Here is a 288358-nt window from a genome sequence, read left to right on the forward strand (position 1 = left end):
TGTTAGGGTCCATTAGAGTAGAATAGGGACTTAGGTAAATTTTCTTTCTGAAACATGCTGTAATATTTTCCTTTTTGCTGCTATCACTTATTTTTCATGATATTTCTGTAAAGTGATTTAACCAATTTTTAACTTGAATAAAGATTTAACTCAAACCGCTAAAACTAAAAAGACGAATAACGCTTTTAAAATTAATATAAACTTTCATTATTGTCTGAACATAATAATTAGTGTTGAAATTCAATTTGATTTATGCTCTATTCTAAAATGGTGCCAAAGATCCAGTCAACCTGAAGATCAAGGTGCGGCGCGGAGTTAGAGACTGTTGCAAGTTAAAGGGTTGAACTGTTTTAAATTTCTCACGCGCCTGCTGATCCCCCATAAGATGTTTCAATGGTGCGTTCATTTCTTGGCATGGCCAGCTACTATTCTAGATATGTATGAGACTTTGCCACTTTAAGTGCTTCATTGAGTGAGTTGTCGAAAAGCAATGTTTCATTTAAGTGGTCACATAAATGTGAGAACAGCTTTAAGAAGATCAAACAAGCCATTGAGAATGCTACTGAATGGATTATTTTGATCCAAAACTTTATACAGAGGTTGTTGTTGACGCTAACTCAGTGGGCTTGGTGCTATCCTCGAACAGCACAGAGGACACTCAAATGCTTGAAGGCATTGTGTGGCGTAAGCAACTAGGAGTTTCTCCCACCCAAAATGTGCTAACTCAAAACCTTAAAAAGAAAGTTAAGCAGTGGTATGTGCATGTGAACACTTCCATATATTCTAGCATGGAAAGCCTTCTATGCCGGTAACTAATTATCAAGCTTTATTAACAATGGGCCCAATTCACAGAACTAACTTAAGACAAAATCCTAATTTAGGACAAAATCCTAACTTAAGCCAAAATCCTAATTTAAGACAAAATCCTAATTTAAGACTACTAAATGCCTTCTGTGAACACCAATTTAAATTAGGATTTTGTCTTAAATTAGGATTTCGTCCTAAATTAGGATTTTGTCTTAAGTTAAACTTAAAACAAACTGAAGTTAAATTTAAGTTTAATTTAAGACACAATCCCAATTTAAGAAAAATCCTAATTTAGGACAAAATTCTAGTTTAAGTCAAAATCCTAATTTAAGACAAAATCCTAACTTAGGACAAAATCCGAATTTAGCACAAAATCTAATTTAAGACAAAATCCTAATTTAAAACAAAATCCTAATTTAGGTCAACATCCTAATTTATGACAAAATCCTAACTTACGACTACTAAATGCCTTCTGTGAACACCAAAAGTAGTACGATTAGGATTTTGTCTTAAGTTAGTTCTGTGAATCGGGCCCAATATTTGGCAGTCCAAAGGCCAAGATGCCTCCTGACATTGAACGTTGGGACTATGGCTCCAAGAGTACAATTATAACATTTAGCATCATCCAGGAAAGGATCAGAACCCTTCTGACTGCTTTTCCAGAGGGCCCATTCAAGGTCATGGCACTCCATCCAAATCAACTGAAGCTTTATATCAACTTTATTGTAAAATCAAACAGACAAGCTGCCATTTCATTAGCCCAGATTATCACTGCCATGCATCACAATAACCACACATCAGCCGTAGGAACCCGCACACTCGACCTCTCACCAGTGAGGGTAAATATAAAAAATACAGAAATGGTAAAGATGAACAGTCCATAACTCAAGAGGGAGTTATATTGCCAGGGTCGAGAATCTTGATTCCAGAGAGTCTGTGGCTGAAAATGATTGAAGTTGCCTAAAAGGACATAGGGGCATCATTGCCACAAAAGGAGGTCTCTGAGACCGAGTCTGGTTTCTGTATCTGGAAGAGCAGGTTGAGAAGGATTTAAAGCCTTACATTTATGCAACTGTCTACCTACAAAAGATACTCAACACACCCTAAACATGTCAGAACTCCTGAAGCATGCCTGGGAGAGAATAACAATTGACTTTTTAGTCCACTTGGCAGTGGACAACACCTGATGGTGATTGTGGATGAATACTTCTGATTATCATTAAGACCGAGTTATTGAGAGACTAGATGGCATCTTTGCGACATGGGGTGTGCCAGCCATACTAAAATCTAACAATGGCCCGCCTTTTAATAGTTGGAATTTTGAAGCCTTTTTAGACTACCTGAATAGAAAAGCTCAAAAGAGCACCCCTGTGTGGCAGCAGGCTAACAGATTGGTTGAAAGATTTATGGACACACTAAAGAAATCTGGGCAAAGTGCTACCCTTGAGATGCTCATTTTGCAAACTGTGTTAAACTCTACATTGAGAGCTTACAAAAAATCAAGTGACATTGATGTTCGGGAGAGCAATGAAAACCAAGATACCTCAGTGGACCACTCAGAGAGAAAGGGATGCAAATGCACCTTGTATGAGGGAAACAAAAGATGAAGACATATGTTCAGCAAAGGTGACATGAAAAAGACATCATCTTCCAGAGAGGAGAAGGGTGCTCACACATCAAATGCAGAAAAGCAAATCTGATGCTCCCTTTGATTGTTTCCAAGTGGTGTGGACCAAAGGATACATGGTCACAGCCGAGTACCCTGGTAAGTTTTGTAGCTTAGACCTTTCTCACGTCCGGAGTTTTGTTCATTGTTCATCGGATCTCCGTGATGAAGGAGAGATTGATTCTGAAGCACCAGTGACTGCTGCTGCCTTTGTACCATCCTAGCAGATCTTGGATCATTATGATGGATGGTCTCTACTTCACACAACACATTCATGCTGAACAATTACAGTGCCAAAGCGACTAACTGAGTAGCTTTAAATATATATGTGTGTATATGTTTTATAAAATTGGTAAGTTTTCGTTTAACAGGGGGAGATGTAGTGTCTTATGAAGTAACAATGACGGAACCCTTCTGGCTCCTAATTATCTCAGTAGAGCTATGACGTAATGGATAGAGTGCATTGCAGTAAAAGTCGCTTTAGAATGTTGAGTTCACAGTTACACGCAGACAAATAAAGATGTGTGATACCAAACTCTGTGTGTGGCTGTTGAAAGTACTTCAATCCAAGTTGCAGTTAAAAAGGTTCATTCTGGCAGCACAGTGCGTTTACCTTAATAGAAAGGTCCTCAAGGAAGAACTGGCTTGCATGAAAGACACATTCCATAGAATGCAAACCGAACCATAATACTGTTCGACAATCTAAAGCCAATGCAACAGTAGGGCGGTCATTTATGGGTAATACGGCTGGCAAGACACTACACCATGACTATAATTTATGGGATTTTGGCATTGGGAAGCACAGCAAGGCACCTTCCTGCAATGTGTTTATGCAATATAGTGAATTCCTGTCCTTTCTCACTGCACTGATGCTGGTTTGGCAGCCTAGTGCCAATGTAGACACCCTTGCACCATGGTGCAAGGGTGTCTCAGTTGCATGCAGGATTGTTATTGTGCAGGAAGGGGCACCTTCCAGCACGAAAACAATCCTAAGAGGCAATTTCCTCTTTCTATGTGTGCTGTAGAATTCAACACTCACAGAAAGAGGAAAGAAATGAGAAGATATAAACATATTACTCCTCATTATGCCTCACCTCGGGAGGCGTACTGATTTTGCACTTCCCCAGATTTACAAGATTTTGTAAATCTGGGCAGCATCAAAATCCATGGGTGTTGCATGGGAAAACCCATAGCAACGCCGATGGAACGCCTCCTGGGCACAGAGTAAGACAGAGAGATTTACGCTGCGTTACCTTACTTAAGATTTATGAGGCCACTCAAAGCTACGCATGTACCACTTTCCGTGGTGCAAAAGTGATGCAGGGCTCTCATAAATAAGCCCCATAATGTAAAAATATGACACCGTCTCTTCAAAATTAAAAAAAGTATATTTTTCTAACATGCAGAAGCCTTTCATCTTAGTACATCAAATTATATCACTGTTTAGACAGACATTTATGAAAAGTGATAGTTTTTAAACATAAACTCAGAAACATTAATGGCTTGCCCACAATGACAAAACCATCAGTGTAATAAGAAGAAAGTCAGTATTTATGTAAACCTTAAACGTGGCCTTCTTACTATAGATGGAGCAACATTATAGTCTAATAAATAAGAAACTGAGGTGCTTGCAAAGCGCCCATCCTGAATTCAAGTATTTAAAAGAGCTGCCATATGTGATAATAAAGAAATAGGTGGCTGTATGAAATAAAATGTTTGCCTAGGATAACACAATGTGGACAAGCAGTGAAGCCACACTGATTCAAGAATTTCTTTTTACATATTTTGAAATTCAGCCACCAGATGTTCCCATCCACCGCCTTAGGGAACACACCGTCACCATGGACGTTCCCAATCCATAAAAACCACACGCCCACCTCATTTGGACTTTCATCTTGTCTCAAACATTCTACTCCGAAAGTTTCTTCTAAACCAGAAGAAAATATATGTAATGTTTCCATTATAAATTCAGAATATACATGCCAATGAAAGAAATTATATTGTGCAGAAAGACCCAATGGAAATGATGAAAAGTATGTTCCGGTATATTTGCTACTGATTATTTTCCCATCCTTTGAATGAGAAGCAAAATAGTTCTCAGTGAACAGAAAATGCCTGATATTCTTCTCTGATTTGTACAAACTTTTATGGTTTCCCAGCTTCAACATTTCTTGGAATATCCCCCTCCTTTGTGGCCATGCAGCAATTTAGAAAGAGCACTCTGTCACCGCTGAATGCAACTCAGTCAATTTTACATTCCTTCTTGATTTCTTTGCAGCTGTTTTGTGGAGTAAGAAATTAGCAGTTTTTTTACGTGATGTGATTTTTTTTTGTAAACTACTTCTATTATGCTAAATATAGGGAACGCGTCCCCTCAAGGGTAAACCTCACTCAAAAAAGGACGAGCAACAGGCAAGAGATTTGTTTGAGGAGAAAGTCTCTCATTGAGACATTTTCTACGCACGTAAAATCGTGCAAAATAGTATATCATAGTCATAAGCAGGTGCATCAATGTCTCCCCCATCACTGATCCTTTTTAAGATATTAATTCAGCTCATCTTTCACCTCCCCTTGACTTCAGTTTCCATTCCTTCTATAAAAACCCTAGAATCTACCTAAGGTTTGATGTCTAAGAAAAGCCATTCACAGACACAGTGCACGTACAGCCTGGAAATAATCTAAGAATGCATGTGACACCGTATAATGAAATCAAACAGTAATCTAGCACAGAGATGCTGTTCCCAAGACCCTGCAAGATATAATGGGCTACATCTCACTACACAAAACGTTCTGGACTCTATCCCCTCTTTACTTTAATGTCTTTGTAAGAAATCTAAGAGAAAACGTTGATGCTGTTTAAAGCATGCTTACCAAAATAACTTGGGGGCATATTAGCAAGGAATTGCGATATTTATCGCAAAACGTGCTTAGCGCGTTTATTGTTATTGCTGCCTATCGCTGGATATGTTAGCAGAGAAAACATGCTAGTAGCAACGTTTATCTCCATTGTGCTAATATATCCAGCGATAGCGGCGAAATGCCTGAATATCGCTGGAAATCCAGCGATATTCACCCATTAACTTCAATAGGAACTTAACCTGACAATCCACCTCCCATTGAAGAAACAGGTAAGTCATGTTTTCAGCAGGCATTAGATTCTAGAGATAATCGCACTTAGGGCGACTTTTTTTATTGCTTCGCCTGCCTTGCTAATAGGTGATAGCTGTGTTAAGGACTGCTTTCAGTCGCTAACAGTTTGGGTACGCCCACTTTGCGTGTCATTAGCGATAAATATAGCGGACATGCAAAGCGGACCTCAAACCGGTCGCTATCGCCTGAAAGCTGTCGCTAACTGCTGTCACAGCTTTAGCGGCAAATAGTGCCGCTAAAGCCTCAATATTGCCCTTGCTAATATGGCCCTTGATTCTTATAAATCAACAAGGCAAATCACGCCATTTCTCTGTTCCCTTATTCCCTTCCCACATGTGAGTACCTGGTTCTCCCGTCAACTCCAAACCAGATTACTTCAAAGCCCTGTATACAGTGGTATGTGATTACGAGCTAGCTGTGCTACTAACGTTCAAAATACTTCTGCTCAGTTACCTTCCTATATAAAAAGACGCAGTCACATCCTTGCTGCAGATACTTTAGTTTTCAATGCCTGAGAGACATCCTGAAATAAGAAATAATCTGCCTGATTTACATGTGACTTTCAGGCACTATCTTTCCTTCTCCCTGGCAACAACAAGTATTATATACTTGCATTCACAGAGCTCTTTAAACTGCAGTGTCCCTCTGTCTCTGATCCTCTAACTCCAAATATCTAGGGGGTGAATGTAATGCTTTTTGGAGCAACCCTGCATCAATGCTGGTCTGTCTGTCTGCCCATCTGACTCTTCCCTGGGTGGACGGAGAAGGGACTAGGAGCCACTGGAGGTCAGTTTTTGAAGGTTAATGGACGCCACCCTCTACCACTATCTTCAGCTCATCCAGAGTTTTTGGGAGCCTGAAAAGTGATGGCATAATGAGAGAGTGACAGGGCGAGAGAGAATGAGAGATGAAGAGAATGAGAAAAATTAAAGTTGAAGGAACAGGGGCTGGTTTAACTTTTTTTTACCAGGGCTGTGTTTGGTTCCTAATCTTGCCCTGGCCCGCACTTCTGTAAGAGATTGACAGTACATGTCGGCATACAATTTCTCATCTCCACCAGCTGCGTGAAGAGTGTATTTTCTTTCATCCAAGGATTCATCGGGACATTCTGCCATAATGCTGTGAGCACTCTAGACAATCCTTCAAAGTAACTGAACCAAAGAATCCCACTTGCCTCATATCCAGTAACGTTATCCTCTAAAATGTAGCATACAGCATTGATTTTCTATGCACATCCCTTTTTCTGGTGCTACAGTTACACATACTCAACACTACTAGAATTCTTTAAGCATACATGAGTGATATAAACAACCTAAATCAATTATCTTGAACACCCTCACTAGAAAATCAAAGTAGACCAGTATTGCGCTCTCAAAATGTAAACCTCCTCATCCCAACCATGTTACAACTAGACCTAGGCAGAATTTTAATCAACCCAGAGTAATGGGATACATTTAAGTAATTCTGATTTACTCTTCGATACAGAATTACCGGTAAACATGATTATGCCCATTCACATAATTAAGAGTAATTTGGGGGCATAAAACCCTACCACAAGAGCACATTTAGGTGCTCACACGACTGTTTATGTTCTGCTGCATTTGGTGTCATTTTCTCAGCGTAAAATGCATCCTGACGTCTATTTTGTATGTCTTTTGTACAAAGAAACTAGCCCCAAATGCTGCGAGAAAGTTGTGGGAAATTCTATCCCAAGTGCATATTTAGCAGGTGTGAGCATCTGTTCGCACTCTCTAGTGCGAACAGATGCATTTTCTGTTGCAAGTAGCGCTAGTTCTTAGTGTTTGTATTTTTTATTTTTTACAACTTTGACTTCTACCCCATAGGGTGTACTGGCATTGAGAACGATAGCAGAGCAGTGAGGTAACAGAGAGAGGGACAAATGGCAGATCTAGGCTGAAGTTGAGCAATATTAGGGAGTCCTAAGCAATATTATAGAGCCAACCAATTTTTGAAAAGTCAGGTTTTTAAGAAAGGTGGGTGTAAGCTGTAAGCCCACTTGAAGATTACTCCAAAGCTACAATGTAGTCACTGCAAAAGATTTGCAGGTGATCGAGGGGAGGTTCAGGAATTGGGCCAAAAGGCCTTAAGACAGCCAATGAGGGAAGGCAGCAGTCCGAAGCTCCTGGGACCTATGAGGCAACGCTGCAGGTAAGTGTGCTTTTTTTAAATAAATGTTTGGTGCGTGCATGTATGAATGAAAATTTGGTAATGAGTGTTGTGAATGGATGTGTTTGTGTGTGTGCATGTGTGAATGCATGGCTGTAAGTGTGTATGTGTATGTGAGCATGTGCGTCCCGTTCGCTCGCCTCCTTCCTAAAATTGCCATCCGCCACTGGTTTTAGTCTCTGTCTAAAAGCATGTAGTGGCCTAGAAAAAAAGATTTGGACACTTTGAGTAAGATGCAAAGTGCTGGGGGCTTTTAGGCATGTAGTGGGGTGTTACACTTTGTAGGTAACTTGGATAATCAGTAGGACTTAAGGCCAATGCAAAGTACAATATACGTGTGGCACTAGCAGACAGTGTAGACTTTGTAAGGCTGGCGGTTCAGGCTCAGTGCTGCTGCCTTGTATTGGAGGCTGCATCCTGATAAATAGAACTTAGGGGTTAGAGTGTAAACAATGTTTTAATAGTGTGCTCTTACCATCACCAGGGCTCTTGTTAACTCTAGCCAATGGTGTGGAGTTAACAAGAGCCTTGGAAGAAGGGAGAGCTGCAGGTTGATCCCCTTTACCACTGCAATACATTTAAGATGAACAAGAGTTCTACATCAAAATTGACTTCTAAGTTCCTTATTTTCAATGTAGTGGTTAGTGGTGCACCTAAGCTGGGTGGTCAATTGAGACCCTGAGCCTTAATTTCTTCCCACCCAAAACCAAAAGCTCAGTCTTGCTTCTATTCAAACAGATAAAGCAATGTGGAATCCATGGTCCAGGCACAAAGATATGTTGACCTAGATTGTAAACCTATTTTTCTGCTGGAAATGGACCTGAGTGTCATCTGCTTACATCTTAAGGCTACTCTCCTATTGGTCTAAGTTTTAGGCAAAGAGATGCATATACATGTAGAGTGACAGACAGGAAAGTGATGAACAACGAGGTACTTCGCAGGATGCTGAATGAGGTGATGATACCACTGACACAATTCAAACTTGCTGGCTGAAGTTGGGGTATTTGGCCAAAATTTGAGTTTTTAAAATTGGGGGAAAAATATCGGGAGAAAAATATCATGATACAAAAATATTGTGATGCAGAAATATCTTTAGGTTAATCAAAAAGAGACTAGCTATGGGATGGGGTGGTATGATGTTTACATTGTAAAGATCATGGTGACTCAGGTAAGTTTTGTTGGTCAGGGGTGGCACCCATTGGGTGTCTTAAGAAAGCCCTCACCCACCAACCTAGTTGGTGGCATGCTTCATCATCGGGCCCACCCAGTGACACCTAGCGTGTCCCGGGTGTGCTACGACGCCTGAATACAGCGGAGCAGGTATGTCACTGTGTGTGCGGTGAGGGATGTTAAGAAGGTGAGTTTAAAACGGCTTGGCGGGGGTCCCTGTACCCGGTGGGTAAAAGACTTTATTAATAGGGCCTCCGTCAGCGGTTAAAAATAAGGCTGTGGGACGCAAGAGGCGAGTTACGACCTCTCACGTCCTTTAGAATGTCAACATGTTTCAGCCAGTGCCTTATTGATATGCTGGCTTTCTTCAGGACAATAAAAATGGGTGTGGGTGTGATTAAAACTAGTGGGTGTGTAGTGTGGACTATGTGTCTACACGCCCTAAAGTCAGGAACAGATGCCATTGTTCACCGGTCCCAAGAAGGAGGCACACTAGGTCTGCAGCCGGTATCGACCAGTAATCCTGTGAGTATGCTGCCACTACCACCTCGACCAAGGGTAAGCGCTGCCTTTTCTCTCCCTACAGGTCTCCTAACCACAGTGGTTTACCCTTTATCTCCCCATAGGGTCTAACCTTTGCCACTTCAAAGTACCTTGAAGAGGACACCACTTAAAACTAGCGTAAGATACAGTCCTTACGCCTCATTGTGTTCCATGTGTTCACCTTTTATACCACCATTACAGAAATTTCGTTTTTATTTTCACCCCACTAACGCAGTTCTAGTGCGATATGTCACCATAATGGTACCACCAATACCATTACACTTGAGCCGCTTATAGCCTGCACCCCATCGCTATTAAGCCGGCTGCCATGATATGAAGTTCATACCTCATAGTGACTCTTTTTCCTTGTATGTTTTGTTCATGTCTTTTATGTTACATGTACAGGTGATCTTGAGAAGGGAATCCCCCCTCTCACAGTTAGATACACTTTAGGGCGTGTAGACACATAGTCCACACTACACACCCACTAGTTTTAATCACACCCACACCCATTTTTATTGTCCTGAAGAAAGCCAGCATATCAATAAGGCACTGGCTGAAACATGTTGACATTCTAAAGGACGTGAGAGGTCGTAACTCGCCTCTTGCGTCCCACAGCCTTATTTTTAACCGCTGACGGAGGCCCTATTAATAAAGTCTTTTACCCACCGGGTACAGGGACCCCCGCCAAGCCGTTTTAAACTCACCTTCTTAACATCCCTCACCGCACACACAGTGACATACCTGCTCCGCTGTATTCAGGCGTCGTAGCACACCCGGGACACGCTAGGTGTCACTGGGTGGGCCCGATGATGAAGCATGCCACCAACTAGGTTGGTGGGTGAGGGCTTTCTTAAGACACCCAATGGGTGCCACCCCTGACCAACAAAACTTACCTGAGTCACCATGATCTTTACAATGTAAACATCATACCACCCCATCCCATAGCTAGTCTCTTTTTGATTAACCTACATATAAACCGGGGATCTGGACTAGCTATCTGGTCCTCTCTCTCCCTCTTGATACACGCGCAGAAATATCTTTGTCAAGAATATCGATTTTTCCAGGTAAGTAATATCGTTGTTAAAAATATCGATGTTGTTAATATCCTTTTCTATAATATAGTAAAACATATAGTTTCTTACTTATCTTAATTTGTTTTAGTACATAGATTATTTTATGTGTTATTATTTTTGTATAATTGTTATTAATATTTCTAAATGTAGTTTGTAATTTTAAGTGACTTTTCATTTTTAATTTAATTGCTAATAGTAATTTATAGTGTTGTAGCTGGTTGCTAGGCTTGTAGAGGTGTAGGGTGGGAAGATCATTAAGTAATAATTATTAATTTATTATCTGATTGATTATTAATGATGTAAATTGTGTAATAATTATATTTTTTAGTTATAGTTTATGTGTGGGCTGCTGGGGTTTAGGGGTGTAGGATGGAATGGTAAGTAATAAGGAATTAACAATTCACTATTAATGTATTATTAATTATTTAAATGATTATTAATTATACAAAATGTGTGTAATAACTTTATATATTTGCTATATTTTAGGTGTGGGCTACTGGGTTTGTAGGGGTATAGGGTGGAAAGTTAATTAAGTAAAACATAATTAACAATTATTCCTTAATTCATTATTATTATTTAATTAATTATGAATTATGTAAATTGTTTTATAACTTTATAAATATTTTAGATGTGGTATGTTGGGTTTGTAGGGTTATTCAGTGAGACATTAAGTAATAATGAATTCACAAAAAATTATTAGTTGTCAATTAATTAGTTAATTGATGATCAATCATGTGAATTCTGTTATATTTATTTATTTCAGTTATATATTAAGTGTGGGCTGCTATGTTTGTTGGGGGATAGTGTGGGAAGATAAGTTATTAATAAATAACATTTTGTTTCAAAGTGATAATTATTAAATTGTTTAATAATTATGTAAATTGCTTATTTATATATATATATATATATATATATATATATATATATATATATATATATATATATATATATATCAATTTCAATTTATAATCTTTATTCGGTTCTTAAAAAGACACCATAAAAGCACAAATACAATATATATACACAAGATTAAAAAAACGTCATTAATGATATTCAGTTTAAAAAAGTGTAAATGTTAAGATTTTGTGTACTTGAGGGGAGGGCCAGGGAAGTTTTAAGGAATTTAAGTGTTCAAATATGTTAAGGGCCAATGTCTCTGGTAGTCCTCAGCCTTGTTGCGATCCGAATGAAGTTTATCGTGCAAAATAGGGTATAAGCGTCCTCAGCTTCCTGTAGGAATCTCAGCGCCAGTTTCGCGTGCTTGAATTTTAGCTCTTTCAAGATTCCCACCAGGAACTTGCGTCTTGGTATCGTGTAGAATGGACACAGTAAAACAAAATGAAGGGTATCCTGCGGAGATCTAAGATCGCAGCCGCAGGTACCCTTCTCCTCCACTGTGTGGGTAAACCCAGATGGTACTGCAAGGATGTGGTGTAACATGTTAATTCTAAATCGGGTCATGAGGTAGCGATCCTGCGCATTGTACATGACCCTCAGGTAAGGTTCCATGCCTTGCTTCGGTGTGAGATTGTTGTAAGAAAGATTGGTGGGTTTATGCCTCTCTTTTTCTGCCCTTGTTGACTTCAGCTGTGAGAGGAAAAGTTTTTTGACCAAGGTTTTACACTCCGGGGTTAAAGAGTCGGGGGCTAAGAAGTATTTAGAGCAGCCAATCTCTGTTAACGACTCCTTAACAAATTTCAGCCAGGGGATTGCGTGGCCTTTGTCTCTTTTGAGGCAGTCCTCGATGATTTGTCTGGTTAGGGCTGCCTCGGGGTTGGTCCATACCTTCACCCATGCCAGAAGAGGTTTGGTTTTGATTTTGTCCTCTAAGAAGTGTTCTCCCAGCTCTTCATGTATAATGTGGGCCGAAACACTCTGTGGGACTTTTAATATTCTTCGTAAGAATATTATTTATTTTATTTATTTTACCTATAAGGCGCACAGCTACCCCCAGTGGGTTTCCCGGCGGCAAGGGACAGATTAGGAGAAGGAAAAGAGAGCAACCGTAGATCATTGCCAAAAGAGACATGTCTTGAGTCCTTTGCGGAAGCGGAAAAAGTTGGTTTCAGTTTTCAATGCAGCAGGCAGGGTGTTCCAAAACTTAGGACCTAAGTGGAAAAATGAGTGGCCACCCATTTTCACCAGCCTAAATCTGGGAATTACAAACTCACCTTTGCAAGAAGATCTAAGAGAACAAATAGGGTGGTAAGCTTCAATGAGTTCCTGTAGGTATGCAGGGGCCGTGCCTTGTTTGATCTTGAATATATAGCAGAGAGCCTTGAAATTAATTCTGCTGGCAATCCTAAGCCAGTGAAGGTCATGAAGTGATTGGGAGATAGAGGCTCTCCACGGAACATGGCATAGGAGTCGTGCAGCTGCATTCTGCACAACCTGAAGTTTTCTTAGAGTTGCTTGATCAGCTCCTAAATAAAGAACATTACCGTAGTCCAGGTGGGAAACAACTAAGGCCTGGACCACCGTCCTCTGTGTGGAAACAGGGAGCATCCAAAGAATTTTGTGAAGCCATCTTAAAATAGTAAAGCAGGTGGAAGCCACCTTTACTACTTGCTGCCGCATAGAAAGATTCTCATCAATGAGAAATCCGAGGTTGCGAACCTGGGCAACAGTTTGGGGAATAGAACCCATTTCTTTAGGCCAATGTTGAGGGCCCCATGAGCTCTTCTCTTTGCACAGGATGATAACCTCGGTCTTGTCCTCATTAAGTTTTAAAAAGTTGTTACGCATCCATTCTGAGACCTTAATCCGTCCTTGTTTAAGAACTAAAATGTTGCCATCTTCCACAGTAGGGAGAGAAAAAATGATTTGCGTATCGTCGGCGTACGAAAATAACGTGAGGCCAGCTTTCTCCACAATAGTTGCCAGGGGTCTAACGTAGATATTAAACAATAGAGGACTGAAGATAGACCCCTGGGGTACACCGTACGCTGAAGAGCAAATTTTGGAAGAGGCTTTCGCAGAAAAGACCTGGAAGGTGCGGCCATTTAGGAAGAAAGCCAGCCAAGCCAATGCAAGGCCCTCAACTCCCAGAGACCGAAGAGTTGCGAGAAGGATGGAATGCGACACCGTATCAAAGGCCGCACTCAGATCGAGTAATATGAGTGCAGATGTTTCTCCACGATCAATACAGTGGCGCAATCTCTCGGTAACTCCTAAAAACGTTGTTTCAGTGGAGTAATTGGCCCTAAAGCCAGATTGAGAGGGATTTAAGAAGCCCGAACTTGCCACAAAATGTGTAAGCTGTGTATTAATATGTCTTTCCAGAACCTTAGAGAGAATAGGCAACAGAGAGAAAGGCCTGTAATTTGATAGTTTAGAAGGGTCAGCTCCAGCCTTCTTTAAGTGTGGAATGATCATTGCATGTTTCCACTCAGGTGGAACAAGAGCCTCTCTCAAAGAAGAGTTAAGAAGCTCCTTCAAAACACAAAGGGAGTCCTATATATATATATATATATATATACAAAGCAAAAGGAGCTCCTTCCAGGATACTGGGACCCATAGAAGGTTGGCGCACACGCCGGTGGAGCAAGCCGGTATTTAAATGCCAACAAACCACAATCCAATGTTAGTGCGCTCTCAGGAAGAAAGTAGACAAGTCCATAATCAATAATCCAGGTTTAATCCACACAACGCGTTTGGGCGAGGGCCTTGATAACGTGTAGAAGTGCACATGAGAAACAGACACTGATAAAGTTTTCAATCCAGCAATAGAAATGAAAATAGGACTATCCTAACAGTGAGTCTACAGAAAATTGCAGCCATCATGGAATGGTGTTATACTCTTAGTTTAGACAAGGTGACCACGTGTAAATAAAAATAGTAAAAATTAATAAAACATGTACACACAGATGGAAATACGGGCAATCTGATAGTTGTATTAACAATATTTAGTTGTGCCTATCTGTGTGCGTGAGATGTATACGTTTTGTACGTCATTAAAAGCAAAATTTTAATTTTTTTAGACAAAATTCCAATTTTGTCTAAAAAATATTTTATTTGCTTTTAATGACGCTCTCTTCTGGCAGGTCAATGGTACTGCAATGGGTTTGTGCTTTGCTCCCAGTTTTGCGAATTTATTGAAATTACTGGGAGCAAGATCAATCAATCAATCAATCAAAGCATTTGTAGAGCGCACTACTCACCCGGAGGGTCTCAAGGCGCTAGGGGAGGGGGGGTCCGCTACTGCTCGAACAGCCAGGTCTTGAGCTGCTTCCTGAAGGCGAGGTGGTCCTGGGTCAGGCAAAGGTGGGTCGGGAGGGAGTTCCAGGTCTTGGCGGCGAGGTAGGAGAAGGACCTTCCCCCTGTGGTGGCTCTTCGGATGCGGGGGACGGCGGCGAGGGAGTGGCCGGTCGATCGAAGCTGGCTTTTGGGAGCGTAGAAGTTGAGGTGGCTGTTGAGGTAGCCTGGGCCATGGTTGTGCAGGGCTTTGTGTGCGTGGGTGAGGAGGCGGAAGGTGATTCTCTTGTTGACCTGGAGCCAGTGCAGGTCTCTCAGGTGTCCGGAGATGTGGTTGCGACGGGGGATGTCCAGGATGAGTCGTGCTGAGGCGATCTGGATCCGCTGGAGTCTCTTCTGGAGTTTGGCGGTGGTTCCGGCGTAGAGGGAGTTGCCGTAGTCCAGTCGGCTGGTGATGAAGGCCTGGGTGACCGTCTTTCTGGTGGGGATCCACCGGAAGATCTTGCGTAGCATGCGTAGGATGTTGAAGCACGACGAGGAGACGGCGTTGACTTGTCTGGTCATGGAGAGCGAGGAGTCCAGGATGAAACCCAGGTTGCGTGCGTGGTCTGTAGGTTTGGGTGCGCTGCCTAGGGCGGGGGGTCACCAGGAGTCGTCCCAGGCGGAGGGTGAGGATCCCAGGATGAGGACTTCCGTCTTGTCCGAGTTCAGTTTCAGGTGGCTGTTCTTCATCCATTCGGCTACCTCTTTCATCCATTCGTGTAGGTTGGCTCTGGCGGTGTCGGGGTCGTTGGTGAGGGAGAGGATCAGCTGTGTGTCGTCGGCGTATGAGATGATGTTGAGGTTGTGCTGGCGTGCGATGGCTGCGAGGGGACTCATGTAGACGTTGAAGAGGGTCGGGCTGAGCGAGGAGCCTTGAGGAACGCCGCAGATGACTTCGGTGGCTTCTGATCTGAACGGGGGGAGGCGGACTCTCTGTGTCCTTCCGGCGAGGAAGGAGATGATCCACTCCAGTGCCTTCTCCTGGATTCCGACGTTGCTGAGGCGCTGTACTAGGGTACGGTGGCAGACAGTGTTGAAGGCCGCAGAGAGGTCTAGGAGGATGAGGGCCGCTGTTTCTCCGTTGTCGAGCAGGGCTCGGATGTCATCGGTTGCTGCGATCAAGGCTGTCTCAGTGCTGTGATTGGCCTGGAATCCAGACTGTGAAAGGTCGAGGGATCCGTTCGTCTCGAGGAAGGCGGCCAGCTGCTTGTTGACGGTCTTCTCGATGACTTTTGCGGGAAACGGGAGCAGCGATATGGGTCGGTAGTTCTTGAGGTCGGTGGGGTCGGCTGATGGTTTCTTTAGTAGGGCGCTGAGTTCGGCGTGCTTCCAGCTCTCCGGGAAGGTAGCGGTGTTGAAGGAGGTGTTGATGATGTCCTGCAGGTGGGGTGCGATGACAGCGTCCGCCTTGTTGAAGACATGGTGAGGGCAAGGGTCGGTCGGAGATCCGGAGTGGATGGAGTTCATCGTGCGGATGGTGTCTTCGGTGCTGATCGGGGTCCAGGCGCAGAGGGTGGTGGTGGGGGGCGGTGGTTCGATCGTGGCGTGCGTCGGTTGAGTGCTGAAGCTGTTGTGTATGTCTGCGATCTTGTTGTGAAAGTAGGAGGCGAGAGAGTTGCAGAGGTCTTGCGAAGGGGTGATGTCGTTGTTTCCGGCGTTGGGGTTGGAGAGCTCTTTAACGATGTTGAAGAGTTCCTTGCTGTTGTGTGCGTTGCTGTCTAGTCGTTTCTTGAATGCAGTTTTCTTGGTGGCGCGGATCAGTTTGTGGTGTTTTCGGGTGGCGAGCTTGAGGGCAGTCATGTTGTCCGGTGTTGGATCTCTGCGCCAGGCATTCTCGAGGGCTCTGCAGTTCTTCTTGGAGCTCTTGAGTTCGTCGGTGAACCATGGCGCTTTCTTGCTGCCTGGTCTGCTGGGCGGGGTCTTCAGAGGAGCGAGGTCGTCTGCGCAGTCGCTGATCCACTTCGTGAGGTTTGTGGCCGCTTGGCTGGGGTTCGTTGCGCTGGTGGGTCGGTTCTTGGTCAGGGTAGTCGCGAGCTGGTCAGCTGTGATCTTGTTCCAGCTTCTGCGTGAAACCTGTTGCTGGTGGTGGTGGATCGTGGTCCTTTTGAAGCTGAAGTGGACGCAGCTGTGGTCCGTCCAGTGGAGTCCGGTGGCGTGGCTGAAGGTGATGTCTTTGCTGGATGAGAAGATGGGGTCGAGTGTGTGTCCGGCGTAGTGGGTGGGGGTGGTCACCAGTTGCTTGAGTCCGAGGTTAGCGAGGTTGTCCAGCAGGGTGGTGGTGTTGCGGTCATTGTTGTTCTCCAGGTGGAAGTTGAGGTCCCCGAGGAGGATGTAGTCAACGGAGGTGAGGGCATGCGGGCTGACGAAGTCGGCGATGTCGTCGCTGAATTGTGTGCGTGGTCCCGGGGGTCTGTAGATGAGGGTTCCTCTGAGGGTGGTCTTGGGGTTGGTGTGGATCTGGAAGTGCAGGTGTTCGGTGGGTGCGAGGGTGTTGTCGGTGTTGGTCGTGATGCGGATGGAGTTCCTGTGAATGATGGCAATGCCTCCTCCTGTCTGGTTGACGCGGTCCCTCCGGATGATCTTGTAGCCGTCCGGGACGGCGATGGCGATGTCGGGCGCTGAGGAGGCGTTCATCCAGGTTTCCGTGAGGAAGGCGACGTCTGGGGCTGTGGTGTCGAGCAGGTTCCAGAGCTCGATGGTGTGTCTGTGGACGGAGCGGGTGTTGAGCAGGATGCACTTCAGGTGGCTGCTGCTGTTGCTCGTCGAGGTCTTGGGCACTGCTGGGGTGTTGCCGGTCGGGATGCAGGAGAACTTGCATGAGTTGCAGCAGAAGGGTCCATGGGTGCGTCTCGGGGTGGCACGGTAGCAACCCAGAGATCGGCCGGCGTTGAGAGCGTAGAGTTCGGTGGCGGCGCAGGTCCGGCGGGTGGGTTGGCGTCTGTGAGGGCCAGGGGGTCTGGCGCTGGGCGCGGTCCAGGCGCGGACGAGCGCAGATGGGCTTACCTTTGGCACACCTTCAGCGCTCAGTCGGCGCGCCCGCTGCGCGTGCACGCTGCGCGTTAGCCACTCTGCCATAAATGGAGAGTGGGGGGGGGCAGCTGGGAGGCGGGAGCGGGGCGGCGAATGGGAAGGGCTGCAGAGTGAAGGGGCGGGGCCGCAGAGGGCAGCGGTGGGGAGCGGGGAGCGGGGAGGTGTCGGGAAGCGCGGCAGGGGCGACGAAAACACAGGGGTACAGGAAAACAATACGGGGAAACCGAAAACAGGCAGCAGAAAATACACAGGGGGCGACAATACTATCAGAGTTACAGAGGAACAGAATAAATCAACACGGGGGCATACAATGACAGGGAGCAGAGAACACACCGGGGGAGGGAAAGAAACAATCGGAGTTACAGAGGCACAGAAAGAGTCAACACGAAAGCAAACGGAATCGCTATTCCAGGCGCGGTACAGGCGGGGCAAGAGCAGCAGCAGTGGTGTCAGAGGAACACAGCTGCGAGTGGCGGGAACGGGGGGCAGCTTGGGCACACTTACGAGGAGTGTGCGAGGTGCGTGGGGGTGACCGTCCCAGAGGGACAGAGATCTTTGCAAGCACCACCCTCAAGGAGGACCTCCAGAAAGTCATCATGTGGCTACGCTACATTGATGACTTGTTCATCATCTGGAGGGGTACCAAAGAAGATGCAGAAAGTTTCACTGCCAAATTAAATACCAACAGATACAATATTTTCCTTTCAGGCAGCATTGACGCACAGAGAACAGAGTACCTAGATGTATGTCTGGAGATTAAGGAAGACAAGTTGTGTACCACTCTTTTCAGGAAAGCCACAGCAGGGAACAGTGTCCTACATGCCCTCAGCAGCCACCCAGAAGCACTCAAATGGAGTATTCCTTATTGCGAACTGCTGAGGGTAAAAAGGAACTGTAATAACAGTGAGGGGTAAACAGAAGAAAGTTTGAATATCATCAAAAGGTTCCGCAGTAGAGGGTATCCCAATTGGGTACTCAAAAAGGCCAGAGAATGGGCAGAAAGTGTAGAGAGAATCACAACACTTCAGGAGAATTCAGAAGATACACACAGAGATGGCAATGACATAACACGCATGATCCTCACCTACAACTTAGAGGCACAGAATATTAAACACATACTTACCAAATACTGGGAGATTCTGAAAACTGACAATGTCCTAGGATCAAGCGTAAGTGATAGACCTAACATCATGTACAGGCGCAACAGGAATATCCGCGACATCGTGGTCAGGAATGACATCACTCACTATCCCACCAACACACAACATGGCCTCATTGGGTTTTACCCCTGTGGCCATTGTAAAGCTTGCAGACACAGCAAGTACAGGGGAGATCTTGAATACAAAGGGAGAACCAAAAAGATTACCAAATTCTTGACATGTGGCCCTAGCTTCGTTATCTATGCCATTGAATGCACCTGCAACTTATGGTATATTGGCAGCACTATCTGTACAGTGGGTCCTAGACCATCAAAGGGCTATCACTAACCATGACCCCCAAATACCCTGTTGCTCGCCATTTTGAAGAAAAACATTTTTCTAATGTGTCTGATCTCAGCTACTTGATCCTCGAACATGTTCCTAGACACCCGAGGGGGGGAGATAGGGTACTAACCCTTAGACTGCGCGAGTCTCGCTACATAATAGATTTCCAAACCAAATTCCCCGAAGGATTAAACACCGATGAAGATTTAGCAATCCACTTAAGAGAAGGGTCATAATAATGTTAGCCTGTATGCTGATTTTCATTGCTGTTGTCGCAACTGGAGTGATTCCGAATAATGTTTTCTTCCTTGTCTTTGATATATGATTGACATCGCAATACATGTATGTCCTTAATGGATATACCACCAAAGTAACTGTATGTCACAGATGGTTGTTAACTTTTTCATAATAATGTTTTAAATATTTTTTCTTTATGCAGGATAAAAGGAAGGGGCCCAATCACAAGTATTCACCTGCACGGGCGCACCTACCCTTTTACTCTGAGTTGACCATCACACTTGTCACATATATTCACTAGCAGCTCACTGGTAGGTGCACAATCCAGTTATCTACTTGTGTCTTACATTTTGGATACCCATGTGATAGTTTGATAGTACCTACTCCTTTGATCTTCGAATCTCGTCAGGACTGTAGAGGCATAATGAATATGATAGAAGCCAACAGTCTGATTTGGGCTTGGCACACTATGCACTGTCATTGACAAGATGTCTCCATTATGACTTTGGACGCATGTCCACACCCGCCATACATATTTCATTGTGCACTTAAACAGAATACTTTCCTCACGTAGGCAGTACAAATTTTTAGACACTGCCTGGGCTGACATGCACACTGGTGCTACAGCCGCATACATATGTACAGAATGAACGTTGATTATACCTACAAATACATTCCAGTATTTCACTGTGATTGCACAACGTGGCAACAGTTAATTTACTTTCATACTGTGGTGCATTATTATGTGTTGATATATGAAATATGTACTAATAGCCCAATCGCTAGGCAATTGGGATCAGGTTGGCGTGGTTATGCGCACTCGCGCTAGAACTTTCACTGAGGAGTACAAATATTGTATACATCTCACGCACACAGATAGGCACAACTAAATATTGTTAATACAACTATCAGATTGCCTGTATTTCCATCTGTGTGTACATGTTTTATTACTTTTTATTATTTTTATTTACACGTGGTCACCTTGTCTAAACTAAGAGTATGACACCATTACATGATGGCTGCCATTTTCTGTAGACTCACTGTTAGGTGTAGTCCTATTTTCATTTCTATTGCTGGATTGAAAACTTTATCAGTGTCTGCTTCTCATGTGCACTTCTACACGTGATCAAGGCCCTCGCCAAAACGCGTTGTGTGGTTTAAACCTGGATTATTGATTATGGACTTGTCTACTTTCTTCCTGAGAGCGCACTGACATTGGATTGAGGTTTGTATATATATATATATATATATATATATATATATATATATATATATATATATATATATATATATATATATATATATATATATATGTATATATATATATATATATATATATGTATATATAATTTTTTTTTTTTTTTTTTGCTCCACAGTCAAACTCGTTTGACAAAACCAGCACTCACAGTAGGTAAACCTGATAAGGTTTATTTGCACAAAAAGATTGAAACAAACGCGTTTCAGCACTTGCTTTCGTCAGTGTCGTCAGTGTGTGTATATATATATATATATATATATATGTATATATATATATATATATATATATATATATATATATATATATATATATATATATATATATATCCATCAAAACACTCCATTCTCTTGAACAGACGTCCCCGACACTCAGAAGTTGCTGTGCATGCAATTTTATTCAGCAGGAAAACAACGCGGTTCGCTTTGCAGCTTGATCACGTTTACGAATTGATACCAAACAAATCATTTGAAACCATACCTGAATCCTAATCCCCAGATCACCTTTAGGAAATGCAGATCGCTTAAGGATGATTTGAGCCCCAACACTGTAGTGAGCAAAATCGAACCCAAAGACAACCCAGGTTTTAAATGCTGTGGATCATGCAAGGCCTGTCGCAACAGTGTAAACTGCAAGGAACTCACAGTTCCAACATCTAGGAGGGTGTTTACGATTAAAAAATCACTCTCATGTCACACAATGTACTGCATGTACGTACTCATATGTCCATGTGACAGGTGGTATGTTGGCAGCACAACTTTGAAAGCGAAAGAGAGAGTCCTACAGCATTTGAGGGCTATCAAAAACCACAATTTACAATATCCTGTAGCTCGTCATTTCTTTGATCACCACTATCAAAATGAGAATCTGCTGAAAATGGTGGTCATTGATAAGGTTAATCTGGGAATTAGAGGAGGAAACACGAAACTTGCTTTGCGACAATTGGAGTCGAGATATATCATTGACTTCGAATGCATGACTCCTAATGGATTGAACATTAATGAGGAACTAGCTGTGCATTTAGCATGATGATGAAATTGATATACTGGAAGTATAATTGTATTCTGCAGTCAGAACGTTTAAATAGTTCTATGTATTTTATCTCTCACAGGTACTTGATGAATAGGTGGGACTAGGAATATGAGGTCAACATAAGCCGAATGTGGAAGATCATGCGGTTGCACAAATTTTGACTGGGAATTCAGATCTGTAATAGAACTGTTTCCGAGATTGAGAACTTGCCAACTTGACCACTGGGGCTTGGACGTTTTTTCTTCAGCGAATCAGCATAACCTCTGATAAAAATGGACATCGGCATGTGTTGTATAAATGCCCACTCGGGCGGAATTATTTTGAACCATCATAACTGTGTAACAATTCTTAAGTGAAATAATTCCTGACAGGAATTTGGACAGACACACAGGGTTTGTCCTATTTGCAACATAGCCAGTAATATAGATGTCACAAGAACAGCCCGCTTGGGCAGAGTTGATTTGATTTGTTATGTTATGTTTCGCTGCTGCAAATTTTTTTTTTTTACAAAACCGTATTTATTGAGAGTTCAAGCAAGATTCGGTACAGCCCTCCACAGTCAGGAGGAGACTGTCAATAACATACACATAAAAGGCATGGCAGTGAACCCAGAGTTTTAGAAAAACAGACCCCAATCCCCTCCCATCCCACCCAACCCCAAAAACGCCCTCCACTACCCCCTCCAACTACCCACCCCTTATCCCACCCTAACCCAGTGCACGTGATCACTGTACAGCAACATGAGCTGGAAAGCAAAGGCGGTGTCGGCCAACAGCCTAAGGTACGGGATCCACATCAGGGGGCAGCACATCATCGATATCAGCCGGGGGATCAAGGGCCAGGCCCCTGTAGTCCGCCCACCGTTTCCAGATTTTTTAATGTTTCCGGGGACACCCCCTGGCTTCAAAAACAGGTAGTTCCAGGCCCATGAGAAAGTCCAATCCCGCCTTCCATGTACTAAGCGGGGGGGGCACGTTCACTCTTCCAGGCCTGGGCCAGATCTCGCTTGGCCACCACCAGTCCCAACAGCAGCAAATGTCGTTTGTAGATGTTACCCCCAACGTTTTCCAGGACATGAAGGAGACCCAGCCTAGGGGTACGGGGAAGGTCCCACCCCAACACTTCCGACAGGCAGTCCCAAACCCCCGCCCAGAATCTAGTCAGTCTCCCACAGGACCACACTGTATGGAAAAGCGTCCCCCTTTCAGTACCGCACCTCAGGCACTCCGGAGCGGCTATAAGGCCCGCTCGCCACAGTCGTTCTCTAGTATAATATGCCCTGTGAAGGTATTTGAATTGGATGAATCTAAGACGGACTGCTATAGCAGCTCCACGGGGGGATTCAAGGGCCTTACACCAGTCATCATCATCCAAGGGGCCAATATCATTCTCCCAGGAGGCCTTCAATGTCGAGAGAGAAGGGGAGCAGTGTGTAACCAAGGAACGGTAGATCTGAGAGACCTTGTTGTCGCCCAGGTCGCCCATGAACAGTTTTGCCTCGATGGGACTAAAGTCGGGGAGTTGCTCTAAGCCCACCAGGCTAGGGCCGAGGGCATGGTGGAACTGGAGGTACCGAAAGAATTGGGACTTAAGCATATTAAATTCAGAGCTAAGGTCATGAAAGGACTTAAGCGTAGTTCCAGTGAGAACGTGACCAAGAGACGAAATCCCGATCGCGTCCCAGCAGCCAAATCCGGACAGGGAAGCCAGCGCCGGAAGCAAGCCATTATGCCACAACGGCGTCTCGGCCGTCAGTCTGCCCCACCACCCCACACGGTGCAAAGCCTGCCGCCAGACTGCAAAGACCACCTGAGTGACCTTCGGCAACATCCTCCTCCGTCTGGCCGAGTACAGCAATGTGTGGAGTGTGGCACCACCCATCAACGAACGTTCCAGAGCATAGGCCGGATCACTACGGTCCCCATACCACCACTCGTTGAGCACTAGGAGGTGGGAGGCCTGGTAATAAGACAATAGATCCGCGGACGCCAAGCCGCCACAGTATGTAGAGAGAAAGCATGTGCGGAGCGCCACCCTAGAGGCACCCCCGGCCCACCGAAACCTACCCAGCACCGAGTTGACACTACGGAACCATTGCGGGTCGATTTTATGTGGATGATTCTGCAGTTGGTAGAGGAGCCGAGGCAGGGCTACCATTTTGAAAATGGCCGACCGGCCATAGATATTAAGGGGCATACGCGTCCAGGTCTTGACGTCCATCTGAACCCTGTCCCACACTGGCTGAATGTTCCGATCCCACGCCACCGTGGCCGAGGCCGAGAGGAAAACGCCCAAGTATTTCACGCCATCGACCGCCACCTGAAGGGACGCAGCCCACGGACAGCGCACCGGGTCACCCCCCAACACCCACAGGGTTGACTTGCGTGGATTAAGATAGAGCCCCGACGCCTGACCAAACTCCTGCATTATCTCAAGAATGCGAGGGCCTGTACGATGTAGATCGGTCATAAAGAAAAGCACGTCATCCGCATACAAGGCTATGCGGTCCAAGTGGCCCGTCCCCCACACAAAGCCCCGATAAAGCGCATCCTGGCGCACCCAGGCGGCCATAGGCTCCATAGCCAGCGCAAAGAGGTACGGGGAGAGGGGACACCCCTGACGAGTGCCCCTGGTCACAGGAAACCGCGTGGAGATCGCCCCAGAAACACGCACCGAGGCGGTGACATCCGTATAGAGCAATTTTACATAAGAGACGAAAACCGGACCTAGATTCAGTAGCGGCAGAAGGGCAAAGAGATAGGTCCAACTGACCGAGTCAAAAGCACTATCAATGTCTGCCAGCAATAGTGCCGCCTGATCCCCGGTTGTCCCGATCGCGTCTATCGCGGCCTGTGCCCGCCGAATGTTGTGTCGCGTCGCCCGGTGTGGCATGAAGCCCTCCTGATCCGGGTGGACCAGGGCCGAGATATGCGGAAGCAAGCGGTTCGCGAGCGCTTTGGCCAGGAGCTTGGCTTCAAAATTAATGAGGGATATAGGGCGGTACGACTCATGGCGTTCAGGAGGTCTGCCCGGCTTTTGGAAGACCACAATTTCGGCATGATGCCAGTCCGGGGGGAGGCTGCCACGCTCCCGCGCCAGTTCTAACGCCCGCCTGTAATGTGGCCCGAGCTGCAGGGGAAATTTCCGATAGAATTCGCTGGGGAACCCGCTCGGCCCCGGTGCTTTACCTACATTTAGTTGGCCCAGTGCGTCGCCCAATTCCTCCGCCGTCAGGGGGAGATCCAAAGCGTCACGCACGTCGTCGGAGACTGCATGCGGGTGGATCGCTGCGAGGTATTCCTCGATGCCATCGGAGGAAATACTCTCCCGAGAGGCGTACTGATGCTCATAATAGCGTGCAAAGCTCGCCGCAAGGATCGTGGGGTCCGTAATTGTCACCCCCGCGTCGTCAACAAGCCCTGGCAAAGTGATTGGTTGTAAAGTTTGCTGACAAAGCCTGTGGAGCATGGTGCAAGACTTGTCACCCCACTGGTACACCCTGCTACGCGTAGCCAACCACGCCTGACGAGCCTCATCTAATAAGACCGAGGAGTAAGACTGTTGCGCCTGTAGAAGCAACCGCAGTGTCACATCATCAGCCGCCTCCCTGTGTCGCGCCTCCAGCACCTCCACCTGCACCGCCGCAGTAACAATACTCTCTTGTCGAGTCCGGCGAGCAGAAGCGCACCAGGCTATATCAACACTCCTCAGGGCGGGCTTCATAGCCTCCCATACCGTCACCGCGTCCATCCCCACCGTAAGGTTGTCCTGCCAATAGCGGGCAATCGCACTGCGCAGATGCTGGGAGTAATCCGGTCGCTGCAGGTGCCATGTAGACATCCGCCACCGGAATGGCTGGCGCGCCTTACAGAGATCAATGTGAACCGCCACAGGGGAGTGGTCAGACAGCCCGCGAGGCCGGATCGCCGCCCCCTTTACCCTGTCAAGGAAGGCCCCCGGCACAAACACACAATCTAGGCGCGAGAGAGAGCCATGCACAGCAGAGACATACGTGTATTCCCGCCTCTCCGCATGCAGATGCCTCCAAACATCCACCCATCCAAGACCATCAATCATGGCACTCAGCCGTGTAGGGGAGGCTACAGCCGCGACCCCTCGTCCCCTCTGCCTGTCTAAACTCATGTCCACTACATCATTCCAGTCGCCTCCAATCACTGCCAGGGAACGGGGAAGCTCGGTCCACAAGGCAAACAGTCGCTCTGCAAGGGACCACTGCAGCGGGGGAGGGGCATACACACTACCAAATACTACAGGCTCCACACCAATCTTCCCCTGCACAAACACAAACCGGCCCTGAGGATCGAGCCATTGACGCTCATGAGTATAGGCCAACCGTCTGTGGACAAGAATGGCCACCCGCCTCGAACCCCTAGTGAACCCGGCATGAAACACCTGATGAAAGCCAAACCTCTGCAGACTCAGTGCCTTAGTGCCCAACATGTGTGTTTCCTGGAGAAAGAGCACATCCGCCAAGTCCCTTTTCGCCCAGCGAAGCACAGCCCCCCGTTTGATCTTGTCCAGGAGCCCCCGGACATTCCAGCTCAGTATACGCATGGAGGTGCCAGGAGACACGAGCCGTGGAGCATCAGCCATTGTCACGATGAGTCAGTTCCTGCGACCCCCGGTACCCGACCCAGGCCCCCAACACCCCAGTTGCCAACACCATAAGAAGCACGTGCACCCCACAGAACATAACCCTGAACTCCACTACCCCTTTTAACCCGGCCCCACCCCTATACCTCAATGAACGAAGAAGTAGAACCCCCAACTGCCCACCACCCCCCCCATACCTCAAAGAACACTGAAGTACCTGTGGCGGCATGGGCGACCTCGGGCCCAAAACAGAGTGCCCAAAGCCCACCATGCCAATGGATCCCAAACCCCGCACAAAACCAAAGCTCCCCCCTCCCCCCCTTAAACTCGCCCAACCACTTAGGCGGCAGGAGGCCCCCCCCAAATAGTGCCCCGAACCCCAGCCCCACAATTATCTGGCCACGGAAAGGGCGCAGCCGCTACCCAACAGCCCACTGAGGACCCACAGTTCCATTAAAACGGAAGTTCATACTACACCAGCACATGTCCGCTCCACCACCAAGGTCCGGCCCACCATAGAGTATATCCACAGGCCAAATGCCACCGACAGACGCCAAGGGTATAGAACAATCAGGATTATTTGCCAGAGTGGTCCGTGTCGGCTGTGAATCCCCCAGAAGGGGGTCCCGGGACAGGGACCTCCGTCGTGAGCGGGATTTCCGATGGCGTTTCCCTTTACCGGCGGGGTCGTCTCTCTCCTGGGATGAACTCCATGTGTGTCCAGATCCCAGTCCCGGCTGGGCGTGAGGTCGAATCCGGACCGTCTCATCCGTCCATCTGAAGACGTCCTCCGGGGAGTCGAAGAAGTGGGTCTTGGAATTGAAGATGACCCGGAGGCGAGCCGGATACAGCAGCGAGTATTGAATTTTAAGGCCGCGCAACTTGGCCCTCGCCGCCATGAAGGAGTGACGCTGCTGCTGGACCAGCTTCGTGTAGTCCGGGAAGATCATTATTTCATGATTGTCAAATAGCAGTGTCTCTTTGAGCCGCGCTTCCCGGAGGATGACATCCCTGTCGTGAAAGTTCAGGATTTTGGCAATGATCGGCCGGGGCCGTTCCCCCGCAGGCGGTTTCTGTGTCAGGGCTCTATGCGCGCGCTCCACTACAAAGCAGCGCGACAAGGTATCTGGGGGGAGCCAGCTCTCCAGCCACTGAGCCAGGAATGCGACCACGGGTCCCTTCTCGCAATCCTCCGGAAAGCCAACAAAGCGCAGGTTATTCCGTCGCGCCCGCCCTTCTGCGTCCTCCACACGAAGCGCAAGGCTCTTCTGGGACGTTCCATTTCAGCCACCTTCTTTTTGAGGGTACCGACGTCCCCCTCCACCTCCGTGACCCTGGTCTCGGTCTCCGTGATGCGGGCGACCGCGTTGCAGAGATCCTGGCGGAGCAGCATGACATCGGCACCAACAGCTCCAATCTTCGCATCCAACATGTCCCTGGACTGCGTGATGGCCGCCATTAGAGCTGCGTTGTCCGGTCCGGCGCTCTGGCCACCTCCGGCAGTCCCCGCGTCCCCTCCTGGACCAGTGAACTTATCAATGGGCCCCCGTATGTGGGCGCCCGTGCCCCCCCGGCCTCTGGTCATGGCGCCGGCAGATGTGATGGGTCGGCTCATGGCCGGAAAGGGGCTCCAGCCACCCACCAAGAACAGCCCCTATCCTGAGCTGGACCAAAGTATCAAGTTCCCGCTGGGCACTGCGCCACACCCCAAGTGTCACCTCCACGCCGAGACCCCACCCGCAAGCACACCGGAGTGTTCACCGGGCCCTAATTGCAACAGCGGCGGCCAGCTCAATGCCCCACCGTCCCAGGGCGCCGCTCGTCCACGCCCGCCACGCCTGCTACTCACAGGCCGCCGGGCACCTCGCCGCCACTGATGAGAAGGCACAACGATGTTCTGGGGCCACTGCAGTCAGGCACTGCCGCCCCTCCGGGACGCCGCCGCCAACTACCCCGGGGCCCAGCGTCAGGGGGGCAAGGCGGGCGGCAAGGCGCTGTCGTCCACGTCGCTGGGTCAGCAGGAGTCAAAGGCGCCGCCAAGGCACCCGGCCAGCACACTTTGGGGCCGCACCACCCTCCCAGCAGCTCCACTGGCCTCCGGAGCGTCCAAGGAGTCCGTCGTCTCCCCCCGGCGGTGTAGCTGCCGCCCACAGGATCCACTAGTGGCAAGATCGTCCGGCGCCCAGGACCAGCAGGCGGGCCAGGCAGAAATTGAGGCCCCGGCTCTGGACACGGCAGGCAGGCCCCGTAGTGGCGGAAACAGGGAAGCGCCAGGTGTCTACAGGCTGCACTACTCGCTAGGTGGGAAGACGAGGCGCCCCCAACAGTTGCGTGGATCCGGGCCCCGGGCCGACCACCTCACCGGTCTTCACACAGGGCCCACCGCAGCAGGACGTGACTCCCCCCTGATGATGCGGGGGCACCCGGCCCGCCGCCGCACCGTCCTCGGCTGTGTTGCTGGTTCCGGCCGAACCCGGGGCCCGCAAGGTCTCCAGCAGCGTCCTCCCCGGATGGCCCCCAGCAGTGTAGCAGTGCGGCACCCAGCAGGAGAGTGCGCCGACCGCACCTCGATCCGCTGCAGAGGCGCTCCCCCTGAGCCCCTTGGGTCCGCCGAAGGTCCAGCCTCCCGAGGCCCAGCGCCGGCAGCCGGGGTCACACAGGAATCGAGGCCCCGGCGTCACACGCGGCTGGTAGGCCCGGCGGGCTTCTTTGCAGACCACAGCCCCGGCCGACAATCGGAGGTCCCGGGAACAGCACCGGAGGGTACCTCGTAGCTCCAGCAGCCTCTGCCACCGTGGTAAAGGCAAGTGTGGGTTCGGGAGAGGATAAATGTACAGGATAAGAGATCGGGCCGGCGGGAGCTCTACAGAGCCACGTCCGCCATCGTCGCCCTCCAAGCCACGCCCCCGCTGCTGCAAATTTTGCCCTTATACATAGGCAATGAGATTGAAATGTGCTAGCTGCAATTACCAGTACTTGTGTGGTAATCAAACGGAAGGTCGTGTACACTGCCAGTAATTTCGTATTTGAATTAACTGTCTACATTATACATTGATTTTTTGGGTATGACATAAGCACCAAACGGTATGTGAATGAATTATGACCTGTTTATAGCATTGTTGACCCTTCCAAAATGTCCGCCACACTAAGTACCAATTTGTACACATATGGGTGTTAGTCCGTTTTTTATGTTACTCGAAAGAATAAAAGGACAATTGTTTGGTATCAATTCGTAAACGTGATCAAGCTGCAAAGCGAAACGCGTTGTTTTCCTGCTGAATAAAATTGCGTGCATAAACTTCTGAGTGTCGGAGACGTCTGTTCGAGAGATTGGAGTGTTTTGATGGATATGATGGGTGACCGGGAGCCTCACTCCGACCCACTCGTGAACGTGACTGGTGAATTACCGGAACTTTGGTTTCTCAATATATATATACATACATATATATATTTACTGAAAAAACCATAGGTTTTAGGGGTGTTATACTATAACTTGCACGCCCACAATCCACTGTTGATAATGTCACATATTACATCATTAATGACATGGTCAGTGACATCACTGATGATATCACTGATGACATCTCAAATGACACCACTGATGACATCACTGATGATATCTTCCAGTGAATGTGGTTTGGTTCGATATTTAAATAAGTATTTTATATATAAGAATCTGCATTGAAGAATGAGTGGAAGTATAAGTGCTTGGATGAAGGATTTACTAGTAGTGTGATTGACTGTCTCAATGACTAATTTAAAGTGTCACACTAAATATATGGGATAGTGATTAAACTTTGTGAATATCTGTATCATTCTGTCTCTTGTTGTGTAAACCACTGCATACGTTGGTTACTACCTATGTGAAACTCTATATTAGTTTTGAATTAGTTAAGTGAGTATTTGCATGGGATAGTGAATGTATGTGTGGTTGGGTGGAAGGTGTGTCATTGTCCAAAGATTTGTAAATAGTTGCTTTAGTAGGTATATGAGGTTATGACTGCATGTGGAAACAGTTGTTTGAATGAGTGAATATCTTTATGGGTGAGATGATGAGTAAATGTATTTCTCAATGATAAATGTCCAACAAAGTAGAAATATAAAAGGCAGAGTATGTGACAGTTCTTGTATTTAAATAGGTGTATATAATACGCAGTGATTGTATAAGTGACTGCATAGAAAACTGAATACTTGTAATAGTGATTGTATAACACACTAAGTATGACTTTCTATGTATATGAATAAATAATGTAGTGTTTGTATAAGTGTCTAGGTGAATTAATGTAAGTATGATCAATTGTTTGCATAAGTGAGAAGGATGGCTGCATAAGTGAATAGAATGTGTGCTGCTGTGTAATGTCAATTTAGGTGTATAAGTATATTTAATAGTGTTCTATTAATCTTTGTCAGCATGTATGAGTGAATCTATAGGTAAGTGTTTAGATGTGTGTGTGTGTTTATCTACAAATCAGTGAGTGGGTTTTTATAAAGTTGTATTGGTGTGATTGTTTTAAAGATGGTAATGTATATTTATAGTGAGTGATAAAAGGTTATACTAGTGCATGATGAGGTGTATCAGATTGTCACGTGGATGATGCCATCAGTGATGTCATTTGAGACGTCATCAATGATGTCATCAGTGATATCACTGACCATGTCATGAATGATGTAATATGTGACATCATCAGCAGTGGATTGCAAGCGCACTAGCTATAGTTAGTACAACTAACTATAACGGAGGACTTTCAATGGTTTTGTACGAGTGAAATGTCCAGCTAACTATAACACCCCTAAAACTTATGTTTTTTTCAGTGAATTTTTAAGGTTTTTTAAATGCTAATTCCTAACTATAACATGTCTGAAACCTATGTTTTTTTAAGTGAATTTCAAAGGTTTTTTGAATGACAAATTTTAAATGTATTCATTGTTATATTTCTTTTCTTGATACTGATTTACTACATTTTTTTAAACTATTTACTTTTAGATATTTTTTTTAATTAAATTACATATTTTTAATATAAATTGAAAAAAAATGTATTTTTTAAAAAAAATATAATATCATTTTCTGTATTGTTATTTTTTTGTTTCAAATATTTTTGGGGAGTCGCGTACCCAAAGCGTACCTTTCTCGATCACTGCGTGGAATCGAGCCGCCATTTTTGGATTATTGGGTAGGTGTCAGAACCAGCTTCACTTCTTTTCACTGGCCAGAGACACAGGAGCAGAACGATGCAGGCTCCTGACTCCCCTTCAGGACTCCCCGGCACGCACAATATTAAATGCGTAGCCAGAAGAGCCCCGCCGGGGAAAAGGGAATTGGAAAGAGAAGAGAATGCACACAATGTAGTCTTCTTTCTTATTCTTGAGAGATATTAGCTTCTAGTCTACTGGTCTGGTGTTCTGCTGCAAAACAAATCACATTTATTTACTTATCCTCCTTACTCTATTCCTACTCTCGCTCTCTCTATCTCTCTTTACCTACCCAGTAGCTGTGTGCCTTTGCTTCTCTTCTATTACTGCTGCTCTTCTGTACTCAGTTAGTGTCACTGTAATTAAAGAAAACTATTTAACTTTGCTCTTCCTTCTTAAACTCAAACTCTGCTTTATTTTCCTTTCTTCTAAGTGCTCACCTAAAGTACAAAGACAGCTGCATTGGAATATATTTATTTTCTTCACCTAGCGAACTCTTCAGTGCTTCCAGAAGTTCTACAGTTACTTCACTGCAATTTCTCTTGCACAAATCAGCCACAGTATTACTTCTTATTCTTTCTCTTCTAGTATCATGGAGGGGAAAAACTAACTGCTGGATAAAGAGCTTCTTTTTATTCACTGCACTCTTTCTTCTGTAACTTTCTTGTCAAGGAAATTCGTATCGAACCTTTTATTCTTTTTAAAAATATAAGTCTACGACTTGTGCTGGCTCTGGCTGCTACACAAGCCTTGAATATGTTCTGCGCACTCGTATGAGGAAGCGAAGCTTCTACGAGCATGCGCAGTTCTCTTTATCTCCGTAATACAAACTATTCAAAATTGCGAAGAAAAAACGGAACAGACTTACTTGGAAACTTCTTCTTCCTTTGACTCAAGGATTCCTACTCTCTGGAAACGCGACGCGTAGTTTTCAGTCCCTAACTAACGCGACGCGGCAAACTCCTCTTGCTGCTCTGAGTGCTCCGGTGAAGTGCCTAGTTTGCAGCGCGCCTCACCTGGAACTCTCCGATCTCGTTGATGGACTAGAGTGCTAACTCGACTCCAATTGTGGGATTGACAGCAGCCATGTTGAATTCGGCCTCGCACCCAATGCTGCTTAACTAACCTCGACAATGCCGCCACCATTATTCCAGTCTTTTTGGTTTGTGCCTTTTGCGAGGTGGTTAAGGTTTTTGTTAAGGACCTGACAGTACCCCCTCTCAAAGATCTCTCATTCTTCCGAACCTTCTGTGGGAATCTTCTATGAAACTCAGATATTAATCGTGGAGCATTAATCTCAGTCTCAGGTTCCCAGGACCTTTCCTCTGGCCCATAACCTTTCCAATCTATCAAGTAATATAGCTTTCCTCTCTGTAATTTGGAGTCTAAAATCTGTTGGACTTCAAACTCATCTCCTTTCTCAGTGTGAATGGGTTTTGGTGTCTGCCGCAATCTAACTTCTGGTTCAGCTTTCTTCAGTAAGGAAACATGGAAGACTGGGTGAATACGTAAGGCCTTTGGTAATTTTAATTGATAATTTAATGTGCTTAACCTATTCTCTATTTGATAAGGTCCGATATATCTTGGCTGGAACTTCCTAACTCCTTTTAGCCTAAGATGTTTTGTGTTCAACCAAACTTTGTCTCCTACCACTAACTCTGGTTCTTTTCTTCTCTTTCTGTCTGCATAATGTTTGTAATTTGCTTTAGCTGCTGCTAAATTTTGAGTTGCTCTACTATGAACTTGTGTCAGATGTTCTACTAGATCAGTTACTGCAGGGACATCAATTTCCTGGAAATTCAATGAGTGTTGGGGATGTCTACCTGCATTCAGAAAGAATGGTGTGTAACCTGTAGATGCATTTACAGTGTTGTTATGTGCAAATTCTGCTGCCCATAAATAATCTGGCCAGTCACCCTCCTGCTCCATTAGACACATTCGTAAATACTGTTCTAGTTCCTGATTGGTGCGTTCAGTTTGTCCATCAGACTCTGGGTGAAAACTAGTGGAGTATCTATTGTCTATGTTCAAACGCTTAATGAATGCCTTCCAGAAATGGGACAGAAATTGGGAGCCCCTGTCTGACACTAACACCTTAGGTATGCCATGTGCACAAACTATGTGTTGACTAAAGGCTTCTGCTAAAATCTTAGCTGATGGAATACCTTTTAAAGGCACAAAATGTGCCATCCTGGTGAAGGCGTCCACACAAACCAAGATAGTATCATAACCATGACTAGAAGGCAAGTCAACTACTAGATCTAGGGTTACTGTATGCCATGGAAAAGGAGGGGTGGGTAAAGGCTGTAATAGGCCCTGTGGACATCTCCTGTCTGATTTTCCTTTTGCGCAAATCTCACAAGTGGCTACATATTGATGTATGTCTTTGATCATGCGTGGCCACCAGAATCGTCGGCGCACCAAATCCTTAGTTTTGTTAATATCTTTGTGCCCAGCCAGGATGCTATCATGGCATTCTCTTAAGGCTTTCAACTGCATCTCTGAAGTGGGTAAATATAAGGCTCCATCATGATAGGGAAGACCCCCTCGTATTTCTCTCCGGGAATCTTCTTTTAACCAACACTCAATTTCCTTTTCGCCCAAGGTGTCTGTTTTCTCTTGTTGCTCAGCGGTTTCTTGTAATACTGCACTGATTACCTTTTCCGTTGGGATAATGGCCTGGTCCATAACCTTCTCAGTTACTCCTTCAGTTTCCAACCTTGACAAGGCATCTGCCTTTCCATTCTGGGCTCCGGGTCGATAAGTGATGACAAAATCATATTCTGAAAAGTACAAAGACCAACGTAATTGCCTGGGAGTTAAGGTTCGGGCAGATTTAAAAAAATTTAGATTTCAATGATCTGTATACACAGTCACTACATGCCGTGCTCCCATCAGATAATGCCTCCATTCCTTGAAGGCATCCTTTATGGCGAGAAGTTCCTTTTCTGTGATAGTGTAATTGATTTCGGGGGTGTTAATTTTCGAGAGCGGAATGCCACTGGATGAAGTTGACCTGTAGATTTGTGTCTCTGCGATAGTATTCCTCCTAAGGCCAGATTAGATGCATCAGTTTCTACAAAGAACGGTTCCGCCGGGTCAGGATGCAACAAAATGGGTGCCGTGGTGAAGTCTTTTTTCAACTGTACGAAGGCTGCTTCAGCTTCATCACTCCACTGAAAAGGAACACCTTTCTTCAATAGTTGCGTGATTGGAATTAACTTTTTGGAGAAATCCTGAATAAACCTTCTATAGAAATTGGCAAATCCGATGAAACTTTGGATTTCTTTTACTGAGGTTGGTGACTTCCACTCAATCAGCGCCTTTATTTTATTCTCATCCATAGTAATACCCCCAGGAGCTAGTACAAAGCCTAAAAACTCTACTGAAGTTATGTCAAAGGCATATTTGTCCAATTTTACAAATAATCCATTTTCACGAAGTCTTTGTAGTACCCTTTTGACATGTTCCTCATGACTTTCCACTTTTGTCAAATAAATCAGTATGTCATCAATATAGACGATCGCCATCTGATCTATGCAATCTTTCAAAACATCATTAATAAAATGTTGAAATGCTGCTGGTGCATTGCATAATCCATACGGCATTACCTGGTATTCAAATAGACCTTGCTTGGTCCTAAATGCCGTTTTCCACTCGTCACCCTCTCTGATTCGGACCAGGTGGTAAGCACCTCGCAAGTCAAGTTTTGTGTAGATCTTTGCTTCATTTACTTGGTCAAGAAGTGTGGAAATCAATGGCAAAGGGTAGCGGTTCTTGATTGTTATCTGGTCGATAGCCCTGTAGTCTATGCACGGACGTAATTCTCCACTCTTCTTTGGAATAAAAAATAAAGGGGAAGAAACTGGGGACTGCGAAGGTCGTATGAAACCATTCTCTAAATACTCTGCAAGATAATTTTTTTAATGCTTGTCTTCTTGTTCGGTTAAAGCATAGATTCTGCTGCAGGGTAAATTCGCTCCAGGCTCCAAATCTATTTTGCAGTCATACTCCCTGTGCGGAGGTAACTTCTTCGCTTCAACCTCATTAAAGACATCTTGGAACTCTAGGTATTTTTCTGGTAACGTAACCGTGTCAATCACACAGACAGAATTATCATTTCTGCTTAAATGATAAGCCAACGATTTCTAAGTTCCAATTTGGCATTCTTTGAAACAATTTCCCTTACAATACCTTGAGTTCAGTGTTATCGTTCTTGCTGCCCAATCAATGGTAGGCATTATGAAAATGGGGTAGCCCATAAGGTATGGACCTGGGTGAATATATTTATAAACAAACAGTGGTCCTGAACCTATAAATTACAGTTTTTTGAACAAATCAAGAATGAATCAATATTTGAGTAAGAAAGCAACAATGATCTGTCTGCTAAATGTAAAGACTATATTGTCTTTGAAAGAAACCTTACACCACGGTTAGAAAACATATATTCCTATTTAATTTTTGTATTCATATTTTTGCAATAGTTTTTATATCGATAAAAAACATACAAAGGTTGCCCCAAAACAGGAGCGTGCAAAGGAAAGATGTGATCCAGAAAATGAAAACAAGTGAAAGGGGAGGTAAGTAAAGAAATAGTGATTAAGAAATGGTTTGCATTATTTTACAATCAATACTAAACAAAATTTTCATAGTATTGAACACCTGGCCAACAACATAGTTTTTTACATTCTAATCAAAAACATTGTCGTACATGAGCCTAAATATCATCAATTTTGCACTGTGTACAATGCTAACAGACAATTGGTCCAAGGTATATATATTGGAGATGTCGACGTTTCGACTCGACTTATTCCCAAGCGGCGAGTTGGACCTGGGGATTGCGAGTCTTCATCAGGACTAGATATAAAATGAGGCAACCAGGGAAAATTGATTAACCCTAAAAAAGAGAGGAATAGTGGAAATTACTATCCGTGGTGAAGGTGATAGCCTATCCCACAAGTAGGGTATGGCAATTTCTCTTACCCTTGATAATAGAGCAAGTGATGTGGGGAGATCCGAATTTACCACAACTCAACAGGAACCTGTAGAGACAAATTGAAATCCAGAATGTATCTAGATCAACTAGTATGCAATTCGTCAATGATTACTATGGCCAAGTCATCATATTACCTTGAATTCATATCTTTGTCCATGTCAAAGGGACGTTGCTTCATATATGACATGGTGTAGGGTACCTAAAATTAATTAATTAAATGACATCAGTATACCATGAGCTAGATCACTGATGGGTACCTAGTAATATTATATGCCTGGAGGTGTAAATTACCTTATTTTCAGTAAAATCAATCTAATTCGGCCTCGCACCCAATGCTGCTTAACTAACCTCGACAATGCCGCCACCATTATTCCAGTCTTTTTGGTTTGTGCCTTTTGCGAGGTGGTTAAGGTTTTTGTTAAGGACCTGACAGTAGGATCCGCGTAGGGTGTGTGATGGGTGCGCATTTTTCTGTGTAATCACTATACGACCCATACGTGACTCCAAGCGCATACGCAACATATACGTATTACGTTACGTGACGCTCGTGCGCTTCCGCATGATGTCATATACGTGTTGTGAGTGCGCGACTCCCGCAAAAAAAATGTATGTCTAAAAAGATATATATCTGTGTTTAATATAAATATTAAGGCAAGACATTATCTGAGCTAATCATAAAAATAATATTCTTTTAGTTTTAATAAACTCATATTACTTTTAAATCCAATTTCGCGAAGGCGTGCTGGGTGCATGCTGCCTGTGCGCACCCTACGCGGACCCAATGTGACCAGAAAAAAGAGATTTGATTCGTTCAAAACACTTCCTATTCTAACTATTGAAGGACCCCACCCATTTCAATCATTCTTCTTAGACCTTCTTTGGAGCAACAACTCTACTGAGAAGAACCTGATTTTTTGGTGATTGGAGACCTAATTTTGATTTTGATGAACAAACAATGGCTTCTGCACAGCAAGAATCATCTGTTTCTGAACATTCTAATAATGAAGGATTTCTACCGGAGCCTGCACGCCCTGAAAGGTACACTTCCATCTTCTGGAAATGTTTTACATTTCCTGAAGGACAGAAAAAAGTGACCGCTACCAAGGTCACTTGCAAAATCTCCAAAGCTGCACTCTCACATGGAGATCCAAATAAGAAGTATTCTTGCGGGACCGCAAGTATGCTAAAACACTTAAACCATCTACACCCTGTTAACCTGGCACACAAGGAGTGCAGAAGACTCCGGGAGAACCAGCCACCACCACCGGCAGTACCAAGCACTTCGGGTATATCTCCGTCGAACCAACATAGGCCATTGTGCTTTTTAATACTTAGTTAAACTTACCTTCACAATAATAGACATAAAAAACGCTACATATTTTTTTCAGTTGTTTTTTATAATCTAAAGTTCAGAAAATATATTTTAGAGATCTGTGAAAGAGAAGAAAAATACAGTTATAATATATAATATATATTTTACAACACAGCATAATTTTAATATTTTACAAATTATTGTCTTTGCCTTTTTTGCTGTTCCCAGAATATATTGAATTTCACTAGAAACAGTGATTTCAATAGTACTCATCACATAACAGCGGGCAAAAACAAAAAAATCAATAAGATTGTTTAAAAAAAAAAAAGAAAAACTACATTCTCAATAACATACCATATATTACAAATCACACATTTATAAAACGCTTACTCATAAAAAAATTCTTACTTGAATTTATATACACTGTAAATGTTGTTGTTTAAAAACATACGCTCAGAGAATCTGCATAAAAAAGTCCATAATTCAAAGATACACCTTTCCTTTAGGCCAAATGGTATTACTGCAATCCTTTATATTGAAATTGTCCAATAGTAATCATATTAATACATATTATTAAATTCCTCAGAGGCTGAATTATGTTTCTAAATCTTTGGCTTTAAAAATATTAGATAGGAATTTGGTAATTCGCCAGGCAAACGTTGTTTAAATATTACCCGAGCATCATTACAATATGTCCATCCTCTGTCACATTTTAAATAGGCAGTGTAATGTCCAGATGTTGTGGAAAGACCATCATGGAAAAGTATTGCTACTGCTACAAAAGTCCTTCCTGATTTTTATAGCTGACTTGCTCCAAAATGTTTTATTAAAGTGTCCAATTTTCTTCCATCAGCTCTACAACGTTGCATCATTAAAATCATATATTGTCCCTATCTTTCTATAAATAATGTTAATTACATTTCTTATTTGCATTGGCTACACTCCATGTTTTGATTTGCTGCTTTAACTAGTTTGCTGAAAGACACTGATTTACAGTCTGGTAATGTCAAATGTATCAATCTTTCAGTGTCTATATTAGTGCTACATGTAAACATACAACTTTCACATTGATGTTCCCATTTATAACAAAGGCCAAAAAGATTTTCAATTTCTATGCCTTCATTTTTCAATATGGTAAGCATATACATTAAAAATTCCAGAGCATCTTGTTGGATAGTCTGCGTAAATTGTGTGGAACCAAAACATACATCCAAAAGATTACAAATATCACAAACGCTTTGTATTTTACTTTTATCAATTCTCAATTGTTCATAAATACAATGTAACAAGGAACAAAATCTTTTTTCCTATTTCTCCATAATTTTCTGTTGCAAACGTTCAAGAAAAAAAACAACATTGACCACTACATTAGCATAGCAGTTGACACCTGTACTATTTTCAAACTGATAACCAACAATCTCTTCAACAGTGTCCTTTTTCTTTTTGCTTGCAATCACAACAGTATCTTGTTTTTTCTTCTCTATACCATCACTACAGATATTCTCATACCTTCTTTTTCGACCTACCTCACGCTTTTCAAATACAGAATATTGACCTAGATTGGGAGCATACGCTGTTCTTAACCTATTATACTCTTTTACACAGTTTGCATCTGCAGTAACCTTTGTGTCATCAAAATCAATCAAAAACAAACCAGATAAAGTTCTGACTCAGGACAAATCAAAATATGCCATACCCTCTTTAAACACGGTACTTCCAATGTTCACCAAAGCACTGTCTACACTTAAACTTTGAGATTCATGAATAGTCACTGCATATGCCAGAGAAAGTGGAAACAGTTTTCTACTGACATATAAATCTTTAACAAGCAAAAAACAAACTGAACAACAACCAATTTGTTTTACTTCTTCAATCTGATCAAATTGATTTTTTAAACATTCAATTCCATCCTTATTCTGATAATTAACAAAATCTACAACTTTGCCCATTGCTACATTAACTAAACATTTTTCTACAGCCAAATTCCGCCTTAAAATTACCCGACAGTTTATACATGCATATAGATTCTTTTCTAAACCAGCAGTTTCAGATACTGATTTTTCTAAAGAATCCAATTTTGTTTTCAATTGTTCTGTCAAAATAATAGTGATTCCTTCATGCTGTATTTTATCAATGGCTTCCATTTTTATTATTTCTTCATTTGTCAGCTTCAAAAGTTGTTCCTTGGATATAGAACACTCAGCAGTGTTGGCATTAAGCATATTATAGATTTGTTTTCTGCAATTTTCATATATATTTTTCCAGGAACTATATTTTCATTTGGCAACAAATTGGAAAGTAATCGACTCTGCAAAGCTTAATTGCCATGTTCTGTTAGTACTCCAATTCTTATATCTTGAAGAATAGTTCCATAATCAACATCATTTGCCTGTCGCATATTTGTAATGAGTTCTTTGTATTCAAAATATTACCAAATGTTAACGTTTCCAAAGCAACCCAAAGACTTTCTGGTGTCTTCATGCACAAGTGTTTTAAATACTGGTTGTCTTTTTACGGGAGTAAATTGCAATAGATCTCCAAAAACTATGACATGTTTTCCTCCAAATAAGACATCTTACTCTGTTGTAAGAATTTGCTGCATTCTTAAATGCACAAAAGCAAGCATTAAGTTTGAGACCATGCTTACCTCATCAATAATCAGAAATGAAATTTTCTTTAGCACTCTTGAAACTTCACAACAAGCTTCTCCAGATAGCTTGTGATATTCCAATTTGTTTTCATGCTCGACAGGTAGCATAAGTAAACGATGTAATGTAATTCCTTTAATGTTGTGTAGTGCCAACCCAGTTGGATCAGTTATAACACAAGACAAATGTGACTCAGTTGTTTTCTGTAGATAACTGGTAATTAAGAAACTTAAGAAACTTTTTCCTGTTCCAGCCTGTCCACTCACATACATTCGGATAGGTTGAAATTATTTGCATGTGCATTCGATCTTTTCATGAAGAAATCCATGGTCAATCTGTTGTCTCTGTTCTTCCAAGTTTGCTAAGTCTATTATATCTACTTGAGCTTGATGCATTGCTGTTTCCACCACATTCATGGCGATTGCTGCTTCATTTTCAACAATTGATTGTCCTAGTGGATCTTGACTTAGTGGAGCAGAACTTTGACTGTCTTGAGAACTGTCTCTAGAAATCTCAGCTGCAATAGTAGCTTCTTGATCAATTTCATCATTCAACATTTTCACATAATTTGCAAAAACAGTGCATTCTATGGGATCTTTACACGCATTGAAGGAATCTTCATAGCTCTGAAAATCTCCAAGTAATTCCAATTCTGAACGCCATGGTTTGAACCGTTGCAAAAGGGCTAAATAGTAAAATTCCCTTTTATCAGCAGTGTCGCAACTCAGTTTCCTGTGATTAATCAAATGTCCTTTTGTTTGTTTTACCAAACATCCTTCGGAACTAATCACTTCATATTTTTCATCATTGATGTTTTCTGTAGTATGCCGTCTAAAAGTGTAGTTTTGCAGCACTTCATAGAGACACATGTTCTCAAGATGAGGACTTCTGTTTGGATAATATGTGTCCAACATATTTGTTTTCAAAATATCTGTACTTTACAGATCTTTTTCTGCTAAATATTTGATTTCTTGTACAGATTTAAGTACTCGATTTCGCGTTGCAGCAAGACCTAGACTCACCCAAATGGTTCTTCTAGATTTGGAGTATAGACATGCAGATGATAACCGATCTGAGCATTCATACGCTCCGATTGCTCAATGGGATAACATCTTCAAACTGAAACTGTATAATTTCTTACTTAGACTCTTCTTGTGAGAAATCTTTTCCACATTTCTTTCAATTCCGTCTTTTCTGATTTTGTAATGTAGGATGTTACAGATCGAGCAACAGCAATGTGATTGTCTGCAACGTACTGAATATCCATGTTAGCATGCCACATTGACAGAATAACCGGATTGTAATCATTTATGTATTTTGATTCTTCGCTTCTTCTCAAATTGTAGGTATTTTTGGGTGATTTTCTTCTAATGGTATGCCGCATAGCTGACATAAAACTGTTCACTCTTCCTTTGGATATTACAGGACGTGGAAATGCACAACGACATTTGGTATAGAACTTATTTTTAGACTTGTACGTTTGTCAACAGTATTTTCCACATCAATGGATTTGGAATCGTAAGACTTGTTTAAATTGTTTTCTTCTGTGCTTTTGGGTATAGCGCATGTGGCATATTCTTCAATAAAAGACAAAACAATATCATCCGAATCTGTTCCAAATTTGGGGGCATCCTTGATCCATAATAGCATATGTATATGAGGAGCACCTCTTGCTTGATACTCCTTTCTCCAAAAGAAATCCACAACTTCTCCAAGAGGAGGATTTTTTTTATTACAGATAAAAGACACCATAGCTTCAAATCTATGATTAAAATACCTGCATACATTAACAGGATCCAAAGAGCACAATTCTCCTGTGTCTTGTATTCAATATTTTTTTATATTCGAATTTGCCTCTCGAAGAAATTCAAGTAAATCATCCCAAGCGTATTCAGCACAGCTTAGGGTAAGGCACCATGTAGGAGTTCATAAGTTCCTTGGTATGCATTTAAGTTCTCCATGATGATGGTACCAATACTCATTCGTGCCACGCTGACATGCCATCAGATTAATCAGCTGAGATTGTAAATGATCATCTCTCTGCTGCACTTTATCCATAAATTCCTTTGCAGAAACATTTTGCAGATATACTCCTCTTTTAAATATATGATTGACTGCATATGAAAGTCCAGAGAAGTCACTTTCAAAGAAAAGATGAAATATATATGGGATACATTGTCGAAATCTTGGATCTTCTGCATACAATCTTGTTGTCCGATATTCAGATGCAGGAATCTGCAGAGATCGTTCATCATATCGTCCTCCTTTTCCTGTTGGGAACAGCTGCGGAAAACAACGAGCTTCCAAGCATTCTTCCCATACACTCATGGGACTTCCCTTCGCTTTTTTAATTTGGAATACTTAAATAGTATTGCCCATCACTTTTTTTGAATGAAGTGCACACTGTAATTTTCATAGATTTCTTCTCGTCTGGACATGTCCACTCTTTCAATTTTTCTAATTGGCGTTTCAGTATCTTCTGCTAAAAGTATTTCTTCTTCTCCCATATACACATTTTTATAGTACTCATTGTTTTTTATCAGGTCCAAAGTTGCCTTTTGCACCTTCCTAACATCCGCTAATTCCTGCCAGATTTTCTTACTCTAAGTAGGCACGCCATTAACTAGAATACCTAGTGTTTCACTTTCTACACACTCTACACCAATAGTTTCAAAATTTGTCTTTAAATCTAAAGGTAAATATACAACTCTTCCTTTTAATCCTCTCTGTAAATCTGCAGAAGGCAATTTACCTGTTTTAGGCTCCACACCAACAATAGCCTGAAATGGGTGCACACATTGAATGAGTATAGACTCATAGGTATTTAAATCTATCAGTTCTAGAGGACTAGTTACCAACTCTAGATTATTATGGACAGCTCTAGCGGGATTTTTATTCTCATCTAATTTATTATAACAATATTTACAAATACGCTGATCAGAACCCACATCAAAACAATTCTCTACCAACAAATAAGATACAAATTCCTTCCACTTACAATTATTTTCTCTTTCACTTTTTAAATACAGATCACAGTCCTAGTCTGATTTTTATAGTGAGTTCGCCGACAACAAATATAAAAATAATTTGGCCTTTCACCTGAAATCACCTTAAACTTTGTAATTTGTTCCTCAAATTTTTTTATAGTAGTATGTTGCACATTCTTTTCAACATTTTCTTCTATTAATTTCTCGTTTCTGCACTCTCTTGTTCAGGACCAAAGTAACAAAACTCAATTTCATCACAAACCTTCTTTACATCTGATACTGACCCGCGCAAAAGTGCACTATCCTACTCATTTAATTTTAGTGCTGGACTATTGCATAATACAATCTTTTGACTAACTTCCACATTTGAGAATGATGTACTGCTAACATCCTGAAATGATGAAAATCACTTTAACATACTTTTCTAGAAAGGCAAGCCAGAGAATGACCTTGCAAACTAGTATTTTTTCTCACTCTGCAAGGGTCTAGTCCTTGCAACATCTTAATCTTTTGTCTAACACTTTTTTTACTGTACTCTTGTAAGAAATTGCGTAAAATATCAATAGATTCTTGTCGTACACTACAAATACTACTGCAATCTCAAGTGTACACTGGGGCTTTGGGACGTCTGTCTAGAACTTCATCAGCTAACACTTCTTCTGCATTTCTGGGAACCATTTTCTCTTTCTCAATTGGACAACCATTTCTAACCTCAGTAGCTCGACCACTGGTATCAACTGCATGCAATAAATCATTGGACTGAAAATAACTCTCTTCATTAAAGAAAGGCTCTGAACTTGGACTGTGTTTCCATTCACCCAAAAAAAATCACAAAAATTAGTTCTGTTAATTACTCTTTTTCTCTTACTTTTGGCCTTCATTAAATGGATTGGTTTATCTAGTTATCGAATTCTGTTTTAAACTAAAATGAATAGTTTTCTTTTTACTTCAAAAGCCTTTTGAACAATGGATTCAATATGCTTCTTCTTTTTATAAAATCGTGCTTGTTGTCTATATTTTTTCACCTTTCACCTCTTTCAGCAAGTTAAGTACTACTCTATTATATCTTTTTTTTACGGATTTCTTTATGCTGATTTTGCCTTCTTTTACCATGCATCGAATCTTATGACTGTAAATTAGCATGTTTTTCCTTTCCTGTTAATCATTTTATTTTTTTCTGGTTGAATTATACTCAGTAGTTTGCACATTCTGCACACTGTTTGTAGGCTTTGAAAGTTTTTTAATGAATTCCTTAGTTGTCTTACCGGAAGATTTTTTCTTTTTACCCACATGATGTTGGTCATCCAATACTTGTTGTTGAGTTTTTTTCAAATAACTGTCCTTTAGCTGTCTTTTTCTCTTTCTTGATTTTTCAGGCATGGTAACTTTATTTTAATGATGATGAACAATAAATGCATTTTAATAAATATATAAATTATACTTTTCTATCACTATACAAACACATTCTAAATAAAAATCATTTAAACACTTTATTTTCCCATCACTAATTGAAATTGTAATTCAAGGTGTATGCATAACTGTATAGGAATGCAAGGGAAGTAACAGGATGTTTTCAGTAGGGTTTGGATACTGACTGGGGAATTGTAGGCCTGAAACACAAGTGTGTAGGTGGTTAGATAACTACATGCATAGTGCATAGGAGTTTGAAGCAGGCCATATCCTTAGGCCTGGTTTGCTGCATGAGTACATGGATACTGAGTGAATAATTAGAGTAGTATAAGGAGAGACACTGGGTGAATTTATAATTGGTTCAGTTTTACTTCAGTGAATGAATTAGTACATGGTGCTGAAAGGTTCACTAGAGGAGCGCAAGAGCAGTAACAGGGTGTTTGCAGCAGTGTATGGATACTGACTGGGGAATAGTAGGCCTGAAACACAAGTGTAAAGGTGGTTAGAGCACTACATGCATAGTGTATAGGAGTTTGAAGCAGTCCATGTCCTAAAGCTTGACTCTCTGCATAAGTACATGGATACTGACTGAACGATTAGAGTAGTATAAAGAGAGACACAGTGTGAATGTATAATTGGTTTAGTTTTACTTCTATGAATGGATTCGTACATGGGGCAGATTAGGATTGCAGATTTCCCGCATCCTCCGGGCCGGCGGAATCCACCGCCGGCCCGGAGGATGCGGGAAAACCACTGCGGATGTTGGAAAGACCCACTGCCAAATTAGGATGGCTGGTGGGTCTTTGAATCTGTCCGCCGCTCTTCCGCCGCAGTCGCCTTCGGACCGCGGCGGAAAAGCATTAACATGGCTGGCGGTGTCTATCAGACACCGCCAGCCATATTATGATGGAGTACAAAGTATGCTTTTCCACGGCGGCTTTTCCGCAGTGGAAAAGCATACGGGCCTTCACTTCGGGGGCCCGTTGCGGGCCCCCTGGGTGAAGGGGGGGTGGGGGTGCACATGGGGGGTACCTATGGTACCCCCTGCATTTGCGTGAACAAAGCGGCAGGCACCGCGCGGTGCCTGCCGCTTTGTGCACGCAAATGCCGTGCATGCATTTTTAACATTGCGGCGGGTGCACCCGCCGCATTGTTAAAAATAGAGGATGTGACCGCCACCCTGGCAGTCACATCCTAATCTGCACGGAGGGACCGCCGTTGCCCCTGCGGACGGTCCCTCCTACTCCATGGTGGCGGACGGACTCAGGTCCGTCCGCCATCATAATCGGCCCCATGGTGTTGAAAGGGTCACTATAGAACTGCAAGAGCAGTGACAGGGTGCTTGCTGGAGTGTATGGGTACTGATTAGGGACTTGTAGGCCTGAAACACAACTGTGTAGGTGGTTAGGGCATTACATGCATAGTGCATAGGAGTTTGAAGCAGTCCATGTCCTAAACCCTGACTCGCTACATGATTACATGCATACTGACTGAATGATTGGAGTAGTATAAGGAGAGACACTGGGTGAATTCATAATTGGTTGAGTTTTACTTCAGTAAATAGATTAGTACATAGAGCTGAAAGGGTCACTATAGAACTGCAAGAGTGGTGACAGGATGTTTTCTGGAGTGTACAGATTTTGTAGGCCTGAAACACAAGTGTGTAGGTGGTTAGAAGACTACATGCATGATGCATAAGAGTTTGAAAACGTCCATGTGCTAAGGCCCTGAATCACTGCATGAGTACTTGGATACTGACTGAATTATTAGAGTAGTACAAAGGCACATGACGTTACCAAATGCTTCTCTCACAATGGTTTTCAAATGCACACAGACTCACAGTGTGATTCTAGACGAGCAACACTATTCACTAGTCTTGCAGAGGTAAGTTGACTGCACACATTCTACATATTTTAGTACTGCACTTTAGTGTGGTAGTCTGACTCATTTTGCAGATACATATGCAATGACTAGTTTCTAATTCTCCCAAAACTTGAGAACAGGATAGGTTTTTAAACAGTTATGTGTCTGCAATCACATGAAGCACCCAAATGCTTTATCACAATGGTTCCCAAATGCACACAGACTCACATTGTGATTCTAGACAAGCAACAGTATCCCTTGAACTTTACCAAAAATCATTTACTAGTCTGGAGGAGGGAAGATGAGTGCACACATTCCACATATTTTGGAACTGCAGTTTAGTGTACAAGCTTGACTCATTTTGCAAATACATAAGCAATGACTGATTTCTAAATCTACCAAAACTTGAGAACACCATAGGTTTTTAAGCAGTTATGTATCTGCAATCACATGAAGTACCCAAATGCTTCTATCACAATGGTTCCCAAATGCACACAGACTCACAGTGTGATTCTAGACAAGCAAAACTATTCCTTGGATTTTATCAAAAAACATTTACTAGTCTGGAAGAGGTAAGATGAGTGCACACATTCTACATATTTTAGAACTGCAGTTTAGTGTGCACACCTGACTAATTTTGCAAATACATAAGCAATGACTGATTTCTACTTCTACCAAAACTTGAGAACAGCATAGGTTTTTAAGCAGTTATGTATCTGCAATCACATGGAGTACCCAAACGCTTCTATCACAAGGGTTACCAAATGCACACAGACTCACAGTGTGATTCTAGACAAGCAAAACTATCCCTTGGACTTCATCAAAAAACATTTACTAATCTGAAAGAGGTAAGATGACGGCACACATTCCATATATTTTAGAACTGCACTTTAGTGAGCAAGTCTGACTCATTTTGCAAAGACATAAACAATGACTGGTTTCTAATTCTATTCTCACACACAGAAGGGGAGAGGGTTTACATGTAACTCCACCACCCCGAACCCCCTGAGTCAATATAATGTACACACAGGAGGGATGGAGAAGACAAAAATAACAAACTAATCAAAAGTGTACAAGCAGTGGCACACTTGTGTATGATGAAAAACTGCCCTCACTCACACACACTGTGTGTGACATGCTTCATCATCGGGTCTGCTACGACGCCGGGCGTAGCCACGCTCCGGAGGGAGCATAGGGAGTGGGAACAAAAAGTACAAGAACAAAGTACAACACAGGACTGAAAGTGACAACAATGTTCACAAACAAACTCAACAAATCAAGACTGGATACAGTGATAGAACAAAAAATAGCAGTAGGGGATAGTGGAATTAAAACTGGCTCCTGGATACCAAATATAACTTTATTAGTAGGTTCCAGGGTCAGGATTAAAAATGAATGGATGGTAGTGCTAAGGTGGGGTATTAGGACCCCCTAGCGCCCCTCCTTTACTACTACAGTCAACATGTTTCGACCTCTCTATGCCCTTGAATAATGGATCACCTCAGTCTTCTTCAGGACGTCTTACTGTCCCAGTCTCTTGTGATACCCCCCTTACCTTAATTAGGTGTTCAAAGGGTATTGGTCATTCTTGCCCATCAATGTGAGGCTATGTGGAGGGAGTTCCGCCAAAACTGTGAGATAACTGTAAAGAAATGATAAGCGAATAACATTCATAATTGTGGAGAACAACAAATGTTACCCTCTACTCAAATATAGTCAGGTGACTAAATTCTTTGCCTTGCATCAAGTCCCTCTATGCAATACTGCGATTCTAGCCCTAGTTGGACAGTCAATTGGCCATATTTTGTAGAACCAGTTGTTCTAAATGTTAAAAACAATGAAAGTGACTAATACACAGGGGAGCCTTATTGATACTTTGGGACAGGTGTCTTCACATTCATTGTTCATTGTTTTTAACATTTAGAACAACTGGTTCTACAAAATATGGCCAACTGACTGTCCAAATAGGGCTAGAATCGCTGTATTGCATAGAGGGACTTGATGCATGGCAAAGAATTTAGTCACCTGACTATATTTGAGTAGAGGGAAACATTTGTTGTTGTCCACAATTATGAATGTTATTCGCTTATCATTTCTTTACAGTTATGTCACCGTGTTTGTGGAACTCCCTCCACATAGCCTCACATTGATGGGCAAGAGTGACCAATACCCTTTTAACACCTAATTAAGTCAAGGGGGTATCACATGAGACTGGGACAGTAAGACTTCCTGAAGAAGACCAAGGTGACCCATTAGTCAAGGGCATAAAGAGGTCGAAACATGTTGACTGTAGCAGTAAAGGAGGGGCGCTAAGGTGTACTAATACCCACCTTAGCACTACCATCCATCAATTTTTAATCCTGACCCTGGAACCTACTAATAAAGTTATATTTGGTATCTAGGAGCCAGTTTTAATTCCACTATTCTCTACTGCAATTTTTTGTTCTATCACTGTATCCAGTCTTGATTTGTTGAGTTTGTTTGTGAACATTGTTGTAACTTTCAGTCCTGTGTTGCACTTTGTTCTTGTACTTTTGTTCCCCCTCTCTATGCTCCGCCCGGAGCGTGGATATGCCCGGGCGTCGTAGCAGACCCGATGATGAAGCATGTCACACACAGTGTGTGTGAGTGAGGGTAGTTTTTCATCATACACAAGTGTGCCACTGCTTGTACACTTTTGATTAGTTTGTTATTTCTGGTTTATAATTCTACCAAAACTTGAGAACAGGATAGGGTTTTAAGCAGATATATGTCTTCAAAAACATGAAGTACCCAAATGCTTATGTCACAATTGTTCCCAAATGCACACAGACTCACGGTGTGATTTTAGGCAAGCAACAGTATCCCTTGCACTTTACCAAAAAATATTTACTAGTCTGGAAGAGGTAAGATGACTGCACTCATTCAATATATTTTAGAACTGCACTTTAGTGTGCAAGCCTGACTCTTTTAGCAAACACGTAAGCAATGACTGGTTTCAAATTCTACCAAAACTTGAGAACAGGATAGGTTTTTAAGCAGCTATATGTCTTCAAAAACATGAAGTACCCAAATGCTTCTGTCACGATGGTTCCCAAATGCACACACACTCACAGTGTGATTTTAGACAATCAACAGTATCCCTTGCACTTTACCAACACATATTTACTAGTCTGGAAGAGGTGAGATGACCACACACATTCCACATATTTGAGAACTGCACTTTAGTGTGGAAGCCTGACTCATTTTGCAAATACATAAGCAATGAGTGGTTTATAATTCTACCAAAACTTGAGAACAGGATAGGTTTTTAAGCAGCTATATGTTTTCAAAAACATGAAGTATCCAAATGCTTCTGTCAAAATGGTTCCCAAATGCACACAGACTCACAGTGTGATTCTAGACAACCAACAGTATCCTTTGGACTTTACCAAAAACAATTTACTAATCTGAAAGAGGTAAGATAACTGCACACATTCTATATATTTTAGAACAGCACTTTAGTGTGCAAGCCTGACTCATTTTGCAAACACATAAGCAATGATTAATTTCTAATTCTACCAAAACTTGAGAACAGCATAGGTTTTTAAGCAGTTATATGTCTTCAAAAACATTAAGTATCGAAATGCTTCTGTCACAATAGTTCCCAAATGCACACAGACTCACAGTGTGATTCTAGACAAGCAAGGGTACTCCCTGGACTTTACCAGGAAAAGCACATTAATCTTATTAAAAACAAAGACACCACATACAACCTCTCACAAATTAATGACTCACCTTTCAAATTGATTTATAGATTAGGAAGTATGCCAGTCACACACCAGATTTTCTTATTCGGAATCTCTGTACTGCACTGCTCTTTTCAAAACCAAAAAATGGCAAAGTTTCCCTCTCATTCTGCACACATATACATGAAAATATCAAATCACATTGCTTCCCTCATTAATTCAAAAGCTAACACACATTTCTATTGGTTACACATTTCAACCCTTTCTAATTGACATAAGTTTGAACTCTATCCCAATCTGCTTACTGCCTTTTACCATAGTAACAGTTCATGGAACATTCAACTGAAGACACAGGTCTCAAGTTCAGCACACAATGTTGTTAATCCAAACAGCAAGTGTGCTTGACTTTTCAAAATATCACCGTATCCTATGTAATGTTCCTTTCAAACTGTTTTTGTTAACCAATAAGAAACATGCTTTTAAAAAACAGAAACATACACCCTACTTTTCAGTCTAGAATGTTCTCAAACAGCCAATCATTTATTTTCTTTTTTCAAAATGGCATTTTAACCCACAAATGTAGAAGAATCTTAGTTTTCAAACTGCCATTTCATTTACAGACCATCTGAGTGCATCCAGACCTCCTTTCAAGATGCTTAGAGTGTGGATTGTGGGACACAGCTATATTTTCTGGAGCCAAAGGTATGCAGAAAACAGAGGCATTGACAAAGACCTAGCTTTGCCAAATGTAGAAATTAAATGGATTGGACAGAGAGGATTACAGTGGCACCAATTCATGCCATTGGTTAAAACCTTTTTGCATCCCCAACACCCTGACCTCATAATTGTGCACCGTGGTGGTAAGGACATAGTCACTTTGTCTGGGGTAGGTCTGGAAATGTTTATGAAGGACACCTTTGGAGAATTGATGTCACTTTTCCCCCAAACTGCCTTTGTCTATTCTAACATATGCCAAAGGCAGAAATGGAACTGGTCCAATCAATTTTGTCCACAGATTGAGAAAGCTAGGAAACATGTCAATAAAGCTGTTTCTGCTTTTCTCCGAGAATATAGGATGGAGTCCATTTACCACAACAATCTGCATTTCAATATGGATGGCATCTATAGGAGAGATGATGTACATTTTACAGATGAGGGTAACAGAGTCTTCCTCATGAACTTTAGACTCGGCATAGGTACTTACTTGTAGGTACCAAAATCTCTCAATAAACACAACAGCTCCTTTTAGAGCCACCCAAGATCTAAACACATAAGCTTGATGTATATCTGAAAAAGATTACTTTTTTTTTGCTTGGAGTCGCGCACCCAACGTGTTAGGAGTCGTGCACCCAACGCGAAAGGAATCATGCACCCAACGCTGGAGTTGCACACCCTACACCTTAGGAGTCATGGACCCAACGCATGCACACCAAGGGGCCGCACTGAGCGCCGTGCTGGGTGCGCGACTCCTAATTTTACTGTATAAAAAAATAGCATCCATCACTAATTTCTATTCTCCACGGGGACCCTATCCCCCAGAGGCCCAATGCCCCCACGGTCCCAGCCAGCTCCCTGCGTCCTTTGGGAGCCTGCATTGCTTTTCCACAAAGGGATCTGCTAACATGCAGTTCCCTGTGTGGAAAAGCAATATGGTTTGCATTTTGAAAGAGAGATCAGGTTTCCCTGCTCTCTCTTTCAAAATCCAAACCAAGTTTGCTATGACAGGGTGGGAGCCTCAGGTCTCGGCCTGCCATAGCAAACAGCAGTGTCCTCAGGGTGGGCACCCCGGGACACTGCAGGAGCTGGCCCTGGGGTGTGGTGGTCCCCAGGGCCCTGGACGGCTCCAGGAGGGGGGCCACGTGGCCCCCCTCCCACAACGTACAAAGCCACGGGGTGGTCCCTGGCGCTTGAGGGGGCCTTTGAGCCCCCCCAACCATTTTTTACAAAGCCCCGGTGGGTAGCGATCCCTGAAGCTAGAGGGGCCTTTGAGCCCCCCACCCACGTATTTTTCTGGGGTGTGGCAGTTGAGCCCCCCAACCATTTATTTTCTAGCCCCGAGGTGGCGGGCCCCGGGGATGGAGGGCCCCTCTAGGCCCTCCATAAAATTTAATATTTTTGCCCACACGTTTGACCCCCGGGGCTAAATATTAAAGAAGCGCGGGAGACCGCACTTCGTTTATTTTTTTTTACGGCTGGATCCGAACACCCTGCGCGTATTTTGCTGTTTTAAAAAAATTTTATAATAATTTTTGGGGGGTTCTTGTGGGACCCCTTAAGCAGGTCTAGAGGGTCAGGGTATTTCTACCCTGCCCACTTTATACGCTTTGCACACTTGTTGCACTGATTTCTTCAGCCTCGCTTCTACTGAGGCATAAAATGTCTGCCAACACTTCCTGGTTTTGAGTGTTGACAGACAGTTGAGAGCCAATTAGCATGCAGCTCGTGATCGTAAGGGTGCGCTCAGGGTGTGCGCAGGATGCGCGGATCCACCGCGGCCATAGATATATATGTGATTTCAATTTTGGTTTTCTCAGGAACTACTGAACAAATTTACACCATTTAAGCAAAAGGCACGACTCTGAACCACGGTCTACCTTTCTGCCAAATTTGGTGTAATTCGGTTCAGCAGTTCGGGCTGTAGCTGCGATTAAAGGTCCCTATGGAAAATTGCATGGGGAAAACACATTTTGGGACCCCCTTTTTTCTCGGCCCTCACTTGACGAATCACCCAGAGACTTTCAGGATAGGTGCGGACCAGAGCACCCCACCAGTTTTTAAAATTTTGCAAAGATTCGTCAACCGGTGCTAAAGGTATTCAAAATTGATTGTTGCAGATTTCCTATGTAAAATAGGTCCTAACTATAACTACCTACTGGCGATCACCAGTAGGTAGACAATTCTGCGCTGCACCTACTAATGATATAAAAGTGTACTCACCACTAACGACTACATGTCCCAGCATTCCAGGGCGGCAAAGAAGTACCGCCCATGATTACACTGAGGAGCGTGACGTTGAGTGACCACTCGCTGCTCAATGGCACTTTGTTTTCAACATATTTACACGGCGGCCCCTGCCGTTTAGAGGAGCACCATTTCAGAACTTTGAAAGGCTGTGGCTGAAGAACAAATCTGCTCCGCATTGCACGTCGCTCTTTGCTTCAAATTAACTCGCCTTGCTTTGTCTCCCATCCTACTATAGGTGTCTAAATGAACTATAATTGTGACAATTCTGCGCTGCACCTACTAAGGATATAAAAGTATACTCACCACTAAGACTACATGTCCCAGCAGTCCAGTGCGGCAAAGAAGTACCGCCCATGATGCCGTTAAACAAATTGAAAATCAGTAGTGAGCCTTGCAATGCATACTTGTCAGTCCAAGAAGAAGAGGCGCAAAGACCTCGAAATGCGTCGGCATGGAATATGAAATGGGGGCAGTGAGGTAAGCAGCTGCGAGGTTACATTGAGGAGCATGACGTTGAGTGACCACTCGCTGCTCAAGGGCACTTTGTTTTCAACATAATTACACGGCGGCCCCAGCCGTGGAGAGGAGCACCATTTCAGAACTTTGAAAGGCTGTGTAGAAGAACGAATCTGCTCCGCATTGCACGTCGCTCTTTGCTTCAAATTAACTTGCCTTGCTTCGTCTCCCATCCTACTATAGGAGTCTAAATGAACTATAATTGTGACAATTCAGCGCTGCACCTACTAAGGACATAAAAGTATACTCACCACTAAGGACTACATGTTCCAGCATTCCAGTGCGGCAAAGAAGTACCGCCCATGATGCCAATAAACAAATTGAAAATCAGTAGTGAACCTTGCAGTGCATACTTGTCAGCCCATGAAGAAGAGGCGCAAAGACCTCGAAACGCGTCGGCATGGAATATGATTAATGGGGCCAGTGAGGTGAGCAGCTGCGAGGTTACACTGAGGAGCGCGACGTTGAGTGACCACTAGCTGCTCAAGGGCACTTTGTTTTCAATATATAATGCAGTCTTCCACCATCAAACAGCGTGAGTGTTTCCGGTTGTGATGTGGCGCAGGTGTGGCCAAGACTACTTTAGGGGGATGGGCCGGCCAACACAATGAAAAACTGAACGGACCCCCAGCACCTGAGGCATCTGATGAGGCTAATCACCGAAACGTGTCATGCCAGAAATCGAATTAAATGGTTTTAAAGTCCCGCCGTGTCCCCATATCTCTTTTACGGAAGTGATAACCTTGGGCATTTTAGCGTGCAGCCATTGTCGCGCAATGGGGACCCTTCCTGAAGTGTTCCAAGGACAGCGGCAATGACCTGGACCGCCGTTAATCCCCAAGAAGCAGCGGAATCTGTTGTCAAGATGGCAATCCATCACATATGGATAGACGTGGCCACTAGAACCGACGTCTCCAGACGTGCTGTGGATGAGGACTAAGCGGCTGGAAGAGAGGACTTTAAACACCGCTTATGGTCCACCACAAGTGCAGGGGTTCAACTTGAATCGCATCCCTATCAGCCCCTTACTGGAAGGAATCAAAAAGCAAGCTGACAGAAACACTCACTTGCCGATAAGAACAAACTGCATGCTGGATAATGCAGTCTTCCACCATCAAACAGCGTGAGTGTTTCCGGTTGTGATGCGGCGCAGGTGTGGCCAAGACTACTTTAGGGGGATGGGCCGACCAACACAATGAAAAACTGAACGGACCCCCAGCACCCAAGGCATCTGATGAGGCTAATCGCCGAAACGCATCATGCCAGAAATCGAATGAAATGTTTTTAAAGTCCAGCCGTGTCCCCATATCTCTTTTACGGAAGTGATAACCTTTGGTATATATATATATATATATATATATATATATATATATATATATATATATATATATATATATATATATATTACCTACTGGCGATAGCCAGTAGGTATATATAGTTAGGATTTTTTCTCTATGGAACTTTTGAAAATTCTATGCCTAATAACTTTGGCGTTTGTGGACGGAATCGGCTGAAATTTTCAGGAAAATGGCACATTTTGTTTCTGAGCAGCCCCTGAAAATTTGGTGGGGTTTCGTCAAGGGGGGGCCGAGAAAAAAGGGGGGTCCCAAAACGCGTTTTTCCCATTCATTTTTCCATAGGGCGGTTGGACTCACTTTTAGCTCGAACGGCTGAATGGATTTGCACGAAACTTGGCAAAATTGTAGGGACTGTTAGCCCGATGTGCCTTTGCTAGGTCTCAATATATGTGCTCCAGTAGTTTTTGAGAAATTAACGTTCAAAACAAGATATATATCTGTAACAGCGCTCCGGGCAGCGATCCGGTCCGCTTACTTTTCGCGAAACGGAACTTTGCGCGCAGAAAGCTGATTGGCTCTCCGGTGTCTGTCAACATTCTAAACAGTCCGGAGCGGCCGCCATCTTATCTCTCGGTAGGATCGAGAGAGAAGAAGAGGTGAAAAACAAAGGGGGAATTTATTGAAAGGGGGCAAGGTATACCCCTCTTGACCCCCTAGGAATGTTGTTGGGTTATTAAAGGGTCCCGTGGGGAAAATAAAAAAAAAATGATTTTGCAAGGTAGAAGCGCTTCACGGGCCGCGAACTGGGCCGCAAACTGGTAGCGAAACGGGAATTCGCCATTTTGTGCTTCGTTTTAATTGTTTAGAGACAAAAATTATCGCCGCACATCGGCCACAATGCATGAATATCGCTGAAAAGTCAGCGATATTCAGGCATTATCCAGCAAATGCTCTTAGCCATGTTATCCACCTTCCATTGGATAACAGAAAGCTGATTGGCTCTCCGGTGTCTGTCAACATTCTAAACAGTCCGGAGCGGCCGCCATCTTATCTCTCGGTAGGATCGAGAGAGAAGAAGAGGTGAAAAACGAAGGGGGAATTTATTGAAAGGGGGCAAGGTATACCCCTCTTGACCCCCTAGGATTGTTGTTGGGGTTATTAAAGGGTCCCGTGGGGAAAATTTAAAAAAAATGATTTTTCACGGTAGAAGCGCTTCACGGGCCGCGAACTGGGCCGCAAACTGGTAGCGAAACGGGAATTCGCCATTTTGTGCTTCGTTTTAATTGTTTAGAGACAAAAATTATCGCCGCACATCGGCCACAATGCATGAATATCGCTGAAAAGTCAGCGTTATTCATGCATTATCCAGCAAATGCTCTTAGCCATGTTATCCACCTTCCATTGGATAACATGGCTAAAAACTGCTCTGTGCGTGAGCTTTTTTTTTTTTTTTTTTTGCTGCGTGACGTTTGTTAACGTTCGATTTGATGGAAATCAGGAAGTGTTGACCACCATTTTGTCACTGCGAGTAAATATTTTGTTATAAATGAATCCTTATTGATAAACATTGTCTGCGCCATCTTGCGTTTTTGTCCAATGCCACAATTTTGTCGTGCACGGCAGCCATTTTAGATGCCTTGACCAGGGCCACTCTCTGCACGCCGCCGATCCTCAGCATGGCTCCCCACCCTCGCAAGCATCTCCCCCACGCACTGGTCACCCCCGCTCTTTCTCTCATGCATGGGCCATATACTTCCCCCCATCTGCGCTGCTCTTCTCTGAGAATCACACCCTGTGCCCGCCCGACACCTCCCTTTCACCCTATTCACTACCGCACCCTCTGACACTCCTCTTCCTCTGTGTCCGATTGTCCAGGCCGGACCTAGGCTATCACCTAGCCCTGCGGATGTAGTTTATGGCCCCAGCAGTAGAGTATCCAGACATGCCAACCCTCCCGATTCAGGCGTGAGACTACTGATTTCAGTGCTAGTCTCCCGCCTCCCGATTCCTGCAAGCAAAAACCCGGGGGCATATTACCAACAACTAGCGATAATTTTTGTCTCTAACTTGTTTAGAGACAAAAATTATCGCCGCACAACGGCGAATTTTATCGCACATAAACCTTGCTATTAGCAAGGTTTATCGCAAATGCGATAAAAAACGGCCGCAATGCATGAATATCGTTAAAAAGTCAGCGATATTCATGCATTATCCAGCAAATGCTCTTAGCCATGTTATCCACTTCCCATTGGATAACATGGCTAAAACTGCTTAGGGCAGGTGTTAGGTTTTGGAGATATTCGCGCTTAGCGCGAATATCTCCAAAAGTTGGTAATAGGAGATAGCGATGGTTAGGGACTGTTTCCAGTCGCTAAAATCTTGGCACGCCCACTTTGCATGTCATTAGTGATAAATATCACTGACATGCAAAGCGGGGCCCAAGATGGTCGCTATCTCCTTTTAGCTGTCACTAACTGGTGTTAGCGACAGCTTGGTAATAGGGAGATAATTTTATCTCTTTTTTTTTTGGCTTTTAAAGCCCAAAAATGCGGAAATAAACCCCCTTGATAATATGCCCCATGATTTCTCGGGGGTTTCAGCTGACAGGGCTTGGTATTGTGTTACGTGCTAATTCTTCCAGGAAACGTCAGAGGGTCGATGCAGGGGTTCTAGAAGGGGTGATAAACCATTTAAGCCTCATGAACAAGCGCATGGTCTTTTAAAGATTTGTGAAGTACTCGGGGCGGCGGTGTGTGTGTGCCCTCTTTCAGGAGCGGGCGGGGGGGGCACTGCCAGCAACTTGCCAGGCCAGGCAGTGTTCAACACGTGCATCACCCTTTCTCTGCCTGCTATTGCGCTCCATGCTTCGGAAAGGTAAGAAAAAGAACGTGCATTTGAAATGTCCGATCTTGTTGCAGTACACTTGCAAAGCCCACACATGACAATAACCCGATTCAAGGCCCCATTCACTCGATTTTTTAAACATATATAGCACTCCAACAAAGTTAGATTTTAAAACTTTATTAACATTTAACTATAATGAACGGAACAAAAACTGTAAAAACATTTAAACATTTTTCACCCAAAAAAGCAACAATGGTCAGAAGCTGTCTTTTGTGCGAATAGTCCCAAGGCAGCACAACGTGCAGAGTTCTGGACGGCACCCAGGTGATGTCGCCTGGGTGCCGCACTGGTTTTGGGATCCTACAATGCTGCTCCGAAAATTGGCGTGGGGCTTCCCGGGTGGGGCGGGGGGAGGCCTCGTCAGTAGCGGTCTGTTGTGCGAATAGTCCCAAGGCAGCAGAACGCGCTGAGATGTTGATGGCACCCAGGTGATGTCCAGTAAACTGCCGCACTGGTTTTGGTATCCTACAATGCTGCTCCAAAAATTTGCGTGCGCGGCCCGGGGGGGGGGGGGGGGGGCGTGGGGGAGGCGGCGTGAACGGGCCTCCCCAGGTGGCGGCCATCCAGCTGAGTTGCGCCCACTCTTGCGGCTACAGCGTCTCGCTCACCATGTTGTTGAGTTGCTCCCACTCTTGCAGTGCAGCGATAGGCGCCTGCCACATGACTCTTAAAATGGCGGACGGCTCTTCGGTTTTGGGCCTGGTCCACTGAAATGGCCCTGGGACACCTTGGAACTCGGACGCTTGCCTGCTAGGGCTTGGGCTCCATTCTCGAAAAGCGTCCCCTCAGCCGTGAAGATTCTACAAAAGTCTTGGGGGCCCCCGACTCCCGCAGGCTTCCGGTGGGGAGCGGCTGCCATGATTGCTCGCGGAATGACCACGACGGAGCCACGAGATGGTGGTGCTCTCATGCTGATGCCAGCTTCAGTCTGAATGATCCAGAAACAAGGTGGGGCTTTCATCGTTTGGGAAAAAAAAATGTTCTAAACCAATGAAAAGTGTTATTTTTAGGTCATATGACCAAGCCTTCCATCTTTAGGAAACCAAAAGTAAAATGATCCAATGAAAAGTTTTATAAACAAGTCACATGACCTGTTATGCGGCATAGGGCTACAAAAAGTGTACAAAATCCGTTGGCACGTGAGGCGGCGTCAGTAGCGGACCGATGTGCGAATAGGCCGAAGGCAGCACAACGCGCCGAGATCCGGATGGCACCGAGTTAGTGTCCAGCAAGTTGCTGCACTGGTGTGGCTATCCTACAATGCTGCGCCGAAAGACGGCGTGTCCAGCTGAGTTGCGGTCACTCTTGCGGTACAGTGACTCGAACGCGCCGAGATCCGGATGGCACCGAGGTGGTGTCCAGCAAATTGCCGCACTGGTGTGGCCATCCTACAATGCTGCGCCGAAAGACGGCGTGTCCAGCTGAGTTGCGGTCACTCTTGCGGTACAGTGACTCGAACGCGCCGAGATCCGGATGGCACCGAGGTGGTGTCCAGCAAATTGCCGCACTGGTGTGGCCATCCTACAATGCTGCGAAGAAAGACGGCGTGTCCAGCTGAGTTGCGGTCACTCTTGCGGTACAGTGAGTCGAACGCGCCGAGATCCGGATGGCACCGAGGTTGTGTCCAGCAAGTTGCCGCACTGGTGTGGCCATCCTACAATGCTGCGCCGAAAGTCGGCGTGGGGTGCCCCGTTGGCTTATGAGGTGATGTCAGTAGTGGACCGATGTGTGAATAGGTCGGAACCAGCACAAGGCGCCAAGATCCGAATGGCAAGTCCTGGATGTTGAGTGCCTCAGTTGAGATTTCTGAGCAGTGCTTGTAAGACTGTCTGAAGCTTATTTGCACCTGCTGCAGCTTCACTATTGCCCTGGTGTGGCCAAAGGTCGCACATGACATAGGCGGCCGGCTCCCGAGGTCCGGCGGAACTTTTTTCCTTTTCCTTTCTGCTTCTTTTCATACAATCCGTTTCATCTGAAGACACGACCAGGTCCCTGAATGTGTGCAGGGGGACGCTATTGATTGAATGAAAATGGCGGCTTGACACAAAGCTGACTCAAGCGTTGCTGTTGATGCTATACAGACAAAAATTGGTTTTCAGTTTGTACATTCTTCAAGATTTTTTTTTCTATCCAAGTCTGATTGAGAGTTTGTAGAAAAATGGCTTCAGATTTTCCACATACTACTCTTCAACATTCTTCCTAAATGTAACAATGTGAAACTCACTAGGAGAACGGCTGTTTCTGTTTCCTTCCAGAATGCTGCCAACAATATTTTCTGAATGGAAGACACCATCTTGTAGCATAAAGGGCCGAAAGGGGTTCTGGTCTGGCCGATGGTTGGTGGAGACATTTTGACTATATCTTGGACCTGCCCGGCCTCGCACAAAATGGCGCCGGTATAAATGGGACTCGTAACTCCTTGCCCGCAAATGTATATCTAGAAAATGTTATTGTAAGTGGCCCTGTCGTATTTTAATTACAAAATGTACGTCCACCGATTCCGCAACTGTTAGACACCTTTGTTCTTGCAACCGAATGGCCCGCTCGTTACGTTCCTCTACAGTGTAAATGTCTCCTCATCATATACGATTTCAGTTTGCTCCGTGGCCGGCCCACGTGGTTATAGGCCCGTATTTGTATACTGACATTTTCACAATAAAGGTTTTTAAAACAAAACACGGTAGTAGTATTTACATTGGTAAAGTTTTTACTTTTAGTCACTGTTTTCGAATCAGTAAAAGGCAAGTGAAATAAAGCAGTCCAATTACATGACGGATAAAAGGTATAATATGTAGGAACGCAGTAAAGATAAATGGTCAAGGGCAGTCGTGTTTTTCATTTCTGCAACATAAAGTGATCGATAAGAATCTGATAATCAGGCGTATCGGCGACTAAGACAGCAGGCCGAATCTCTTTTACTCAACGGCTCCGTCATGGAAGGAAGAAACGCCCTTTTTCTCGAAAAAGGAATATATTTTACTTGCAGGACAGTTGTAAATTTTCCGGGAAAGTACATTAGCCTGGAATATTATAACATATATGTTTTAAAAACAATAAAAAGCGTAATTTTTAGGTCATATGACCAAGCTTTTCATCATTAAAATAATAAAACTTTTCATTGGTTCATTTTGCTTTTGTTAACAAGTCACATGACCTGTTATGCTTACGTTACGCGCTGCGCGCCGCGCCTCGGATCACTTCCGGGTGCGCTAACGCGGCGTGTCATATAACGCATTACGCGACAACGTAGGTCAAGAATATAGTCAAAATGTCTCCACCAACCAGCGTTCGGAACACAACCCCTTTCAGCAGTCCAAAAAGTTCTGTTAAATGACAACAGAGGGGACAGGCAACAAGAACCATCAGTCAAAGAGGGGAGGGCAAGTTCTTCTCTTCCGGGTCATGTTGGGGCGCTACCGGAACTGATCGAATTGGTAGTCTACAGTGTTTCTGGATGTTTCAGACTAAAGCTGGCGTCAGCATGAGAGCACTACCATCTCGTAGCTCCGTCGTGGCCATTCCACGAGCAATCATGGCAGCCGCTCCCCACCAGAAGCCTGCGGGAGTCGGAGGCCCCCAAGACTTTTGTAGAATCTTCACGGCTGAGGGGACGCTTTCGAGAATGGGACCCAAGCCCTATCAGGGAAGCGTCCGAGTTCAAAGGTGTCCCAGGGCCATTTTAGTGGACCAGGCCCAAAACCGAAGAGCCGGCCGCCATTTTGAGAGTCCTGTGGCAGCCGCCTATCGCTGCACCGCAAGAGCGGGAGCAACTCAACTACATGATGAGCGAGACGCTGTAGTCGCAAGAGCGGGCGGTAAACAGCTGAATGGCGGAAGAGGCACAGTGTAGCAAAAGCGGGCGGAATGGCAACTGAAACGGTAAAGGGGCGCCCCACTACAGCGTGTCTTCAGGTCAAACGGATTGTGGGACAAGGTCCAGAATTGAAGAGTCATCAAAAGGCAAAAAGTTCCGCCGGACCCCGGGAGCCGGCCGCCTATGTCGGGGGCGATCTCAGGCTACACCAGTGCTATAAGACTTGGGGAGGGTGTCGGAGCCAAGCGTCTTCTCCGAGTCCATGGCCATCACACCGCCCCTCAGGGGCCTCCGTCAAGCTGTTTAGGAAGGTAACATATCACATTGTTTTCTAATGCAGTCAGGTCCACAAACGACACTCACTTACTTTGAGAATAGTGAAGCTGCAGTAGGTGGAAATAAGCTTCAGACAGTGTTACAAGCACTGCTCAGAACTCTTAACTATGGCACCCAACATCCAGAACTTATGCCATTTGAGAATGGCAGTGACATTGAAGCAACTCAGGGACCAAAACCATTAACGTACTTTCACGTATGAAAATCTTACTTGGGGAGGGGGCAGGAGTGAAGCGCCCCCTCCCAGTCCGCGCCACCACACCGTATGTTGAAAATCTGAAGCCATCGTTCTACAAAGTCAACCAACCTTGGATTGAAAAATCTAGAAAAATGTACAAACTGAAAACCAGTTTTGGTCTGCATAGCATCAGTAGCAACGCTTGCTATCAGAGTGCATGAGTTTCATGCTCGATCGATTGAGCTAGCCGGATCGGGCAATAAAAAGTATAAAATAGTTATGTAAATAGTTATTTAATAAAATGTTTTACCCTGTTTCTTTGCTGGTGTGTTGTCTATATTTTTAATATTTGCATAGGGTTTGTCGTTATTTTGGGCGGGGTGGGTGACGGAGTCGAGCTGTCTTGCAGCCCTCATGGTGTGGAGCTCAGTTCATCTCACTATTTTCGTATTTCTCATGAAGGGTTGTTCCTAATATTTCTATTTTAGCGAGGTCAAAAAGAGATCCAATTAGTGGCCTACTGATTTTGCTCGATTACTTTTATTTTTTTACACGATTTTTCACTATCTGCAAAGACTAAACAGAGTATTGCGACTTTGTGCTTGTTTGTAAATAGAGAATGATCCAAAGAGAACCAATTCTAAAACAGTAAATGCTTGGATAACAATCAATCAAATGGAGAGACAAGCAGGCACGACGGATTACAACGGGGGCAAAGGCCTGCGTTAACTACCGTTCACTATCTGCAAAGAGAGAGTACTACTAAGAGAAAAGAGGGGAGGGGGGGGCAGCGTTCAAAGCACATCAGCGTGCATAAATACGAAAATGTTTTTATCTATCACGTACTTGACATTTTAAAGCTTTTCATATTTGCTATTAAAAAACCAATGAAATTCACAGAAAAAACCATAGGTTATAGTGGATATATAGTTAGGAATTTGCATTTACAAAACCTTGAAAATTCAATGAAAAAACCATTGGTTTTAGGCCATATATAGTTAGGGATTTGCATTTACAAAACCTTATTTTACTCGCATAAAACCATTGAAATTCCATATATAGTTATAAGCGCTAACTATATATCGCGCACCCGCAATCCACTGCTGATGATGTCACATATTACATAATTCATGACATGGTTAGTGACATCACTGATGACATCACTGATGACATCTCAAATGACATCACTGAAAACATCTCATTTGACATGACTGATAACATCACTGATGATATCATTCATGTGATAATACCATGAACCTCTTCAGACTCTAATATAACCTTAGATACAATCAGTGTAAACAGACAGTCACAGACTGTCACTCATCCATGGAGTTACTCACACACCTAGTCAGTTATGCCAAAAATCAATCACACCTCCATTTTCTCAACTATACAGTTATACACACCTTACTTATTCAAACATATACTAACACATATTTACTTTACTCTCTTATACAATCTCTGATACATGTTCACAATGATCCATACAGCCACTCACACATTCACTGGCTCTTATGCACAGTTATTTATAGATGTCAACTCTCACATGTACTGTGTTTTACATATGTACTTAATTTGACATGTAGCACTGAGATATCCATTCACTCACTAATACACTCATGCACAGTCAACCGCCCATACAGCTGTTTCCACATACACTTTTGAATCCATACATATAGTGAATCAACTACTCACACATCTATGTACAGAGTCACACACCTCCCAGCCACCCATACACACACACTCAGTTTCCCATACAAATACTTGGACAACCAATGAATAACCCATACAGTTACTCATATAGCTACTGATCAACATATGCAGCAGTTTGTAGAACAACAGATATAATGATGCACAAATTAAAACAGTTTAGTCACTAACCCATGCACTCAGTGAGACACATTTAATCACTCACTCATACAGTCAGTCATGCACCTACTAAATCCTTCATCCAGACACTTATACATCCACTCATTCTTCAATATGTAAGACATATTTTAACTTTACAGAAACATACAGTCACTGGATGTTGTCATCAGTGATGTCATCAGTGATGTCATTTGAGATGTCATCAGTGATGTCATCAGTGATGTCACTAACCATGTCATGAATGATGTAATATGTGACATCATCAGCAGTGGATTGCGGGTGCGCGATATATACTTAGCGCTTATAACTATATATGGAATTTCAATGGTTTTATGCGAGTAAAATAAGGTTTTGTAAATGCAAATCCCTAACTATATATGGCCTAAAACCAATGGTTTTTTCATTGAATATATATATATATATATATATATATATATATGAAATCCAACTCCTTCACACGAAAAGAGCTATATATCCACTAAGCTCCCCGTCCACAAAAGAATACTTCAGCATCTCAGGGCAATAACATCACAGGACAATACCTATCCGGTGGCACGCCACTTTAAATTATGACACCACAGCAATAATAAGGATCTCACATATTACGTGGTGGATGCTGTCCTTGCCAGTAGAAGGGGAGGAAACAGGGAGGCCAAGTTGCTTAAACTTGAAACCAATTACATTCTGAAATTAAATAGCAAGCAGCCAGGGGGCTTGAACCTCACAGAGGATTTATATACGTGTTTACATTAGGATGTACAGGCTCATTAATTGTTACCCGCAGGCACCCGGTGAACAGGAACACATATATGGGTGCAATCCAATGAATTAATTATTTTCTCTTGTATAATAGCATATTTAGAGATTTTAGTATTTATTGTTTTAAATCTGTAATATCAAGTTTACCAACATGCATTTAAGTACGGGTAACTGAAATGAATACCAGTGACTGTAACATCATTTGAATTTCACCTCATAACTGGAGCCATTAATTCTTGGTATAGACTGTGTAATTGGACACCCGTTTGGAATCACTCTGATGTTATGAAGGACAGTAAACCTAAAGTGGTCATTATGCATTAATGTATGATGTGGCACTTAAAAGATGAAATGATATAGAGGGAAATATTGATTTATGTTCGGACTTAAAACCTTCTTCCTCCTTTTATCTTGAAATATGGGTGCCCATAGCTTTCTTGTGGTCCAACAGGGAGCTGTAGGGGCATAGAATGAATACAAGCAGTGGGAGATGTCAGTAGGAGCAGCAACCATTTGGATGATTGAAGAGACTGGGCTCAGTCTTATTCAATTGCAAATATTAACAAGGCAAGTTTTATATTTATTCAATAATACTTTTTGCACTTTTTTGCACATCTGCACAGTATGCTTTAGCTTAGCTGGTCTGGTAAGGGTCATCAGTTTGTATAGTATGAGTTTAATGGGATTTAACCCATCATTTGAACAAGTCTTAGGATAAAAGTTTTTTCTGGATTTATCCTGGTGATCAAGGCTGTTGTAAGACAGCTGAAACGCGTAATGCTGGTGGAGAGGAGAAAATAAACCACTTTATTCATGAACTTTTGTGTCTGAGAGATCTGTACCTGTGGATATCACAGCATCGAGGGCTGAGGTGACAGGATATTGTTTATATATATAACACTTTACCTACTGTTGCACAGACTGGAGTGAGAATAGTAAATCCTACTCCTCCGAAGTCCAATGCTTTCTCTACTATTGCACAGACTGGAGTGGGAATAGTACATTTTACCCCTCGGAAGTCCAAAGCTTTACCTATTGTTGCACAGACTGTGGTGGGAATAGTAAATGTAATCACTTCGAAGTCCAACATTTTCCCTACTATTGCACAGACTGGAGTGAAAATTGTAAATCTTACCCTTCCAAAGTCCAATGCTTTCCCTACTGTTGTACAGACTGGCGTGGGAAATTTAAATTTAACCCCTCTGAAGCCCAACACTTTCCCTACTGTTGATCATACTGAAGTGGAAATAGTAAAACATTCCCATCTAAAGGCCAATGCATTCCCTACTGTTGCACTGACGTAAGTGAGAATAGTCAATTTAATCCCTTTGAAGTCCAACACTTTTACTACTTCTGTACAGACTGGAGTGGGAATATTACATTTAATCTCTGTGAAGTCCAATGCTTTCCCTATTGTTGCACACACTGGAGTGGTAATAGTAAATCGTACCCCTCCGAAGTCCAACGCCTTCCCTACTGTTGCACAGACCGAGGTAGGAAAGTAAATGTAACCTCTCTGAAGTCCCACACTTTCCCTACTGATGCACAGACTTAAGTGAGAATAGAAAAACATACGCCACTTAAGTCCAATGCATTCCCTACTGTTGCACAGACTTGAGTGAGAATACTCAATTTAACCCCTTCGAAGTCCAACGCTTTCACTACTGCTGCACAGACTGGAGTGGGAATAGTATATTTAAACCCTCTGAAGTCCAATTCTTTCCCTATTGTTGCACAAACTGGAGTGGGAATAGTAAATCTTACCCCTCCGAAGTCCAACGCTGTTCCTACTGTTGCACGGACAAGAGGTGGGATAGTAAATCTTACGCCACCGAGTCCAATACGTTCCCTACTGTTGACCTGTTGGAGAGGAAATAGTAAATGTAATTCCTCGGAAAGCCTTTGCTTTCGCTACTGTTGCATAAACTGGAGTGGCAATAGTATATCTATTATTCCCAAACTTCAATACTTTTCATACTATTGTTTTATTACATTTATTATTATGATTTTTTTATCTTTTACATGTTATAATACTTGGCATAAATCTATATATATGTTTTCATTTTCATAATATTTTTAGTTAATTTCTTTGTTGGGATTTTATAGTTTTTTAGATTTTATTACCTTGGTAATTAATTTAATGTTTTGCAGTTGATTTGTTTATGTTTTTTTGTTTTCATTTATATATGTATAAATATCTATATCTATCAAAGAAAATTGTAAATTCAACTGACTAGCACTCTCACTAGAAAGGGATCAGTTGGAGCATTGTACTAAAATGCTTCAATTTAACAACAATTTATATAGGCTTTCTCTCAATACAAATCTATGGTACCTACTCACATGTTAGAAACTTGTAACATTCACCAAAACCTAATGAGCAGGTGGCAGGATTTTCTCCCAGAGGACATGTAAAACATTCTTGAGGAGAATATATCATTGATGAATACAATACTCAGCTCATTATTCTGTCAATATCTTGTTCCAGTTGCCAGAACTGAAAGCGAGGTTATGGTTTGCAAAAATGTCCAACCTCTGAGCCTACTTCAGGGTTGAAATTTACCATGTTGTATTAGAAGCCAAAGGATACCGCAACCCAATAAGGGACAACATCCATATTTGTAAATAAAATATACTGCTGCACTCTCTACCAAATGTATATAAAACAATTACACTGTAATCATTCTTTGTGTTACATAGATCAGGATCATAGATTTGAATACATTTTTAGACAACAGTATGAACATTTTTAGACACCAGTATGAACAAAATCGCCTAGTGGGTCCCAGAGGTATAGATTTTTAGGTACAACGTAAATCTCACCTTTTCTTTCAAAGTGTAAATAAGCACTGGTAACTACCAAAAGTTAGTGGAAGCTTTGCAAACTTTGTAAAAGTTTTATAAAGTTGTGTTTGGGTACTTCAGCCTGCTTTGGGCACCAAACTTTGACTGGGAGCAGTGTAATGGTGCAGAGAGAGAGAGACAGTGGTGCAAAGTTCAGCACTACCGCTGACCACGAGATGCAGCACCCAGGGCAGGAAGTACACGCATGACAAGTGGCAAAAAGGGGTGACCCAAGGGAGGACACAGGGAAGGGGGGTAGAACGAGAGACCAGCAGAGGGTCACACCCACATGTGCTGTCATGCTCTGACCTCATTGAAGAATAAAGAAATGTACACCCTTACTTGGCTGCCATTCGTCCTTTCAGTCCGACAAGCAGGTCAAGGGGGCTAGTAAGGATTTGTAGGACAGCCGTGTCACCAAGGCAGTCTCAAGTCCTGTTCTAGGCTCTGTGGGCTAAGGTATGATTTGCTTTGATTCGGGCCAGTATCTCTTAGCCTATTTCAAACAGCGAAGGCATAAAATAACTGTGTATTGGGCACAATCCTACTTGCTAATTAGCCACATTCCATATATGACACATTAATCCATTCCTGGCTTGTTAGCCAACAATATCTAGCAAACAGCCCCAAATTATACATGCAGTTTACAAAAAAAGCGATGGTCGGGTGCTTACATGAAGTGATACCTGGTATTTCCTATTTGCAGACACATTAAAATGCAGGTGAAATCTTATCTCTCAGCTGCCTTATGTATACTTGGTCAGAAAAATGTATCTACTTGTGATGTGACTATTGTTGTGTTTGTGGGAATAAGGGAGCCGGATAGGGCTTGTGCATTCCAATTTCTGTGCCTATTTGGTCTGTGGTGCTCTTGTTTTCTGCAGTCATCAGTACAAGCACCTACTTACTGTTTCCTGTCATTAGACAACAAAGTGGTAATATGAAATAATGTCAACTCAATTAAACAAATATACATTTTTATCTTGATACATTCAGCACAGCTAGCTGGATAACACTAGGCAAAGCAAAGGAAACTATTTGTGTTGCTGGTAATTTAAAACCCCAGCTACAATTTCAGTGGGTCCATAAATCTTAGCAAGGTTACTAATTTATGGCACCTACTAAGCTGTACAGTGATGTTTGGTTTCTTAATGGAAAGGGAGCATTCCAGCAACAAATCTCTGTTTTGTGTCACGCACCAAAAGTCTTTGCACTCTTCCTGATCAATTACACTGATCTATATATCAATTCTCGCATTAATGCATTGTTTTGATGACACTTGCCCTGCTATGGTTTCTGTAGATGATCCTCATTTCCATACCACTCAAAATGTGCTCCCCCCACACCCCTGAGACTCTAAATTTACTTCTGTCTGTTTGTCATATAGCAGTCTGTAGCTCTCTTTTTCACAGTGAAGTTTTTTCAAATATTGCCAGGTGGGTAAGGCTGTAGAACTGAAGTCTTAGACTGTAGCTGTTTGGTGCAGTGGGGCACGTAAATGTCATAGTTTTCAATCTTTTACCTATAGGATACCCTTTTAATGTAAAATATTATCTAAATGCATATTTAAAGATGCCCAAAATAAAATGTTGTCCTTATCCTATATATATAGCACTTTTTCTATTTTAATAGTGCTTTGTGTATTCATCACTGGTCATAACAATGACTGGAATTGAAAAGGAGCTGCCATAGCCTAAGAACAAATCTGTTTGTCTATTGTAGTAAAACTGTTAGGAGAGCTACATCAGCAGGAAAAATGTGCAGCAAACACATTAGAAAGCAACTTAAAGAGGAGGAAAAACAAAGTATATATTCTTTATATCAAAACCAGATTTGTTTTTATTAGAAACGATGTGTTAGGGGGAGTGGTTACGGCGCCGTATGACATGGCCGCACTGTGAGGGAGCTCCGCCGTGCCGGGACACTGCCGTAAATATTTTGGTGCAGATTTTCGTCCCCAGCGATGTCGGACCACTTTTGTGCACACCGGAATCCCTGAGGAGCCCGATGAACAGTTTTCCATGCTTTCAGTGGCAGTATTGAGGAGCTTTTTTACATCGCGTTTTCTTCCGTGAAGTTTGCCGCCATTTAGCAGAGGTCCCGCGGCTGAATGACGAGCTGCGGACTTCGTGCATCCGTCATGTAAGCTGCCTACCCTCTTCATTTCTTGTGCTTTGGGCCATTATTTTTTCATTTTTTTTCACTTCTCTGCTCCTGAGACTTTCTCGTTTTATTTAAATACACCTGAATCTGCAAGTGTGCTGTTTTCTTCACTCGACGCTGCAGTTCACTCAGCAATAGCCGCCATTTTGTCTCACCACGCTTATAATTACTCAATCAGTGTTGGTGCAACCCTGGAATTGTGTGGTGTTATGTATTTCCCACTATCTTTACTGTTTACCTGGCCTATATCTGCAATGCTTCCCTCACAACCTGCCTCTATTGACAGCAATATTCCTCCTGGTCTTCTCAATATGCCATCATAAGGACTGTTTTGTTCAATGTCGTGTACTATGCTCCTCTCCTTTATGGCGCTTCTTTGATTTACCATATTTTTGCTGCACTTCTTGAATAAACTGCATTTACATGTTTGGTCTTCGCTTCAGGTGCCTTATACATTTCATGCAAAGATTAGGAGCCGTTCTCTAATGCCCACCTCTGCGCCGCTGGACTCTATTTGGAAAACCCTATCTCTTTTCAGCTCAATGTTTACTGTTACCTTACCAATGACTATTTTTTCCTCATTTCAATTTTTTATGGCTTTGATGATGTGACTAGGAGCACACACTATATATATATATTTTCAGGCTCTGAATATGCGCATTAGCTTCAATCAATCCGTGCTTCTGCTTCTGATTTCTATCTTCGTCATTTTACTGAGGCATTCACAGTAGCCTCTTCATATGGGCAGATTGCGCAAACCAAAGTTTGTCTTTGTCTCTTCTAACTCTCCTAACGAATCTTCCATCTCAGCATCCTCCAAAGACCCCACATCAGGAGATCAAATGGCTGGACTGGCTCCACATCGTTCCTCCTCTACACCATCGTCGTCATCAAACAAATCCTCTCCTCCTAATGCTTCTTCCAAACGTTTGAAGCAAGATCCTCCATCACCGGACAAGCCATCCTCTTCAATTTCTATGGAGTTGCTTATAGAGGAGATCCATGCTTTGCGCCCTTTTGTTGAAGATACCAGTAGAGACATGCAACTTTTAAAAGATAAATGGGCATCTATGGATACTAAACTCTTATCTGTAGAACAACAAGTTTCAGAAGTTCAATCCAACTCCCAACGCATTTCTTTATTGGAGAAGTTGGTCCGCGCTCTTCATCAACATACTGAGGATTTGGAAAATCGAAACAGAAGGAATAATCTTCGTGTTTATGGTCTTCCAGAGTCTTTGGAAGGAGATGACCCTGTGACATTTTTCACCTCTTTCATTCTTAAAATGTTGGACATGCCTCCCACCACCTCTCTCAGCATCCAGAGGGCTCATAGGCTTGGTCCTCGCTCATCTGACTCGCCGAAACCAAGAGACGTCATTATCCTTTTTTTGAAGTTTACGGATCTCCTATCAGTTCCTTCTGCAGCCAGGTCTAAACATCAAATCTCCTGGATGGGTCAGAGAGTGTTCCTCCCCCAGGATGTCTCTTATGGCACGGCGTCCAGGAGGAAGAAGTTTCTGAATCTTCGTGCACCTCTACGTTCTCTGGGTGCTAGATATATCCTGTTTCATCCCTGTACTTTTAAGGTCCCTCATCAAAATAAAACTTGGACCTTTCAAGACCCTGGTGAATTAAAGAACTTTATTCATCTCCAATCTGGCGGTGCCATGGATACATCCACCTCTTCGAGTGGCCTATCATCTCATCTTCTCCATTTGTACCTGTTAGGTTTTCTTTTTGTGAAACTTTTTATTATTGTTCTTTGTTTTAGATTCTTAGTAATGCCATGAACATTTCTCATGCTTATTTGACTTTTTCTCATGCGTATATTGTTATCGCACTCTTAGCTGTTCTTTTTGATTAATTAGTGTATTATTCTGAATTCCTTTACCACTGTTATTTCGTATGTTGTTCTAATGTTTGTGTTTTGAATATTTACAATATACGTTCCTGTTGTCATTTATTTTTTCCTTTTTTCTCATCCTTATTTACCATTTTATATCCCTCGTAGATTCGTGCAGTCTTCTCCTTTGTGCCGTGGGACTCCTTTCCTGCACCGTAGCTCCCTGGTGTTCCCTCCTTGAGTCTACATGGGTCGATTTATTATTTGTCTTTTGTCCTGGTACGGTTGCAAGATCTGTCTTGTGGAGTGTCGCCACTTCCCCACTTTTCCGTGTTTAATTTTCTCAGGTACATTGTTTGCAGTCGTTCCTTTGATATGTACTGTCTCTTCTTTTGCTTTCTTCTCTTCCTCCTCTTCTCTTTTCCTTCCCCTCCTCCTTTTCCTTTGGCCTTCTTTTTTCTTCGGTCTTTCTGTATTTTTCTAACTTCTTCTTGTTTTCTTTTTTTGGCTTTATGATGTTCATAAATTGTTTTGCAAGTTTTGATGTTACCACATTTCTCTTATTGCAAAAAATGTTGATGTTTTCACATTTATCTTGTTTGAAAATGTAGAGTTATTTCATGGAATGTAAAAGGTTTTATTAACCCCGTTAAGTGGCAGAGAGTACTTTCACATCTTTCCTCCTATGTTCCCGATATTGTTCTTTTACAGGAGACTCATCTTAATGACCTTGAATTCCTTAAGTTAAAAAGAAACTGGGTGGGTACTGTTTTATTTTCTCCCTCTCCTAATAAAAAAATGGGGTTGCTATTTTAATTCATAAAAAGTTAAAGTTTAAGGTGTTGTTGGAGGAAAAAGATTCAGAAGGAAGGTGGATTTTGGTTAAATTGTTGATCAATTCTATTTCTCTCACTGTTTTCAATATTTATCGTCCTACACAACCTGATTGTTTGTTTTGGCCTTTAATCACACGCAAATGTATACAACACAAAGATGACTTTTTGCTTTTAGGAGGTGATTGTAATCAAATTATTTATCCGTTTCTTGATCGCAAATCCACTGTTCATTTTGTTCCCCACAAACCTCATAAGCAATTTTTGGATACTATATCTCAAACCAACCTTTCAGATTCCTGGAGACTCATGCATCCTGATACCCTAGATTACTCTTTCTTCTCACACCCTCATGCTTCTTCTTCTAGGTTAGATTATATTTTTCTCTCTCAATTTCTCATTCAAAATCTTCTATCTTCCTCTATTGAACCTATTGTTATTTCAGATCAAGCTCCTATCATAACAGATATTGATCTACTTCCTCCTCACTCCAAACCCTCTTGTTGGCGTTTTAACTCTACTCTTCTCATTGACCCTAATTTCTCTTCTTCTTTTCGAACTTTCACTAATGATTTCTTTCTAACTAACTCTACTCCTGATATTCCTCCTCATATTCTTTGGGACTCCATTAAAGCTACTGCACGGAGATTCATTGCTGATTTTGTTTCTAGGAAAAAAATCTATTTCTCCAAAAACGGAAGTCCTCTCTCGCACATATTAACACCTTGGCTGCTAGGTGTTTTCCCCTCCTGTGCTGGAAATTGCTATTTTACTTTTTTTATGACGAGCTCAGCTCGTCATCAGCACAGCTCCACTGTGCATCATGACGAGCTGAGCTCGTCATGAGCATCGAAAGGGTTAAAAAATTGGAACATCAATTTTATACCTCCTCTGATAAATGTATGTCCCCTGAACTTCTGCGTGCGAAGATCTCCTTTAATAAACTTACTACAGATAATGCCTCCTCAATTCTTCTTCGTAGTAGCGCACGTTATTACGGAGGTCGTAATAAATCTGGTAAACTTTTGGCTAACTATCTCAAATCTCACAAGGAACGCACATCCATTGAATCTATTTTTTCCTCTGACAATACTCTTCTTCATACAAATGAACAGATTCTTGAACAATTCCAACTTTTCTATCAACAACTTTACACTCCATAATCCCCTCCTACTTCTTCTTTGCTCCATTTTTATTTTGAAAAGTTACCTAAACCTTCTACCTCTCACCTCAATTTTTCATCCCTTGACCTTGATCTTTCCCTTCATGAACTTTCTAAGGCTCTGTCTTCTCTTACTAAGGGTAAGACCCCTGGTCCTGATGGCTTTCCGCGGAGTTTTATTTACACTTTTCTGACCTTTTATTACCTAAACCTGTATTACTTTTTCAATCTTTTTCTTCTTCTGGCGCAGCTGCAGGTACTTTTCAAAATGCCACCATCTGTCTAATTCCAAAAGACGGTCGTGATCCTAAGCTCTGTAAAAATTATCGCCCCATTTCATTAGTCAATGTTGATTACAAGCTGTTCGCCAAATTTCTTGCTTTACGTCTGTACTCTTTCATGCCACATCTTATCGGTAAGGAACAATGTGGTTTTATTAAAGGGAGACTTACTTCAGATAACTCTCGTCTGTTTCTGAATGTTTTAAATAAAGCCCCTTCTTTATCAATCCCCTTAGCTGCTATTTCTGTCAATGCTGAAAAAGCTTTTGACAGAGTAGATTGGTCCTTTTTATTTGCTTCACTTCAGTTGCATGGCTTTGGCTCCAAATGTATTTCTCTCATTTCTTTATTGTACTCTTCACCCAAAGCCTCTGTTCTTGTGAATGGCCAACTCTCTTCTTCTTTCACTCTTCAAGAGAAGCCCGTCAAGGCTGTCCTCTCTCTCCACTTCTTTTTGTTTTGGCACTTGAACCCCTTTTGTCCTCCATTCGCCAGAATACTTTCATATCCGGTTTTCCCTATGGTGAACATCAATTAAAGTAATAAGTAATAACAAAAGGAGGTTCCCCTGTAGTTTATCGCAGGGAGGGGGAAAGTTGCATCAGAAAAAGGTTTTGGTCCCTGTTTTATAAATAGCAGATTTGACTTGCTAAATTTGTCATTGATAGAAAGGGTCTAGCTTAAGTAGGGTCAAACTTTCTATACCAATGTAAATTAGAGACACACTATAGGCAAAGTGGACAACTAAACCAACTAATAAATTGAAACCTTAAGTAAATATACCAAGCAAACAATTTTTATATAAAAAAGAATCGAAGAATTTATTCATACCTCCCAACCGGGTTACAACTAAATCATAATCAATAACACAAATTAAAAAGGTTTAAAACAATCACCATCAGTGGCAATACAATGGATATCGCAAACAGTCAAAGTTAAAACAGTCGACGCGGCGTTTCGGTGCTTTTTCGTTCTTGACACCTTCTTCAGGACATTAAAACATTTGACTCCGTATCTATAAGTTAAAAAAGTATTTTCAGTGTTTTATGCAATTTTTTCTCAGTTCATCACACTTGCCTCGCTAATACTTTTCATAAATACAATCCTAAATGTGTCGAGCTATGCTACCAACCCTTAATTCCAAACACCTAAAGCTTAGACAGTTTAATAATAAAGAGCTCATTTAGAAACAATACTTGAGGTTTTTTGGAGATTCTTTCAATGACACATTACTACACATGCATTATCTACCTTGTTATCGCCCTTCCAAGTTTAGATGTAGGATAGGACTCGTACCTGTGATTTTCACGGGAATTTTTTGATGCATTTCAAATGATTTTCAATCTGTTACGAATTATTCAGGAATTTCATATTTCCCTTAATCTATATAAACAAACAAGTACAAGAGGGCTCAGTGTCGTAATTTATCTACACTGGAATTTGTCTGAAATAATTATGATTAGTATAAATTTACCTCTAGATGTAGAGCTTAAATCTTCTTATATAAGGTAGATAATGCATGTGTAGTAATGTGTCATTGAAAGAATCTCAAAAAAATCTCAAGTATTGTTTCTAAATGAGCTCTTTATTAGTAAACTGTCTAAGCTTTAGGTGTTTGGAATTAAGGGTTGGTAGCATAGCTCAACACATTTAGGATTGTATTTATGAAAAGTATTAGCGAGGCAAGTGTGATGAACTGAGAAAAAATTGCATAAAACACTGAAAAAACTTTTTAAACTTATAGATACGGAGTCAAATGTTTTAATGTCCTGAAGAAGGTGTCAAGAACGAAAAAGCACCGAAACGCCACGTCGATTGTTTTAACTTTGACTGTTTGCGATATCCATTGTATTGCCACTGATGGTGGTTGTTTTAAACCTTTTTAATTTGTGTTATTGATTATGATTTAGATTGTAACCCGGTTGGGAGGTACGAATAAATTCTTCGATTCTTTTTTATATAAAAATTGTTTGCTTGGTATATTTACATAAGGTTTCAATCTATTAGTTGGTTTAGTTGTCCACTTTGCCTATAGTGTGTCTCTAATTTACATTGGTATAGAAAGTTTGACCCTACTTAAGCTAGACCCTTTCTATCAATGACAAACTTAGCAAGTCAAATCTGCTATTTATAAAACAGGGACAAAAACCTTTTTCTGATGGAACATCAATTAAAGCCTTCTGCGTATGCTGATGATATTCTTTTGTTTATCTCAAATCCGGAATCGTCCATCCCCCCTTTATTATCCGAATTCAAAGCGTTCTCTCTTGTTTCTGGGTATAAGATCAATTCAGATAAAACAGAAATTCTCCCTTTGACTAGGTTTTGTCTTTCTCATTTCTTTTTCCTCTACTGGTTTTGCCTGGAATAGCAGTTGGGTTCTCTAATTCTATTTCCTCCTCTGTTAAACTAAATATGTCTGCTGTCCTCTCCCTAATTGATCAAATATTTTCTTCTTGAAATCCTCTTTTTCTTTCTTGGTGGGGTCAACTAGATTCCATTAAGATGATGATCGCTCCTATACTTATTTATGTGCTTTCCATGTTGCCTGTACATATTCCTGCTCTGTATTTCAAACATCTTGATTCTTCTATCTCTAAGTTTCTCTAGAATATAACAAATCTAGAATCTCTCTTCTACTTCTTCGCAGATCAAAATCAAATGGTGGTGTTAATTTCCCAGACTTTGGTCTCTATCATAAATCCTTTTCTTTCCATCAAGCTTCTCGTTGGCTCTCTTTAGAATCTTCCCCCCTCTCTCCTTTATGGCTCTCTATTGACAGTCTTTTCTCTCACCCTTTTCTTTTGAGGAATTAGTTTGTTTTTCATCTAAATCCCCTTTTGATTCACTTCCCTTGTTTAAATATACTTCTTCTCTTCTTAAACCTTTATTCTCTTTCTCAATCATGTCGTGTGAAGCCTTTCTACAGCTACCCATTTGGTATAACTCACTTATTCTTGTAAACAATAGACCTATATGTTGGACCTCTTGGAGAATGAAGGATATCATATGGATCCATCAACTTTTTGATGGTATAATACCTTGCTCTTTCCCACATTTTCAACTTCAATTTCTCTGTCCTCGTTCCTTAATGCATAAATACACTCTTCTTATGGAAGTCATTCTTGATCGTTATTATTCTTTCCCTTTCTCGACTTCTACTACTACCTCTTCTCATCTTTTAGCTTTACTTTCTACTATTCCTAAAGCATCTCTTATTTATAAATTCTTCTCTTCTTCTAATCCGGACCGTCCCAAATCCAAATTGGAACTTTTCTGGGAATCTGATTTGGGATGCATTTGGTCCATTCCCCTCTGGGACAAGCTCTGGTCCAAATCATTGAAGGTTTCTCGTTCTGCATCTCTCACTCAATCTCTCTTTTTTCTATATCACAGACTTTATCTCACTCCTCTCTCCCTTTCTCACTTCTCATCTTCCTCAGACTCTGCCTGTTGGACTTGCAAGTCACCTAATGCTGACCTTTTATACTTGTTCTTTCACTGTCCTTCGGTTTCTAGTCTCTGGAGACAAGTTTGGTCTTGTATTTCCCATGTCTTCCCACTTTCTGTTCCTTATTCTCTCCCTCTTCTTTTTCTTGGTAGACTCTCAGACACGCTTACTTTACCCCCACACTCTCAGGGTCTCTTTGATCTTATGCTTGCACTTTTTTTCACCATATATCTTCTAATTGGAAATCTCTTAAAAATGTCTCCATGCAACATTGCTGGAATTTTTTATGTCATTTTCATAGATTGGATGTCTCATTTGCCTCTTCTTGTAACCCACCTCGTAATGTTGACCTTTATTGGCTACCTCTTACTACATACTTAGATCAATTGTCTCAAAAGAAGACTCTTCCTGTCACCTCTGAAAATTTTAAACCTACTTGAATTATTTTACTCTCTCCTTCATGTACTCTTCAATACTGGTTTACTGCCTTTACATATTGCAATGTTTACATAGGTTATGTGTTTTTTGAGAATTGCCTGTATGGTTTTTACCCATGCCGTTATTACTTTATTTTCTCCCTCACTTTTCGTCCTCCCTGCTTTTCCTCTTAAAATATTATAAAATGCTTTAGTTCTCTAACATGTCATTAGTAATATTATTATCCTTCTGTGGACTATATATTTTATATTCTCCTTCCTGATGTCATTTGTTCTCCTTATTATTTAAATAAAGCTTTTCAAACATAAAGAAACGATGTGTTGGAAGATAGATTAGAACAGCCAAGTGACAGTTGTAGTACTACACACTACCCCCCATGAAGAGACTTTAGCCCCATGCAACAAAACAGTGGTGTTCAAAATGAGTAGGTCTAGGGATTTTTGAACATGTGAGACAAACCACAAGAAACAGATATCACAATAAAAGTGACAGCTCTAGGATAGTCTAAGAACGCATCAGATGCATTGTGAACTACCCCCACAACTAACTGATGAAGTTGAAACTGAAGACCTCTTGCTTGAAGATTGTGAGCAAGTTCAGCTACTCCAGAATCCTGATATTGCAGCTTCTGCCATTTCTGACCCAAGTGGCAGAAGAGCAGCAGTCGGCAAACATTGCGGTATCCTACAGACCAAAGGCTTTTCATTGAGGTTCATCTTAGCACGGCTATGATAAGAGAATTAATCGAGCTTGGTCCCTGTCACCCAAGATTAAATGTCATATTTATTTCTTCTAAAGACAATTTAGGAAAAAAGGATGTTTTGGCATACATTTCTCTGGAAATGTGCATTTTGTCATCCTTGGTGGTTACTTGCTAAGCACCACGAAAAGGGCTATGAGTCTGCATTTCGGATCCAAAATATAGAGGATTTGGAAAGGAGAAAACCCGATGTCACGGTTCAGAAATCACGAATGCTCTCTGAGCCACAGAGACGCAATGAAGGGGATGGTAAGAACAAAAGCTATCTCAAAAAAGTATTCCACAGGTAACAACGAACAAATAAACTCTTCTACGATGCATGTAGTCACACACCTCTAAGTTCAAACCTGAGGCACGTTGTTCTACATGTTTTTTAATTATTTGAGGCGATAATTGTTCTGCCTTTCTTCTCATATTGTGCCAAGATGGACGGCACCTACCTCCAAATGGTGAGAACTTTCAGGCAGTGCTCTCTTCTCCTTTGGTGTAAAATAGGAAGTTAAGTCGTTTCTGAGTTTAAATGATTTCTTTTCCTATCCACTGTGATACATTTGGTTCTATTAATGCACGCTTAAACTTAGATTACATGCAGGATTTAGTTAATACATTTGTATGTGTTTGAAGAACAACAAATAGTATCCAATTGCAGTGATATATTTTTGCTACAAGTGCAGCATAACAGAGAGGTGTCCATAGACTGCTGGATATAGCATTATTGCTTGCTTAGCAAAATATTCTTTTTCATGGACTTAGTAGAACAGCATATTTTTGCCTTGGGAGTTCTTGTCCACGCCAGAAAGCAAAACATGTTCAATACACTGTTGGAAAACTCATGGAGCTAGCAAAACTGTTCTCAAAGTACGAATCAGTGTTGGCTAGACATCTTTCCAAATGCATCAACGGAATTAGGGTGGAAGGAGATATGAACGCACTCACCTTTACCCCTATTTATAATGTACAGTTACTATAGGGGCTGAACAGGCAGAGGCATAGCTTGGGGGAGGGGGGAGTATTTTGGTTTTACAACCCCCTTATAAAAGTATTCTGTAATAAATAGTTTGGATCATGTTCTTTCGGTCGGGTATTGTGAGGTGTCTCTCGGATTTCACCTAGGATTTTTACATGCAAACACAGACTAAAACACACACCCACACATTCTCAATCTTTCTCTTGAAGTTCTTAAAAAATGTTAGTTATTTTGCAAAATATGTAGTTTTAAGTACTGCTAACAATCCACACTGCTCGCCCTTTTCACTGCTCCTTAAGCCCCCCTCATGTCTGCTTCTCAGATAATGTATGTTAAAAAGATGTGCCAGCATGGTTGTTGGGAAATTTGAAGCTCAAACTCCCCATCCCTCCACAATCTATCTGACCAAGCTACGCCCCTGTCAGGTGGGTAAGCATCCTCTCTCTTGCCTACCAATCCAGTGACAATGTCTACAGTTTACAAAGGTATGCAATCACTGGCTCACTAATTGCCCGATCAGGCACTGCCATGTTCCTGTAGTAATGAATACTTATTTTTATTAATGGCTTCCAATATTCAGATTCCAGCCAGTCAACACTCGCTTCTTTCTGATTGTGACCTCAGTCTATCGTACCGTGACTTCCAGAATGGCTTCATGAGCTCTCCGTCATCAGTTGTTTTGGATACAATAACTGCACAGGTTCATACTGCTAAATCCTATGGCATTATGATGGATTCAGAATAGATATATATCACGGCGGTCAAGTAGCTTTTTGTGTTTGATATGTTAATGACAAAGCCTGTCTTGTCACTGCTGCTTGTTGCCACCAGCCAGCCATCAGTGGGGGAGAGGAGGACCAAGGCTACAGGTCCCAGCCTCGCATGCGGCCCACATCACCTGTTAGCGCCCGGACGCGCTTTAAAGCTGTTTGCGGGCTCCCTCAGCGCCAAGGCCAAGGGCGGACCCAACTGCTTCCGTCCGAGACCAGATGGGGCCGGGCTAGGCCACCCCCTTTAAGGCACCATTGGAAATCGGCGACAATACAGGTGAGTGATCCATTTATCCTGATAAAGTCTGCAATTGCTATCTGGCTGCTACCTCTGAGTAGTCCCTATGGGGAAACATGCTACACTACAACCAACACGTCCAATAACTGCCAGTATTGACAGCATGCTTGAAAGCGCTGTCAGCATTGTTTCAAGCGAAATTGAGCTCACAGAGCAGTGCTTGTCCATGGGCATAAAGGGGCGGACTGACATTACAATCTTTAGAGGCACATTATCAGATCATACCGAAGGCCCGCCCCCACCGCAGCCCAAGGGTACTGGGACTCATCTATCTCCAATTGTAAGTGGGAGTATACGCAGGCAGGATATAACTGATGAAGCTGAGCAGCAATCTGACATCAATACCGCCACATCAGTGGAAATCCCTGCCGCTAAACGGAGAAGGAAGACTGGGTCTGGGAAACCTATTTGTAATTAAAGGAAGCAGCCTACTCACAGTGCCCCCACTCCTACCCAAACACGACTCTCTACCTGGATACAATCATCATCAAATATTGGCACAGTTGAAGCCCTTGATTCTTCTGTGCCCACACAGACTGTGAAATCGAGTTGTTCTATTAGCACACAGACTAAAGGAGTACCTTGTTTTGAGAACCATCGGGACTCTGATGCCAACATTGCTGTTGCGTTGGTGACTACACAAATCATTGAACTTTTTGATCAAAAGTTTGTTTTAGTACAGAGCCACCTAGATAACCTAGATACACTCATAGGGGGTGCTGACCAACTGATGGAAAATTCACAGATGGTAGTTGATGTTGAGGGTGACGAGTGCGGGGCTAGCGAAAGCGAAGGCATTGTAACGAGCATTCCAAACCATGAAATTCAAACGCCAACTGCCAGAGCCATTGCTCCTGTAAGCACCTTGCGCATGACACACAATTAATTCAGGGGTTGCCCTCAATCGCCCCCGAATAGACATGGTACTGTACCCACCTCAAAACCTATAATTGCCCCAAACATCCACCTCACTTAGGATAGCGTTAATGGGTTAAACAGGCCCAGTGGCTTAGATCAGAATAGGTTGCTTAGCACCCAGAGTAGTAATGCCCCAGTCGCTACAAGTACCAACCCCAATGGTAAATCAAGATGTTTTGAGTTTGCCACCTGCTGCTTGCCCCTATGTGTTGGTATTGGCAGGGGTACCAACCTTAATGCGGGATCAGCATGAGTCATGGGACCAGCTATGCAATAAATGTGTGGACTGGCTATCAAGGCACAGAAGGTTTCATGTATTCGAAATGAAGGATATTATTATGGCACATAGGGCTGGGTGGGTTAGTGCATCCACAAAGAATATCGAAGGGGACTGCATCATAATTAATTTTTGCAGACCATTCTTGGTGAGACACCTACTAAGGGGATGCAAACTCACAACATTCAACAGTACTAACATATGCGCACTACCCCTTGGTTACTTCTACAAACCAAGCCATGGCCCCTGCTTTAACAAGACCCCTTTAATTACCATCCCCAGTATGTTCCAGGTCCTGTCTGGATTAGATACCCAATATTGACTATAGACTCTTGGGGAAAATACTGATTCTGTTAATAGATTACTCTACCCCCTGCCTGTAACTAAGTTTATTATTCTACACACTTGAATGACAGACCTCCGCATTTCATGTAGGAATGTTGCAGGGCTGTACTCTAAGCTCCATCAACCTGATTGGTTACAATTTGTTAGAGACCAAGATTTCAGGAAACATGTGCCACCCACGATTTGCATTTTGAGGGGTTTGAATGCCAAAATATTCTAGCAACAACCCCCAAGCACGGCCGACCATTTGGAGGCCTATCAATCTGGGTTAACATTGCTACAGATGGCAGCACAGAAAATGTATGTACAGACGATTACAACTTCCAAGTCAAATTGTTCAATAGGGGAATTTCCTTTTTCCTAATCAATTTTTACAATAATGATTTCTATTCTGTACCAAATATACATTTTATAAATTTGTTTAATTTATTGCATCTATTGAAAAATTCAAAGACCTTTTTAAGTCAATAGGAATCTGCATAGGGGTGATTTTAATGCTAATTTATCTCACATAGCAGCGGACAAATATGTAATAGGGGTAGAGAGTTAATGGACCACCTGAATAACCAAAATTTAACTAATGTTATGGAGATGGCCGCAATTACAAAAGATAATTCCCACTCAGAACCGACATTTAGAGGGAGGGGCTGTTCCTCCACATTCCACTATGTCTTTGTCAAGCCCGTTTTAGAAATTAGCCTGCTGAAAGCCGAAACTATGGCCACAACCTTTGGGGACCACAACCCAATCCAAATAACATTACGATTGTCCCCAGTTCCAACGCCCCAAACAGAATGTGGTGCCAGGATCTATTACCATCTACAGACAACCTTAGACTGGTATGGTGAGGCATTAATAACGCTGACCTATTCAGTACTATGGTCAGGGAAAACATGAATCTTATTATTATCTGTTTGGAGGCCCTGGATCCACACTCCGAGGCAATCTCCGCCTTTATCAAACTTTGTGGAGCTATTCAATCCTTGCTGTCTAAACCTATTGCTACAGCGCAACCTGAACCTAGATGGTTCAATCGGGAGTGCTCAATTGCCAACAGGAAGGCAAAGCCTTATCTCATACCCCAAGGTGTAACCTACTGGTCAAGTCCTTAAGGTCGACATATAATTGGGCCATTGCTAATAGGACGGATCCGTTTTTAAGTGAGCACTGGAATGCTGCTAGCCAAAATAATTGGAATATATTTTGGACTGCCATTAAAGATTTAAGATCAATGGGGCAGATGTTAACTCTCATAAGCTGCAACATAATGAGTGCTACCTGGGAAAGTCACTTTTCCACAATTTACCAAGCGCCTGCTTCTGAACCAGATCCTTTTAATAATAGGGTGCCATCTGGGGTCCCAATGTCAATAACTGAGGTCAAGGAGACCATATGCCAGAGTGTGGGCAATAAAGCCCCAGGCCCAATGGGTTGCCCATTGACCTTATCAAACATAAACAAGATTTTTGGGCACCACTTTTGTAAAATATTTTATTTAACACCCCAATGCCATAGACATGGTCCACTAGCACCATTGCTCCAGTTTTTAATAAAAAGGGCGATCACACACAACCTACCTGTTATAGACCGATCTCCCTAATAGATAACATCCTTAAACTCTTGACAGAGGACAATCACATTGTAGAACAATGCCAACTAGGCTTTAGGAGTGAAGTTGACACAAATGAGCAGTGTTTAAATCTTAATTTGATCTTAGGGAAGTACACCATTGCACAGCCTTGCCAATTTCTTTAGCTTTTTGGACCTGACCTCAGCTTTTGAATTTGTTAACAGGTCCCGCCTATGGTCTATCCTCCTCGATTATGGCCTGGACGAGGCCCTCGTTCATTTTCTGGCCTACCTTCATACAGACCCTAAAGCGCAGGTCAGGATTGGTGGCAGGGGTGAGGTGTCCAATGATATCAGTGTAGGCAGAGGGGTCCGGCAAGGGTGTGTTTTATCATTTACATAAATAATTTACATAAATCACTGATTACATTAACCAATGATGTTCCCAGAATCAAAGGCAAAATTCTTCTGGTGCATTTATATGCAGATGATGTGGTTTTAATAGGTCGCACACCAAATGCACTAGGCACTTTAGTTCGAGTATTTACAGATTTTATGACCGGCCTAGATTAATGCACACATTTTAAGAAATCATTCATAATGTCCTGTGGGTCAAGAAAATATCCTCGGAATTTAATCTCTGTGGGAGACCAAAAATTAACCTGCACTGCTACTTTTTCTTATCTGAGGATGGTCTTCGCTGTGAACAGTACCTGGTGTGAACACATGGCGTATTGTAAAAATACGTTCTCGAGGGCCTTTAATTCAATCCTCATTCTCCCCCATCCTAAAAGATCAGGGATAATTCCAGCCATTTTAAAGATTTTTAAGACCCAATGTGTGTACCAATAGTCACCTATGGGGCAGAGGTATAGGGTATTGCCAAATGTTCTTGCATCCCATTAGAGGAAAACAGATTTTGTAGAAAACTCTTGGGTGCTCCAATCGCCACTCCCCTGTACATATATCACAGTGAACTAAAACTAGGATATATTGAAGATTTCATAAGGGCACACCCGCTCTATTCTTGCTAGCAATAATGAAGAACCCCGAATCATCTCTCACAAGGGACATAATAGATGATTGTATTTGTTGCTAGAAGGGGATGGATATCCCATGACTTGCTGGAAAGTGTCAATTTTGGTACACTGTTTTTTAATCCGAACACAGCTGCAACGGTTGATAAAACAGTTTTAAAGTCAGCACTGTATGCACTTTATAGCAAAGAAAGACTAGAGAGGGAATCTAAGAAACAAACTGTTGCTAAATTTATACCCATCATGCATCCTCAATACTGTCTACCTAGTTACATTGTATTACCAATGTCCTAATGGGAGAGAGGCCTCCTATTCCATCTAGGAGCTGGAAGATATTTGCTTTGCTTTCCCCTTGGGTAAAATGCAAAACTTGACTCCCTGCCATGCCCATGTGATGGTCATAGTGGACAAACACTTTTACACTTTTTATTCTTCTGTAAATAATATATGAAATATGCACAATGGATGTTAATTCCATTTTTTTTAAACTGTCACCTTTTAAATTAACTGATGCTCTCAATTGCATACTCAAGTTGGATAATGATGAACTGATCTTGCACATTGGGACTTTATTGTGAGCAGCTACGGGGGCTCAGAAATCTATGTGCGACCTATTAAGTTACTCGTATTTTGCTATCCACAGTAAGCACTTTACCCATGTTTACTGTATTTTGCCACATTATGAACTTGACACACTATATTTTTCTAATGTGTTTTTACCTTGAATATGTTTTACTTTCATGGATACGTTGTTATCCGAATAAAGCCTTTGGATTTGGATTTGGATTTAGTTAATGCCAAATATAACATTTAAGAGATGTTTATGCCATCAGCTGCTCTTCTTGAAAGACTGCAGACCATGTTTCTTACTTTAAACCTCATATAGGGAGCACACTCTCTCACTCATGATGATGCTGCAAACAAGGCAGGTGCAGTTAAAGGTCTACAAACAAGATTACCAAGTTGAACAGTTTGGCACCAAATGTGTATTGTTGTGCACGCAATCTAAGAGGGATATTTATCAAGGTTTTGTGGCGCCCTTGTGCCATGCAAGAGGGGTGCAAGAATAACACAAAACCTAAATGAGATTAATCAGGCCACATAAGGTCACCTTGCGTGGCTCTGCATGGCTTGATAAATCTAGAGTAACAAAAGGCAGCACAAATTAGTGTCTTGCATTACTCTCCGGCACTCTGATGCATTCCTGGATTTGCCAGCACTCATAGACCTGGTAATGCGTGAGAATTGTCTGCCTTCCCACCAGAGGCGCAACAAGGAGAAATATTTTTCTTTTTCTTTATGTTTCCTCTTTCAGTGTGCCGTATTCTGCATCACACATAGAAAGAGGAAGATGCTGCTAGGGATTTTTTTGGTGCAGGAAAGCACCCCTCCCTGCACAAAATCAATCCTTCCTACAATGCAGGCATCCTTGCAACATGACGTAAGGGGGCCTGCAGTGGCGCTAGGCAGCCAAAAGTGCGCCAGCTCTAGGAAAGGACAGGCATGCACCGTCAAATTATAAATACCTGTTATTGCTGTGTTGCCTGAATTTTTTATAAATATGGGGCTAAATGTTGTACTTGCCAATATGTGCCAGTCATGCACTAAGCCACTGTCTTTTTGGCTACATTGGAAAGCTGTACAGTTTCAAAACAGCCATTAAGCTGTGCTAGGAAATACTGAGAAGGACTCAGGTGGAGCTAAATATACATCAAAAAGACTTCAACGCTTATGTGAAACTAGATGACACTGTAGATACCAGTCTGTCAAAGTGATATAAATGGGATTTATGCTTCAGATGTGGTCAGGAGTTTTTCAAGGGGTGAATATGTTACTTCCAAAGTGAAATGATGGACAATGTTACAGCATCTAACGTGCTGCTTGTGTCTTTGAAGTATTTTGTAAAAACACAGAGCAAATGAGAATTACATACAAGCTGCTGCTTAGTACTGCAAAATAATATGTGTCATTGACTAAAGCTGCAACCTTTTTTGTAACCTGCAAATTAGGTTTGAATCCAAGCTTCAGTGCTTAACATTGTGTGATTTTTTTTAACACAAACTATATTGCATTTTCTTATAACAAATCATCCATAATACAGGATATTAAGTGTCCATTTCATAAGTAAAGGTATTGCAATGTAGTTTGCAACACAACAGTGCCATGTAGTTATGAACTTCTAGTGTGTTCCATGTTACCACATATGCATTGCAGATACATGGAGCATAATCAATGACGTGAAAACTGCATCCCTCTACCTGGTTCCCACACTTTATCAAAACTTCTGTGTGTCACCAAAGATCCATCATCATGACAATAAACAGAGCGGGGGGAGAGAGGGGTGAGTATATGTGCTGGTGAAACACTACTTATTTATTACCTGGGCCAACAAAAACTCTAGACCCCATGTACTAGTATTTTCTGGGGCATTATCTCTTTTATACTGCTGAATACTCGTTTACTGGGACCATGTAGCTTCCCAGAGATCTGGATCGTATTCCTTAAAGCTCTCCAACAGTGCGTCCCATTCTATTGAATTTCGTGTTTTGCGGAGCCCCCTATATTCCTCCCGCCTAAGGGCTATGCTTCAGCAAGGCTCCATTGTTGTAGTTCTTCACACCAGTCCATCAAATTCGACGCACTAGGGGATTTCCAGCACCATGTAAGAAGGCGCTTTGCCAGTAACAGTGCTAAGTTTACAAATCTCATCCCTACTTTAACCATTAGGGTCAACAGGTAACCCCAATATATATCCCTCCATTATAACCCAGCGAGTCTGGGCAGTAACCGCACCAAGTGCTGTGGTCACTACTATCCAGTATTCTGATAACATTGTGTGACTGATTGTAGGAAAAACCCTAAGGGGCCGATTACGACACGGTTTGGAAGGCTCCGACCGTCGGTCACACTGCATCATATTGTGCCTGTCAGATTACTTTTCAACCGCCTCACTTTGATGGAGGCGGTGGGAAAGAAATCCGACTGGTCATTCCTGCTGGCTTCCAACGGGCTCGGAGAGCCCTTCCGCCAGTCAGAATGCGTCAATTAATCTAAAGGGTGGGTCTTTCGACCCTTGAGTTACGATGACGCTGTCTGACATGGTTTACATGCCTGTCTGTCTGACATGGAAACCATGGCAGAAATCGTCTTTGGGGGCCCCCTGCACGACCCCTGGGTGCACGGTCTCCAGTTGGAGGCTGAGGGGGCACCTATAATGATCCCTGCACTTTGTGTCCGGCACTTTGCAGTGCCTTCCACGGGGTACAGAGATGACCTGCACCACCCATTTTACTATGGGGGCATGCAATACAGCCGCTTTACAGCCGGAATGCATGTTTCCATAGTAAAATTTAGAAATGTGACCGAACAGTGTTCAGTCGCATCCTAGTGAGGCGGTCGGTCCCATGCGCCGTCAGGCGGAAGTGATTCCGCCCGACATTGGAATGAGGCTCTTAATGTCTCTGATTTAAAAATTGTGAAATCTAAATATGCGAAATGCAATGTAGTTGTGCAATTTCCTCTTGCTTTGCAAGTCTTGATCGTCTCCAAGCACCCCACATCATGTGTAGTGATCCGTTGTTCGGGAGGTGTGTTAGCAGCCCTATGTTGTTACCGGAGTATTACTCTCTGTAATGTTCGTCGGCAATAACGAATGACATCTGGTAGGTGCTTAACGTTTCTTTATTTACTTAACAAGCTCTATCTCGAGGAGCGCCGGCCGGCGCTGCCGTCTTGTCTTTCGCTCGGCGCGCTAATGGCAAATGCGCGCGCACCGCCGCCAACATGGCCGCCGCACGTCACGTCCTAACGTGACGTGCATCAACTAGAGCGTACTCTACATATCTCCCCCTTTTAATGAACAATAAGCATGCACTTACAACCCATTGTCTAATTCAAAGTCTCTAAATCTGGAGGGTCTCACCACCTGCCTTCCGCTTCTGGTAACCCGGGCAGGGTTCTCCTGAGTCCCAAGATTTTGTATATCAGTTCCTTCCGTTTCTTCACTTGCCGTTCTACCCTCATTCATGCCTCTCTCGGGCCAGTTCCTCTCTACTCCTGGACTCTCGCTCGCTCCTTCCCTTTCTCGCACCGTCTCTGTACTTACTCCATCGCCCTGTTCACTTACGTCTTGTCCTGCTTCAACATTTGGATCTTCCGTCTCTTCCCATGTCCTTCCAGGTTGCTCCCAGCTCAATATCTTGCTGCACCGGGCCATGCGGTCCTGGGACCACACGTTCCCATCACTCAGCAGTGCAGCTCGTTCATACACTTCCTTGACTTGCATGGGTCTGCTATATTTACTGTCTCCTTTCTTCTGCAGGGTGGCAAGTTTTACTCTAACCCACTCTCCCTTCTCCAGACCTGTTTCTTTCACGTTCCTTCTTTTGTTGTAATGGTTGGTGTAGATAGTTTGTGCCCTTTCCAAATTAGCTCGGACCACTGCGGGAGACCATTCACTTGTGATGACCTTTTCCTTCCAGATCCTGTTATCATGCGTAAAGGGTTCTCGTCCTCTCAATATTTGGAAGGGACTGTACCCCGTACTGGTGGGCGTTATTCTGTAGGCCCACATCATGTTCTCTAGAGCTTTCTCCCAGTCTTTGTTGCTGGAGATGGCGGCTTGTGTGGCTCCCATCACTACCCTGTTGAACCGCTCCACTAAGCCGTTCCCAGCGGGATGATAGATCGCGGTGTGTTTGCTGATGATGCCATTCCTTAGCATGAATTGGTTCCATCTCTCCGACGTGAACTGTGGGCCGTTGTCGCTTAAAATAGATTTGGGGATTCCTTCCCTTGTGAAAGTTTCGGACAGGAACTTCAAGATATTTTCAGTGTCCATGGACTCGTCCACTTTCAACTCCGGCCACTTGGAGTATCGATCTATGAGGACGCACACGTACTTCTGCATTCCCTGGTCGTCTAGCACGGGTCCTAAAATGTCTATGGACAGCTCTTCCCACGGATTGGAGGGAGAATCGAACTTTCCAAGAGCTGGACGTAGTGGTTTCAATGTTTTGTCAGCTCCTTGGCATTGTGGACACTCCCTGACGTGCCTCTCCGCTCTTATGTCCATACCTGGCCACCAGTAGTTTTGTTTCGATCTGGCCTTGAGTTTTCCTATGCCTAAATGGCCTTCATGTAGCAAGTCCAATAGCTTGTTGGTGAGGTTCCTTGGGGGGATCACCTTGTCTCCTCTGTAGATGAATATCCCCTTGTCTCCTACTGACAGTTCTTCCCTCACTTCGTAATATGGCCTAAGGCTCATTTTCACATTTCTCTTGTCTGGCCATCCTTGTATGATGTGCGTCTTCACTTCTTTGATGTCAGTGTCCTCCTCATATGCTTCGGTCCACTCTTGTTGGCTGATTAGTTTCTCCTGGTCTTCTATGAGGGCTACCATCTCCCCTTTGTCTGCAGGGTCTTCCTCTCCGGGCTCCATGGCAGCTGCTCTACTCAGGTAGTCCGCTACTCGGTTCCGGTTCCCGGGGATGTACTCCACATCGTACCTGAACTCAAGCAACTTTAAGGACATTTTGGATATCCTGGGTGTGGCGCTGGCGTGTCCGCTCGATGTTAATACTTTTACCAACGGCTTGTGGTCTGTTTTAAGTAGAAATCGGGTACCCCAAAGGAATTGCCGGAACCTCGCCATGGCCCACACCACCGCCAGCTTCTCCTTCTCGATCACGCTGTATTTGCTTTCGGTATCCGTCAATGCCCTGGATGCAAAGCTGATTGTCTCCATGTCCCCTCTTCCTCGGTCTTGCATGAGCACAGCGCCCAGACCTTTGTCGCTGGCGTCGGTCGTGAGCACGGTGGTGCCCTGTGGATCGTAACCTTTGAGCGGTATGGCTCCTGTGACATCCTTTTTGATGGTTTCGAACTCTGCTTGGGCTTCCGGTGTCCACTGGAACGCAGTGCTCTCCCTGGTCAGCAACCTCATGTTGTAGGTCTTTGAGGCAAAGTGTACCACAAATTTACTATAGTACTCCGCCATTCCCAAGAACGACCTGACTTCTTCTTTGTTCTTGGGGGGCGGTGCTTCAGCGATGGCCTTTACGTTCTCCGCCTTTGGTGTGACTCCCTGTTGTCCGATTTCGTGGCCTAGGTACGTCACCGATTGCAGGCCCAACCGGCACTTTGTCCATTCCGCTGTAAGGCCCTTGTTCTCCAGTGTTTGTAGCACTTTTTCTAACTTCCGATCGTGATCCAGCCTGTCACACCCCATCACCAGGATGTCATCCTGGAAGTACTGGACACCCTCGCAGTCTCTGAATAGTTGGTGCATCATTTTCTGAAAGACTGCAGCCGCCGAGGCCAGCCCGAACGGCATGCGACAGAACCGGTAGCACCCAAACGGGGTGATGAAGGATGTGAGGCTTTTGCTGTCCGGATGCAGTGCTATTTGGTGGTAGGCCGAGGTCAAGTCAATAGTGGAGTACCACCTTACTCCTCTGGTCTTGGCCAACATCTCCTCGATTCTGGGAAGAGGAAATTTCTCCACTACGATGTTTTTATTCAGTTCTCTTAGGTCCACACAGAGCCTGACCTTCCCATTGGGTTTCATTACGACCACTAAGGGCGCCAGCCATTCAGCGCAGGTGATTGGTTCTATTATACCCTTCCTCTCCAATTCTTGGAGTTCCATCTGGACTGCTTCTCTCACCGCAATTGGTACATTTCTCACTTTGTGGGCTACTGGGATGGCTCCTTCCTTGAGCACGATCTTGTGTTGGAATTTCTCCATTCTCCCCACTGTGCCTCCGTACACCTTCGGGTAGTTCTCCTTCCATTTGTCATATCCGGCCATTCCTCCTGTTCTGTAAGTAGTATTTGCTCCTTCCCTCCTGGATCTAGTTTTATTCCCAAGTCGCCCTGGTCTAGCCATCCTAGGACGGAGGGTCCTTTCTCCGCGATGTATAGTTTGCACCACGCTGATCGGCCTCTAAACTCGAACAACAGGCGTCGGAATCCCACCATGGGAATGCGGTCGCCATTGTAGGTGACCAGCCGTATGTCTAGTTTCTCCAATTCTGGGGCCAACTTGGGTTGGAACTCTACTTCCCATACTGCCCGTTGTACAATGGTAAATGGAGATCCCGTATCTGCCACCACTGTGATGGTGACCCCGCCCATGGACATGTCTAGGACAGGTTTGGTTGACCTCTTCACATCCACGCTCAGTACCTGGTCGTATATGCATAAGACGGTGACCACCTCTTCTTCTGTGACTTCCTCCAGATCTTCTTCACCTTGGTCGACATATTTCACCGTTCCCTTTTGCTGTTTCTTCCGACACACCTTCTCGTAGTGGCCTATGATGCCACAGTGTAGGCATTTGGCCCGGAACGCCGGACATCTTCTATCATGTGCTTCATGGGACCAACTTCCGCACCTGTAGCACGTTTTCTTGCTCCCATTGCTCGCCTGCTTCCCTTGCCATCTGTTGGTTCCTTTGGTCCCTTGTTGCTTGCTTCTCTGGTCTTTGCTGTGTTCCTCTTCTTGTATTCTGTTCACCATGGTTGGAGTGGCCACTTCCTTCTTGGTTGCGTTTGCGCACCTCCGTGCGAGTTCCGCCCTCTTCACGATGACCAACACATCTTTGAGTGTGGTGTCGCCGCTTGCCCACAGCTTGTCTTGTACATTTGCGCTCGTGGTGTGCATCACGATCTGATCTTTGATGAACTCGTCTTCCCACAGTGCGTATTTACACGTGGCCGCCAGTTTCCTCAGGGCCGCTACATATTCTTCAATAGTTTCTCCAGCCCTTTGTTTCCTTTGCTGGAAATTATATCTGTCCACTGATACACAGATGGTGGGACGATAACGTTCATCTAGGTCTTCCACTGCATGCGCATACACATCGTCGTCGGTGTCTTCTCTCTTTTTGGGCACCAGACATTTGTAGATTCTGAGTCTCTCCAGACCCAGATTCAGCAACAGAATACGTTTCGTTCTTTGGGGGGTGAATTTTTCTTCATTTTCGTCCTCCAGGATCCCTATGAAATTATCTATGTATTCTTTCCAGTCCTCCCACTTCATCAGTGGTTCTCCGGGTTTCGGTAGGAATTGTACAGGTGCTATTGCATACCCCGCCGGTGTGCTCATTTTTACCTCCCTGGCGCCTGGTATGTTGGTGTCCTTGCCGGTGGGGCTGCCTGGGGTGTTGTCCTTGAACCCTGTGCTCTTTCCTCTCTGGGGACTCTTGGTGTTGGTCCCCCCTTCCTCCTCCTTAGTAGCCAGCGCTGTTCCTACCTGGCGTTGTGTAACAGGAACGTCACGCGCTTATTCTGGCTGCTGCGGGGTATCTGTGCCGCCACTCTGACCTCTTCGCCGCCTCCGTGGGTGGCTGTGGCTCTGCCACGCTCCTCGAGTCTGCCGTGCTTTGAGTGTGTCCTGCTGTGTCCCTGTGGGCCGTCGCGTTGGCTGGGTTGTGCAGGGTCGCTGCGCCGTGTCCCAGGTCTGGCTTGGGCCTGTTTGCTGCTTCCCTTGCTGCTGCCCACGTGGGTCCGTTTTTTTTTCTTTCTAATAGTTGTGGACCTGGCTGGTCAGATCCCACCCTCGTCGCCACTGTAATGTTCGTCGGCAATAACGAATGACATCTGGTAGGTGCTTAACGTTTCTTTATTTACTTAACAAGCTCTATCTCGAGGAGCGCCTGGCCGGCGCTGCCGTCTTGTCTTTCGCTCGGCGCGCTAATGGCAAATGCGCGCGCACTGCCGCCAACATGGCCGCCGCACGTCACGTCCTAACGTGACGTGCATCAACTAGAGCGTACTCTACATTCTCCCTTTCATCCTTCTGTAAAGCACTCTGATATCCCTCAGAATCTGTTTCACGCTATATAAAACTTATAAAATAAATAAAAATAAAATAACAGTGTTTGCACTACATAAATATCATTACAGACAAGTGTAAATACCGTTCAAAATCATGAGGCACTGAAGTGCAAGCAAATGTGGGTGAGGAAGCCAGCGTTGAATGTAATTCCAATCCAGAAGCGATTTTCAAAATGAAGGAGTTTATACAATTTATTTTCACATTACAACCATGATGTATGGAATGTGTAAGCGTTTTCATAGCACTGTCCAACTGTTTCGAAGTTTTTTGTCTGTTCATTTACCAGACAACGATAGTTTTAATAAATTGAGTATGGTATATTCAGAGCACCCTAAAAGTGATATGGCACTGTCTGAATATCAGTGCTGTTGAAAAGGCCAAGATCTACCAATGACTATGCACTAACATCAGTAAATAGTACACTTTCTTTTTTCAGTCAAAATGAACTTCATAATGCATACCCAAATGTAAGAATTTTATATCTCATGTTTGGCCCTATGTCTAATTCCACTGCCAAAGTCGGAGGTGCTTTCAACTGTGAAATTTAAATAATTAACTGCGCTCGTTAATGGGTTAAGAGAGTCCTTCGTCAGTGGCAGTTCTTAGGCTAGAGCGTGACATAGCAGACTCAATTGATGTTACAACCATTGTTACCATTTTCAGTAAAAAAAGAGAAAGACGTGTGGCGCTGAGATTTTGCATATACTTCCAAATGATCATACACAGGCTAAGAACACATTAATACGTCAGTTTTTGTTCTAGTTATGCTGTATAAAGTAAATTGTGAGCCAGCATTGGTCCTTTCTGAAAGCGTCTTTGAAATATTACTCCAAGAAACTCTGCTCATGTGAGCTTGTAGTGTGTGTTATTTATTCAAAAAGCGTTATAAAAATGAAGCTGTGTTAAGCATTATTCGGGTAATTACAATTAAAATATATTTTTCCCGCATATCCATTTTATGTTTTGTTTACTAAACAATGACAATTACTTTATTTCTATGCATGCATTTGTTCAAGCTAACTATTCGCGTGAAAGATAAAAATAATTTATTTCAGAGACAGCTACTTCTTTAAAAAGAACAATAACTTTTTATGTAGTTAATCCCATTTGTGGTATATTGTCATACAATGTGGTAAAAAGTATACTTATCCTATTAGCCTAGTGTAAATAGTGTAAACGTACAACCCTCTGTAAAGTAACTTCTATAAACTGCCACGTTCAGATCAGTATTATCAGTATGGATGCAGGTCTGTCGGTGGCAGAGACAGACGCATCCATTTGCGTAAGCTAGCTGCTACTAAAGAGCAATTTTAGTGTGCGCTAACTGCTGCTAACTACTTATGCTGCTATACAGAATCTGTTGGAACTATTTGGATGAATTTTAAATTTAATCGCTTGATTTTTAAAATACCGTTTTATTGGGCTATTTAGTTTATTTAAAAACTGTTGACAATTACTGTGTGAGATTCTCACTGCTTCTTACCTCTGAGGCCCGCCCCGTTCCGCTGCGTCCTTGTGGGCGTTAGCACGCGGAGGGTGAGGCAACCCAACACTTCCAGGCTTGGCAGGAAACAGGTCAGCGCTCTAGTCGCGCTGTCCTGCCACTGTGCCCCTCTCTGCACTATAAAGTTAGGGGATGCAGCGGACGCGCAGCGGGCACGTCGGTGGCGCGCCGAAGGCAAGCCAAAGGCGAGCCCATCTGCGCCCGTCCGCGACCTGACGCGGCCCAGGGCCAGAACCCCTGCAAGGGGCGATCAAAACATCTCAGGTAGAGTTGTGTACTCGAGAGAACAACTTTTGTATTTATGCCCCAAAATCCCTAAATGTTGTGAGCATTTATTACGGGCTGAGATGCTACCTCTTCAATGCCCTGAGTGCTCCTTCAAACCCCGCTCTCTTAACACAACGCGGAAAGAGGTAAGCGTCAAAATGATGTTACTAAACTGCCGCTCGATGAGAAAACGCACAATCAAAATCCACGACTTAATTGTGGACTGTCAGCCCGATGTGTTTTTTCTTACGGAAACGTGGTAAGACAACGCCTCATCCCCGGATACCCTTGATGACACTCCAGAGGGATATTGCCTGCTTAGACTGGATTGAGTAGAACAGAGAGGGGGCGGAATCGCGATCATTCATAGGAAGGAGCTAACATGCACTCTAGAATCTGTTAAAATCATGAATTGTGAAGCCGGTATTTTCACCCTAGTTATCTCCCCGAAACACACCATAAATGGTTACCTGATCTACCGCCCCCCGGGCCCGGCGGCCACCTGTAGTGAAAGCCTGATAGACGTGGTCACCCAACCGGCAGTACGATATAAACATATTCTCCTTTTGGGTGATTTAAACCTACACTTTGAGAATGCGGAATGTACAGAGGCGTAAGCTCTTATGGGTGCATTGAATTCCTTGATGCTGGAACTACAATCTAGAATACCCACACATCATCAGGGTCACCTGCTCGATCCTATATTCGCCAACTGGGAGGCTCTAACAGTGGCCCCCCCATAAGAATCCCATGGTCTGACCATAAACTTATTTTCTTTGAAATAGCTTGCAACCCTAACACAGCGAAAATGACCAAATCCCTCTCCTATAAACGCAGGCCCTGGAAGATATTTTCACAAGAAGCATACAGACTGGCCCTATTGGACAAACCGCCCCTTCAGAGCGATAATCTGATAGAAGACTGGGCTGCTTTTGAGGAGTGGATGGCTAAGGCACTCGATAAGGTGGCACCTTGGACCACTAAAGTTCCAGTGAGACGTATCAAAACAGCTCCCTGGTTTACTGAGGAACTTAAGAAAGCCAAAGCTACTTGTAAAAAGTTGGAGCGCTGCTGGCGTAAAAATTATGACACAAGGAGTAAACAACTCTATAAAGTGAAGCTAAGCAAATATTCTAAAATGATTAGAGTAGCGAAGGGAAAGTTCTTTAGGGACAGAATCGCAAATGCGGAAAATCCAGCGAAAGAATTATTTGCTATTTATAAAGAAATCACTGTCCCGAATAGACTAACTGCCCAAGACACTTTCTCTGAGGAACTGTGTAATTCCATCGCTGACCACTTCGTAAATAAAGTGGAATTAATACACGCCTCATTTACAAAAAAGACAGATGGACCTTTGAGTCAGAATGAGAGAGATAGGAGCCTGGCTACATCTCTTTGCCTGAATTGTTTTAAAATCCCGGATAGGCATTTAATGCTTAGTATTGCTAAAAGTGTTCAGTCAGGTTCTCCTAATGATGCCGCCCCCCCAAAATGCTTTAATGACATTCTTGACGAGGTGATAGATCACATCAGTCACCTGATTACTTTATCTTTCCGAGAATGTCTGGTACCAGAACCATGGAAAAGAGCACAGGTCATCCCCCTGAAAAAGAAACCAAACTTGCATGTGTCTCAACTCCAGAATCTCCGCCCCATTTCTCTGCTGACTTTTTGCATGAAGGTAGCAGAAAAAATTGTTAACCTGCAGCTTATGGACTACCTTGAGCAAGGTCAGTTCCTACACCCGACTCAATCGGGCTTTAGAGCTCAATATTCGACAGAAACGGCTATCCTCTATTCCACTGAACTATTGAGACAAATAGCAGACAAAGGTCAGAAAGCAGCGCTGGTATTGTTAGATCTAAGTGCGGCGTTTGACACCGTGTCGCACTCCATGCTGCTGTCACGGCTATCAGAGATAGGAGTGTGAAAAGTAAAGGTGGAGGCAGGGTTCTTGAGTAGTCGTTTATTTAAGATATAGGCAAGAACAGGTGGTGCCAGGAAGTACAGCTGTACAGCAACGAGTCAGGCTACAACTGACTCTACAGTAAGAATACTTACTATGTCATAACCTTTCTAAAGATGGGCTCGCACCAACACGAGCCTTAAAGGAATACACAAAGTAATAAAGTATAATAAAGTACGACATAACACATCCCCCCCACCCCTCACAAAGGAAGCACAAAAAAAAAACATGGGAAGGGAAGGAAGAAGGCCCGGAGGGAAAGGGGAAACAAACAAGGGAAACAAACAAACCTTAGGGAAACTACCTAACATAATCCTTAAGCCAACTAGGCAAAACTCTAGTCCTCTTAGAACCTTCCACGCTAGACGCACCTGGAACAGAAACTGCATCCGGATCTAAAGCAGGAGAATTCTCAAATCCACCCTTGTACACTACAACATCTTGACCAGGTGAACACATACTACGACCAGGGTCATGCGAAGACCCACTAGCCTGAGAATCAGGAACACCAACCACAACTTCCCCCTCCCTTAACTGAGGAAGAGAACTCTCAGACGCTAACTGAGACTGTAACTCACTGCTATCAAAATAGTCAAAAATAATCTTCAGGTAATCCCATCCTCGTCGCCGCTTGAAAAGTAGAGGTGGAGGCAGGGTTCTTGAGTAGTCGTTTATTTAAGATATAGGCAAGAACAGGTGGTGCCAGGAAGCACAGCTGTACAGCAACGAGTCAGGCTACAACTGACTCTACAGTAAGAATACTTACTATGTCATAACCATTCTAAAGATGGGCTCGCACCAACACGAGCCTTAAAGGAATACACAAAGTAATAAAGTATAATAAAGTACGACATAACAGAGTGGAAGGAGCAGTTTATAAGTGGCTAAAGTCATTTCTGGAGAATAGAAGCTTCCAAATCCACTGTCCACCATTTAAATCATCATCCAGACAGCTGAAGCATGGGGTTCCACAGGGCTCCAGCTTGAGCCCTACCTTATTCAACCTTTATATGGAACCCCTTGCCCATATAGTGGAATCATTCGGTGTTGAAATCATCACTTACGCCGAAGATACGCAACTGATGATCACACTTACCCAGGGACAGAGTGAGACAGCTACCAACTTTTCCACCTGTCTTTCAGCAGTAGCAAGCTGGATGAATAACAACTGTCTGCGTCATAATGGGGACAAGACTGAGGTGTTACTGATTGGAAGAACTCCCTTGGCGTGGTCATCAGCTTGGTGGCCGGTAGAACTAGGTCAGACCCCTGTCCCCACAGAATCAGCTAAAAACTTGGGAATCCTGCTAGATGCAGAACTATCATTTGGAAAGCACATTGCAAAAGTAACCGGCAAATGTTACGCAATTCTTAAAACTCTGCGTAAGGTACTGGACCTTTTACCTATTAGCTCTAGGAAATCCCTTATTCCCGCCTTAGTTACTCCTCACCTGGACTACGGCAATGCTCTTTTCATTGGCCTCAGTCAGAAAGGCCTGAAGCAACTTCAAAGAGTTCAAAGCGCGGCTGCCCGCTTAGTCCTAAATCTTCCTCGGAGAGCATCTGGGAAGCACGTTCTTGCAAAGTTACACTGGCTGCCCATCAAAGAGCGCATTCTTTTCAAAGCTATGTGCTTCACCCATCGAATTGCCCAAGGGAAAGGACCACCCTACCTAAAAAAGCTTCTTGCTATCTATCGCCCCAAACGTAATCTGAGGTCCTTGGGGAGCATGATGTTCTCAGTGCCCCGCATCTTTAAAGCAAGAATGGGAGGACGTTCATTTTGCTATCTGGCGGCCACTCACTGGAACAAACTCCCCTTAGAATTGCGTATGGAACCCTCCGAAAGGAGGTTTTGCCTGAGGCTAAAAACACATCTCTTCCACAGAAGTTAGGAGACGGCGCTTGGCTGTCCAGTTTAATTGTTCTTGTGGTGGGCTTGTTTTTAGAATGGAATGCATCCACAGCGCGGGGACACACTGTCTTGAGTGTAACCATGCGCTCTATAAATGGTATTATTATTATTATTATTATTATTATTATTATTTTTATTATTAAACAATATGTACTAAAAAGATTTGGCTAATGTACAGCGCATACAAAAATGTGGATGGTTACAACTTTTTAACCAACACCTCCATATTTGCCCCACCAGGTCCCAGCCACATAAGTGTCCAAAAGCACCAGGACATTTTATATAATTTGTTCCACCCCTCCCCCCACTGGCAATGCTAGCTACAACCCTGAGCAAGTATGTGAGGGTAGAGGTTTTGGCAATATCCCACTGTATGTTTAATGGAGATAGTTCTACTGACCGAATTCTAGATTGTTGGCTATGGTAATGACAGTATTTATTCAAAGATGGCACCAGATAGTCCTATTTCATTCTCGTACCCAAATATTGTGGTCTACAAAAACGCTTTGTTTCCATGTTAATTTGAATATGAAACTTTAGTCACTGCTACAGCCTGAACTGCTGAACGGAATGAAACCAAATTTTGCAAAAAGGTGGCTCTTGGTACAGAGAGCACTCTTTTTGTTAAATGGTATGAATCTGTTCAGTAATTTTTAAGAAATTTAAAGATTTCTCAGATATACAACTGTGGTCGCCCTGGGGGTCCCCCCAGGGCCAAAGAAAAAGCATTTTGTTTACTTTACGCCCCCGGGTGAGCTAGGTCCCGGGAGAAATAAAAAAAAAAGGGCCTCCACAGCCCCGTGGACTACTACCTCCCCGGGGCTAATTGTTTGAAGTCCGGGAGGCCAAGCAGCCTCCCCATGGCCCCAGGGACCGCCACCTCCCTGGGGCTATATTCCAGTAAGTCCCACACAGAATATTGCTGAAAAGTCGTCAGAGGCCACGCCCCCTTTCTCCACCACTCTGCAAACTCCCGGTGCACTACTAGTGGGGGAAAAAGTCCCCTTGCATCCGAAGGGACCTTGGGGGCCAAGAAGCCCTCCTGGTACCTCCTGTAAGTCCTTTGCAGCGAAATTCCTGGGAGCTGGTCGGAGACTGCCAGTTAAAAAAGCTTAGAAATTCACTAAAAAAACTAATGTTACAGAGATGTTATAGTTAGTAATAAGCATTTAAAAAATCTTTGAAAAGTACTGTCTTTTGTTTTATACGTAAATTAAAATTAAAAAAATTCTTCACCATTAAATCAGGAGGAACCTATGAAAATGAACAAAGTAAGAGACAAGTAGTTAAACCAGCATGTCGGGAGGTTCAATCTTCGGATGCCAAGACCCTCTTAACTATGCACGAGCTAGCAACGTCAGCAGTGTTACAAAGCAATATAGTGGATGAAGAAAGCACCAGTACACAAGATCGGCTGCGTGAAATTCAATTAAAACAACGAGGAGCAGGCGAGAGCCCTTTCAAACCAAAGAGCGTGTTTACTCCCAATATGCCGAAAGACGCGATAGACATTTTCCATGAGTGTATTGTGGAGGATCTGATAAAATTGAATCATGCGGTACAGAAACAAGGAAATCAGAAAAGGAAAGATCATAGAATGACTGAGTATGCAAAATTGATGAAAAAACTTTCAGAAGATCAGGAGGTCATAATGTATAAATCGGACAAAGGTGACAACATTGTCTCGTGGCCAAGACAAGATTACGTGAAAGAAGCCATGAGGCAATTGAATGATGCACATTGTTATTCTAAGTCGAATGGAATGGACTACAAAAAAGCAAAGGAGAAAAAAAAAAGTCGTTGTATGAATACAAAAGAAATGGTTTAATATCTGCAACTGAATTTAATTTTCTTATTGTAGAACACCCAGTGATTTCAATCCTATACCTGATACCTAAGGTGCATAAAATGGTGTCACCAATTCCTTGGAGACCTGTAATATCCGCAATTAACAGCATGGCAGAGCATATTTCCCAATACATTGATTATTTCCCCTAAGATCATGTAAAAAACCTCCCCAGTTATGTAAGGGATACGGGTGATTATCTGAATAAACTCAGCGGCATTAATTGGAACAGTGATCGGTGTCTAATTACATTAGACATCGAGTCGCTATACACGTGCATTGAACATGAGGTAGGCTTGCAAGCAGTTCATTATTTCTTTGGCACAAAAAATTGTGAATATTATGGTCATAATAAGATGTTAGGGGAGTTGATTGCGTGGTGTTTGACCAATCATTTCTTTTTATTTGGAAAGGAAATATGGAAACAAGAAAGAGGAGTTGCCATGGGATCCTGCTGCTCCCCTCAGTTATGCATGCTTGCATGTTGTCTGGTGGGAGAGGCAGGTTCTGGGCAACACTCCTAACAGGCATGAAGTGAAGCATTGGCTACGCTTTATAGATGATGTGTTTGCGATCTGGGAGGGTGACCTAGCCAGCGCACATGAGTTTGTCAACAATTTGAACATCAACCCATGCAATCTCCACTTTACGTCCAATATCAGCTTATCATCAGTGGAATTTCTGGATGTCCAAATCACAGTTGTTGATGATAAATTGGAAACAACCTTATTTCGGGAAAAAAATGCGGGGAATAGCATTTTACATGCTAGTAGTAGTCACCCCCGACATCTCATAGATAGCATTAAGGTGGGAGAACTGCTAAGGTTAAAACGTATTAGCAGCTCCACACAAGAACTTGAAAAATGTGCCAAAGAAATGATGGAAAGATTACATGAAAGAGGTTATACTAGTGCGGTTCTCAATAAAGCGTTGACTAAGACAAATGAAAGAACACGCGAATCACTGTTAGGTCTTAAACCTACAAGTGATTGCTATAACGAGCATAGTCCTAGATTGATAACCACTTTCAGTAGACAAGAAAGTTCTGGGACACCCCCGCGCCGCACGGCCACCAGCTGCTGCGTGCGCCTTCCCGCCCTGTGCCTCGCCTGCCGCGTCTCCGCCGCGAAACTACGCCCCCTGCCACCGAGTGGCGTGGTCCGCACTAGTTTTCCTGACTTGTGTCCCTGTATTTGTTTTTGCCTTGTTTTTTGTCCATTTACATCGTAATTGTACTGCTGTTTGCTGGTCAATTTGTCTATTTTCTCTCCCCCCTTGTTTTCCCTGGTTTGCCTCCTTCTGCCACCCCGTCTCATCCCTCCCCGCTCCCCGCTTCCCGCCACCACCGCTAACCCCGCCCCTTTTCTTTCTGTACCCTCCCCGCTCCCGCCTCCCAGCTGCTCCGCCCCCCCGCGCACTTGGCCATATATGGCGACCGTGCGACGCAGGTGAGTGTGACCCAGTTCTGGGACACCCCCGCGCTAAGCATGGGCGAATTTTGCGGATCTCGCGTTCGCGAATTTTGCGGATTTGCGGATTCGCAATCCGCAAAATCCGCGAATTCCCGCGAATTTGCGGATTTTTTTTTTTTTTTGTGTTCGCCCGTGTTTCTGCCAGTTCGCGAGGGTTTTTACAATTTCGCAATTTGCGAACTTACCTGTCGGGTCGCAAGTTTTGCGAACTTGTTGTTTCTACGTGTCCAGCCTGTTTGGGACACTCTTCTTCATCACTGCCACTCTCTGTCACCACTGCCACTCTCTGACTACTCATGCCACCCTCTGGCCCACCCATGCCACCCTCTGTTTCATCACCACACCCTCTGGTTGTCCAGTGTACATTATTTTCGGCAAAGCAAAGCACACCTTCCCTGCCTCAAGTGACCTGAATTAATTTGGGGCTGATTAATGTGTCACAGAATATTTTTTTAGCTGGCACCTGCTTCCTTAGTGCGCCCTGATTAGTGATCTTTTGCACTTGCTAAGTGCTTTCATTGTTGCAAAATTAGTTACAACACCTGCCCTGCCCCAACTGACAATAATGAATTAGGGGCTAATTAATGTGTCACTGAAAGAATTTAAAGTTCCAGCCTGGCACCTGCTTGTCTGCTCCTTTAGCTGTAAATCAGGACCTTTGTGGCATACAGTTAAGGTCAGAGCAGGGTCACACAATAGTTGCAAGCAGGCAACCGAATTCTGGAGGGCCCCCTCAGGAAGCAATACAAAGAATCGTTACAAATCATGAGGTTGACCTTTTGCACCTGCTCATTGCTTTTGCTTTTGCTGAAATCGTTTTGCGGTTTTTTTCGCGCTATTCGCGGGGCGCGGCGTCGTGCGAAACCGACCGCGGAAGCCGCCAATTCGTGCGAATGAGCATTTTATTTTTTTGCGGCTTGTTGTTTCGCGAGTTTTTTTGCAGTATTCGCGAGCCGCTTGCAGCGCAACACGCGAATTTACCCCAAGGTCGAGTACGGGCGCGGCCATTTTGTTTGCGTGACGTATTTCCGTTTCCGCCCGCTATGTATAATCTCGCGCAGTAAGCGCATTGCGAGTAGAGGTTCGCACGAGATCGCGCGGGAAATCTAGAGGTTCGCACGAGATCGCGAGGAAAATCTCGCGCGAACTGACTTTCGCGCTCGGAAACGGGCGCCGGCCATCTTGTTTTTCATTCATTTCCTGTGTCTGGGCATGGTGTTTAATCCTCTTGATATCTTTCCCATCCTTTGCTTGTTTTCAGTTTTTTTTTTACGATTTTGCTTCTTATCTATCCCTCTCTTTTCCTAGCTGTATATTTTTGTCTTTTCTGCTATTTTTCTTTACTTTTAAACTACTTTTGTAAACTCTTTTCTTTTCTTCTTCCCTATCCTATTCTTTCTTAATTTTCTACTTCTTCCTACCTTACCTGCCCAGACCATGGTCAAGCCAGGCGCCGTGAAGCTGCCCAGGCACTTGAGGGCCGCAGCGGCGGCGGGGAGTAGTGCTGGACCCAGTGGCAGGACAGCAGGCGTGAGATCGAGGGGGGAGCAGGTGACGCGCCGGGAGATATTCAGCCCGGAGGAAGTGGGCGCGCTGGTCTACTTCGTCCAGCGCCGCCTGCCCAGGACCATCGCGGGAGGCGGCAGGATCGCGGCCGGCGGCTATAACATGCGGGAGCGCCGGAAGCGGTGGGAGAAGGTGTGCTGGGCCATATCCCACCTCTACGGGGTCCAGCGCACCTACAGCCAGGTCACCCATCGCTGGACGGACCTCCTGGACCGCGAGCGCGACCTGCTGGACCAGCTCGGCTTGGAGATCCCCGGCCTTGGTGAGTAGTAGTAGCCATTGGCATTTAATCACTCACTACTATGATGTTTTCTCCTGCTCTGTGTTGTTGTATTGCAAATATTTGTTTTTTACATGGAGCAAGCCAATAATGCCGCTGATGACGATTACATTGTAGTTAAATTATATTTCAAAATCTTCTGTGCATTTCAGGTGCACTGCTCTCCTTCTCAGTGGGGTTGCTACTATGCTTATTTGTTTTCTATTTCGTGGTCTCATTGGCCTGAGTAACTATTATGTATGAGTGTACTTAACAGAACTGCGTAATGCTAGACACTAGGGGGCAGATTACATTTACAAGCCCCTTGCGCCACGTTTACGTTGCCTTGCGTGACGCAACAGCGGCGTAAACGTGCCGCATCCCTGCAAGTCATTTACAGCATGACGCATCTAGGGAGATGCGTCACGTTATAAAGCCATGGGCCTGCACCACAATGGGTGCGTTCCTAGTACGCAGGGTGGGCGGTCCAGCGGCTGTGCGCCTCGCAAAATTGCCTGCGTGAAATCTACAAGATTTAACGCAGGCACTTCTGCGACGCTGCTACGTCAATTCAATTCCTTATGTCTGCTCGAAGCAGGCGAAAGGACTGACACAGCATGTAAAGTATTGGGTGGCCCTGAGCATTACTGGAGTTGCATTGCGTTGGCGACGTGACTCCAGCGATGCGCCGCTCTTACGTGACGAGATGCGTCACGCAAGTGCCTACCCTTGCGCCAGGGCGCGCCGCATTGTAAATGAGGCACATCTGCCGTGTCGCAAGGGTAGTTTTGCGTGACGCATTTGATCTGGCGCATCTCTGGAGATGCGCCAGAACGCGTAAGTAAGTATGCCCCTAAGGGGCAGAATTGCAATTACCGTCGCATCCCTGCAAAGTAGCAGGGATGCGCCATTAATTGTGCGGCCCGCTACCACCACCAAACATGGTGCGCCGTATTTGCAATGCGGCGCCCCATGGGCCCAAAACGTCACCGAAGCTTTACTGCTGGAGTTGCGTCGCAACGATGGCGCAGCTCCATCAATGCTCTGGGGTACCCTATCTCCCCAATGCTGGGTCAAGCCGTACGTCTGCTTCAAGCAGGTGCAGGGTTTGTGTGACGCATCATTGTCCTAAAGGTGACTGATTGATATTTTGTAGATTTCCCTCAGCCACTATTAGGATGTGTTCCAGCGCAGGAATGCCCTCCCTTGCGCCGGAACGCCCCCTGATGGCGCAGGGCTTTATAACGGGATGCATCTCCCAAATGCGTCACGTTGTTATAATATTATACGCCGCACCATGGCGCCCTTTTTTGTTTAGCTGCTGCGTCACAAAAGTCACGCAAGAACGGCGCAAAAGAGCCGCAAGGGCTTAAATCTGCCCCTTCCTTTGTAACCCTGACAATAAGAAAAATAGTGGCGGTGGATTGATAGTTTGACTATTTAAATGACTGGTAATGTAGCAGGCAACTGTTAGTGTTGTCACTGATCTGACTGAAATCACAATGGAGTTTGTCTGTCACTTTGCGTCTTGCCTGCGGACTGCTGCCTGCCAGTCCTAGGTGAACGTTTCAGTACTTTGTTTAGTGAGTTACGTGACTTTCGAAGTCACAGGTCCGCATATAAATGAAAAGTAACCATAATCAATATAATTTCGCAGAAATATTTTGTTATTGTTCTTTTGAAATGTTTGATTTGGTTGACATTGACAAGCAACAATCATCCATGTTTTCTGTTCTTTCTTTCATGTTGTACGTCAGCTCCCCCCAGGGGCGAGAGGAGGACACAGGAGCAGCAGGCGGCGGATGCTGTTCATCAACAGGGCCAGGATCGGGCAGGCGAGGGCTCCTCTGCTGGCCCCAGTAAGTTTTCATTTTAGACTAGTACCTATTTTTCCTAGCGTTCCTCATTTGACTTTTTTCAAAATTGTCTTTGCTCTTCTTGTAGACTGTATCTAAATTCTTATCCTGCCTCTACTATGACTCCCTGTGGTATTACTAGATTATTCTTATTAGTCTGTCTGTGTAGCTAACTAAGATTGCACGGTTGGCGAAACTCCCATGATTCTAGTCAGCAATAGCTCTATCAACTTAGTGCAGTCCTCTGGGATTGTCCATAATGTCTTTTGAAGTGTTCTATCTGGACTCATGCTTGCAAAAATTGCAAAACCTTTCGCTCAGTCACTCTAGTCTGGACCAAAAAACACAGATTGTATTTAACTTTAAAAGCTTTATTAAAAGTAAACACATTTATTAAAATGAAGTCATAATAAAACTAAACGTTTAACTGATAATGGAAAAGTGGTTAGTGCTGACGATTAATTGAAGACATTTCTTGTGGTCGAGCCGAGCTCTCACCTGGTTTCAACTTGATCTTGTTGTTAGAAGTCCATCTTCTGTCTGTGTGGAGAAAAATGGTGCGTGTTAAAAAAACAGCCTTCATCAGTTGTGCCAAAAAGTGCAGCAAGACAACCTTCCCTGGAAAAAGGGACATTTTTTTTTAACTTTAACGACAGTCACAAATTACATTGTTTTCACATGTCTTCATTCCTAGACCAAATACTAGTGACTGCTTTATTCTAACATTCTTAAATGTACTTTGTAGGTGGAACATCTGGTGGCGGGGCCAGTGTGGAGGTGGTGGTGCTCGACACCGAGGCGGAGGGCGAATCGGGCGATGCTTCAGGGGAGGAGGCGGCGGCGGCAGCTGTGAGAGTTGAGACGGTGGTGGTGGCGGCCAGAGGTAAGCTCTTATATATTCCTTACTTATTGAGATTGAAGACTAGCTGGGAAGGCAAGAATATGAGATGCATGGCTGGGTGAATGATGAAGCAATGATGGGTGGAAGGACAACAGCCTGGGTGGGTGACACAGAAACTGTATGTGTCCATATACCTGGATCATGCTACTATCTGACTCTTAGATAGCATATGTGTATCTAGAGCAGGGGTACTCCTAGTACGGCCCGCGGGCCGGTGGTGGCCCGGCAAGCCTTCGTTGGCGGTGCGCTGACCTTGCAGACAATCACTGCTCCCCCGGCCCCCACAGAGCAGAGGCTTTTTTGTATTTCACCTGTTAGCGCCCCTGCATCTCCACTCTGACAATCACTGCTCCCCCGGCCCCCACAGAGCAGAGTGGAGATGCAAGGCCACAAAGAGGTGAAATAGAACTAAGCCTCTGCTCTGTGGGGCCGGGCAAGCAGTGATTGTCAGGGTGGAGAAGCAGGGGCGCTAAAACAAACAAAGCCTCAATAATATGTTAATGGTCTTTTAAAGACCTGTTAAGTACTTTGGTGTTGTTGTCTGTGTGTGCGCGTTGAGGAAGCGGTCTCAACCCGGGCTGAAGGCTGACACAGATAGACACACACACAGTGAGATGACAGAGGGAGAGGGAGGGCAGGAGGGAGAGAGAGATGGAGGGAGGGCAGGAGGGACAGCAGGAGGGAGAGAGATGTATGTAAATGCTGGGTCTGGTGGCTCAGTGGATGAGGGCATCTGCTGCAGGGACCTGTGTGCAACCTCATGGTCACAAGTTATCGTTTTGCTTTAGCCCCGCCCCCTCTGACTCCGCCCCCACCAGTGCGGCCCTCGGCCCCAAACTACACTGTAAATGTAGCCCCTGAGAGAAAGTTTGTGGTACCCATGATCTAGAGAGAGTAGACGGTCAGTGGATGAACTAAGTGTAACTTTGAAGAGCATGTAACACTAACACTGCACCCGCACGTCCGTTCCAGTGTAGGAAAGGCAAGGAAAAGAACTTTTAATTTTGTCCAAATACTACCATAAATAGTAGCAGTAGTTTGTATTGCAAGCACTGCATAGATCCGGTTATTATGGTGGCCACTCCCTACCTCTCTTAATAAGTTTAGTAGTACTCAGTCATTCATGTGTGGATGTATCACTGCCTGTCACTCAATAAAAAGCAAAGCACCTAAAGTCATCCCATATATAAGCAAAAACATCCCATGTGAAGTGATAGATAATCAGATTATTTATCTTCTTCAATTTTCCATTTCTAGTACTCATTTCCACTGTAGGGTGAAAGTTAAATTAATTAAGCAGTAGCCCTTGAGTTGTAACAGAGTATTCTCAGTGCCACCCGTAATAGAAAAGTAAGAGATTCACCACCTGCATGTACTGGACGGGTACAGTAACGCAACGGCAACGCAAGTCTAGGTCACTCCTCATGGCGTGCGTCTCTTTTTCTCGGGTGCAAGTTTACCGCGCTGGCATTATGCCGGCTTGCAGAAAATAACGTACCAATTTTCCAAAACAAGAGACAAGAAGAAGAATAAGACTGGTGTACTTTCATAGTCGACTCCAATGGAAGTCCACAGTGCTCATAGAATTTGTTCCTTAAACTCCCACTAATGTTAGAGCAAGGATGAAGAAGTGTGAGGTTAGATAGATACTGGCCTCAATAGTTATGTAATGCGCTTGCAAGTTGCTAGTTGTACTGCAGCACACATTTCTGCTGAATGATTGAGTTAATCTTAAAGAGCATTGGTTACAGACTATGTCTTTCTTTCTTCATATAGGTTCTCCTTCCAAACGAACAAGGAGGAAGGAGCTGGCTAGAGCGGCCCGGCAACGGAGAATCGAGGCCACTGTTGCGGAATATCGGCGGCTGGTGGCCCTGGAGGACGTGGAAAGTGTGCGGTCGACAACAACGACAACGTCGTCCTCCGTGGCCTCACCGGCTGCCACCGTGACCCAGCACAGTGGTCCACCGAGACTGAGCCGGGCTGCCAAAGGCAAACGCCACCGCCGAGCAGCAAGGCCAACAGCTGCTTCTCACAGGCCTTGCACCTGCAAGGCAGTGAAGGCACGCCTGCGCCGCACCACCCTGATGGTGTCCCGCCTTCAGCAGGAGCTCGCCTTGCTCCGCGAGGAGCATGATGCCCTGGCCCAAAAAGTGAACAGCATCCACCCATAGTGTCCCTTGCCCCTTTTTTAGAGACTTTTGGGGGGTGGGAATTGGGAGTTGGGTTTTTGGGGACTTTTGAAGGACAATCGTTGGGGTTAGGGAGGGTCTTGCGGGAGATTATTTTGTTAGGGATATAAATATACTTTTTCAAACTTTATCTGAGCATACCTGTTTTTTACTGCTTGCCTGGTGGGTGGGGGTTTAACGTTGACTGTTTTCCTGAAAGTTTAGTTCCATTTTCTTCCTTTAAGTGTAAATGCCCAAATGTTTTCAACACTAAGTGCCTCTCACAGACTAAGTGAAGTGAATCCAAGAGTCCTAGGACTTTAGTAGTACTACCTTCAGGCTCTCGTCTCTCGTACTAATACTCCATTATACCCCCAAACCACCAAACGCTTATCTTACCTGTAATTTGTGTTTGAAAGTAGGGCTAGGCCCAGGGCTGGCTCCACGGGAAACACCGAATAACGTTGGCAATCTTGGTCGGATAAAATTTCCTCATAGCGGTGGTAGTAGTGGTGTGACACAGTGGCAGTTGCATGCCTATGAAAAAAAAGAAAATGAAATCTGGTTTGTCCTCCTGAGCAATTCAACGGTACAACTGAGAATATAGCAGGTGACAGAAGTACAGTAGAGCAGTGCCACATTGTAGCCTAACAAATGGTAAAGTATAACTACTAATTCGGTTGAAGTTCTTTCACATTAGCAATGGTTCTTTGTCAAGCAGAGTAAGAATATATCATCGACAACTGTGGAAAGAAAGAATGCGACAGTACAGGGCCTGTGTGGAATTATTGATAACTATATTCAACATAAGGTCTCTGTAGCCAGATACCCGAGAGCCTTGCTGGTCACTATAAATCCATTCACAACAACACTCAATGGGGTTGGTCTGGAAGGTGTCACGTTTACTCCCCGTGATCCAGTCGATGCAAATATGGTTCCACCTCCAAATGTCACCAACACCCAGAAGTGTAAACACAGGGTGTTCGAGGCATTAGGCGAGGGAGAAAAATAACAAACTAAAATAAAAAATGTGGGATGGGTAAAGGTAGGGTCAGCAGGGAAAGGATACCTGTAAGAGAAGACAAGACAGGCATCAGTGAAGTGATGTCCTAACATACAAGGGTACTCTCATATAGTCTCACTAAATAGTCTGCAAGTCTCCCGCCTACTCATGGGAAATGTAGTTTCATAGTACGGTAGGCGCTTAGGGGCTGCGTAACCTGACAGAAGGTATAGTAGATAGAAAAGGAGAAATTGCTTTTTTTCTAGGTGTCCCCTCACTCACCAGGGTTGCCCCTTGGTGACATGCTTCATCATTGGGGCCATCCCAGTCCTCTACGGCCTGGGGCGTGCTGCGACTTGCGAATTACGTAGGAGCACTTACAAATGACTATGTGTGGTGCAGATAGTGGAGTGGACTAAGTGATGTGTTAAGGGATCAATGTAGAAGCCGAGAGAGAGCAAAGAAATGCAGTCACAGTCAGAGAAAAAGGCAAGGGATACTGTATCTATGTGGTTGTAGTGGTCCTGTTGGAAGTGGTAAGTAAGTTGCCCGCAGAAAAAAAATCCTCCTATTAGCGGCACTCCTCCATTGCAGCCGACGCTTCGTCCACCGATGTTGGTCACCAGAAGACACCCTGTCCACTGCCTGCCTGATGCTGAATTGTGGCTCGCTACTGTGAAGCCTGACTCCATCCTTTTTTCCCCATTGCAGAGACTGAAACCCGGCCTGTAATTCTGCAACGAAAAACAGGAAGTGATATAATATTACAACACCACTGATAAATAAATATAAGGTATGTAGGCTGTGGAGTGCAAAAAGTCACAATTTGTTTTTCCTAGTAGACAGACAGTACAATGTTTTTGAAAGTGCGTACTCTGAGTCACCTTTTGAAGGATAAATAAGTATGGGCAAATTAATGTAGCGGATCTTGCCCCTCAAGCTAGGTGTACTGTAAACTGTGTTTTAGAACAAAAATAGATCTTCCTAGCAGTGCTCCCACCCAAAAAACGAGGCCTAGCAGAAAACTGGAGACAAAACTTACTTTGAAAGTAAAAGTAGGCCGAAGTACCCTAATTACCCATTACCCCCCGTGGATTGCATTCAAACCACTTGCAAGCAACCAAGCAAAAGTAGCCATAGCCAGCATCGCTCCAAGACTCGAAATCCCCCCCACTCAAACACATGCAATAGAAATACTGCTAACCCTAACGAACCCTAAGTTAAGAATAGTGGCAAAGGCTTTCTTTAACTATGCCAAATCCCCCCTTTCCCACCATGGATTTTCTTCAAATGACTTGCAACCAAAATTACACATTCTCACGAGTGCTCTAAGACCCCAGAACTCAGTTTGAAAAATCTAGAACACCCCGATACACATGCAATCCTGCTGCTAGGGCTAACCCTAACGAACCCTAAGTTACAAAAAGTGCCAAAACTAAAGGCTTTTCCGCGCGGATTTTGTCCCAACCACTTCTACCCGGTATTAGACCTTCCCAGGAATGCCCCAAGACCCGGCAACCCACCCGCCAAGAAGCGTAACACCCCCAAACAGGCCAAAAGCAAAATCTCATACTTGCAATATTTCTGGGCCTTCGGTCCAAACGCGCTGCGTAGCTAGGCCATAAGTCGGGGTTGGCACGACGGATTTCCTGAAAAGCAAATGCAATCAAGATTAGAGTGTCCCAGCAGTGCTCCCAGACCACGAAACTCACCCGCAAACAGACGGAACCCCCCCTAAGAGCACCTCAAAGGCAAGCAAGTCATCAAAAACACAAAAAAAATTCCGCCTGGGATTTGGTCCAAAACACTTTTATCCGGTATTAGAGCTTCCCAGCAATGGCCCCAGAGCCGTCAACCCAGGAGAAAACGAGTAGAAGACCCCCAAACAGCCAAAGAGCAAAAGTACAAAAATGGGGACTTAGTCACTTTTTCACAAATTTCCCAAATCACTCCGCGCGCGCTCTGCAGCTAGGCCCTAAGTCCCCTCAGCCACCATGGATTTGCTTCAAACCTCTTGCAAAGTAAAGTATATATAGCCAGCAGTGCTCCCACACCACGAAACTCACCCGCAAACACCAGGAAGCCCCCCAAACAGGCCCCCGAAAATGCTACATAGAGCAAAATGTCAGAAATAGCCCCAAAAAAAATCGGCCTGGATTTTGTCCCAACCACTTCTACCCGGTATTAGACCTTCCCAGGAATGCCCCAAGACCCGGCAACCCACCCGCCAAGAAGCATAACACCCCCAAACAGGCCAAAAGCAAAATCTCATACTTGCAATATTTCTGGGCCTTCGGTCCAAACGCGCTGCGTAGCTAGGCCATAAGTCGGGGTTGGCACGACGGATTTCCTGAAAAGCAAATGCAATCAAGATTAGAGTGTCCCAGCAGTGCTCCCAGACCACGAAACTCACCCGCAAACACCAGGAAGCCCCCCAAACAGGCCCCCGAAAACGCTACATAGAGCAAAATGTCTGAAATAGCCCAAAAAAAATCGGCCTGGATTTTGTCCCAACCACTTCTACCCGGTATTAGACCTTCCCAGGAATGCCCCAAGACCCGGCAACCCACCCGCCAAGAAGCATAACACCCCCAAACAGGCCAAAAGCAAAATCTCATACTTGCAATATTTCTGGGCCTTCGGTCCAAACGCGCTGCGTAGCTGGGCCATAAGTCGGGGTTGGCACGACGGATTTCCTGAAAAGCAAATGCAATCAAGATTAGAGTGTCCCAGCAGTGCTCCCAGACCACGAAACTCACCCGCAAACACCAGGAAGCCCCCCAAACAGGCCCCCGAAAACGCTACATAGAGCAAAATGTCTGAAATAGCCCAAAAAAAATCGGCCTGGATTTTGTCCCAACCACTTCTACCCGGTATTAGACCTTCCCAGGAATGCCCCAAGACCCGGCAACCCACCCGCCAAGAAGCATAACACCCCCAAACAGGCCAAAAGCAAAATCTCATACTTGCAATATTTCTGGGCCTTCGGTCCAAACGCGCTGCGTAGCTGGGCCATAAGTCGGGGTTGGCACGACGGATTTCCTGAAAAGCAAATGCAATCAAGATTAGAGTGTCCCAGCAGTGCTCCCAGACCACGAAACTCACCCAGAAACACCAGGAAGCCCCCCAAACAGGCCCCCGAAAACGCTACATAGAGCAAAATGTCAGAAATAGCCCAAAAAAAAATCGGCCTGGATTTAGTCCCAACCACTTCTACCCGGTATTAGACCTTCCCAGGAATGCCCCAAGACCCGGCAACCCACCCGCCAAGAAGTATAACACCCCCAAACAGGCCAAAAGCAAACTCTCATACTTGCAATATTTCTGGGCCTTCGGTCCAAACGCGCTGCGTAGCTGGGCCATAAGTCGGGGTTGGCACGACGGATTTCCTGAAAAGCAAATGCAATCAAGATTAGAGTGTCCCAGCAGTGCTCCCAGACCACGAAACTCACCCGCAAACACCAGGAAGCCCCCCAAACAGGCCCCCGAAAACGCTACATAGAGCAAAATGTCAGAAATAGCCCAAAAAAAAATCGGCCTGGATTTAGTCCCAACCACTTCTACCCGGTATTAGACCTTCCCAGGAATGCCCCAAGACCCGGCAACCCACCCGCCAAGAAGTATAACACCCCCAAACAGGCCAAAAGCAAACTCTCATACTTGCAATATTTCTGGGCCTTCGGTCCAAACGCGCTGCGTAGCTGGGCCATAAGTCGGGGTTGGCACGACGGATTTCCTGAAAAGCAAATGCAATCAAGATTAGAGTGTCCCAGCAGTGCTCTCAGACCATGAAACTCACCCACAAACAGACGGAACCCCCCCTAAGAGCACCTCAAAGGCAAGCAAGTCATCAAAAACACAAAAAAATTTCCGCCTCGGATTTGGCACAAACCACTTTTAGTGCTTCCCAGCAATGGCCCCCAGACCCGTCAACTCACCTGCAAAGAGGTAGAACAACACCCCCACAAGTGCTGAGTCTTTCTTCATTGGGCGTAAACCAGCCCTCTGCTTTGATGGAAATAGGAGTCTGGAGGAGGAGGATAGAGGAGCATGTTCTTCTGAACTTGTGAACCTGAGGAATGCAGACTGCGGCACCTTCAAATAAATTAGCAAACAAGTGAAGACAGTTCTGCTGATGGGCTTGTCTTTGTGATTATCTGATTAAAGTTTGAATTATATTAACTGTGCACAACAAAGAAAGACAGACACACAGGAATAAAAGTGAATAAGGATGAAAAAGAAAGTTATTGATTCGTTGTCTCATTTTCAGGGCTCGGAGTCGGAATCACGGTCCAGGAATAAGAATAAGGCTTCGTCATCATACTCTGCGAATTCAGCCCGGGTGAGGTCAGTGCCACCTGACAGAGTAGAAATTCCCTCATCTATGGTGCTGGCCACCTCCTCTTCATCCGGCACGCTCTCTCGTACTCTTATATCTGGTGGTATGAGGTGCTGATTCATCTTGATCATTGTTAACCTCTCCACATTTTTGGGCGAGAGGCGGCTCCGTTTGGGAGTTACAATCCCACCAGCCGCACTGAAAACCCGTTCAGAAGACACACTTGCGAGTGGGCAAGACAAGTAGTTTAAAGCCAGGTTGGTGAGCTGTGGCCACAATTCTTTTTTCCCATGCCAATACGCCAATGGGTCAGAATTAACATAGACCTCTGTGGAGTCATTCAGATAGTCCTTCACCATCGACTCAAGGTCCTCCTCCAAGGTTCCTCCACTTTGCGTAGCTCTTGCTGTGCCTCTGGCCTTTTGAGAACCAAACCCACGCAGAGCTAGCCAATCCTCTTCAGCCTCCAATGTTTCTGCTGCCTTTCGTGCAGATGATGCGGTTGCCGGTGTCTTTAACGGCTGAGAGGTCACTTGTGCCACAGCCACAGGTGCAGAAGTGGATTGTTTTGACTGGGGATGGCCTGCTGATGTACTGCCATTTCCTTCAATTTCCAGCCGTTCTGTTTCAAACTTCTTGGCTGACAAGGCTAGCCAACGTTTGTACTTTGTAACATCTTCATCAGCAAAAGGAAAGAATGCTCTGCCTGCCAGCGCCTTTTTGTAGCGTGGATCCAGAATAGTAGCACAAATGTAATGCTGTTCTGAGTGGATCTTTTGAAGACGTTCATCACCTTGTAGGAGCTCTAATAATGTCTCAGCCAGAAGCAAAGAGTCTTTCTTTTTGTCATCTTTTCGAAACACAGAACACACCTCCTTCAGTTGGTCCTCCAGCATGTACAACAATGGGATAGCTTTTCCCAAATTAGAGTCCTCCTTGCTGACTGCACGTGTGAAGACCTCAAAAGGACGAAGCATGCGTGTTAGGCTTTCAACTATGTTCCATTGCGGCCCACCCATCCTCAGCTCCTCTATACCCTCTTTCAAGAAAAATTGATCGAGTTGCGTATACTGCTCATACAGACGCTCAAGCATGTAGAAGGTTGAGTTCCAACGTGTTACCACCTCCTGGATGAGTGCTTTCACTGGCATTTGACTTTGATATAGCATGCTCCTCAGCTGCTTGCGGGCCTTAAAAGAATGCCTGAAATGCTTGCAAATTTTTCGGCAGTTGTCCAATACACTGTACGCTGCACTGCGTTTATTACCCAAGAATTTTTGGACAACCAGGTTTATACAGTGCGCCAAACACGGCACTCTGAAATAGTAACCGTCCCTCATGGCCTTAACTATATTGGAGCCATTGTCTGTGGAAACATAACCAACCTTGCGTTTTAGTGGGGACAGACAGTTAAGGACCTTTGTGTTAAAGACATCCAAAATGTTTTCTGCTGTGTGACGTTTCTCCAAACCAAACATGGCTAGTGTTGCATGTTTCCGAGCACCTTTAAAAACAATGTTAGTGTCAACACCTGAGTTTAGCTTTGCTTTAGCCCCTGAAAAAGAGACCCAGTGTGCAGTGATGCACATGTAATCAGCGCCTGCGCCACTGGTCCACATGTCTGTTGTCAGATGTATAGTGTGAACAGCACTCTTCTCCAAAGCTGCCCCAATCAACTTCAGAACATCTTCATGTAGTGCTGGAACCGCAACTCGGGCAAAATAGAACCGGCTAGGAACCTTCCATTTAGGGCAGAGCACTGTCACTAATTCTAGAAAACCAACCCCTTCTACAAAAGAAAAAGGGAGAAGGTCCAGAGCTAGCATTTTAGCCAGCTTAGTGTTATACAGACGGGTCATTGGGTGGTTGCGTTCATATTGCGCTTCTGTAAACAACATCTTTTTAATGTTGCCCTGGACCAATGATTTACGGGATGATGATGATCTCTTCGACCCAGTTACGCTCGCTGATGTACTTTTCCGCATTGATGTCTCACTCTCTCCCACACTCTTAGTGTGGCTCCCATGGGGTGTGCTGCTGACATGGGAACTGGGTGTAAGTGAAGTGTTTGAATCGTCTTCTTCTACCTCCTCGTCATCAGCAGATGACAAATCAACGTTTTCATTACGTGCAATTCCGGCTTTCTTGACCGCCTCTAGGTGCGGAAACCATTCGACAGGGTGCCTTCTCTCAAGATGACCTCTCTGGCCTCCGGTACCATAGTTAGAACCAAGCTTACCACGACTATATCGAAGCTTACAAAGGCTACAAATGGCTACGTTTTCCTTTTTTGGGCAAACACTAAAGAAGTCCCAAACTGGAGACTTGAAATGTCTTCGGGGGCCGGAGGAGGCGGCGATACTGGTGGTGGTGGTCCTGCTGCTAATGACAGATGAAGTGGAGGATGTGGATTGCCGAACTTCAGTACGTTTTGCACTTTCACCACCACGAATTGAGGTCGAGGACGAGGTGGGTACCTTCTTGCGAGGAAGAAATATGGAAGCGGTAGGTTTTGGTGTACTACTTAACTCCAAATCTAATGATTCCATTTCCATTGCCTCCTCGCCGACATCATCATCACGCTCAGCAGCTTCTCGGGATAGGGTCAAAATGTCTCTTTGCTGCATGCCCGGTGGGGCTGCAGTGACCTTTGTGATGACTGGCTCGTCGTCATCGTGAGAGGCTTCATCACCAGCAGTATCTGTCACTTCTTGTTGAGCCTCATCACACTCCATAGGTTTGAGTTTTTGGACGACCTTCCTTTTACGCTTAGGTACCGGTGGCAGATCATGGTGTGCCTCTGCCTCACTGTCAGACCGCAGTTGTGGTGGTTCCCAAGACAGATCACTTGCACCAGAACGAGGTGGGCTTGAAGAAGATGTAGACACCCCCCTTGATCTTTTCCTTGCTAGGGATGTGGAAGACAATGAATGATCATCAGGAGGAGTGGCTTCCAATGATACCTCAGCTTCATTGTCGATTTCCAAATGTGCCCCTACTTCGGGAGGAACAACTATTGTGGGCACTTGTGAACGTCCATGCACCTTTGCTTGCGCATCTCCTTTTGCTGCCTCTCCTTCCACATGTACTTGGGCGTGTACTTGCACATGGTGTTGTTGTTGCGGCTGTGGTTGTTCAACACTTGTCAGATGAGTTACAACAACCTGTGTTGATTCAGGGACATTGCTGCTACTTTCTTGCGATGAGCCAACATCACTGGTCGATGGTGATTGGAGAAGTACACTGACTGCCTCTGAAGCACTCAAGGGCTTTGACTTAAGTTGGCGTGGTGGTGGAGGCACTGAACCCAATGGAGCAGGGGTGCTGCTCTCAGGTTGGTCCCCAGCAGATCCTGCTGCTGCAGGCGTACTTTTTTTTTTGCTCCCAAAAAAAGTGGTGGGTGGCACACCAGCCTCCTTGGTAACTTGCTTCTTCTGCTCCTTACTAGCAACTTTCTTGCTAGAGGAGCTACGGAGAAGTTTCTTTGGGGCCATCTTCTTCAGAGCAGGTCAGACAGCAGGCCGCAGTTGCACGAATTGTAGAGTTGTCTGAGGCCAGACGTGACGTCGCGTGACGTTATGCTGCACACACACACCGCTGCAGGACTTCTTCCTGGCACTGGTGGTTCTCTTGAGTCTTGTGCACCTAAAAAAAATGGAAGACAGAGGAACATCAGTTCAGTTATAGAGCACAAAAAAATCGAAAAACACTGCAAAATCAGCACAATCCCAATCCATCCATGCCCTCCATAATGTTTAAATTCAAGACAACCCACAGAAAGACTAGGCCCATGCAAGACTCACTACCCCTGGGCATAAATAAAGGTTGAAAAGTAGGCAAAATGGTTGGAGGCCTAACAACAAAGCCTGCATTCAAAATGGCCACTTGCCTGCCAGCACATGGCCAGTGCCTGTAGCTGCACTCAAAATGGCCACCAGCCACATGGCATGTCCCTCCCCATGAACACCCCCAAAAATCGAAAAACACTGCAAAATCAGCACAATCCCATTCCATCCATGATGTTTAAATTCAAGACAGCCCACAGAAAGACTAGGCCCCATGCACCACTCACTACCCCTGGTCAAGGCCCCAACAACAGGTCAAAAATCGAAAAACACAAAATTTTACAAAAAAAAAAAATTGAAAAACACAGAAAAATCAGCACAATCCCAATTCATCTATGGCCTCCATGATGTTTAAATTCAAGACAACCCACAGAAATACTAGGCCCATGCAAGACTCACTACCCCTGGCATAAATAAAGGTTGAAAAGTAGGGAAAATGGTTGGAGGCCTAACAACAAAGCCTGCATTCAAAATGGCCACTTGCCTGCCAGCACATGGCAAGTGCCTGTAGCTGCACTTAAAATGGCCACCAGCCACATGGCATGTCCCTCCCCATGAACACCCCCAAAAATCGAAAAACACTGCAAAATCAGCACAATCCCATTCCATCCATGATGTTTAAATTCAAGACAGCCCACAGAAAGACTAGGCCCCATGCACCACTCACTACCCCTGGTCAAGGCCCCAACAACAGGTCAAAAATCGAAAAACACAAAATTTTACAAAAAAAAAAATCGAAAAACACAGAAAAATCAGCACAATCCCAATTCATCTATGGCCTCCATGATGTTTAAATTCAAGACAACCCACAGAAATACTAGGCCCATGCAAGACTCACTACCCCTGGCATAAATAAAGGTTGAAAAGTAGGGAAAATGGTTGGAGGCCTAACAACAAAGCCTGCACTCAAAATGGCCACCAGCCACATGGCATGTCCCTCCCCATGAACACCCCCAAAAATCGAAAAACACTGCAAAATCAGCACAATCCCATTCCATCCATGATGTTTAAATTCAAGACAGCCCACAGAAAGACTAGGCCCCATGCACCACTCACTACCCCTGGTCAAGGCCCCAACAACAGGTCAAAAATCGAAAAACACAAAATTTTACAAAAAAAAAAAATCGAAAAACACAGAAAAATCAGCACAATCCCAATTCATCTATGGCCTCCATGATGTTTAAATTCAAGACAACCCACAGAAATACTAGGCCCATGCAAGACTCACTACCCCTGGCATAAATAAAGGTTGAAAAGTAGGGAAAATGGTTGGAGGCCTAACAACAAAGCCTGCATTCAAAATGGCCACTTGCCTGCCAGCACATGGCAAGTGCCTGTAGCTGCACTCAAAATGGCCACCAGCCACATGGCATGTCCCTCCCCATGAACACCCCCAAAAATCGAAAAACACTGCAAAATCAGCACAATCCCATTCCATCCATGATGTTTAAATTCAAGACAGCCCACAGAAAGACTAGGCCCCATGCACCACTCACTACCCCTGGTCAAGGCCCCAACAACAGGTCAAAAATCGAAAAACACAAAATTTTACAAAAAAAAAAAATCGAAAAACACAGAAAAATCAGCACAATCCCAATTCATCTATGGCCTCCATGATGTTTAAATTCAAGACAACCCACAGAAATACTAGGCCCATGCAAGACTCACTACCCCTGGCATAAATAAAGGTTGAAAAGTAGGGAAAATGGTTGGAGGCCTAACAACAAAGCCTGCATTCAAAATGGCCACTTGCCTGCCAGCACATGGCAAGTGCCTGTAGCTGCACTCAAAATGGCCACCAGCCACATGGCATGTCCCTCCCCATGAACACCCCCAAAAATCGAAAAACACTGCAAAATCAGCACAATCCCATTCCATCCATGATGTTTAAATTCAAGACAGCCCACAGAAAGACTAGGCCCCATGCACCACTCACTACCCCTGGTCAAGGCCCCAACAACAGGTCAAAAATCGAAAAACACAAAATTTTACAAAAAAAAAAAATCGAAAAACACAGAAAAATCAGCACAATCCCAATTCATCTATGGCCTCCATGATGTTTAAATTCAAGACAACCCACAGAAATACTAGGCCCATGCAAGACTCACTACCCCTGGCATAAATAAAGGTTGAAAAGTAGGGAAAATGGTTGGAGGCCTAACAACAAAGCCTGCATTCAAAATGGCCACTTGCCTGCCAGCACATGGCAAGTGCCTGTAGCTGCACTCAAAATGGCCACCAGCCACATGGCATGTCCCTCCCCATGAACACCCCCAAAAATCGAAAAACACTGCAAAATCAGCACAATCCCATTCCATCCATGATGTTTAAATTCAAGACAGCCCACAGAAAGACTAGGCCCCATGCACCACTCACTACCCCTGGTCAAGGCCCCAACAACAGGTCAAAAATCGAAAAACACAAAATTTTACAAAAAAAAAAAATCGAAAAACACAGAAAAATCAGCACAATCCCAATTCATCTATGGCCTCCATGATGTTTAAATTCAAGACAACCCACAGAAAGAATCAGTCCACCCACCACTGAGTACCCCTGGGAAAAGGCCCCAAAACAGCCCAAAAATCGAAAATCCCAAAATTTTAGTTGCAGCAACTGTAATGCCCCAAACAAACTTACTTGTAAAATTTCTAATCCAACAGTGATCCAAAGAAAGTCAAAAAGGCCTCAAATCCAAAGATCCAGCAGCATCCACAAAAGGTAATCCTTCCAGGTCCACATCCGAATGAAAAGTGACCAGGAGATGGACAAAGCACTGGGAGGAGCCTGCTGAACAGGAACAGGAAGTTGAAGACTATGGGGCACTTCCTTCCTCCCACCCCCCTGCCCCCCTCCCCAAAATGGACTCCTCGCTAAAAAAGTGCAGGCAAATGTCAAACTAAGGAGTTATTCACATAAAAATCATCATTTCTAGAAGGTTTATGCTGCTTGCTGGTGGATTTCTTGTGCAGAATTGCAAATTTATATTTTCGCGCGCCGCATCTCAAATCTCGCAATTTGCGAAGTACCGCGAGACGTGATCTCGCCGTACTCGCGTTGACAAACTCTCGCTGGCAAGCCGCGATGACGTAATCGCGCTCGCCAATTCCCGCGGGATCACACAGCAAGATCCAAAATGGCGCAGCACTCGCAAACTATCGAAAAAAACAACTCGGCAAACGATGATAAACGCCGCGCGCCGCAAAAATTGTATCACCAACGCCGCGCGCCGCCAAAAAAATCCGCTGCGTGCGAATTTGCGGATTTTGCGGGAAATCCGCAAATCTCGCGGATTGCGGATTTCCCGAAAATCCGCAAAATCCGCGAGCGGAACGGATTTTCCGCCCACGCTTACCCCGCGCCGCACGGCCACCAGCTGCTGCGTGCGCCTTCCCGCCCTGTGCCTCGCCTGCCGCGTCTCCGCCGCGAAACCACGCCCCCTGCCACCGAGTGGCGTGGTCCGCACTCGTTTTCCTGACTTGTGTCCCTGTATTTGTTTTTGCCTTGTTTTTTGTCCATTTACATCGTAATTGTACTGCTGTTTGCTGGTCAATTTGTCTATTTTCTCTCCCCCCTTGTTTTCCCTGGTTTGCCTCCTTCTGCCACCCCCGTCTCATCCCTCCCCGCTCCCCGCTTCCCGCCACCACCGCTAACCCCGCCCCTTTTCTTTCTGTACCCTCCCCGCTCTCGCCTCCCAGCTGCTCCGCCCCCCCTGCGCACTTCGCCATATATGGCGACCGTGCGAACGCGCAGCGGTCACGCGCAGCGGGCGCGCGGATTGTGCGCCGAAGGCGCGCCAAAGGTAAGCCCGTCTACGCCCGTCCGCGCCTGGACCGCGCCCAGTGCCAGGACCCCTGGCCCTCGAGGACCCCGACCGACCCGCCTGACGTACACCGCTGCCACCCTCATCGCACTCAACACCGGCCGAATCCCAGGATGCTACCGAGCCACCCCACGACGCTCCCACGGACCCTTCAGCTGCCACACCTGCAAGTTCTCCTGCATCCGGACCTGCCCGGCACCAGCACCCGCCAAGCCGAACACCAGCAGCAACCACCTCAAGTGCATCCTGCTCAACACCCGCTCCGTCCACAGACACGCCATCGAACTCTGGAACCTCCTAGACGCCACAGCCCCCGACGTTGCCTTCCTCACGGAGACCTGGATGAACGCCTCTTCAGCGCCCGACATCGCCATCGCCATCCCAGAGGGCTACAAGATCACCCGGAGGGACCGCAACGCCAACTAGGTGGGAGGAGGCATCGCCATCATCCACAGGAACACCATCCGTATCACGACCAGCACCGACAACACCCCACCCTCCGCCGAACACCTGCATTTCCAGATCCACACCGACCCGAAGACCACCCTCAGAGGCACCCTGATCTACCGACCTCCGGGACCACGCACTCAATTCAGCAAGGACATCGCCGACTTCGTCAGCCCGCACGCCCTCCCCTCCGCTGACTACATCCTCCTGGGGGACTTCAACTTCCACCTGGAAAACAACAACGACTGCAACACCAGCACCCTGCTCGACAACCTCGCCAACCTTGGACTCAAGCAACTGGTGAGCACCCCCACCCACCTCGCCGGACACACACTCGACGCCATCTTCTCATCCAGCAAAGACATCGCTGTCAGCCACGCCACGGAACTCCACTGGACGGACCACAGATGCGTCCACTTCACCTTCAGAAAAACGACGATCCACCACCACCAGCAACAGGTTGCTCGAAGAAGCTGGAACAAGATCACAGCCGACCAGCTCGCCGCCTCCCTGAGCCAGCACCCTCCCGCCAGCTCAGCGAACGCCAGCCAGGCCGCCGACAACCTCACGAAGTGGATCAGCAACTGCGCGGACGAACTCCCCCCTCCGAGGACCCCGCCCAGCAGACCCGGAAGTAAGAAAGCCCCATGGTTCACCGACGAACTCAAGAGCTCCAAGAAGAACTGCCGAGCCCCCGAGAATGTCTGGAGAAAGGAACCCACACCGGACAACAGGACCACCCTCAAGCTCGCAACCCGGAAACACCACCAACTGATCCGCACCGCCAAGAAAACAGCTTTCAAGAACCGACTGGACAACAACGCACACAACTGCAAGGAACTCTTCAACATTGTGAAAGAGCTCTCCAACCCCAACGCCGGAAACAACGACATCACCCCATCGCAAGACCTCTGCAACTCCCTTGCCTCCTACTTCCACAACAAGATCGCAGACATTCACAACAGCTTCAGCACCCATCCGACCCTCGCCACGTCCACAGCAACGCCGCCCACCACCACCCTCCGAACCGGGACCCCAATCAGCACCGAAGACACCATCGGCATGATGAACTCCGTCCACTCCGGATCTCCGACCGACCCCTGCCCTCACCACGTCTTCGGCAAAGCCGACGCTGCCATCGCACCCCACCTGCGGGACATTATCAACACCTCATTCGACACCGCCACCTTCCCCGAGAGCTGGAAGCACGCCGAACTCAGCGCTCTACTCAAGAAACCTACGGCAGACCCCACCGAACTCAAGAATTACCGCCCCACCTCACTACTCCCGTTTCCAGCCAAAGTCATCGAGAAGACCGTCAACAAACAGCTGGCCGCCTTCCTCGAGACGAACGGATCCCTCGACCCCTCGCAGTCCGGCTTCCGTGCCAACCACAGCACCGAGACCGCCCTCATCGCCGCCACCGACGTCATCCGAGCCCTGATGGACAACGGAGAAACAGCGGCCCTCATCCTCCTAGACCTCTACGCGGCTTTCGACACGGTCTGCCACCGCACCCTAGTGCAGCGCCTCAGCAACGTCGGAATCCAGGAGAAGGCACTAGAATGGATCGTCTCCTTCCTCGACGGAAGAACACAGAGAGTCCGCCTACCACCGTACACGTCAGAGGCCACCAAAGTCATCTGTGGCGTCCCTCTAGGATCCTCGCTGAGCCCTACCCTCTTCAACGTCTACATGAGCCCCCTCGCGGCCATCGCACGCCAACACAACCTCAACATAATCTCCTACGCCGACGACACCCAGCTGATCCTCTCCCTGACCAACGACCCCGCCGCCGCCAGAGCCAACCTGCACGAAGGGATGAAAGAGGTAGCCGAGTGGATGACGACGAGCCGCCTGAAACTGAACTCAGACAAGACAGAGGTCCTCATCCTGGGCTCCTCGCCCTCCGCCTGGGACGACTCCTGGTGGCCCCCCACCCTGGGCACCGCACCCAAACCGACAGACCACGCACGCAACCTGGGCTTCATCCTGGACTCCTCCCTCTCCATGACCAGGCAAGTCAACGCCGTCTCCTCGTCGTGCTTCAACATCCTGCGCATGCTTCGGAAGATCTTCTGGTGGATCCCCACGGAGACCAGGAAGACCGTCACCCAGGCCCTCGTCACCAGCCGACTGGACTACGGCAACGCACTCTACGCCGGAACCACCGCCAAGCTCCAGAAGAGACTCCAGCGGATCCAGAACGCCTCAGCCAGACTCATCCTCGACATCCCATGGAACAGCCACATCTCCGGACACCTGAAAGACCTGCACTGGCTCCCCGTCAACAAAAGAATCACCTTCCGGCTCCTCACCCACGCACACAAAGCCTTACACGATCAAGGCCCGAGCTACCTCAACAACCGAATCAACTTCTACGCTCCCAAACGCCACCTCCGATCGGCCAGCCACGCCCTCGCCGCCGTCCCACGCATCCGTAGAACCACAACAGGAGGAAGGTCCTTCTCCTACCTGGCCGCCAAGACCTGGAACTCCCTCCCGGCCGACCTGCGCCTGACCCAAGACCAGGAAGAAGCTCAAGACCTGGCTGTTCGAGCAGTAACAGCACCCCCCCCCCCCCCCCCCTAAGCGCCTTGAGACCCTACGGGTAGGTAGTGTGCTCTATAAATGCCTTTGATTGATTTATTGAAGAAAGGAAAATTAGATCCATAGTGAAAAAGAATAGGCCCATTATGCTCACTGATGGAGTACTCGGAAACAGATTACCTGAGCTACCCACAATTACCTTCAGTAGAGCAAGATCTATGAGAAGTCAACTGGTAAGGATGAATCCCGAATTAAAAATCGAGGGTTCATGGTTAAAACCAAAAACAGGTTTTTTCAAATGCTCATCTTGTCGAGCATGTAAATTTGTAGTTAATATGACTCATGATACCACCCCCTTTTCTGATAAAAGTGTGGCCATCAAGGGCAGTTATGGGTGTCACACTGAGTATGCTGTATATGTCCTGACGTGCACCTGTGGATTACTCTACGTTGGTAGCACAAAGCTACAGGTGCACGTCAGGATATTGCAGCATCTCAGGCCCATAATAAATAACGACACAGCATATCCTGTCGCCAGGCATTTTAGGGCAACACACAACAATGATTTGAGTTGCCTCACATACTATGTGATAAATGCGGTAGCACCTTTGAGACGGGGTGGTGATAGAGAAAAGCTACTGACAAAACTTGAAACCCGTATGATTGTAGAATTGGACAGTAACACTCCAAATGGATTGAATAATACTGAAGATTTACATAATTACTTATGATGCAATATTCATTAATGTAATATTCTAAGATCTTGTATCAACTCCAGGTTCACAACATCTGTAATGGTTTTTGATAATCACTATAATTTGAATGAAATTGTGATCCTCTTCAATCTCTAAACTTTTTATAATTTTATCATGGTGTGTAATATTGATTATAGGTATTTATATATAGCACTTTTTTGTACGTATTGGCACTTTTTCACATATCACTTTATTGGGAGGTTACCATCAAGCAGGACATTGGCTAATATACCGCATAGGAGTTTTATTGACATTTTTTCATGTAACAATGTGTACTATTGCAGAATTCAGGGGTTGAGATCAGATAACAATTGAAATTCAAGCATTCATGCAGAGATAGAGATCAACCCATCTTATTTTATGACACAGCAATTGATGACAACTATGGTGTGCATGAGGCTTTTACCGATATATGTTTAAGGTCTAGGAAAAGTGATCAGTGACCATTTACAGATACATATTTATACTTAGGAAATGCATATAATAAGTTTTTCCGAGTAGCATGTACTGTATGAGCATTGTTTTCTGTATATGAGTGGTTTTATTGATATTTATTGATATTTTAAGGTATAGTGGATATATATATATTTTCTTATTTAAATATTTATATATATTTATTATTGTATACTTGACACTCAGATATTTATAGCGAAGTTTGCACATTCCGGCATTTATGCAGAGTATAAATAATGCATGTCACACAATGTCCAAATGCAAGTATTGGTACAGCGATGTAGTTCAAGGCAGAATGCTTAGTATGTCTTTTATATCCCGCAAATGGTAAACCATGTGACCTGTGCACTGGGGTTGGACACTATGAACAATTTAAAATGACGGCATTTTTTAAATTCTGTGTGTGAGCAAAGGCACGGCTGTGCTCGAAACGCGTCGCAGCAGAGCGGAAAGACTACAATAAAATACCTTTCTGCTGAAGAACCTGGTGGCTCGTCTCCCTCATTTCGCCGTAGCTGGAGGTGGTGAGGGATTCCTGGGAGGCACAGGCGAGAGGCTGAATGAGGGAAGGTGTCAGCAGTGTGCCTGCAATTGATGAACTTTATTTGCTCACGAAATGCTGCCAGCCCACTTGGGTGTTATTTGTACTTCCAATACCAGGATTCATTGCGTATATACTCACCTGAGTTTGATGGTTGAATAAAGGATATATGTTGGAAAGTCACGTGTTGGCATTTCTGAGCGGCAGCATAAACCTCTGAGGAAGGGCGGAGCCCGAAATATGTCAGGTCGCTGCAGGCATGGGCATGCTTGCGACTTTCCCTGACCCGATGGACGCCGAGTGTGAGTGCACCTAGCTCTTGGGGCAACTTGTGGACTTTTGTATATTACGGCCGGCCCGGCCGGGGGTGCACCGCCGCACAGCAAGCGGCTCTGCAGCTGTTCTTGCGGATAGCACGGCGGAACAAACAGGCTAGAGGCTGAATGAGGGAAGGTGTCAGCAGTGTGCCTGCAATTGATGAACTTTATTTGCTCACGAAATGCTGCCAGCCCACTTGGGTGTTATTTGGACTTCCAATACCAGGATTCATTGCGTATATACTCACCTGAGTTTGATGGTTGAATAAAGGATATATGTTGGAAAGTCACGTGTTGGCATTTCTGAGCGGCAGCATAAACCTCTGAGGAAGGGCGGAGCCCGAAACATGTCAGGTCGCTGCAGGCATGGGCACGCTTGCGACTTTCCCTGACCCGATGGACGCCGAGTGTGAGTGCACCTAGCTCTTGGGGCAACTCGTGGACTTATATATATATATATATATCCAAAACAAAGTGTCCATAAGGAGAAATCGCACATGGGATGGTTACCGCACACGCCCTTCAGCAGCAGCAAACTCAGCACGCACTCGTGACTCCCAATTGCATGTGCCAGACGCGTTTCAAGCAGTAAGCCCTTTCCCAATGGCATGCAAATAACAAGGTGAGGCATCCGAATAGGTTTGGAACGTTTTGATGATAATAGAGTCCCCGCCCATGTGGGCGTGTGCAGTAAGGCATCCTGGTAAATTTAGTTCCTCAGCCCCTGACTCGTGTTCCGTCGATCCCAAGTGGATCGGGAGCCTCACAATGTACATCATTATTATCCCGGTTGGGTGAAAGTCCGCAAACGGGCACTGAGTTGCTCCTAATATAAGTCTGGAGGTCAGGCCCATTCCATTCCACAACGTGCTAGAAATGCTGAGCATCGGGACCCGCTGGGTTTCAGTGGTGGGACTTCTCCGCGGCCGGACCAGCCGCATTCTATCCAAAACAAAGTGTCCATAAGGAGAAATCGCACATGGGATGGTTACCGCACACGGCCTTCAGCACCAGCAACCTCAGCACGCACTCGTGACTCCCCAATTGCATGTGCCAGACGCGTTTCAAGCAGTAAGCCCTTTCTCAATGGCATGCAAATAACAAGGTGAGGCATCCGAATAGGTTTGGAACGTTTTAATGATAATAGAGTCCCCGCCCATGTGGGCGTGTGCAGTAAGGCATCCTGGTAAATGTAGTTCCTCTGCCCCTGACTCGTGTTCCGTCAATCCCAAGTGGATCGGGAGCCTCACAATGTACATCAATATTATCCCGGTTGGGCGAAAGTCCGCAAACGGGCACTGAGTTGCTCCTAATATAAGTCTGAAGGTCAGGCCCATTCCATTCCACAACGTGCTAGAAATGCCGAGCATCGGGACCCGCTGGTTTGCAGCGGTGTGACTTCTCCGCGGCCGGACCAGCCGCATTCTATCCAAAACAAAGTGTCCATAAGGAGAAATCGCACATGGGATGGTTTCCACACACGGCCTTCAGCAGCAGCAAACTCAGCACGCACTCGTGACTCCCCAATTGCATGTGCCAGACGCGTTTCAAGCTGTAAGCCCTTTCTCAATGGCATGCAAATAACAAGGTGAGGCATCCGAATAGGTTTTGAACGTTTTAATGATAATAGAGTCCCCGCCCATGTGGGCGTGTGCAGTAAGGCATCCTGGTAAATGTAGTTCCTCTGCCCCTGACTCGTGTTCCGTCAATCCCAAGTGGATCGGGAGCCTCACAATGTACATCAATATTATCCCGGTTGGGCGAAAGTCCGCAAACGGGCACTGAGTTGCTCCTAATATAAGTCTGAAGGTCAGGCCCATTCCATTCCACAACGTGCTAGAAATTCCGAGCATCGGGACCCGCTGGGTTGCAGGGGTGGGACTTCTCCGCGGCCGGACCAGCCGCATTCTATCCAAAACAAAGTGTCCATAAGGAGAAATCGCACATGGGATGGTTTCCACACACGGCCTTCAGCAGCAGCAAACTCAGCACGCACTCATGACTCCCCAATTGCATGTGCCAGACGCATTTCAAGCAGTAAGCCCTTTCTCAATGGCACTTTAAGGTCAAGGCATCCATTCTATGGACTACTGTATCCAGGAGGCATTGCGCCACATGGAGGGACCTTGTGATTAAATTAAATAAATATCAAGTTCAACTAAAGTCCGTTGTTTTTCCATTCTTGCAGAGCCAGTGATCAAGGAGCATTTCAGCCCCGAAACGCGTTTGGCAAAGAAGCAAACAAAGGAGGAGGCAAGAGGGCATACCGCAATTGCTGCTGCCGGTGGTGTGTGTGCAGCTAACCCCGCCCTGTGCGACATCTCCAGTGGGGCAACCTGTTGTGTTTGATGTATAGTGGCCAGTCCAGCCGCGGAGATGTCCCGCCGCCGAAGTGGCGGATCTACGGTGCCCGGAATCACGAGCGCCGCCTTGGAAGGATGGGGGCCTCGCTATCTGGTTTTCATTGGACAACATTACGGTGTTTCCCTACTTTCTCCTACCCACTGGGGTTGAGACATTTCTTCTAAATTTCCCCATTGAGGCATGTGAATTTTAAATGAAACCAACGGCACCCACTGTGGATTCAATTGGAACTTTAAGGTCAAGGCATCCATTCTATGGACTACTGTATCCAGGAGGCATTGCGCTCACATGGGTGGGATCTTGTGATTAAAGTAAATAAATATCAAGTTCAACTAAAGTCCGTTGTTTTTCCATTCTTGCAGAGCCAGTGATCAAGGAGCATTCCAGCTCCGAAACGGGTTTGGCAAAGAAGCAAACAAAGGAGGAGGCAAGAGGGCATACCGCAATTGCTGCTGCAGGTGGTGTGTGTGCAGCTAACCCTGCCCCGTGCGACATCTCCAGTGGGGCAACCTGTTGTGTTTGATGTATAGCAGCCAGTCCAGCCGCGGAGATGTCCCGCCGCCGAAGTGGCAGATCTACGGTGCCCGGAATCACGAGCGCCGCCTTGGAAGGATGGGGGCCTCGCTATTGGGTTTTCATTGGACAGCATTACGGTGTTTCCCTACTTTCTCCTACCCACTGGGGTTGAGACATTTCTTCTAAATTTCCCCATTGAGGCATGTGAATTTGAAATGAAACCAACTGCACCCACTGTGGATACAATTGGAACTTTAAGGTCAAGGCATCCAATCTATGGACTACTGTATCCAGGAGGCATTGCGCCCACATGGGTGGGACCTTGTGATTAAATTAAATAAATATCAAGTTCAACTAAAGTCCGTTTTTTTTCGATTCTTGCAGAGCCAGTGATCAAGGAGCATTCCAGCTCCGAAACGCGTTTGGCAAAGAAGCATACAAAGGAGGAGGCAAGAGGGCATACCGCAATTGCTGCTGCCGGTGGTGTGTGTGCAGCTGACCCCGCCCTGTGCGACATCTCCAGTGGGGCAACCTGTTGTGTTTGATGTATAGCGGCCAGTCCAGCCGCGGAGATGTCCCGCCGCCGAAGTGGCGGGTCTACGGTGCCCGGAATCACGAGTGCCGCCTTAGAAGGATGGGGGCCTCGATATCGGGTTTTTTATTGGACAGCATTACGGTGTTTCCCTACTTTCTCCTACCCACTGGGGTTGAGACATTTCTTCTAAATTTCCCCATTGAGGCATGTGATTTTTAAATGAAGCCAACAGCAGCCACTGTGGATACAATTGGAACTTTAAGGCCAAGGCATCCATTCTATGGACTACTGTATCCAGGAGGCATTGCGCCCACATGGGCGGGACCTTCTGATTAAATTAAATAAATATCAAGTTCAACTAAAGTCCGTTGTTTTTCCATTCTTTGGCAAAGAAGCAAACAAAGGAGGAGGCAATAGGGCATACCGCAATTGCTGCTGCCGGTGGTGTGTGTGCAGCTAGCCCAACCCTGTGCGACATCTCCAGTGGGGCAACCTGTTGTGTTTGATATATATATATATATATATATCGCTGCACGCTCGCTCGTACTCCAGAAAGCAGACGGCACTCAGAGCTCGATGTTTCTTTTAGTTTATTGACAGACCCCCGTCACCCCAACCAAAAGACAAACGCGTTTCGCCGTGAAACGGCTTCCTCAGTGTCAATTGTGAATGATAAAAAATCGCCATTTAAACTCCAACTCTAACCACAATAGAAAGAGGACTAAGCCCAACATTACTTGAAAAAATAGCGGCAGACATATTGTAAGGTGCAAATGCTTACTGCTTTTCTATGCAACTTGGGAGAAATGGCGATCAATAAAGTGCTCGTGCATTAAAAAAAACAAGAGGGCAAACAGCTTCCCTCGTAATGAATTTAAACATTCTTAGGCTCACAAACAACAAAAAAAATAAATATATATATATATATATATATATATATATATATATATATATATATATATATATATATATATACATATATATATATCAACAGTCACTCCAAAGAACCACCTCCAATCCGACAGGACCGGCGAAGCAGGAGACAGACTACAGCATTCGGGAGAGTATTTTTATTTTCCAGTTTTTTCCGCTACCAACCAAACATGACGCGTTTCGGGCTATGCAGCCCTTGTTCACATGCAAGGCATTAGTGCAATTCACAGTGCTTATAAAGTGCTTAAAGTGCTCCGCCTACCACCCTGTTTCCCAAAGGGTCACGTGACCGCTATCACCATGGAAAACAGACTATCTCATATAAAAAGCATGTCATACTTCCACAATAGACAAAACATTTCTGCATAAATGCATAATTTGTACCAGATCTAGGAACAGTTGTTAATTTCCTATTATCTTGCGTGTACATCAGAAAAATTATATGATTGCATATAGTCCTGAAAAGGAACTCATGACTGGATAAATCAGATAGCACATGTCCATAGCAAAAGTTAAGAGCAGAATAACACATGTTGTATAGAGATAGTAAAAATACATGAGGCAACCAATATAAACATAGGTATTACAAAGGAGTTAGCCTTAGTCCATGAAGTTATTGGCCCGACGGAGCAATGTAAACTAACAACCACAAACAAGCTAGGACAAACCATGCCTAGTGTGCAAAGGAGGCTAAAGATAAGTGCAGACTGCATGTTCGTTAAGACTATAAGTATCAAATTCATGGAATTTCATAGAAAGCACTGAGAAAAAAACATTATTACTACTCGTGATAAAATCAGGGACTGTTTTATGTTTTTTTATAAAATAGCAATTCTAAAACCATAAATTTCATCTAAACATTGTCTAAAAAGAACATAACAGCATATATAATAAACATTAAATAGTGATAAAAGTGTTAAAAGTGAAGGGAAGACATATGAAGCCCCGGTGTAAAAAGGGATTTGGCACAATATAGAAAATTAAATAACACATAGATATGCAAACAATTCATCTTATTATACATATTCAGTGCTATTTGGTCTTGAGTGATACATGAACCGTGATAGATAACAGGGATCCTGAGTATCTATCACAAACAAAAGAATAGGAGAGAGAGTGTTACAGTAAGGATCTGCCCTATGTAGTATATCATGATGAGCAACAGGGAACCTGACTACTCATGACCCAAAGGGCATGTTATCTGACAGAAAACCCCTAACGAAATGCAAAAAGGCAGCTAATAGAGGGAGGAACAGTGAAGTTATCAAAGTCAAAGTAGAGTTCGTGATGTTCTACAGGAAGTTGTAAAAATCCTCAGTATTATTAAGACCGTTGGGCCATTTACTGTCGAACTCTAATATGAAACGTGTTTCGAGTTGTCGCAATAACAACTCTCTGTTACCTCCTCTGCGCAAGGGCAACACTGATCCTATTACAAAGTATCCTAAACAATTGAGATCTTTGTTATGTTTAGCCGCAAAATGGCGTGCTACAGGATACGATGGATCAGGATGCAGTATAGCCCTTAAATGCTGTAAAATTCTGACGTGCACCTGGGCTATAGTGCTACCGATGTAATGTAGTCCACAGGTGCACGTCAGAACATAGACTGCGAATTCCGTTTTGCAGTCATAGCTGCCTTTGATAGGAATGTCACTGTAGCAAAATGGGGTACGGTAGTGTGTTTTATTCTCCCCGAATTTACAAGCTCTACAGTGCGAGCATTTCCGGAATCCAGGTCTGGCCTTTAGCCAGATGTCCTTTTGTTTTAATTCCGGACTAGAGACATCTAAAGAACTACCCATATTCATAGCTCTACGAAAAGTAACCACCGGCCTAACGGGTAAAGTAGGGCTCAGAATATTGTCGGTCAGTATGATAGGCCAGTTTTTCTGGATGATTCTTTTAATGGCCTGCTCATCACTGCTGTAAGTGGTGATAAACCTAGGACATGTATGGGTAGTGATGTCGGAACTTTCAGAAATATCAGCATTGTCAGGATCAGGTGTCAGAAATAGACTCTCTCTACTTCTCAACCTTGCTTTGGCCAAAGCTTGGTTGAAGATGTGATTGGAATAGCCACGTTCCAAAAATCTAATTCTGAGATCGTTTATACATTTGTCAAATTCAGATGTGGAGCTACAGATTCGTTTTACTCTCAGGATTTCGCCTAGAGGGATACTGTGAATAGTGTGCTTCGGGTGGAGGCTAGAAGCATGTAAAAGGGTGTTACCCGATGTAGGTTTCCGGTGTAATGTGGAAATTAGTTTGTTTTGTTCCACATAAACCTTTACATCAAGAAATTCTATCTGGCGGGCACTGATGTGTGAAGTAAAATGGAGGTTTAAGGAGTTGTCATTGATTTCATTTATAAACAACTGAGCTTCCTCTAAACTTCCCTGCCAAAGAATAAAGATATCATCAATATATCTTAGATATTTGATGATCTTCTCTCTCACCCAAGTAGCATGTGTTGTGCCCAGGACCTGTTCCTCCCACCAGCCCACGTGCAAGCACGCGTAGCTGGGGGAGGAACAGGAACCCATGGCAACCCCTCGTAGCTGCCTCCATACATCTTTCCCAAAGGCGAAAAAATTATTATTAAGACACCAGTGCATGAGTTCTAAAATGACTTTGTTGTGTTCATAAAAGTCTGCTGACCGGGTGTCTAAGAAATGTTTAGTAGCCCTTAAACCCTCTAGATGACCAATACTAGTGTAAAGGGATTCCACATCCAAAGTAATGAGCAACATGTCCTCTTGCCATTCCAAGTCTTTGATTTTCATCAAGAAATCGCCAGTGTCCCGCACATAGCTGGGTAATTTCTTAACCAAGTCTTGCAAAAAGTAATCAACATAGCGACTAACATTCTCTCCAGCACTGTTAATCGCCAAAATATTAGGTCTTCCGGGAATGGGCGAGACATTTTTATGTATTTTCGGGATTAGATAAAAAACAGGTAGGACCGGAAATTCTTTGTGCATAAATTTATATTCCTCACCTGAAATCAATCCCTCTCGCCGAAATCTACTGAGCATTTTTTCCAACATAGTCTTGGCATTCAAATATTCTTTCTTGTTGGTTTTGCTGTAACAAGTAGTAGTGCCCAGTTGTCGCAAGGCTTCAGTCACATAGTCACTTTTATCCCAGATTACCAAATTGCCGCCCTTGTCGGCTGTTTTTACAACAATATTCGGGTTACTGGACAATTTCTTCATAAGCGCTATGTACTTTGCTTGTTGTTGATAATACTTACTTTTGTTGCGTTTGCAAGACTTTGTGTATAACAGCTTGATTTCATTGGTGATGCAATCATGGAAAGTATCGATGGCGTCTTTAACCATTAAGGGTACAAATTTGGATTTGTTTTTAAAGGGCGTAATGCCTGCACCCTTTTGGTTAATGTTAATCTTAGCCAATCTGGTTTGGGTGTTGCTCTCAGACTCAGAGGTAAATGGTTGGGAATCAGTGGCTTGGCAAAGGTCATTAAGATTTAAGTATGTAGAGACATCAGCAGCTCTTACCTCCGACACCCCATCCGGGGTGTTAGTATCAGCTGCGACAGGGATATCAGTAGTTGATTTTAAAGTTTGTGTGGCAAAATGTTTGCGTAATTTCATTTTACGTATGAAGCGGTAAACATCAATACGTGTCGCCGCATAGTCAAAAGGCTGGGCCGGACAGTAGTTGAGTCCCAACGATAAGATGATAACTGCGTTATTATTACTCACTTCTTTCGTTGCCATGGCCCCTTGGTTTTCTTTTTTTGTTGTTGTCCTTTTTCTTGCTTGTTTCCTTCTTTCTCGTCTTTTTTGGTTTTTGGTTTTATAACCTGCCCTTGACTGTCCAGGCGAGGACGCAATGTTCTCAGTCTTTCTGCCACTAAAAAATCAAGTTCCTCACCCAAATCCAGAATAGGCGCTGGTTGCTGATCTCTACTTAAATCCTAGCTGGAAACACTCAATGAAAAATTGCTGCCAGTGTCATCATTTAGCAGCACCTCATCACGTTCAAGATCATTTCGTGAAGTAGTAGGAATGGGTTGATGCTTAGTACTTCCACTGTATTGTTGGCGTTTTGCGGCGCTATATTTTCGAGCAAACGTGAAAATTTGCCCATGCGCATAGTCTGCTTGATCACGCGCAAACTTGCTGACCTTTCTAGCTTTGATCTTGTCTTCGTGTTTTTTTAGACGATCGTTCATAGCTGTTTCCAAGTTTTTTAAGACTTCTTCGGACTCTTTGCATTTGCTGATCTCATCATTGATTTTGTCAATGTTCAACAGAATTTGTCTCTGTCGATGGCAGCATATTTTATTAAAATATGTACTAAGTTCATTGAAGCTGCCAGATTACTTTGCCCCCACTCCTTAAGCATCATCGGATTTGGGCGGTCGTAACTTGGGGCCAGCATAATGCGGAGTCCTCTTGGAACTCGGCCTGCGTCCGCATATTTAGTCAGTGAATAGTGTTCCCACCATTTGGTAATTTCCAAACGCTTTTCTTTCTCCAAATTTTTGTAGAGAGTCTTGATGTTTCCTTCGCCAATTTTGTCCGTCCCGGCTGGGACCTTTTTGATGGTTTCACTCGTGGTGGTGATGTTATCAAATAATTGTGCCGCTTCCGCTTCCCTAGCACGGAAAGCCTCCGCAGACATCTTGGTTGGTTTTGCGGAAATGAACGATAACCTGGAAAGCACTGTACACGGCGCTTGAAGAAAATGCTGCAGCTGCGGCCGCCCGTTCAAAAAGTGCTTTTAAATTTTCGAAGCACCTCTTCACCTATCCAATGCCGTGTGGTTAGAGCCAGGCTACGTGCACCAATCCGGAAAGCAGAGTCAGCCGACCCTGCCCAGGACCGTACCGCACTGGAATGCCGACTTCTTTACACCGTTGGCCGCTGATAGGGAGCACCTGCATTTAGTTCCGATCCCGGAAAAACTTGCCACTCGGTTCTGAGAATCAGGTGCCATAAACGAAGAGGGGGTCTGTGAACAGAAGCAAAACCGAACTTCTGTATTGTATAAACAGTCACTCCAAAGAACCACCTCCAATCCGACAGGACCGGCGAAGCAGGAGACAGACCACAGCATTCGGGAGAGTATTTTTATTTTCCAGTTTTTTCCGCTACCAACCAAACATGACGCGTTTCGGGCTATGCAGCCCTTGTTCACATGCAAGGCATTAGTGCAATTCACAGTGCTTATAAAGTGCTTAAAGTGCTCCGCCTACCACCCTGTTTCCCAAAGGGTCACATGACCGCTATCACCATGGAAAACAGACTATCTCATATAAAAAGCATGTCATACTTCCACAATAGACAAAACATTTCTGCATAAATGCATAATTTGTACCAGATCTAGGAACAGTTGTTAATTTCCTATTATCTTGCGTGTACATCAGAAAAATTATATTATTGCATATAGTCCTGAAAAGGAACTCATGACTGGATAAATCCAGATAGCACATGTCCATAGCAAAAGTTAAGAGCAGAATAACACATGTTGTATATAGATAGTAAAAATACATGAGGCAACCAATATAAGCATAGGTATTACAAAGGAGTTAGCCTTAGTCCATGAAGTTATTGGCCCGACGGAGCAATGTAAACTAACAACCACAAACAAGCTAGGACAAACCATGCCTAGTGTGCAAAGGAGGCTAAAGATAAAGTGCAGACTGCATGTTCGTTAAGACTATAAGTATCAAATTCATGGAATTTCATAGAAAGCACTGAGAAAAAAACATTATTACTACTCGTGATAAAATCAGGGACTGTTTTATGTTTTTTTATAAAATAGCAATTCTAAAACCATAAATTTCATCTAAACATTGTCTAAAAAGAACATATCAGCATATATAATAAACATTAAATAGTGATAAAAGTGTTAAAAGTGAAGGGAAGACATATGAACCCCTGGTGTAAAAAGGGATTTGACACAATATAGAAAATTAAATAACACATAGATATGCAAACAATTCATCCTATTATACATATTCAGTGCTATTTGGTCTTGAGTGATACATGAACCGTGATAGATAACAGGGATCCTGACTATCTATCACAAACAAATCTATATATATATATACATATTACCTACTGGCGGTCGCCAGTAGGTATATATAGTTAGGACCTAGTTACCATAGGAAATTCAGAACATTCTATTGTAAATAACTTTGGCGCCGATAGAGGGATCTGCCTGTAATTTTCCTTAAATTTGCCTCGCTGCGCTCCGCTCCTTCCCTGAAAGTTTCGGGGGGATTCGTCAAGCAGGGGCCGAGACAAAAGGGGGTCCCAAAACGTGTTTTCCACATGTTAATTTCCATCGGGACATTCTGACAAGGCTACAGCTCGAACGGCTGAACGGCTGAACGGAATTACACCAGATTTGGCAAAATGGTAGGGACTGGTATGCAGCAGTGCCTTTTGTATGTTTGGTGTAAATCCCTCCAGTAGTTTTTGAAAAAATTTAATGTGAAATGTAGCCCAATGCAATTTTCCATAGGACCTTTAGACACGGCTACAGCCCGAACGGCTGAATGGAATTACACCAAACTTGGCAAAGTGGTAGGGACTGGTATGCAGTAGTGCCTTTTTTATATTTGGTGAAAATCGCTCCAGTAGTTGTTGAGAAAATTGAATTTTACCAAATTATATATCAATGGGTGGGACACCGTGAGTGCACTGTAAGCTTACTGTACTCTGTACCTTCTCGAGTATGAGCTGCATGCTGATTATATATATCTTAACATAAAAATTAAGACTAGATATACCCCCCGGCCCCATTTAGGTGTCAGAACTTAGGAACCGAAATGACTCTCTTTGTTGGTGACCTGCAATCTACTCCTCTGACTTGTCCCAGGCTGTTACACCAGTTAACATGATCACTGTTGAGTTTAGTCAGATTTTCAGTTATCAAGTGAGTAAGAATAAAATGGACATGTTGAATTGAAATATGTAAGATAGATCCTCTAAAGTAGTAAAACTAACACAATACTTAAGCAGCCAGATAACAGGCGTTCTAAACATGCTGGCCTCTGTAGATATGAAGAAAATGACAAGGAAAGAAGTGGTTCTGTTTTAGGGCGGGTCTATGTGCCTCTGTCCTGGCAGTACTGGCAGTACTGTCTTTGCCAGAGTTCGAATCAACATACCTAAATGGCAGACAGTGGCTAGTGGTTGGATCCTGCTTACCCATGCGTCTGCGTCCCTTTTGCTCTCCGCCATTTAAATTGACACTTCCCTGAGGCAGCTAAAACTGGCTACAAAATATGAACAATAAGTTTAAGAGCAACATGGCAACCCTTCTACACACTTGAAACATAGTTTGAAGCTGTTTTCAATTACAATAAGGGCAGGCATGCAGAAGGCAGGTTTGGTTTCAGCTGAGATGGTCTGTAAGGGAAGTGATGTCCTGGTATTTTCCTGTTATTGGGTTCCCCAAAGTTTTCTCTCTTCCTGTACCACCCCATTTTGGGTAATGCAGTCCAAACTGTGGGAAAGCCTCAATCCCTACCCTGCCACACTTTGAGCTACAGTGAACCCTCTAGTCTATATTAAAAGGGAGGAACAGAGCCAGATCTTGTATAGCTGCCACACAAAATCCTTCGAGGGGTTCTAGACAAGGAAGTGCATGAGATGCTTTTGTACGCCAGCCACCATAATTTCATCATCTGAGTTTCCTGACTTTGCCATATTGGGATCTATATAGCATAATAAGTAAAACAAGAGCGCCATGATTTCGGTAGGAACGAAGAGAACCAACGTGAATTAAAGTCTAAGTCCAAGTTTTTTTATGAGTCTTGTATAGTTGTATATTTTCTGCTTTCCAAAAGTCTCTTACTTTTTGTAAAACACCTGGATGTACAATACCCTCATCTAGTCTGATAAATGGATTTGTTCCTGTCCTTTATTTGTAGATGTTTTGCCATGTAGGACCTTGTTGCGTTCATACTGACCTCCCCTCTTCACTTTACTGGATTGTTGTGCCCTACAAGTGCATTTTTTACATCTAGAGTCAGGGGGCGAAGTGGAAGAAGGAACCCCAATATTGACTGGATTTGGACATTTTTAGAGAAAATAAGAAAATGAACTAGCGTGTGAAAGAGTATTTCCCTACCCTACTTCCAGTAAAAACACTTACGGTGCTGTATCACAGGTCATGGTTACCAGAGGCGCAACTAGAGTCGAATTTTGGGCGGGGTTAGAAAAAATTTCGGGGGGTGGGCTGATTCTTCAAGCAAAAGGCAGAGTGGAGTTGCAGGGGCTCTAAGCAGAGGGGGGGGAAACATCAAAGCGTCATTAACAAGCAAAAGGTCTTTAAAAGACATGTGAAGTACTCGGTGCGGCTGTGTGTGTGCCCTGGAAGCTGTCTCATCCTGGGCTGACACACACGACGGGGGAAGAGACTTTCAGTCCAATGGACATTGTGCGCCTGATGGTAACCTATCCCCAGTTCGCTATCAGAATTGCCCTACCCTGTGTGAGTTTTATGCCACATCCCTTTCCTGATCAGCCCTATGCGGTGCTTACCCTAAACGGTGCTATAAGTGTTCTACATATCGTTGTCTCCATCTCATACGAGTGTGATTATCATTTGCTTGTCATAATAATTGTCATTTTCATCAAAGGCAATTATGGGAGAAATGCAATAAAGAATAAATGAGTTAAAGAGAAAGTTCTTCAGTTTGGCTGGAAGAACCGAAAAGGATTCTGTGTCACAGCCAGTCCTTTTACAGGAAGGGACCACTAAACTATTCTGGCAGACAAACAAAGCAAGGCTCGGGGTTGGTGAATCTTTTGAATTCTTTAAAATGATTAAGGGAAGAAGAAAAGACGGAGTGGAATAAAGGCGAAAGATGAAAGAAGTAGCAAAACAAAGTCCTATTATTGGCTCAGAAATAAAAAATGTGCCTCTACTCTAAATCTTGCCCCAAAGACTGTTAATTACTGCAAATTTTTCGGTTAATTTGGTATGCTATTTTTGTTAGAGTACTGATTAATGATTTAATAGTTTCACCAACATTGTAATGAATTGAATATAAATGTGAAAAATATATTAAATTAAATATATTTGCGTGCAAACCCATTTGATGAGCCAACACTAATTGTATTATGCAGCACTCCATTGCTTCCTAGTTAGGTTTGCGCTATATAAATACCAATACATGCACACATACTAGAGAATGGTAGCAGATGCATGGTGTCGAGCACAGAGTATGGAAATAGACACGTTTGTCTACTGGAAACTGTGTAAAGATGCATTGGATGGTAAAGCACTAGCATACTCTCAAGCCCCAAACAGGAGTAGGACTCTAGCTGCTGTATTTGTGGTCCACTGGAGATTGCATGCCAGGTACATAGATATGCAGCAGAACTGTTGAGTCAGTGCTGTGAACTGTAGCATTCTGTGTCAAAAATCAAATAAATGAAGAATTCATTTGATTCCAAGGAAAAAGTCACTCTTTATAGCAGCAACTGGTGCTGTTAGCCACATCTGAAATACTGTGATATCTCCTAGTCTACCTGCTGCTAAAGCCAGCGATGAGCCTCGTCTCGTGCTTGGAAGAAGGTACTGATTGAGTTGCAAGAACTAGAGAGTACACAAAATAAGTGGGTTTGTGTTAGTGGAATGAGTTTTAAGTTCACCCAAGAGTCAAAAACATTTTGTGAAAATGTGTGGCCGCTAAAACCTGATGAAAATGTGCTTATCTTCAGAATGATGGACAGAGCATTTGAGAAAATCAAACCCTCACCCGTAGTCAACTGATCTGGGTTTAATCCATCACCATTCTTTAGCTCACTCAGCCACCCCAGTTCAGACATGGCCATATGCAAATCAGTCTGACCATGTGCCTCATGGGAACAGTCCAGCCCGAACTGCGAAGCCATGTCTTCCCTGGACCGGAAACAAGCATCCTGGGACCGGTTTCTGATTCATAATCCTCATCAGCCAGGCTCTCTTGAATCCAGTGCCCAAGTGAGCAAGGGACTCACGTCTGAGCATTCCCTGCCAACTTAGGGCGAACAAAGCGATACAAAAGGGGTGATGGACGGAGCATTTGAGCAAATCAAACACTCTCCCCCAGTCAACTGATCTGGGTTTAATCCACCACCATTCTTTAGCTCACTCAGCCACCCCAGTTCAGACATGGCCATATGCAAATCAGTCTGAGTGTGAGTGTTTGATTGGTTCAGATGTTCCGTCCATCACCACCCCCTTTTGTACCGCTATCTTCAGAACAGGGCTATAAAATGTATCCATATGATTCAAACGTTGAGGAAACTGGCCAGTATTAAGGATTAGAAAGGATAAGGAGATGAGTGTGACCTAAATTAGTCAAGAACTTGTGTTTCTGCTATTTGAGATCTGTCTATTGAGCAGGGCGTTAAGATTGACAGTAGTCAACGCCGCTGACATGTCAAGAACTAATGCAGTACTTATATGGCCAATATTAGTGCAATTTGGAGATTGTCAAAAAATGAAACAAGCACATACTTTGCTCCCATTTGAGGCATGAACTATGGTTTTTCGTGAATTAAAGGCAATATTGGCTCAACAGATTGTTGTTGCTGGGTGCAGTTATTCTTACCAGTTATAACAATCAGAGAAATGTGTTAAGTGTGCTGTATTTGAAGGATGCAATAATTTATTATTTAACAAGAGAAGACCAATTGCGAACTTAAAGAGGTCTACAAATGTCCCTGGAGAAAGGGATACATTGTGCATGGTTCTTATTTGCTCAGTTCATAGGTACACAATGTACTTAAGATGAAGGACTTGAGTAAGTGGGTAAAATACTGCGCTGTTTTACTTGCGTGCTTCCCTTTTCTAGTGTGCTTCACAGTTAAGTACTCCCACATAGAGTGGCATTTGCCATTGTGTGGTGATTTGCGTGAGATTTAGGCTTCATATCAATCTTCAGCTGCTTTGTATACCATAGGTATAGTTATAGGTTATTGTTGCTTCACAAAGAAGGGGTTAAGGTACACTAATTGACTTGTGGTAGTGTGCTCTTAATATATGAAACCAACATAGCTGTATGCCTATTTGGAAGCAAGTGGATTAAAAACTAAGTCCAAGACTTTTCAAGCGAGGTCTTTAGGTTGCCCAACATTCAAGCATTTTAGAAGAATGAAGGTTAAATCTCTTTAACAAGGTGAGCCTTCTCATAATTTGTCAAGTGCCGTACTTGCCTACATCAGCGGCATAAGCGTGTCTGGGTAATTTTTCATAGCCTTGTTTCATGTTTGAGACTATGAAATCATTCAGTTCCATTTTTGATTTGTAGAACAAGACTTTTAGGGCCAGATGTAGGTAACACATTTTTACTGACTGAAAATTACCGATTTTTACCGAATCCGTATTTTCGAAAAGTGAAACGAGATGTAGGTCAAAATTCGGTAAAATATACCGATTCGGTAAAAATCGGTAACCCCTTTACGGTATTTACCGAATCGGTATATTCCGAAACGGCTAATACCGAATCGGTAACTCGCATGCAATCCTATGGGCCCGGAGGCCCATAGGAATGCATTGGAACTACCGACTCGGTATTTACCGACTCTGTAAATACCGAGTCGGTAAATACCGAGTCGGGGATACAAAATATCAGGCAGTTGAAGATACAACCAATCACGTGTCACCATCCCGCCCCTCAGCCAACCAACAGAGCAATAGACCAATCCTGTGCATGGACCCCACCCCACATCCAGGAAGTGGCCACACCCATGCAGGCGCAGTGTAACTGATCACACAGGAGAGCAGACACACAGAGACAGGCAGTTATGAAGCAGAGCCCTACAGGAGAAAGACATGGAGCCCCAAGACTCTCAAAAAGAAGGTGCAGAGAGGAAGAGGAAGCTGAAGTTCAGCACTGGAGAACTGCAGGTGTTGGTGGAGGAGGTAGTCAAGCACTACACAAAAATATTTGGAAAACAGTCCCTGCATGTACTAGAGGCTGTCAAGAGGAGCACCTGGCTGGGGATCCAGACTAAAATCAATGCCATTGGAGTTACCAACAGGGAAGTGGATGACCTAAAAAAACGATGGTATGATCTAAGGATCACCACTAAGAGGAAACTGGCTGCAAGAAGCAAGGAGTCAAATTTAACAGGTGGAGGGAAGAACAAGGCACCTCCACTCACAGACCTGAAAGAGCTAGTGGAGTCCACACTGGAACCAGACTGTGTCCTGGGGATTGGGGAGGCAGACAGCTCAGCCCGAGCTGCAGCTAAGAAAGGTAAGGGACATGTCCATCATCCCACGCCCCCTGCCTGTGTTCCTCCCCCAATGTGGCTATGTATTTAGGAAATCCAGTTCAGACTTTAGTACTCACCTGCAAAGCATTATGGGAGTGGTAGTCATAAGAATACCCATATGACCAATCAACATGAAAAGTCGTCAGGCATGCCACACAATACAATCAGACACATGGGAGGAGCAGAAAATAGTGATGGCAAAATGTAATTTAATCATGATGTACACGGTGAAAGCACCACTAAGATACTGTCCATGTCAGTCCACAGGAGAGACATCACGCAAGTCCCAGCAGGTGAGGGAGAAGACACATCCCCAAAGGGATAGCAGTGAACAAGAAGGCAGGGATGCTGGGCCCAGCAGTGCAAGACCTACAGACATACCAGAGGCAGATGACACCATGCAACTGGAAGCATCCCCTGTGCTCATAGGCTCACCACTACCTGCGTCAGAAGAAACACACACACCAGCAGACTCTGAGGTGTCCGAAAACCTCAGGCCAGTGAGGCATGAGGGTTCCTCCCATTGGATCCAGCAAACATCCTCGGATGAGGAAGGGGATTGTGAGGAGTCAAGGCAGTCTATGTCAGGGAATGCACCAGCTCACACATCCACTCCTGACAGGCCATCTGAAGGTAGAAGACGTCGTAGGGCCCGGGAGTCAGGCGGCAATGGCCGTGATGAGAGTGTTTTCCAAGGCCTTGAGACCACAATGGTGAAGGTTCAGCGTCTGCAAGCAAAAGGGATCAGTGCAGTACACAGGCAGATGCTAATTCTTAACACCAACTTCACAGACATGAACAAAGGAATAGGATCAATGGCAGACAGCATGAGGGACATGGCAGAGGGAGTCAGGGACATGTCTCAGTCTGTCATGACACTCTGTGAAGAACTTCGGGAGGACCGTGCACAAAGGCGCAGGGAGAGCCATCGTACGCAGCAGCAGACAAGCGGCATACAGCTACTAGCAAATGCAACTTCACTTATGTGTCGCCGGTCAGTTGCAATGCAGGAGGGGCTGGTGCACTGCTGTACTGACCTCACACGGGGGATGGGGAGAGTCACTTCAGCGATGGAAGTGTTGCTGACAAACCAGTCAGCCACCACAGGGGCAGAAGGTGTCGGTGACACAGAGATTACTAGTAGCAGGGCCAGCACCCCTGTCCCTGAAGTGAGGAGGAGTAGCAGATGCCAGAGTGCTGGCGCAGCCACAGCAGACTTTTAACCCAGCCCAGCTCCTGCAGCACGCGGGGCTGTACATGGGCGCAAGCAGTGAGTCCAGCAAGTTCAGTTGGACATGTGAGGGTGAGGTAACCCCTGTACACACAGTAGTGCCAGGCACACTAGTATGTGACATTTTTGGATCATTTATTTTCTACGTAGTGCTAAATAAACTACGTGCATTGAGGTACAACATGTGCTTTGTCTCCATACTTACTCAGAAGTAGTTGTGTGTGATTTCTGTCCGTCTCTGTCTTCCATCTGTGGGAGTTGGTACTCCGACTGTGTTGGCTGCTGGTAGTGCCTGGTCGTCATGGTCTTCATACTCCTCCAATTCCACCTCTGTGCCCCTCTTAGTTGCGAGGTTGTGCAACATTGCACAGGTTGCAATAATCTTACAGCACGTTACAGGTGCGTACTGCCGTGCACCCCCACTTTTGTGGAGGCAGCGGAACCGGCTCTTCAGGAGGCCAAAGGTGCGCTCAATGATGTTCCGGGTGGATTTATGTGCCACATTGTAACGTCTCTGGCCGGGGGTTGTGGGGTTGAGGTAGGGTGTCAGGACAAAGGAACGGAGTGCATATGCACTATCCCCTAAAGTGGAAGACAAAATTATACATTACTCAGATGCACACATTGACATACATCTGCTTCATCTCTCAAGAGAGTGTCACCCATTTCTTTACCTAGAAGGTATCCTTCCCCAAATTCGCCCGCTGTCAGGCGGGTATAGATCCCACTGTTTTGGAAGATATATGAGTTGTGGGTGCTTCCTGGGTATCTGGCCACTATATCGGTGATGATGAACTTGGCATCACAGATTGCTTGTACATTGATTGTGTGTGTTGACTTCCTGTTCCTGTATATGTGCTCTGTGGCAGCTGGGGGGCAAATGGGGATGTGGGTCCCATCAATGCATCCAATCACGTGTGGGAAGTTAGCCATGAGGTAAAAGTCTGTCTTGGTCCTGAGCAAGTCCGCATCTGTGTCTGGGAAGTGGATGTAGTGATCTATTCTTTGTATCATGGCGTCCAGGAACCTTCTGAAAAAACGCGACAGGCAGCTCTGGGACACCCCACCTACCGCTGCCACTATACTCTGGTAGCTCCCAGATGCTAGGAGGTGTATGCTACAGAGCACCTGGACATGGGGTGGGATGGCATGGGCCCTTGGTCTTGGGTGGTCCAGGAGTGGATGCAGGTCCCTGATCAGGTCCATGATGGTTTATGGGTGCAGTCTGTATCTCTGCAGTATCTCTGCCTCTGTCAATTGGAAGAGTGTAATCCTTTGCCTATATACCTGTTCCTCCCTTCTCCATTCCTTCTCACCTGCTGCCTGTAGCCTTAGCCGTCTTGCTATGACGTAAAAAGCAGCCATTCTAGTTCCAGTGTTGCATTTTGGGGCCCTTTTTTATAGGCTGTACCTGATTACCACCTGCTTGCAGTCCATGGTAAATACCGACTTCAAATTACCGAATTTCGGAGAAATTCGGTAATTTAAGGCTCACCTACATCTCGATGGCGTGGTATTTTTCATTTCGTAATTTCCGAATCGGTATTTTTACCGATTCGGAACTTTTTACGACTCGGTATTTGTTCCGAATCGGTAATTTTACTGATTCGAAGATTTCACCGACTCGGTATTTGTTCCGATTCGGTCATTTTACCGATTCGGAAATGTTAACGATTCGGTATCTTTACCGAGCCGGTAATCTACCGATTCGGTATTTTTACCGGTTTTCGGCGACCTACATCTCTTTTTCCTAATACCGGTTGGTAACGGCCGAAAACACCGATTTACGGACATTACCGCCCGGTATTAGGCTACCTACATCTGGCCCTTAAGGAGCTACAGCTCCAGTGTCGTTGGAGGCATTAATAGTTTTGTACTGCCTCACTCAATTGGAGTTTACAGTAGACTGCTTGTAGATGTCCCAATATTAGCGTCATGTTAAGAATAGGAACATCTTGACTATATCTTGAGTACATCATACTTTTCACCATTGAAGAAAAAAGTGTCACTTTTATGTTACAGTTGCTCTTCCATTCTGTTGAGCTGCTTTTCTAATAGATAGAATTGATGGGACACTAGAATTACTTTCAAAGCCACCCAGTGTGCCACTCTGAATTGCATGCAATGTGGCCACCTGGAAATGCTGTATAGTGTTGTACTGACACCACTGACCAGGTAAACTGAAATCATCCCTCCAAACATGTAATAAAACTTGTGAGCCTGTTCACAAAGTTGCACTGTTCCCAAGCGTTCTTGGATATACAAGAAGGAGTTCAAGTGGGTTGGAGAAGGGCATCTGTGTAACATTGTAATCCTGCAGCAAGGGAGACTGGAGATTGAGGATGAAGTAGCAATGTGTAGAATGCAGGCAGCTCTTATGAGCCACAACGTTTCTTGGATAAACTCATATTCAAAGAGCCCTGTGAAACCATGTGATAAAGTACTTAGTGAAGCAGGTGACCTGAACTATTTAGCACATCTCTAAGGCAGCTTTGCCATTAGTTCCATTATTGACTTTAGTGGATTTTCTGCATATGCATGTTGTATATTTGCCTTTTTATGGACCTTGCTTTTCTTGTATTAGTACATTTCTATTCATTGATACAGTGTGTGTTTGATGGCCCTAAAATGGTATTGATAAAATTGGTTTAACCTCATTTGGCCATTTAACTATTGTAATGCCATTAAAGGTTGTACAGACAATGCACCAATAGTATAGGAGTTCAATGTCATTTGTCAGCTGCACTACATACATATATCACAAAATTATAGGCTCCCAGGAGCTCTAAAGTGCTTTGGCTGGGCTGTCGTTGAAAAGCCCAGCAGAAATACATTGCAATAAAAAGTGTCTTTCCCATGTATGAAAACAAATTTGCAAACCCACAAGGCATGGTGCCTAATACATGAAACGTGGAACACTATACATTTCAAAAGGGTTCCCTCACAGTGATTCAAGGCCTAAAAGCTACTTCCAACTATATTTTCTATGGAGACAAACCCTAAGTGTGATTAAAATATTTATCTTATATTTTCACCTGTGAAAATGCTAAATTCAAAGAGTTATTTTCCACTTACATTTCAAAATGAGAACTACTGGTAAAATAAGCTTTTTGATATCTTTAGTGGAAAAGTAACTTGATATAAATGTTCTTAAGGCTGCCCGAGGCAGAACTGGCTTAAAATCATTTCTGCCACTCATAACAACCACATAGCATGAATACACATCTTTGGCTGGAAGTGTTTGCAACCTTTTTGCAGAAGACAGTAGTCTTCCTCTGAGCCTAGGAGGACAGGGCAGTGTTAACTGCTGCTCCAAAGCAGGAATTAGCCATCTGAGAAGGGTGCAAGAAAGCTAGTAGAATAAAGGGCTGCCTTAACAGGGCTTCTTTTTTTCATCTCAGGAACTTCCTAGCAAGCATGGCTCCAGTGTCTGTGGGGCAAGACACATTTGTGACCCTATATGGTGGGATGAGACCTCATCCAAATAGGGGAGTGACTATTAATCTGAAGAGAGGCCTTCCTGGTTGCAGAAGGGTTGGCTATTTTGAAGCAGGTGCTCCTTGGTAATTCAAAGAAGTCAAAGAGGAAGTGTTACAAAATGAAGTGGGCACAGAACAGAAAGTAGCCAGGATTGTGTTAAGAAAATTCTCCATTCACTGGCTAGTGCACAGGATAATTCTTGCTCCTCAATCACCCCCTCCTCCTGGATCCAGGAAGACTCCATCTGAAAATGAAGTCCCCGCTGGAAAAAGAAGACTCAGAAGCACTCAAGGATAATTGACTTCGACTGGCACTCAGTAACAGGAAATGCTCTCCAAGAGTCAGGGGTTGAGCCTCCTGTTTGCAGGTTTCAGAAGCAGAAAAAGCAGAAGGTCTCCTGACTCCAAGTGTACCCTGCTGGCTACATATAACTGTACCCTGCAATAGACCTGACTTTAGAGAGACCTGGGGGCATATTATCAAGGGATTTATCTCCGCTTTTTTGGCTTTAAAAGCCAAGAAAGCGGAGATAAAATTATCTCCCTATAAGCAATAGGGTGCTAACACGCAAATTCGCATGTTAGCACCCTTTTTTTCTATGCTTCCCCTTGCATCTCTAATGAGATGCAAAGGGGGCGTTCCAGAGAAAAATAATAGGAGAAATGTTGTTAAGTGACATTTCTCCTATTATCAAGGATTTCGCTAACCCTGTTAGTGATAAAAAAGCAGCGCTAACCGCGGTTAGCGCTGCTTTTTTTACACCTGGTATTTTATTTCCTGATTTAGCCATGATATCCTATGGAAGGTGGATATCATGGCTAAGTTTGTGAGCCCATATCATCAAGCTAACGCCAAACTTCGAGAGATTATCGTTGGTTTTCCAGCGATAATCTCTCAATTGGCAGTTATCTCGAGGATTTTTATCACTATTGAGATAAACCTTGTTAATAGCAAGTTATCTCTGCGATAATTTCCGGCGATGCTTAGCGTTAAAAAATTTGTTGCTAAGCATCGTTAGCGGTAAATATTGCTAAACGTTGGTAATATGCCCCCTGGTGATTAAACGCCCAGCCTGAGGAGCTATTAACCGAAGGATTGACCATAAGGAACTCTTTCAAGAGCTGTAGAAAAGTGGGACCTAGTTATTTTTTTCCACTTCTTGAGACCCGCAACAAGGTGCTGGGATGGGAAAGAAAAACAGATTTGTTCCCATCAGAGCTTTTCGCCATGCTGAAAACGGGTTGAGCAGAACCTTTAGGTAGGGGTATCCAGGCTATTGGAGCTTGCCCTGCTCCCAACAATCCAAAAATGTTACTGTCAGAACACAAATCCTTGAACTGGGCTGAGGTGGTAAATCTATCCGAGCCATTAAATGTACTCAGCGGTTCAGAATTCCAACTTTGTTCCGCTCAGATTTTTTGGTACCAAAACAAACGACTAGTTTGGCGGATGGGATACTCTGTCAGAAACATGACTGATATCCAGTCCGCCAAATTATCATTCCATTATTTCCTATGGACTTTGTAATTTGGTGGACGGAATATCAGGCATGTTTGTGACGGAGTAATCCCAACCGCCAAACTCGTAATCAGGAAGTAGGTCCAAAGGTAAAATCTTTGACCAGAACTACCTGTATGATGTTCTCTGTGGTCGTCAGCCTGAAATCTTGCATTGGGCCCAATTAATACTGAACTGTTGCTTGTTTTTCAAACTTTACTTTTGGTAGGCACTTTTCCCCTTAAACTTTTTTAAACTTTGTATCTCCTTTTGCACAATTTTAATGATTTATGGCATCATTGCGCTATTTAAATTATTGCTTATGTTTCTAAATAATTTGAGAATTTTTTTGTGCTGTAATCGGTACTTCAAAATTAATGTAATGGGTGTGCTGTGAATATTATGCAAACAAAAAGATGCTCTTCAAATATGTTTTGCATGGGAGCCTTTAACATTTCTAAAAAAAACTATCTCAATACTTTTTTATTGTTAATGGCTGCATTCTAAGTCATAATGCCAGTAGTTAGGTCAAATTCGATAAAAAAATCCGCTGCAAAGTCTGAGAAACAACCAAACATGTTTTATTAGCCCGTACTTTATTGCTACTCAACTTCCAGTCTCCTTTCTTCACTTCTTGTCTTGACACAGACTTCGTAGGCTTTATTATTCAGGCTGAGATGAGCTCCAAAACAGGGTCCGGAGAAGGTGCTGAAACAGTGCCAAGAAACCAAGAAAAAATACTAAACACTATTGTCCTGTTGCCTGAATGTAAGACACGGTTGAGGATGCACATTGCAAAAAAGTGGAAATAGATTACTGTTCTCTTTGTGATTTGAGTCAGAGAGTTATATGCCTTCTGGGGAGCGCTATTTCTGCATTAATTACAGAAACTCACAATGCTGTCCTAAAGGGCATTAGCCCAAAGTTATGTGATTTAGATGACAGGAAAATAAGCAATGATGCAAAAGGTTTGTTGTTTTTTAGAAGAAATTGTGAAACTTGGTGAAAGGTATCGGGAATAGCCTAACAATTTTCTTGGAGACTACCTGCCGCTTTTGCCACAGAAACCAGAGGTTGAACAGAGATTCATTAAGGAATCTATTTTAGTCTTACGCAAATGTGTTTATTAATCTGGTAGGTGTCACCCCCTTTCAACTAATAACACTATTTCTGACATTAACTGCCAGGAAGTCCTCTTTCATAAGACAAGTGACTTACCACTGATCTACTGCCACACGCAGATTCACCCAGAAACCATTTACCATGTTAGCATTCTTAGCAACATTTTTAGAAGAGAAAACTTAATTCTGCAACAGTGACAAGGTGTCGTGTGAATGTTGCTGTTTGTGTCATGTTCTCTGACACATTACAGAAGTTGACCGTGAGAGTAATTCGAGGTACATGCATTCTGCATCACCCTAAAAAAGGCACACCCTTATGGAATAAGGCTCTGGGTGTTCACAAGCATCTCACTTGGATGGCAGACTAGCCCCTTTCACTCATAATTATGTCTACATTCAAGAACTCATGATACTAAAATTGTAGTCACCAGGCACTGTGAGATGGGGCAAAGAAAACAAGGTAAATTTCTTATCATGTGCCACTATAGCAAGTGTTTTGAAGCCATTACACTCTTCATTATATCTAAACAGCAAAGAACCACTCACACTCACATAAGATTCGTTCTAAAAAGCCAAGTCAACATAATTCCCATAGATATATATAAGGGTGAAAGCATCTTACAACACGCATTCAAAACACTTCTAGAACTAGTAGAGCCAGAGCTCAAGTAGTGATGACCATTCAAAGTCTTTTTTTGTAACATCCATCCTAGCTGTAGCTCAGATGGTACAGATTTGTAGGATTTGAGCTAAGGTTTTCACCTTGTGCCTCTCTTTAAATGAGGTGCCATCCCTGCTGATGGTAGAGGACTATATGATCATTAGCATGGAATGTTGGCTATCTCAGTGACAAGAGGAAATTCACAAATAGACTGCGTCCAATTACAAATGCCAACTCTGTTGTATTGCTAGCTGGTTGGCACCGTGTGTGGGAGTCTCAGTGAACACTTCCTTTGCACTGGTATTCTCCTGGATTTCATGCTGCTAGAATACTTCTGCATCTCAATCAACAGCTTAAAAATACATAGACATGAATGCTGTAAACTAATTGTCCTATTTTTTACGTACAATAAGGGCCCGGTTCTCAAAGGTAAGTTTACTGATGTGTATATTAACAACTACACTTAGGTGTAACACGCAACTTTTTTGCTATGCACCATTTCGAAGTTGAGATTTCCACCTAGCTGTACATTTACGTGTCTCCACCCCCTCATATCAGGTGGTGGAGCATCCTGTAAATTGTAACCTATTGCTGGAGATCTCCACTAATGAGTTGGCTATCTCTCTTTGTGGAGTATAGGGAAAATTAGTACATTTTACCATTTTTTAAAAAAGAATAAAAATATTTAAATGTACTAATAAAAGGCTACAGCACATTCACTAATCAAATTAAATGTATATTAAATAATACACAAAATAAATATATTATTATAATAAAAAATAATGTTTTAAACAATACTTATAAATTACCTACACTAGCTATAATTTATATTTAATATTTAGTAAATTGTGTTAAAAGTTATTTGTTAATTTATGTGAATAATGTTTAATTTTTGAAATAAAGTCTAGTTTAATATAAACCTTAGGCTAGAAATATAAGTAATCAATAATTATATATCATTTTCATCATTAGAACATTTATATATGTAATTTGAATGTCAAACTAATTTATTTACCATAATTTTCCATGGAATGTTTTTTATTTCCCTGCCTTCAATATTTTCTGTGGGTGTATGATGCAGTACCAGTACTGGCAGGTTGTTCTTTGGCATTCCCACAGCGGTGCCTGTGAAATAGACACCACAATGGCAACGGCAAAGGCAGTACCTGCCCGGCATGGACTGTTGCAGGCCATGCTGTGCAGGTACTGGTGTGCATGCACACAGGGGGGCACAACATATGCCCCCCTGCATGCATCCCATGGCCCACAGACAACAGGGGACCCTTTATTTCCTCGCCACCATGGTTTTCAGGGTGGAGGAACCGCCATGAAAACCGTGCCAGAGAGGAAACTTGTAATATGCTTGGCAGGACCGTTGTGGTCCCACCAGAAATATTCCAGCCTCAAGACCACCGCGAGGGATCTCTGATCCCTGATGATTGGTGAGGTGCAATGATAGTCCGACCGCACAACTTGTAACCGGGCTGTTGGGCCGCCGGTGCGGCAGAGGCAGTCCAGCCACATTGAGTCATAATCAGGTACTTAATCTGTAATAAACATAAGTGAGGGACCCAAAGTTTTTCTTAGGAGACCTTCACCAATGCTGGTAAAGGCCAGAGTTGCTGACTACTAAAGCAGTCTCGTCTTAATTTTGCCTCATTTCTCCTGCTGCCACCATTCTACATTTCCAGTGTCTTCTCATCCCTGCTTTCTCTCTCGGTCACTATCTAATTATACTTCTCTTCCTTCTTCAGTCTCCTTTTCCTAACTTTATTTCCTTTCTGGGCTTAATATGTGGTCATGAAAAATAAATCCCAGTCTAAGCATTGGCACAAATTAAGCACTGGGAAGAGAACGAGCGGGACACACTGCAATGTGACAGTTTTAGTGCATCCACTGACAGACATTTGGTGAAATGTTCTTGAGTCACACAACCCCTTTTGTCTGCGTGTGCCCGTGTGTCACCCACTTACAGATTTAAGTCAGTATTGTAGGAAGCGAGGAGGTGTCCTGGAGGAAGCCGATCAATGTGGAGGTGGATGAGGATCAAGGCTGAAATCACTGTACTCCAGAGGTGGTGACTTATTCATGCTTCTGACCATCCATGCACCAGTCCTGAATGACAGGTGTAGTCAGTTGTATCTTTTGTCGTGTGATACCTGCCTATGAAAATGTACCCTTACCTTACCTGGGTCTTAGAACAAATAGGCAGAAAAAGGACATCAATTCAAAAGCAGAAGCACTGAGCCTGATTTTCAGAATGCTGAAAGGGAGAAATGTATCTCCCTTTCTAAATCAGGGTCCTATATGGAAACAATTTTCCAATAGATGTTGCTTGGGTGAACCATGTATACAGAGATTCATATCTAAGTGTGGATAAGTATTGGTTTCAGTTGTAAAGTGTGTAATATGACAGCGAGGTTGAAGGGATACATTAAAATGTCATCCTTAATTTTGATCTCTTGTCAAGTTGTCAGGGAATCACGTGCCCAGACTGAAAGGACATAGAACATTGGTTATCTAAGACACCTCAAATGGAATAATTGCTGCCCTTGATGGGCTACTAAGTAAAATAGTGCATTCTTAGTAGACCTCATTATTTAGAACTACGAATAAGCTAACTAGACGTACATATCATGGGCTCAATTTGATACCAATTGCTGAAATGGCAAGTGGCATTTTTCCAGGAAAAAATACTTTTTTTGCAAAGAAGTTAAAAAAGGGCAGTTACAGAAAAAGGTGAACACATAGAATTGACCTAATACATTATCAGAGAAGCCCTAGTATGAGAAATGTCCACATAAGGTGAATCAGAGAGTTAAGCAGCCAGACATAGCACTTTATGTCGTATTGTATTTTTATGTGGAGTTAAGGTCTCCAGAATGCACCTTCACAGCGCTGGAGATTAGTTTTAACATTGATGGCACATGACAGAAGATGTTAAATGTTCATGTTATATGACAATAGTAACAGGTCAGTAATGCACCGAGGTACTTTGTGGAACAGACTATGGTTTTAAAGGGGATATTTGAAGTGAGATTAGAGGGTATAGTAGCTAACAGGGAATGGGGAGCGACAACATTTTGTTTCTTTTTTCTTTTATACATAGGTAGTGTCGTCCTCATCCTGCAAACCCCACAAACATAGTTGTAACTGAAATGTTTGTAGGCAATTGACATCATCTTGCTATTAACTCAATTTTATTGTGTATTATTTAGAACTTCACAATCATGAATTGAGACACTCTTTCAACTTGGTTGCATAATTGAAAAACGCAGGTAAAAACATTGTATGCCTTTACAACGGATTTTTGCACTGCTGCTTTTTAGAACAGATATGCTTTTACCTTGCATGCCATTACCTCACATTATTAGTCCAACTAAGGTATATATATTTGATTTTTAACTTTTTGGGGGAGGCTCACCTAACCCCCATTCTTACCTTGATTGCATGTTAAAGGTATGCGTGGTAAAGGCCTATACGTGGTAAAAACTTATGTGGAAATAACTGAGCAGTGAAGGGATTGCAATGTCAAAATCTGTTGTAAAGACTGTATCCCCTTCAAGTTGTTTTACGGACCAAAGCAGGTAAAAACATTGCAGACCTATACAGTGCATTTTTTACCCCGCATTTGTTTTGCATGCATATGCTTTTACCTTGCATGCCAATACCACGCATTATTAGTCTAACTAAGATAAGTATTAGTAAGATGAGGTTAAATATATGTATTTAATTGCATGGTAATTGCATTTATGTAGAGCTTACTACCCAAGACAATGCGACAAAGCACTTTTTCGCTGAGTAGCTTGCTACTCTGGAACCCATAAAGGATTGGTGATGAATTAGTATAGTGAAATATGAAAGTAATTTGAGTAGTGGTTATGTTAGTCAGCTATGTGGATTGAGAATGATAGTGGAGGGGTAGAAGAGGGAAACATTTTTGCATTTATATAGCACTTGGTACCCCTGATGGGGTGTTAAAGCGCTTTTTCGGCAAGTAGCACGCGTGAACGTAGATCGTCTGGCAACAGGTAGCCAATGCAGGGCTTTCAAGGCAGGGGGGATGTGGTCTTTAATTAATATTTTCATATATATTAATGTTTTCATGTAAATAGCTTGCCAAAGTGACAAGGAAACCTACAAATAGGTTTCCTTGGCACTTTGGCATGCTATTTACATGAAAACATTAATTTAAGACACTTCAGGGTTCTACCAAGAATCCCTGTAGATTATACAAACGTATTGAAATGTCCAAGTGTCACTTTCAGTTCGGACTAAGGACTTTCAGATACTCACTTCCTGTCACATGCAACAGGATGTTTAGCCCCTTCCATTTATTCCTTTAGATGTGGTCTAGCGCACGTTGCACATGGCGCGTTGTACGTCACTTCCGCTTATTTTGGCGGGAGTCGACGTGACTTTAAATAGATGCACAGCACCGGATTACGCTGAGCATAGCAATGTGGATTAGTTGTGGATCATAGATGTAGCCCGACTTTACCACACAGATGTTTTTCAGCTCCGTATTAATTAACCGCACAGTGAGTAACTTTATCATCAGCGCTCTAGCTCCCGCCTCACTTCCCCCATAAAAACAAATGGTCAACAGAGCGCGCAGCAGACACACACTGACAACGGCATTCTGCACTAGCTGCTCCTACTCCTAGGACCTGTTAACTTCAGCTGACTCATGGTGAATACTACTGTGAAAACGACTAAATGCAGACTCTCTGCTTGTTTTAATTGCAGCATTTTTTAAACTTGTGTGTAATTCTTAATAATTGTAAAGACTTAGTATCGCTTAACCGCACTACGCTGCCTCCCCCGAGCCGTTCTCTCCGGTCTACCGCAGGATATCTTGTTTGAGTGGAGGGAGGTACTTCCGGCAGGGAGGAGGTCAGCGCTTTAGCTCCCACCTCACTTTCCCCATAAAAACAGATGGTCACCGGAGCGCGCAGCGGACGCTTGTAGCGGGCATGCCGGCAGTGCACCAAAGGCGTGCCAAAGGCAAGCCCGTCTGCGCCCGTCCACGCCAGACCACCGCCAGCCTCCATGGACCCAGCCCAATTACACCCAGACCATGGTATATACCACAAACTCGTCTACTCCAAGACAGAGCTTCTACTTATTGGAGATAACCATCACTGCTCTCCCTATCATTGCCACAACGATAGTACACAACACATTCAAGACCTAGAAGGGTTCTTCTCATGCCCACACTGCAGGTTTCAGAGCAGAAACTTAGCTCAAGCACAGCCTGTACCATATCCCCTCAATCCCATTTCCAACCCAGACCCAGTAAAGGGGGCGAAACGTGGAGACTCGACCCTGAACCCCAATAACAAGCCCGCACCCCCCCTGGCTAAACCGGAAAGGCTTTCTGGGAAACATGAGATCGCTCCCCAAGCATGCAATTGAGATATGGGACCTACTTGATTCCAACTCGCCTGATGTCGGCTTTATTTCTGAGACTTGTCTGAAGCCAACCAGCACCCCAGCAATCATCATTGCCCTACCAGAAGGGTATAGGATTCTCAGACTAGATGGGCAGTCCAAAGTAGGAGGAGGGATCGCCATCATATATAATGACACAACGTTCCAATGAACAGATCGAAATCATGATATTCAGATTAGATCTCTCACCCCAGTACAACTGGAAAGGGGCACTGGTCTATCACCCCCCAGGACCTCTAGCCAAATTTTCTCTCCAGCTAATGGAGTTGATAGCCCCACACATGATCTCCTCCAGCACATTTTATGCTACTGTGAGATTTTAACATCCACAACGAGAGCCTCGACAAAGCAGAAACCTCGTCCTTCCTAGCAGACCTAGCTACATTGAATCTCAATAAAACTAACAATGGCCCTACTCACATAGCAGGACACACCTTAGATATCATCTTCTCTAATTCTCCCCTCCTCACATGCAAAGCTCCGAAGTCAGTTTACTAGTCTGACCACACAAACGTTGATTTTCAATTACAGGGACCCAGAGAACCACAATGGCCTACCCTGCAAAAACAATTGCTCTATAGACAATGGCATAAGTCAATCCAGTTACTTTCACATCCACCTTCACAACCATTAGAGACTTACCATATAATAACATTGAAGAAAGCCTATCCCATCTCAACAAGTCTACCGTACCTGCCATTGACTTGATCGCCCTGCTAAAAGTGGGTTCTATCAACCCAGATCTACTCATGACAGCCTGGTTTTCCTTAGAACTCCACCAGGAAAAAAACGGGTGCAAAAACTTTCAAAGAAAATGGCGCCACACCCCCCTTATAGCCAATAAAGAAAAGTATAAAGCCGCTCTCACCCTCTATCATAAAAACATTAAGCATACCCATAAAACCCATATTGCCCTACAACTCAGCCAAGCTAAAAACACCCCTAAAGTCATGTTTCAAATTCTGAAAACTTTCACCAACCCCAAAGCATGCAAATCAGAAGAAGGCCTTTCCCAATTGCTTTGTGATAATATAAGTGATTATTTCATACAGAAAATTGATACCATCTATAACAAAATTGCCTCGACTAGATCTCCCTCTTCTGTAGACACTCTCACAGCCCCCCTTAGCCCTACACTAAAAACAAAAATTAAGCTGAATCTCCCCCCTCTAACACAACACAAAACTGAAACAATAATATGCAAAATAAAATCCGGATCTCTGCTTGATGTCCTACCTGCTAGGATCTCTGCATCTCTTGCAAAACTACTATCCGACCCCATCTGCTCCATACTGAACCAATCTCTTGGGGAAGAACACCTACCTCCCTCATGGAAGGCGGCCCAGATCATCCCTATACGGAAAAACACCAAAATGCCCACGGAGAATCTCTTGAACCTCCGCCCCGTCTCCCTCCTACCTTATTTGAGCAAAGTTCTGGAAAAACATGTCAACAAACACCTATCCGACTATATCGAAGCGGCTGACTACTTGGACCCGGCTCAATTGGGTTTCTGACCCAAATATAGCACACAATCGGCCCTGGTGACCGTTACAGATAACATCAGGCTTGCCCTAGATCAGAGCCAACACACCCTTCTTGTGCTGTTAGACCTCTCGCTGCTTTCGATATGGTCGACCACCAGACTTTGCTCATGAGAATGAGGGAGGCAGGGATCAGGGAGTGGTCCTGAAATGGATGATCAGCTTCATCTCTAACCACTCCCAGACCATTAACCTTGGCCCATTCCGGTACAAATCACTAGAGCTAACCAAGGGGGTACCGCAGGGATCATGCTTAAGCCCAGCTACGTTCAACATCTACATAGCCCCCTTGGAAGCTCTATTATGGGACTATGGGTTTGTCCCAATATCTTACGTGGACAACACCCAACTCACCTTCTCCTTTAACAAAGCCTCCCAGACAGCTCAATCCACCTTCTCCTCCGGCATGCTGGCAATATCACAATGGATGGAAAACAACTTCCTCCAGCTGAATCCCGGGAAAACAGAAGTCTTGCTCTTCGGAGATGTCCCACCTCTGTGGACACCTCATTGGTGGCCTCCGGAATTGGGAAACGCCCCAACTCCTGCTACCACAGCTAAGAACCTGGGAGTGTACCTCGAACAGACCCTCACCATGAGAAAGTATGTAACACATACTGTAGGCTCATGCTTTCACGTATTGGGCCTACTGAGAAGAGTTTTCCCCTATCTTTCCGACTCCATGAGAAAGACCCTGACTCAGACCCTAGTACTGAGTAAGCTAGACTATTGTAACGCCCTATTGATCGCAGCCAACGAGTTCTCATTAAACAGCAAGAGACCACAAATAAAAAAGTGCTTTGCTTGTTTAATTCAGTTAATTCGTCCTGCTAGAGATTTTCTTTTTTGTTATATGTATAAGACCATAGGCATCCATTTATTCAGGAGGCCTTTGACAGAGTGGTGTGCTGTACCTCTCTGTATTGTGAGAGTATCCTTCACTTCATGCTTCTGTTTTGCACTCTATTGTAGCGCATTGGGAGGACTTACAGGATTGAGTGTACACGACTCAGGACCCTCACTGCATGGTCATGGCCAGCTACTGTCAATGTGAGGCTTGGTTCATCTGAATTAAATTTGATTGCAATATTCAGGCCTATCATTTTTCTTTTGTATCAGAATGTAATACCATAAGAGCCTTTAGTTGGTGAATGTCTGTGATCTCGCATGACAACACCAACAACCAATAACTACTAGAGCATATGCAGTTAAACCTTTTAACTGTATGGTACCAGAATATTGTGGTTTAAATGTTGTCTGACAAATATAAAGTGTCCTAAATAACTGTTAACAAAAATATCACATCACTGGAGTTAATAATAGAACATCTACACACACTTTTTTTCATGGGTATGTGATTGATTGATTGAATAAATAAAGCTTTTAAAAAAATAAAATCTACACACAATGAAGTAATATTTTTGTTAAGAATAGAGACATATATCTGATTAATCAAAAAGGGTGAAACTATAATGAAGGGTGGTTCATAATGCACCCAAATGATAAGCTAGACAAATGCATACAGGGCATCAAAAAGGTGCAGTGCAATATACACTTCTTCAGTGATTAGGACAAATCACATTTTTATATTTTGCGACTGCCTGATTTTCTTCATGAATATAAGTGCACCAATGCATTCAAGTTCATTAGTACTTTCTTACCTGTCAGCATTCAGTGCCAGAATGTGCATAATGATACTTCAAACAGTGGGCAGCTTACAACTATAGACAGAGGACTTTAGGTTAAATATCTAGCACAGTAGCCTGATGGCAAATGCAGTTTACATCACACAATTAACCAACTATAGGTATCAAAAAAAAGTAATGGCAGCCAAAGTATTACCATCCCTTTCCTATGGACTAGAAATATGGTACGGGAAAGAAATTGACACTTTAAACACCCTCCAGACAAAAATATATAAATCAGTGTTTAACCTTTACAAAGGATCAGCTCCAGCACAAATAAGATTGGAATTTGGCTTGTAAAATCAAATATATCAAAGGAAAGCGGTCCTAGCGAAATGGTGCTAGAAATTGAGATCAGTAGAATTAGGATCATTAAATAACCTATGTTGGCTAGAAATCAAAAAACAATATGATCAACAAGAACCCAATTCTTGGGGTGGCGATTTGCCAACATCCTTAGAAACCCCTCAAAATAGAGGAGATCTGGAACAGTCAACTAGAAGAAGCATCCTTTAAAAAGATTTGCAAACTAAATGCAAAAGCTCTATCACTGATAGAAGACAAAAAGACTCTGGCTAAACGTCGACATGCATGGACTGTTTTAAATTCGTATAAACGATTAAAACCGCAACCTTACCTCGTGGCACACTTCCGGCTATCTTTAAAAATGAAATTCATGTCTTTCAGACTGGGTGACCATTTTTCCAAAGACTTGATTCCGTCATGGAAAGATACACACCAGGGACCAAGATGTAGATTATGTGGGTACCATACGGAAACATTGTGTCATCTTCTGTGTACGTGCGAGTCAACAAAAGACGAGAGAAGAACTTTATTGAAACCAGTCCTAAATATGTTTCAGATCTGCACCTGCAGGCAGGCTGTTATCAGCTGGATGGGAGCTGGTTCGAACATTTTAATATGTCACGGGGTAAAATTTATGAAAATAGTAGAGACTCTGTTTTTAAAAGCTGAAACAACCTAAAAATGGGGTCTGGAAAATAATGTTTTACTTTTAAAGAAATAGAAAAAATATTTTGAGAAAATGAATTTTATCTTTTTGCTAATTAATTGAAATTTGTATATGTATACTTTATGGTTGTGATAAACCAAATAAAGTACATTTTTGACTGACTGTAGGTATCAGGCTACCTTCCATCAGAAATAAAATTAGTTCAATTGTTGCTGATTTTAGTGAATCCTGAAATAGAAATCAAAAGATAAAGTCATGTAATGGTTTGTAGTAAATATTGTAATATCTGAGAACTAATGGGACATTTCAGAAGCATTGTTTTCTAAAATATCTTGGATGAGATTGTTCTACTAACTATTGAAATGAAGAATATCAACATACAAGAATGTCAAGGACAGAATACCAAGAAAAAAAATATCGAAAGGTAAGAGCATATAGATAAGGATAGATTACCTATTCCTATCTCCACGTCTATGTACATTGCAGATATATGTCCCATGTAGGTACATATAAGTGGAATTATGTATAGAAAATTTAGACTAATTTACCTGTTGATATTTCTTTTAGATATTCTGTCCTCGATGTTTAGCACCGTTGATATTGTGACTCTGATATTCAGTATGCACACTCATAGGTGACATAGGCATTTCCCCAATGTCAGTGAATTTTGTATTTTCCATTGTGTTGTTATGCACAAAACGTCCTACATGTGACTTCTGATATCCTATGCCATCTGTACCAGATGTAGGTTGATGTTCAGTGGGACTGCATCGCTTATTACCTAATTCTCATAACATATACGCTACCAGTATTCTCCCTTAGAGTCTGCAGGGAACCATATCTGTGTTCCTCCATTTGACATGTCCTACACTGTGCAATTGAAGGTAATCTAGTGCCTGCTAGAATGTTTTTCTATTGGTTTTTAACTTACAGACAGTGTCAGATGGACAGAACCTTCATATTTATGGTTCTGTATCTACCTTGCTCAGCCATGCCGGCTCCTGCTATGCTTTGGGTTTAGGTCAACACAGATGTGACCAACTGTTTCCATTTGATGGAGTTATTCATTTTCTGTTGTGCTGCGCTGACTACACTTTAGAAATTGTTTTGTGTTGAAACCAACTAATGATTAAGTTTAAAGGTTGCTGTGATGTGTCTCTGCGCACATGTTTTAGCAGATAAGTTATACTCCCTCTCAAGGTAAATGCTCCTCTGTATGCGGGCTTCCTCAGTTTGCCCTTACCACAGACTAATGGTAATCTTTGCTTTTTGATTAGTGAGGGTGGATAGGATTGGTGTAGGGCAAAGGACTTCAAACTGTGGGGTGCTCCCCCCTGGGGGGCCGTGGAAGTGTTCCCAGGGGGGCGCGAATGGGTCTGCAAGTACATGTAAATGAAGACAGCTTGGAAGAACAAAAGGCGCCTTTCTAGGTTGTCTTTATTTACATGCAGAGGTTAAAGGCCATATAAACGGGCCAGGAAAGTAATTCCGCGTGACATGGAGCAGGGTTAGTGAGTGTAAATTAACGGTCCATGACAGGTGCTACACCCTGTTCCCTGACTCCCCCCCTCCCCCCCCCACCTCACATTCTGTGGCCTGGGCTGTCAGGGCTGAGGTAATGGCTTTACCTTCATTTAAATCCAAAGTGTTCCCTACAATGATGGTTTAGATCCCAGACAAGCCACTAGGTGATTTTATTACTTTCAAAAATCGCTGTTGCCTTCCTGGCTCATATTATATACATGAATGTTTCAATGTCATAACATAAAACAATGACCTACCATATTTCCATATTTAATGTGGCTTGGATGGAAATCGGCAGGGGTCAAAAATGCCATTATCACACCCATCAACAAGTAGATAGCAGGAGTATCCAGCAACACTTCCACTACCATATGCGAGATATAATAAATACCCATCACATGGCGGTTAAAAGTCTGTGCTATGCCAATAGAAATGTGCTTTCCACAGAAAAGTACATACATTTAGACCAATGTATTGAATTATAATATCTTTATAGAGTTTCATTTTGTTTCTTGGTGCTGTTAAGCCAGTGATATTGTGCAGCACTATTACAAGTAAAATGCACAAAAGAAAGATTATGTTTTGACATCAAATACAAAAATAAACCTTCCATATATAAGACTGCATACTGCTCAATATATACAGCTGGGTGTATGTAGGTAGGTATATATGCTATTTTTGTGCCATCTACAGATATCTATGAGCAACCTGAAGAGATTTGGATTCTAGCAGGGCTGTCCAACCTTTCACCTTTCACAGGTGATAAAGTGGATATCACTGAGTTAAGGTTAGAACATGTTATTCACAGTGATGCAAATATTGGAGCATGGCTGGTTCCTGTCAGAGATGGGATGACGAACAAAACAATGATGGACTGGAAAGCAGCCTCAAGCTGTTACCAGTGGTAGAGAGTAATTCAAGCTTTTCACCAATTCCTTTTGCGCTTTCTTCAGCACCATGCTGTAAGAGCCGAGACTTGGGTCCTGGGCTCACTCCATCATAGAACTTAATCACCCAACTGACCAGGGCAAATGGGCCAAAACAGGTTTAGGACAGTTTGTGCTCTTGCTCTGAGGGCTCTGGCTCCCAGTCTCAGCAGGACTATTCCTATCGAAGAAGGGCCAAGGCTTATTTGCACATTTCTGTTTGGGGTGATCCTCAGGCATAACTCTGTTCCTCTCCCCAGCCTTCAGACAATTCTGGTATCACCGGGGGCCCTAGGTTCCCTTTTCAGCTGACCATGCATGTACTGTCTTTGAGGTAAGCGCCTATTGCTATAGCCAATGATGTATATGTTTTGTGTGTGAGAAAAACATGCATAAATGGTACTTTTACTCTGGCTGTTTAGTGTGTCGTTTGGAAGGTGCAACGCTGCGACTGCCTTTGAAGTAACATTTCATGTTTGGAAGGTGGAGTGGGGTAATATGCCACATAATATTGTGGCTGTACTACTAACTTTGATTTTAGACCCCACTCTTGGCAGGGAGTATGGTGGCCGTCTGGTAACATGCTTCCACTCAAATTGGCCTGTCCAAAATTCGACCTTTGTGAGACGTCTGTTCTATGCAAATATCACTTGCAGCTCACCTGGGAGAAACCTACTCCTTGGATTTTTTGTCTAAGGCCCACTAAGCGAAAGGGGTGGAGGTTTGAAGGAAAATATGATGATGAGAGCAAAACTATTTTGCAATAGGGAAGTGAGATGGAGAAAAGTAAAAGGGGAGATGAGTACAAAGGACTGTGGTGGAGGAAGGAAAAGTTGCTAAGGATGTTGATAGTCATGGGATGAGATGAGCTGTTCACCCTATGTGGGAAGGGTATGCCCAGACGTGGGTCCCGTGCTCACTAAGCCACTGAAGTCAAGCTATCCTGGCTGAAGACAGCTGATAAAAAGAAACCGGTCCTAGGATGCTTGATTCCGGTCCAGGGAAGACATGGCTTGGCAGTTCCGGCTGGACTGTTCCCATGAGGCACAAGGTCAAGACTGATTTGCATATGGCCATGTCTGAACTGGGGTGGCTTGGTGAGCAAAATAACAATGGATTAAACCCAGATCTGTGACTGGGGGTGAATGATTTGCCATTGTGCAACATTCCGTCCATCATCTTGTGTGTTTTGCTGTTCACCCTATGTGGGAAGGGTATGCCCATACGTGGGTCCCATGCTCACTAAGCCACTGGAGTCAAGCTATCCAGGCTGAAGACGGCTGATAGCCAGAAACCAGTCCTAGGATGCTTGATTCCGGTCCAGGGAAGACATGGCTTGGCAGTTCGGGCTGTACTGTTCCCATGAGGCACAGGGTCAAGACTGATTTGCATATGGCAATGTCTGAACTGGGGTGGCTTGGTGAGCAAAATAACAATGGATTAAACCCAGATCTATGACTGGGGTGCATTATTTGCCATTGTGCAAGATTCCGTCCATCATCTTGTGTGTTTTGCTGTTCACCCTATGTGGGAAGGGTATGCCCAGAAGTGGGTCCCGTGCTCACTAAGCCACTGGAGTCAAGCTATCCTGGCTGAAGACGGCTGATAGCCAGAAACCGGTCCTAGGATGCTTGATTCCGGTCCAGGGAAGACATTGCTTGGCAGTTCGGGCTGGACTGTTCCCATGAGGCACAGGGTCCAGACTGATTTGCATATGGCCATGTCTGAACTGGGGTGGCTTGGTGAGCAAAATAACGATGGATTAAACCCAGATCTGTGACTGGGGGTGAATGATTTGCCATTGTGCAACATTCCGTCCCTCATATTGTCTGTTTTGCTGTTCACCCTATGTGGGAAGGGTATGCCCAGACGTGGGTCGGTGCTCACGAAGCCACTGGAGTCAAGCTATCCTGGCTGAAGACAGCTGATAGCCAGAAACCGGTCCTAGGATGCTTGATTCCGGTCTAGGGAAGACATGGCTTGGCAGTTCCGGCTGGACTGTTCTCATGAGGCACCGGGTCAAGACTGATTTGCACATGGCCATGTCTGATCTGGGGTGGCTTGGTGAGCAAAATAACAATGGATTAAACCCAGATCTGTGACTGGGGGTGAATGATTTGCCATTGTGCAACATTCCGTCCATCATCTTGTGTGTTTTGCTGTTCACCTTATGTGGGAAGGTTATGCCCAGACGTGGGACCCTTGCTCACTAAGCCACTGGAGTTAAGCTATCACGGCTGATAGCCAGAAACCGGTCCTAGGATGCTTGATTCCGGTCCAGGGAAGACATGGCTTTGGCAGTTCGGGCTGGACTGTTCCCATGAGGCACAGGGTCAAGACTGATTTGCACATGGCCATTATTGAACTGGGGTGGCTTGGTGAGCAAAATAACAATGGATTAAGCCCAGATCTGTGACTGGGGGTGATTGATTTGCTATTGTGCAACTTTCCATCCATCATCTTGTGTGTTTTGCTGTTCACCCTATGTTGGAAGGGTATGCCCAGTCGTGGGTCCTGTGCTCACTAAGCCACTGGAGTCAAGCTATCCAGGCTGAAGACGGCTGATCGCCAGAAACCGGTCCTAGGATGCTTCATTCCGGTCCAGGGAAGACATGGCTTGGCAGTTCGGGCTGGACTGTTCCCATGAGGCACAGGGTCAAGACAGATTTACATATAGCCATGTCTGTACTGGGGTGGCTTGGTGAGCAAAATAACGATGGATTAAACCTAGATCTGTGACTGGGGGAGAATGATTTGCCATTGTGCAACATTCTGTCCATCATCTTGTGTGTTTTGCTGTTCACCCTATGTGGGAAGGGTATGCCTAGACGTGGGTCCCATGCTCACTAAGTCACAGGAGTCAAGCTATCCTGGCTGAAGATGGCTGATAGCCAGAAACCGGCCCTAGGATGCTTGATTCCGGTCCAGGGAAGACATAGCTTGGCACTTCGGGCTGGACTGTTCCCATTAGGCACAGGGTCAAGACTGATTCACATATGGCCATGTATGAACTGGGGTGGCTTGGTGAGCAAAATAACGATGGATTAAACCCAGATCTTTGCCATGGTCCAACATTCCGTCCATCATCTTGTGTGTTATGCATTTTTATAAGTCCCACATTAAGGGGCTCATTAGGATGGCGGACGGAAGTGCCTCCGCAGCCCTGGAGTATGCGGAACATGCCTTATCTGCGTCCGCCTGTCGCGGTCACTCCGTCCGCGATATCAGTATAGGAAAGATTGTCCAAATTCCGTCCGCGACGGAAGAGCACGCTCCGCGGGCCATCTACACCCGACCACGCGGCGGACGTAACCAATCCAGAGACTCCGCCGTACGGACTGACGTCTAGGACCGTCCCCCAAATCAAGATGGCGGAAAATACACATAAAAGCACTGCGGAAAAACAACCTGCCTGAACACTGCGGATGCCCCACAGCGAACATACCCACCACGAGCTGCTCGCCGACATGGACCCAGCGCTACACGCTTACCCGATACTCTTCGCAATCCACCACGTCCTAGTCTTGGCCCACTACCGAGGACGACGCAGGTACGCTACAAACCATTCGCTGTCTGGAGGGGAGTACCTGCATGGGTCGTGACGTCGGGAGGGGGAGTGCCAGGTATATGAACCCACTGATTTGAAGCAAATACAAAAACACACCTGTATCACACACGCAGGAATAACTCCGACAAAGCACGACACATGATTGACTTGCTTTATTACACATAATCGGGATATAATCACAGTGTATGCATGAGCATGGGCATGGTGGCCACCACAGCTGGTACAACAGAGGCAGTACATGAGAGGGCAGACTGCAGTATCAGAACACCAACAGGGCATTGTGGACACCAGAGCAGGTCCATCAGAGGCAGCACATGAGAGGGCAGACTGCAGTATCAGAACACCAACAGGGCATTGTGGACACCAGAGCAGGTCCATCAGAGGCAGCACATGAGAGGGCAGACTGCAGTATCAGAACACCAACAGGGCATTGTGGACACCAGAGCAGGTACATCAGAGGCAGTACATGAGAGGGGCTAAGTGCATCAACAGTCCATTGCACTGTACAGGTCCATCAGAGGCAGCACATGAGAGGGGCTAAGTGCATCAACAGTCCATTGCACTGAACAGGTCCATCAGAGGCAGCACATGAGAGGGCAGACTGCAGTATCAGAACACCAACAGGGCATAGTCGACACCAGAGCAGGTACATCAGAGGCAGTACATGAGAGGGGCTAAGTGCATCAACAGTTCATTGCACTGAACAGGTCCATCAGAGGCAGCACATGAGAGGGGCTAAGTGCATCAACAGTCCATTGCACTGAACAAATCCATCAGAGGCAGCACATGAGAGGGCAGACTGCAGTATCAGAACACCAACAGGGCATTGTGGACACCAGAGCAGGTACATCACGGGCAGTACATGAGAGGGCAGACTGCAGTATCAGAACACCAACAGGGCATTGTGGACACCAGAGCAGGTACATCAGAGGCAGTACATGAGGGGGGCTAAGTGCATCAACAGTCCATTGCACTGAACAGGTCCATCAGAGGCAGCACATGAGAGGGCAGACTGCAGTATCAGAACACCAACAGGGCATAGTCGACACCAGAGCAGGTACATCAGAGGCAGTACATGAGAGGGGCTAAGTGCATCAACAGTCCATTGCACTGAACAGGTCCATCAGAGGCAGCACATGAGAGGGGCTAAGTGCATCAACAGTCCATTGCACTGAACAGGTCCATCAGAGGCAGCAAATGAGAGGGCAGACTGCAGTATCAGAACACCAACAGGGCATAGTCGACACCAGAGCAGGTACATCAGAGGCAGAACATGAGAGGGGCTAAGTGCATCAACAGTCCATTGCACTGAACAGGTCCATCAGAGGCAGCACATGAGAGGGCAGACTGCAGTATCAGAACACCAACAGGGCATAGTCGACACCAGAGCAGGTACATCACAGGCAGTACATGAGAGGAGCTAAGTGCATCAACAGTCCATTGCACTGAACAGGTCCATCAGAGGCAGCACAAGTACATATTCCAAGCAACCCGTCCCAAGGACCACAACAGTGGAAGTCTGTACACAATGGACAATGTACACACCATGTGCTATGACATGTGAGTGAAGTGAACAGTGTTTGATCTGGGGGTCTCTAGTTGGCTGAGGTAGGCACCTTAGACCAAATAGGGACCCTTGCATCTAGTCAGGGCAGAGGGACACACACTGTAGATAAACCCTGCTCCCTCTAGGTAGCTTGGCTCGAGCAGTCAGGCTTATCCCCAAGGCAATGTGTAAGTATTTGTTTTCGGTTACAATGACCCCCCAATGTACACCAAAAACTGAGACCACACAGGTGAGTTATACATAAATAACTTTTATCTAGTTTTGGCACTGTAAATAAAATCACATAAGCATTGCACGTATTTCTCTTATCACTCTTCTTCTTGTTTCAGGTAGGCACTTGGTTTAGGAAAGTTTCAAAATAGTCTCTAGTCTCTCAAAAATAGATCGTGATAGAATGACTCAGGTGTAGGAATTCAGCACTAAAAAACGTGCTTCCTAAACTGTACAGGTGCTGAACGCGGCTTCTCCAATCCGGTCGTGGTGTTTGCAGGCTTCTCGCTGGGGTCGAGGAGTTCTCCGGAGTCAGCCACTCACAGCGAGGCTCCAGGGACAGCTTCCGATGACGTGGCGGCACTTCCTCCAATCGATGCGCAGCTCACGAGAACAGCTTACAGCAGCGGCCAATCACAGCGCGTCTTCTCCGACGAGCCTCCAGGCAACAACCAATACGGTCGCGGCCCCTTCGTGCATCAGCCAAGGTGCCGATCAGTTTGCAAGTTGGTTTCGCGGGCCCTAGGCCGCGGCAGTGAAGTCCGATGGCAAGAATTTACGGCTCCCGAGGTCACAGGTCACGCGACTCCGCACGGAGTGCGATTTAACCCCTTGGGAACACCGACAACACTTCTTCAGCCCCACACGTGCCGATGAGCACGTCGAACAGTGGTGCAACTTGTAGGGAATCTTCAGCGCGGCGCTCCTAGACACTCAGAGCAGCCAGCGCGCCTAACACTCGATCTCTTCCGATTCTTCAGATCGAACCCACGCTTCCAGGAACACACAGCAAGGCAAGCAGGAGGGCACAGCAGATCTTAGCGAACACGGCAGTTTCTTCTGGGGCAACCTTTGTAGTCCTGGGTTGCAGACAGGAGGCCAGCTCTTCTCAGGCCCTTGGAGATTCACAGCAAGACACAGCACACAGCAAAAGTCTTTGTAGGTTTCAAGCAGGGTCACAGCACACAGCAAAGTCCCTCTTCTCCTCAGCTCAGTTGGTTAGCAGAACAGGTCAGCCCTTAGAGCACACAGCAAGGCAATCTTCCTTCAGTTCTTCAGTCCTTCTTCCAGCAGAGGTTCCTTCTTGATTGTTGTAGAATCTGATTTTCTGGGGACAGGGGTCCTATACTTATACCCCAAAAGGCTTTGAAGTCCTTTGAAGTCCCTAGAAGTTCTTTGAAGTTCCTTGTGCATTGGACCCTGAATCCTTGTCTGATCCCAGATCTGGGTGGAGTGGAGCACTTCGTTATCTGATCTTCCTGGTTCCTTTCAAGGAGAGGGGCAGGGTCGTCAGCCACCCAGCAGGAGGTTGGAGCCAGTGTTGTGGCAGGCAGGCACATCCCTAGCTATTTCCAGGTGCTACCTCCCCCCTTCACTTCCAGATGCTAATACCAGCACCCCATCAAAGGGCTGACTCATCTAACCCCCTGGGGGCTTCCTGCTCCTGTCACTTCCAAACCAGACAGTCAATCCCCAACCATACCCAGGCACACAGGAGGGTCAGACAGGAGAATAGCGACTTCTCTAAAAGTACTATTCTCCCACTCAGGATTTAAAAACCACCCCTCACAAAAGATGGGTTATTAAATGCTGAGCGCAGGGATATGAAACACTCATGTCTTATCTTGTTCCTATGAGGAGTTAGGCTGACAGCCATTGGCCCCAGCCTCTCCCATGTTATCCTATGGAGCAAGATAACCTTGCAGCAGTGAGCACATAAAATGGCTGTTGTTCACTACCAGGGCATGGTACCTGCACTAGTACATGCCCTACTTTTTACATACACCGCATCCTGCCCAGGGGGTGCCTTGGGCCTTCCATAGGGATGACTGATGTGCACAAAAAGGGAAGGGTTAGGCCCAGTCAGTGTGGACACTGACCAGGGTGACATGGCAGCCCTAGAGACTGCAGGCAGGCCTGCAAAGGCAGGCCTGAGACACCATTTTAAAGCTACACATGTGTGTGGCGCAATCAGTGCTGCAGAACCACTAGTAGCATCTGACATCACCAACCCTGGCACACACAGTGCACATTACTAGGGACTTCCTGGTGATACAGATATGCCAATCAGGTATATCCAATCAAATATGATATTTTACCTTAGGAGCACTTACACTCTGACACTGATTAGCAGTGGCAGAGTGTCCAATACATCTAAACCAGCAAAACGAAATTCAGCATAGCATCACAAATCCAGGTAGCAGAGGCAAACTATAGGGGAAGAACTCACGCCAAAGATGTCAGGTCTAACAAACAGCACCTCACATCACACTATCATGTGGATTGCGTGAAGTACCTGCATCGGACAGACTGCCAGCACCAGAAACTGGAGTGTGAGACACAGCCACAGCTCGAGTGACTGACACATGGGCCACAGACCCAGACACACTGCCAGCACCAGAAACAGGAGTGTGACACACAGCCACAGATGCAGTGAATGACACGTGAGCTACAGACCCAGACACACTGCCAGCACCAGATACAGGAGTGTGAGACACAGCCACAGCTCGAGTGACTGACACATGCGCCACAGACCCAGAAACACTGCCAGCACCTGATACAGGAGTGTGAGACACTGCCACAGCTCGAGTGACTGACACATGCGCCACAGACCCAGACACACTGCCAGCACCTGATACAGGAGTGTGAGACACAGCCACAGCTCGAGTGACTGACACATGCGCCACAGACCCAGACACACTGCCAGCACCTGATACAGGAGTGTGAGACACAGCCACAGCTCGAGTGACTGACACATGCGCCACAGACCCAGACACACTGCCAGCCCAGAAACAGGAGAGGGCACAACTGATACAGTGCTACTACATGATGCATGACAGCAAACAACAGACACAGTGCCACCAACTGACAAATGCGAGTCAACTGCAGCTGCGCCACTGGGACCACTGAAATGATGAGCCACAGGGCTGTATGGGCCAGGAGGCAGGGTGGCTCTGGGAGCTGGTGATTGTTGGACTTGACCGACATCGGGGTGGGCATGTGTCAATGGTGTGTGTCTACGTCTCTTGGGGATATGTGAGTGCACCCTGGACAGGACAGGACTGGCAAGTGGTTCGGACGGAAATGAAATATCACCCACCATGGGTGGTGCTTCTGCTGCCGGGGGTATGCTCTCTGGGGACGTGCTGGAGCATGCTTGTCGTTTGCTGTGTGGCTGCCTTCTCGCCTCTGCAACATGTGTTGTGGGGGATGCTACAACAGGACCCACCTTCCTCTGCTCCTGATGGGCCCTGATGGGAGTGGAGGTAAGGGGTGACTCCACCGCAGAGACATCTGTATTCCGTTCCCTCAACAACATCAGCCTTAGTGCAGCAAGGGGTGATGTATGCCTGTCCTTGATAGCGCCAGTGTACATGGGAGAAGCCTTGTCCCTTGGAAGTTCCTTTTCCGTAGGAGGAAGTTGTCTATGGACTTTCCCTGTTCCCTGGATGGTGCCCTGTTCCTGGCAGCAGACTTGTCGTCTCTGGTGTACCTGTCTCCAGAACACACCTTCTCCCTGTGTGTGTCCATGCCCTTGGGAGTGTCCCTGCTCTTCTTAGGTGCCTTAGTCTTTTGGCTGACCTTGTCCCTGCCCTTGGGAGTGGCCCCTTCCTTACTAGTGTCTCTGTCCTTGGGAGTGACTCCTTCCTTACTACCTTTTACATACACCGCATCCTGCCCAGGGGGGTACCTTGGGCCTTCCATAGGGATGACTGATGTGCACAAAAAGGGAAGGGTTAGGCCCAGTCAGTGTGGACACTGACCAGGGTGACATGGCAGTCCTAGAGACTGCAGGCAGGCCTGCAAAGGCAGGCCTGAGACACCATTTTAAAGCTACACATGTGGGTGGCGCAATCAGCGCTGCAGAACCACTAGTAGCATCTGACATCACCAACCCTGGCACACACAGTGCACATTACTAGGGACTTCCTGGTGATACAGATATACCAATCAGGTATATCCAATCAAATATGATATTTTACCTTAGGAGCACTTACACTCTGACACTGATCAGCAGTGGCAGAGTGTCCAATACATCTAAACCAGCAAAACGAAATTCAGCATAGCATCACAAATCCAGGTAGCAGAGGCAAACTATAGGGGAAGAACTCACGCCAAAGATGTCAGGTCTAACATGTGTCCCCTCCAGCTGAAAGTGGGGCTAACTACCCACCCTCTTGGGAGATCTCATCACTAAGGCGGAAAAACCTGGACAGACCGTCAGCATTGGCGTGTTCTGTACCGGGACGGTGTTCCACCGTGAAATCCATCCCCTGTAGGGAAATGGACCACCTCAACAGTTTTGGATTCTCACCCCTCATCTGCATTGACCATCTGAGGAGCCTGTGGTCGGTCTGAACACGGAAGTGAGTCCCAAACAGATAGGGCCTCAACTTCTTCAGAGCCCAGACCACAGCAAATTCTTCCCTCTCAATGGCACTCCATTTCAGTTCCCTGGTGAGTAATCTCTTGCTAATAAAAGCTACAGGTTGGTCTCCGCCCTCGTCATCCATCTGTGAGAGCACCGCTCCCACACCTTGCTCTGAAGCGTCTGTTTGCACAATGAACTCACTAGAGAAGTCAGGTGCCTTCGGCACTGGTGCTGTGCACATTGCAGTTTTCAGGGCATCAAAAGCAGTTTGACAGGCCTCAGTCCAATTTACTCTCTTAGGCTAGTTTCTAGAAGTTAGTTCTGTCAAGGGGGCGACAATGGTGCCATATCCCTTGATAAACCGTCTGTAATACCCAGTGAGACCTAAAAAGGCTCTCACTTCTGTCTGAGTCTTGGGAGATTCCCAAGCCAGAATGGTATTAATCTTCGCCTGGAGGGGCGCCACCTGGCCGCTCCCTACCTGGTGTCCTAAATACACAACAGATACCTGCCCTATCTGACACTTACTGGCCTTGATAGTGAGGCCTGCCTTCTGCAGAGCCTTCAACACTTCACAGAGGTGTTGCAGGTGTTCCTCCCAAAGGGAACTGAACACAGCAATGTCATCCAGGTAGGCGGCGCTGAATTGCTCCAGCCCGGTCAGTACCTGGTTGACCAATCTCTGGAAGGTGGCAGGGGCATTTTTTAATCCATAGGGCATAACACGAAATTGGAAATGCCCCTCTGGAGTGGAAAATGCTGACCTCTCCTTTGCTCCCTCAGTCAAAGCAACCTGCCAGTACCCCGAAGTCAAATCAAAGGTGCTGAGATACCTGGGAGCTCCCAACCGATCCACAAGCTCATCAGCTCTGGGGATGGGGTGCGCGTCAGTCTTAGTGACCGCATTGAGCCCACGGTAGTCCACGCAAAACCGGAGTTCTGGTGTGCCACCGGGTGTAGCAGATTTCTTAGGAACTAAGACCACTGGGCTAGCCCACGGACTGCTGGAGGGCTCAATTACCCCTAGCGCCAACATCTTGGAAACCTCTTCCTTGATGCTAGCCCTGACCTTGTCAGCCACTCTGTAAAACTTCTGTTTCACAGGTGGGCTGTCCCCAGTGTCCACATCATGGATGCACAAGTTGGTGATACCTGGGCTCAGGGAAAACAGGGAGGCAAACTGTCCCAACACTTGGCGACAGTCTTGCTGTTGTACTGGGGTCAGAGTAGGTGAGAGAATCACGCCATCTACTGACCCATCTTTCTCTTTGCTTGCCAGGAGGTCAGGAAGAGGGTCACTCTCCTCCTCTCCTCCATCATCTGTAGCCATGAGCATAGCTACTTCAGCCCTCTCACAGTGAGGCTTGAGGCGGTTAACATGCAAGACTCTCAGGGGCATCCTAGGAGTCTTCATGTTGATCAGGTAAGTCACCTCACTCTTGCGCTCTACCACCTCATATGGTCCAGTCCACTTGTCACGGAGTGCACAAGGCTCCACTGGCGCCATTACCCACACTTTCTGCCCAGGTTGAAATTCAATCAGAGTGGCATTCTGATCATACCACCTTTTCATTTCTTCCTGGCTGGCTTCTAGGTTCTCTTGAGCGAGCTTCCTGAAGCGCAGGGTCTGATTGCGGATGGCCAGCACATAGCTGAACACATCCTGGGGGGTTTTCCCACAGGATTTCTCCCAACCCTCTTTCACCAGTGCGAGAGGTCCTCTGACAGGGTGGCCATACAGCAGTTCAAAGGGACTGAACCCTAACGACTTCTGAGGCACCTCCCTGTAGGCAAACAACAGGCATGGTAACAAGACGTCCCACTTCCGGCTCATGGGTTCTTCAAGGCCCATAATCATGCCCTTGAGGGTGCGGTTGAACCTTTCAACCAACCCATTTCCTTGAGGGTGGTAAGGAGTGGTAAACTTATAAGTTACTCCGTACTCCTCCCACAGAGACTTCATGTATCTAGAAATGAAGTTAGTCCCTCGGTCTGAGACCACCTCTCTGGGGAATCCCACATGGGAAAAGATCCCCATCAATGCACGACCCACCACGGGGGCTGTGATTGTTCTGAGAGGGACTGCTTCTGGGTATCTAGTGGCATGGTCCACCAAGACCAGGGTAAACCTGTTGCCTAAGGCTGTCTTGGGGTCCAAGGGTCCCACTATATCAATGCCCAGCCGCTCAAAAGGAGTGCTCACCACTGGAAAAGGCTGGAGAGGTGCCACGCACTTCTTCCCGCTTTTACCACTGGCTTGGCAAGTTTGACATGACTTACAAAAGGTACTGACATGCTTCTTCATCTGGGGCCAGTAAAAATGGGTGACAAGCCTGTGATAGGTCTTGTCTTGCCCCAGATGTCCTGCAAGAGGCACGTCATGAGCCAGACCCAGTAGGAAGTTTCTGAAGCGCTCGGGTACTACCAGCACACGGGCTGCACCGGGCGCAGCAAACTTAGGCTCACTATAAAGTAAGTCATCCTCCCAGTAAATCCAGTGCTCTTTGGAGCTAAGGCCTGCTGCCTGGTCTGCAGCCTGCTGCCGCACACCAGCGAGAGAAGGGCACTCCATCTGTGCTTGGCAAAAGTCCTCCCTGGAGGGACCACCCTCTTGCTGCTAATGGGTCAGCTCAGGCAATTCCCCTAGTTCAGCCACCTGTTCCCCTGTAGGTTCCAGGGCATCCCCCTCAGGTTCTGCCTCCTCCTGGACCGTGGGAACAGTGGGGGCCGGTTTCCCACGCCCTCTGCCCTTTCCTCTCTTGACAGGTACCTGGGCCATTATTCCAGGCTCCAGTCCCACTGATTCACCCTGACTAGCTGTCACTGCACGAGTGGTCACACAGATCCAATCCGGCAGTCCTAACATCCCTAAATGAGTTCTGTACTCTACTTCCTTCCATGGAGAATTCTCTAGGTCGTTACCCAACAGACAATCTACAGGTAGGGCATCACTAACACAGACTTCCAAAGAGCCAGAGACTCCTCCCCATTCAAAAGGAACACGCACTATCTTACAAAGGCGCACTGAGCTGTCAGAGGCCATTACAGGACGGAGGAGATTGGGAATTACCTGCTTTTCAGACACCCACTGACACCTAACAGATGTCACACTGGCCCCTGTGTCTCTCAAAGCCTCAATCTCCTTTCCATTGATGATCACCTTCTGCCCGTATTTTTTAGTGTTATCGGGCACAATAGGATCCTGGACCATCTCTTGGTCTCCTAATGAGACTAGGGTCATCATAGCTACACCCACATCCTTACTAGAAATCAAATCCCCTCCCAAAGCTGCACTACTCAACCCTGGGACTGGCGCAACAGCAGGTGCTGCTGGGGGTTTCTTGGGACATTTGGGAGCAATGTGCCCCACCTCCCTACAAGCATAGTAAGTTGGGGGAGGTCTGTTGCCCTTAGGGGGCCCGGCTTCTTAGGCTGAGGGGGTTGGGACTCCTTTTCCTTGGAACTGTCTTGGGGCCCTTTAGTGACCTCCTTACGGTTACCCTTGTCCTCCCCCCCTTTCTGCTGGGGACCCTGTCCACCTTTGGCTGTGGTACTTACCACCCCTTTGTGAACCCTGGTACTAGTCCAACAGTCTGCCTCTTTAGCAAGCTCACTGGGCTCAGTTAACTTGCTGTCTAACAGATGCTGGCGCAGCTCTGGAACACACAAACTACTTAAGTGCTCCCAACCAATCAAGTGACACAACCCCACATAATCAGTTACTTTGCTGCCTTTTATCCAACCCTCCAGTGCACGCGTGTACATACTCACACACTCCACCCATATACTTGAATCAAGCTTCTTAAAGTTTCTAAACTTCTGGCGGTACTGTTCTGGTGTGAGCCCATACCTGAGGCATAAGGCCTCCTTCATAGTGGGGTAGGCTAAGGTTCCTGCTGCTTCTAAGGGTGCTAACACATCCCTCCCAGAGGCCTCAAAATGCTTCCACAAACTTGCCCCCCAACTCTTTTCAGGCACTTCATTCATCTTCAAGGCAAGCTCATAGGATCTAAACCATGCATAGATATCCTCACCCTTCTGATAATTCTGCACCAGATCTTTTGGTATGTATACTTTACCCGCTTGTACTGGTTGTGCGCTGCCACCATTTAAACTGGAATCCACTTGCTTGGCTTTAAGCTCCAATTCCCTCATGCTCAACTCATGGGCCAAATGAAGTTTCTTCTCTTCCAAAGCAAGAGCATTCCTCCTTTCCTCCGCCTTCTTTTCACTGTCAAGGCGTAGTTTCCTTTCTTCTGCTTGAGCTCTGAGTTTAAAAAGTTCAATCTCATGGGCCCTAATCTTCTCATTTTCCTCCAGCTCCTCTGGAGAAAAACCCCTACTAGAATGGACTCTGCCAGCCCTAAAAGCTGGCACTCTCACTGGTAACTCATTGGGTTCAAACCCATGCTCCTGTGCTCCATCTTCTCCAGTAGTATCCTCTGTTACAACATTCTTGGCCTCCCACCAGGCCCTTAGAGCTTTCTGTAGCTCTTCCTTGTTAGCGCTGCCCTTCACTGGGCACTTGAGCTGCTTGCAGAATTGCTTAAGTTGCTCCTTTTTGTAAATGAGTAACTCTTCTACCTCAAACTGCAGCTCCGCTATCTCCTCGCTTCCTTCTATCAGAGACATGATACTTCCTAGGTCCTCCAAAAATAGGTTTCAACAGAAAACGACTTCAAAGAAGAAAAAAACAATTTGTGCAATCTATTGCTGCTACTAGACTAGTGATGTACAAGGAATCACTGTAGGTCAAATGCAAATACTGGCTCTAATCCGCACCGCTGACCAACAATGTTAGATCTGGGGGTCTCTAGTTGGCTGAGGTAGGCACCTTAGACCAAATAGGGACCCTTGCATCTAGTCAGGGCACAGGGACACACACTGTAGATAAACCCTGCTCCCTCTAGGTAGCTTGGCTCGAGCAGTCAGGCTTATCCCCAAGGCAATGTGTAAGTATTTGCATTCGGTTACAATGACCCCCCAATGTACACCACAAACTGAGACCACACAGGTGAGTTATACATAAATAACTTTTATCTAGTTTTGGCACTGTAAAAAAAAATCACATAAGCATTGCACGTATTTCTCTTATCACTCTTCTTCTTGTTTCAGGTAGGCACTTGGTTTAGGAAAGTTTCAAAATAGTCTCTAGTCTCTCAAAAATAGATCGTGATAGAATGACTCAGGTGTAGGAATTCAGCACTCAAAAACGTGCTTCCTAAACTGTACTTGGCCCTAGCAGGAGCACCGCTCCTTCTACTCAGGTTCCCCCCTTCTCAATGGGGAGATCGGGCACTTGTCGTTGGTCCCCGTGTCCCACGCTCAATGCGGGACCTTCAGAGGACGATGCGCACGCCCAAGAATACTTCCGAGGCGAACGTAGTCACTTGCACAGCCCCAGCGCTTCCTCTGCAGCCGGTGTCAATACCGGGTGCTGGGGGCAGGCGATCTCTCTCTCTTTAGGGTTTCAGACTCACCCTCACAGGTACAATCGTTGTTGCAGGCTTCAGGTGCTGAACGCGGCTTCTCCAATCCGGTCGCGGCGTTTGCAGGCTTCTCGCTGACGTCGAGGAGTTCTCCGGAGTCAGCCACTCACAGCGTGGCTCCAGGGACAGCTTCCGATGCCGCGGCAGCACTTCCTCCAATCGATGCACAGCTCACGAGAACAGCTTACAGCAGCGGCCAATCACAGCGCGTCTTCTCCGACGAGCCTCCAGGCAACAACCAATCAGGTCGCGGCCCCTTCGTGCATCAGCCAAGGTGCCGATCAGTTTGCAAGTTGGTTTCGCGGGCCCTAGGCCGCGGCGGTGAAGTCCGATGGCAAGAATTTACGGCTCCCGGCGTCACAGGTCACGCGACTCCGCACGGAGTGCGATTTAACCCCTTGGGAACACCGACAACACTTCTTCAGCCCCACACGTGCCGATGAGCACGTCGAACAGTGGTGCAACTTGTAGGGAATCTTCTGCGCGGTGCTCCTAGACACTCAGAGCAGGCAGCGCGCCCCACACTCGATCTCTTCCGATTCTTCAGATCGAACCCACGCTTCCAGGAACACACAGCAAGGCAAGTAGGAGGGCACAGCAGATCTTAGCGAACACGGCAGTTTCTTCTGGGGCAACCTTTGTAGTCCTGGGTTGCAGACAGGAGGCCAGCTCTTCTCAGGCCCTTGGAGATTCACAGCAAGACATAGCACACAGCAAAAGTCTTTGTAGGTTTCAAGCAGGGTCACAGCACACAGCAAAGTTCCTCTTCTCCTCAGCTCAGTTGGTTAGCAGAACAGGTCAGCCCTTAGAGCACACAGCAAGGCAATCTTCCTTCAGTTCTTCAGTTCTTCAGTCCTTCTTCTAGCAGAGGTTCCTTCTTGATTGTTGTAGAATCTGATTTTCTGGGGACAGGGTTCCTATACTTATACCCCAAAAAGGCATTGAAGTCCTTTGAAGTCCCTAGAAGTTCTTTGAAGTTCCTTGTGCATTGGACCCTGAATCCTTGTCTGATCCCAGATCTGGGTGGAGTGGAGCACTTCGTTATCTGATCTTCCTGGTTCCTTTCAAGGAGAGGGGCAGGGTCGTCAGCCACCCAGCAGGAGGTTGGAGCCAGTGTTGTGGCAGGCAGGCACATCCCTAGCTATTTCCAGGTGCTACCTCCCCCCTTCACTTCCAGATGCTAATACCAGCACCCCATCAAAGGGCTGACTCATCTAACCCCCTGGGGGCTTCCTGCTCCTGTCACTTCCAAACAAGACAGTCAATCCCCAACCATACCCAGGCACACAGGAGGGTCAGACAGGAGAATAGCGACTTCTCTAAAAGTACTATTCTCCCACTCAGGATTTAAAAACCACCCCTCACAAAAGATTGGTTATTAAATGCTGAGCGCAGGGATATGAAACACTCATGTCTTATCTTGTTCCTATGAGGAGTTAGGCTGACAGCCATTGGCCCCAGCCTCTCCCATGTTATCCTATGGAGCAAGATAACCTTGCAACAGTGAGCACATAAAATGGCTGTTGTTCACTACCAGGGCATGGTACCTGCACTAGTACATGCCCTACCTTTTACATACACCGCATCCTGCCCAGGGGGGTACCTTGGGCCTTCCATAGGGATGACTGATGTGCACAAAAAGGGAAGGGTTAGGCCCAGTCAGTGTGGACACTGCCCAGGGTGACATGGCAGTCCTAGAGACTGCAGGCAGGCCTGCAAAGGCAGGCCTGGGACACCATTTTAAAGCTACACATGTGGGTGGCGCAATCAGCGCTGCAGAACCACTAGTAGCATCTGACATCACCAACCATGGCACACACAGTGCACATTACTAGGGACTTCCTGGTGATAAAGATATGCCAATCAGGTATATCCAATCAAATATGATATTTTACCTTAGGAGCACTTACACTCTGACACTGATTAGCAGTGGCAGAGTGTCCAATACATCTAAACCAGCAAAACGAAATTCAGCATAGAATCACAAATCCAGGTAGCAGAGGCAAACTATAGGGGAAGAACTCACGCCAAAGATGTCAGGTCTAACAAACAGCACCTCACATCACACTATCATGTGGATTGCGTGAAGTACCTTTATCGGACAGACTGCCAGCACCAGAAACTGGAGTGTGAGACACAGCCACAGCTCAAGTGACTGACACATGGGCCACAGACCCAGACACACTGCCAGCACCAGAAACAGGAGTGTGACACACAGCCACAGATGCAGTGAATGACACGTGAGCTACAGACCAGACACACTGCCAGCACCAGATAAAGGAGTGTGAGACACAGCCACAGCTCGAGTGACTGACACATGCGCCACAGACCCAGAAACACTGCCAGCACCTGATACAGGAGTGTGAGACACAGCCACAGCTCGAGTGACTGACACATGCACCACAGACCCAGACACACTGCCAGCGGTATTAAGATAGAATATCGACGGGAAAATATCGACTAGCATTAATATCGTGGTAAGAATATCGAATGAAAAAAATATCGTATTAGTAAATATCGTTGTAAAAAATATCGTTTTGTTAGAATGACATAAATATCGTCAAACAAAAATATCGATGAATAGAATATCGTTGACTAAAAAGTCGTTGTATATAATATTGACAAAAAATATAATGTGTTAAAAAAAAAAAAAAATGAGTATTATGTTTTTAAAAAACTTAGAAAAATACTTTTAGTAATAATAAGTAAAAAAAAATGTTTTTTACAAAAGATTTGTTAAAATTTTAGTAGCGGGTTATTGGTATTATAGGGGATAAGGGTGGGTAGTAATTTAAAATTTAATATAAAAAATGAAAAAAAATGAACAAATTAGGAATTTAATCAGAATTCGAAATTTAAAATATCAAAATAGAATTTTTCACGAAATTTTATTTGGAATCATTAATTAATACGTCATATTTAAATTTTAGTAGTGGGTAATTGGTATTTTAGGGGCTAAGGGTGGGTAGTAATTAGAAATTTATTTTTAAAAAAAAGTTAAATAATAAAAAAATCGAACATAAATCAGAAATAGAAATTTAACAATAAAATTAAGAAATTTAAACAAAATTATTTTTTTAATGATAGTGTAAAATTTCATAATAACATTTTAGTAGCGGGTTATTGGTATAATAGGGGATAAGGGTGGGTAGTAAATTAAACATTATGTATTAAAAAAATAGAAAAGTAAGAACAAATTAGAAATTTAATCAGAATTCGAAATTTACAAATCAAATTTTGAAATTGTCACGAAATTTTAATTGTAATATGTATATTGTTTACTATCCAGCACATTCCCTGATATAAGTTTGATTGGAGTTAGAATAGTAATTTTTATAATTTTACTGTCCAGCACATTCCCTGAGTTAAGTTATGTTTGGAGTTAGAATAGTAATTTATTATTGTTTACTATCCTGCACTTTCCCTGACTTATGTTGGATTGGAGTTAGAATAGTAATTTATTATGGTTTACTATCCAGCACTTTCCCTGACTTATGTAGAATTGGAGTTAGAATAGTAAATTATTATGGTTTATTATCCAGCACTTTCCCTGACTTATGTTGGATTGGAGTTAGAATAGTAAATTATTATGGTTTATTATCCAGCACTTTCCCTGACTTATGTTGGATTGGAGTTAGAATAGTAATTTATTATGGTTTACTATCCAGCACTTTCCCTGACTTATGTTGGATTGGAGTTGGAATAGTAAATTATTATGGTTTATTATCCAGCACTTTCCCTGACTTATGTTGGATTGGAGTTAGAATAGTAAATTATTATGGTTTATTATCCAGCACTTTCCCTGACTTATGTTGGATTGGAGTTAGAATAGTAATTTATTATGGTTTACTATCCAGCACTTTCCCTGACTTATGTTGGATTGGAGTTGGAATAGTAAATTATTATGGTTTATTATCCAGCACTTTCCCTGACTTATGTTGGATTGGAGTTAGAATAGTACATTATTATGGTTTATTATCCAGCACTTTCCCTGACTTATGTTGGATTGGAGTTAGAATAGTAATTTATTATGGTTTACTATCCAGCACTTTCCCTGACTTATGTTGGATTGGAGTTGGAATAGTAAATTATTATGGTTTATTATCCAGCACTTTCCCAGACTTATGTTGGATTGGAGTTAGGATAGTAAATTATTATGGTTTATTATCCAGCACTTTCCCTGACTTATGTTGGATTGGAGTTAGAATAGTAATTTATTATGGTTTACTATCCAGCACTTTCCCTGACTTATGTTGGATTGGAGTTAGAATAGTAAATTATTATGGTTTATTATCCAGCACTTTCCCTGACTTATGTTGGATTGGAGTTAGAATAGTAATTTATTATGGTTTACTATCCGGCACATTCCCTGAGTTAAGTTATATTTGGAGTTAGAATAGTAATTTAATATGGTTTACTTTCCAGCTCTTTCCCTGACTTATGTTGGATTGGAGTTAGAATAGTAAATTATTATGGTTTATTATCCAGCACTTTCAATGACTTATGTTGGATTGGAGTTAGAATAGTAATTTATTATGGTTTACTATCCAGCACATTCCCTGAGTTAAGTTATGTTTGGAGTTAGAATAGTAATTTAATATGGTTTACTATCCAGCAATTTTCCTGACTTATGTTGGATTGGAGTTAGAATAGTAATTTATTATGGTTTATTATCCAGGACTTTCCCTGAGTTATGTTGAATTGGAGTTAGAATAGTAATTTATTATGGTTTATTATCCAGGACTTTTCCTGAGTTATGTTGAATTGGAGTTAGAATAGTAATTTATTATGGTTTACTATCCAGCACAATTATTATTATTTTTTATTCAGCAGTATCTATTTATTATTTTTAATAAGAATCATAAATGTTATGTAGTAATATTCATATCATAAATATACATTAAAAACATTATTATAACATTTTTACATTAATATGATAAGTCTAAATTAAGAAACACATTTTTAAAAAACTTTTTTTATTGAGAGTTTAATTTGGTATTGCAAAGATATTACAATTTTTCATAAAACATTTTACATAATTTTTGGTCACAAATTATATAGCATTTTTTTACATTAATACAGTTTGTATTATACATAAATTATTATATTAAATTTTAATAATTATTATTAAAATTTAATATATTACATATTTATTATGGCATTGTTTTTATCAAGATATGTACATAACATAAATTTACATTTTGTAACATCTGAGAAAAATATTTAACAATGAAATACATTTTTTTAATAAAAAACAATTAATACATAACTCTTTTAAACATATTAATGTATCTTTTACAATATTCATATGTTTTTTAACAAGAAAAAAAATTATTAATACATTTTGCATATATTATGCTATTTAATACAATTTTTTTTTTTAAAGGCTATTTTGTCCTATTTTAGTTTTTATTATGCAGCCATTTTGTTTTTGGAACTTCACTTTTTATTCTATCAACATCGTTGTTTGGGTCATTTTAGAAAACGGAAGCTCGCGGTTGGGAGCTGTTTCTTGTTGTTGAAGGTAAGTTTGTTTCACATTACTTTTAAAGATATTTAACTTAAGTTTAGTGATAGTTGTGGTGTGTACGTGTCGATATGTGTAGTACTTTACATATTATGTGCGAATTACGTGTTATTTAGCGTCGTTATGGAGAACGTACTTTGTGAGGTACTTCGAACAAAAGTAACGTTTACTGTTGTATTAATGGATGAATTCAGATTGTTTTTATGTCTTATATGCTATGTGTAGGCTATGCGTATTTCCAATGTTTTGAGGTTGTTTTTTATTTCGATAATTTACAGGTCTTCGTTTTGGTGAGCAGATGGACTGTGACGTTTTTTTTAAGCAGGTACATATTTTTAACAATGTCCTGCATTTTCGGGGTCTCTACTTTTTTTACTCGTGAAGATTTATCACCTTTTTTATGGTTTCTAATTCGAGAGGATTGCAACGGGAGTATTATCAAACAGTTGTATTTTTTGCATTTTGTTGGGATTTTTCGATATTGGATATGGATAGCTTTTGGTATTATTCCTGTGGAAATCATCACCATGGAACATATTCTACAGCAGCAGAACCGTAAGTAAAAGTGATATTTACTTTTGGGTTGCATTGTGGTATAGTGTACTGTTTAGTTAAATGTTATATTATTATGTCTTGTAAAAATATATTATTGATCATTTTACATGACATAATATTACGACATTTAACTACATATTATCTTTAATTATGCTTTGCTCACTTTTTGGGAATTTATATTTAAAGGATTGATTTAGCTATTAGATCTAAGTATGCTAGACCTTCTATACTTGGGTACATTCTACTTTTTTGCTGGAGATATTCGTACATGTTTAATGTTTGTTTACTTAGTTTAGGGCCAATTTTTGAAAGTGATTGCTCTATTCTGAGTTCTTGGTAGCTTTGCTCTTTTTTAATGCTTTGGATCAGTTTGTGAAGTGTTGGTTGACTTCTTCCTAAAGTGGCTTGGAAGGCATTATGCCATCCTTCAACTGCGTTATTTGTTTTAGCTTTCTGGGCTATTGTACTAGCATACACATTCCACCATGGAATTAGAAATTTAGGTTGTCTACGGTGGCCTGAACGATGTAATCTTCCAACCCAGGTATCTTCAAAGTAGTCTAAGAAGGGAGTTAGTTTTTTTTCATTGGTGCGGTAGAAAGGGCTGTCAATTAATAAATTGTAGTAGTTAGCTACTTCTGTTGTTGGTACATATGCTAATGCAATCAACTTTTTTATTTGATAAGCAAAGTTACTGTTTGTACAATATTCAATGCTTAAAGTTGATTTTTGTAAGTGCCTCCATATGCTTTGGTTGTAGTGATAATAACAACCTTGTATGGAGGTATGGGGATATATTTTAAGGATAGCTTGAATCATGGCCATTTCAAAGTCAATTACAATTCTTTGAGGATAGTAATTATCAGTTAATTCTTTGATCGTTGTTAAAATTTCAACGTAGGTAGTATTTGTTTTGTTTGGTAGCAGAGTATAAATTAGAGGGATATTTGTATCTTGGTATTCCCCATGAATGGTGTAAAGTTGATAGAAAGGTTTGGGACAAACTTTAAAAGTCCCGTCCATCATCCATGTTTCACATGATTTAAGCTTTTGCAAATTACTATTAGTAGCAAAAAGTAAAATTATTTTGTCATGACTGTTGTTGTCATACATTAAGAATTTATCTTCATTATGTGTAATGGTATATTCTGGATATATTTTTATATCCTGAAAACTTTCTGGTGTTGGTGGAGTTGGATCAGAAGCACGTTTAGTTTTTGCAATTAATCTCTTTAAGTTGGGAATAGAAGGTAGCTGTCCTGTCACATGTTCAGGCACTTTGCTTAAAACATTTTTCAAAATGCTAGTGCTTGTTTCTTGTGATCCTGTACTAGCATCTTTCAATGTTTCTAGTGCTTCTCTCACTTCCACTTCAGTTACATTTGGTGGGTGGTTATGCTCACGTACATTTACCACATTGTTATCAACAGTTGTTGCTCTACCATAGCATGCATTTGAGTAATATTTACTACATTTCCAATGGGTCTTATTAGCTTTCACTCTTTCTTGGGTGTAGGTGTAACCCATGTAGCTCAGCATTAGTTTTCCTTTTTGCGAAGTAATGAAAGTAGCTCCAGTTGCCATGTCTAAGGTAGATCTGTGGAAATATATATATGTCTTTTTTAGAACATTGAACACCATTTTAGAGGTGTGTATAAGACTAGGCAAAAGTGTGAACATATACTTACTATGTGGCTTCACTGGTAAACCTTTTATTCTTATTTCTTTTTCAGAATTGTCTCCCTTTTAAGTTCTGTAGTAGTGTTAAAGAATAATAGAAAGAAATACTTTAGTGTAATAGGTGTATCATTTTACTTTCTGAATTGTTATACATATAGTGACTATACTTACTTGATGTAGTAGAGGATGTTGGTAGTGTAGTTGTAGATAGGCAAATAATTTTGTAGAGTCTGTGGAAAAAATTATCATTGTGTTACTTGTAGTATTTGGATGATAGTAGTTGGATACATATTATTTACATTGTACATTTACTTAGCAAGTTTAAATAATTTTTATCAGCTATCTAAATAGACATGGATAAGGTAGTTTATAAATGTTTTTACATCTAACTGTATTGTCGTTGTTGATAAGTTCAACATGTTTAGTTTTCACTCTAAAGATCAACAGTTTTAAAAATAGGGACTTTATCTACTTATAGTAACTTCGAAGGAAAAATGGTATTTAACTTACTTGAAGTGTAGTGTGATGTATTGTAGTTGTAGTCGTTCGTTTGTATTCTCTTCTCTCAGCAAGGTAACCGTTTTTCTCCAAGGTTGGGCCAAAAATGGTAAATTACGTTAAGTGTGTCATTGTATTTATATTAGTGAGTTAATTAATGGTACTTTTTGATTGGTTCAATTAGTGAAAATTCAAATTCATTGGTTGAGAACGTTATTTGGAATGGGAAAACCGTTATTTTTGTAAGACTATGTTGTTTCACTATTTGTTTGTAAAAGAATATAGTAAAATGTTTTATAAGTTACATTTTTGTGTAATATTTAAATCGTTTATATTTTGAAAATAAAGAAATGTTTTTCATATTTAGGCCATCGGAGTGTAATATAGTATCAGTAAAAGTAAAAAATGTTTCCCTATATAAATATTTTATGTTACAAATAAGTAATAGGAAAACAAAAAAATAATTTGTGTTAATAGTTTTGTAAATAAAATAGGAAAAAAAGTGAGTAAATTCAAGAATAGTTCATTTCGAGTTGTAAAAAAAAAGACGATATTTTTAGTATTTTTTTAGAGCACATAGGTCGTCGATGTTAGTGTAGTCGATATATATGTCAAAGGTAATGTTATTTAAAATAAAGTCGATAATGTAGTAGTCGATATTTAAGTAGTCGATATTAGTGTGAACGATATTAGGGTTGACGATAAAAAAATATCGATATTTGTGTGAATTCTAGTTTAAGTATAGGATGACGATATTTATGTAAGCGACGTTTTAGTGACGATATTTTTATCAGACGATATTTATGTTAACGATATTTGAACATGGAACCCTGCCAGCACCTAATGCAGAAGTGTGAGACACAGCCACAGCTCGAGTGACTGACACATGCGCCACAGACCCAGACACACTGCCAGCACCTGATACAGGAGTGTGAGACACAGCCACAGCTCGAGTGACTGACACATGCGCCACAGACCCAGACACACTGCCAGCACCAGAAACAGGAGAGGGCACAACTGATACAGTGCTACTACATGATGCATGACAGCAAACAACAGACACAGTGCCATCAACTGACACATGCGAGTCAACTGCAGCTACGCCACTGGGACCACTGAAATGATGAGCCACAGGGCTGTATGGGCCATGAGGCAGGGTGGCTCTGGGAGCTGGTGATAGTTGGACTTGACCGACATCGGGGTGGGCATGTGTCAATGGTGTGTGTCTACGTCTCTTGGGGATATGCACCCTGGACAGGACAGGACTGGCAAGTGGTTCGGACGGAAATGAAATATCACCCACCATGGGTGGTGCTTCTGCTGCCGGGGGTATGCTCTCTGGGGACGTGCTGGAGCATGCTTGTCGTTTGTTGTGTGGCTGCCTTCTGGCCTCTGCAACATGTGTTGTGGGGGATGCTACAACAGGACCCACCTTCCTCTGCTCCTGACGGGCCCTGATGGGAGTGGAGGTAAGGGGTGACTCCACCGCGGAGACATCTGTATTCCGTTCCCTCAACAACATCAGCCTTAGTGCAGCAAGGGGTGATGTATGCCTGTCCTTGATAGCGCCAGTGTCCATGGGAGAAGCCTTGTCCCTTGGATGTTCCTTTTCCATAGGAGGAATGTTGTCTATGGACTTTCCCTGTTCCCTGGATGGTGCCCTGTTCCTGGCAGCAGACTTGTCGTCTCTGGTGTACCTGTCTCCAGAACACACCTTCTCCCTGTGTGTGTCCATGCCCTTGGGAGTTTCCCTGCTCTTCTTAGGTGCCTTAATCTTTTGACTGACCTTGTCCCTGCCCTTGGGAGTGGCCCCTTCCTTACTAATGTCTCTGTCCTTGGGAGTGGCTCCTTCCTTACTAGTGTCCCTGCCCTTGGGAGTGGCTCCCTCCTTACTAGTGTCCCTTTCCTTGGGAGTGTCCCTGCTCTTATGAGGTGCCTTTGTCTTCTGACTGTCCTTGTCCCTGCCCTTGGGAGTGGCCCCTTCCTTTCTAGTGTCCCTGCCCTTGGGAGTGGCTCCCTCCTTACTAGTGTCCCTGTCCTTGGGAGTGTCCCTGCTCTTATGAGGTGCCTTTGTCTTCTGACTGTCCTTGTCCCTGCCCTTGGGAGTGGCCCCTTCCTTACTAGTGTCCCTGCCCTTGGGAGTGGCTCCCTCCTTACTAGTGTCCCTGTCCTTGGGAGTGTCCCTGCTCTTATGAGGTGCCTTTGTCTTCTGACTGTCCTTGTCCCTGCCCTTGGGAGTGGCCCCTTCCTTACTAGTGTCCCTGTCCTTGGGAGTGGCTCCTTCCTTACTAGTGTCCCTGCCCTTGGGAGTGGCTCCCTCCTTACTAGTGTCCCTGTCCTTGGGAGTGTCCCTGCTCTTATGAGGTGCCTTTGTCTTCTGACTGTCCTTGTCCAAGGTAGTGTCCATGGAACTGGGAGTAACCCTTGCCTTGGGAGTACCTTTTGTGTGGGATGCCTGTGTAGCATGTGAAGGCATTTCCCCCATCACCACTTGTGGATACCGTGTGTGTACTCCAGTGTATCTGACGTTGTCTTTGTGAACATATTTTGCTGACCTAGGGGATGGTGTCTGAGCCCTCCGTGCCCTGACGTGCTGGCTGACGCTGCTTCTAGTGCAATAACCTGTATTTGAGTCCTGGTCAAAATATTCACTCCCCCCTGAGACATCCAGTGTGGTAGATGGGGAAACAGAAGTAGCACCCAGTCCATGCGACTGTACAATGGCAGATGGCACACTGCTAGCCAATGACTGAACTGTCCTGTGTAGACCAGCAAGATCGCCATGCATCCCTTCCATGAATGCCACCACCTGCCCCAACTTCCTATCGTGGTCTTGGAATGCATTTATCATACTGGTCTGCCCCACACACAGCTGTCGCAGCAGATCAACAGCCTCTGCACAAAGTGCATTTTGGCTCACCGAGGCTGGTGCAGCGGTGCCGACATCGAACGCCACTCTGCTCCCCCTACTCCTGCGAGCACGAACAGTACATGGTGCAGTTGGCGGCAGTGTGGGCCCTGTGTGCTGTGTCCCGACCGAAGGTGTTGATTGGCCACTCCCAGTCTGTGACAACAGTGCAGACTCGCCAACACTGTCGGAAGATGAGGACGATGTTGTCTCCACATGCGAGTCCTCAGGGACGGTCCTGTCCCCCTCTCCGGCGCTGCCCTCTTCTGTGTCAGTCTGCGTGTGCGCGAAGTCTGATCCGGATGCATTGCCTCCAATCATCTCCGCCGTCTGTGGCTGAGTGGCCTCTTCCAAAGCTGAAAAGTACAGAAAAGAGGTGTAAGTCATGGGCACACTCACGTACAGTAGGACAAGGAATCCCTAATGCCATTGCTGACAAAGTACATCTAGCCCCCAACCTGCACACGGCCCACCCCTACCAGTCATCCTCACATGAAATAAGCGCTGTTGGCCGTGAAACCTGTACAGCATGCGGACAGGGCAGGAGCACGTACATCTGCACACATGTCTTGCCATGGGGCGACGGACCACTACAGCATGTGCATCAACACTCAACTGCTTAGCGAGTGGCGTGTCAACATGCCGGACCTGGAAGTGACATTTGACTCCGCCAATGGCACCCACATGCCATCGCAACGATACATTCGCTACACTGAAGTCACTAATGTGTCTGGCCAACAATACATGCATTGCACTCCCATGCAACATACACAGACAGTATGCTTACCGCTACTTTGCTGTTGATCCACACGCAGCTGGTCGGACAGGTCAGGATGCGTCACAGCAATGATACGGTGCATGAGAGGGGTCATTGAGCGTCGGGCCTGACGTGGCGTTCTTGGAATCATCCCTAGTGTCACTTCCGCTACATTCTTGCCAGCCTGGAAATGTCGTCCCAGCGTTTGTGGCAGTGTGTATGTCGTCTATTGGACACCCCCACTGCCTGTACATCACGTGCAATGCTCCTCCACACGTCCTTGCGAAGGTGCAGCTTCACCTACCATGATGGGAGACAAAAGGGTGCAAGTCAGTGGACAGTTGGCCAGTCACACAGATAGGGGCAACACGTATCTCTCAGCAGCCATGCACATTCCGACAATCGTGTTTGGCCCACATCACACCGCCAAGATTGCAGGGGCCAGGTGTAATTGACCACCTCATGCACACCAACATGCCCCCCACTGCACTTACCACCTGTCCGGGGGTGCCGTACAGCCGTCCGAAGTTGCGGAGCACACCGTCCACGAGGACATCCAGCTCTGCGGCGGTGAAGGGACGAGACCGGATCTCTTTGACTCTCGACATGGCAAGTTCACGGAGTATGGCACTTGAGCAGCAGTTGGTGGTCAGCTCCGCAGCAGCAGGTCGAGGTGATGGTCACAGGCAGCAGTCGGTGGTCAGCTCCGCAGCAGTAGATCAAGGTGATGGTCACAGGCAGCAGTCGGTGGTCAGCTCCGCAGCAGCAGGTCGAGGTGATAGTCACAGGCAGCAGTCGGTGGTCAGCTCCGCAGCAGCAGGTCGAGGTGATGGTCACAGGCAGCAGTCGGTGGTCATCGTTGAATGTGTGCTTTTGCAAATCACACATATATAGGGCCCTGAGGCCATGTCAGTGGCATACGTCGCCAGCCATTGGTCAGCCCTGGATGCGTGTTTGGAAAAGGGCCAATGACTGGCCCTGGTGTTGCAGTGCACAGCATCCGCTACATTCGATTGGGCATACGCGGGCCTTGTTCCCACTTCCCATTGACTGCACGTGCACAGACCGTCATGGTCACACACCGGCACCCGCATGTGGAAGCTTCCGGGACGGATGCTTCTCTTGCTACAATGTTCAATCACTGGCGCCAACATGGCGGGGCACGTATTCGGCAGGGGAGGTGCAGGCCAACACATCCTTTAGCTGATGTAAATGGACATGGCAGGTCACGACCCCCTACCCCACTAACAGTCCCATTGCATCATCCACCGTACACCGGCCGGCCCAGCCCGGCCCAAGACCGGCGTGCCGGCCATGTCAACCACTGCCGTGCCAGGCCCCGTCCACTACCGCCGTGCCAGGCCCCATCCACTACCGCCGTGCCAGGGCCAGCCCAGGACCGGCTTGCAGGCCATGTCAACCACCGCCGTGCCAGGCCCCGTCCACTACCGCCGTGCCAGGGCCGGCCCAGGACCGGCGTGCCGGCCATGTCACCCACCAACGTCGACATGGCCTGCACGGCGGTAGTGGACGGGGCCTGGCACGGCAGTAGTGGACGGGGCCTGGCACGGCGGTAGTGGACGGGGCCTGGCACGGCGGTAGTGGACGGGGCCTGGCACGGCAGTGGTTGACATGGCCAGCACACCGGTCCTGGGCCGGCCCTGGCACGGCGGTAGTAGACGGGGCACACATATCGCTATCATTCCACCACGGGCACGTGAGCAGGTGTATAGGAATCGGAAGCACTTCCATTCCCTCAACGTGCAGGTGGTGTGCCAGGCAGACAACATCATATCCCATGTGTGTGCAAGACTTCCTGGCTCTGCACATGACTCCCACATCATGCGGAGCAGCATTGTCCCCCAACTGATGGCAAATCTGCGACCGGCACAAGCGTGGCTTGTTGGTGAGTATGCTGTGGTGACAGGAGTGATATATGTGTGGCATGGTGTGCCCACCAATTCTGGTAGTGATGTTTCTGTCTCTCTCCTCCCCCAACATAGGCGACTCAGCTTACCCAAACAGGCCTTGCCTGCTGAGTCCCATACGTAATCCGACTACAGTAGGTGAAATGCGATACAATGATGCCCATGGAAGGACGCGTCGAGTGGTTGAACGTACTTTTGGACTGCTGAAGTCTAGGTTTCGGTGCCTGGATAAGACCGGAGGGGCCCTGCCTTACTCACCAGGCAAAGTATGCAGGATCGTGATTGCCTGATGCATGCTCCACAACTTGGCTATGCGCAATGACATTGAACTGCTCTTGGACCCTGATGAACAACAAGTTCCTCGCCCTCCCAACCCACACATGTCGACTGATGAGGATAGTGGTGAGGAGGAAGGTGTGGACCAGAGGCGCCAGCTCATTGATCGCTACTTCCCTTGAATGTGAGTGAGCACCTCTTGTGCTGGTTGTGTATGCCCTGTGTATGTTTGCTGGTGTTGTGTCATTGTGGTGTGCATCATCTGTGTGTTCTGCTATGTGATGTACGCATGTGTGTGTGTTTATTTCTTTGTACATGCAAGTCTCCATGATGTGTGTCCTCTCATCCAATCATTTTGTGATGAGTGTGGTTTGTGGAATGTTGCACTGCAGTGTGTTGTGATGAGTGTTTTTTCTGTTTCCTGACGTGTCTTTGCTGTCTTTGTTTTTCCCTAGGTCACTCCCGCTGCGGCATGATTATGTACGACTTGGATCCCTGACCCTGGTAATGTCTGTTTCTGATACGATCATGTGAATAAACATGGAGGCAACACATCATTGAGTGAGTAAGTGGTATTTATTTACAGATTGTGCATTGGTGCTGGTGCATATTTACAAATAAGTGTGGGGTGGGGGAGTGTGAGTTGAAGGTAATGGCAGATGAAATGTCCGTGCTGACACCACAATGGGTAGTGTCTGCCTAGTCCAGCAGACCTGTGCCAATGATTGGCTAGGTGGGACAGGATAGTTTGCCGGGTGAATGGCTGGCTCTGGCAGTGTCTCAGTCATTGGCGGCCCCTCTTGGTGCGTGTGGAAGGAGCATCCACACTGCTCTCGCCCACTTCCAGCCTCTGACGGCCCCTCCGTCTTGGAGGCTGGACGGAGTCAGCTGGGGGCGCAGGCTGCTCAGGTTCCACATCCGTCGCCAGGGGCGCAGGTGGCGGTGGCGGTGGTGTTGCTGCCCATGGCGTTGGTTGAGGGGGGGTGGGGGTGGGGGTGTTGCGGGCTATCCATCCCCTCCACATGGTTGTGTTCTGGGACATGATGTCAACAATTTGGCCAAGCCGGCTCTCAATGGCCCGCAACATGTTGGTGTTCTCCACTGAGTCCTGGTGGGCACGATCTGCCGGTGCCTGCCCACGCTCGTAGTTTGCCTGGACCCTGGCTAGGGCTTCCAATGACTGTGCCACGGGATTGGGTGGGTGTCCTTCCTCTGCACGTCGTTGCGTAGTACTCCTGCCTGGCTGATGTGGCCTCGGCTCGCTGGTTTGCCGCACACTCTCCCTGCGTGGCTGGGATGGCGCAGGCCCGGCATCGTGCGGTGGGTTAGGCAGGGTGGCAGAGGCAGGAGTGGTGGTACTGGTGGTGGTAGAGGTGGTGGTGGTGGTGGTGGTGGTGGTGGCTGTGCAGGTCACAGTGGCTGGTGTAGCAGGAATTGCACAGGCCGTAGTAGTCGGGGCTGGAATCACCTGGGAGCCAGATGGCCCTGGCAGCCTGCTTGGGCCCGCACCATCCTCCGCACCGGAGCTGGCTGTGGAATCGTCCCCAGAGAGTCCTGAGTGAGGCGAGTCTTGAGGCCGGATGGTGGTTCCACCAGTGAGATTACGATCACCTGGAAAATAAAATTTTGCAGATCAGTACTGTGGACATTATGTGTTATTTTCAAATTGATGACATTTCAGTGTCCAGTCGCACACACCCCACCCACCACCACCGCCATCCCTATGGACATGGGGGCCTGTTGGGAGTTGTAGTGCCATCCTCTCACACACCCCACCCACCACCATGCCATCCCTATGGACATGGAGGCCTGTTGGGAGTTGTACCAGTGAGATCTCACACACCCCACCCACCACCACTGCCATCCCTATGGACATGGATGCCTGTTGGGAGTTGTAGTGCCATCCTCTTACACACCCCACCCACCACCACCGCCATCCCTATGGACATGGAGGCCTGTTGGGAGTTGTAGTGCCATCCTCTTACACACCCCACCCACCACCACCGCCATCCCTATGGACATGGGGGCCTGTTGGGAGTTGTAGTGCCATTCTCTCACACACCCCACCCACCACCACCGCCATCCCTATGGACATGGAGGCCTGTTGGGAGTTGTAGTGCCATCCTCTCACACACCCCACCCACCACCACCGCCATCCCTATGGACATGGAGGCCTGTTGGGAGTTGTACTACTGACCTCTCACACACCCCACCCACCACCACCGCCATCCCTATGGACATGGAGGCCTGTTGGGAGTTGTAGTGCCATCCTCTCACACACCCCACCCACCACCACCACCATCCCTATGGACATGGAGGCCTGTTGGGAGTTGTAGTGCCATCCTCTCACACACCCCACCCACCACCATCGCCATCCCTATGGACATGGAGGCCTGTTGGGAGTTGTACCAGTGAGCTCTCACACACCCCACCCACCACCACCGCCATCCCTATGGACTTGGATGCCTGTTGGTACTTGTACTAGTGACCTCTCACACACCCCACCCACCACCACCGCCATCCCTATGGACATGGGGGTCTGTTGGGAGTTATAGTGCCATCCTCTCACACACCCCACCCACCACCACCGCCATCCCTATGGACATGGAGGCCTGTTGGGAGTTGTAGTGCCATCCTCTCACACACCCCACCAACCACCACCACCATCCCTATGGACATGGAGGCCTGTTGGGAGTTGTAGTGCCATCCTCTCACACACCCCACCCACCACCACCGCCATTCCTATGGACATGGAGGCCTGTTGGGAGTTGTAGTGCCATCCTCTCACACAACCCACCCACCACCATCGCCATCCCTATGGACATGGAGGCCTGTTCGGAGTTGTACCAGTGAGCTCTCACACACCCCACCCACCACCACCGCCATCCCTATGGACATGGATGCCTGTTGGTACTTGTACTAGTGACCTCTCACACACCCCACCCACCACCACCGCCATCCCTATGGACATGGGGGCCTGTTGGGAGTTGTAGTGCCATCCTCTCACACACCCCACCCACCACCACCGCCATCCCTATGGACATGGAGGCCTGTTGGGAGTTGTAGTGCCATCCTCTCACACACCCCACCCACCACCACCGCCATCCCTATGGACATGGAGGCCTGTAGGGAGTTGTAGTGCCATCCTCTCACACACCCCACCCACCACCACCGCCATACCTATGGACATGGGGGCCTGTTGGGAGTTGCAGTGCCATCCTCTCACACACCCCACCCACCACCACCGCCATCCCGATGGACATGGAGGCCTGTTGGGAGTTGTACTACTGACCTCTCACACACCCCACCCACCACCACCGCCATCCCTAAGGACATGGAGGCCTGTTGGGACTTGTACTAGTGACCTCTGACACACCCCACCCACCACCACCGCCATCCGTATGGACATGGAGGCCTGTTGGGAGTTGTACTACTGACCTCTTACACACCCCACCCACCACCACCGCCATCCCTATGGACATGGAGGCCTGTTGGGAGTTGTAGTGCCATCCTCTCACACACCCCACCCACCACCACCGCCATCCCTATGGACATGGAGGCCTATTGGGACTTGGTACTAGTGACCTCTCACACACCCCACCCACCACCACCGCCATCCCTATGGGCATGGAGGCCTGTTGGGAGTTGTAGTGCCATCCTCTCACACACCCCACCCACCACCACCGCCATCCCTATGGACATGGAGGCCTGTTGGGAGTTGTACTAGTGACCTCTCACACACCCCACCCACCACCACCGCCATCCCTGTGGACATGGGGGCCTGTTGGAGTGGTTTAGACGTTGGTGAGTATGTGGACTGCATGCATGGGTTGGGGCCTGGGAGATGTGTCTTGTGAGTTGTGTGAGGCACGCCATGTCGTTGTGCTCGTGGTGCTTGGTTCGTACTTACCAGCCTCTTCTCCTTCCTCAATTCCTTCAAGGGTCTCTGGGTGCAGTATGCTCAGCACCTTGTCCTCCCAGTCGGTGTAGGGTAAGGGCTCCGGGGGGGGGGGGTTCCGCCGCCAGTGTGATGTGCCCGGAGATGGTTTTTGGCACGAATTGCTTTAACACAGGTTTTGAGGTCATGCCACCGCCTCTGAATCTCCTGCTTGGTCCTCGGCACGGTCCCGGACGCATTCACCCTAGTAACTATCCTGTCCCACATGTGATTTTTCCTGGCTACGGTGGTCTGCTGGACTAGGGCCCCGAATAAGTGGGGTTCTACACGGATGATTTCACCCACCATTACCTTTAACTCTGTGTCCGTGAATTTGGGGTTCTTTTTTGGTGCCATGGTGTGTGGTGCTCAGGGTGTGGGTTTGAGTGAGTTGGGAGGTGCAGGTGTGTGGTGTGTAGGAATGGTGTGGTGGGTGTTTGTGTTGTGGGTGTGTTTGGGTGGTGGTTGTGTGTATTATATTGGTGTGTGCTGTAGGTACTCTTGTGTCTCTTGCTAGCAGCTATGCTGTGATGCAGAGGATTTCGGGAGTGGGTGGGAGTTCTTTTATAGTCTGTGTCTTTGTCCTGTCTCAATGGTTATTGGCAGTCAGGTGCTAGGTGGGTGTGTTGACTGGTGTGCATTATGTGGTACTTGGGGGTGGGTCATTGTGTCTTGTGATTGTTTTTGATGTTTTAGGTGGGTGGTAGTTCTGTTTCCTGTGTTTGCTATTTACTTCCGTCGCACTGTTTGTCATTGGTTTGACGGTAGGGATGTTGTTCGTGTTGGCCTTCTGCTGTGATGCACGGTTTCTCGTTGCATTGTTACCGCAGCGGACGTGGATTGCGGTGCCTACCGGGGTACTTGTGGAGTTATCCTAATCGCGGACACGGAGCCTACGCAGGTATAGCGGGAGATGTGGATGTTCACGCGGTCATGTGCGTACGCGGCGGCCGGTGTTTCTTCGGTTCCGTCCGCTTGCGGCGGGCTCAGGTGTACTCTGACCGCTGCGGACGGAGTTTGGTGTGCTCCGTCCGCCGCGATCGGAGTTTCGTTCATATATTATCCTAATCGCTATGGCGGTTTATCCGCGGACCGGTCTGGAGTATCTTGCCACCTTCCTTGGCGGACGGAACACGTTTCCGTCCGCGATCCTAATCGACCCCTTAGTGTGGATTACGAGCTACAGAATAGCAATCCTGAAATGAACACCTGATCCCCGCCCCCTAGGTTCATCCCTCCCCCTCCTTGCCATATAGTTTTGGAGGGGGGCCCAACTTCAAAAAGAGGATAACCACCTCCCACACCACCCTGCTCGCAATGTTTGACCACTACATCATTCATCTTAAGTTATCCGCCTACCTAGCCGCACGATCAGAAAAACCCAACATACCATCAAGACACTGGGGCAAAATATCCAAACAAAACTGGACCAATATCCTGCAGGAACTCCCACTCAGCCACTCCGGGAACTGCAATGCTGGTGCCAAGATCTTCAATAAATGGCTCACCGACTATGCCAACCGCACCACTCCCACCAGAAACAAGACCTACAGAAAATGCACACGACCTAGGTGGTACACAAATGACCTCAGGGAGTCCAAAACGCCACTGCAACCAACTTGAAAGAAAATGGAGACTCACTTAAAATACCACCGCTAGCTCCCCATAAAACGTTGTCCTCAACCGCTACCACTTACACCTACATGACAAATAAAATGGCCTTAACTCTCAGACTCAAAGCCAGCTTCAACAATGGCAAAGAACTCTTACTCTTCACCATCATGAAGGAGCTATCCCATCTCACAGCTGCCGACAACAACATCATCCCATCCCAAGCACTCTGCAACCACATCTCAAACTTCTTCGATTAGAAGATTGCCACGATCTACAACATATTTGACTGACACCCTACCGACACAAGCCTAACCAGCCGAACACCACCTTCATATCCAAACAGAAGGTAAGCAACTGAAACCCTCTCTCAAATGAAAAACACAGCTGCCCTGATGAATAGCATCCACCCAGGAGCCTCCATAGATCCATGCCCTCAATTCATATGAAACATTGGAAAAACAATCATCACTCCTGCGCCCACTGCTTTCACCAACACCTCCATAACCACCACCACCATCCCATCATGCTGGAAAAATGCAGAAATCAATGCCCTATTGAAGAAACTAACAGTGGACCCCAACATCTTCAGCAGGTACAAACCCATCTCGCTCCTGCCTCATCTGTAGAGTCTCTCTAAGATCGTCACTCAGCCCAAAACTCTTCAACGTTTGTATGACTCCCCTCGCAGACATTGTCAGAGCCCACGGCATCAACATAGGGTCCTATGCTGATGACACACAGCTCATCTTCTCACTTACCGACTCAACCAGCACCACCAAAGCAAATTTCACCAACTGCATGAGCAACGTCGCTGCTTGGATGTAAAACAACTGCCTCCAGCTCAACACATACAAAACCAAAGTCCTAATCTTTGGCAACAACCACTTCCCCTGGGACGCCTCTTGGTGGCCTTCCAAATTTGGCCCTCTGCCCATCCCTGTGAACCATTCTGAAGCCCCTAGATTCATCCTGGATACGACCACTCCATGAGCAGACAGATCAACGTTGGTTCCTCATCATGCTTCCTCATCCTGGTAATGCTGCGCAAGATTTTAAGTGGATCCCACTAAACACCAGACGAACATTCGCCCTGCCACTTAACACAAGTAGACTTCGTTATGGAAACGCCCTCTACATTGGAATCCCAGCCCATGTCCTACGCCAACTCCAAACCACCCAAAATGTTGCCACCAGACTCATGAACATCCAACGAAATAAGCACGTCTCTCCACACCTCAACAATTTCCCCTGGCTCCCATTCCAGGAAAGATGTAAGTTCAAGCTACTCACCCACACCCCACTACCCACTACCACTACACTATCCAACACTTACCCTACTATTACACCCCCCTGGAGTTAGAATAGTAATTTTTACCCCTACTCTATCCAACACTTACCCTACTATTACACCCCCCTGGAGTTAGAATAGTAATTTTTACCCCTACACTATCCAACACTTACCCTACTATTACACCCCCCCTGGAGTTAGAATAGTAATTTTAGCCCCTACACTATCCAACACTTACCCTACTATTACACCCCCCTGGAGTTAGAATAGTAATTTTAACCCCTACACTATCCAACACTTACCTTACTATTACACCCCCCTGGAGTTAGAATTGTATATTTGAATATATTTAAAAAAAAATAAAATTTATTCAAATAATTTAATAAACAATTTTTGTAATTTAATTAAAATTAAAAAAAATATTAATAAAAGTAAATACTTACCTATACTTACGTTGTAATGGCATGCGTTGTAATAGCACCTGTGTTGTAATGGCATGCGTTGTAATGGCACCTGCGTTGTAATGGTTGCGTTGTGATGGCATGCGTTGTGAATGTATGCGTTGTAACGTCATACATTCGTTAAATAGATTTAAATGTACTCCAGCCAACCTTTGGTGTCACAGAACACACTGGTTCTGTTGGATTATGTAACAATTTCTACTCTTTCGTTCATTGCCACAAAACAATCCTCGGCACCACAAAACCTTCAAACACCCACAAAAGTCTTGAGGGATGTTTTAAAAGGAGTGTATTTTTTTAACAACATCGCTTCAGAAACAACACATCATTGCAAGGGGGTCAATGTGCGGTGAAAAAACAAGACAATGTGTTGGTGTAATATTTGAAAGCACATGTACAAAGAACAATACTTCACACTTCATTAATATCAATTCGTTTTGCCCTGGCTACAGAATGTCACAATACATTTCACTTGAGAAGGCAGGAATTCTTTCCTACAGAATGGGGTAGTACAGGCTATTTCTGATATTCCGTTGACATTTCAAACCCATAAAATAATGGACAGTATTTATTCAAGGGCAGCTTGCATCATAATAATAAGAATATGTCACCCCATATGTGCGTGCTCTCAGATAATCCCCGATATACATATATATATATATCTCCAATTACCGCTCCGGTGCTTGGTCACCAAAAGAGAAACACGAACGCTGCAATTAATGTTCTCACTGCTGTCCACAGTGACTTTTATTATAACCAGATGCGCAAAATGTCAGGCAGATGACGCGTTTCGGCCAACGCAGTAGCCTTGTTCACATACCTGCACTGCTCAATTCAAATCATTAAATACACAAGTGCCCATTAACCACGTGACTCCACATACCATTGAAAGTGAAAACACACTGCGTTTCAAAATAAAAACTACAAATGAAGAAAGAGGACTTTTGTTTTCTCAACATTGCGGTACAAATACTGAAATTCATATTAAATTTAGTTGCTCTTTCTAAAATGTTTGTTTCATTACATTTTCATACCTAGTCAAGATTTTATAAAGTGTACAAATATACGTACTGGTTGTCGAAGTAATACAAAGTGCAACTATACGGATAAATTGATGGCATAGTCTATATTTTATGATATTGCAAACCAACAACCTATAGTAAGACAAAATGCCTAATTTAATCGGTTGCCTATATCCAAGTTACACAACCCTTTTCGGCCCATAACTTCTTTGGATGAAATATGATTGTTAAAATACTTATAGACTAGTACAATTTGAATAAACCGCAGTATGGAAAATATGAAGTGAAAATGTGAAAATAAGGTAAAAAGGATGTGATAGTTAAAATCGTTGTACTTAACACTGATAATACAGTTTATGTATTACTAAACTTGTGTTTGTATACAGATGGAATGTACAAAGAGAGAAGGAACCCATAGATGCCGTAATTCTGATACATATAGTTATCTGTGTTCCCATCAATTACTGTTCCCCCCAGGACATGATATTTCCTGCTTATATATAGGGAATGATATTATGAAGGGAATATGTATTGTTGTTACATTAATGTATCAGAACAAACCTAAACAAAAACCAAATCATTTTTAGTAAAAGTATGGTAGGAAGGCAAAATAAAGTTCTCGTTAGACAAACTAAATATTTATTTGAATGAATGCCTGATATACTTGATGTACTAATTGGACTAACAGTGAAGGTAAGCTGTATTGCTACATTTCAAATGCTATCTGTTGAAAACAAATCTCTGACTGTTCGACCACTCTAGAGGTAGTGATGAATGTCCTCACACATATTAAGTCCCCCCGGGGTCTTGGTGTCGAGCTTAAGAATGTAGCTGGTTTCCAATTGCCGCAGTTTCTTTTTGCGGTCCCCACCTAGTTTGTTTAAGGGAACACTGTCTATAACGAATTATTTCAGCATGTTGAGGTTGCTTTCATGTTGTTCGTTGATGTGGCGGGCTACAGGGTATGCACTATCTGAGTTTACGGTTGCCCGTAAATGCGGCAACTTCGTGCTACCTACATAGCGCATTCCACAGCCACATTGTAGTACATATACCGCATGGTCAGTGCGGCAAGTATAGTGTCCCTTAAGCTTGCATGGCACCTGAAAGAAACCCGTAGTATAGGACTTGGTATTAATGCCAAATTTAAAGGCACGGCATGTGCTACATTTATAAAAACCCAGACTGGCTGTTAACCAACCTTTGTTCACATCTAGTTCAGCACAAGTTCTTACTAAATCATTCCGCATGGATCGTGCTTTTCTGTATGTGTAGTTGGGTCTGGGAGGAAGTACCTGGGCCATAATCGTATCAGTTAAAACGATTGGCCATTGGGCATTGATGATTTTTTTGATAGCTCCTGCCTGCCTGTTAAATGTGGTTATAAACCTACATGCAACTGTGGTGTCTGCCTGGTTTGTCTGATGACCACTATCTTCGCCTAGTGCCTCAACCTCCACTGCCTCTTTGTTACGGGGCTTGGATAACAATTCGCGTCTATCCCTGGAGTTGGCTTTAGCTAAAGCAGAGTCAAGTAGCTGAGCCTTATAACCACGTTGTAGTAGTCTGCTCCTGGCCGCTTGTTGTGCCTCCGCTGTGGCTATAGGTGTGCTGCATGCTCTACGGAGTCTTAAAAATTCACCGTAGGGTAAACTGGTGATTGTGTGCTGTGGGTGGAAACTCGAAGCATGAAGCAGGGAGTTCCCCGCGGTGAGTTTGCGGAACAGTGATGTTGTGATGACATTGTCCTCAATGGTAACAGTGATGTCCAAAAAATTGACTGTATGTTGATCAATGTGGGCCGTAAACTGCAAATTGTGTTGATTGTCATTAATAGTATTGACAAATGTGTGGGCTTCAGAAAGTGTACCGTTCCAAACAATGAAAATGTCATCTATATACCTCCATATGTGGACCAGATGTTTATCAGTTATGGTCCTAAGTTGCCCCCTCAGTACATGCTCCTCCCACCAGCCAGCATATATATATATATATATATATATATATATATATATATATATATATATAAATCGACCCACTTCCTCCGTTTACACCGGGACCTTAAGAACTGCGGTGCAATCCAGGGGCGGAGGTCGCCCTGTATATATTATTGTCCACCAAGCACAGCAACCGCTGTGCGAATGCACTCCAAGCCAGTTAGTTCAAGGAAACCATGAAAACGTGCGTGTGCTCAAAAGATTTAATTCTCCATTCGCAGTTCCAGCATACAATACACGGCAAGTATGGAACAAAAAACCCAACGCGTTTCGGCGATGACTCTCGCCTTGCTCACGGGTAACTCGTGTATGAAAACAAACAATTAAATAAAGTTTACCCAAAGTGCACATGTGGTCAATGACTCGATCATGAACATAGACGAAGGACATAGTTGATGATCACTGTGGTGGCCATCTTAGCATGGTAAAATAACAGTGTGCCAAAGTAAATAATATCATTATACACAGTTATCAATCACTGTTACTCAAAGAATTATGGCACATTCTAAAGTTCATATGCTGTATGTATACATCCACATATAAGCCCAGTGGCTTAATTACGACGGCCCTACGTAATGTATCAGTGACCTTCAATATAGTAACATTGTCGGCTGCCACTGTAAAGTGGATACATATACTGACATGCTCTGATTGGTTTTGCTGTAATTACATAATAATTGTCCAAGTGGATATTCGTGATATATAAATTGTCAACAATTGATCATCATGGGTTAAGTCACCCTTTCCATAAGCTGTTGTGTTATTCTCCTCTTGATTGTCCAAGTGGACTGAATAAACAAAGGTACATAGATCCTGTCTGGTTAATTATTGATAAAAACCATCAGATAGGGTTAGAAATGCTTGATTCTGTGCCAAGTGGCTAATTTACAAATTGTCCAAATATTCAAAATCAGAATAATCATATAGAAAATATATTTCAGGGTTAGTGGCTCAGAACCTTACTACACTCATCACAGATTTCTCATCCTTTCTTCCCCAGTGGGAATTTCAACCTCTATTCACTTCAGGTGACAAATCTTCTCAGTCCTGTACAACAGCGAAAGAAAACAAAAAATACAGCCAGTCAGCATCATCACATATTAAGTCAACAATGATACTACTCAAGCTATGTTCAGACAAACTTGGTACACAAATTGTGCTCCGGTGATATCAGTGATTAAAAACAGTTAAAATGATGTTATATATGCAGGACATTTGGTACAGACATTGTTAGTCTTCATGGTTGTTTAGTCAAATCAATGCTCAGAGATTTTTTGAGAACCAAGAATAGTCGAGCTCCCCAGAATTATACCATACTGATTAAGATTCCTTCACTCTCCTAGGTGCCAGACCATTTCTTCCTCCGAATTCAGGCCCCCCGGAATCAAACAGTCTAAATCAATAATGTACCTGTTCTCCAGTTGTCTTAATTTTCGAATCTTATCCCCCCCTCTTGTCATTTGTGGTAATTTGTCTATCACAAAGAATTTTAGGAGGTTACGGTTTCCTCCATGTAATTCCTCGAAGTGTCGAGCAACGGGGGAATTCTGTTCTTTATTTTGAATTGCCCTCATGTGTTGCAGGATCCGAGTCTTCGCAGGAAACATGGTGCTACCTACATACTTTTTGTTGCAGGGGCATGTGAGAACGTAAACACAGTATTCTGACAGGCATGTAAGGTGCTTTTCAATGGCTCTTTCTTTTCCCTCTACAGGAAAATATACCTTTTTGACGTTCGAACTATACTTGCATGCTTTGCATTTCATGCAGGTATAGAAACCTTGGATAGAAATATATATATATATATATATATATGTGTGTGTACATATATATGTGTGTATATATATATATATATATATATATATATATATATATATGTGTATATATATATTTATTTATATATATATATATATATGTATATATATATATATATATATATATATATATATAAATATATATATATATATATACTACTTTTACAAAGGAAGAATTTTGAGGCTTTGAGGCGGGTAAACTCGGGAACCACAGCGCCAATCCACACACCCGATACATCTTTGTAATCCTCAAGGTGTGCAGATGGACAGAGGCTATATAAAGTAAAAAAATACGTTATATTTAAAAAAAAATGAATTAAAAAAAAATAGTCCCTGAGAAGTAGCGCCGGCAGCGACCTGCGTGCTCACGTCAGGAGCGCGAGGAGGAGCGGCGGACATGGCGCGGGGGAGGATCGGTGACGAGTGGCCGGTGAGGAGCAGCGGACCAGGGGGACATGGCGCGGGGGAGGAGCAGTGACGAGTGGTCAGTGAGGAGCAGCGGGCCAGCGGGAAGAGAGGTGAGTGGCGGAGCGGTGAACTGAGGAGCGGCGAAGAACAGAGGTGAGCGGCGGAGCGGTGAACTGAGGAGCGGCGGCTGAGGTAAGGCTCCGGGGGACAATGTCAGGGCAGGCGGGGGACTCAGAGCGCCTCAACATGGACAATGTCGGGGCAGGCGGGGGTAGGGGCAGGCGGGGGACGTGGTAGAGGCCTTTGCATAGTGGTAAGTCTGTCACCCAAGCTGGGCTGCGCTGATAGGTTCACCGGATTTCGAAAATCAAACACCGGAACATTGCATAAACAAGGAAGTAAGACAAAAGTGATCAGCATCATAGAAAACAGTAACAGTGAGTCACTAAAAGGAATTAAATGCAACGTTTATGTCGGGGCAGGCGGGGGACTCAGAGCGCCTCAACACGGACAATCTCGGGGCAGGCGGGGGTCGGCAGGCGGGGGACGGAGACTTACGCACATTCTATTGACAGACCGGGGTAGAGGCCTTTGCATAGTGGAAAGTCTGTCACCCAAGCTGGGCTGCGTTGATAGGTTCACCGGATTTCGAAAATCAAACACCGGAACATTGCATAAACAAGGAAGTAAGACTGCAATTTATCATCAATCAGTGGGCACAGAATGACTTAACCAAAAGTAATCAGCATCATAGAAAACACTAACAGTGAGTCACTAAAAGGAATTAAATGCAACGTTTACACACAATGTCCTCTGTTTTATACTGCCATAATTGTGTACTTTTCAGTATTTCACAAGATAAGGCTCCGGGGGACAATGTCGGGGCAGGCAGGGGTCGGGGTAGGTGGGGGACAGGGCGGGCGGGGGCCCAAAATGCTGGACAATGTCGGGCAGGCGGGGGTCGGGGAAGCCTGATTGCTCCCGGACAACGTCAGGACGGGCTGCTAGTATATATATATATATATATATATATATATATATATATATATATATATATATATATATATATATATATATATATATATATATATATGTGTGCGTGTATACTATATATAAATTCACTGAAAAAACTAAGATTAAACAGGCATTATAGATAGGGGAGAATGTCAGTTAAAACATACTGTTTTGAACATATTTATGAATGAAATTCACCCATTATAGTTATCTCAAGTAACTATAACTCGTGCCCCCTCCATGCATAATTAGCAGTGCATGGTGTGAGCGTGAGGTATAGCTACTTTAAGGCACACAGTGCACTGTTTATTAAAAAAATAATTGTCTTTGAAAAATGTGATAAAGTTCGATTAAAAAAAGCATGAACTCATCTTTGAGTTTTTTTTCTAAAATGTTTCAAGTTACAAAACACAGCTATAGATCTCAACCGCAATGTGGCCCTGTGCAGTCGAGCTGAAAAGCATAAAGATTCACCTATGAGTACTTAAAAACAATACAGTAAGTTCTCCTGGGGCCATGCATTTAATGACCCAAGAGACTTACTGCGTTTTTAAATGTTTGCTGGGGGTCTGCTGAACAGCCTTCCACAAGAGTTAAAAAAAAAGTTGTTTGGGGGTGCCCATGCCTCTTCTGGGGGCACCACTACATACATAATATATCATTTAAAAATGTTTTAGGGCATTATGGGACACTCCTTGGTAGAAGCAGTGAATAATAAAGAAGCAGCAATGTTTCCTTCTTTTTTAGTACCCCGGTCCCACTTGGGCACCCATGATTTATTTTTGCTTGAAGAGAATATATCATGTATGTTCCATGATTTACATTGCATTCTATTTTAATTATACTTATATAGTTTTTACTACCCCGACCATTGGCTTTACAGCTTCACAGAGAATTAGTATCCATGCATGGACTTTTGTTTACATACAGGAGCCAAACAAACGGCCTGATTATGATGGAGGTTGGACTTTCGTCAAACCGCGTTCCTATCGGGAATGGGACCGCCAGACTAGCCACCTGTGGTCCCGCTACCGGTATTGCGATGCGACCATCTTCAAGGTGGTAAAATGTGTATATTTTGTATTGCGACATGTGCTGAGGGCTACAGCTCATGCAGCAATACTAAAAAACACATTTTGCAGATCCCTGCACTATGTGGCAGGCACCATCTGGTGCCTGCCACATGGTGCAGGGATATGACAGGGTCCCCCCGGGCTCATCTCGGAGGGCCAGGGGCGAAGGGGGGCCTGCTACAGACCCCATGTCACTTCCCCCTACTATTTCATGGCGGGTTAACCAGCCAGCGGAAAGGGACATTGTAATCCCTACAGCAATGCTGAGCAGGCACTTCCACTGTTGTAGGGATTGCAGTCCCTCCGACAGATCCGTGGCGGTCAGTCTCCCTGCCTGCCTTCCGTCTGCCCACCATCATAATGCGGTGGACTGACAAGCAGGGTCTGATGGTGGTTCCACCGCCATCATAATCAGGTCCTTAAAAAGGTAAACAAGGTCCTGAAAAGCAAATGTGGGTCGGCGGTTTTCAATTGGCATATTTGTTGTAAAGCGACAGTCCTTCCTGTTCAAAGTACTTACATTGAGAAACTTAAGGCAAACTCTTGCACAGTGTATGGCTACGGATGGCATTGATGGTTGGTATAAGAGCAGTTAATTTCACAAATATTTAGCAGTTTAAATATTTCAATGCTAACCTGTAAACGATTGCTGCTGTTTACTCATGAATTGGACACACTGAACGGTCAGTGCTTGTGTCCCTAGCTATAAAAACAGCAAGCACTTTTTCAATTGCGATTTTATATAGCGCGAACATTGTGTCAGAGCGCTTCACAAAAGAACCACTTGCGTTACATAAGGACTTTGGATTACATGAGTTACATAAGAGATACAAATAGAAAAAAATTGCAAATGTACAAGGTGTAAAGTCACTCAAGAAAGAGATAAACACTGGAAAAAACTGCACATGTACAATTTGAAGGTCACTTAAGGAAGAGATACAAACCGATAAAACTCTAAAATCATATAGGAATGGTAGTAAGTACAAAAGTCTACTACATATACTAGTGGTTAGAGTTCTATATATACAAATAGTAAATTCACACAGGATTACATTTTAACAGCAATTAGGCTTGGACATTTATATAATTTACATATACATATATATTTAAGGCCGTGTAGCAAAAAGAGAAATCGATCAAGAGGAGTCGTGAGGGAAGAAGGAAAGGAACAAAGGTCAGAAAAAATGTCGGGTCCGGGTCGTGGGTATAGACGGAGACCATCTAAAAAAAAACGGGAAGCGCAAAAGTCACCAAAGTCACTTATGTAAAGCCCTTGATTATGTACCTAAACACAACGTGTTTGTTAATATTCAGTTATTCCCAGGATTAATACTTCACAATCTGTTATGCACAATTAACAATAATAAATTGTATTGGAGAACTGCGACTGTGACACAGGGTCTTTTTCCGGGGATAGGGAACAGAGGTGCTTAGGAGAGCAGGATATAAAATGGCATGCTACAACCATAGGTACAAGGTCGGGTGCCTTACTGCTGTGGTTAGCGCCAAACAGCCTGTTGGCACAGCAGGAATACATTCTTTTTGTTTGTGTACTCACCACCCTCACTCACGCCTTTCCAGCAGATCACCAATGTCATCTGGTTGCCTCAGGCCAGACACCCAGCTTGCTGACACGGACATGCAGAGCCAATTACCAAGTATGCATATAGCATCTCTTCACATGTCACTAGAGCCCGCACACTAATAGAAGAACCGTGCAGCAGCTACATGCTGCATAATAATACAAATATAAGAATAGACTGTTTCCTGCTATTCGATTGGTTCCGAGCACTTGAGACCCACAGGCCCCGGTCATGCAGGCTGTGTAGATAAAAGTAAAGTTTTGCGTGGCTGCCATGATGAAACATTGCATGATGACGGCCACTGTGCTGATCAAAAGCGCATTGCCACATTAAAAAGCAGGAAAGACCTTTACTCCAGTCAGCTGCTCAAGCCAAGCAAATCATGGGCCTCACAAAAAGGATGCAATGATGAAAGGTGAAGGGCAACAGCTGTGAAGCGGGTGCTGCACTGAGCCAAGGAAACACTTTTCCAATTTAAAAAAAAAGTTCCTCAACCAGGAAAAAGGGGAAACACACAAATCTTGGAGCAATACTTCAGGGAGGGAACACCTTGGAAAAAAGAAGGGAGCAGGAAGTCAAGGTAACCAAAAGCAAGATCGCCAACTATACCAATCCAAAGCGATAGGAGGAGACAAATCCCACAAAGTCCATACAACAGCTATTTTAGTAGGCTCGACCTAAAAAGCATGCTTTTTGGACCAAATTCTAACTTTCTTACAAATAAGGTAAAAAAACGTTCGTCGATTCTTGCAATATCGCTGTTCAATTTCCGTTTCTGGCGGGTGGAAACGGGCCATGTTCCTCCCTCCCCTTTATTTTAAAGTCGGCCCTGGGAGATGGGGTCCTCAAGGCCTCTAAGAGGCTTGGGAGGGGGGCCACCCACCCTCAGCAAATGTTTATTGAGTGCACCCTCAGGCCCTGGCTCACCTGGGGGTATTTTCTTAGTAGCGCAAGAGCCCCACAATGGGTTCTGTGGTATCAGTGTTCAATTTTCCGAAGAAAAAAGAATTGACAAAACATGTTTTGGTAGCCCACTTTTTTCTTTGCCCCCACTTGTTGGATCACCCTGAAACTTTCCAGGGAGGACTTGAGGTGTATGAGACTTTTTGTGGAAAGTTTTGTGAAGGTTTATCAGTTGGATTCAATGTTATCAGGAGAGCAAAAAAAGTTTTCCTGTGGAAATGCAGGCCTAACTCTAACCACTCAGTTATATGTATAACTACCCTGTATATATGAAAATGCTAGTTCTTCTGGAAATAAAGCCTTTTGTTTCAGCTGCTGTGAGTGGCATCCTTTGAAAGCTTTCTGGCATTTGTATAACAAAATAATTGACACAGCTGCCATGCCGTTAAAGGATGCACCGTCTCCAGGATTGTAAGGAGGGGCTGCGTGGTGATGGGAAATGCCACGGTCAGTGCAGCAACTGCAGAAAATATGAACCAGCATGTCACTTTGGGACCTACTAAAGGGAGAAAATATGCTCATCAATATAAACACCACATCAAGCTCACTGTGAGTAACAATGACTCCAACAGGGACTCAATGTCCCAGCATGCAGTACTATACGGACGCAATGGGCCTGACTTACTGGGAGTCATGCATGCAATTAAATACAAGGATTGGAGACGTCTGTGTGGTGTTTGAGCTGCCCATGAGGAAGAGGTTGGTCCTCGAAACACGTTGGCATGAAATGAAGAAGCTGGTTCTTCTGGAAATAAAGTTTTTGGTTTCAGCTGCTGTGAGTGGCGTCCTTTAAAAGCTTTCAGGCATTTGGATAAATATATATATATATATATATATATATATATATATATATATATATCGTGTGGCTATGTGGCTGTCCCTGCACATCACCTTCCCCATCTGATCGGTTTTGACAGTCCGATGGGACCGGAGAAACTCTTTTACAGCAACGGAGCACACCCAGGAAATCCGACCAACCCAACCTGCAGATCAAAATGACATTAGAGCCGGTATTTACTATCCAGAACCGCAACCCCACACCACCGGCCCAGCAGCATGAACATGATGCATGCTGGGAGTTGGAGTCTGCCCTCACTACAGCGGGACTCCGACAGGTGAGCTGAATGAGCTGGGGGAGGAGTCTTTTGTCGCCAGCCTAAATACAGAGCTTGCAGGACTGTGGGTCACATTTTTGCTCAGGAACTCGTGGGGAATGGCGCTGAAGAAGGCTCAAATCGCCGAAATGCATCCGCCTTAACATTTCTGTGTACCTGAGCAATAAAGAGAATCCTTTGGAACCCCCTCTAGCCTCCGCTGCAATTCTTTCGAGAAGAGTGGGTCTTTGGATATATATATATATATATAAATATATATATTACCTACTGGCGATAGCCAGTAGGTATATATAGTTAGGATTTTTTCTCTATGGAACTTTTGAAAATTCTATGCCTAATAACTTTGGCGTTTGTGGACGGAATTGGCTGAAATTTTCAGGAAAATGGCACATTTTGTTTCTGAGCAGCTCCTGGAAATTTGGGGGGGTTCGTCAAGGGGGGGCCGAGAAAAAAGGGGGGTCCCAAAATGCGTTTTTCCCATGTTAATTTCCATAGGGCGGTTGGCCTCACTTTTAGCCCGAACGGCAGAATGGATTTCCACGAAACTTGGCAAAATTGTAGGGACTCTTAGCCCGATGTGCCTTTGCTAGGTCTCAATATATGTGCTTCAGTGGATTTTGAGAAATTAACGTTTAAAACAAGATATATATCTGTAACAGCGCTCCGGGCTGCGCTCCGGTTCGCGTACTTTTCGCGTATCGGAACTTTGCGAAGCGAAGCTGATTGGCTCTCCGGTGTCTGTCAACATTCTAAACAGTCCGGAGCGGCCGCCATCTTGTCTCTTGGTAGGATCGAGAGACAAGAGGAGGCCAAAACAAAGGGGGAAATGAAGGAAAGGGGGCAAGGTAGACCCCTTCTGACCCCCTAGGATTGATGAGGGGGATATTATAGAGCCACGCGGGGCCCCCCCAAAAAAAAAAAAAATTCGATTTTTTCGCCGTAGAGACGCGTCTTGGTACGCGAACCGGGCAGCTAACCGGGAAGCTAACCGGCAGTGTAACGGGAGTCTGAGGAGTAGCTGATAGGCTGTCAACATTGTAAACAGTCCGGAGCGGCCGCCATCTTGTCTCTCGGTAGGATCGAGAGACAAGAGGAGACCAAAAAAAAAAGGGGGAAATGAAGGAAAGAGGGCAAGGTAGACCCCTTCTGACCCCATAGGATTGATGAGGGGGATATTATAAAGCCACGCGGGGCCAAAAACAAAAAAAAGAAAAAAATCCGATTTTTTCGCCGTAGAGACGCGTCTTGGTACGCGAACCGGGCAGCTAACCGGGCAGCTAACCGGGAAGCTAACCGGCAGTGTAACGGGAGTCTGAGGAGTAGCTGATTGGCTGTCAACATTGTAAACAGTCCGGAGCGGCCGCCATCTTGTCTCTCGGTAGGATCGAGAGACAAGAGGAGACCAAAACAAAGGGGGAAATGAAGGAAAGAGGGCAAGGTAGACCCCTTCTGACCCCATAGGATTGATGAGGGGGATATTATAAAGCCACGCGGGGCCAAAAACAAAAAAAAGAAAAAAATCCGATTTTTTCGCCGTAGAGACGCGTCTTGGTACGCGAACCGGGCAGCTAACCGGGCAGCTAACCGGGAAGCTAACCGGCAGTGTAACGGGAGTCTGAGGAGTAGCTGATTGGCTGTCAACATTGTAAACAGTCCGGAGCGGCCGCCATCTTGTCTCTCGGTAGGATCGAGAGACAAGAGGTGGAAAAAAAAAAGGTGTAAATGAATGAAAGGGGTAAGGCAGACCCCTCCTGAACCCCTAGGATTGATGAGGGGGCTATTAAAGTTCCCTGCGGGGCATAAGAAAAAAAAAATTGCGATTTTTCGCGGTAAAGGTGCTTCCTGGCAGCTAACCGGCAGCGTAACGGGAGTCCGACATATTGTGTTTTTTGAACGTTTGTGATATGTGCACGTGTGGATTTTGTCTAATTAAGGTTAAAAAAATATATATATCTTTAAGCGTGTTCTGGCGCGCTTGCGTTTTGGGTTTGGTTTGCGCTGCAGAGACGATACGTCACGGTTATGCGATGCATCATGAGGCGTCTCACGGGCTACGTGATACGTCACTTAATAAAGAATATATTTTACAGCTATAGATATTAGCTTTTAAAAAACCAATGAAATTCACAGAAAAAACCATAGGTTATAGACCATATATAGTTAGGAATTTGCATTTACAAAACCTTGAAAATTCACTGAAAAAACCATAGGTTATAGACCATATATAGTTAGGGATTAGCATTTAAAAAACCTTATTTTATTTGCACAAAACCATTGAAATTCCATATATAGTTAGTTGCACTAACTATATATCGCGGACCCGCAATCCACTGCTAATGATGTCACATATTACATCATTCATGACATGGTCAGTGACATCACTGATGACATCACTGATGACATCTCAAATGACATCACTGATGACATCACTGATGACATTTCAAATGACATCACTGATGACATCACTGACATCTCATTTGACATTACTGATTACATCACTGATGATATCATTTATGTGATAATACATCTTCAGACTCTAATATAACCTTAGATACACTCAGTGTAAACAGGCACTCACAGACTGTCACACATCCATGGAGTTACTCACACACCTAGTCAGTCATGCAAAGAATCAATCACATCTCCATTTCCTCAACTATATAGTTATACACACCTTACTTATTCAAACATATAGTAACACATATTTACTCTCTTATACAATCCTTGATACAAGTTCACAATGATTCATACAGCCACTCACACATTCACTGGCTCTTATGTTCAGTTATTTATATATGTCAACTCTCACATGGAGTGTGTTTTACATATGTACTTACTTTGACATGTAGCACTGAGATATCCATTCACTCGCCAATATACTCATGCACACAGTCAACTGTCCATACAGCTGTTTCTACATGCACTTTTGAACCCATACACCTAGGGAATCAACTGCTCACACATCTATGCACAGAGTTATACACCTCCCAGCCACCCACACACATACTCAGTCTCCCATACAAATACTTGGGCAACCATTCAATAACCCATATAGTTACTGATATAGCTACTGATTTAAACATGCAGCAGTTTACAGAACAACATAAATAATGATTGCCAAATTAAGACACTTTAATCACTAACCCATACACTCAGTGAGACACATTTAATCATTCTCTCATACAGTCAGTCATGCACCTACTAAATCCTTCATCCAGACACTTATACATCCACTCATTCTTCAATATGTAAGACATATTTTAACTTTACAGAAACATACAGTCACTGGGTGTTGTCATCTGTGATGTCATCAGTGATGTCATCAGTGATGTCATTTGAGATGTCATCAGTGATGTCATCAGTGATGTCACTGACCATGTCATGAATGATGTAATATGTGACATCATTAGCAGTGGATTGTGGGTCCGCGATATATAGTTAGTGCAACTAACTATATATGGAATTTCAATGGTTTTGTGCAAATAAAATAAGGTTTTTTAAATGCTAATCCCTAACTATATATGGTCTATAACCTATGGTTTTTTCAGTGAATTTTCAAGGTTTTGTAAATGCAAATTCCTAACTATATATGGTCTATAACCTATGGTTTTTTCTGTGAATATATATATATATATATATATATATATATATATATATATATATATATATATATATATATATATATTCACAGAAAAAACCATAGGTTATAGACCATATATAGTTAGGGATTAGCATTTACAAAACCTTATTTTACTTGCACAAAACCATTGAAATTCGCATATATAGTTAGTTGCACTAACTATATATCGCGCACCCGCAATCCACTGCTGATGATGTCACATATTACATCATTCATGACATGGTCAGTGACATCACTGATGACATCACTGATGACATCTCAAATGACATCACTGATGACATCACTGATGACAACATCCAGTGAGTGTATGTTTCTGTAAAGTTAAAATATGTCTTACATATTGAAGAATGAGTGGATGTATAAGTGTCTGGATGAAGGATTTAGTAGGTGCCTGACTGACTGTATGAGTGAGTGATTAAATGTGTCTCACTGAGTGCATGGGTTAGTGACTAAACTGTCTTAATTTGTGCATCATTATGTCTGTTGTTCTGTAAACTGCTGCATGTGTTGATCAGTAGCTATATGAGTAACTATATGGGTTTTTGATTGATTGCCCAAGTATTTGTATGGGAGACTGAGTGTGTGTGTGGGTGGCTGGGAGGTGTATGACTCTGTGCATAGAGGTGTGGGCCGTTGATTCACTAGATGTATGGGTTCAAAAGTGCATGTGGAAACAGCTGCATGGGCAGTTGACTGTGTGTATGAGTGTATTGGTGAGTGAATTGATATCTCAGTGCTACATGTCAAAGTGAGTACATATGTAAAACACAGTACATGTGAGAGTTGATATATATAAATAACTGTGCATAAGAGCCAGTGAATGTGTGAGTGGCTGTATGGATCATTGTGAACTTGTATCAGGGATTGTATAAGAGAGTAAATATGTGTTAGTATATGTTTGAATAAGTAAGGTGTGTATAACTGTATAGTTGAGGAAATTGAGGTGTGATTGATTCTTTGCATGACTGACTAGGTGTGTGAGTAACTCCATGGATGAGTGACAGTCTGTGAGTGTCTGTTTACACTGAGTGTATCTAAGGTTATATTAGAGTCTGAAGAGGTTCATCGTATTATCACATGAATAATGTCATCAGTGATGTGATCAGTGATGTCATTTGAGTTGTCAACAGTGATGTCATCAGTGATGTCATTTGAGATGTCATCAGTGATGTCATCAGTGATGTCACTGACCATGTCATGAATGATGTAATATGTGACATCATCAGCAGTGGATTGCGGGTGCGCGATATATAGTTAGTGCAACTAACTATATATGCGAATTTCAATGGTTTTGTGCAAGTAAAATAAGGTTTTGTAAATGCTAATCCCTAACTATATATGGTCTATAACCTATGGTTTTTTCAGTGAATTTTCAAGGTTTTGTAAATGCTAATTCCTAACTATATATGGTCTATAACCTATGGTTTTTTCAGTGAATTTCAATGTTTTTTTAATAGCAAATATCAAAAGATGTAAAATGTATTCTTTTTTTTTTCTTCACTAAAGTACGCTCCCCGGTTAGCTTACCGGTGCGCGTACCGAGCGCTCCCCCAGCGAAATTAAAAAAAAAAAAAATCTTAATTTTTGCATGTATCAGCATCCTAATCCTCCCTCCGAAAACCTAGAGGGTCACAAAGTGTCTACCGTGCCCCCTTCTACCCATTCCGTACATTGTTTGTCCTCCATCTTATGTCTTAATTCTACCAATACACAAAATGGAGGACTCCCGTAATGCTGCCGGTTCGCGTACCGGGGAGCGCACCAGTAAGCGCGCGATAAAAAAAGGTGGGAAAGTAATTTACAGAAAAACCACTACAGACACTTTCATCAAATATAGAATAGCCCCTACTACATAGCAGTCCCTACCATTTCCCCAAATGCGATGGAATTTCATTGTGAAAATTATGCTGTAAGCCTGATTAAATATCCTGAGGTAAATTACCTAACCAAAACACTTATGAAGTGTTAGAATTGACAACCAATCAAAATGCTACTTTCAATATCTTCTATTATTTCATGACATTTGATTATGTACCTGAATATATATAAAGAAAGAGAGAGAAACACAGCCATTTTGACTACTACTTCTTGAAATACATATCAAGTACATTTCAACTGATAACTTGAAGTTCTATTTGAAAGGTAAGATGTTATTTTAAAAACTGAAGTATGTTCTGTACTGTAAGCTAATTAGGAAAACATTTTCTGATAGTTAAATACTATCCCTCTGTAATACTTATAGAATAAAATAGACTTCTCTGTTTTAGTTATGGATGGAGTTAGACTTGTCTTATATAATTAAGAATTGACTTAGAGTTTATTTCATACACTTTTTCATATTTCTACTTCCAGTTTGATACCATACACTGCCCAACGAAAAAATCACTGTTTAAAAAACCAAACTACCTGTCTGTACTTAAACCCAACAGTGCCCTATCTGTACTGATATATTTTTTTAAAATTCATTTTACAGCATAGAAATGGAAGGAGAGCAGAAAAATAACGTGGAAATTGCAGAATGCAACCAAGACAAAGAAAATGATTCAGAATTCTTTGATCAATCAATGGACATAGAACTTCTGCAATGTGTTGAAGCTGTGGATTTGTTAATTGAAAATGAGTCAAAATCTGACCAAGAATTATTAGAAGTTCTTTTTAATTTTGAAAATAAATCAGAATAATAAATTTATATATAATAATTCAAAAAATTTTTGAGACATTATTCATTTTTATATGTATTTTTTAAACTAGTAGCAAATTGATTTTAATGTAAAATCAGACTTTAAATATACTGTGCAACTTTAAGTTTGCTCATAGTTACTTCCTTTCTTCCACTATATCATCTCCAATGTGTATTTAACATCTCTTTATCATCTCCTGCCTCCATGGTGTTTCTGCTTTCCTGACAGACTACGCTATGAATTCCATATACCTCAATAACTTCTGAAACAACCTGCAAGATATCTACAAAGGAAACAATGTTTTTTTATTTTTAGACTCTGCATTGGTACCTACATGTTGGTACTTAAATAAAATAAATTTAAAAAAAACAAAAATAACAATCAATAAACATACAATATTTGAACATTCTTTCATCCTATTTTCCCAATATTACGCTTCCTGGACCGCTTCCCGGTGCGCGTACCGAGCGCTCCCCCGCAAAAAAAACGATATAAAAATTATTATTTTTTAACCCCGCGAGGCCCTTTTAAAGCCCCCTCATCAAACCTAGAGGGTCAGGGAGGATGTACTCTGCCCACTTATGCTCATTTCCCACTTTGTTTTGGCCACCTCTTGTGTCTCGATCCTACCAAGACACAAGATGGCAGCCGCTCCGGACTGTTTAGAATGTTTACAGACACCCGAGAGCCAATCAGCTTCGCTTCACGAAGTTCCGTTACGCGTCAGGTACGCGAACCGGAGCGCTAACCGGAGCGCTGTCAGAGATATATCTGTTTTTTAAAACGTTAATTTCTCAAAATCCACTGGAGCACATATATTGAGACATAGCAAAGGCACGTCGGGCAAACCATATCTACAATTTTGCCAAGTTTCGTGTAAATCCATTCAGCCGTTCGAGCTAAAAGTGAGTCCAACCGCCCTATTGAAAACTCAATGTTAAAAACGCGTTTTGGGACTCCCCTTTTTTCTCGGCTCCCCCTTGACGAAACCCCCCCAAATTTTTAGGGGCTGCTCAGAAGCTAAATGTGCCATTCTCCTGAAAATTTCAGCCAATTCCGTCCCCAAACGCCAAAGTTATTTGACATAGAATTATCAAAAATCCCATAGGAAAAAAATATATATATATATATATATATATATATATATATATATATATATATATATATATATATATATATATATATATATATATATATATATATATATATATATATATATATATATATATATATATATATATATATATATATATATATATATATATATATATATTTATATTTATATATATATATATATATATGTAGAAAATGTTCCTGCTCTCGTCAATGGGTGACAGGAACACCAGGTTATATATGTAATATATATATAATATATATCCGTTCTGCAAAACATCAAAGTTATGATGAAAACAGGACACCCAGAGCTGCAGTTTTCACAGGAGTTTATTCAGCAGATGACAAAAGTTCCACGACGCGTTTCGCCACTACGGCTTGGTCACGCTCATCTCGTGGCGTTGGTTGCCATTATTTAAACACAACACCCTAGTGCATAGATTACCATCACGTTAGCATATGGCATCCATCTTATAACATGTTAATATGCTTGCAATCATATATCTAATGGTCCACTAATCCACATTTTGCCTCTAATATTCTTAAATTGGGTCAGAAAACATATGAATATAAAATTCAAATAATTGTCTGCAATAATGTCATAATAAAATTTCATAAGAAAAATATTCTTAATATGCTGCTGAATATCCGACATAGCCGTCTTTACACAGTCTTAGAAATCGCAAAGCTGTTAGAATCATTAAGTTACTAAACAGAGCTAGAATATCGCTAACTCAGCGTTTTACGTAAAGTGACCCGTGATTGGTATCTAGGTTTTGACGTCACTGTTTGTTTACATTAATCATGCAACAACTGTGTTATCGCGGCATAAACAACACTTGTGCAGAATTCATATAATGGTTAGACCCAAAGCACGTTACGTAACAATATTCCACAGAGGCATGATTATGAAAGAGAACATTATTTGATTCAGCATTGCATTCCAGTTCAATAATCGATTGTTGTCATGTTGCTATAGAAACATACCACGTGTAACAACTGCGGTAGTGCCCTGTTCATGGCCATTCTTATATCAATAGTATGAGTCATTTATCTTTAGACAGTAGTGCCCCAGTGGGCAAATGGACTCAGTCTATGCAGATAGTCCATATCCGTAAAGATCAGTATTAAGAGTTTCGCCCCAGTGGGCAATTGAACAAAGAGTCTCAGTTAGTTTGTGAGTCCAGAAAAATTATATCATGTTCAAATGGACTTCTATAGCTCAACCCAGCAGTAAACTCGTATCAAAACAGAGTCTGGATGCAAAGCATTGTATTCAGATTCCATGTTGTGCCGCCACCATATGATGTGTGCAATTCTGAAAATAAAATGGATTACATTAAAATCAAGAAAACCGCGGATATCAGTACATAACTATTTCTAATCATATAAATGGATTGCCAATTCCTCAGTAACATTTAAACCTTTCGGAATCAAACATTCAAAATCCACAATATACTTGGACTCCAGTTTTCTGAGGGACAGTTCTACATTGCCTCCTCTTACTCCAAGATCAACACTGTCTATTACAACCAACTGCACCAATTGATCATTTTGCATATGCATATCTGAAAAATGCCTGGCAACTGGATACTGCTTGTTTTTATTGTGTATGGCCCGTAGGTGTTCTAGTACCCTTTTCTTTGCAGTGTGCTTGGTACTGCCTACATACCATTTGTTGCACGGACAGATTAAAATGTATATGCTGTATGGGGTGTTGCGTGTCAATCGTTTGCGGATTGTGAACACTCTTCTGCTGTTGGGGACAGTCAATGTTTTACAGTCTTTGCTGAACTTACAAGCTTTACATTTCCGACAGCATTTAAAGCCCACGTCATCTCTCTTGTTAAAGTTCATCTTAGAGGTCACATAGTTGTGGCTAAGTTCATCTCTTAGTGATTTGCCTTTCCGGAATGTAATTTGCGGATTGTCATTAAGATACTTCTTTAGATGTGTATCAGCGTGTAGAACATGCCAATGTTTTTTGAAAATCTTCCGGACATCTTGTGCTTGTTCTGAAAAAGTAGTGATAAACCTTACTTTATCAGTTTCTTCCGTCTTACTGCGAGGATTCAGTAATTCCTCTCTGTTTTTTAAGGTTACTCGTTCTTTGGCAGTGTTTATTACTTTCTGGCTATACCCTCTACTGCGGAATCTGTCACACATGGTTCTTTCCTCATCCTGGTAGGCATCCTCATTACTACAATTACGTTTTGCCCGTAGTAATTCTCCGTAAAGGTATACTACCTATCAAATTTCGAGGATGGCAGCTGTTAGCATTTAAGATGCTGTTCCCAGCTGTTTTTTTCCGGAATAGTTTGGTATTGAGTTGGTTGTTCGCAACTTCCACATATACATCCAGAAATTCCACTGTGTTCTTACTGATGTGTCCTGTGAGTTTAAGATTAATTTGATTGAGATTGAGTTTGTCGATGAAAGATTGTATTGATATTTCTTAGACCGTATGTTATGTCTCTCCCTTCGTATATTAAGGATACCACTCATTTCCTTACAGTCATAAGTGGCATCCATTGGGAGGAAGAGTATGTGTTGGGACCGCTCGTGCCAGCATTACTCCTAACCAGCGGTGGTGGGAACAATATATATATATATATATATATATATATATATATATATATATATATATGAAGAAAATGTTCCTGCTCTCGTTAATAGGTGACGGGAACACCAGGTGCAGACCTCTAGACCTCGTACCAGCAGCGAAAAAGTTACAACAGAAGCAGATCCAAAGCCTCAATAGGTGGCAGAGTAGATATTTTATTTGTGTTCAAGGACAAATGCCCATCCGACAACGCGTTTCACTCCTCTAGGGAGCTTGGGCCCGATTCACAGAATGAACTTAAGACTCAATCCTAAACTTACTACTATTTTGGTATTCACAGAATGCACTTACTACTTTTGGCATTCACAGAATGAACTTACTACTTTTGGAATTCACAGAAGTTAGGATTTTGTCTTAAGTTTGTCTTAAGACAGACTTAAGACAGACTTAAGACAAAATCCTAACTTCTGTGAATACCAAAAGTAGTAAGTTCATTCTGTGAATGCCAAAAGTAGTAAGCGCATTCTGTGAATACCAAAATAGTAGTAAGTTTAGGATTGAGTCTTAAGTTCATTCTGTGAATCGGGCCCCTTGATCACATACCACGCTCAGGGAAATGGAACATATATATGGTTCTGGCTGTGCTCTTTCTGTAGCCGATGGACCCTAGGGAAGTGGCATATGTGCCAGCAGAGCGTACCGGCTGTCAAATTCTAAATCCAAAGTTCAAATATACACGCTCTCAGGGTCAAGTACGAAGAATCCCTGTATATATATCATTTACCTCCCATAATCACTTCTACAATCTCCCAAGGGAACAGGCGCAGACACCGATAAGTTTAAATGCTGTTTATTTTAATCATTTAATCCTGCTCGTCTGCCATGATGCGTTTCGGTCACAACCGTCACCTTGTTCACATATCGAGCCACGCTTTGAATGACCTTTAACTGCAGTCACATGGTTTTCCTTAACAGGGAAAAGACTATGGGGCAGATTTATGTTAACTGGCGCATCCCCAGGGATGCGCCAGTTAACATGCGCCACAGTGCGCCACAGCTCTGCCAGCCATGGTGCGCTGCATTTATAATGCGGCGCACTATGGTGCAAAAACGGCACAGATGCGTGACGCATCTGTGCCGGAAATGTGGCGCATTGCTGGAGTTGCGTCGCAAGCGCGACGCAGCTCCAGCAAGGCTCGGGGTGCCCCATTTTAACAATGCTGTGTCAAGACCTACGCCTGCTTCAAGCAGGCGCAGGCTTTTGACGCAGCATTGGCTTAAAAGTGACTGAGTGAAACCTCATAGATTTCGCTCAGCCACTTTTGCGAGGCGCACCTGCCCCGGAACGCCCACCCTGCGCCGGAACGCCCACAAGCAGCGCAGGGCTTTACAACGTGACGCATCTGCCTAGATGCGTCACGTTGTAAATCGTTCGTAGGGATGCGCCACGTTTACGCCGCCTTGCGTGACGCAACAGCGGCGTAAACGTGGCGCAAGGGGCTCATAAATCTGCCCCTATGCATTTTGGGTGCCTCGTCACTGGCAAATTATTTAATTTTTTCCTCTATTTTTCTTGTTTGTTCCTTTTGTGATTCATCATTTCATTTAATCATTTCATGTAAACATTCCTCGCATAGTTAACATTATTGAACATTAATTGTAATGTGCTGCTTAACATTTTTTGAAAATAATGGGTTGTGCTGTGCACACCTTTATTTTGATGAAATAGTTTTTTTTAATTGAAGTTCTCAATATTTATTTGGGCGTGCTGGGCGGGAAGAAGGATGCCACCCTCCAATGTAAGATAAAGACTAATACCTCAAGTGTCAAGGATCACCTGACCCTACCAGCACTGCTAAAGCAAACCTCAGTTTGCAACAATTTATCAATTGATAAATTGTTGCAAACGGAGGATGGCTTTAGCAGTGCGGGCAGGGTCAGGTGATCCTTGACACTTGAGGTATTAGTCTTTAGCTTAACATTTTTTAAGATCTTTAACCATTATCATTTTAAAGCTTTTGTTAGCTTTCACATTGTACATTATTCATATGTTCTTAAGACAATCACACTAATTGGCTATGTTTGAAATTATGTGTATGCACGTTGTATCGAACAATCAATTGGAATAAAACAATAATAGAATGTGGATGTAATTTTTTTTAATTTTTGTAATGAAAGTCAAATACACCCTTCACCCCTTCTACTCTCATTATTCAAGTTCCTGCTTAAATGTAAAATCATTGATGTATCATAAACTTCATTACAGGTTTGACCTTTACGATTTCCTAATGGAAAGGAATGTTCATTGCCATAGTGATCAGAGTTGAATTCATTGAGGATGTGATATATGGAGGCCGCTTCACTTGTGAAGCTTTGGGTTGTTTTGGTGGGATAGACAGAGGGAATGCAAAGTAAAGTAGAGAAACATAAACCCAGAAGCAGTGCCGGGGAAGTGTATATAAATAGAATTTGTTCAGAGAGAACTTGGCACACTAGAAACTGATGTTTGAAAAGTAACGAGACGACTTGTGGTATCTACTTGGTTCTAATCTACCTTTTAAATTGTTCATGGGGCCCCTCGATTCCTAGGATTCCATGTCACAACATCCTGATATAAATACCTTCTTCAACCCTGTTTCTCCAACTTTACATCAGATGTTCTTTCCTGTTCCTATACGTTGTGTTGCATAATTCATTTTCATATGTTCATTCGCCACCTGCAATTTTGTTGTGCACCTTCGAGATTACCCCTACCTTCTGCATTGCCGCTGTCCTAGACTTAGTTTAAGACTTATTTATTTGGGTTGTGTTAATATGTGATCAGGCCTTTTGGTAGGTTGTATCTTGTATTACTTTTATGCAGTCCTATTGAGAATTATTAACTCTTTCTCATTTGAGGTTTGTGCCTAGTATGGAAATTTATAGGGGGAAGCTTATTCCTCTTGTCTCATAAAAATGAATATCGTTCCTCCACCATGTTTAAACCATTTGGGAATTTTGTATTCAAATTGACAATATATTTGTTCTCCAAGTTGTCTGAGTTTTCTTTCTCGATTGCCTCCTGTTATGGAGTTTAGGACTGCATCTATCACATAATAGGATAGGAATTCTGCGTCATTGTCGTTTACATCATGTATATGTCTGGTGCTTGGTAAGACCAATCTTTTTTCACTGCTCGCATATGTTGAAGTATCCTACAATGTACCTGTAGTACTGTGCTCATCACATATGACAGGACATATTGCAGGATAGCACATACACTGCAAATTCAGTTATACAATTATAAACTCCCTTGGTTGCTATAGGTTTTGTGCTGAATGGTGTGGTATATTCTCTGTTTATATATAAAGTCACATTTCTAGATACAGTTGTATACATTGAGAATCCAAAACTAGAAACCAAGGTACACAGAACACCGACAGCAGTTAACTCAGTCTTACATGCCGCGAGTGCACACCCAAAGCATCTCATCCAGAGTATTCCCTATGGGGAGATGATCCGTTTGAAAAGAATTTGTAGCACTGAGACAGAATTACAGGCTGCCCAAGAGATCAGTCGCTCACGATTTCTGGCAAGGGGCTACTCAAAAAAATGCATAGATGCCGCCATACTCAAAAGCCAAAAGATAGACAGAATTACCCTATTAAAATCTGATGAATTGCAATCAAATTTAGATACAAACAAACAGTGTACATCAGGAGAAACATTCAGAATGATAATACGGTATAGCAAACAAAATAAAACCATCACATAAATTATTCAAAGAAACTGGCCAGTCGTACGTAATGACCCTGTGATTGGCCATCTTCTACCACACAAACTGTCTATCACACATAGAAGAGCCCCTAACATGAAAGATCAGTTAGTACAGAACAACCCAACTGATAACCAAAAAGGTAGTTGGTTAAGTCAGAGAAAAGGATTTTACAAATGCAGATCCTGCAAGGCTTGCCACCATGGCATAAACAAGACAATGTACTTGGCGGCATTTAGCAATACAGAGCAAAGGATAACTAAGACCTTAACATGTAGGACAGAATATGTTTTATATGTCCTAGAATGTCGCTGTGAGCTTAGGTACATGAGAAGTACCAAGCTACAGGGACATAAAAAGATATTGCAACATATTAAAGCGATCAAAACCCATGATCCTGTGTACCCAGTGGCTCACCACTTTGAGGAAGTCCACCATGCAGACCCAAAAGATTTAACCACATCGCTGCTGTGGTTATTTTCCCCTGTGCTGGATAGTGGAATTCTCCTATATTCATGACGAGCTCAGCTCGTCATCAGCACAGCTCAACTGTGCCTCATGACGAGCTGAGCTCGTCATGAGCATGGAAGGGGTTAAAGTATTATCTTGTAGACAGTGTGCCAGCAACCAAAGGGGGCGGAGATCGGGAAAAGGTACCCCGAAAACTTGAAACAAGATACATACTAGAACTTGATTGTAAACATCCGGGAGGGTTAAACACCACTGAAGATTTGTATACATGTCTCTGAAAAGATCTAACCTGTAAATAAGAATTACTTGCAAACAAGCCTCTTATATTATTGAAAGAAACGCTGCTAACCAGCCAAATGGATATCTAAGCTAATCGAACAATAATGAATTTAAGAAAATCCTTTTTTTATCACTATTAAGACATATACATTTGGAAATGTATTTGCACTAGCACTTTGGTTTCATGTTGCACTTTATTTAATGTTCTGGTCATATGTTTACATAGGATATAATGGACAATTCGTTTATAATCTGGATAATCACTAGATATGTCCAGGAGATATGAGTACTGTATAACATGCGAGATTTGCACAGGAAAGATGAATGTTTTTATGCAATATCAAGAATGGTTTTAACAATTTTTTAACCTAAAATTCCTTTTGCATAATTTATAGTAGAAATTCTCTCATTTTGAACAAAGGAGTTAGACAATGTGAAGGTTAAAAACAAGGTATTTAAACCTGCACTTAAAAATGATCTATTCAGATCTGATCAACTACTATATCGAGTACTGGAAAAAACGCATATTTTGCACAAATACTGTATTTAAACTATAACAGTATGGCATACACATGAGGACTCAGATGACGAAGGAACATTGAAACAAACAAACAATAAATGCATGTCAATTTGTAATGCTCTACGAGATGTTAAAGCCAAAGATATGACCAACACCATATGTAACTATTTGCACTTGCACTGTCACTTTAACCACTATTAAAAAGAAGAAGGGGAGGGGAAAAATAGTATAAATGAGATCAGCTGACTATGTAGTGCGTCATGTGATCAAGGCTTCACGGAGCCGAAAATCGTAATGGCCGACTTGCTAATGGATTAAATAAAAAAACATTACAATATTATTTAATTACATTATATTATATATATATATACACACACGCACACACCAAAAAAAACGCAGCTTACAAGAAAGTTATAGTTAAGCTGATATTTCACTTGTACAAAACCTGTGAAATTCGGCTGTTGTAGTAGGCTGAACTGAATATAACTCGGCCCCCACTATGCACGGCTGATGACGTCACATATTACATCACTTATGACATGGTCAGTGACATCACTGATGACATCCCAAATTACATCACTGATGACATCATTCAGTGACTGTGAGTGTTTCTAAAAAGTTTAAGAATGTTATATATCTACATATGTATGCCAAGCTATAATAAAGAATGAGTGGGTGTATGAGTGTCTGTATGGATGATTCAGTGGGTGCGTGAGTGATTGTATAAGTGAGTGATTTTATATGTCTCAGTGAATGTATAGGTGAGTGACTAATCTGTGTGAAAGTCTGTTTCAGTCTTTCGGTTGGTGTGTAAGTGGCTGCATGTGTTGGTGAGTAGCTACATGAATATATGTATGGGTTAATGATTGGTTGTCTGTGTACCTGTATGGGTTGGTGGGGGTGTGTGACTCCCTGCATGGATGTGTGAGTGGGTGATTCACTGGGTGTATGGGTTCAAGAGTGCATCTGTGAGGGGCTGTATGGGTGAGTGAATGAGCATATGGCTGTGTTGGTAAGTAAATGGATGTCTCAGTGACATATGTGTGAGTAACTACATATGTCAAAGGCAGTATATGTTAGTGTTGGAGTATATAAGTTACTATATGTGAGAGTGAGGGATTGTGAGAGTGGCTGTATGGATGAGTGTGTGCTTGTGTCAGTGATTGTATAAGAGAGTAAGTATGTGTTAGTATCTGTATGAAAAAGTGAGGTGGTCTGTGTACAACTTTATAATGAGTAAACAGCAGTGTTATTGATTCTTTGGGTGACTGACTAGGTTTGTGAGTAACTCTGTGGGTGAGTGGCATTGTGTGAGTGTCTGTATGGGTATATGGGTGCATACATCAGCGGCTGTATTGATGAGTGACTGCTTGTATTAGTGACTGTATGGGTGAGTAGATGTGTGTGTGTGTAGACCTATAAATCAGTGAGTGGGTATATACTCACTGGTATTAGTGTGTCTTTGGTTTAAAAAATGGTAGACTGTATTTAGAGTGAGTGTATGAAAGGTTATATTAGGGTGTGAGGAGGTGCATCAGATATTAAGTGGATGATGCCATCAGTGATATCATTTGAGATGTCATGAGTGATATCATCAGTGATGTCACTGATCATGTCATGAGTGATGTAATATGTGACGTCATCAGCAGCGCCTGGCTTTTGCGGCGGGCGCAAGGAGTTCTGGCGATGAAACACGACTGGGACGTTGGACGATAAGACTGAGAAACTGTTACTGTAGCTGTTTTCTACACAGCTGACGCGGTCGAGTTAGGAGGGACCAGTTAGGACCCTCGACTACTCGTCCATTGCCTTTCTGAATGTCAGGCTTTGACATTCACTTGACACCTTTATGGACGTTGGCACAGAGGACGAGTTGCTTAAGACTCAAACGGCTGGTTTGCAAGGAGTCTCACCAGCAGGGAATTAATCGCTGCATTATTGTACCTGTCGTGCCCCTTTTACAGGAAGGGGGTGCTACCCGAATAGATTTCCGCTAGCTGCTCAACATTTACACAAGTGAGAACATAAAAGCAGCTGTTACTCCTTCTGGAAGACAGCAAAAATACATGGCTACCTGATGAAGGCTCAGCCAAAACGCGCGTAGATTACATAATATTTAGCCATGAATTTTCATTGTGTTTCAAAAAAATTGTTTATGTCAATTGCCTGTGTGAATTGTTCTTGTGTCCCGTTATAGGATATCCATGTGAGAATCCGAATGTATCAGAGTATAATTGGCTATATATTGACTAAATGAATTGTGATGCCAATGAGAGACGGATGTAGACACATGTTACCATCAGTTGTCTAATGACCATACAGATGTATATATATGGTTTCATTGTTTTATATTTCTGAAAAAAAGTTTTTGCAACAATAAACAAATATTTCTTAAATAAATTATGAATTCCTATTGAATTAATACCCTTGGGATTTGTTCATATTTGTGTAAAGATATTTGGTCTACGTGTAATAAGGTTTCCTAGAGAGTTATTCACACACGTAATATGTGACATCATCAGAAGTGCATTGCGCAGGCGCAAGTTATAGTTAGCTCAGCTAACTATAAGAGCTGAATTTCTCTCATTTTGTTCGAGTGGAATGCCAGCCTACTTATAACGTCCTTGAAACCTGTGTTTTTTTCAGTGAATATCTACGTTTTTGAAATCCTAATTTCTAACTATGCCGACATAGGTAGAACATGTACAGAAAGAGGAACAAATGCACAGAATGAAGCAAGAGAAATGCAGGAAGAGGCAACAGCTGTCCAGAAAGAGGAAGAAAGGTGCATAAATGAGCAAGAGAAGTGTAGAAACAAGCAAGAGAGGTGCAGAAAGAGGCCTACTTTGACTTACCACAGACTCATACAAAGTAGCCTAATCACTAATCCTTCTCCCAAGATGTCTTAAACGTCACTTTTCTCTTGAAGGTTCACTGTTCATCGAATGCTCAGAATATCAGGCCTACGAAATGTAAAATAGCAATACTAACCATATCACTGTTGTAAGTCTGACTAAGTTTGTGAAGGTTTGCATGCATGTGTCTCAGCTTTTAACTAGTGGCATGTTACATAACAATAAACATATAAATACTTGAATATCTGTGTTTCAAACAACATACTCTGTAAATCTGTTACAAAAAAAGTATATGTATTTGTTTATCCTCATAATACAGGGCAAATGGGTATTCAATAGCATATTTGAGGGGCTCTTTAACACCTATATACATAAGAAATGTCTGCCTGTGTAACCAAATGAAAGAGCAGATCTGAGAACATTTAACCACCTATAGGAGAAGCTACCCACTTTTTTAATTAACATCTTCAGATGCATAATACATGTGAAAATACATAGACAAGTAGACATATACCTCAGTCACAAGATCATGCAGAACTTTAAACTTGACAGCTTGCACTTCCCATTTAAGTACAGAAAGAGGTGAGAGAACTACAGAAAGAAGCAAGAGAAGTGCAGAAAAAAACAAGAGAGGTGCAGAAAGTGTAACAAATGTGCAGAAAGAGGCAAGAGAAGTGCAGAATGAAGCAAGAGAGGTGCGGAGAGAAGCAAGAGAAGTGCGGAAAGAAGTAACAGAGGCACAGAAATAGGTAACAGAAGTGCATAAAGAGGCAAGAGCGGTGCAGAAAGAGACAACAGAGGAGCAGAAAGAGGCAAGAGGGGTGCAGAAAGAGACAAGAGAGGAGCAGAAAGAGGCAAGAGGGGTGCAGAAAGAGGCAAGAGGGTTGGAGATAGATACAAGGGTGCAAAAAAAGGAAGAGCGGTGCAGAAAGAAACAAGAGAAGTACAGATGACGCATCAGAGGTACAGAAAGAGACAAGAAGGGTGTAGTAGGAGGACAGAGAAGTACAGAAGAAGCAACATAGGTGCGGAAAGAGGAAAGACAAGTGCAGGCAGAGGCAAGGGAGGTAAAAAAAGAAGCAACAAATGTACAGAAAGAAGCAACAAATGTGTAGAAAAGGGCAAGAGAAGTGCAGAGGCAAGATAGGTGCTAAAAGAGGCACAAGAGGTGCAAAAAGAGGGAAGACAGTGCAGAAAGAAGAGACAGAGGAGCAGAAAGAGGCAAGAGAAGTACAGAAAGAAGCAGGAGAGGTATAGAAAGAGGCAGGAGAGGTACAGAAAGAGGGAAAAGGGGTATAGAAAGCGGCAAGAAGGGTGCAGAAATAAGCAAGAAAGGTGCAGAAAGAATCAAGAGAAGTGCAGAAAGAATCAACAGAGGTGCAGAAAGAGGCAAGAGGAGTGCATAAAGAGGCAAAAGAGCTACAGAAACAGGCAAGAGAGGTGCAGAAAGAGGTATATAGAAAGAGGCAAGAGGGTGCAGAAAGAAGCAAGAGAGGTAGAGAAAGAATCAAGTGAAGTACAGAAAGAATCCACTGAGGTACAGAAAGAGGCAAGAGGGGTAGAGAAAGAGGCAAGAGAAATGCAAAAAGAAGCAACAGGAATGTAGAAAGAGGCTAGAGTAGTCCAGAAAGAAGCAAGTAAAGTCCAGAAAGAAGCAATAGAAGTGCAGAAAGAGGAAAGAGAAGTGCAGAAAGAAGCAAGAGAGGTGAGGAAACAGGCAAGAGAGGTGCAGAAAGAGGTATATAGAAAGAAGCAAGAGGGTGCATAAAGAAGCAAGAGAGGTAGAGAAAGAATCAAGAGAAGTACAGAAAGAATCCACTGAGGTACAGAAAGAGGCAAGAGGGGTAGAGAAAGAGGCAAGAGAAATGCAAAAAGAAGCAACAGGAATGTAGAAAGAGGCTAGAGTAGTCCAAAAAGAAGCAAGTGAAGTCCAGAAAGAAGTAATAGAAGTGTAGAAAGAGGAAAGAGGGGTGCAGAAAGAAGCAAGAGAGGTATAGAAAGAAGTTGGAGAAGTGTAGAAAGAAGCAAAAGAAGTGCAGAAAGAAGCAACAGAAGTGCAGAAAGAAGCAAGAGAACTACAGAAATCGAGAAGAGAGGTGCAGCAACAGACAAGAAAGGTACAGAAAGAGGGAACTGGGGTACAGAAAGAGATAAGAGAGGTGCAGAAAGAAGCAACAGAGGTGCAGAAAGAGGCAAGAGGGGTACAGTGAGAGGCAAGAGAAGTGTAGAAAGAAGCAACAGAGGTGTGGAAAGAAGAAAGCGAAGTGAAGAAAGAGGCAAGAGAGGTACAGAAAGAGATAAAACGGGTACAGAAAGAGCAAAGAGAGGTAAAGAAAGAGTCAACAGAGGTACAGAAAAAGGGAAGACGTGTGCAGAAAGAAGCAAAGGAGGTGCAGAAAGAAGCAAGAGAAGTGCAGAAAGAAGCAACAGAGATAGAGAAAGGGGCAAGAGGGGTGCAGAAAGAGGCAACAAAGGTGCAGAAAGAGGCCAGAGAAGTACAGAAAGAGGCAAGAGGGGTACAGAAAGAGGCAGGGGGTGCAGAAAGAAGGACAGGGGTGCAGAAAGAGGCAAGAGAGGTGCATAAATAGCAAAGATTGGTGCAGAAAGAGGCAAGAAAGAGAGGTACAGAAAGAGGCAAGAGAAGTGCAGAAAAAAGCAACCAAAATGCAGAAAAAGGCGAGAGGCGCAGAAAGAAGCAAGAGTGGATTGGATGTATGATGTTACCACGCGTACTTTTAGCACGCATACCATTACCACGGATTTTTTACAACGCAGGTCATTTTACCACGGATACCATTACAACGCAATACACTACAACGCAGATACTATTACAACGCAGACCATTACAACGTAAGTATAATTATAGGTAAGTATATAATATTAATATATAATGTAAATAATTATTTTTGAATTTAAAATTTAAATTATTTATTATTTAATTAATGAAAAAAAATTAACTCAAATTATTTTTAGTTTTAAATTTGTAAATATATATTAAAAATACCCCTGTACCCCAAAACCCAAACCCAGCCCTTAAACCTAAAAATACCCCTGTACCCAAAAACCCAAACCCAGCCCATAAACCTATAAATACCCCGGTACCCCAAAACCCAAACCCAGCCCTTAAACCTAAAAATACCCCTGTACCCCAAAACCCAAACCCAGCCCTAAAACCTAAAAATACCCCTGTACCCCAAAACCCAAACCCAGCCCTAAAACCTAAAAATACCCCTGTACCCCAAAACCCAAACCCATCCCTAAAACCTAAAAATACCCCTGTACCCCAAAACCCAAACCCAGCCCTAAAACCTAAAAATACCCCTGTACCCCAAAGCCCAAACCCAGCCCTAAAACCTAAAAATACCCCTGTACCCCAAAACCCAAACCCTGCCCTAAAACCTAAAAATACCCCTGTACCCCAAAACCCAACCCCAGCCCTAAAACCTAAAAATACCACTGTACCCCAAAACTCAAACCCAGCCCTTAAACCTAAAAATACCCCTGTACCCCAAACCCCAAACCCAGCCCTAAAACCTAAAAATACCCCTTTACCCCAAAACCCAAACCCAGCCCTAAAACCTAAAAATACCCCTGCACCCCAAAACCCAAACCCAGCCCTAAAACCTAAAAATACCCCTGTACCCCAAAACCCAAACCCAGCCCTAAAACCTAAAAATACCCCTGTACCCCAAAACCCAAACCCAGCCCTAAAACCTAAAAATACCCCTGTACCCCAAAACCCAAACCCAGCCCTAAAACCTAAAAATACCCCTGTACCCTAAAAATACCCCTGTACCCCAAAACCCAAACCCAGCCCTAAAACCTAAAAATACCCCTGTACCCCAAAACCCAAACCCAGCCCTAAAACCTAAAAATACCCCTGTACCCCAAAACCCAAACCCAGCCCTAAAACCTATAAATACCCCTGTACCCCAAAACCCAAACCCAATACCCCTAATAAATGTTATTTAAAAAAGATAATATTAACAATAAACTTACCTAAACTTACGATGTAATGGTATGCGTTGTAATAGTACCTGCGTTGTAGAGTAATGCGTTGTAAAGGTATCCGTGGTAATGGGTTTTGCGTGGTAATAGATCCGTGGTAACAGTACTGCGTGCTAAAAATTGCGTGGTAACAGTTACATACCGAGTGGATTGCACACCATTAGTACCAATTTAACACCCAAATTTAGCAATAAGTAACAGGTGACTATTCTATGTTTGCGAAGGGCCTTCCACCACGCTGTAACAATTGTTGCTGCATTTTTTGGTTGAAATGTTTAAGCTACAAACAAAGTTTTTTGTGTTGAAATCTGCAGATTATGTAGCAGATGATGGATTATGTGGTGAATGCGGAAAATGTATAATTATGCGAAAGTCAGTGCAGCCAAACAGTCGCACCTGTTCCTACCTCTGACTAGGTCCAGAAGTGCTCCTCAGTGGTTCCTTCATTTTTTTTCTCATTGAGTTTATAATTTAGCTTCTTTGGAAACGAGGGAGACTAAACCTGAGGATACCACTCCACAACACATACGACTATACCACATAATTACTCTCCATAACACATAATTCCACTCTACATAATTCCTGTACACTAAATACCCCATACTTTCTATCCACATAATTTCACTACACAACATACCACATAATTCCACTACACACAACATACATCCAATCCACTGCATAAAACATTAGTAAGAAACTTTTACATTTACAACAGCAATAGCTCTAACTCCCGCAAATGCCACACCTATTACATTGCAAATGCTTCTTTAACTAGTGGTCACGTTTGTAGCGTGCTGGAGAAAGGGGGCTGGGCCTCCAACCTGTGCTCAGGAATTCCGCAGCATAGGACATACAGGAGGTAGCAGGAGGGCTTATTGGCCCCAAAGTCCCTCAGGAGTAAAGTGGATTTCGTCCACCAATCCATTGTGTGCCAGGAGGCGCGTTTGCAGAGTGGTGGAGAAAGGGGGCATGGCCTCCGAAGACCTCTTAGTAATCCCACTGTGTGGGATTTACTAGAGGTAACAGGAGTGGTAGTTGGTCCCCAAAGACATCTTTGGGGGCCAACTACCCCTCCTATTACCTCCAGTAAGTCCCACACAGTAGGGTTGCTAAATTCTCATAGCAGGCCATGCCCCCTTTGCCCACCACTCTGCAAACACACTTCCTGGCATACTCGTGGATGGAGATTAAAGTTCCTTTTGCTGCTGGGGGTTCTTTGGGGCCAACTAGCCTACCTGATACCTCCAGTAAGCCCCAGATAGTGTAATTGTCGAGTGGTGGATACATGCCACGCCCCCTCTCACCACCATTTTGCAAGCTTGCCTCCTGGCGCGCTCTTAGTTGAGGGATGAAGTTCCTTTGCCTCCTGAGGGTTCCTGGGGCCCAATTAGCCCTCCAGTCCTCTCTAGTAAGCACCATACAACTAGATTGCTGAGATGGTTAGAGGCCATGCCTTTTTTTTTACACCACTCTGCAGACGCACCTCCTAGCGCACTGCTGCTCGGGGGCTAACAATTATAATAATAATAATAAAGGGGATTTATAAAGCGCACAGCTACATCCGCTAAGGAGTCCCGGCCAGCGCTAGGGTGGAAGCTAACAGAGTGGAGCGAACACAGTGCTAATCCCTATGCTTGAAAAGCCAGGTCTTCAATGCCTTGATGAACTCCAGCTCTGAGTTTAGCATGCGTAGATGGAGAGGCAAGTCATTCCACTGTTTGGTGGTGCCCACCTCAAACGATCTACCCCCTTGCCTCGCTTTGGCAAAGCGAGAGACAATAAGGTAACGTTTTTGGTTGGATCTCAAAGACCTCTCCTGCTGGTAAGGGAGAAGTCTCTTCTAGGGCCCCTGCCTTGGTAGGTCCAGAATGCAAACAAAAGGGCCTTCAATTCAATTCTCTAATTCTCTTGGTGACTGGGAGCCAATGGAGTTGTCTGAGATGAGGTGAGATATGGTGGCTGAGTGGAACCTTACTGACCATCCGCACTGCAGCATTCTGCACTATCTGCAGCCTTCTGATCATACATCTGGGTAGGCCCAGATAAAGGCCGTTGGCATAGTCGAGGTGCGAGGTCACCAAGGCATGCTCAACGGTTCTTCGCCATTCCTCCGGCAGAAAGTCAATACATGTTCTGATAGTGCTCATCTTTCCAAAGCAGGCCGCTGAAACTTGCTGGACATGGGTCAAAAGGGACAGGTCTTAGTACCATCGGACACCACGGTTCTTAATTGAATCCTTAGGCACTGGTGGAGCACTGAGTTCTACCGGCGACCAGAGGATTGTAGGGGTGGGGGGGGAGAAGCTTGCTTTAAAACTTAGAACATCCGTTTTATTGGTGCTGAGCTTTAAAAAGTTACTGTTCATCCAGATGGCAATGTTTTTAAGACAGTCTCTGAAAGAGTCAAAGACTGCAGACAAAACATTCAGCTGGGTGACTTCCGCGTAGGATATCACCTATCACCTTGACCACATTCTTAGCGATGAGATCTGCCAATGGCATCAGATAGATGTTATAGAGTAGTGGGCGTAAAGCTGAGCCCTGAGGCACTCCACATCTCAGTGGTGTTGCTGCGGAGGTGTAGAGGTGGAAAAAGACTTGTTGGTCCCGGACGTGGAGGTAGGAGGCGATCCATTCTAATGCTGTCCTTCGGATGCCTATTTTCTTATGTCTGTCAAGAAGAATAGGGTGAGACACTGTATCAAACACTGCCGTCAGATCGAGGAGTACCAGCATGGCCGCAGAGCCTCCGTCAATCGCCCATTGGATGCAATCTGCAACTTCAATCAGCGCTTGAAGTCTGCTTTAGTCCTAAGTACCTCAGGACAGAAGAGGACGTCATCGACCCACCAGCAGTGCACCAAGAGGCATGATTGCAGAGTGGTGTAAAAAGGGGCATGGCCTCTGACCACCTCTCAGCAATTCCACTGTGTGGGGCTTACTGCAAGTACTTGGTGGGCTATTTGGCCCCTAAGGACCCTTAAGATTCTAGGGGATTTAATTCCCCAACCCAGAACGCACCAGGAGCCACGTTTGCAGAGTGGTGCAGGAAGGCGGTGGATTAAACTCCTTTTAAAGGAGGGGCGCCGCGTGGCCCCCTCCTGATGCCATTATTGCCCCCGGGGACCCCATGGCCCGGGGCATTGCCTCTTTTTAAAAACAAATATATATATATATATATATATATTATTATGGGAGGGGGGTTGCATGGCCCCTCATCCCTGGGTCACCTTTGACCCCAAGAAGCCCATCCCATGTGACCTGGCCTCATGTTGGGGACCGCGGGGATCCCTAATGCCCCGCGATCCCTGACAGCTCCCTGCCTCCTGCGGGAGCCGGCATTGCTTTTGGACAAGGGGAGCTGCAAACAAGCAGTTCCCTTTGCCCAATAGCAATCGGCTTTGCTTCATGAAAGCGAGAGCAGGTTTCTTGCTCACGCTTCCATGAAGTAAAGCAGTGTTTGCTGTGGCAAGGAGGGAGCCGTACTGCAGCCCTGCCAAAGCAAACTCAAATGTCCTGGGTTTGGCAACCCGGGACATTGCTGGAGCCAGCTTTGGGGGGTGGCGGCCCCCAGGGCCAAGCATGGCTCCAGGAGGGGGGCCACGCAGCTCCACTCCCATCATGATTAAAGCCCCCCACGCATTTAATTGAAAAGCCCCAGGGATTTATGGCAGCCCCCAGGGCTGCAGACCCCCGCATATATTTTCCTTATTGCTGCCAGGACCTGGTCCACCCGGGGGCTTATTAAAAAAAGTGTGGGAGCCCATGCTTTGTTTAAAGAAATGTAATTCGGATGGGACCCTATGCGAATCCCGATGATTTAAAAAAGAAAAACGTTTTGGGGCTATTGGGTTCCCTGTGGGACCGCTAGGGGGTCAGGGTGTTTCTACCCTGCCCCCTTTTCTTCTTTTTTCACCTTTGTCCTGTGACTCGGTTCTACTCACACAGGGCGATTCACTAGGAAAGCCCTCCGGATCCGAGTTGTATGGAGTGCTTTCCTAGCGAGATCGGAAATGGGCCCTAAATCTTGTACTTATTTGAGGGAGATCTCCACCTCTGGGGCAGAGATCTTTGCAGAAAAAAAAACAGGAAAGGTGGTGATATCTAGCTGTAGGTTTACGAAGTAGTACTAATGGTGTGCCTATTTATGTTCTCCATAATGCCTTTTGTGAATAGGGCCTTATTGTAAAGTAAGAAGGCTTGACCAACGTAAGTTCTAGGTACCCTTCATTAGCCATCCACTCTCCAAACAGTAAAGAGAATTCTCAACATTCTTAGGTTAACTCTCAAGGGATAGTCCACTGGGTAACCAAGTGCAGGGGAGCAGGGGACGCACCAAAAAAGGAAGATTACAAGACAAACCTCCTCAACATAACATTTGACGATTCTGTCACAACTCCTATATTGTCCATTCTCCAGTAGTACTACATTGTTGTAGGTCTTGGATATACGACAAGGAACGTAATAGCTGCTATTGCTTTGATGGTCTTTGAAACTTCTTTTGACTTGTACCCAATCTCCTACTTCCCATTTGGGATCTTTAACTCCATCGTTGCTATCGTACCACTTCTTGTATTTGCTTTATTGCGACTCTCATTACTTCCTGCTTTCTTAAGATTTGACTCAACTGTTGGACCACCCCTCAACCACGTGAGGTTAACCTTTGTACAGGGTCCCCTCTCACTGAGGGCAACAAATGGCGACACCCCTGTGATGGTGTTGTGTGATGTGTGATAGGCCCATAAGCAATCCTGTAAGGATGACTTAATTTCAGGTCATTGACCACAGCAAGTTGAATGTGTTCTTTGAAATTTCTGTTTGCTCTTTCAAACAGACTGTTTGCCTTGGGGCAGTACAGAGCAGTTCTTTCGTGTTTGATGTTAGGATTTTTCTAGAAAGTCCTTCATAATTTGGGATGTAAACTGTACCCTGTTATCGGTGTCAAGGATAGAAGGATCACCTTCCTTTGAGAAAACGTCCTTGAGGAATTCCAGAACAGTATTCGTGTTGACCCCATAGATGAACTTGTGTGAGACCTAGTGAGATGTGTAGTCAACGAGTACTAACATGAATCTTCTGTTTAACCTTACATTGTGCATATGCCCAATTATGTCCATGGCCTGTTTGATCCATGGTTTGAGAGGTACCTCTACTGGGGACAGTGGGACTTTGTGAGTAGTCTGTGATTTGTCACTTTTAGCACAGCTATGACAGTCTTTTACCAGTTGTTCAACAAGGGACTCCATCTTAGGGAACCAGAAATTGACTCTAACCCTGTTCTTTGTCATGCTCCGCCCCAGCTGTCCTTAGTGGGCCAGTTCCACAATTCTTTTTCTCAACCCTCCAGGAGATACAATGTTTTTTTTATCAAACTTTCCCTCCAATGTTTCTCAATTCAAATCTGACTTCCCAAAAGTCTCTAATTCCCTCATTGACCTCACTACATTTGCTGGGCCCTCCTTCAACCATCATTTCTTTTAATTTACAGTCTTTTATCTTCGTCCATGCTTTTACTCCACTCTTCCTCTGTTAATGCAGGATCAGATAGGGCTAGAATGGGACTGTCTAGCATTTCCTCACACAATTCATTTTGTAATGGGGAACATGACAAGAAGTCTCCTGGAACATACTCCACTCTAAAGCAGAAATTTGCAAGTGCTAAAATCCACTTACAAATGTGGGGCATGCCATGTTCTATACCTTTAACTGCGAACATGAAAGTTAGTGGCTTGTGATCTGTAGGGATAGTGAAAATCACTCCCCACAAGAACTTAAAATGTTTTACAGCCCAGTAACATGCTAGGGCCTCTTTCTCCACTACGGAGTAGTTGCTTTCTGCTTTGGTTGGGAAACGGCAGGCAAAAGCAATGATTTTCTCCCTCATTACCTTCCTTTTAAGGTAGAGTCACCCCCAAATCCTTCTTCGAGGCATCTGTGGTTAGAATGGTTTTTTTTCTTTGGATCAAATGTGCTCAATGCCGGTGAATTGATGATTTCATCTTTCAATGCATCAACTGAACAGTTGTGTTCCTCTTCCCATTCAAACTCCTTGTTTTTCTTAAGTAGATCACGTAAATGTTCACATTTCTCAGAGAAATGTTTAATGTATTTAGCCATTACTCTAAAAGCCCTAAGAGTGATCTATTTTAAATCCTCCTTGCTCTTGGGATATGGGGCTTCTCTCACGGCCTTCAATAACTTGTTTTTTGGTCTGGAACCTTTTTCTGAAATGCAGTGCCCTAGGTACTCCACTGACGCCACTTTGATCTGGCACTTAGATTTCTGTACTGTTAACCCTGCATCCATCAGCCTCTTGAATACATCTTTGATGGTCTAGTCATGAGCCTCGGCGGACTGTCCATAAACAAGAATGTCGTCTTGGAAACTCATGGTGTTGTTTATTCCTCTCATGACTTGTTGCATTATGTTTTGGAAGCCCACTGCAGCCAAAGCCAACCCAAACGGCATTCTTTGGAACATGTACGCTCCTTGTGGGGTGAAAGGCTGTGAGCAGTCTGGAGTCGGCTGAAGATCTACCTGGTGGTAGGCAATGGAAAGGTCAATTACACAAAAGAACTTGGGGGCATATTATCAAGGAAACGCTATAAATATTGCATTTCCCGCTTTCCACAATTCTGTTTAACGCCGCGTATTGCTGGATTTATTCACTGAGATATCGCGCTATCATCAACGCATATCTCCACGGTGATTAAATCCTGCGATAGCGGCGTGAAACAGAATCGCAGAAAGCGGAAAATGCGATATATATCGCATTTCCTTGATGCCTCAGCCGTGCAATCCAACTGCCATAATAAGTATGGCTAAGTCAGTTACAAGGCCGTGATAACCGCGGTTTGTTTTATCGCATCGCGGGTTTGCACGAGGCTTGCTAATATTGCGCTGCTATGTCAGCGCGGATTGCCATGGAGAAATGGAAAGGAACGCCTACTTTGCATTTCATTAGCGATATTTATCGTTGACCTGCAAAGGAGAGTTAAAAGGGCTGCTTACTCAAGGAAACACACGTTAGCGTGTCTTTGATAATTGTGCATTAAAAAATCGCTGCTTTTCAGCCATAAAGGGCCACTAAAGTGGCGGTATTCGGCTTGATATTATGCCCCGTAGCAGGTCCCATGGTGCTGAACATTTCATTTACCTTGGGTAGCGGGTGCTTCTCAACCCAGATGTTTTCATTTAGGCTGCGCAGGTCCACACATAAACGGATCCCCTCCCCACTGGACTTTAAGGCAATCACAATGGGGCCCAACCATTCAGACGTGTCAATGTGTTTGATGACACCCGTTTTGCACAATATGTCCAATTCCTTTTCTAAAGGTTCTTTCATTAGGTGAGGACTGGGCGAAGTTTGTGTACTATTGGCTTAGCATTTTATTTCAATTTAATTTTATGTTGGTAATCATGGAGAAGACCAAGATTTTCAGAAAATAACCTTGGAAACTCCTCACATATGGTCGTTTGAGATTGTGATTCATCCAGGACCAGTACTTGTTTGTGGTTATTGGGATCAAGTATTATGCCCAACTCCTTATGTTGCCATCCTAATAAATTAGATCCAGTTTCAACGAAGAACACCTTGCCTTCCGTATTCCTTCCTTTGAATTCAATCTGCATATTTCTCATACCCATGAGGGGCATGGGTTGTTTGGTATTGTTAGAACTGGCTATTTCTGGTAGGCTAAGGCTGACGCCAAAGCTAGGCAGAAACCACCATTCTAGTCAGGGCAAGGAAGTCACACGCCAAGATAACCCCTGCTCACCCCCTTGGTAGCTTGGCACAAGCAGTAAGGCTAAACTCGGAGGCAATGTGTAAAGCATTTGCATCAGCGCACAACAGCAACAACATACTAGGCACACCGAGCCCGAGCCAATGAAGCATATCTTTAATGGCCACTATAGCCCGCTATGGGGGGCTATAAAGCTATGTTATGTCATTAAAAGGAAAGAAATATACTGACACTGCATGACCCATACCGCAGCATAGGGACTGAAGTGCTATAACATACTTGAGGACATTCTTAAGTAGAGCTACATGTGGTGTTCATGCATTCCTAAAAAAGTTTATTTTCAATAGGCATTGGCAAAGCCAATAGGTCATACCCTTGAGAGCTTTTGGCATTGGTAATAATTTGCAACCATGTTGTAAAGCAGTATGGCTGCTTTGCAGGATGGCTAAAAATATTTCTAAAAAGCACTCTGACACGGCAAGAGCTAATGCACTTTTTTTTAGTAAAACAAAAATGCGTAACTGGGTTGAGGACGAGGCAACACAGATAGAGGATGGTCGAGAATGACATGTTTGTGGGAAGAGAACAGTGAGAGACAACAAGGAGGCACACGAACATCAGAGGGTGGTCGGGAGCAGCTGAGTAGACAAAGGGACAGCACAGGATGCACAGGAAGGAATGGGTAGTAAACTAACAATAAAGGGTGTGGGAAGTGGATGGGGAAGCACATTGACAATCAAAACTAGAAAAGAGTGGCTGTGGAAGCAAGCTGACAGTGGCAGGTAGGGAGGAGGGGATGAGGAAGCAAGCTGTGGGACCAAATGGATGGCAAGAAGAAAGAATGTCAAGGGAAGGTGGGTGGAGAGGAACCAAGAATGGTAAATGAGGGAGGGTGAGACAGAGGAAATCGGATGGTGAAGAGGTACACGAGGAAGAAAGGTTGAAAACATGTGCACTCTCTTAGAGGGCTTAAACAAAAAGGAAAGAGTAGCACCTGAAACATGAGCAGTGGAAGGACGTGAGTAATGCATCTGTGCTATAGGGGAGAGAAACACACAAGAAGAAGGAAAATAAATTGACAAATAAGAAGCAAGCAAACAAGAGTGACCATGAAACCAACCAATGGAAAGCAATGGGCGGGCTGTAAGTCACTGTGATATGTCTTGCAACAGACAGCACCTGCGCTGTCTCAGGCAAGACCCACAAAGCTTAGTTGGCTATAAGGTAAAATAAATATACAGTGTACATATTTACAGTGAATTTTTCCAACACAACAGCTTTGTAAAATTGTGTAGCACTTTCCAGGCACGTCATGAGGTAGGCCACTTTTAGAACTTGAATTATGCCTAACTCTGCCCCCTGCAATTAACTGTAGTCTAGATGATGCAAGCAAAGGAGTGAGACACTGATCACGATAAGGGTCTCGGAAATTAAGCTTCTCCAGTCATACTGCATTTTTTTAAACCATGAAGGTTACAGGACAAAAAAAGTTAAAAACAGGATTTTCTAAAATCTCTGAGCAAGGGGCACAAACGTTGTTTTTTTTCTCTTTTTATTATATTATGTTTCAATGAGCTCGTCTCCAGGGCCAGCATCAGCAACTGCAGTCAGAGAGAGGGGGAGTGAATCGACCAACCATGTCCTCCTGTGCCGAGGCTTGTGGGTTTGGGCCAGGGACAGGAACTCCCTGTGCAGACACTGTGTCTGCGAAGGCAGAGCCTACCCCACAGACGAACACTTCATCCCATGCCACCAAGGAAAACGAACACAACAGACACACAGAGGCATGGAAAAATGAATATTTTTGAAGTGCGTTTTTCCCTTAGAATATACAAGTGGTCTTATTTCCTTCAGGGTGCAGTCAAACGTCATTTGACACTTGGCCAACTGCATCTGAAGTTATCTGGAAACAAGATACTAACGTCAACAGAGTGAGCAGAGACAGACCATTTAACCGAGGTTTAACGTAGCGGAGCATCCCAGTGAGTGATTAGAACCGAAAAAAGGTTCACTGACAGATTGAGGCAGTTTATTTTAGAAATGCTTTCACTTTTGCTGTCATTTCCCATCCATCACTGGATAAAAAAAGTGTAATGTGGTTAGAATGTTCGACTGCTTGCAGGGAGAAGATCAATTTGTTTTTGGCAGATGAATAAAAAGAAATATGCAGCACGGACATGCAGCATTTGCAAGTTGTACGGATTAAAGGTACACGTTCCAGAAAAAGTGTAGGTTGTAAAGCAGAAGGCTTTGGACTAAAATGTCTTAATTCGTCTCAATGCATCAAGCTGCTTTGTTGTGTCATGAAACTCTTTTTCATCTTTGAGGTTGTGTTGATGGGTCACATAGCTGTGACAGCTGATAATCCAAGCGCAAATATGTTAGGTCATACACAACTGCAATTAAGACGAAAACATTAAGAATTTGGTATCCTAAATCCTGCAGAAAAAAATCTATTATTTCTCAGAAATTTCTGTTCGTTTCAACTGCACATATGAAGAAATCGAAAGGCACCTCAAATCTCAGCCAACGTTGAAGTATGGCTTTGACTGGTCTCAAAACCATACTTCAACGTGGCTCCCATCAGTTGTAATTGAGCTTCACACCATGTTTCCAATTCCAACAGTTGCTCTGAAATCTTAAAATGACACTCATGTCAGCTTTTGGAATGCCCGGTCAATCAGACACTTGAGGTCAACCTCCCAACACCACCTTACAATGTTCACAATGACATACATGCAACATATGGGCAGGTGTCTGTGCCTTGACAGTTCCTCTGAAACCTTGAAATGACTCTCATGTCAGCTTTTGGAATGCCCGGCCAACCAGACACCTGAGGTCAACCTCCCAACACCATCTTACAATGTTCACGCTGATACACATGCAATATATGGGGAGGTGTCTGCGCCTTCGAGGCTTCCCTCTGGAACTCTCTTCCATTGCCTTTATCCATAAATATTTAACATCAGTTCAATCTGTAAGCAACTCATGGCTCACGTCTTCCACCAATGGTTTAATATTCCTCATGAATACAACATACTGCTGCCTAAGTGTGGTGGTCACATTCTTGAAGTACAATTATTAATATAGTTAAAATCAAACTAACCAAAGCATAGCAGGGAGGTGCACTGTAGAAGAAACAGAGTAACATTGTTTAATTTAATACAGAGCATAGGAAAATATAAGTGTTATTGGTGAAAAGAAAGGGTATTAAATTAACTCTCTGAAATTCCTTAATTTATGTTCGGTCAGCATGAAGCTTATTTTATGTTTAGGTTAAGGGGGCTCATGTAACTGTTTTGAAGGAAATGTGGGTGTGAAAGGGTTTCGTTCTAATCACTTGCTTCTTGTAGGAGGGAGGATTAGGTATTACGATTTCAAGGGTAAACAAATAGCTGAAAATGAGTTTAACATTGTTTATTGAATGTCAACTTTGTGGGACTAATGCATATTTTTAAGATATTGTAGATACCCCTGAAGAAGGTTGTTTACCGACCGAAATGCATTGGGTGAATTAAAATGTGACGGAGCAATGAAGTTAGTTCTACGTGCCTGTGAATAGGCCCGGATGGGCAATTCTTGAGCAATGCAAGATGCGTGATAAGACGGAAACCTATATTCTTTGGCGTGACGTATAAGGATGAATAACACTGTCAATAAATTGGATGAATTTTGGTAAACATTGAGTACGTGGATAATTGATCTACAAAGGTGCATTCGGCTGTGCAACTCTTCCGTGACACGCAAGGCGCGTGCCACGTTTCTTCGACAAGTTCACAAATCGCACTTGGAATAGAGAGCAAAGAGTGTATGCACTCCACATTGGTAAAACATGATGAACCAATCTCTAGGGACTTTAAATGGGAGTGCTTCAGACCGATTTTCAAATAAACATTACCAGCCATTCCAACTCTGTTAGCACCCCATCCATTATGCAACTGGACTTTGAAGAACAACTGTGTCACGTCAAAGATTCTCCGAAATAACATCTGTGGAAAAATATGGGTTCAGTTACTCTTTTTACGGATGTTTTATGAACAATGCTGTCACTGGTGTGTTTATGTATAAAGTTATGCTGTTTTTTTTATCTCAAAATATTTTTATTGAAAATGAATTTGACATATACAAACAGTTTGTCACAATTCTTGACTGCTTAGACCAAAATATAATGTCTGGCTTGTGGTGGAGCAGGAGAGAGGAAGAAAAGAGAGAGAAATGGGTTGGGGGGGCGGGTGGGGGTTATCGTCCCAGGTGGGCATCCAGGGCCGCCCACATGTCCCCTCTGGCTGTGTGATTCGCCGGGTGGTGGTTGGCGGTAATGTTGTCGGCCCCTCGCAGAAATGTTACCCAGTTGAACCAACGTTTGAACGTGGCTTTACTCGTGTTTTTCCAGTTACCTAGAATTGTTTTGGCGGCTGCGGTTAGCAAGACGTCAACTATTTCGTAGTTCCGTTTGGAGTCGAGCTCTGTGGCCAGGAAGGCCATGGTTATGCCTGGTAGGCCGCGTTGTATCTGGCAGCCTGTAAGCGTGTCTATGAGTTCGTAAACTTTGCGCAAGAAAACCTTGACCTTGGGGCATTCATATAGGACGTGAGCAAGGTCCCCCCTTGCTTTGTGGCAGTTCCAGCAGGTGCCGCGCTGTCTCCTACTGTTTCTAGCTTGGCTGGGGTCCAGTGTAGCTGACGGCCAACAGACACCCAGAAGCAAAGAATGCAATCATCAGGAACACAAAGACGGCACTACTCAGAGTAGACAGAGAACTGGAGGTCAGCATCAAAGGGTCCAAATGGGAATCAATATGGTACAACTCCAAGATGACATACAAAGGGGGGACATTGGAGAACACAGAGTGGTACAGCAGAAGCATCACAACGCCGGCCCAACTAGAGCTAGAAAGTTATGTTGTTTAATTGCCGTTAATACACAACTAGGGAAGTATGGGAAATTGAGTTTCTGTTATGTTGCAAACGAGAAAGGGACGTCATTGCTGCTAAAACGACATAGGGGCGGGGTATGGGAGTTACACATCATTAGCTGAGCACAGGTGAAGAAAGCAGTGCTCAATTTATAAACGGTAATGCAGAGAGACCATGTTTAGAATGGTATTCAAGTTTTGGGGCGAGAAGACTGCTCGTGAAGTTGCAAGTCACTGACAGGTAAAAATTGGGATAGTTTAGCCACAAGGAATTTCAGAGAGTTAATTTATGTTCGGTCACCACGAGGCTTATTTTATGTTTAGGTTAAGGGGGCTCATGTAACTGTTTTGAAGGAAATGTGGTTGTGAAAGGGTTTTGTTCTAATCACTTGCTTGTTGTAGGAGGGAGGATTAGGTATTATGATTTCAAGGGTAAACAAATAACCGAAAATGAGTTTAACATTGTTTATTGAATGTCGACTTTGTGGGACTGATGCATATTTTTAAATTATTGTAGATACCCCTGAAGAAGGTTGTTTACCGACCGAAATGCATTGGGTGAATTAAAAATGTGACGGAGCAATGAAGTTAGTTCTACGTGCCTGTGAATAGGCCCAAGATGCGTGAAAAGACGAAAACTTATATTCTTTGGCATGACGTATAAGGATGAATAACACTGTCAATAAATCGGATTAATTTTGATAAACATTGAATATGTAGATAATTGATCTACAAAGGTGCATTCGGCTGTGCAACTCTTCCGTGACACGCAAGGCGCGTGCCACTTTTGTTTGACAACTTCGTCCTGTGTGCCAGGCTTGGTGATTGAAGCACCGGTCCCTCTTCCAAACAATTTAAGGTGACACTTTTCTAGCTTGCGATGAGGCGAGAGTATCTCAAAGAGGATGTTTATCAATTTATTCTCCGCCTCGTCCTTGAATAAATTGCACATGCCAGCCATCGAAAGGGAGACATGCTTATAGGTTGCGGTGTAGTGAGCATCTGAAGAAGTTTCTGTGTTGGACTTTACTTTGACTCCGCACCTTTAAGCAAACTGAGCTCACAGGTCTTGAATTCTCATTTCCATATGATTGTTCGTACTGTTTGCTGCGGAACAATGAGTTAAAGCTTCCATCTTCAATCTTGTTTTGTAGCCCAGGGAGGTACAAACAGCGTTTATTTTGCAGTCATTAAAGTGTTTCCAATACTTCTTCCATCGAGAGCAGGCACAGGAGGAGCTTCCCTCCCTTTTTACGCCCCCTTTGTCCTCTATTATATCTATACTAAGTCTCAGGGTTCACTGAAGTCTGTTATTAACTTGGCGTACATCTCCAACGTTTAATGATCTGCGTGCCTTTATAGTACTTATACCTGGGTGTGTTCTTCACAAGTGGTGTACGCATTCTAGTGTTTATTTCAGTGCTTTCGTTTTGACATTTCCTCACCTCTTTTGCTCCGTGGACTCAGCCTTTTCCCCTTCTGTTGTCCACTATGATGGCCGCAGCAAGAATGAGCCAGCCACCATTGTTCCTTAATAAGAATGGGGAACATGAAATTCATTGCAAATACTGGATAAAGCAGTTTGAATCTTATCCTATTGCTATTGGAGGCGAACGTTTCTCTCATTTGCATAAACAACACATATTACTACATAATTTAGGGGCTTATGGTTGGAAAATTAATGAAACCTTGCCTGAACCAGAAAGCAATGGAGAAGGGGAAGTGGTAGCAATGGACATTTTTGCGAGCAATATGGCCAAGTTAGAAATTTATTTTGAGGATAAGATAAACGTGGTTTTGGAGAGTCATAGACACAAGGGAAAATGGAATCTGTTTGCAACTACATTGCAGCCTTAAAAGATTTTAGTCAATTATGTGACTTTGGTAACCTAACTGACTCCCTAGGGACCAGCTGGCATGCTGCACCAATAACTTGCACATTCAAGAAAAAAAACTGCCCAAAAATCCCTCACTCAGGGAGGCAGTTACAATTGCCCAATCTGTAGAGCACACAGCAAAATGCATCAAAGAAATAAATTCACCTACAGAGTTGGTTGCCAATATTAAGGAGTATGTGAAAGAAACCGAAGTCTGTAAAGTCAAAGGGAAGGAAAACATATGGAACCAAACACACCTTAATGAGAGGAAACTAAGATGTTATAGGTGTGGAACCAGCAACAATCTAGCTAATAATGTACATTGCCCAGCCAGAAATGTCACATGCAAATACTGCAATCGTAGGGGGCATTTTGCTAGGGTGTATAGAGAAAGTGACCCCAACAAAAAAGGAGGGTGGGGAAAAAGAAGGTATCTCTATAAAAAAGTTAGTTATGTCAGCCCCAGGTAAAGGAAGTTTGTCTTTAAGGTAAAGGACACAGGACACAGTAGGGAGTATAAATCTCAATTATCCTAAATGTGATGTGATGCTTAATAAGAAGGTTGTCACCGTGTACTCTGATTCTTGCTCTCCATTCACTTTGTTGAAGCATACTGATTTTGTAAACATGAATGTTGATGGCGATGTGTTCCTAGATAAGGTTATAGCTGTTGGACCCGGCTCTTTAGGCAGGTTCACCCCTAGACTTTTTGCTTTTTCCTAGCTTGTTTCTGGAACCTGGTGTTGGTGATTTTAGGCCTCTGCGCACTTTTCGCACTGTGGTACAGTGTAAAGTGCTGGAGTTCTCTGTGTATGTATGGTGAGTGACCTGCCCTCCCATAGGAATGAATGGGGAATATGTATGCCCATGGTAGTTCCTGATGTGTGGGGAGTGCAGGGGCGAGTTTGGTATGTATGAACTCGTGAGAATGAATGCGGCATGACTGTGTCTAGTCTAGAAGTACTACTTTTGGAAGTTGACATATTTGTGTAAGTTGGTGCTGGCTTGTGATTGGCTGGTGAGCCTGGCCCAGAGTGCCTGGGCCTGCTTGTGGATTGACTGTCTGGTTTGAGGATGACAGGGGCTGGAGAGCCCAGGAGGTTGTCTGAAGTCAGCCCATGGATGAAAGGCAGCATCTGCTGCCAGGGAAGTGGGAGGAGATGGCACCTGATAGTGAAGGGCTGTGCCTGCCTAACTACCAAGCTGGCTCCACCTCCCGCTGGGCGACTGTCACCTCTGTCCCTGATACTGAAGGGACTTCCCTATAACCAGTTCTAGCTGGTTCTCACACTGCCTGCTTCAAAGGACTTCAAAGGACTTCAAAGGCTTTTCACTGTATAAGAAGGGGCTGTGCCCCCTTCCAAAAGGTTCTTGTTTCTAACTTGAATCTGCCAGGGGCATGCTGCTGCTGGGGCTCAGGGGAATCCCTGGGCCCTGCCCAGCTCCTGTACATTTGATGGACTGCTGGGGGACTCTTCCTGGCTGTCCCCCTGTCTGCTGCATTTCCTAGAGGGCTGATGGATTTTTCCTGCAGGGAGCTTTGTTGCTCCATCTTTATTGTTCCAGGACTGCTGGAGGGCTTGTGGACCAGTGTGGTTGCCTCAGCGCCTGGGAGCGCTGTGTTTTGCTCATAGCGCTAGGAGCGCTTTATTTTTACTTATAGCGCTGAGCGCGCTTTTACTGTTGCCCCTAAGCGCTTAGTAGCGCTGTTATTTAGACTTGGGGGTGCCTAATTCGCCCTGCTGACTCTGGGCGTCGTGAAGTCATCAAGCCGCAGCTCACCGCCGCGACCCGGGGGCCTGAAGCCGACTGAGGGCTTCGGAAAGCTGGTACGAAGAGATCGCTCCCTGATTGGCTGTGGAAGCCGGCTGCTCCGGAAACGCCGCGCTGGGATTGGCCGAGCGCTGTTCCAGCCTCACCGCATCACTGGGGGCTCGCCGAGGGAGCTGCACAGTGATTGGCCGACCGACCCCGGGGACGAGGAAGCGAAGATGGCGGCTGGTGTCGCCGGTACGGGGCTCCCATTGCTGAGGGAGCCCCCGAGGAGCGGAGCAGTAGCGGAGGGGGCGCGAGGCACATTGACGGTGCCTGCCCCCGCCGCAGAGAAAAGAGAGGAGTGAGCCGCCGCCCGGAGGAGCCCCTTGCAAGAGCCCGGTGAGTCGAAGGGCTGGGGGGCTCCGTGTGGGCCACTGTGGGTGCCTGTTGAAGGCACAGTGACGGCGAAGAGCGGCCTCACTTGGCAGCGGGCCGCTCCAGCATTTGGGGGCATGATATTAGGAGCTTGAGAGCTCCGCCACGGCAGAGAAGCAAGGGAGGGGCGCCGGGACACATTGTCGGTGCCCGCCCCCCCCCCGCAGTAGCGCGAGCGCGTGCTCATTGTTGAGAAGCCACGAGGGCTTCAAGGGCGGCCCCGGTTGGCAGTGGGTCGCCCCAACGTAGTCTAGAGCCCAGAGAGGCTCCACCGAAGGACCGCATGTTGTTTAGTGAGCCTGTTGAGGCTCAGAAGGGCGTCTTCTTGACTCGAGTCCCCCGTGAGGGACTCCAACGGCCCTAAGTTGTGGACAGAGCCTGTGTGGCTCAGAGGGGCCATATTTTGTTTAAGAGCCTGTTTGGCTCCAGCATTTGGCCATATTTAGTTAGAGGGGGCGTCGGGGCACATTGCGGGTGCCCGCCCTCTCCTACCTTCGAGGAATGTGCTTTTGGAGCCTGTGTGGCTCCCACAGTGGGTGCAGTTTGCGCCCAAGGGTCAGTGAGGACCCTGTTGCAGTTTCCTGCATGATTCCAGGTGCCCAGCAAGTAGTGGGCACCTGCACCGTTTAGGTTTTGCGCCAGTGGCGCACCCTGACTGACGCTGCATGGCAGCGCGCCCTGACATTGGACACAGGGCATCTGAGCCCCAACAAGGCCAGTTGGCCTAGGGACTGCCACAGGTGGTGGCTTATGTAAGTTATGCGCAATGTGATTCCTATGTTTTTAATAGTAATTGCCTACTGTGTGTTTTTGCGCTATTGACTTATGTTCTGGCACCTCTGAATGTGTAGGTTTATGCATCATGTGTCTTTCTTTCAATGCGCTGCACCTCTGAATGTTTTAGGCATCATGTGTCTACTTGCGCTGCACCCCTGAATGTGTTTTATTGCATCACGTGCTTTATTCTTAACACCTCTGAATGTTTTAGGCATCATATGTTTCTCTTTATTACTCCTCTGAATGTGTTTCATGCATCATGGGTAATGTGTTCTGGTATACCCCTAAATATATTTTATTCTTAGGTGGGTGTTCTTTTTAGTACATGTGGTCCTAGTAAGGTCCTGGTTCCTGTTACCAGTGTATACTGGTTGTGATCTTTTTGATTACCATTTTATGTTTAGTATTTCTTATTCTAAAAGTACTATATCTGATTCTGACAGTGGCCCATGTGTCCCTGTCTTGTAAATAATCCCTTATGAATGTTGCCCGTGCCAGTTGGCACAATGTACATGTGTGATTTTTATCTGATATGTGTTTTGACAATACAAAAGTTATTTTATAAATAACCTTGTGTGGAGTTCCTTTTTGTGGTGTGCCTAGTATGTTGTTGCTGTTGTGCGCTGACGCAAATGCTTTACACATTGCCTCCGAGTTTAGCCTTACTGCTTGTGCCAAGCTACCAAGGGGGTGAGCAGGGGTTATCTTGGCGTGTGATTTCCTTGCCCTGACTAGAATGGTGGTTTCTGCCTGGCTTTGGCGTCAGCCTTAGCCTACCAGAAATAGCCAGTTCTAACATTGTTGGTCAGCGGTGCGGATTTGGACTTGTGTTTGCGCAGTGCCATAGCGACAACTGGCTACATTACAAAACTCAGCAATTTTTTTCAGATAGTCACAAGTTTGGGATTATTGTTTTTGATTTCTTTCCTCAAGAGTGTCATTTTCAAATGTGTTCCTGCGCTTTATGTTTAGTGGCAGATGAGAGAAAGTGACAGGGCGGGACGCCAGTAGAGGGGAAGGTTCCCATAGATTAGGAATCCCTTGCTGGTCCAGTGTCCAATCCCAAATCCTGTCCCTGTGTGGGTAGATGGAAGAGATGGAGTGTGAGGAGAAATGACTAGCTCAGGAGGGTGGTTGTTCCCGAAGTGTAGTGTGTGTGTCTGGATTCCCCAGTGTGGTAGGATCCAGTGGTGGCAGCTTAAATGTGTCCAGTGCGTGTGAAGTCCCATTCCCAGTTCCCAGAGTATGGTGCCTGGTGCCCAGTAAGAGGGTGACAGGTTGTGAGTCAAAGGCAGTAAGGAACTGTCTCACCAGTCTGGAGGGGGAGTGTGTGGATGAGTGGTGTCTTGAACTGAAGTTGTTGTGAGTTTTTTTTAAGGAGCTTGCACGTGAGGTGTACCTCTGGGGGTGTGCAGGATGTCTTGCATAGGCACTGGACAAGAAGGTGGATGTCTGGCGGTGTGCTAGATGTCTTGCAGAGGCATTAGGAGGTGATTCTAAAAGGAGTGGCTTGTGTATCTGATGATCCTGTGAAGGGGAAGAGGTTCATGTGTAACCCAGCTAGGTCCCAGTAGTATGGTAGGGGTGTAGGGGCTCACGCCCTGTCTCAGTGGAGGCGGAGTGAGTGTGGGACGGTGTGTCCCACGTTGGCCTGAAACCCTATCTCAAGGCCTGGAGGGTTCCCTAAGGGAGCGCCAGGTCAGGGGCCTAAGCTGTACATAGGTCATTTGAGGAGGATCTTCCTGTGTCTAGAGGACGGGGAGTGTCTGTAACCAGAACTCCGGCGGTCCTAGTGTTGGGCAGTACCGCTCCTAAGTGGAGGGTACAGAAGTTCTGGCTCCCTGAGCATTTGACCGTCTAGAGTGCTTGACCATTTGTGGGGCCTCTGGAGGTCGTTCCCCGAGGAGGGGGGAAAGCCAGGTTGGGGTTGTGGCCTCACCTGGAAGGAGTACTGAAGGAAAATGTGTCACTGATACGCCGCTGGCGTGTGCTCTGTCTAGCCTGAGACATACTGGGCCTGTAGTCATGGAACTGGAAGGGGGTGCAGAGGGACGGTGTCCTTACTTCTGACCCCGGTGCAACCTGAGGGTTTAGATCTTAGGTTGGGAGATTAGGAAACTTCTAGGTCAAGAGGAATCTCTGCCAAAGTGGATCAGCTGAAGAGACTGAGGGGGCTGCCCTTGCTGTGTGTTCTGGGGCTCACCTGCAATTTGTTGTTTCCACTAAGGTAGAGGAAAGGGGGGCTTTGCTGTGTGCTGTGTCCCCCCACCTGCTTGAAGAAGGACTGTGCTGTGTTCTTTGTACCTCAGAAGTGGAATAGTTTCCAGGTGGTAGACCAGTGATGGAGTGAGGTCCTGATCTGGTAGGAGAATTGTGTTCTGGTGAGTGCTTCTCTGTGAGGGTGTGGAAACCCAGAAGTAGAGGTAGGGTGGGACATTCTTGCCCGTGACCTCTGGTCAGCCTGAGGGTGTGGCCCCTAGGTTGAAGGATCAGTGGTAGTTGTAGCTACACTGAGGAAGAGTGGGGAATGGCTTTTGTGTGCCAGGGGTTACTGCCCCCTGCTCTGTGGATCGGTTAGGACCTGTGATATTTGGATGGCCTATGGCCTGGTCTTGGCTGTGGATGACTAGGGAGTACCAGTATGGTATCCTAGTTGTGTCAGGGAGTTATTGTTTGGAGGTAACCAGGTGGGTTCAGAGTGGCGTAAAACCGGAGGGTGTCCCTGCCGTGCAGGTCCGTGTCCGTGTTTTGTCGCCCAAAGCAAGGAAGCCCATCAGTGGAGTGATTGGTCTACCCTGCGTTTTGGCTGGAAGGGGGTTGTGTTGGACCCGGCCCTTTAGGCAGGTTCACCCCTAGACTTTTTGCTTTTTCCTAGCCTGTTTCTGGAACCTGGTGTTGGTGATTTTAGGCCTCTGCGCACTTTTTCACTGTGGTACAGTGTAAAGTGCTGGAGCTCTCTGTGTATGTATGGTGAGTGACCTGTCCTCCCATAGGAATGAATGGGGAATATGTATGCCCATGGTAGTTCCTGATGTGTGGGGAGTGCAGGGGCGAGTTTGGTATGTATGAACTCGTGAGAATGAATGCTGCAAAATGATATATGCGGCAAGACTGTGTCTAGTCTAGAAGTACTACTTTTGGAAGTTGGCATATTTGTGTAAGTTGGTGCTGGCGTGTGATTGGCTGGTGAGCCTGGCCCAGAGTGCCTGGGCCTGCTTGTGGATTGACTGTCTGGTTTGAGGAAGACAGGGCCTGGAGAGCCCAGGAGGTTGTCTGAAGTCAGCCCATGGATGAAAGGCAGCATCTGCTGCCAGGGAAGTGGGAGGAGATGGCACCTGATAGTGAAGGGCTGTGCCTGCCTAACTACAAAGCTGGCTCCACCTCCCGCTAGTGCTTTATTTTTACTTATAGCGCTGAGCGCGCTTTTACTGTTGCCCCTAAGCGCTTAGTAGCGCTGTTATTTGGACTTGGGGGTGCCTAATTCGCCCTGCTGACCCTGGGCGTCGTGAAGTTATCAAGCCGCAGCTCACCACCGCGACCCGGGGGCCTGAAGCCGACTGAGATCGCTCCCTGATTGGCTGTGGAAGCCGGCTGCTCCGGAAACGCCGCGCTGGGATTGGCCGAGCGCTGTTCCAGCCTCACCGCGTCTCCGGGGGCTCGCCGAGGGAGCTGCACAGTGATTGGCCGACCGACCCCGGGGACGAGGAAGCCAAGATGGCGGCTGGTGTCGCCGGTACGGGGCTCCAATTGCTGAGGGAACCCCAGAGGAGCGGAGCAGTAGCGGAGGGGGCGCGAGGCACATTGCCGGTGCCTGCCCCCGCCGCGGAGAAAAGAGAGGAGTGAGCCGCCGCCCGGAGGAGCCCCTCGCAAGAGCCCGGTGAGTCGAAGGGCTGGGGGGCTCCGTGTGGGCCACTGTGGGTGCCTGTTGAAGGCACAGTGACGGCGAAGAGCGGCCCCACTTGGCAGCGGGCCGCTTCAGCATTTGGGGGCATGATGTTAGGAGCTTGAGAGCTCCGCCACGGCAGAGAAGCAAGGGAGGGGCGCCGGGACACATTGTCGGTGTCCGCCCCCCCCCCCGCAGTAGCGCGAGCGCGTGCTCATTGTGGACAAGCCACCAGGGCTTCAAGGGCGGCCCCGGCTGGCAGTGGGTAGCCCCAACGTAGTCTAGAGCCCAGAGAGGCTCCACCGAAGGCCTACATGTTGTTTAGTGAGCATGTTGAGGCTCAGAAGGGTGTCTTCTTGACTCGAGTCCCCCGTGAGGGACTCCAACGGCCCTAAGTTGTGGACAGAGCCTGTGTGGCTCAGAGGGGCCATATTTTGTTTAAGAGCCTGTTTGGCTCCAGTGTTTGGCCATATTTAGTTAGAGGGGGCGTCGGGGCACATTGCCGGTGCCCGCCCTCTCCTACCTTCGAGGAATGTGCTTTTGGAGCCTGTGTGGCTCCCACAGTGGGTGCAGTTTGCACCCAAGGGTCAGTGAGGACCCTGTTGCAGTTTCCTGCATGATTCCAGGTGCCCAGCAAGTAGTGGGCACCTGCACCATTTAGGTTTTGCGCCAGTGGCGCACCCTGACTGACGCTGCATGGCAGCGCGCCCTGACATTGGACACAGGGCATCTGAGCCCCAACAAGGCCAGTTGGCCTAGGGACTGCCACAGGTGGTGGCTTATGTAAGTTATGCGCAATGTGATTCCTATGTTTTTAATAGTAATTGCCTACTGTGTGTTTTTGCGCTATTGACTTATGTTCTGGCACCTCTGAATGTGTAGGTTTATGCATCATGTGTCTTTCTTTCCATGCGCTGCACCTCTGAATGTTTTAGGCATCATGTGTCTACTTGCGCTGCACCCCTGAATGTGTTTTATTGCATCATGTGCTTTATTCTTAACACCTCTGAATGTTTTAGGCATCATGTGTTTCTCTTTATTACTCCTCTGAATGTGTTTCATGCATCATGGGTAATGTGTTCTGGTATACCCCTAAATATATTTTATTCTTAGGTGGGTGTTCTTTTTAGTAAAGGTGGTCCTAGTAAGGTCCTGGTTCCTGTTACCAGTGGATACTGGTTGTGATCTTTTTGATTACCATTTTATGTTTAGTATTTCTTATTCTAAAAGTACTATATCTGATTCTGACAGTGGCCCATGTGTCCCTGTCTTGTAATTAATCCCTTATGAATGTTGCCCGTGCCAGTTGGCACAATGTACATGTGTGATTTTTATCTGATATGTGTTTTGACAATACAAAAGTTATTTTATAAATAACCTTGTGTGGAGTTCCTTTTTGCTTTAGACAGGGAGTGGGACTTTAATGCTGATATAGCTCAGCTATGGAGGGCTATAAGGCTATTAGAACATTCTGTTTCACAAAATCCGAGGCCCAGGTGGGGTCTCAAGAGGGTAGAGAGGTCCTCCCTGAGGAGGTGGGAAAGAAGCAACATATAAAGGAGGGGGTGTTTTCAATAGAGAAAAACGCCTAAAGAGTCTGTACATCCCTAGTTTAGTGACACCCCTTGACTAAAGGGTGGGAAGTGTGGGAAGGGAGGAAAACCCTTATCTATTAGAACATTCTGTCACTAGAGGGCAGAATGTTCTAACAAATAAAACAAAGGCCTGAGCGAGCCCGAGGGGATTGAAATCCCCTCGGGCTCCCTCAGGCCTTTGTTCACAGCTGTGACAACATTAGGATGTTGGAGCTCCGGGTTTATACCAGCTGTTAGAAGCATGGAGCACTCTATTGTTTTCAATGGAGTTCCCAACATTACAATGTCCTAATTATGTATAACATGCATATACAATCACTCATTCCACATTTTCATGTATAATCTCATATTTAGATGTTGTATTTGTTTAATTTTGTCTTTATTTTGTGTCTGCTATATCATTTTCTTGGATTATAGTTACATATGCTGTATTCAGATAATTATCGACATAGGACTAAACTTGAAATTGAAACTTTACTAACGTGTTAATAAGCCTTAATCATTTGCAAGTTTACTCCTCTCTGTCATTACTGCTTCACTGTCATTGATAGGCCGTTGAACTGATGATTTTAAGTCTCAGTTTGAGATCAAGATCTATCCAAGTATAATCTGTCCCAGATTCATTTACAGCCCTGACGTTTCTTTAGTCCAGTTTCAGGCATTCCTGAGTGGTTAGAGTGTCCTGGGAGTGTGAGTATAGTAGGGTTTTGCATCTTTGTTTGTGTTTTCGAGTATTGTGGTCTTTGTGGGTTTTAATGAGTAGTCTGTTGTGTGGTGTGGTGTCCATTTTGAGTCCAGAAGAGCTTTGATGGCTTTGTGTTGTTGTGAGATTTGTGATGCTGCCTTATATCTATTGCTTGTGAAGAGAAAGGAATTAATTATAAGATCACAGGATAAACATTGACTGTGGCGCGCTATCGCCGCTCTAAAAATTAAGGATTTATTAACTTCTATTGTGGGTTGTATTAATTGAGGTTGGCATTTGGTTAATCCTTTTGTGCAAAGGAGAAGACTTCACCTCAGAGTGATTTTGCAATGGTCAAAATGTCACTTTGTGTGTGTGTGATAGCACGAGGAGGGTGTTATTCCCTGATTCCTTTAGAGTGATTGAGAACTTTGAAATTTCTTATAGTGGAACAGACAACAATTATCAGTTTGCGTAATAATAGTTGAGAGCTGCAGCAGGATGTTGGCAGTTGCTTTTTAAGGTGCTGCCCTGGTATTAATCATTCAGAGCGTGCCATGTTGGATATGGTCATTATATCAGAGGGTGCCACGCTGTGAGTGGCTTATTTTGTTTTGCCGCACTAGGATTGGAAGTTATAGAGTGTATCTGTGTGATTTGTTGAGAACTGCAGGCTATTTCCATTGACACTCATTGAATCTGTACTACGTTACTTGTAGAGAAAAAGTAAATTTATCAAGAAATTAAGGGCTTTACTTAGCTATGAAGTAAGAATCCCTGTCTGTGAAGGTTAGGAGTTCCCTCAACAGGTCACACCTGCTCATTACATGACAACCTGTGTCATTTTACACATGTGAATTTGGCTTAAACAATGATATAAGATCACTGCAAACGAAAGGTCCTAGTAGTTTCCTCTCTATGGTCCTTTCCATTTGAGAGCAATGAAATGAAGCACCCACCTAGTCCAGCCCAATATGAAGCCTTGAATTCATGGGAGCATGCATCACATGCAAGGAAGAAGAAAAATATCAGAAGAAGGCCAACATTACAGTTCGTGGTTGGGTGGAAGCAAAGTGGGATGCAGAACAGCAGGCATGGAGAAAAGATGTGATTGAGGGAGTTAGGATGTATTTTGTTTCTGACAAGTGGAAGAACAGTGCAAAAGAAACCACATGAGGGGTGAGATTGAAGGGAAGAATGATGGAATTAGCATCACTTACTCTAGTGATGGGTTTTTGGATGATTTGCTAGCTTAAGTAGCAGTAGAAGGACCCACACCTATTGTTGATCTGGGTGCAAGTGCAGCATTAGAAAAGGTCCAGCAGCAGGATGGTAGTCCACTGTTAAGACAATGCACATGGCGGCACTAGCCCTACTGATAGTGCCCTCAAGCACTAATGTTGTCACCCTGGTCCCAGTTGTTCTACCAGTTATAACTGTACCTCTTGCCCCAAGCACTAGAGCTACTGTACACCGAATGATAGCCTCTGTTGTGAGAGTGCCTGGTGTTAAGGTTTATGTAAGCTCTGAATCAGACATCAAAGAGGGTGAAGAGGCCCTGGCAAGAGTGTTGGATATTGTGAAAACAAAGATCGAGTTTGAAGAGATCCTAAAGGGAACACTAAAATTTGAATTGTAAATGGGTATAACAGAAAAAAACTCCTTTCGTTTATAGAGAGGCTGCTTGGTGTGCATGTGGGACCCATGAACTTTTAGATGACATAGCAGCAGAATGTAGGGTAGATCTGTCCAATAGTCATATTTTAGCTAAAAATGTAGGATGCTCATGACTGAGGAAACTATTAACAATATGAGAATGATGAGTTTGAAATTACATTTGAGGGCATTAGTTGGGAAAATTCAGAAATGGAGTGATACTCAAAAGATCAAAGAATAGTGAGTAAACAATGGGAGGAAGAAGGACAGTAATGCTGGAGGGCTAGAGGGGAGGAAAGTAAGAGTGACTCAGAAATGAGGGTGTATCAATTAAGGGAAGTACATGTGGGTGCATAAGTGCATGTGTCTTGAAGTCATGGCAATCTATTCACATTTACAAATCGATTTCCCAAAATTGAGAGAAAACCCTGATCTGTGGTGTGCACAAGTTGACAGACTATTGAGAATGTAGGAAATGCTTGGGGAGGATTTGGATGCTTTCTTTGACATTGTTATCCCAATGGATTTGTGGGTCAAGTGTAAATTGTCTGTGCAGTGGTCGAATACAGAACTGCTGAGAGATGCTAAAAAGCATGCTACTTCAACTGTAGTTATGTAAAAGTATAATCAGGCCATTGACTTTCTGAAAATAAAAGTTCCCCTGAAAGAGACTGATTGTCGTAAAATCTAAGGAACGACTCAAGGGTCTAAAGAGTCAGTTCATGCTTATTCTTAAAGATTGATGCAGGTCTTTCATCAGTATATTAGCATTGAAAATCCTGAGCAAGGAAATCTCAGTAATTTTGTGTCACAGTTCATTCTTGGGTTGCGTCTGGAGATTAGTACACATATTCAGAAAAAAAAACTAGAGATGAATTGCTGTGATTCTCAAAGTATTGTAGTGATGATTTGCAAGCCAGGCAAACGAACATCAAGGAGAAATGCATCAGCTCTGACAAAGCTAGCCCAGAAAAAACTTCAGAATGGTTCGTATATGGCAAATACTAACTATGGCTTTAGGGTTGGTATGTAGAGAGTTGGAGATCAAGGTGACAGTCAAATGATGCAGGTGGGAATGGTGTCCTACAAGTAGGGGAGTGCCAGTTGATCTGAATTGGTGAAAATAAATGAAATATGATGGTCAGTTGCCTAATGTGAATGTTATACCAACTCCAAATATGCAAATGCAGAAATAATGTTGCTTTCTCATGTTGTCCTGTGATACAGAATCCAACTTTAATACTGTTTCAGATCCCTTGTAATGCTGAGTGGTTCACAGTAATCGATCTGTGGCAAGCAATTTTTCCCATTCTATTACATTGGGACAGCCAGTTCATGTTTGTGTTCTGGTTACAAAATAGGGTTACAAATAGGGAGGCATACAGGCAAGATACCATATCTCTTTTGAAAAATTTGGCTGAAAATGGACATACGGTGTATCCTACTGAATTGCAGTACTGCTAGAAAGAAGTCCTGTATCTATGAATTCACATTGAGAAATGAGCAAGAAAAGTGTCTCAAGAGAGAATCTCTGTCATCAGTCACATGATCCCTTTCAAAACGCAGTTAGAAGTCAGGACATTCATGGGAATGGTGGGCTACTGCTCTGGAATGAGTGGATTCACAACTTTTCCCTAGTGGCAAAGCCTTTACATAGTCTTACACTTAAGTATGTGTCAGATCCACTAATATGGGACTACAAGTGTTGTTCTTTTGTCTCAGCCCAGCCACACTATAGCACTACATGTTGCTGATGAAAATGATGATGGGGTTGATCACAAATGCCTTGATGTGACAGAATTGTGTAACAAGCTAAGACCTAATATTCAAGATGTCATTCTGGAATAGCCTGCTTATATGTTGTTTGTGTTACAATAAAGGGGTTGACCCAATGGTACTGGGACCTGGGTGTATAGTGTTACATAGATAAGGGTTCTAGACTGTGTATCATTCACAACATACAGAAACCTTTATAAAGTATTGTGTATAAAAAATTACTCGTACCACGACTTTATGAGCGATGTTATTTAATCACATCCTCATTTTGTACATTTTATGCACAAATTCATCATAATTACATGTGCCCGTAAAAGAAAAAGGGAAAGGGGGGGAGCAGGGAAGATGGTTTGTGAGGATCAAGGTAGTGAAAGGATATTTATAATAGTTACAAGTGATCACACACATTAAGATTGGTCGATATCACATGGGCACATAATTTTGTTAACCTCCCCCTCGGCTCAGGATCAGTCCAGGGGCACCGACGGACAGAGCGGGGCCTCCAACCCTGAGCAGTGGCCAGGAAGAGGTGAGGCTTTCTCGTAAGCATTTTTGGGAAAGAATCCAAAATACCTTATGAAACAGACATCCCCGTCTGGAAAATCCAATGTACGGTAGGATGTTTTGTATCATTAATTTGTGTTAATTTTAGCTTTTTTCACTAGCTTAGGTCAAGCTTAATTGCAGTAGTGTTTAAGAGGTCCTGAAGACTTTCCTACAATGGCTGAAACATGTTGACCAAATACCATCCTTAATAGACAGTTATTGTGTCTATCTGTCTCACACTCATTTTAATCTTGACACCATGATTTTCCCTAATAGTTTTCCTTAAATCATGGTAGCCAATTTTACATCTCACTTTTTGATTCTTTTTGCACACTTTTTTCTCACTGCAATTTAACATCCCACACCATTCCAAACTGATTTGACTTTTGGTATGATCCATCACTGGTGGTTCCTTGGGTTTGGAGAAGCACATAATTCCAACAGGTGTGTGGCTCCTTAACCGGACCATCTTTGGTTCTATCCCAGATGATGAAGCTCTGCCATATGGGTGGGCTGATGGGATTCATTTCCTTTTTTGTTGTACACACTTTATAGGTAGACACAGAGTCCGTCACATTTTTCTTTGCCCCCATTAGTTGTAAAGACCATTGACAGTCCTTTTGTATTGGCATTGTGTTTGTGATTATATTAGCTTGTTCACCATGCCAATTAGATGCTTTTACACAGTCCCCTTGACGAACTACTTGGGTTATATCCTTGATTAATTAATCGCTGGAGACAGACTCATTTTGAGTATTTCGATCCGGTTTGCAGTTGTATATTTAACCCTGTGTATGCAATCAATTTGGATGGCCCATCAGCTAGCACTTATGTATATATCTAGGTTTTTAACCCGGCTGGGTACTGTTTAATCCTTAAATAACCACGTTTTTTTTGGATAAACAGAGGTTGAGAATCCCCGGTGTATGAAATTGGGATCTGTCATTGTATAAACTACACCATGTGACCAGAGTTAGAAGGTTTCAATGTACGTTACCTATTGTCTCATGACATAATATAGTGGTAATTTTTGCATTACCACTACCAATTGTTATTTCCTATTTTTAGGCAGTAACCCGCTCTTGCCCTTAGAGGAGCCGGCTGGCCCTTCCTTCCTTCATTATCGCCATCACCCTAGATACCGGGTGTTTTTTAGTAAATATGGATCCATTTGTTTAGGATTTTAAAATAGGTGAATATTACGGTTTTTTAACCGCGAACCCCCTCTTTTTGATTTTAGGTGCCACCCTCACCTCACACCACTTCCTAGTCCTGAAGAAGACCCCACTGTAAGGTGCAACTGAACCTACACCACATAGGGGTCGACACGTCAACTGTCTTTTCAATCAACCTACCCATCTTCGACAATGTATTGATATTGTGACAAACCATATGGGCTAGGACCTTATGTATATCTAGCAATGTTTGTGGCAACAAAATGATGTGCCCATGTGATATCGACCAATCTTAATGTGTGTGATCACATGTACCTATTATAACTATCCTTTCACTACCTTGATCCTCACAAACCATCTTCCCTGCTCCCCCCCTTTTCCTTTTTCTTTTACGGGCACATGTAATTATGATGAATTCGTGCATAAAATGTACAAAATGAGGATGTGATTAAATAACATCGCTCATAAAGTCGTGGTACGAGTAATTTATACACAATACTTTATATGTTGTTTGTGGACAGCTCTTGCTTGAGAAATGAAAGAGGGATTTTGAAAGCAGCTTATGCTGTTTATTACTTAGTAGGTGTATTGGAAGCCTACTATTTGTGTAATGTAACCTTTGCACAGGGGGCTGAACTGATCTCTCCTACCAGAGCCTGTTGCGTCTCTGGCCATTTAAGAGTCGCCATCTTGATTGATAGCCATAGAGGTGTGGTGTGGTCCATGACTTCAGGCAGGTGTGGTCCAAGTCAGGTTTCATGACTTCATCTGACTCCCCAAATCAGAATGGGCATTAAGACATGGGTCTCCATTATGCATTGTAAATGCCTGCTGAAGTAGCTATTGTGAAGAGGCAGCACAGAAGAGTGGAATTTTGTGATGGCTAGCAGGTGCTGAAATATCTACCTTTTGTTTTCTTGAGTCTTGCGCCTTCAAAGGGGATTATTCAAATGAATCTGAGAATGATACTTCTATGAGCATTTTGTTGTCTATTGTTGATACATGGGAAGAGGTTAAGAGGTTCCAGGAAGAGCTACTGAGGTTCTGTAATTTCCAAGTACACTAGATTGCACAACTCCATTTTAAAATATGGGTTCCATTTTGTACTGTGCCACCAAATTGTGTTGCCCTCACGTAGGCTCATGAAGGCAGCCTGACCTGGCCTTCTTGGTTCATGTACACATTAACTAGGTTTCCTTCTAACACTGGAGTGAACTGTAAGAAACTGACCTCTTCACCTGAAACTGACCTCGCAAAGCCAATTTCCCTGATCGATCTTTGTCTGAGATTGCCAATCAATGTTCAGGACATCGTTAACTTTTAGTTTCCTTGCACATGCCTTATCTTGTTCATCATCTGTTACTGTTTCTTTTTATGTTTCTTCATTACATGGGTTATGCTTTCAATTATAGGTTTGTCCGGCTTTTGGAGGTTGAATTTGAGACATTCTTAATGATTGACTTTTGGGTTGGGATACTGTACATGTAATCATGCCATGCCCTGTAGTGCCATCTAAATCAGATTAACCTTTGTGAACTATGCAATTATAATGTTTTGCCCATATCCTGCTAAAAACCCGAAAGACTACTCACCTGCTGACACTCCAGATTTTCCATTTGTTTAGGAATGTAATAAAAAGTTAACTGATACAACTCCCTTACATGCCTGGGGCAGGATAACGAGTATATAATCTGTGAAGTAAGACCATTCTAGCAGACTGCCTCATTCAGTTGCTAAAGCTTCTGTGTGACGTAGTCTCACTCATTTGAGTTTAATAAAAATGTTCTTTTATATTTCCAGCTTCTGTGCCAAATTCTTTATTACTGGTTTGAATGGACTAGGTATCAGTGAGACCCCTGAGAAGTGGATGTTTGTGGATTTCTACACTACCAGATTGTGAGCAGGAGAGTTGGATCAGAACAGGGGGTATCAAGAATGAGGACCAAATTTAGGTTTCTGTTTATGGCTGTCCTGTGTTCCCTGACTCCATGCTGCCTCCTGTGCCACCTGAACCTTGGAACAATGAAGAGCTCAGACTGGCCAAACAATCTTGTAGAAGATTACAGATTAGAGATAAAGTGGAGGCTGAATTACAGTAAAGAGAACAAGGACCCTTATAAAGCAGAACTATTACGCTATAAAAAACATCTGACCAAAGCCAAATCCGATTTTTTAATAAAAAAAAGTTAACTCAGCTTTGAACACTCCTAATGAGTTATTTTCCACAGTGCTCAAGCTAAGCAATCCCCCACCGGCCAGGAATCTTAATGCTGATGCCTCCTTCTGTAACAGACTTGCTACAGTCTTTAAAAATATGGTAGAGGTTATCTTTAATACATTATGTTCTAGCCCTAACCCAGAAGGAACCTGCTCAAACAATGACCCACAGTCAGCTGCTTCCAATGGGCCCAAAGTAGGAAGTGCTATCAGTGAAGCCAACTCTTTGGAAACCGATTTCATAGTGCCCTCTCAATCCAGGAATACCACTCTTAAGCTCCTCAGATCCTTTCTCACTGACAGAACGCAGTTCCTGGAATGAAACAGTCACAGATCTACTTCTTTTACTGTCCCTTGAGTCCCACTATTTTTAATCTATCTGTTACCCCTTTAGCCTCTCTGATCAAAGGCCTTGGGTTCTCAGTTGTATCCTATGCTGACGATGCCCAAATTGTAGTATCAGTCATCTAAAACCTTGACAGCACAGCAGATCGTTTCGACAACTGCATGTCACAGATCAGTGGTTGCCTGTCCAGCATTTGTCTGAAGCTAAATTCAGATAAAACTGAGGTGCTGCTGTTTGCAATCAGCCATCATTTTGATCCCCTAACTGGTGGCCTCAAGAAATGGGTTTGCTCCCAACTCCTGCCCCTAAGGTAAAATATCTTGGAGTCCAATTTGGTGAAAAGCTCTTCTTTGTGGGACATGACAATGCCATAATTTCATCGTGTTTCCTTGTTTTAAAATCACTTAGGAAGATCTTTTCTTTCACCCCTCTGGATCTATGTAAAGCAGTGATCACTGCTCTTGTCTTACCAAAAATAGACTACTGCAATGGGCTTTTTTTGACTGCCCATAAGAAAGGTCTGGACAAGCTCCAAATCATCCAAAATGCAGCAGCCAGATTTCTTCTAGAAATACCGAAACAATAATCGTTCTCCAAGGCTCTCCCCCATGTCTCTGGCTCCCGGTTAGAAAGCGGGTGATGTTCTAATCTTTATGCATAGCCTTTAAGGCCCTTCATCTTGTGAGTCCTGAATCCATCAATCAACTCTTACAACAATACGACCCTTCAAGGACTTTAAGACCCTCCTCCCAGGCTAATTTGGTTGTACCTAAATTCAAAAGAGCTACCTGGGGAGGCAAGAGCTTTGCATTGATCTGACAAGAAAGAACAATTTTCCCTTACCTACCACATAATTGGAAAATGCAACTACTCAGATATAGGTGACAAAGACTGGACCATGACTTGCAATATTACAACAAAATATATATTATTTATTTCATTTTTATAAATATATGCTCCATAAATTTGCTTCAAATAACATTGTTTTATGAATTCATCAAATATAATAAGATTTACAATTTTTATAAAGACAAAATATTTTTATAAATACAGAAAAAGAGAACACAGGAAAATATCATAAAGTGTAAATAAATCAGACATTTATAACAAATCAAATGACTGAAAACTAGTACATATTTGAAACAGCCCCTGGAAAAAAGAAAAAAGGTACCAACATCCAAACACATTCATAACAATCTCCACATTCTCACTCAAACTTCACACATTCTCACAACATATGAAACACGGAAGAAAAATCATGAGTACAGGTCTCCAAGGTCAATGTGAGACCCCGCACTTGGTCGACGCGTTTCGGCGGCTCAAGGCCACCTTCTTCAGGACCACTTCCGATAAAGAAACCCAGATATCCAGGGGGTACAGAGAAGCGAGGGTTGACAATACAGTTGAAGTTCTAATGGTACAATCCAATTATAAAGTTTCAGAAGATCATTTATTATCTATCTTCCAAATAATGATCCCTATATAGGTAGATGTTGGAGTAAATCGGGTATTCCGTGATTACTGCATGCAGTATGATCCTTGACTTTCTATTTATTGAAAAAAAACAATAATTGGTTCCCAGCTCTATTAGGTAACAATTATGTCCACAAGGTTTTATAAATCCATTTTCTATTCAGAACACTGAGGGTATGGCATCCAAACTTTAGAGCATCCTGATCGAAATAGAGCCTTGATTCTAACGTATCCGCATCTCAGTAAACTCCAATACAGGAAAAGCCCTAAGGTAAAATATCTTGGAGTCCAATTTGGTGAAAAGCTCTTCTTTGTGGGACATGACAATGCCATACTTTCATCGTGTTTCCTTGTTTTAAAATCACTTAGGAAGATCTTTTCTTTCACCCCTCTGGATCTATGTAAAGCAGTGATCACTGCTCTGGTCTTACCAAAAATAGACTACTGCAATGGGCTTTTTTTGACTGCCCATAAGAAAGGTCTGGACAAGCTCCAAATCATCCAAAATGCAGCAGCCAGATTTCTTCTAGACATACTGAAACAATAATCGTTCTCCAAGGCTCTCCCCTCATGTCTCTGGCTCCCGGTTAGAAAGCGGGTGATGTTCTAATCTTTATGCATAGCCTTTAAGGCCCTTCATCTTGTGAGTCCTGAATCCATCAATCAACTCTTACAACAAGACGACCCTTCAAGGACTTTAAGACCCTCCTCCCAGGCTAATTTGGTTGTACCTAAATTCAAAAGAGCTACCTGGGGAGGCAAGAGCTTTGCATTGGCCATTGCCAAACTCTAAAATTTGATGCCTCTGATACTAAAAACCACAACAAATCTGCTTACATTTCGCAAGGCTCTTAACCACTTGGATGCTGCAGATATTGCTCTGCTGTGCTGGACAGCAATAAAAACGGGTGTGGTCATGACAAGCTCAGCTCGTCATGAGCACACAGGAGGTGTACCTCATGACGAGCTGAGCTCGTCATGAGCATCGAAGGGGTTAAAACCTGGCTGTTTAACAACTAACTTGGTACTGTTGTCTACTTCTTGTGCCACATACTCTGTTGTCTGGTGTTTTCCTTACCTTGGTCCACCCTCTGTAAGTCAGTGCCTAGTTAGTAGTGCGCTTTAGAAATCCTAATTTCATTTCTTTCTATGGCATGCTATTTCCATGGTGCCAACCACATAAGACGGGATGCAATGGTTTTTCTCTTTAGCACTTACTGGTTTAAAACCAGGTTTCATGTTGTTGCAGCACAATTATGTCCTAGGGGTGCCACATGCCAACAACTAAATGCAGAAACGAGAATGGTACTCTGGGAGTGCCATGACCTCAGTCCTGGTGACTGGATTTTTAGTGAATAAACATGTGAGGCAATTGTGCCTGGATCCCGGATGGCATGACTCCTATCAAGTTATCTTAGTCATAAACACAGCTATTAAGTGTGGAAGCTTTCCAAACCGGATTCATGCTTCACACATCCAGAGAGTGATACAAGCCTTAGATGATGTGGTGACTGCCCCTCCTGGCTTGCCAGAAGAAGAGTGTGCACAAGTGTCTCAGAGTTAACCAAAGACAAGAGCAGGGCCTATGGAGGATGGGTCAAGAGTAGCCACTGAGACCTGAGCTGAAGGAACAGTAAGCACCGACTCTGAGGAAGGTACAAGTAATGTGATCAGAGGGGGTCAAGAGATGAGAAGGGGCCAAGGAGTTGTGAAAGGCTGAAAGTTTCAGTGCCTGAAGAGCCTCTCCCAGACACCAGCAACGAAAATACCGAGATAAGTAAGCAAAGTGATAGCGAACAACCAGTAGTTAGACATTGAAGAAAAACATGGGTACCTAGTCTGAGGTAGTCAGACCCTAAATGGACCTACTTTGCTGATATAGTGTATTTATCTTGAGAACGCGTGGCACTAAGGACCAACAGATTGGTTTTGCAAAACCTCCATAGTTAAAGCTGTCATATTTTGACTTTTGATTACATTTTGTTTTCGACTGATCTGAAGTCAACTGATATTTTTAAATGAATTCACTTTTGGATTGAACTTGTGATGACCTTTAGGGCACAGGCTTCAGTAAAAGAGTAGCGGTGCCACTTTAGAAGACGATTGACATAGGGCTAGGGATTGACTTTGAAGCAGCTGAACTGGATATTCATCATGCATTAATCAGCTGTTTTGCTGGTTTGCAGAAGCACCATGTAGAAATGTTCTTCTTATGTTATTTTTAAGTCTTGCATTTTTCCTTTCTGAATCATGAGAAACCATGTTAAACCTGTCACTAAACCATCGTAGAGCAATGATGGCCATAGTATCAATTATTTGTTTCATTCTAATGAAATGCTTACAAGTAAATTTGAGTTCTTCTGCAGAGCCACTTTCTCCTTTGGCTATATCTATCCATATGCCCATAGACGAGCTGTCTAGATTTGGTTTGAAACTATTACATAGATATCGTTCTGTAGTGAATGTCTACAACAAATGTGCTTTCAATCCTTTGCATGAGTATTCCAGTTAAATGCATGCAAAGGATTGGCATGTTTTTACCGATCTGCCTGCATCTGTAGCAGAGAGGATGACCTACCATCATATTTAACTTACTTATGGTGTATCCCATGGTATAATTTTGAGTCTTCTATATCATCAGGGCCATTACAAATATTATTCTTCTAATTATGATACGATTCTTTCAGAGGTGCCCATGGAAAAACATTTGAATCTTCACTCTAATGCTAATTATGTGGCCACCATGCAGCACATCTGTAGGCCCGAAGTTGAAGTTGACACTACCCGAGTCCAGACAAAATTTGACCTGTAAGCTGAGTAAGGCTGAAAAGGATTTTATTGCCAATTTAGAAAACCGGAGGGAAGAGATTGCATTAAAGGCAAATAAGTAAGGGGATGAATCAAGTGTGAGGTAAGGAAGAGGAGTTAAATAAAACTCTTGGAATGCAACCAAAACTGAATCTAGATTGGGAGCAGAGTTGAAATGTATGTTTCAAGCGGAGAAAGGAGAATGTTTGCAATGCCCAGGTGATAGGTTGGAGTGAATACCTACATAGATTTTAAATGTTAAGTTATACAGATCAGATATTTGCTGTAATTGCTGGAATTTACTGTGTTTGGGGAAAGAATGCCTATGTTTTGCTTCCTGCTAATTGGGTTGGGAGTTGCTACCAGACTTTAGTGTTCCTCAAGGTTCATCATGTAGAAACATTGGATGACCAGGGAAAAGGAGTACCTGTGAAAATTAAGAGCAGTGCTTATAAAATATTATGCAATATTTTTGGGCCTATGCTCTTCTCTGTAGGAGTGGTCTTGATTGGTCTGAAAATTAGAATGCTGTTTCCCTTAGTAGATCAACTTGCAACCAGCACAGCTTGTGCACTCTTAACCATTAAACATCTTGGCCTTGAAAGAAGGAGGGTTCTGTAAAATGCTACACATCCAACAAAGCTGCATGTATGTGCCAGATAAGAGCAGGGAGATCAACGCAAATGTGAAGAATATCACAGGTCTTTATAAGAACTTAAAAGAATTAGAAGAGACTGGTGCCAGGGAAGTGATTGGAAATGGATTTTCTACTATAGGCAGATGGCTTAGTGGAATTCACAGTGGGATTTTAGACACTATAGACTCTTATTGATTTTTGGCCTTTGTGTGATTTGCCTGTTTTTGATGTTAAAGGGATTCAAGCTGATGAAAGGAAAAAAGGATTCAGAACAGAGGGCAGGTGAAAAATCTGTTGACGGCAAAGGATAGAAAAGAAAGAGAGAGGAAATACAATTAGAAGAGAGGCAGTGCTGTGTCTATGGCAAGTTAGAGGAAACTAGATGTAAGCAGCAGCAGGCATCAATTGATTTCTGAATTGTCGTGAAAGAAACGGGTGAATATTATTTGCAATGGCTCTGCGAGCCGTCAGAGGGGGGAAATTGGTTACACACTGGGCCCGATTCACAGAACTAACTTAAGACAAAATCCTAAACTTACTACCATGTTGGTATTCACAGAATGCACTTACTCATTTCGGTATTCACAGGACTCCTAAATGCCTTCTGTGAATACCGAAAGTCTTAAAGGTAGGATTTTTCCCAGTTTAGGAGTAGTAAAATTAGGACTCCTAACTTTAGGCCTCCTAAATGCCTTATGTGCATACCAAAAGTCTTAAAGTTAGTATTTTTCTCAGTTTAGGAGTCCTAAAGTTAGGACTCCTCACTTCTGTGAATACCAAAATGAGTAAGTGCCTTCTGTGAATACCAAAATGAGCAATTGCCTTCTGTGAATACCAAAATGGTAGTAAGTTTAGGATTTTGTCTAAAGTTAGTTCTGTGAATCGGGCCCAATGTCACTATTTTTTGTTTCTATTTAATGACACAAATAATAATTCATTACACATTTTCATGTATAATTTTATATTTAGACTGGCCATAATGTGTGACTTTACATTAAAAGTTAACCATAGTTGGAGTATGTTCATGTTAAAGTTAAAATTAGTTACTCTAGGCTTCATTTTAAAAGACTCCATATTAACTAAATGTTGAATTTCTGCTCGAAGTGCATAATATTTTTCTCATTTCAGATATAAGCTAAACGTGCTCTCTTAGTATGCATTGTTAATATTAAATTGTATGTGAAAGTCATTTCTTGCAACTTAATGATTTTGATAGTAGTTTTCTCCATCTGCAAAAAAAGGAGTGGAAAAAGAAGTCCTCCCTTTGTCTGATATCTCTGAAAGCTGTGGGACTGCAACTACTTATTGTATTACTCTTATGAAATGGGTTGGCACTGTGTTCACAGTGAATATTTATTTGTTATTGATTCCATCTCGGTGTGAACCTGTGCATTGTATCTTTACCAGTGGTGTAGCAAGACCTTTGGTAGTCGGTGGCAGTCCCTGCACTTTCCGCCCTGTGGCGGCCGCATGTTAGAGAATCGAGGAGAGGGGGGGGGGTTTGCTGGTGATTCCTACATTTTCCACGCTACGATGGCTGCAGGTAACAATGAGGGGGGAGGCCACCACCCCCAAACTCATGATGCCTGTGACCGGACCGCCCCCGCTGCGCCACTGATCTTTACCTGAAATTTCATGATCAATCAAGGCTGTACTTAGTTAGACTTCCTCTGTCCAACTTCAGATGTGGACATCCCTTTACCTGATCTTGAGACCCCATGTTCCTTGTAAGCCTGCTCATCAAGATAGCTTCTTGAGCAAGCACCTTTCTTTTTTATCCTCAATGAAACCTTCATTTGGTTCTCTTTGAGATATAACATTTGCTGACGCCTGCTGCTTATGAATTACTCAACTTTACCTTCAACTTTACTGTAGCATTAATTAGTTTCCCTTCAGGGGCATGGTCTAAATTTGTAGGGCAACATCTGTACCATTGGCACAGGTATGTTGTTGAACTGATTATTTTAAGCCTCAGTTCCAAATCAAGAGTCATCCAAGTATGTATAGAGAGGTTTCGAATTTGCACCATGTTTGCGTGGTGTAAAACGCCATCCTTTCCTACAGCAATCAGAAGTCCTCTTTTCAGAACTCTAGGCCTCAGGCAATTTCTTATCATACCCCATCACCACCACTGCTCACAGTGGCCATCTGTGATACAAATTCTGGAGCCCCTTTAGGAATACACACATTTTAGCTGGTGAGAAAAGCATAAACCTGATGGGAGAAAAGGGGTTGAGAGTTTTGGAAAAAGATTAAACCAAAGTTGGTTAGACAGTAGGAAAGCGAGATACAGAAAGAGAGAGAGAGACAGAAAGAGCGAGAGAGAGAGGCAGAGAGAGAGAGAAACAGAGAGAGAGAGAGAGAGAGAGAGAGAGAAGAAAGCCTGCAATGATGAAAAACTTTAAGTTATTTCAACGTTCCCTGAAATCTCAGTTAACAAATACCTTAACACCTGATTTCCCACTCTTTCGTACCTGTGTTATCTTTATTCACTCTAGTAAAGACTTCTAAATCAAGGCACTGCTTTAGAAAGATTACCGTTTCCAAATCATAATGGGTTTTATCTTTGTTTATCTAACCAAGTAGAGCTAAATTAAGGCACTGGTTTTGAATGATTGAACCATTTTCTGCATCCTATGTCCTTTTAACTCATTAATCTTTTGATGTACTGATTATGTAAACTCACTCAGTGCCCCTCATAAAAACACAGGAAAAAACAGGATGTTATAACTTTTTATTATTTCTCAAAACATGTTGTAGTTTTAACCTGTGAAAATGTGGGGCAATCTAATGCCTTTCAGGCCCAGTTTGCGCTTATATAAAGGTTTCCAAATAACTAAAAACTGTGATGGAACAGCTGTGTCCTAAGGGTTGGGTGTATTATAAATGATCATCATCTGCATGGTATACCCTCAGATTTTTTTCTTGAGTGTTAGCTGAATGTAGACCTCTGTATACTTTATCCCTGTTAACCAGAAGTAAAGTGTATGTGCTACTCCTTTCAACACAATAATATTGGCATACCCTGATTGGCATAGTTAACTTACCTATAAGACTCTGCAGCACCTATTGTGCCATCCACTACAGTGACAGTGTAAACATTACTGCAGATTTACCACTACCATGTGCATTCTGGGTAGGAAGTTTGAAACTTCAAATTCAACCTGTCCATATAAACCTTTTTGACTGGCCTAAACCTTTCTTTTATTTATTAACAAGCCCCTCCTAAGTAGGTCTTAGCACCAATAAGACAAGGCGCATGGTATTTCAAAGTAGAACATGTAGAACTTTAATGTTAAACATGTCCTCACAGTGAGCAGGCCCTAAAAGCTATTCTAATTGAAGCAGGGTGATCTATTCCATAAGAAAACACTAGAATGATATATTAAATACCAATACTGTATCTCATGAATTGGACTTGCTAGAAAACTAATTAAACAACTATTTTTTAATAATTATTTTAAAAAAAATGAAATAGTGAAGTAGGATTTTTACTAAATATTAAGGAATAGTAAAATATAGAAAGTTACCTTTTCCCTGCATGTAGTTCCTGGAGGCTAATCGGAATTTTGCTCTACTACTTCTGTGAGCCTGTAATTAGCATTTCACTATCCCCGTTGATGGGGTGTGTACTTGTTCCCAGAGTTGAGACAAAGGGCTTGGGTGTGGGGAAGTGTTGTGGTACCAATGAAAGGATGGCCTGTGGGCTAAGCCCAAGGGCCTCATTAATGTCAAAGAGGTCTACCCTGTCATACGCAGATTACACACAGAGTCTCCCCGTTCTTTTGTCCACCCAGTCAGACAGGATTCAATCACAGTGGGCCTCTTTTTGACATTACAGTGTAAAATGATGCTGGAATGTCAAAACCTGCTTGACAGGGCTCAGTATTTACATATAACACTTGGGGCACACTTCAAAAGGTGGAAACAGGATGCCAAAACAAGAACTCTGCGTTTATTCCACCAAACGTCTGTCTCTGAGTTTGCTGTGGGTACAGGACCTTCTTCAAACTGGATTTTAAAGTTAGATGTGAGAGGGCACTAGAATTACCATAGTACACTTCCCACACACACCCAGCCCTCAGAACCCAAGTTTAGTGTGGCAAAAGACTTTCATCCTCTTGAAAATACCCAGAGTGGGTAGGGATAGCCACAGGAAACTCTACCCTATTGGTTAGGGTAGGCCCAGGATTCATTTTTTTGTGGTGGGGGAGTTTTATATAGCTCAAACTCAACCCAAAAATAGAAGATATCAGAGCACTTTACATGAGCACCAGTTTCAGTTACAGAAAGTTAGGCACATGAAAATTAATTGATTTGCCCAGAATCTCAGGATGGTGAGCGTTGTTGCGAGACTTGAACCCAGTTCCCCAACTTTGAGGTTGACCGCTCTAGCCATTAGGACAAATCATTCCCACCCACTAACTCGCACCAGGCATATATGTGGCATCACCAGGAACTCACTTCATAACAGTTCTTGAGCTGTGGAAGATCAGAAGAGGAATGAACCTGCTGTCTAAGACCTGAGAAGAATCTGGCAGACTGGACCTGCTCTCCCTCTTATATACAGGAAAGAAACACACAGACCCAAGAGTCATAAGGGTGGCATACTGTTAAAGTTACTGGGGCACAACAAGCTACAAGAGGCCTTGTTCTGCAATTTCCCAGCTGACCAGTGACAACCAGACCTAGACTGAAACCTGTTGTTTGAACTTTGCCTGATGCCCCATGAGTTTTCCAAGTGCCTTCCCAGAGGTCTTGGATGGCTTTAAAAGTGTACAGCTGTGATGAACTGGGACTTGAAGGACTAAAATCAGAAGGGAAAATGTTTGACGAGGATGAAACTAGTTGGTGTATCCAATCTAATGCTCCATCGTGGTCAGGGTCAAATTGCACCTAACTCCCTGGACTCTACAACCATTGACTATCACTGGCACTTTATGCTTCTTGGTGCTATTCTTACTTACAATTTGTAAAAATCATATCACTGGTTGTTCTTTTTGGATCATTGTCATTTTGGTGTCATTTTGTTTATTACAATTTACTCTATTTTCCTAATTCAATTTTGATTTTTACCATTTTGCATTTCTGCTTTATTACAGTTTAAGTACTACATAAATACTTTCGCATTACCTCTATGTTAAGCCTGTCTGCTCTGTGCCAATGCTACAAGGGTTGAGCCCAGGTTAATTTTCTGATTATGAGGTTTCACCCTGACAAGGACTGTGATTGTTACTTGTGCTGGGTCCTTACCCCCCCCCACCCGCCCAACTAATAAACCTATGTCTTTTGAGGGGTTTGCTGAACCAGCTGCAGCACGACCCTTCTGCAGTTCCCTTCTCTACAGATCTAACAGGACTCTGGTGGAAACACCTCCTACCAGCAGATATGAATGTCATCCACCCTTGAAGTTGCAGCACGGGTCCCTCGTGGTGTAGTGGAAGTTATGCTCTGTATATGTTGCACATTGAGGGTTCTCTACGATTGATAGGTGCATCACATCTACTGGTAGGTCTCCAACACATTCCAGAAAAGATCTTTCTAAGGTATTGGGCCCGATTCACAGAACTAATTTAAAACAAAATCCTAAACTTACTACCATTTTGGTATTCACGAAAGGCACTTACTCATTTTGGTATTCACAAAAGGCACTTACTCATTTCAGTATTCACAGAAGCCATTTAGGAGTCCTAAAGTTAGGAGTCCTAACCTTACTACTCATCATCAAATAAACTGTATTCGATTCATCGAATCATAAAAGTAAGCATTTTATTCATAAAACGTTTTTAAAATTTTCCAAGACAACATTTGGGGTGGATACATATTTAGATTTCATAATATAAAATTTAAAACAAGATCTTAAGCTTTCAGCGTATTCTATCACTATCGGAAAATAACTGCATGGATTTAAACCCTTCAATCGCATTACCCGGATTTCCTAACACAGTACATAACATTTCCTAATTGATAATGCAGTTCTGATAAAATTAAGCACAGCACTACAGATGGCAACTGAGGACAAAGATAATAAATCATTAAAGCCCTCTTGATGCGAACTAGGACAAATTTCCTTCAAAATTGGCCTAATAAAACGGGCCCTTATATCCTTATATAATGTGCAAAAGAGCATAAAGTGCATTGTGCTTTGTTGGGCTAAATTATTACATGAACAGGGAGTCAGTCTCTCACACCAGCTCACTGGGTTAGGAAAGGCCAGAAGAAAGCGTGATTGTGTCTGGGTGCTAAAAGATAGATACAATTCCTGGCCTCTTCTCTGCCTATAAACTAAAAGCTCGTCAACCGAGTCAAGCATTCCTAATTCTTTGTAATAAGCATTTTTTATGATTGGTTTCATGTCAGCTGGTATGCTTTCGGGATTGTCATAATAATTTCCCAGACCAATCTTATTGAATGCATTTTTAACATAATGGAACCAAGGAATGGACTTTAAGACTTTACCTTACTACTCCTAAACTAAGAAAAATCCTAACTTTAAGACTTTTGGTATTCACAGAAGGTATTTAGAAGCTCAAAAGTAAGGACTCCTAACTTTAGGACTCCTAAATGTCTTCTGTGAATACCGAAAGTCTTAAAGTTAGGATTTTTCTCAGTTTGGGAGTTGAAAAGTTAGGGTGCCCGATTCCCAGAACTAACTTAAGACAAAATCATTAACTTACTAACATTTTGGTATTCACAAAAGGCACTTACTCATCAATGAGTAAGTGCCTTCTGTGAATACCAAAATGTGTAAGTGCCTTCTGTGAATACCAAAAATGATATAAGTTAGGATTTTGTCTTAAATTAGTTCTGTGAATCGGGCCCATAGTGTTTGTATTATGTTAATCGAACACTGACAGCTTCAAATTCTTATTGGAATGGAATGAGATCTCATCACTGCCTCTCTGTAACTGTGAAGTATCAAGGAAGAAGCATAGAGTTATATCCCAATTGCTTTGTCTCACCATTTACAAGATTCATCTATTAATTCTTCATATCTCCATAGCAATATAATGGTGGGGCCTGCGTTTCTTCTTCCCAGTGGTGGACTAAATGCTGTGAGTCAGAAACATTACTTAATGCCTTTTGTCAGGTCCTCTAGGGAGATCCCAAGTTCCTCGACCATCTGGACAGTTATATGTCATCCTACATCAGTTTCTTCTTCACCTTTTGGGGTTCCCAGTAATCTCTTGTTCCTGACAGCATTCTCAAGTGCCTCCAATCATAGAACCATAGCACTTTGACATCTCTGTGTTAACGCCATATCATCTAGTAGACCTTTTATGAACACACTTCCTGTTTTCAGTGATAGCTTGGATTGATCTCTCTAGCTGTGACATTCTAACCTCCAGTGGCACCACTGTGTGTTAAACTGAGGGTGTACATATTTTTTCCACCCAAAGGTGTTGGGACAAAACACTTTCAATAAGGAATAAATGCCCAGCCAAAAGCTCTGGTACACATCTGTTTTAATTGTAACTCGTATTTAGAGAAACCATGAGACTATTAACAGCACAGATTAAAATGAGGGTATGCAAAACACAGTACTGTATTTTACCAGACACAATGTTCAATATACAGTCATGGTACATTAAGTCAATGATCCCGCTATGAGATTGGTAACATTGACACTTAACCAAAATGGTGATCATAAACTTTCCCTATAAACAGAGTACATTGTATCTCTTAAGTTTTATTAAATGGTTTGCAAACAAGTAGACAACCTGAAAGAAAAAACTAATGAAATAACAGTGTCACTTGTACCTGCAAAACAAAGGGGTGGCGCCTTTATGTGTGTGCCTGCACAGGGAGTTAGGGGAAGGTATGTCTACCTTTGGTTATCAGCAGACACACAGGGCTAATAGTGCAAGAGCTCACAGGGGTCGGAATGTCTTACAAACACCCCTGCTTCGGGCTAGCTGGCTAACCAGCTAAGTCCTGGACCACTGTCTAAGCAGGATCAAGAGAACATCAAACTGATTAAAATAATAACACTCAATGCAATGAAGGGTGTGTAGACCGGGCTGCGCCACTACCATCTCACTAAACACATGCATGGTCAGTCACTCATGCAGCCCATCTCTATCTTCTGGTGCGGGGGAGGAAGGGCTGAGTAAATTTTCATGAACTTAGTTGTCTGACGAGTTTGATTGCTCAGCAGCCCACCTCCAACTTGTGGAGGTGGATGACTCAGGCTATTTCAAACTCTTCAAAGGTACAGGGCTCTTAATTGCTGGCTACACTTCCACACTGGGCATGGTCAGCTTATAGGGCAGTCAAGCAGAACTTTCTTTGGCTGAGCTTTCTTGTGGCTGAGTTATATCCACAAGGAAGAGGGAATCATGTGGGCTTCACAAGCTGAGAACTGTTCTATAATACATAGAACCTGGAGGTCCAAATCCAGTAAATGTGCAGTGAGCTGCTGGACGACCCTGTGTTATACTTACAATGGAGGGTAATAGCAGGGAACCTATGCCCAGTCACCGTACATTTAATCATTTCAGAATAGAAGCCAATCAGGCTTAGGTCAGGTTTACCTCCTTAGAAAAAAGTTTAGAACACCAGGGGTCTCTGCCTGTTTGCAGGTGCTCATTCCGAACCCATCCCAAAGGCACCCCCAGCAGGAATCTATGTTGATTACACTTAGACTGCCTGAAACAATGAGAGCGGGTAGGAAGAAACTAACTCTGGGGATGTCTTCTTTGTGTAGCACCCTTGCTTTATCATACAACTGCTATTTGTGCTTTATTATACATATTCACATTCACTTATGGATAAACAAAAACGGTGCCCTGGTAAGGATTGCAAACCCCATTGCCATATCTGAGGCACAGTAATGTTCATTAAGAGTTATGTGTTCTTTCGCAACACATCATGCTTGTGAACATTATATTTAGTTAAAGAAATATGCTTGTAAACTGGGCCCCCATCAGTCCAAGTCTTATATTTACACAGGGGTGAAAGTTGGCCTCTAGGCACTCCAAGGCACCCAAAAACTATGAATCAGCTGACACTAGCCAATGCTCTTTCCAAGGGACTAAGAACGCATCAACCTAGGACCCAGGGTGTGGAGACCAAAGGGGCCCCTCTCACATTTCACCAAGTGGTGACCCTGAGGCACTAGTTGCAGTTTTAGGTGGTCACCTAGTATTGGGGGTCCCTAAAACTCTTCAAAAAACACAAAACAAGCAGGAGGAATTCCAACGACACATTCTCAAAATGGCAGAGACACCAGCTCTAATAATCCAGTGGACTTTCATCTTTCCATTTGTCAAATTTGAAGGGCGTTCATTCTCTAACTCTAGTTACTTGAGCTGCAGACATCTTACACTGCATGCGTTTTGTGTTGTGTCATTGTATGTTCTTGTCATGCTAGATTTTTGTTCTGAAAGTGGACTTTAGCACTTGAGCTTTAATGTGTTGAGCTGTATAACTCATATCATACGCTATACATGCTCATCCATCCTAAGGTCAAATACAGTAAAATATTCGGAAGTATTGAGGCACTGTTTAGCAGCTCTATCTGATGACATCGGTAAAGATCCGAAAATTTGAATAGTGCTTCCAGTTTTTTAATAATGTGTGAAAGGAAAAAAAGTTAGCTGCTTGAATTTAACATCGCCCTTGCCAGACCACTTACTAGGTGATCGTTGGTAAACTCGTTGAGCTCTGTATCACCGTGTGCAAAGTGATCACCACTACTTTATGGCTTCCCTTGACAGGAGCCAACACCAGAGCCCACTAAAGACCTCATTATGAGGTTGCTAAATTTATATGCAGGGGGATGTAATATATGATTCTGGCTGGAATCTATGCACGTAAATCTGGACATCATTGGACCTAGTCACTATTCACTTTTTAGGTCTTGCCTACGCAGCTCGCATGCACTGCATGGGAGGGCCTATAGCCGTTGCTCAGCTTATTTTCAAGCACACACTTGTGCTTGTGCTTTTAACTGCATCCACCTTGCGGGAGCGAGCAGCAGCGTGCCACAATCACGAGTGCAGTGCTTGAAAATTAGCAGACTGCGCATGCATGCATGCACCATTCCCGGGCTTGTTCCTCTTTGCCCCTCTTCATGTCCATCCTCTCTCACACCTGCCTCTGCAGTTTCTGCTACCTCCCCTCTCACTTTTTTCTCTCTTAGCCCCTCTGCCTGTCCATCCTCTCCCACACCCTCTTTCACTATCTGCTCACTCGCTCTGCTTCATCTTTCTTCCTCTCGCCTACCCCCTCTCACTGCTCAGGTTAGACTGCATGCACACACATTTACCACACCCGGGCTTTGTTATTTGTGTCATGTCACCCAGTGAGTCCATGGAGCAGAGTGAGTGAACGGTGGGGTAATTCATGCTTGGGACCTAATCGCTCCTTTGTGGCTGTCGTTTTTGGGACGCAGCGACTCCAAAGGAAACGATCACTGGTCAAACGTATGTACACACATCGTAAAACATAACACTTCCTGTTTATGAACCCATGTGCCTCCAACACTGCATGCAACCTGCCTATCCTTCAGTGTTCAAGAATCCACTACTGGCAATAATACAACTGCACAGTCTGGGCAAAGCCTGTTCACTGTTCCGGCTTATTTCATTTGTGTTAGTACTTTGTTGTTTAAAAATATTACACCTTTGCAACGGAACACCCAGTGCTTTAAGTGGGATTAAAAAGGTGGGGAAGGCGGTCTCTAAACGTGGGGTGGCAACAGAAGCGTAACCAGAAATCCTTTCCGAGAGGCTTGGTGTATGTGATCTTAAAACATGTGAAATATTCTGTGCGTGACACTGTTTGGGCGCCTCTTTGATGTTTTCTGTTATTGCATGAAGACAGGACACAACAACAACCCCACCAAAAACAAGGCAGACCTGTTGGCTTTGCCAGTCTTTTTAGTTAGCAGTATCAGTTAAGTGATTGTCAGAGTTATTAAAATTTGAAAATGTTTCAAGTAAGAACATGCCACAGAATTTAACACTTTCAAGGTATGTGGCGAGAGGCAGTTATGATTGTCGACCCTGCTCTTCCCTTCACATTATTTACCCTTGCTGTGTCTCACTGTTATATACACTTGTGCCATTTATTCTCCCCCATGATTTTATGAAATTATGCATCCCACATGTCATCTCCCTCTTATTTATCAGTCTATTGTTTCTGTCCTGCAAGTGCTTCCTTGCATCTCCTGACCTTTGCCATGCCCCCTCACACTCTGATTTCACCTCTAACCACTTTTTCTTTTCTTTGGCTTTTCAGCAGCTAAGTATACCCTTTCACTTAAAATGGTAATTACAATGGGCACATGTGATTGTTGTCTGTAACACATTTATGACCCTGTAGTAAGGTAATCCAGACGTAGCAATTTGTAGAATAGGTATTTATTCAAGAAAAGTGACTAACAGGTGAGAGCCAAGGAAGCGATGTCTTCCTCTCAGCAGCTCAGCCTACAACAGTGATACCATAGAACACATATACACTCTAAACTCTACATTCTTACCTCGCGGTATTAAAGGAATGTGTATTAAAGGAATACACAACATAACACATCCCCCCCCCACACAATGAAAGGAAAAAAAAGTAAAACGTGAAGGAGGAAATAAAAAAAAGGAATAGAAAAAAAACAAGAAAGAAAAAAAAGAACAATATGTTATACAGTGAAGTCTTTAAGCAGGAACAACATGTTATACAGTGAAGTCTTTAAGCCATCTGGGGACAACTCTTGTTCTTTTGTCAGGCAAGACACTGACCTTATCCTGAGTACTAGATATGCCCAGACTCGTGGAGGTAGAGGCATTGGTGTTAGTCTGAAAAACATGACTGCAACCCTCGCCCACTCCCCCCTCAATATGCGGAGGAAGGTTGGATCGCATTGGTTTATCAACAGACACAAAATCATTGCCAAGTTGAGACTGAACCTGACTATTCTCAAAATGATCTTCCACCCAATCAAAATTATTGACACCGGAATTGGGAAGTATCTCTATACAATTCTGATCAGGATTTAAAGCAATGTTCTTAAGATTCCACACCCTTCCGTCATCTAATCTCACCGAATTCCTCAAGATCTCCGCAGCTTTACATGGTGGTTCAAAGCGACTTTCCCCTTTGGGTACCTTGAAAGGTTTCTTAACCCTTACCCAATCTCCAACCTTGACAAAGACATCTTTGGTGTTATGATGAGAGTCATAAAACTCTCTGCTCTTGTTGTGACTGGACAGTAATTTATCTTTGACCTCAACAGGAGACCAACAAGCGATTTTTCCATCAAAAAGCCATGCAGGGTTAAATTTACACCTTGCTGTTCTGCCTCTCATCATGGTGAACGGGGAAGTGCCAGTGCTGTTTTGCACAGTGACCCTATATGACCAGACTGCTTTCTGTACCTGTACTTCCCAGTCGAGTTTACTATGCACCGAGGCCTGAATGACACCCTTAATTACTCTGTTAAACCTTTCAACAGTGCCGTTCCCACTAGGGTTGTATAGTGCCGTAGTCTTGTGTTTGACACCACACCTGTCAAAATACTCCTTAGCATGCCTGGACGTAAATTGGACACCATTGTCAGATAGCACACAAGCTGGCAAACCCTCCATCATGAATATTTTATCTAAGAAACTAAGCACTGTCAAAGTGTCCACTTTGTCTACAAATTTTACAATAGGCCATCTGGAAAAAAGGTCAATGGCAACTAACCCGTACTCTTTAGAGTCCCCAATAGGTCAAATAATGTCAATTGCAATAGTGTCCCAAGGGAAGTCAGGAATCAAACCATCACTCATCTTGGGCTTAAACGTTCCAAGGGTCTTGTCAGCGGACCCGCAAACCACACATTTCTTAACAAAACCTCAGTTTCACCGTCAATTCCTGGCCACCAAAACATTCCTTTGACGATAGACTTGGTTCTCATAATACCAAAATGCCCCTCATGACAAAGTTGCAAAATTTTCTTCCTCAATGATACGGGTGGAACAATTCTATCACCCCTAAAAAGTATGTCATTTTCAGAGGACAATTCCATACGGATTTGCCAAAAGGCGTCCAATCCAGGAATACTCTTCTTCTTGGGCCAGCCCTTGCAGATGTATTCTAAAACATTTTTTAAAACAGTATCTTTTTCTTGTTCAGCCAACCATTCAGTTTTACTTATAGCAGGCTCACCACAGTCATGCACTAAAGCCACACAATACTCGCTCCAAGGGTCGTCTTCACATACTTCGAGAGGAGGTGGAAGTCTTGATAGGCAATCAGCGATACGGTTATCCCTCCCAGGTAGGTAAACCATTTTATAGATGTATTCCTTCATCCGCATAGACAACCTGGCTAATCTCGCAGACGCACCAGAGATGCCTTCACACGACAATATACGGATCAAAGGTTTGTGATCTGTACAAATGGTCACAGGCTTGCCCCAAACAAATGCTCGAAAATGTTCTAATGCCCATGCACATGCAAGGGCTTCTCTTTCGATGATGGGATACCTACTCTCAGCAGGGGAAAGGGCCCTAGAAGCAAACAAAATGATTTTCTCCTTACCCTCCTCATCATGTTGTGACAATACGGCACCCAAACCCTTGTCACTTGCTTCAGTAGTTAACAAACAGTCGATATTGGGGTCTAAACTGGCAAGTGCACTCACATTTTGTAGTTCATTCTTGATCAATTTAAACTCTTCTTCACACAACTCACTCCAAATGAACTTAGTGTTCTTCTTCAACAGTGCTCGCAAATTTTAAACCTTTGCAGCAAAATTTTTTATAAACTTGGCACAGTACTCGGCCATGCCAAGAAATGCTCTCACCTCATCTTTGGAAACAGGAGCAGAGAACTTAACAATATTCTCAACTAAAGTTGGTTTTGGTTCAACACCATCTTCGCTTCTGATATGTCCCAAATACGCAACACTCCTTTGACTGAACTTGCATTTGGATAACTCTACAGTCAGGCCAGCTGACTGTAAGGTTTCCAAAACCTGTTTAAGTTTTGAATCATGGCTCTCTTTGTCTTTTGCCGCAACCAGGATATCATCTTGAAAAAATGAGATACTCTCCATGTCTCCAAAGAGTTTGTGCATCAGCCGCTGAAAAACAGCAGCGGCTGAGGCCAACCCAAAAGGCATACGCCTGAACTGGTAACAGCCAGACGGTGTAATGAACGCCGTTAGGTTCTTAGAGTCGGGATCTAACATTACCTGGTGGTAAGCGGCAGAGAGATCAACCGTGGAGAACCATGTAGCACTTTTAAGGGAAGATACCATCTCATTGATTCTTGGAAGGGGAAATTTTTCGATCACGATATTGTTGTTCAAGTGGCGCAAATCGATGCATAAACGAATTTTTCTGTTGGGTTTCCGGGCAACCACAATCGGAGAAATCCATTCTGATGTTTCAATCTCTTCTATAATGCCTTTGGCAAGTAGTCCCTGAATTTCCTTTTTAACTTCCTCTCTTATCAGTATAGGTATCGGTCTCACTTTGTGAACCTTGGGTTGTGCGTCAGCTTTTAAAATTATCCTATGTTCAAATCCCTTCAGGGCACCTAACTCTTTACTAAACACTTTGGGAAACTTTTCAGACAGTGTTTCTTCCATTCTGCTACAGTCATCTAAAATTAATACTTTATCTTTAGAATTAGGATCTAAGATGATGTGCAATTTCTTCTGGTCGAACCACCCTAAAACTGATGGTCCCACCTTTGCTACATATAACTTCGCTCTTGTGGACCTGCCTTTAAATAAAAATGTAAGCCACCTAAAACCAATCATTCCAATTCTGTTGCCTGTAAAGCTGATTGGGCAAACATCTGATGGGTACAATAGCTCACCAATCTTCTTTACAAATTTCTTCCTCCAAACCTCTTCATTTATAATCGTATATGGGGAACCAGAATCCGCATACACACTTATCACCACTCCACCAAGAGATATCTCACAAATTGGTTTCCCTTTAATGGAATCCTCTGAAATGTTAATCACATAGTTCCCGCGAACACTCTTTATGCAACATTCGTCCTCATCATCTGCTTCTTCCATACTCTCACCCTCATCCTCATACACATATTTCACGTTACTGCGTCTGCGACACATCTTACTAAAGTGACCTAAAAGTCCACAAATACCACACTTCTTCTTCAACGCTGGACATAGTCTACTAAATGCTAGATGTTCTTTACTGTCACATCTATAACATCTCCTATCCTCCGTGTTCTTGTTTTGAACTCTTGTAGGCTGACCAGTCCATCTCCCTTGTTGCTGCTGGTGACGAAAATTTCTATTGGGAGCCTGAATCTTACAAACAGTTCCAGAAGTCTTGGACACATCTTTCTCAGTCTCCTTCACCACCGTGGCACACCTTCCAGACATTTCAGATTTCCTCATGATAGCTACCACATCGTCAAGAGGTGCATCTCCATTGACCCAAAGACGGTCTTGCAAACCAGAGTTGTTATTGTGCATCACAAGTTGATCATGTATCAAGTCATCATGTAAATTGTCAAATTTACAATCAATGGCAAGTTTTTTAAGATCGTCCATCCACTCATCCACAGTTTCCTCTTTAGTTTGCCTCCTTTGAAAAAATTAGTGTCTTATGACCCCGATACATACTTTGGGAGCAAAGTATTTATCCATGTTTTTGATGGCATTCTCAAATTCATCGAGATCAGAGTCATCAGTTTTACTCATCCTTGAAAATGTTTTTAATCCTATGGGTCCTAAGGAATGTAGTAGTAGTCTCTTTTTCTGTTCAGGTTTCATTTTTTTGGTTTCATCAACAGCTTCCAAATAGTTAATGAAATACTCTTTCCATTCTAACCATTTTATACTTGGTTGGGTACCTTTGACCCAAAATGGTTCAGGAGGACTAATGGAAAAATTTTGTTGTGCCATGTTTGTGTCCTTATTAACAGTAGTAACACTGCAATCACCTTCTTCCATGCACTGGAAGGTAAAAATACAACTGGAAATATAAACAAACTTCACTCGACTTTCTCACCTGTTATAATGTCACAATACCAAAACAACAAAAAAAATTTATATATTTTTTTTTTTATATAAGTAAAACTTCACCTTACTGTAATGTCCGGAATGTACACTCTGTAGATTCTGCCTTCTTTTTTTTTTTTTATAAAGCGTGGCCTCTTTACGATGTGTCAAAACCTCTCATCGATATGCCGATCTATAATGCGAGAAATGCTCGAGAAGTAAACAAAACCTGCTAAAATGGCCGCCACGTTGGGGTCACGCTGCGTGACCTGCGTCTGACGTCAGTTCCTGAGTTGAAGACGCGCTGATGAATGACGCGCGGGGTTCCCTTGAAGTCAGCGCATGCAGTGGAATGGCGAGCGCAGTTGAAATGATGCAGGTAGGCGATGACTACTAACGGTTGTTCGTTGAGGCCTTGATTATAACCAATCTCGCATTATATAAGTTAAAAAACGCAGTCGGCAAGCTGTGGCAGAAAAGTAAATATAACTCACAGAAGGTCTTTTGCTCCGGTCCGCTTTTCTTCTTCTCTTTTTTTTTTAACGAGAATTTTCTTCGATATATTTTTCTTGATAGAAGAACTCTCGTAAGAATGCTTCAACTCCAGTTTCCCTCGTCGCCAATTTGTAGTAAGGTAATCCAGACGTAGCAATTTGTAGAATAGGTATTTATTCAAGAAAAGTGACTAACAGGTGAGAGCCAAGGAAGCGATGTCTTCCTCTCAGCAGCTCAGCCTACAACAGTGATACCATAGAACACATATACACTCTAAACTCTACATTCTTACCTCGCGGTATTAAAGGAATGTGTATTAGATACACAACATAACAGACCCGTTTGAAAGATTTGCACTACCATTATCCTCTAATATGTATCCTGGAAAAAGTAGAAACTCTTTGGCACCTCGTGAAGAAGTAGCCCGTGAGCGTAAATGGGTCCTCCATCACTGGTGTGAATTACCATAAGGGCTTTTACAGTAATTGTAGATAAATGAAAAGTGTTTATGCCAGTATATTTAAGGGCACAAATATAGGGACAGTTTCAAAGTCCGTTTTTAATTACTTAAGGCCATAATCACTGGCATATATAAATAACTGTGCATAAGAGCCAGTGAATGTGTGAGTGGCTGTATGGATCATTGTGAACTTGTATCGGTGATTGTATAAGAGAGTAAATATGTGTTAGTATATGTTTGATTAAGTAAGGTGTGTATAACTGTATAGTTGAGGAAATGGAGGTGTGATTGATTCTTTGCATGACTGACTAGGTGTGTGAGCAACTCCATGGATGAGTGACAGTCTGTGAGTGTCTGTTTACACTGATTGTATCTAAGGTTATATTAGAGTCTGAAGAGGTTCATCGTATTATCACATGAATTATATCATCAGTGATGTGATCAGTAATGTCAAATGAGATGTTATCAGTGATTTCATCAGTGATGTCATTTGAGATGTCATCAGTGATGTCATTTGAGATGTCATCAGTGATGTCATTTGAGATGTCATCAGTGATGTCATCAGTGATGTCACTGACCATGTCATGAATGATGTAATATGTGACATCATCAGCAGTGGATTGCGGGTGCGCGATATAGTTATTGCAACTAACTATATATGCAAATTTCTATGGTTTTGTGCGAGTAAATTAAGGTTTTGAAAATGCTAATCCCTAACTATATATGGTCTATAACCAATGGTTTTTTCAGTGAATTTTCAAGGTTTTGTAAATGCAAATTCCTAACTATATATGGTCTATAACCTATGGTTTTTTCAGTGAATATATATATATATATATATATATGTATATATGTATATATATATATATATATATATATATATATATATATATATATATATATATATATATATATATATATATATTCACTGAAAAAACCATAGGTTATAGACCATATATAGTTAGGAATTAGCATTTACAAAACCTTGAAAATTCACTGAAAAAAACATAGGTTATAGACCATATATAGTTAGGAATTCGCATTTACAAAACCTTATTTTACTCACACAAAACCATTGAAATTCCATAT

The sequence above is a fragment of the Lissotriton vulgaris genome, chromosome 4_1 (assembly GCF_964263255.1).
Source record: "Lissotriton vulgaris chromosome 4_1, aLisVul1.2, whole genome shotgun sequence".
Taxonomy (NCBI): Eukaryota; Metazoa; Chordata; class Amphibia; order Caudata; family Salamandridae; genus Lissotriton; species Lissotriton vulgaris.